The 288,358-nt window shown below is 37.2% G+C and overlaps 1 long non-coding RNA gene and 1 pseudogene across 1 annotated transcript; both read left to right on the top strand.

Annotated features, from left to right (window-relative positions):
* The first annotated feature begins 101,113 nt into the window (after window positions 1–101,113).
* Window positions 101,114–214,054, top strand: LOC105718922 (uncharacterized). The gene is made up of 3 exons (XR_001107863.2): window positions 101,114–101,173; window positions 210,869–210,912; window positions 213,945–214,054. It is a non-coding gene; the product is annotated as an uncharacterized LOC105718922 (long non-coding RNA).
* An 11,732-nt stretch (window positions 214,055–225,786) lies between these two features.
* Window positions 225,787–226,345, top strand: LOC105718889 (homeobox expressed in ES cells 1-like; annotated as a pseudogene).
* The last annotated feature ends 62,013 nt before the right edge of the window (window positions 226,346–288,358 follow it).

The following is a 288,358-nucleotide window of genomic DNA, read 5'->3' as shown; positions in this document are numbered from 1 at the left end:
GAAAACTTCTCAAGTTTTTTCTAGGAGAGGATCAAGGCTGAGGAGAACAGAAATAATTTCACTTACAAATTTGCTTCTCAGTTCCTCTTCTTTTATCTTCTAGGTCTCCATAGGATTCTGCCAGCCTGTGAGTGGCCTGATTTTATTTCTCAACTGGTCATCAGGGTCCACCCTGAGGCATCCTGGGAAATGCGTCAGGAGATGTTTAGGAAAGTGTGAGGAGCCACAGCATAAACCAAGAACTTTTTCTAGGTTTAGATATTAAAAATATGACCTATGATTAAGATAGACTTCTAACTGGAATGGAATGGAATTTAAATAGTATGCCAATGCCTAAGTTGAATCAGGAGATTTTAGAGTTACTTTGATTTTGTCAGTGTCACGGCCCTGTGTCCTTGAGTTTCTAGGGGGCAGGTTTTCATTCTTGTCAACTACCAGGGGGAACTTAAATGGAAAGTTTGAGAAACTATCGTGAAATGGTTTTAACCAGAGCTTAGCTCTGAAGTCTACAGAAGAAAATCATTATACTTAGAATTAGGCTTTTCATTGGCTTTACAAGCTTCAGAAAGCCTGTTCCCTTTTTCCTAAGGTCATTTTGTAAATAGAAAAAAACAAAAAACAGAAAAAACAAGTATCAGTAACCCCTAGTATGCAGACAGACAGGTCATGGGGAGCATGGGCTCTGACCCCACAGCAGTATCTAGGATTGAGTGTTTATAGCTCCTGAAACACCTACCTTAGTGAGAGTGTATTACAGTGGCCCTTTCAGCTTAGCCATCCATAGGTGGCTTGTGTTTATCAGCTCACTTAGACCCTCTGCCTTATCACAAGGACAGAGCGCTTTCTGTATCCCAGGGTTCTTGCCCTAATGTACTAGAAAAATTGGATCATACATGGGCATGGAGAATGAGTGCAAGGTTTTATTGAGTGGTGGAAATAGCTCTCAGCAGATGGATGGGAGCCGGAAGTGGGGTGGAGTGGGAAGGTGGTCTTCCCATGGAGTTGGGCCGCTCAGCGGCCAAACACTCCTTTGTCCACCCCTGACAGAATTCCACATCGTCTGCATCATTCCATTTCAGAACTTAATACTAGTTGCTTCAGGATTTCAATTTCTTCCTGATTCAGTCTTGAGATGTGTGTTTCCAGAAATTTATCCATTTTCTCTAGATTTTCTAGTTTGTATGCATAGCTGTGTTCATAGTAGTCTCTGAGGATCCTTTGTATTTTTGTAAGACTGATTGTAATGTCACTTTTGTCATTTCTGATTGTGCTTATTTGGATCTTCTTTCTTTTATTAATCTAGCTGGAGATCTGTCAACCTTTTTTATCCTTTTAAGGAATTAACTTGGGTTTTGTTAGTTCTTTGTATGGATTTTTGAATCTTAATTTCATTCAGTTCTGCTCTGATTTTAGTTATTTCTTTTCTTGTGCTAGCTTTGGGGTTAATTTGTTCTTGTTTTTCTAGTTACTCCAGATGTGATATTAAATCATTAATTTGAAATTTTTCTAATTTTTTGAGGTTGGTGTGTTTAGCCCTATAAACTTTCCTCTTATTACTGCTTTTGCTGCATCCAGGAGATTTTGATATGCTGTGTCTCTGTTTTCATTTATTTTAAAGAATAATTTGATTTCCTTACATAATTCCATTGTTTATCCAAAAGTGATTCAGGAGCAATTTGTTAAATTCCTGTGTAATTTTGTGGTTTTGAGGGATCTTCTTGATACTGATTTTAATATTTATTCCATTATATTCTGAGAATGTGGTTGGTATATTTCACTTTTTTAAAATTTATTATGACTTGCTTTATGGCTGAGCATGTGGTCAGTTTTAGAGTATGTTCTGTGTGCTGTTGAGACAAATGTATATTCTGTGTTTAATGGCTGGAACATTCTGTAGCAGTCTATTAGATACAATGGTCAAGTATCAAATTTAAGTTCAGAAGTTCTTTGTTAGATGTCTGCCTCAATTGATCTGTCTAACGCCATCAGTGAGGGACTGAAGTTCTATACTATTACTTTCTTGGTTTCTAAGTCTTTCTGTGGGTCTAGAAGCAGTTACTTTAAGAATTTGGTGTAATAATGTTGGGTGTGTATATATTCAAGGTACTTGACTCTTCTTGACTTGAATTGAACCCTTTATCGTTATGTAATGCCCTTCTGCATCATTTTTTACTGTTGTTGGTTTAAAGTCAGTTATTTCTGATATAAAAACAGAAACTTTTGCTCTTTTTTGTTTTCTAAGTATTTGTGTGATTTGTCTTTCTCCAACCCTTTACTTTGATCATATGGGTGTTGTTACGTGTGAGATGGGTCTCTTGAAGAGAGCAGATAAAAGGGTCTTAATTTTTTACCCAACTTTCAGCTCTATACCTTTTAAGTGGAGTATTTAGACCATTTAAATTCAAAGTTAATATTGGTATGTGAGGCTTTGATCTTCTTGTGAAGTTGTTAGTTGGATGCTTTATAGTCTTCACTGTCTAGTTGCTTTATAGAGTCTATGAGCTATGTACTTAATTGTGATTTTGTAGTAGTAGATACTGTTCTTTTATTTTCATGTTTATAACTCACTTAAGAATCTCTTGTAAGGCAAGTCTGGTGGTAACAAATCCTCTTAGTGCTTGCTTGTCAGAAAAAAAAATAGTATTTCTCCTTTGCTTGTAGAGCTTAGTTTGGCAAGATAGAAATTCTTGGCTGGAATTATCTTTTCTTTAAGAATGCTGAAAATTGCTGAGTTTGGTGGCTCATCCCTCTAATCCCAACACTGGCAGATTGAGGTTCCAGGAGTTTGAGACCACCCTGGGCAATATAATGAGACCTTGTCTCTACAAGTAATAATAAAAATTAGCTGGGTGTAGTGGCATGTGGCTATTGTTCCAGCTACTCAGGAGGCTGAGGTGGGGGGTTCACTTGAGGGTTCAACCTGGGAGGTTGAGGCTGCAGAGAAATGTGATCATTCCACTCTATTCTAGCTGAGGCAACAGAGTAAAACCCAGTCTCAAAAAAAATAATAATAATTAAAATAATGCCAAAAATAGGTCTCCAGTTTCTCATGGCTTGTAAGCTTTCTGCTGAGAAGCCTGCTGTTAGGCTGATGGAGTTCTTTTTGTCTATGAGCTAACCCTTTTTCTCTAGCTGCCTTTAAGATTTTTTCTTTAGTGTTGATTTTGGATGGTCTGGTGACTATATGCCCTTGTGATTTTCATCTTGTACAATATCTCATCTTTTATAGTGTCTTGTATATTATCTTGTATGTACAGGTGTTTTCTGGATTTCTTGTATCTGCATGTCTACCTTTCTAGCAAGATTAGGTCAATTTTCTTGAATCATTTCTTCAAATATGTTTTCCAGGTTCTTTACGTTTTCCTCTTATCAGTTAGTAATGTCAATAATGTATTGGTTTGGTCACTTTACATGATCTCATATTTCTTGAAGACTTCTTTATATTTATATATTTAAAAAAATTTTTTGTCTGACTTGCCTAGTTTGAAAAACTAGTCTTCTAGCTCTGAAATATTTTCTTCTTCATGGTCCAGTCTATTGATTAAAGCTTTCAGTTATATTTTGAATTTCCTTAATTGAGTTTTTCAATTCCAGAAGCTCTGATTGGTTTCTTTTAAGACATTCATCTTTTCCTTAGAAGTTTCTTCATGTTGATTTTCAACCTTGTCTTGGATCTCATTGAGCTTCCTTGCAATCTGTGCTTTTAATTCTTTATCTGTCATTTATGAGTTTCTATTTTGGTTAGGAACCACTGGTGAAGAGCTAGTGTAATTCTTTGGTGGTGTCACTACATTCACATTTTTCGTGTTGTCAGAATTCTTGTGCTGGTTTCTTCCATCTGGAGATGCTGGTTGCTAATTTTTTGTAATTATTTTAATGTGGGTAGAGTTTTTTTCTTTTTCTTTCTTTCCCCATAACATTATCTTTTTCCTTTTCTTCCCCTAGTCCTCCTTCCCAGGGGTGTGTGATTGTAGAGAATATTGGGTAGGGTTATTTGGCTTTACTTCTGTAACTCTATGCATTTCTTTCAGCAGGTTTTATATTGGCCAGTGTGGTTCAACCTACAAGGTATATGTAGCACTTATGGGTAAGAACCAGCAGTGGCTAATGTGGCTGTATATATACTTGACCCTTGTTTACTAGAAGCTTTCATTACTTGAGGCAATGGGCTGATCTGTGGAGTACGCTGTGGTCTGAGATCTCTGCTCAGCCCTGGGAAAATATGAGAGCATCATTAGCAAGGCCAGACTGGCAGATCGGTCCCCCAAAGGCAGGCATGAGCATCAGTGCTGAGGAAGAATTAAGTGAGTTACCACCAAGTAGTCAGAGGTGTGCCCAGGTGTGGAGCTGAGAAACCTTCTCAGCCCCAAGTCATCTGCATGGGTAGGGGGTTGGCCTAAACCCCTAATCCAGTAGAGTGGGTGCTTCAGGTGCCTGGGGACCTGCCTGGCTGTGGAGTGCAGATGGCCCTGCTGCACCACAATCTCTGCCCAGGAAGGGTAGGGCAGCTCAGGCTGGTAGGCTGGTAACAAGTACTTTGACTGCTGGGGAATATGCCTGCATGTGGAGCAGAGAGGGCCCTGTTTCACCATGGTCTCTGCACAGGAAAGGTGGGCTGGCACAGGATGCTGATTCAAGTGAGTGGGCACCTGAGTGCCTGCTTCATGCCTGGGCATGAAGCAGAGGGGGCCCTGCTTTACTACAATCTCTAGACAGGAAGGGTGGGGAGCTCAGGCTGCTGATCTGGGTGAGTGGGTACTTGGATTGCTTGGAGATGTGCCTAGGCATCAGCCAGAGAAAGCCCTGCTGCACCACAATCTTTTTTATCAACTGAATGTTGTCATGGTGGCTGTTTGCCTCCCTGGGATCTGAGATAGCCTTCATGATTCTGGTAGATTCCCATTTTCTGAATTAAAGCTCAGAGAGTTGATCTTTATGCACTATCTTGCTATTTTCAAGTGGCTGAGTCACGTTAAAAGGCTCTAGTCTGTCATCTTGCAAAAAAAAAAAGGAAATCTGTATGTGAATTCTCTTTTACTTATCTATTTTCTGTAATTTAGTACCTTTCAGTATTATTGATTGTATTTATACCCTCTCGTGTTTGTTTTGTATTTCTTGTAATTTGATCTTAATCTGGGATATCATTTTTAATACTCTTAAAAATTTCAGTAATTACCCTTTCCCATGTTCCTGTTTTCTAGAGATGTAATTTTTGAACTCTTCTCTTTATGATTTTTGTGGATTTTTAAAGATTCAATCATTTTCTTAGTTTATTTTAGCTCATTAAAAAAAGGTAAGAGGTTTTCATCTGCTTTAAAGTCATACTTATTTTTGGTATGTTCTTATTGCCTTGTGAAACATTATGAGGCTTATTTTCATCTTTTTATGCCTTTTAATAATTTCATAAAGTGTTAGAACATATCCATTTTTTCTTTTTCATGTTTGAATGGAATGAGTTTTCCTAGGCTACTATAAGAAGTTTCCTCTGGAAGGAGCAAGAGGTCAGGGTAGTTTTCAACAGCTTCATATTGAGGATTGTTTCCTCTCTTGTTAGCTTGAAAGATTCAATTCATGACTTTCTATAACTACTTCTCAGTCTCTTAAAGTTATGTCTAATTCAGATAATTGTTCTGCCTCAGCCTATGCTCTTTGCCTCTAACACTATATTTTCTGTGATGTGACTTTGAGATTTTCTGAGATCTGTGTTCTCTGGGCTTCTACCCCTCTCAGGAAGACCTCTCTCTTTTTTTAGTCCTCAATGTTCTGATCCTGCTCAAGTAGGCTGATGTTTACTGTCACCTTTCCTTAGGCTGGAGCGCTGTCTTTTGGATGGGAATATTTTATGTATATTTCTGAATTTCTTAAGAGCTTAGTCTAGGGGAAAAACCCACTAATCTTATCATATATTCATAAATAATAAATAGCTTTTTTCAGTCACTTGTGAATGGAAGGCTCTGGGAATGTTTTCCAGTTTTGCTAATCAGTCTCAGAACCCTCAACCCAGGGCTCTACCTAGAGAGGTGTTCTCTACTTTTAAGCATAAATAATTCTGAAGGTTTTTCCATTTCTGCATCTATCTTGGTGACCTCGATTGTCCCTTTTAATTTCATATAACTCATGCTCCTCAAATCTTGAATTTGTACAGCTCCTACTGCACTTGGTGTTCTTGATACCCTCAGTCATATTCTGGGGTTCACAAAGTACCCCATAACCAGGTGGTGCTGACAATGTTATCTATGAATTTTTTTTTAAGATATAAAATTTCATATCCTGTTTGAATTTTAGGAATCCTTTTGGGGACCTCAAATATTAAACTAAATTCATGATAACATTACAAGAAATCCTAATCTAGAATTAGAATAATACAATCAATATTGTTATCAAACCCTTTTTATTTTAATTAATTTAAACTACTGTTTATAGTGTAAATATAAATTTCCACAACTGTTTTAAGTGTGCCTATTTACCTACACACACATACACACACACACATACACAATTTTACATTTTGGAATGTGTGCTTGGTAGGGCATTTTTCTGGCAGTACATGCATATACCTGTGTGCTTGTGTTTAGCACTATGATTATAAACCGGACATTCCATAAACTGAGTCTATATTTTCTCCTTTGTCCCTCTCCTTATTATACTCAATAAAATGTAGGTTTCCATGTTCTACTCTTATCATTCTGTACTTTTCATTTTGACACTAATCACAAATTGTGTTTATATTGCAGTTTTTGTGCTGTGATAATTTCCTAGTGCTGCTATAACAAATTACTACAAACTCAGTGGCTTAAAACAAGAATTCTCTCACAGTTCTGTAATCAATGAGTTGGCAAGGCCACAGTCCCTCTGGAGATTTTGTGGGAGAGTCCATTCTTTGCCCCTTCCAGTTGCTAGTGGTTGTAGGCATTCCTTTGTGTTCTGTGGCTAATGGCTGTGTCACTCCAATCGCTGCTTCCATTTTCATGTCACCTTCTCCTATGTCTGTGTGTGTAATCTTCCTCTGCCCCTCTCTTACAACAATGCATGTGATTGAATTTCAGGTCAACCCAGATAATTCAAGATAAGCTCATCCTCTCAAGATTCTTAACTTAATAGTATCTTTTGCCATGTAAGGTAATATTCACAGCTTCTGGGGATTTGGGTGTGAACATATTTTAGGGACCACTATTTAGCCCATTACGTATGCTATTCCTTTTTACTAAACATCTGGCTCCTTTACTGGTTTTTAAGCTCCATGAGGTCAAGATCATGTCCTTTTATCTCCTGATATATCTCTAGTTCCCAAGTTAGTAAACAGTCATTGAACAAACAAGTCCATGAATTTATGTAATTGAATTTCTGTTTAGAGTTAATCTGGGCCTTAACCTCAACCAGTCTGCTCTACCTATAATTAAATGAGGAAATATAAACTCTAAAGGATTAGACCAACATTTATATAAAAATATGGCATAATCAATGGAGCAGCTCTTTTTGAACTGCTTTAAGTGTTTTCTAGAATTCTGGAATGACTTCTTTCTACCACACTTGGGAGCTCTCATGTATTAACATCTTACATGACTTACACCAACCATTTGAATGTCCTGTTGTCATCTATTCTTCCTATATGTTCAGGTCTATGGAATTATATCAAGACAAGCATTGCTTCAGGGTTGATAGACTAACTGTCTTAGTGGCCAGCTCATTCTGCTACTTTTGTTCAGCATTTCTTTAAAAAAATTAATGTATATCCAACCCACTTATGATGCAGTTTTGAAATAACTTCTACACTTAATCCAAACAAACAAGACAATAAAAATTTTTTTAAATATCATAAAGTGGAAAGAGGAGAGGTATATATGTATTAGTACTCACAATGAGATAATTATTGTAATCGTGTTCTAAGTTAAGCAATAATATAACTGATGATTGAAAATTAAAGAAAAATTATTTAATAAACAACTTAAGAAAAACATACACTCATTATGTTTCATGCATTCATTAAGGGATGAAAAGTTTTTCCTAATGCTGGGTTCTACAAGGAAGAATTTAGTTTATGTATATATTTTACTTACAAAGTGTTATTGACTGTTAATCAAATTTATCAACTCTCCTACCTCACCACCTATGCTCTTTCTGAATCTACTCTCAACTGCAAATTTATCTGTGGCTTTGTGGAAATGTATAGGAACCATAGGGAGGATGAATGGTGGATAGCAGCAAGGTGCATTAAGACTTTTCCCCAAATCCATTTGCTTCTGAATATTGTGCACTTAATTTTAAAATTTTTATAATCAAGATTGAGAAGTCCTTTGAAAAGTTCGGGAATTAATGTGCTCACTTCACCACTGGTAGAAATCACTAGCCTGTAGTACAGTGCTATAGCACTTGGCCCATAGTTGGCATGTATCCATATTGAATGAATAAATAACTGAATGAAATTTATGGCATGATGTGGTTTGAATCTTTGTCCTCACGTGTTCAACTGTGATCCCCAGTGTTGGAAATGGGTCCTGGTGAGAGGTGATTAGATCATGGGGGTGCATCCTTCATGAATGGTCTGGCACCATCCCTTTGGTGTTGTTCCGTAAGAGTTCTCATGAGATCTGGTTGTTTAAAAGTGTGTGAACTTCCCTCACCCCCTCTCTTCCTTTGGCCTTGTAAGATGACTGCCCCTACTTTGCCTTCTGCCATGAGTAAAAGCTCCCTGAGGCCTCCCCAGAAGCAGATGCGGCCACACTTCCTGTACAGCCTGCGCACCATGAGCCAATTGAATCTCCTTTCTTTATAAATTACCCAGTCTCAGGTATTTATTTATAGCAGCGTGAGAACAAATGAATACAGGGCACTTAGAACTAGCTCTACTTTATTTCCTCTATTTCATTTAGTTTGAGGCAATCAGGCCCTAGGCATAATTTTCCAATGCTTCCCTCTCTGCTCACAGGCTTCTCTTTATGTTATACAACCTTTCCTCTTTACTTTGTGTGTCAGTGAAGATGTTTCTCCCCTTTCTTAAGATCAATCCCTCCACCTTGCTATAGATCATGTCCTTTTGATCTCATAAGGAACTTGGTTCTACCCACCATCTCTTCCCTTTTTGTAATTTCACTATTAGGTCTTTACTTTCTGTATGTAAACATGCTTAAATATATTTCATCTCGATGGATACAAATTTAAAAAAAATCATCAATGTGCAGCCACTTCACAATTAAGCTTAAGATAACCTTATTCTCTTGTTTCACTCACTTGCTCGTTCACTACTCTTTCATTCATTTACTTCTTTATTCAACAAATATTGATTGACTCCTAAATATTAAGATACAGCAACGACTAAGCACTAATCCCCAAAGTGATTATAGTATAACTGTATAGATGCTTAAGTAAACAGGTTATTATAATACGAAGTAACAAGATTTTTCATAGGCATAAAGTAAAATATTACAAGTTCTTTGCTATTTCTTCATTAAGAGTTAGAGTCCCAACATCACTAATGATCAGGAAAATGCAAATCAAAACTGTAATGCAATACCACCTTACTACTACAAGAATGGCCATAATGAAAAAATAGTAGATGTTGAGGGGGATGTGGTGAAAAGGGAACATTTTTACACTGATGGTGGGAATGTAAACTTGTACAACCACTGGTGAAAACAGTGTGGAGATTCCTTGAAGAAGTAAAAGTAGAACTATCACTTGATCCATCGATTCCACTACTGGGTATTTATGCAGGGGAAAATAAGTCATATGAAAAAGGTACTTGCATAAGTCATTATATGACGAAGATACTTGCACATGCTTGTTTATAGCAGCACAATTTGCAATTGCAAAAATATGGAATTAGCCCAAATGCCTATCAATCAACAAGTGTATAAAAATAATTGTGAGGTGTATATATATATGCCTATATATATCTCACATATATTGGCTCTCTCTCTCTCTCTATACACACACACACACACACACACACACACACACACACACACACACACATATCATGGAATACTACTCAGCCATAAAAAGGAACAAAATAATGACATTCACAGCAACCTGGATGAAACTGTAGACAAATAGTCTAAGTGAGGTAACTCAGGAATGGAAAAGGAAACATTGCATGTTCTCACTCATAAGTGAGAGCTAAGCTATGAGGATGAAAAGGCATAAGAATGAAACAATGGATTTTGGGGACTCAGGGGAAGCATGGGAGGAAGGTGAGGGATAAAAGACTACAAACTGGGGACAGTGTGTACTGCTCAGGTGTTGGGTGCACTAAAACACCACTAAAGAACTTATTCATGTAACCAAAAACCACCTGTTCCCTGAAAACCTATGGAAATGAAAAAAAAAAAAATAAAAAGAGAGAGAGATAGCATCTAATTCCTCTTCCCTTGGATATAGGCTGGCCTTAGTGACTTTCTTGATCAACAGAATGTAGTGGAAGTGAAGCTCTGGGATTTCCAAGCCTACGTTTTAAGAAACCTTGCAGCTGCTGGCTGGATTTTTTGGAATTCTTGCTTTTGAGACATTCTCAGATCTCAGCCACCATCTTATTAGAAATCCAAGTCAATTGAAAAAACTGCAGTTAGGTACTCTGGTTGACAGCTCTAGTTGAGATTACAACTGACAATAAGCATCAACTTTGAGCCAATGAAGTGCATAATTTTTGAACTCCATCCCAGTCAAACCTTCAGGTGACTCCAGCCCCAACTGCTATGTGACTGCAACAGCATGACAAATCCAAAGAAAATTCTGCCCAGCTGAACCCAGTAAACCCACAGGATCTTAAGAGATGAAGTAAGTTGTTTTTAAGCCCAAAAATGTTATAATGGTTTGTTATTTACCCATAGATAACTAGAAGAGCTGCCAATGTGGGGCAGTATCTCTCTCAATCTTGGCGTCCTGGGTAGTTTATGATGGGTTGTTATTGAGCAATAAATAACTAGAATAGCTGCACTTGTGGGGCAGTACCTCTCCCATACCTCGCTTCTCATTTGGGCTGGCTTCCTAGGAGATGTGACCTGGTAGGTAACATTTTGGGCCTTTGGGATTTTACATTGCACAAAATGTGATTCATGTTTCCATGAGCTTATGCACTAACACCACAGTCAATGTTCTGTAACATGATAGGGCAATGATAACATAGGCATGTTGTACTAATTGCAGTGTTTCCCTAATTAGCATCCTTTGGAATATTGTATTCAAGAATATTAATTAATAAGCATGTGTTAAAAAATTGTTTCATGATCAAATAAGTTTGGGAAATTATGTTAATCAATGTAAAATGCAGTTTGTTTATTGCAGGACTTCTCAGAACCTTTAATATGTTGAGGTTCTTTATAAATCTCTAAGAAGTGGCCATTAACCAATAAACTAATTTTTTACTCATTCATTAATTGTCCCATATCACTGTGTAAAATACTGTTCTGTGTGTTTCCATATTTGATTATCACTTGAGAGAAAGTAAGAGAATTTTGATAGACCACGGTTTGCTGTTTCTCCTTCTCAGAGAGGCAATGTGACATAATGGGAAGTAAACAGATTCTCGAATTAGCAGATAAAGAAGTGAATCTTGCTCTTTCATTTTAACTATTTAATTGATATTGAATTCTTTCCATTTTCTGAGCCACAAAGTTTTCATTTAAAAAGAGAATGCTTTCATTTGGGCTACAGATTTTTAATATAGATTTTATAGCGCTCCTAGTTCCATGAATCCCTTGAAAGTATACAAACTTAGATTTCCTGGGGAAGGGATCCATAGTTCCTATTAGATTCTCAAAGGTGTCCCTGATCCAAAAGAAGACAACAACTACTAGACTAGATTATTTCTAAACCTATTCCAGATGAATGTTAATCCAGTGCAGTTTCAAAAAACAAAAGTGGTTCTTTGGTCTTTATCTTGCTAGTTGATTTTTAAATTACATGCTTGTACTAGCTTAAATGAATGATTCAATTAAAGAAAATATTTTATTACTTTCTTAATAAGATTTAAGGAAGCCAAGATTCATTTTCTTTTTCATGCTGGAAAATTCTCAACAGATGTGGTATGAATTGCAGAGTAACAGGAATCCCAAAGCTCAAACAATTATTTAAATGGGTGCAGAATTAATATTGAATTCTCAAATTCAAGTTGAGATTGCATTAAAAATACTTAGAAAGTAATTCTAACTGATTTAATTTTAGGCCTTGTTTAAGAATAATACTGAGTTGAGTAAGTAAAGAATCTCCCCAATTGAAAAACATTCACAGTGTGTCTGGAAAGCAAAGGAAGCTATTTGAACACTTGTGTTAGTTACCCAGTAGACCTCTTATTCTTTAGGAGCTCGATTGTCTAGACTAGTTGTGTCCTGATTAAATTACAGGTGTTTGTGCTCTACCTTTTTCTTCTGTGGCAATGACCAAGACATATGTATTTTTACAGATGTTTCTTCTAAATATTTACAAATAAGCTATGTTACTTGGATAGAGAAATGTTTCTTTTTTAAAACTTAAATTCTTCCTTTCTTAGGCTGTGGCCAGATAAATTGTTTTAGGAGGCTTCTGCCTGCTACCTCCTAGAGCCAGCAAACCCTCTGGGTGTCCATGTACCAGACAGGGTTATGGATTGGGATATATTCCTGACACAACTGTTTATTTCTTGAATCTGGTCCTCGACTCCTTTCTTGAACCCTGCATTTCACTAAACCGGTAGCAGTTGTTAATCTCTCTTTCAATAAAGATATAGAGGATCTTATTCTCATTGATTGCCCAGAGAATAGCCTGTATTCATTCCTGCAGAGGCCCAATAGAAGGCTCTGAGATTATGGTCACCTGAGTCATGTTTCTTAGATGGCTGATGTGGTCAGGTGAGAATGAACCCAAGTCTAGTCCTGAAAAGACTCCACATCCCTGGGCACTCTACGACTTAATTATCTTATTTTAGGAGCCAGACACATTCCAATGGTTTTCAGAAAGGCACTTGCTGGTAATGCCAGTACCAGTTTTATTTTGCCAGAGGTACTTGGTACCATCCCAGGAGCCTGAGGGGGACAATTGGCCATCTGAAAAGCTTCCTTTGTCCTGAAAAACTAGAGACCTAACACCATAAAAACCCTAGAAGAAAATCTAGGGAAAACCATTCAGGACATAGGCGTAGGCAAGGACTTCATGACCAAAACACCAAAAGCATTGGCAACAAAAGCCAAAATAGACAAACGGGACCTAATCAAACTCCACAGCTTCTGCACAGCAAAAAAAACAGTCATTAGAGTGATTTGGCAACCAACAGGACGGGAAAAAATTTTGCAGTTTACCCATCTGACAAAGGGCTGATATCCAGAATTTACAACGAACTAAAACAGATTTACAAGAAAAAAACAAGCCCATTCAAAAGTGGGCGAAGGATATGAACAGACACTTTACAACAGAAGACATACATGAGGCCAACAAACATATGAAAAAATGCTCACCATCACTGGTCATTAGAGAAATGCAAATCAAAACTACATTGAGATACCATCTCACGCCAGTTAGAACGGCAATCATTAAAAAATCTGGAGACAACAGATGCTGGAGAGGATGTGGAGAAATAGGAACACTTTTACACTGTTGGTGGGAGTGTAAATTAGTTCAACCATTGTGGAAGACAGTGTGGCGATTCCTCAAGGACCTAGAAATAGAAATTCCATTTGACCCAGCAATCCCATTACTGGGCATATATCCAAAGGATTATAAATCGTTCTACTATAAGGACACATGCACACCAAAGTTCATTGCAGCACTGTTTACAATAGCAAAGACCTGGAACCAACCCAAATGCCCATCGATGATAGACTGGACAGGGAAAATGTGGCATATATACACCATGGAATATTATGCAGCCATCAAAACGATGAGTTCGCGTCCTTTGTAGGGACATGGATGAACCTGGAAACCATCATTCTCAGCAAACTGACACAAGAACAGAAAATCAAACACCGCATGTTCTCACTCATAGGTGGGTGTTGAACAATGAGAACAGAAGGACACAGAGAGGGGAGCACTACACACCAGGGTCTGTTGGGGGAAATAGGGGAGGGACAGTGCGGGGTGGGGAGTTGGGGAGGGATAGCACGGGGAGAAATGCCAAATATAGGTGAAGGGGAGGAAGGCAGCAAATCACACTGCCACATGTGTACTTATGCAACAATCTTGCATGTTCTTCACATGTACCCCAATACCTAAAATGCAATAAAAATAAATAAATAAAAAACTACAGGTGGCGACTCTTCTGTAGTGTTGGGAGTTCACATTGTGGGTTTTGCCATGAGACAGCTTCTTCAAGATGGTGATTTTATTATCCTAATGGAGAGAGAAAATCATGTTTAGACATGATGGAACAGATGGTAATGATCTGGGCCACTCAAATGCTGAGGTCTAGAAGGATGCCTTGAACAATCAGCTGCTTACCCACATAGTGCCCTAAGAGAGCACACAGTTGGGAGTTTTCCTTCAACCACTTCTTAAAGGTCTTACTTAAAATCAAACCCTCAGATGCTCCTGCTCCTCCTCTACTTTACCTTTTCCGTAGCCCTTATCCTTTTTAGACAATACAACTAAGTCACATTTGATTTTACAATCTGTTCCCCCATTGGGATATAAGCTCCACACTGGCAGAGATTGGTTTACGAAAATTAAGTCAAACCACATAAAATAAAATTTCTGTTTTGGGGAATTCATACAATGCTATGTCTAAGAATTTAATATTTATTGAATAAATGGTAGAGGAGCAGCACTAATTCTCTACATCAGCAGGACAGCAAGAAAAATGTTGTGGGAAATATTTTCATTGAGGGTTGAAATATTCCTCATGAACTCTAAGCAAGCTCTTCCTGAAAAATGGTACAAAATATTCATTCAGCAGAAAATGTTTCTTTGGATGCCAATAGGCATAAAGGGCTAGGGGAAGGACTGACAGCAGCTACCTGCACCCCTGCCAAAACTCATTTCAAGCATCCCACTCTGACCTCCAGCCCATCACCTCCCTTACTCTGGAACTCCCACTTCAGCAGGGAACTGGAGGACTCCACTCCTATCACTCTGTAAGCCTTTTCCTTATTCATTTACCCTTTAAGAGCCTCACTTCCATCCTTTCTCTTCATGGCACATCATTATGATGGTTCCTTTGTAAACACCCTCACTCATTTGTCCATCTCTCCCCTCATCACACCTTCCTAGCAAACTGTTATCACTGTCTAGGAACAATTCTCCAATTTCACCTGAGAAATTGAATTAATGTCATTTTTTTTTTTCAGAGAAGGAAACTAAGAATGAAGGGATTTGTTCAAAGCACACACAGCTAATAATGGTAGTAATTTTCATGACAGCAAATATTTATTAAACAAATGCTTTGTGTCAGGCGTCAACACAAACATGAGCTCACTTAATTTTCATGGCAGCCCCCCCGCAGCATATAAATATGTTGAGGTTCAGGGAGGTCAAATAAGTCACCCAAGTTTACCCTGCTGGTCAATAATCAATCAACATTTGATCAATCAACAACTGTTTATTGAGCTCATAATCTCTTCAAGCAGAGCTGTACTGAGGACTAGTTCTACAGTGGGGAACAAAACAGGCACAGTCTTTTCTTTAATGACATAGTAGTGACCAATATTTATAAAGTTTTTACTAGGTCCCAGGCATTGTTTTATTTCACTCTCACCACAACTCTGTGATTTATTATTGTTATTACATGTAATTTTCAGAGGAGAAATTGAATCTTAAAGAAGGGCCTTCTTAAGGCCAGTTTGATGGTAGATGAGCTGATAAGGCTGGTGTATGAACCCATGAAACCTGGCTTCAGAGTTCATTCTTATTACTATGCTATACTTCTTCCTAGAGATTGAAGTCTCAAGAAGTACACTAACAGTAAAACACAAATAAACACCCGAGACCTTCAGACTGTCTTCCAGACCCATCAGAAAGATAATCTAGTGCCCATGCAGGTCTATGGGGCTGTGGAACTGTGTGGGTTGATGTTTGCCAAGTTGTTCATTCTTATAATTTGCATGATATTAAGCAAACCCAATGTTTATATAATGATTTTTATTGAATGTAAAAAAACCTGTCAAGTTAAAGAGGAAGAATATGCTTATAAACATTCCAAACATTTGTTTTGTGTTGGCTAGATTTGGAGTCTAAATGAAAGCTGCAAGTGTGACTAATAATTATAATCTAATTTAGTGCACTGGATTGGAAAGGAGTAATTACAACACAGGATTCTTTTGGAGTAAATGATTTACGGTTGGCCTACAGTAGATTATTAATTTGGAAAAGAGAAGAATTTTAATGCAAATTAATTAAGTTTGGAGCCCTTTCTGATTAAGTTGATAGAATAGTGGAAAATTCCAGGTCCTTAAGTTATTTGGCCGAACTTGGACTTGGAATATGGCATAAATATTTGGCTGGAGTCTGCAGGACTTGGGTGTAAAAATATAGACCTCATGCTGATCCCAGAGCCGTTATGATCTGATCAAGGAAGAGCCCTGAAAGAGGAACTAAATCTTCTATTCCACAAGGAAAATATATCCTCACAGAGTCTTTATATACTCCAAGATTATTTTATTCTTTTCAATTTGATGATCTCTGAGGTCAACCATAACCACCATAATCACCTCATCACAGTTTACTGAATACTTTCAGTAAGCCAGACATTATATCCAGGGATTTCCAATTTCTGCAAGATTGACATTTTGTTGTAAAATGTTCTATGAATGTAGGATATTGAGCATCATCCATCACCTTTATTCACTAAAAGCCAGGAGCATCCTCCTACTGTTGTGAAAACCAAAAATGCCCCCAGACATTGCTGAGTATGCCCAGAGAAGGGTGGGCAAAATTTCCCCTTGTGAGAACCTTTTATGTTCATTATCTAGTTCATTTCTTACAACGCTCTCTGAGGCTGGTATATTAGTGCCCATTTAACAGGTGCAAACTCTGAGGCTTCGAGAGGTTATACTTAATTGGAGTCACATGGCTAATACATGTTGCGGTCAGGATTCAAACACAGGTCTGTAGCTATCCCAAATCCTGTTTTTAGATGAATGATGTTTTTGAGATTAAGTCATTCTTGATAAATAAACAAAAGTCAAGTAGTGGAGTGATTTGTCCAAAAATACACAACTCGTTTATAGCAGAGATTGGGCTTTAACCCAAGTATCCTTAAGCCAGCTGGTTATGGGAGGTAGTGATTCAGTGGATAAGTCAAAAGTACATTCACAGTGATTCTGGCTATGCTGTTGGTCTTACTTTTTTTCTTCTCTTTTTCAGATGTTACTCTTTTATTCTTACAGTTTAGATTTTGAGTACAAAGGGGTCTTTTGAATTTGCATCCATTAACTCTAAAACATACTGGGATTGTAAAATCTATTTCTTAGTATTGGAAAGAAACAGACCCCAGGGTTGTTGCTGCTTTACAATTATGTATAAAAGCTTTTCAACCCACACAAATGTTTTATCAGCCCATCTTTCCACCAGAAATTAGAGAGGAAGCCAAATAATCCAGTGAGTATTTTGTTCTATTACTAGCAACTCTGGTACTGTTGATGGGCCAGTGGGTAGTGGGGGAAATAGCTGTAGGGCTATAATAAAACAGCAGCAGACAGCTTTGGATTAGAACTTTAATATGGCTACTCCAGCCAGCATTATAATTCAATTCCATGTGTAACACAGTGGGGCTGATCTGAAATTTCTGCCCAGTGGGGGCCTAACCACGGAAATCAATGTTTTCTCTACAGTAGATAGGCAAGTGCTTTCAGAATCTGTTAGGCTGAAGAAATCTAATAGAGAAATCTGCATAATTAGCTCTTTGACTAATCTTGCTTTTGCCTTAGGGTAAGAGGCAATTTAGGATGCAAAAGCAGTTTCAAATATTTAAACTGTAAGAAAAAAAGTTGGGCATTAGTGGACTTTTCAGATGTAGGGCAACAAACTTACTCTTCAAATAAAATGTCTTTGGAAGGTGTTCAGCTGTTTGAAATAGAGCAATTTCCTGGTTGCAAATAGACTTTTAAAATGATACCCTGAGTGCTGCTGGGGTTTAATGATTGCATGCTCATAGTTACCTGATGCTAGAAATCTTGACCACAGATGTAGTCAGTGAGCAGCCCTGGACCAAAGGGAGAAGTCAGCAGGAAAGAGTGAGGACTAGTGTCAGCCAGCCAATAATACCTTCTTGGTGATACTAGAAGCTGTCAGAAACAACATCATTTCAAGATTCAAAAATATAGTATATTATATTTTTTAGACTTCCAGGTTGACTGGGCTAGAAATAAACCACTACAGACAAAGAATGTAGAGTTTGAAGCCCACCTGTGGAATCAGATCACGTTGGTTCTAATCCTAGTTCCCTAACTGGCTGTGTGACCTAGGATGAGTTGTTGAATTTCTATATGCTTTGTTGTCCTCAACATAGAACAAGTTTATAATAAGAGTGACCTAATAGAGTTGTCTATAAGGCTTAACTGAGGCAGTATCAATAAGATTTAGATCTGAGCATAACACATAGCCTTTAGTGAATGTTGGCCATTATTGTACAGTTTATCCCTCTCACGTACTAATGGGGTAACTAAGACTCAGAATTAGTAGTGGCAGGGCTGGAATCTATATCTTCTCCAGCCCTTGCGAATCACTGTAGCCCCTCCTCACAATACCTCAGCAGGGCAGGGAAATGAAATGACCGGACTCTAGTTGCAGAGTTTGTCTGGCACAGGCGAGATTAGCTTTCAAAGATCCTGAAAACAATACAAACCCTATTCCCATCTGAAGAACTTGCTGCTTCAACACACTGAACAACAGAAAAATAAAGATTGATACACATCTTACTTTTTCCCATTCAGTATGCTATTGTGTACACAAAAGCCTGGTTTAAGTTTTTGAATAAGGCAGGAGATCCTAAGTGTCTACAGGGGAATATTTCCATCAAATTGTTGAGATTATCATACTTTGAGGAAAGGTAAAATGAGGCCTCCTAACGGCATATGATTAGGTATACATGTTGAGTACATTTTGATTGGTAAAAGTCCTCTTTGCATATACAAAGTAAATGCAGATTTTAACTGATCAACATGTTATGGCCATAAATACTTTAAGTTTCACTGTTAATAAACTTGGTCTTTCTAATCAAGTTTAAAGCAGTTGAACTAATCATCACTGGGTATTGTTTGAACAGTCACTGAGTAATTAAGACAGTGAGGAGTGAATCTCTGTTTCTCATACAACACTGGTGGTGATACACAAGGGAATTAGGCCTGTTCTGATGGAAAGATCCAGCAGGGCAGTGTGGAACTCACCACAAAAGGAGTACACTGCAGTCATAAGGTGGGCCTTGGAGGTCAATCAGATCAATTTGCTAATCTCCTGAGATGGATCAACATTCTTCCACCTTTCCTCTAACCAAGTGCTTTGTTAGGAAGCGCTCAACACATCTTAATCACACCTTATTGCATCTATCAACAGCCAGCTTTATCTTTAGAAATAGAAAACCTGACTCATTGGCATTTTCTGTCCTGAGATTTTGGTAGAAGAATGAGAGAAATAGACAATGTGTTTCTCTTTTCTCTACCCAATTTCCTCTTTTAAAATGCTCAATTATATCAGACCATGTAGAAATAAAGAGGATTAAACTAGACCAAGATCAATTTTCTCCAAATTCAGATAGAAATTGTGACAAGGTTATTGCACATCAGGGTGCAGATAAACTCTTCCAGAGGTTGAGGAAGAAGCAACCACCTTTACCTTACTTGGTCCCAGGAGTGGGCTTGGTGGTTATTAGAGATCAGGGGTATTTATGGATGAAGTGATGACTTAACTCCAGGAGACTGGGATTTCGAAAAATTATGTCACTTTTTTTTCTGACAGTCTTGACAGGACTTGAGGACTTAGAATATCTCTGATGGAACTGTCTGGTACTTTGATAACAAGAAGGATGGTTTATTTATGTTTTTAACCTTTTTGACTTTGTATTTTATCCTTCCGACTTTAGATAAATTCGTTCTTCAGCATTGTGGATGAATTAGGTTTTCTCATGGGGAAAAATACATCATCTGCAAATTCATCATTTTTTTGACACTGTGAATATCAGCAAAATATCAACTTTCAGGAAAATGGAAAGGAAGAATATGATTTATGTTATATAAACTCTTTAAATTGAGTATATATACTTCTGAGTTGTTCTTAATGTTAAAGCAAGTTGAAATTTTTTTAGAACTTAAAGACAGTATATACAATTTAAATTTTGTTTGTTAAATGGAATTTATTTCTTCCTCCAAATTTTTGAGGCATTTTGTCATTGCTCATGTAGAAACTACTAAATATCATGAAAAATCCTTAAAGTGCAGAAATCCCATCGACCTTCATGTTAGTGAAATAAGTAAAATGCTGATTTATTGCTTAAGTCAGTCATGATAGATTTGCTAACCTTAAGAAAAAAAGATGATTTATTAAGAAGTAAGACCATAAAGATAACAAAATTTAAAAATTTCATTGAAAGGACTTATTACTTTTAGTGCAATAAAGCACATCCTGGTTCTGGCATTTACAAACTATGCAACTTGGGAAAGTGGTTTAGCCTCTTTGTGCTCTACTTTTCTCATCTGAAATATATTGCTGGGAGGCTTAATTGAGATAATGTTATAAAGTATCTGGCATTGTGCCTGTCACAGAGTAACTGCTCTATACATATTGGTTATTATTTTTTCTTACTTGCAATTTATGCTATCTTGTTCAATTTTAAGTGGCCATAAGCCACCTTTAAATATATGTTCAGTACATGGTAGCTTCAAAAATGGAGAATAGTCCTTGGATGTAGAATTGCCTATTGCATTCTTGTCTCACAAAATCCACCTCTTCTACTGAGCTGTGAAACAAGGAATTGGCCAAGGGATGTGAGGAAGAGGGAGACAGTTCAGTCAAACGTCTTAGAGGATAGGGTAATCATATATTTGCTTTTCCAAGAGCAGCCAGGATCGTGCCTGGTGTGGCATATTTATATGATCCTTATAACTCCTCTTACACTAAAGTGTTCTAGTTGGACAATAAAATTTATAGCAAACCTAAGGATCACTCCAATTGTTGTAGAAAAAATTGAGTTCTTGTAACATGACCAGGAGAATGCAGGCATGGGGAATGCATTGTAGGGTGATTAGGGCAAGGTTTATTGGATGAAAAGAACAAAGGAAAGAGGAACTCTCAGCAAAGCAAGAGAGAGTCCTGCTAGCAGGTCTCCTGCCTGACAGATTGAATCCCAGTGAACCACTCAGAAACTAAAGAGGCCAGGCTCCTCCCTGCTGCAAATGAGACAAATTTCCCAAAGCTCCACCCTATCCTCCCATTGTGCAGGTGGGCATTATTTAGAGAGAATGAGTCGGGAAAGGGGATGCTGCCGTCCTGGACCAGCAATCCAGTTTTTCAGCCTTCAGGCTGTTTTGGCTTGGAGGCAGTGTTTTAACGGGGACTCTTGGCTGTCTCCTGTCTCTACCACAATGGTGTTTTCCTGGAAAGAGGACAAATTATATTGACTGAAACAGGGACTTTGGAAGAAGTCAGAAAATTGGGATCTTGACCAAAAAATTGACCTGTGTCATCTTACTGAAAAGACCTTTTCAGTATTTCAATCATAATGACTTAAGGAGTTTTTCTGTGATTTCATTAAATATAATTTTAAAAAGCTTTTTAATTCCAGCTTGATTTATTAGATCAATTGGATCTTATATCTTTTTATTTTTCTTAATTTTGATATATGAAAGTTCAGGAAATGAACAAAAAGGTAATAGATGTGAACGAGCCATTTCTTTGGATTTACTGGAGTGCCTGTGCCTTGGAAAATGTCATTGGAGTTCAAGGCCTGGTTCTTAGCTGTGCATATTTGGAAATTGAGTTTTCCAACATGTCTCTGAGAGATGAAGACTGAATACAGTGGGGTGAGAACTTCTGGACATTGGAAATAATAGCTAGTAAAGGTCAAGCACTGTTTCAGGCACTTTGGATACGTTTTTTGATCTTTTTTGTTTCAAAAGCATAGAGTATGAGGCAGTTTTCTTGGGGCATGACCAGTTTAAATCATGTAACAGATATTTAGGATTATGGATCATGCCCTGCCCAGGATTAACACAGGATATCCCTGTAAAAGAGGTATCTATGCATTCTATTAAAAATTGACATATTTTGTGTTTGCGACTTGTAGGGTCATTTAAAACATGGAGCTCAGGCAGGGATCCCTCTTGCTCAGCTGTAAGGATGGTATTAGAGTTAAACAATAATATAAGCAATAAAATATCCCTATTTTACAGATAAAATACTTAGGTTACAGTGAGATTAAGATTCTTATACAGGGTGATGTAGCTAATTAATTACAGACAGATAAAGACTGTCTTATCCAGAAGCCTGTGCTTTTAAACATTACAGAATATTCCTTATTTATGCACTCCTAAATTGGTATTACTGCATCCTATATCCCTGTTTTACACATTTTGGGGGCCACAGATAGCTCACAGGAGGCCACAGCCATGGGTGAAACTTACGTATGTCCAAGACAATTCTCCTATAAACTCATGTGTCCATTCTCTACTCCTCTTCTGACACATATCATATATTATCAATATTCATTCATTAATTTTTCTTAATTTGAATATATTAAAGCTGGAGATATGAACAAAAACGTTCCTGGGTTCAAATGATTCTTGTGCCTCAGCCTCCTGAGTAGCTGGGATTGCAGGTGCCCACCACCATGCTTGGCTAATTTTTGTATTTTTAGTAGAGACAGAGTTTCACCATGTTTTGGTCAGGCTGGTTTTGAACTCCTGACCTCAAGTGATCCATCCACCTTGGCCTCCCAAAGTGCTGGGATTACAGATGTGAGCCACCACTCCTGGCCAATTACCATAACTTTTAATCTCATAGCTTTAGGCAGTCTAGTTCACAGGCAATAAGGTTTGTTATCATCTTTGTTACAAAGTTAGACTATAAACTAAGTTCCTCCCAAAGTTAGTTTGGCCCATGCCCAGGAATGAACAGGAGGTTAAAAACAAGATGAAATCAGTTAAGTCATATGTTTTTTACTGTCTCAGTTATAATTTTGCAATGGTGGTTTCATAACTTAAAATAGTGACTTAGTTTATAGTTTTCATAATCTAGGTAAACAACTAAAATAAAATAACTATGTAAATGTAATAGGATAGATACTTGTAGACAAATTTGACATAATTTAGGATCTGAATAAATAATTTATTATTTGGGCATTTGCCAATAAAAGTGTAACTGTAGAAAAACATTCTTTCTAAAAAATGAAACAGTTGTTTCTAAAAGTTGTGTCCTTTTAAAAAAGGTGAACAATTTTTGTTAATTCAAAGCTTATGTAAAGATCATGTATAAAACAAGGTAAAATAAACCAGAAAATAAAAAAGATGTAAAGAAAGTTATAAAAATAAACAACTTTCTTTTTTTTTGTAAAAAAGCTTAAAGAGAAATAATTTCATATAAGAAAGATTCTTGTATAGTAAATTTAGTCCTAGAATAAAATGACTGGCTGTTTTAGAAGGCGGGATGTTTAGGACAAATGAGAAAGTCCAAGCATGTCATGAATAGTCTGTGTAAGTCCCAATAAGAGGATTTTTTTTTTTAAGAAAGCAAGCATTTATATGATCAAATTGTCACATTATTATTAAGTTTTGGTTTGCTCAGGAAAAAAATTAAGAAGATTACATCTGTGTATCTCTCTGTATGGACTTCTAAAGTACTTGTGACATTGAGTTACAGTGCTTTGATGCCTGGATCTGAAAAGGACACTAGATCCTGCTAAATTTTAAACACTGAAAGCAATTAAAGCCTCATATTCAGGCCTAGTAGACGATGCCAATCAAAATAAACTGCATTCCTGAAGCACAGTGCCAGAGATTAAAGCTCTTCAACTCCTCAAGGCCTAGGGACTATCTCAGAAGAGGTGGGTGTGTGAGATTGCAAAGGTTGATTTTGAGAGATAAAATATGTTGTTTCTGCGTGAATTAATTATTAATGTCAAAGGCACATTGAGGCCAGACCAGTATATAGGCCATGCCAGATTAGCAAGGTTTTCCTGAAGCATTAACTGACTCCTAAATAAAGCTTATAAACGTTATGAAAGGCTAATGAATGTTTTATCTTATGGTCAAGATTAAAATATTATAGATTCTTTATAAAATTTTGAAAAACAAGTGTAGTTGGCTTCATGCTGTTTTTATTAGGGCTTATTGTTTGGAAAAGTAAGTCTCCCCTCTCAAAGAATGAAGGTTTTTGCCTTTAAAAAAAATCCTTGAGTTATCACTTTGGTCTACCAAATGCTTATTTTACAATGAACTTTGATATGAAGTATTTTAAACCTTTGATATTTGACAACCTGTCCAAAATCAAAGTATAAATTATATATATTTCTGATCTAATTAATCCCTTAAGATATTAGGTTCCCTGAAGTACAAAAATGACTTAATTTAGCTTATTTAGCATAAAATTTACACAGGAAGCATTGTCAAATATGAAATGGTCTTTACAGCACCCTCCTGTAGTGTCTGTGGGTGGCCTGAGCACTCCAACCCACTGATTCACTGAATATCATGTCTGAGTGAATTTATTCATCCATTTTTGAGTCAGGGTCTGCAGGACCCTGCAGGTGGTGACCCCGACATTTACATACATAAGCCATTTTCATACCTGCCTACTAATATATGAACTTCAGGGTAATGTGGACTATATCTATTTTCCATGATTGTTCTTTTGTTTGTTGTTGTTCTTCTCCCTTCTTCTCATTTTTATGAATGGAAAATAGGGGGAAGAAGGGAGAAAGGACATGAGACTTGATAACCTTCTAAAAGTGAGCTTTCCTAATAACTAAGGACCTACTCATCTAGGAATAAACCATCCTAGCCTTGAGAAATCAGACGAAACCTGGGACTAGAGACTCATTTTCTTCCAAAATGCTTTCTCCAAAAGATTTTTAAAAAGAAAAGGGGAGAAATGGGAAAAGAAAATATCTTGGGTCCCCAAAATCACTAAAATAAAATAAAAATTCAAGGTGCTTAGGGCAAACCTGCCTTCCATTCTATTCAAAGTCATCCCTCTGCTTACTAAGATAAATGTATACTGGTTGCCTTTTTTGGAAAGGCTAATCAGAAACTCAGAAGAATGCGACCATTTGTCTCTCAACTACCTGTGACCTGGAAGATCTCTCCCTGCTTTGAGTTTTCCCACTTTTGTTTTGAGTTGCCTTGCCTTTTCAGACTGAACCAATGTTCATTTTACATATGTTGATTGATGTCTCATGTCTCCCTAAAATGTATAAAATCAAGCTGAGCTCTCATTACCTTGGGCACATGTTATCAGGACCTCCTTGAGGCTGTGCAAGGGTGCAAATCCTCAACCGTGGCAAAAGAAACTTTCTAAGTTAACTGAGACTTGTCTCAAATTTTGGGGGTTCATGGCTGGCTCTCATATTATCACTAATTTGTAGTATGGGCTTCTTTTAGCACATTCATATTTAGAAAACCAAGGGGAACCTAGAAAGTTTTTCCATCATTTAGATTTCTTTAATTATCTGTTTTAAAAAAAATATTGACTTCCTTCCAATATTTTGCTGCATCAGCTTGAATTTCTCATTATTTCCTTTTTCTTGCCAACACAATAAAAGAATATAAGCCCTTTTTATTAAAAAGGCAGATTTGAATCAAGTTTCAACACGCATTGAACATAATTCTTTAAAGTTCCTTTTTAATTTAATGAAGCACCTTTTCAACCTTTAGCCATCACCTAGACTACTTTTGAATACACAGCAAAAAGCAGGCAGATGTCAGAAAGTAAAATGTCATTCCATATTTGAAGGTTAATCTTTAGAAAACATTTTGTAAGCAAATAAGTCTCCTAAAACCAAAGCTTGAATTCTTCTGAGCTGTTTTTGTAACAACAGAGCACCTTCATTTCCCTTTAACTTAGTCTTAAGAGCACCCCTGTCTTTCAACTGGGTATACAGTGTTGCCTCTCACTGAGATTCCTGCTGAGTTATTTTTCTTATGGGATCTGATCTGCTGCCAGAGCTGGTCAGCATCTCATCTCTTACTTGGGTCTTCTCTCTTTTATATTAGCTCTACCCCTTGGGGTTTTGTTAGCTTAACTGCTCTAGATCCTCTGAAAGAGCTGAGGGAGTAGGGAGCCCCCAGTTGATATCTATTCCCTCATCAATACCAGCAAGTTCCTCTTCCCTGAAAATATCTCTCTTTTTTTTTTTTTCTTCTTTTTTTTTGAGACGGAGTTTCGCTCTTGTTACCCAGGCTGGAGTGCAATGGCGCGATCTCGGCTTACCGCAACCTCCGCCTCCTGGGTTCAGGCAATTCTCCTGCCTCAGCCTCCTGAGTAGCTGGGATTACAGGCACATGCCACCATGCCCAGCTAATTTTTTGTACTTTTAGTAGAGACGGGGTTTCACCATGTTGACCAGGATGGTCTTGATCTCTTGACCTCGTGATCCACCCACCTCGGCCTCCCAAAGTGCTGGGATTACAGGCTTGAGCCACCGCGCCCGGCCCCCTGAAAACATCTCTTTACTGCTAGTATTTTCTAAGATCATTTTCAATGTTAATAGTTTTATTTATGGAAAAAAATATTTTCTGGTCAAATAAATTTGGGAACTGTTGACTTAAAATTAAAAATTTTTTTGATTGCAGAACAGCTCAGAACTTTTAATATGCTAATGTGCATTGTGAGTTTCTTAGAGGATGATGTAGTGTGCAATGCAACTCATTTTAGTGCAAAGCATTTTTTTTTTTCTGGGAGTATGTTTTGGGACTCATGTTTTTATGGAACCATGACTTGTTAAAACTCATTTTCCCGTTTCTATTTTTTTGCTCAATATTTTCCAAACTTCAGCCATTCACGTATCAAAGTTGTAATTCTTGCCAACAGTTTTCTTTAAATCAACTTGCTTTTTTTTTTTTTTTTGCTAAATTTATTTGAAAAGAAAACCACAGTGAATGGAAAATTGGAATTATCTGCCATAATATGAAAATAAGTGAAATAAAGCAATGTTATTTAAATGACCATGACTGAACAGAGGTTTGACAGTAAGTGTCTAGGAGGATCAACATTTTAATTTTAACCTTGAAGGAAAATCAGACAAGTCCCATAGGCTCTATCTCTCTCCTCCCATCTCTTACTTTCAACTGTGGCATGAAATAAGCCTGAGGACAGGAGTTACTTTATTTGACTGGCTTGTTTTTGTTTTTAAATTTTATATTAATTTATGTTTTAAGTACTGTATATATTCTGCAGTTGATCCCAAACTCATTTTTCTTGTATTATACTTGGCCCAATGAAGTTACCTTCCTGGCCCAAGCAGACATTTGAGATAGAGACCCTTGGTCTACTAATGGGGTTAAGTCAAGAATAATGCAGACTAGGAGAAATAATATCTTGGGAGCTGAATCTGCACAAATATGCACTGGCAGAAGAAAGGTAAAACTGGGTGAAACTAATTTGGCCTATTTAATAGTTTTGCTGAGGCCTACACAGAGCTATCTCTTCTATCTGCTACATAAAATTGTTTCCTGTTCTATTCACTTAAATTCCAAAAAGTCACAAATAAAAAGAAAACACAAACTGCTGATTGGCTTCTAAAACCTTCCAGATGAAAAGGCTGGATAGTGATATTATCTATACTTACACAATGAAGCCTCAATTGGAAGATATTAAAAAGTAGGAATTGCTATATTGAGCCAGACCATCATATTGTAAGCCCAGTTCTCTGGCACTGATTTCAACAGCTGTAGGGAAGAGATTTTACCTTTAGAGTCATAAGATAGATCTCAGCATTGGGAGGGAAATAGATTTTATAAATGAGGTAACCAAGTGAGTAAATTAAATGACTTTCCCAGGTCTCACAAATTGTGGGAAAATGGCAGTATAGGAACAAAAATTCTGGTTGCCAAACTTGTAGTTGTTCTTTCCACTGTATGATATATGATGGAAACATAATTTTTTGCTCAATTAATTCTAATTCTTGGTCTGTATGACCTATAGTTACCAGGAGTTCTCACTTCATTTTTTCCTGAGGAAATTTTTTGGACTTTGGAATTCTGGGAAGATGTATACATGTAACAAAGATTTAACTTTAACTAACACTTGGTTGTATATCCACAGAAAAAGTGAAATGGAAATTTCACCTTGTCATTTGAGTAATTTAGGGAAAAATGAAAATAATCTGCTACAGAAGGGGAAGAAAAGGATGTTCAAATTCATTCTTGATATTGATTCAACCTATTTGGTCTTTACCTAATTTCTCTTTTCCCTTTGATAAAGATAAGTCGGGGTCAGCTAGTTCTAAATATATGATTCAATTCAGATATTTGATTTCTTAGTAGAAAGCTTGAGAATAAACAAATCCACTCTCTAAGTTTCTCTTTTAGTGGACTCCAATTCAATTTGCACACTTCCAGAACCAGTTATATCACAGCACAAAGCGGGGAAGGCTTGGATTATCTTTAGAACATTCACCAGTTTGTTCCTTGGTTCATTTGATCTTTAAACCAATAATTGTTTGTGTCAATGAAATGTTTATGAATAAATATAAATAAGATGAGAATGTTGCTCTTAAGAAACCTATGGCTTACCAATTGTAGGGCTAAAATAAGCATAGGAATTTCTATCATTCCAAGTAGACCATAACTATGGAAGGTATCAGTTATAAATAGGATTGAGAGAATCAGATAAATCTTAGAAGGGGAGATTGAATTGATTTGGATTTTGAAAGACCAATAAGATTTCTACAGGCCTCAAATCACAAAGGTCTCTCAACTTAGAATGGCTACCCTACATCTTAATTGATAAAACGTTGTCAATAATTATTTTAGCAAGTATTACTTGAATGCCTATGATATTCTATGAAAAATTCTATTCATCCTTGACAGCTCAGTTAAGACTACCATCTTACCTGACCTTTATATCAGCATCTCAGCAAAGATTCTTTCCTTGTTTGTGTTTCTGGTCTACTTAATTTATGCTGAATACGTTGCATAAACCACATACATAGAACTGTGTATATTTATGTGTATATTCAATTTCTCTGTTTGACTTATAAGTTCTTTGAAGACTGATATGGTTTTGCATATTATTTTAGTTTGATCCAGCACTTAGTACAGGAGTTCAAAAGAATTGATTGAATAAAATGAACCAGGTAATTATCCAATCTTCTTTTTTTTTTTTCTATGTGTGGGGAAATTGTCTACGTCTATGTCAGTCATTTATGTCATCATGACAAATACTACCACCATGGTCAACCTACTACAAGCCATGTTTCAGATAGTTGAAAATCAAATGATCAGATGGAGAGAGCTTGAATTTACCTGTTGTCTTTAATGTATCCTGGGTACAACTTAGTTTATTCTAATACCTAGTTTTTATAGAAATAGTTTGAACTTTTATGTAAAACTATTTTGAAAAGACAATGAAATGTAATCTTTGTAGAAAATTACTTAAAGATATATAACTTTTAATTCATAGAGCTTCAATTTTTTGTCACAGTTTATGTGTGTTAGCTCTTAAGAGCTTCTAAACTCAGAAAGCTTTGGAGATTAAATACTGAAAGATTTTGTGCAGAAGAATGCTCAGGGACTGAAATAATAAAGCACTTCATCATTTTCTACATGTACCTATCAGTTAAAGCCTTTCCTGTTGCCATATAAAAATTACTGAGGTTAATAGGCTGGCTTCCACTTTGTTCCCCAATCTGCCAGAGGTGTTTAAACTCAGACTCTGAGGGATGTATGTGACATGCATTATTTGAGTCTGTCAGAATTGATTCTACCAACATATCTACCATAAAAGTAAGACATCTTTAGAGACTAAGTCAGCTTTATTGTCTCAGAAGCCAATCAGATACCATTAAGCATTCTGAATAATAAAAGCTAACAAAACTCAGAGTATATGCTGTCATACTTAAGAATTTTAAGAGGTAGTTATTTTTAATATCAAACAAATGAGAAAATTAAAGCTCAGAATATTTCTGTAAGTTGCCCAAGGTCATGTGGTTGGTGAATGGAGAAGCAATGATTTGAACTCAGGCAGTCTAACTCTATGCCCACTATATTAATCTCTAAGTTATTTTGCCTAGTGGAATTCCACCTCCAAATTTCACATGACATATTAAGAATATGACCAGTTTCCTCTGAGAAAATAACCTCAGAAATAGATTCCACTCTAGGTTATAGATTTTACTACAAGTTTGTTTTTGAACCTGCATGAAATAGACTCTGGTATAATTGAGTGTTACATAAATATCCTCTCAATGAAGGTATGAATAAACAGCATATCTCTATGGGGTTCCCTTCTTTGTTCATCTCTTCATTGAAATTTTCATTAACTCCTTAGTTCAATTCAGGGTAGTATATAGTCAATGGAATTTAAGTGAATACTCCCCTCTTCTACTCAAATACTGCCTGGAAAAGAAAAGCATTTGGATGTATTAGCAAACTATTTCCTACGCACTCTATTACATTTGTAAAATTGCATTATTTTTCCTCAATCTACTGCCATTTTAAGAACTACTGGGCTGTGATTATATAGCAGTTTACTTGCTATCTTTGCCTTTTCCATCAATGTAGATGCATAATTAAACTATGTGCTCTGGGGAAAAGACACACTTTTAAGTACAGAGGTAAAAGCAAGATATTTTATCAAAAAGAGTCCAGAAACAATTTAAATGCTAAGTTAGTTTTAGAATATTAATATCAGTATGTACTTTGGCAAGAGTATATTTTAATAATTTGTTTCCATAGTGCTTTTTAATTTATTGGAGTGTGTTGTTGAAGTCTAATTGATAAGGTTCTGAGCCATGAAATCTTAACATATTACATAAAATATTAGAAAAAAATCAATAATCATTTAATTATTTAAATGTGTGGTTATAAAAGTGACAAAAGTCTCAGGATTTGGAAGGATGATATATTGTAACATAATTTTTAGGTTTTTAAAGCTGTAGGTAAGTACATGTACTTATCTACTTCTACACACACCTTCCCAGAATTCCAAAGTCCACAAACTTTTCACAGGAAGAAATGGAGAACTCCTAGCAACTATAGGTCATATAGGCCAAGAATCTGAATTAATTGAGCCAAAATACTATGTTTCCATCATATACTGTACAGTGAAAAGAACAACTAGAAGTTTGGCAACCAGAGTTTTTATAGTCATTCTTAATTTGTAACAGGCACAGACTGAGCAGATGCAAATTAATATGAATCCTCTGGAAGCCATTTTGACACTAGTTTCTTTGACATTTTCCCATTCATAAATACATGCATCCTAGTATATTTATTTACATTTAGCTGCAGGCTAGTAGAAAATCTATTTAACAAATATGATGCTAAGCTCTGCCACATTATTTGCCAGGCTATATATCACAGGGGAAAGCAGCTATGAACTATAAACATGGGGCACAGGGAGACCAAACACATGCAAGATGCCATCCATGTCTCTTTTTTTTATGGCTTGGCTATGTCACACAGATCAGGGGCTGAAGGGAAGATTTTTCCATTTTCTTTCCCCTACCACTTTTTACATTGGTAACATGGGTCAATATTGCTTTTCTTTGTAAGCCAATTTACACTTGGAAATGAAGTGAACATTCACTAGGAAAAGAAGGTGAAAGTATTCTGCTTTGTAGCATCTGCCAGGACTAATTTTTTTGTTTATTTCGACTGATATAACAGAAAACTATAGACTGGGTGGCTTATAAACAACATAATTTTATTCCTTACAGTTCTGGAGGCTTTGAAGTCCAAAATCAAGGTGTGAACAGATTTGGTGTCTGGTGAGGGCCTGCTTCCTGGTGCACAGACAGCACCTTCCAGCTGTGTCCCCACATGGTGCAAGGAATGAGGCTCTCTGGAATCTCTTTTATAAGGGTATTAATCCCATTCATGAGGGCTCACCCTCGTGGCCCAATCACCTCCCAAAGGTCCTACCTCCAAATACTATCACATTAAGTTTATGTTTCAAAGTATGCATTTTTTTCAGAGGAGGCAGAAACAGGCAAAGAGCACAAAACTTCAGTCTATAGCATTGGTTAACCCTTTAATTTTCTTATAGTCTAACCTGATCCCAAATGGCAGAAGAATGCCACAGAGTTCAGAGAAGGATTTTGTAATCCTCTTTTGTCAAATCTAGGAATCTAAGACATGACAAAAGAAAAGCAATCTAGAACACACAGTAAATACTTTTAAGGAGAATTGTCAGAGTTTAGGACCTACCTCCCAGACCTTAAAAATTCAATTTCTTTTTAGAATAAATTCAAGTGAAAGTTACCAGCTCTCAGGCAGTAGTGGACCCTGGGCATTAGTAAAGACAGGTCTTGGCTGGACCTGGTGGCGCACTCCTGTAATCCCAGCACTTTGGGAAGCCGAGGCAGGTGGATTACCTGAGGTAGGGAGTTTGAGACCAACCTGACCAATATGGAGAAACCGAGGTTTCTCCATATTGGTCAGGTTGGTCTCAAACTATATATATATATATATATATATATATATGTAAAGACAGTTCTCTTAGGAGCAAGGCTTAATCTATATTTCTACAAGCTATATTTCCAACATATGGGGCCAGTTGAATGTTTATTCCACAGAGTCTCTGCCCGCAACAAAATAAGTTTCCAGGGTCCCAGTTTCTGGCTTCATGTAAGGAATTTTGTATTTTAATGTTCAGTGGAGGACTTTTTTTTTAACAAGAAAAATACAAACAAAACAAACATACCCTTTGATCCCAGTGTCAATGGGTGTATCTAAGAATAAAATAAGTCCCTCGAAAGTGTTACACAGACCAAACCTCTGCAACTTCATAATTTTGACCTGAACATATTAGCATCTTCCAGAAGTTATTTAACTTGAGCAATTGGATTTCTTGGGTGGAGCAAGATGGCAAATAGAAGACTCCATCAATTGTCTCTCTATAGGGACACCAAATTTAAAAACTATCCACACACACAAAAATCACCTGTATCAAAATACCTAATATAACCAATAAAAATGTACACCTACCATGTACTGACAAAAGTTAAAAACTAAAAAGCAAACAAATTTGAGTAATTGCACAAATGTGGTTAATCCCATGGTGTTTTTCTTTGCATATGCTTGTAATAAAACATTTGACCAGCAAACATGAAACTTATCTAAAGGTAGGTGTTCGCTGGCACAGTGATGATTTATTTCACTGTGTAAATAATGTTTGAAGCTGTCATTAAAATGTGCAATCATATTTTCAGTGCATGGCAGAATTTTGTTATTTCAAGGAATACAGTGGTATTTCAGCACCACATACACTGGTTTTCCAAGTTGGGATTTTAGCAATATAAAGCATTAATAAAATAGTACTCCCATAAGGCCCTATGAAGAAATATTTAAAGCTTTATGGCTGTAAGCATTCTCAGATGATTGTAAAGTTGAAGACACAGGGCTGGTCCAGATTTTCTATGTCTTTCTTCCCTCCTCAAAGTTACCTTCAGTATCAGGATCAAGTCCAGGTTCACATGGATAACTCCATCTGAGATATGCCAGTGTTGAAAAGTGGATGGTAGAAGTAATTTTCCATATGCCAAGGGTCCCAAGTCATTCATATGAGGCAACCAATATATATGATCTGAATTCTGCAAACTGGTTGTCAATTTCATTCAACAAATTCATGCAATGTAGATTTATTCAGTTTCCTTCTGCAGAACCTTGCCTTTGGTACTGGAAGAAACATGAGGATATAGAAACAGAAATTCTTTTAGCCAGTAGTCCCTATTTTGCCTTAACGTAGCTGTGGCCATTTACAGTCCTGTGATAAGAAACAAAACAAAACAAAAAACAGAAGATTCTTAGAGCAATTTCATTGGCCTGATTTTTTTCTTTGCAGAGAGAAGTGGATAATACCCATTTATAAGCCAGCATATTATAATATGTCAACCCCACCTCCAATTCTTCTACCAATTTTATCTCTCCCCACATTATGGCAATCAGTATAATAGAAAAGGGAGAAAAGGTGAGTTCAGATTCTATCTTATTCATAAATCATATCATATACTGACATTTTTCTATGATTCACAAAGTCACCAACAGTTTCAGCATATCAACATAGATAATTGCATCATGCAGGTGACATCAAAAGTAGTTTTAAAAGCAATCATTTGGGGCCACAGGAAGAACCTTATATAAATGCCTTATGGAGCCTTGACAGAGAACAAGAAACAAGGCAGATTTGAAAGTTCTCTGCTATCTGATCTATTTGGGTCTCTTATAATTAATATCAGGCCTCTAGTATTTTTAATACTATTCCTTAATAATAATCCCTTATTCCATTTAAGGGTTTTCAGTTTAGTAGGAGTGACTGTATAGTCACTAGACAATTTCTTGGCTCTACTCTTCCATTTACTTTTGGGAGGCTTCCACAAGCCAATTTCATTGCAAATGGGAATATCATATATTTCATAAAGGAGCAATAAAATGTTCTGCTGAAGGCTTAGATCGGTGTCTCATTTCCTTTCAAACCAATTCAGAATTCTCTTTGGCCCAGGACTTAAAAGATTATGCTAATTTTTCTGGCAGCTCCATAAAAGATTATTTTCATTGTCTTCCAGTGTTTTTCACCTAATTAGCATTTTTGATCTCAAATAAATAGATGAGCTCTTTTTATATAATTTATTAACTTAATTATTCATCCTCTTTTTTAAAAAAATAGATGATATCAAGCACAGAACAGTGCACAGCTTAGGAAAATTTTAATATAATACAAGCCAAGGGGTTTCTATTTCAAAATTTTGTATACATTATCTGATATTGGATAGAGAGAGCTGTGTTCTTCTCTCAGGCCCCTCAGAGGGTTTGTGGTTGATGGAAGTGGGGAGTTGTGGATAAATTTATTTCATTCCTTTCTTGTATCTTTACCTTTGATCAGTGTAGATTGTTAAAGGATTAAAAGACATTTACATATTATGTGCTTTAAATTTGTTCTGTAACATCAAACAGTAAAATATCTAAAGATTGTTTATTACATATTTAACAATTATACCTCTTTCCAAATAATTGAACACATGTTATAGGGATGTTAAATTAACAATGGAAGAGAGTATTTTAAGAGAGAAGTTATGGTTAAACAATTGGGCACACCATTTAGCCTCAAAATGTCATCTGTCAGTTCTCGTATACTTAATATTTAAAATAGCTTTATTATTTAACTTTTTTAGTTTCTCCCCTTTTCTTTAATTTTTGCTGGCTTTTCTAGCTGCTTCTTTCTCTGACTCTTTTTTTTATTCTAGTCTAAGCTTCTACATTCTGACCACTTAGGAAATTTCTCCCTCCAGATCCAAAGCCAGTGGATTTTTGGACAAGAATTTTATTTACAGGTAGAAGGTGGTTTCATTGTTAGAGTAAGAAATGGCTTCAATTACTGGTTGGCCTGCTTTGAAGAAGGGCCACAGATCAACTATTCCAGAACAAAGTTGTTGTTTTGGTAGCTGTACTCATATTTTACCTGTTTATGCAAGTTGTCTCCCTCCAGTCTTATCCCATCCCACGCTTCTTTATCTCACTCAGCTTCAGTCTTCTTTCAGTTCCACAAATGTTAAAAAACACTATCTTGCCTCCCAGTTGCCACACACCTTGTTTTCCACCTTTTGTCTTTTCACTCAAACTTAAATGTCATCTTCTAAAAGTGGCTTTCACTAATCATCAAAATAGATTACCTTGTTACACCTTATGATGAACTTTTCCCCATCACAGCATTTATTAAATTTGTCCATTTGATTTTCAGTTTTCTTGCTTTTCTCTGTTATATTGGAAAATAAATTTCGCGAGGCTGGGAATGTGTTTGAATTGTTCATTATTACATCTTTATGATGTGGTTTAGAGCCTGACATATATTAGATGCTTGACAAATACATGTTAAGTAAATAGGCAATAGTATTCATAGAATGTTACTTTATTTAGTTAGATAATCACAATGGTAGAGTGAATATCTATATTAAAGTATCTATGTTAAAGTACTATGTTAAAGTATCTAGGTAAATTAGGAATTAACTTGGCTTGAACTTTATTGCAAATTTTCTGAATTTGTGCTCAGCAAAGTAGAATATTAGGAACTAAAATGACCATTCGTCCCTGTGGTAGTGTGAATTTAAATTATTTTAGTAAAAATATCAACAATATTTTTTCCTTATATATAGATCATTATAATGGCAGTACATGTTTATTGCAGAGAATTTGGAAAAAATAAGTGTGGTGAAGAAAGTACAAAACTGCTGACCATCAGTCAGAGATAAGTTGTGATACTTTCCAGGTTTAAGTATATATATAATGTACACATTATTCATTAAGAAATTTCCACATATTAGAATCATACGGTTTGTACCTATTTTGAAACTTGACTTTTTGCACTTAATCTTTATGATGAGCACTTTCCATGCCACTAGATACTGCTTAAAAATACAAGTGGCCACAAGGTATTCAATCCTATGGATGTTCTAAAATGTATCCCCTAATTATAATTCTGGTTCTAGTAATTGGTTGGGAGTTGGAAACTTGACCCAAGCCTGGATAGTTGAGTCCTCCTCTAGGATATTGATGACTATTTAGGACAAGAATTTCCTTCTTCTTTGGAGATGGAATAGCTGGTATATAAATTCAGATCTTCATTACTTAGAGAAAAAAAAGTAATAAGAGAGAATAAAGTCAATATGGAAATATGTGCAGAGATAAAAGACAGAGATGAAGAAAGAGCATACTTTGAAGGTATGCTAGCTGTTGATTCCATTAGTACCTGAGACAGCTCTACTCTTCCTGTAATTTAAATAAGCTGATAAATCCTCTATGAGCTTAAATTGATTGGAGTTGAGTTTCAGTGCCTTGTCACTAAGAGCATCTGGAAAAATATAGATTCTGATGACTTTTACATAGAGCTTTGTGACATCAGTGAAAATCTGGGCTAATTATCATGAATAGCCTGAAAAATTTGTAGTCCATACACTCCTCTAGATAATCTTACATCTATTTCTGAATTCAGTCACAGGAGCAAAGTGCTATAATCCTGGATTTTTTTGCATTAACTCCTTTTTAGAACTAAACTTTAGAGTGATGGCATCAGCTCATCTATTGGATCTTTTAAGAAGCCTGCATAATGCACCATCATATGTGCTGAAAAGGGTGCTATTGAGCATAGTGTCCATTTCTTTACTCAATGTCTTTATTGGCAGATTCTAGATAAAAATTATTGTTTTGTATTAGTATATGGCATGTTTAGTACAGTCATACGTTCCACATTTCCAAAGCATGTTTCAATATACTTATAACTCCAAATTCAATATAAAAAAGGATAATAAATATTTCTGCTTGCAACCAAAATTGGTACTAGCCAATCTGGAAGGCAATAACATAAACATAGTTTATAATTTTCTTGGCACAACAATTGTGAGATTATGCATTTTTATAAATTAAGAAAAATATTTTGTGAACTACATTATTTCAAATTTTATGCAAAAAGTAGAAGTTTATTACTAGTGCTATGTTGCACTATTTTGTTTATTTTTACATTGATTAGAGATATTTTAATGACTACTTTGCAATCTACAACTATTTTTTTGGTATATATTCTTGGGACCCATGTGCAATTTTGCTACATTAGTATATTGCTTTGTAGTAAACTCAGGGCCTTCAGTGCATCCATCACTGGAACTATACACATTGTACCCCCGACACAACCTCCTATCATCCACCCTCCTCTCACCTCTCCTGTGCTGAATCTTCACTGTCCATCATTCCACACTGTTTTTACTGTATTAGTCTGTTGTCACACTGCTAATAAAGACATACCCAAGACTGGGTAATTTATAAAGAAAAAAGTTTAATTGATTCACAGTTCCACATGGCTGGAGAGGCCTCACAATCATGATGGAAGGCGAAGGAGAAGCAAAGTCACGTCTTACATTGTGGCAGGCAAGAGAATGGGTGCAAAGGAACTCCCTTTATAAAACCATCAGATCTCATGAGACTTACTCACTCATGAGAACAGCATGGCAAAGACCCATCCCCATGATTCAGTTACCTATGATTCAATTAATTATGGTAGCTACAATTCAAGATGAGATTTGAGTGGGGATGCAGCCAAACCATATCATTGTGTCCTGGCCCCTCCCAAATCTCATGTCCTCACATTTCAAAACCAATCATGACTTCCCAACAGTCCCCCAAAGTCAACTCATTTAAGAATTAAAAGTCCACAGTGCTAAGTCTCATTTGAGACAAGGCAAATCTCTTTTGCCTATGAGCCTGTAAAATCAAAAGCAAGTTAGTTACTTTCCAGATACAATGGAGGTACAGGCATTGGGTAAATAGACACCTTAAAAAATGAAAGAAATTGGCCAAAACAAAGGGGCTACAGGCCCTATGCAAGTCTGAAACCCAATAGGGCAGTCATTAAAACTTAAGTTCCAAAATGATTTCCTTTCACTCTATGTCTCACATCTAGGTCATGCTGGTGCAAGAGTTGGACTCCCAGGACCTTGGGCAGCTCTGTCCCTGTGGCTTGCATGGTATAGCTTCCCTCCTGGCTGCTTTCACAGGCTGGTGTTGACTGTCTGTGGCTTTTACAGACTCATGGTGCAAGCTGTCAGTGGATCTACCATTCTTGGGTCTGAAGGATGGTGGTCCTCTTCTCACAGCTCCACTAGGCAGTGTCCCAGTGGGGACTTTGTGTGGGACTCCATCCCCACATTTCCCTTTCCCACTGCCGTAGCAGAGGTTCTCTGTGAGGATGCTGTCCCTGTAGAAAACTTCTGTCTGGACATCCAGGTGTTTCCATACATTCTCTGAAATCTAGACAGAAGACATTCCCAAACCTCAGTTCTTGACTAATGTGCATCCACAAGCCCAATACCACATGCAAGCCACCAAGGCTTGGGGCTTGCATACTCTGAAGCATTAGTCTCAGCTTCACGTTGGCCCCTTTTAGCCACAGCTGGAGCTGAAACAACTAGGATGCAGGGCACCACATTTGGAGACTGCATAGAGCAGCGGGGCTGTGGGCCTAGCCCAGGAAACCGTTTTTCCTGCCTAGGTCTCCAGGCCTGTGATGGGAGGGACTACCATGAAGGTCTCTGACATACTCTGGAGACAATATTCCCTATTGTATTGGTGATTAGCATTTGGCTCCTTGTTACTTATGCAAATATCTGCATCTGGCTTAAATTTCTCCCCAGAAAAATGGGTTTTTCTTTCTTACTGCATTGTCAGGCTGCCAATTTTCCAAACTGTTATGCTCTGTCACCTCTTGAATGCTTTGCTGCTGAGAAATTTCTTCCACCAGATACTCCAAATCATCTCTTTCAAGTTCAAATTTCCATGGACCTCTGGGGCAGGGGCAAAATGCCACCAGTGTCTTTGCTAAAGTGTAACAAGAGTTACCTTTGCTCTAGTTCCCAACAAGTTCCTCATCTCCATCTGAAATCACCTCAGCCAGGACTTTATTGTCCAGATCACTATCAGCATTTTGGTCAAAGCCATTCAACAAATCTCTAGGAAGTTCCAAACTTTCCCACACCTTCCTGTCCTCTTCTCAGCCTTCCAACCTGTTCCAACCTCCATCTGTTATTCAGTTCCAAAGTCACTTTCACATTTTCGGGTATGTTTACAGCAGCATCCCACTACCTGGTACCAATTTACTATATTAGTCTGTTCTCACACTGCTAATAAAGACATACCTGAGACTGGATACTTTATAAAAGAAAGAGGTTTAATTGTCTCATAGTTCCATGTGACTGGGAAGGCCTTATAATCATGGGGGAAGGTGAAGTAGTAGCAAAGTCACATCTTTCATAGCAGCCAGCAAGAGAGTTTGTGCAGGGGAACTCACCGTTATAAAACCATCAAATCTCATAAGACTCATTCACTATTATGAGAAGAGCATGAGAAAAACCTACCCCTATAGTTCAATTACCTCCCACCAGGTCCCTCCCATGACATGTGGGAATTACGGGAGCTACAATTCAAGATGAGATTTGGGTGAGGACACAGTCAAACCATATCAGCTTCCAAGTGTATACATTATTTAGCTCCCACTTGTGAGAACATGCAGTATTTGTCTTTCTGTATTTCAGCTAATTCAATTAAGGTGATGGCCTCCAGTTGTATCCATGTTGCTGCAAAAGTCATATTTTTATTCTTTTTAATGGTTGAATAGTGTTCCATTGTGTATATATACCACATTTTCTTTATCCAATCCTCTGTTAATGGACACTTAGGTTGATTCCATATATTTGCTATTGTGAGTAGTGCTGCAATAAACATATGAGTCTAGGTGTCTTTTTTATGTAATACTTTCTTTCCCTTTGGGTAGATACCTAGTTATAATATTACTAGATTATATAATAGTTCTATTTTAAGTTTTTTGAGAAATCTTCATAATGTTTTCTATAATGGCTGTACTAATTTCCATTTCCACCAACAGTGTATAAGAGTTCCCTTTTATCGACATCCTCTCCAACATTTATTATTTTTTACCTCTTTAATAATAACCATCTTTATTGTAAGATGATATACTATCTCATTGTAGGAGTTTATTACCGGTTTTACATTGCACTACTAAATTCTTATAAAAAGCAATCACACTCTACTCAGAATGGTTGAGCTTCTTCAAAGAAATTGTACTGTTTATATCCTGTGAACACTGTGGGTCATATAATTCACCAGGTTTTTCTGTTTGTTGATGCCTAAAAAATATAGAGATAAATTTGTGCCTCATTTATAGAAACTGCATAATAAAAATTGTTCACCATATTCCTGTTTTGTAATTATACTCCTTCTTGGATCTAGTTTATATTCTTCTCCCTTTGTGGCTACAAACTTATAATCTATTTTATTTTCCTTTGGTTCATGAATTTTACCAATTATTTCAAGTTCTTATTGGAAAATAATGAAACATTAGAATATAAAATACTCTGGGGGCACCTCTTTAAATCAGACTCTTCTTTGCATGCCCCTCCCATTTATTCCCATGACCTTGTCCAATGACTGTCAAGTCTTTTGTCTGCTTCCTTTTCCCCAAAACCCTTTCCTTTGGCAAGTGTGTATTCCTCTGTTGAATAAACATATAATGATTTAGGCAGCAAATGGTTTGGTAAGACATTCCATGTGGCTTTTTGTTTTGTCCTAATTCTTTTGAAAAACATCTTCTAAAAAATCTACTTATTAAGAAATCCATTAATTTTAATTTTAAGTATAATCTTTGAGAATTCTTTGCATAGTTCTCTTCTCAGCCTTTTGTAAATGACTCAAATTTTATCTCTCAATCTTGCATCAATTTTTAAAATTTATTTTATAATTTTTATTAGCATTTAGAATAACCAGTCTTATGGGGATGCCATTCTTACAGACAGAATCAACAACAGAGTAAGAATTGGCATTAGAGAAGTACTCAGTTTCTTTTTCTTGTTTTGTAATTATAGCTTTCAGTTTGCCAAGTAGAATCATTTTATAGATGAAGATCCACAGTTAACTAGACAGCAGAAGTGGAGAAATAATTGAGCTTTACTATCAGATATTATTTTCATCACAGAATTTTGTTTTACATGCTTGCTTTTCTTTCTGCATTTTAATTATCAGTGTCCCTTCTTCTGGCTTTGTGTATGTGATACCATGTATATATGATTTTAAAATATTTTCTATCTTTTCATCTTCTCATTTTGATGTTTTCATTTGTCTAATGCAGTAATGACCTTTGTGGTAATACTTAGTTCATAGTAACTGAATTTTTCTATGAATCAGCCCACCTTTAGGAAGAAGTCTTTGCAGATCAACTTGTGCTCTGTGACTCTTCCCTTTTGCCAAAGCACCTTTGCTAGATGTCAAGACATAGTCTCTCCCTGTGAGTCAGCCTGTGTGGGTGCCTTGAAATGAACTGATGTCCACTCAGGAAGCTCTGGGGCAGGCATCTCACACCCACCTTCTGTGCTGGGAAAAGAAAGTGAACATCCAGAGAGACGGAACAATGTAGAGAAAGCATGACCGGTTTTTATTTTTTGTAATTATTTATTTACTGTTTCAAATGCTTCGTCAGTCTGGCTATCCTTGAGCTCAATTTGTTACCCAAATTCTTCCTAATAGAGTCTTTTTCCCTTTCTTAAGCTAGGATAAATTGCTTTCTTTTACCATTAGGAGAACAGAGGCTAACCCATTATTACCAAAGTGAAGAAACTCCAATACAATACTTTAGGAACAGTAAATTCCCCTCTTCATGTCCCACCTTGTTTCTTTCACAAAAATTACATCAGTATTTTCTTATTCTCTTGTGGCCCAAGGCTAACATATTGTGCCCCTTGAGTTCCTTTGCCATTTGTGTTGCATGTTCCCATTTTGAATTATGCTTGTCCCAAGTTCAGGTCATTTTTCTTTTCTGTCACATATTCCTCTGAACCCTCTTCTCTCTTTGTCTCTCTTTATGTTTCTGGCCATCTCTTAGACCCAGATGTTTAAGATTATTTTGGACTTAGATATCCACCTACAATAGGCTTGCTGCTCTCCTTGGCTTTGACCTCTCTCTACATTAATTCTTCTGCATCCTTTCTCCCTTATTCCATTATTCCTGCAGGTTTTTGACAAAGCTACATGTATTGATAAGACTGCAAGCATTTTTTGTCTTCTTTCTTCTGTAAGAACAATTTTTTCTCTACTGTTTTTCTCATGATGGCTTTTATTTATCTCCAGATTCTTCCTCTTTTTCTTATAAATTATAAAGTTTTCTTCTTTGGAAATAAACTTTCTTCTTTATATTCCTCTAACTTTTCCTGGAGTCTTATCTTACTGCCTTCTTATTAGCCCATGTGTCTTCTCTGCATACATTTGGGCTGAGAGAATAAGATCCTGACTCATTCCGATGCTCTGGCCACCTTCCTTAACTGTGGCCAGTTCTTGATAAATTTGTATGAGTGTGACTTTGTAGACATAGAGATTAAAAAGGAAAAGAACATTTTAGTCAAACAATAGGAGATATACCTCTATTTTTATATATTTACATATTAATTTTTATGTAACTATGAAAAAGACACTTACACACACATGTTTATAGCAGCACAATTCACAATTGCAAAAATATGGACCCAGCCAAAATGCTCATCAACCAACAACTTGATAAAGAATATGTGGTATATATATACCATGGACACTACTCAGCCATAAAAAGCAATGAAATAATGGTATTCACAGCAACCTGGTTGAAGTTGAGACCATTATTCTACCTGAAGTAACTCAAGAATGGAAATTGTTGCATGTTCTCACTTATAAGTGGGAGCTAAGCTATGAGGATGCAAAGGCATAAGAATGATATAATGGACTCTGGGGACTCAGAGGTAAGGATGGGAGGGTGATGAAGACTAAAAGACTACACGTTGGACATGGTGTACACTGCTTGGGTGATGGGAGCACAAAAATCTCAGAAACTATTGCTAAAGAACTTAACCATATAACCAAAACCAACTGTTCCCCCACAAAAAATAAAGTAAAATAAACTAAAATAATAATTTTAAAAGATTTTATATGTAAATAAATAAATCTCTATTATACATATGTATGTATACAGAGAAAGAAGAGAGAGAAAGAGAGATTATTATACAGAATTATATAAAATTTGTTCACATAATTTTGGTATCTGTGAAGGCCACGATCTTCAGTCAGTAAGCTAGAAACCCAGAAGAGCTGATGGTATAATTCCATCTGTGTCCAAAGGTCTGAGAACTACAAAAGCAAATGGTGTAAGTTTCAGCCTTCAAGTTCAAAAGCAGGAGAAGAACAGTGTCTTCAAGGCAAGTTTAATTCTCTCTCTCAGCCCATTTGCTGTATTCACACCATCAATGGATTGGAAGAGGCTTATCACATTAGGGAGAGCATCTGCTTTATTCAGTCTACTAACTCCAGTGTCAGTCTCACCCAGGAACTCCCTCAAAGACACACAAAGAATAATGCTTAACCAATTATCTCGATACTCTGTAGTCCAGTCAAATTAGCCATCATTATTTCAACTGCTCATCCACATCTTGTAGACACTCAATTCTTGGTGAATGCCTCTGAGCTCACTTTCCTTTGGTCTCAGAAATATGAATTCAACAATAAGAATTGTTCTCAGTGAATTCCTTACTTCCCTCACACATGTTTCCCATGGCTGTTCTTTCTCTTTGCTCTTTAATTTAATCCAGAAAAAGAAGCGTTTGCACAAAAATTGCCCACATATTGCATTTGCAAATAGTGAGACCTACAGAGGGTTGGGGAACAGAGATATTGCATACCCCATCAATGCAATCAGCTAAACCATATAGTAGGTTCTATTTCTCATACATATATCCAATCACTCCACCTGCAGGATTTTTTCACTGGCCACCTTTCCTCCACTAAATGGCTCAATTACCTGTCTCCCCTTCCCCCTTATTCTATACCTCCCTTCTGTCCTGAAGGCCCAAACCTATTTGCTTCATATGGGCAGTAGTTTAACCTATTCTTTGCTGCAATGCAGCCTTCCAAATTGTAAATTTACAAGTTCGCTTTTTCTACCCAAAGACAATTCCTTTCTACAGAGCTATTAAAATGATAAATTATTCACTTCTTTTTGTCTATTCATGTAAATAATTTATTAAACTTAAATATACACCTACTTGACATTTATTGAACATGGAGATGCAAACAATGGGCAAAAGATGTGCCATAACAGTGTTTTAAGTGATGCTACTAACATGTTGTGCTATGATTTAGTATTTATTGTATTAAGAGAGAAAATTTAGAATAAGAAAGAAATGCACTGTATCATGGGTTTAGAAATTCTGGACTGAATAAGGGCTGAAAAATAAAATATAAATGATAAAAAATAAATTGTACATTTGTTGAAGTTATTGTTTTAAAAAAATAAAATATACTTCCTATTCCTAAGGGAATTTGTAGGCCAGAGGGAGAGATGTACAAGGTAGGAGGAAACTCCAGCGCAGCATGACACAATAGAGGTAACTATGGGATGGCAGGATTTAGCATGGATGGACAGTGGTCATCGCTAAAATGGTGCCACTTAAGTTGCGTGTCAGAGGGAGAGAGGACTCACGCAGGTAACAAAGTACTTGTGTATTCTTGTGTACTTCAGAGTGGAGGTGCGCCATGATGTTGAGGGAGGATTCAACATCTCCACAAGGATATCTCTCTGATAGAACTCAACACATCTTAAATTAAACTCATTTTTTCCCTCCAGTTTTGCTTTTCCCCTGACATTATCAGTACCTGACACCAATGCTCACCTGTGCAAGCCAAAACCTGGGCATCCTCTTTGTGTCTTCTCTCCCTCAACAGCATAGGGAGTCAATTTGTTACCAACTCTGGCCATTCCGAACAACTTTCAGATCTCTAAGTATGCTGTACTTCCTTTGACCTCTAAACATTTGTAACTATTTCCTTTCTCTGGGGCACAGTTCCTTTCCCATACATCACCCACATTTCCCTGGGTTACTCATTCTTAAAGCCTAAGCTTAGACATCACTTGTACCAAAAAGGTTCACATGACAACCTATATCCAAATTAGATGCTCTTCCTGCAGGCTGACCAGCATATGCCAGCAAAGTACTTATGACATGCTACTGTAATTACCTGCTAGTGCTTCTGTCTCCTTCAATAGTTTGTAAGCACTATAAAGGAGGAGATTATTGTCTGTTTTAACTATAACTGCATTTACAGTGACTGGCATAGTGGTTGCCACAAAGTAGGTATTCCATAGGTATTTGTGAGATGAATGAAGGCATGATTGAAATTTCACAGGTAGAAAGTTCTGGGGATGTTAAAAGACATAATGTGGACACGGGTCTGTGCAACAAAATAGAAATGGAGGTAAAAGTTACCAGAATTGAGAATGGTAGTTGTCTACCTTGCACGTGTCTGGAGGGAATTGAAGTTGTCCAGGGTGGTGGTAGTCAGTCATGAAGTGAATAGAAAGATCATGAGCCACAAGTCAAGGTCTTCAGTGAACATGATGAATGATATGGTTTGACTGTGACCCCGCACAAATCTCAGCTTGAATTGTAACTCCAACAATTTCCGAGTGTTGTTGGAGGAATCCAGCAGGAGGTGATTGAATTATGGGGGCGTGTCTTTCCTGTGCTGTTCTTTTGAGAGTGAATAAGTCTCAGGAGGTCTGATGGTTTTAAAAACGGGAGTTTCCCTGTATAAGCTCTCTTCTCCAGTCTGCCGCTATATGAGATGTGCCTTTTATCTTCTGCCATGATTGTGAGGCCTCCCCAGTCATGTGGAACTGTAAGTCCAATAAATCTCTTTCTTCTGTAAATTGCCCAGTCTCGGGTATGTCTTTATCAGCAGCATGAAAATGCACTAATACAATGAAGGACCAGACAGTCAACAGATCACCAATGAGAAAGAGTAAATGGCTCAACAGTCAGATCTATTAGTGTCAAAGGAGTAAGCCATTTTCTGCAAACATACTTTTTACACCAGAAACATTTTCTCTGTCCCTACAGAGCTCTCAGGTTGTCTTTAAGACCTGTCTCTAGCACATATTTACTGTCCTTAATATCAGCCTTAATCTTGGACCCCTAAGTGGAAAGCATCATGTGAATATTTCTCATTGTTTCCTTTCAGTTTTTCATTTCCAAGTTTAGCTTTCCAGCCAGCCAACCCTTCTACTGAGACTGCCAGTTCAACATCATGCCTTTGAAAACAGTCACAATGCCTCCTATAGCGATTATTTGCTCCCCAGAGAGAAAAAAACATGTTTTTAACCTTAGCTTTCAAAGTGTGGTCTCTCATTGGTTCATTCTATTTCTTTTAATACTCTCTTCAAAATCCAGTTTTTCTGATGCTCTATGGCTCACATTGAATGACTTATTTTCAATGATTTGAATTGAATCAAACAGATCTCTTGAGTCAATCCCAGTGGAATCAATAATCGGCATTAACACCGTGTAATATCTTGCCAGGAAGTATTTTGTATTCCTTGTTATTTAGATCATTACAGCAAATTTTTATATAATGGTGCCCTTCTCCTATCCTTCTCTGCCAAAAGTTTCTCTTTTTCCTTTTCTGCTCGTTCTCGTCACTGGTGAAGAAGGTACGGCAGAGATACCAGCAATTTTTCTTTGTTCCCTTTTTTTCTCGTATTCACCTTTACTTTTCTTCATACTGTTCCATTTCTAATTCTTCAGCTGTTTCTCATGTGTCACCTTTTAAAAATTTCTGTTTGTGTTTGGGAGCTGACACAGAGCCTCTTGAGACACCGTCTCACTCTGAATGAGACATGGACTTACTCTGAAGGACTCAGAGTGCAGCACTGAGATCCTGACCTATAGTAAGGGCTCTCCCCATCTTGCCTTTCCCTACCAAGGTCTGCATGGCCAGACCAGACCCTATGCTCCCTGTCTTCATCATCCTCTGTTCTCCCAGTTCTTGTTCTTCCCTGAGGTCTACCACAATGTCCCCAACACTTACTCACTCTGTTGAAGGAGATACATTTCCACCAGAAAACAGCAATTTGCTTTGGATGACTGAATTTGATTAGCACTTGAAGGAAAGAAGCTTTTGAAGATGAACTCACATGAAGCTGTTTTCACTAATTTGAGTCCTCCTAGTGACAATGATAAATAAAATGGCACTATTTAAATTGGTAACATAAATTAGTAGCATGTGAATATTATACACCCTTGATAGAAAAGTAGTCTTCATATTTGAAAAGGTTATGTTCTTTGACCTAGAAGGCAGCTTCAGTAGAAGCATGACACAGAAGAAGGAAACTAAGTTAGCTCTTGTAACCAACAGGTGACAGATGTTACAGATAGATCACACTTATATCTGAGTACAGTTTCTCCTCTTAAAATCAAACAGGATCAGTGGTAATATAAATCTTGGCCTGTTGCCTGCGTTTTCCTGTGGGGGTTGCAGAAAGGCTTAAGTTAAAATGAAAATACAGAAATCTCAGGTTTTCTTTTTGCTGATGGTTTTCCCTTCAGTGCTGTGACACTCTGATGTCTGACTTCCTAGGTCATCAAGGTACATGTCTGTAAAGAGACCACATCCCCTTTCTCGACTGTATCTCCCTCTTCGGAGATCTTTTATGGGAAACACTGGACTAGAGCCCCAGGCTTCTGCTTGCTGCTGGCTCTGATGCTTCTCTCTGGTATGAGAAACTGGCAGAGGGACAGGTCAGAAGGGTAACTCGTCCAGTTCAAAATCAATTCCTATAGAACAGACAGCAAACCCGTGCCCACTACTGACTCCAGGGTGGAGATGTGGGCATCTGCAGGCTGCTTATCTTCCCACAGTAGGAAGTTTTCTTTTTCTGTGCTTTTTACAATTCATTAGGTAGGTAGAGAAACTACTGTTACATACCATTTTAAAAACAAAATAGAAACAAAGCATGATTATGTGTCTGGACAGAGGCCAGAAAACACATTCAAGATGCAACTGAGCCCAGGTCCGGGATATTCTGACAACCACCCTGGCTTCTTGCTGTTGGTGTAAGCCACCTCTCTCCCAAGGCCTCATTCTTGGTCAGAAGTCATATTATTCTATACAAAAAGATAAAGTTACATTTAAAAAACTCTAAGCTTGTAGTTTATTCTTCCACCACTGAGCTGATTCATTTATGTAATCTGCACACACAGAGTCCTGACTTCATTGTGTTTTGCTAGAATCACATTCTGAGGCTTTGTGGTCAATATTATGCAATGCCACTTTTCCAGTTTGTGCTCTGCCAATTTTTTGGAGCAAGCTTAATTATGCAAATGCATCTGATAATAGATCATTCATTTTAGTCATGCACAATTATTTATTTTTTATGCATAGCTCCAATGACTTGGACAGAGCTTAGTAACAGCTCATCTCATATCTATCAAGGAGATGTAAGAGAGGACATAATTATGATGCAGGTCAACTGCTCTGATGAGCATCAAGCTGCTTCAGGGAAAGTTATATTTGAGGCAAAGCCAACTATTTATAAGGAAAATGCCAGCTGTTGCTGCCAATCTGTTGTTCTCAGACTGAAAGGCCATTTCATGGAGCTGGAGGAGCAATGACACTTAAAGGCATATATAATGTTACTTAAATTTATAGTTGGAGGTGGATGGAATTTCCACTGTTTAGTTACTTCCACTGACTCCTAAACTGTAATATTTTCTCATTTGTGCCACTTTTAACTTTAGAGATAATAAAAGGGGCCTGGAAGGAAATGCAGTAGAGACAAGTGGAAAGAGATATCCTAGAGTGTTTTACCCTTCTCAGAAGAAAGTAGGTGATGCTAATGCTATTATACAGAAATAGAAAGACTGGCTCTCTCTAACTTCTTCCATTTTTCCGCACGTGCCATGATCTTATTGTCTCTGGGCCTTTGCATATTCTAACTGCACCTCACTCTGGACTCATCCTAGAGTTATCAGTTTAAATATTATTTCTCCCAAGAAGACTTCCCTGATCACTTCCCCTCTAATTTCACCCCTAGAATAGGTAGGTATTCCTATTATGTCCTCTCATAGAATCAGATACATGACTTATCATATCTCTTATTTTACTTTGTGGGATTACATAATTCATTACTTCCTATTTATGAAGGTGGAGACCATGTCTGTTTGCTTATTGATGCTCAGCTAACAGTGAACTGAATCCATGGACTGGTAGTACTTAATATATATTTGCTAAACAAAAGAATAATTAAACGAATAAATAAAAGGTTGGAAATTGTGATGGGGGCTCAGGCTTTGGTTTCTTCCTTATGTCCCGTTGAAACCCTAAAGGACTCACCTAATTTGGCAGCAATATCTATTTCTCTCTAATTGTCGAACACAACAATATCATTTCTAGTGTATAGTGTTAATTTGAATGATGATTTTGTGAGTACAGTGGCCAAGGTTGGCAATGGTATTTGTCTGCCTTTGCCTTAATCTTTCCTCCTCTTTTCTTACACTGTTCCTCCTTTCCTTTACTTTCTCATATCCAGCAGAGAGATGGGAAGAGGATGTAGGCCTGGCCAATAATGACTTTTCCCCAGAATCAATTTTAGAAGAAAGCACTCGCTTTTCTTATGAGGTTACCAAGCTGCGGGATTTGGATCTGGGGCCACTGATGGCCATCTGCAAGAGTCTACAGATAAGCCAACCAGCTCAAGTAGAAAGTCAGAGTTCTCAAGTCCTGATTCTTATACCTCTTTCATTGCTGTCATGGTCTTTTCCGGTATGCATTCCAGTTAGGAAACCACTAAAATATTTTTCCCTAATGTCAATGTGAGTTCGACGACTATTTCTTGCAACTGAATAAGATCTGGCTAATGCAGTAATTAAAGTGCATTTATCTCTAGGGAGATAGGGAGAATCGGCTGAAGTCAGGGGGAAAGGCAGCCACATTCTTAGATTCCATGTTTAAGTGGCTTCTGACTTTTAAACCTTGGAGAGTCCTGATAAATATAGACATTGATACCCGAGGCCAGGTTTAAGGGTTGTGTTTTGATAACATTTCTGATGTTGGTGACTAAATAGTGGAGGGTACAAAAATTGAACAGATCAGCACCCAACTGAGATTTTAAGGAAATTATATTGACAGAAACACCCCAAGCCTGGCAAAGGATGTCCCATAATTACTCAACTCCTTAAGGCCCTTACCATAGCTGTACTTGTACCAACAGAATGTAGATAAAGCATTGTAACACAGAGAAGTCATAATTCTGCCTGAGGCTTATCCGAGAAGGACAATGGTTGCAGTCAGGTAGCCAGGGACAGGCAGAGAAGCTCATCAAGGGCTTGCACTCTGACCAGAGAGGTAAGTCCTTGATATTCTGGTTCAACAATATGCTGTATATGCTGTGGACCAGACGTGGCTAGCATTGCTTCTTTTTTCTGTGCTTTCCAAATGGGAGTTTCTATTGCAGACATTGTATACTTCTCCATAATTTTATATTGGTCATGTAGGGCTGGTTAAATTTATTATTTGACAAAACTGTGAGAAGAAAGTCTTGGGGTTGGATACAGCAAATAATGTGCTTTGTGTTATCTCTTTGGAAAGGGTAGATGTGTTTTCTGTTGTAAATGGGATACTGGCATTTTGGTAGGTGTGCATTTTTTAATTCAACATCAGGAGGGAAGGGTACCTTGAGTGTACTGGGAAGTCAAGGGGCAGAATGCAGTAAACTATGGTAGATTTGTGTTGTCCACAGGGTTTATCCATCCTCTTCCATGGCAACATGCTCCTTCCTCTCATTTCCCTCATTTCCCCGTCTCCTCCCACCTCCACTATCCCAATCATAGGGATGACCTTGTAACCCACGCCTGACCAAAATTATTTCCTAGGGTTGAGAAAACTCTGGAAAAAAAGACACTCTGTTTTCTGCTGGGTTTGCCTAAATGGAGGATGTGAATCTGAGGCTGCTAAGACTAAAGGGGATGAGAAGCAGAAAAGAAGGTTGTGTTTTCTTGGTTTGATTTCCCATCTCTGAGGCCCCAAGGCCCTGAACTCTGCAGTTACTCATTTTATCATGAGGCTACCTTAGTGTCCTATCCACCTTCTTGGGTCAATAAAGTCTGTCTTAAGGTTATTTGATATGATTTTTATCATTTGGAACTAAGAGTTGTGAGCTCCTGTCCTTGGAGAGTCCTTCTTTGACCCACTCTAGCTAATTTAGGATCCTCTCTGCCACATTCTATTTTCTCTCTTATTGTCCTATTTTATATTTTATAGCTCTGCTGCTCTCTAAAATTACCGTTCTATGTCTAATTTTCTATGTGTTTATTGCTCATTTTCATCATTCTTACCCTGCTGGCTACTAAAACGCAAACTTCATGAGGTCAAATATTTTGTCTGTTTCATTTATTAATTTCCCCAAGGCCTAGAACAGAACTGGGTATAGAGCAGGTATGTATTAATAAATAATTACTAATTGAATCACTTGCTTCATAGGTATAAAGACTAAGAAGTGAAAAGATGAGAGAATCTGCAGATGGAGATATTCATCTGTTTATCCTGGTTCTCCAAGTTTTCCTATTACTTCACTAACTGATATTACATGTTTCCCTCCTTCAGTTGCTTTTCTCAATCCTTTTTCTAAAGTAACTCCACTACATGATCTACAATACTACTTTCCATTACCCATCTCTGCTCCTTTGCTGTTATTCTGGTTAAAACCACCAACCTCAGTTCACACCCACCTTCCATAAATACTTATTAACTGGGTGATTTAATTAGTAAAAACACTGCATTTCCTTTTGATTCTTCACCCAATAAACCAAACTCACCACAGAGCCTGAACTCTTTATGACCAGCCTGAATAGTTTTCCTGACCTTCCTGATGGGAGAAGGTGATTAAGAGATCTATTTTCTTAAATGTATATAGTATTTTATTGTCATTAAAGTATTTTTGATAAATTAGTTGATCTCTGTTGATTTAGATGGCATCTGTTACGAGGTAGTAGGCTGGGATAGGAATTGGTATAAAAAATTCAGAGATGAGAAAACCAAGATACAGAAAAGCTGATGGTTTTTCTAAAGGCACAGAGGTAGTGAAGGTTAAGTCTGTATTGTGTACTTTAATCTAGTGTTTTGTTTCTTTGTAACATGCAGTTCTGTGGAGAAGACTGTCTATTGGTATGGGAAAAAAAAAATCATAGAGCTTTGGTAAGTTCCATGATGTCAAGACCACAAACTCAATTATGACCATATTTTACTAGCTTTCCAAAACAAACTAGGAAATAAAATCTTTCTTACTAGTCAAATTTTGATATTAAGAAACTGAACACTGTAATTTGGATTTTCTTATGGTACTATTTATCAAATCTGAGACACAAGGTATAGAAAGATATCTTTTTTTTTTTAACAATTTGCATTTTACCAGTTTTAAGAAAAATCCAATACATCACAGGCTCAATGACATTTTGAGAGTTTCAAGTCTGTAATGGCTGCCATGCTATGAATCATTCAAGTGGAGGCCAGTGTCCTGAGCAAAGTAAACAGCTCCAAGAGAGACAAACACATTTTCCCTCTACTAGGAGCCTTTGTTTAAATAAAATAAATCCACTAAAGCCAGATACTATGAAAAAGGCTGAGGCTTCTACTGTGTCCATGGCAGAAGCACATTCTTGGAGAAAGGCCACCAAATGAAAAGCAGGGACTTTTCTTCTCTACTGCAGACAAGAAATGAGACCTAGACAGATGTTTTCAGTTCTTTATTGGTTTCAGCTTCTTTATTGGAAAATGAAAGAATTAGACTACACAGGCTAATTTTTTTAATACTTATTGATTTGGAGTCATCTGACTCCAGTGCTGGAGTTGCTACTGATTATAGGTACAACGACACCAAGTAAGAATGCCGCAAAGCGTGGTGATGCAGGTGCTGAAGGGTTGCTCCCAGTTCAACTACCATTGTGAGAGTAGAAGACAGAGTTATTGCTTGGGTGGCAAATACTTTAATTTGCACAAGGATGTTTGTATAACTTGGAGTGAATCATTATGTTCTTATCTACCTGGTGTCTGACTAGAGCATCACTTTTTTTCATGACAAAGGAAAGCACAGTAGCCAGTACTTCAATTGCACTTTTACATACTTTCTTGTCACCATTTCTGGATTCCTATTCTGCCTCCTAACCCCAGGAGAGAAGGAGAAATGGGAATTGATATGGCTTAGATTTGGTCCCTGACCAAACTTCATATATAATTGGGGGAGGACCCTACTGGGAGATGATTGGATCATGAGGGTGGATTTCCCCCTTGCTGTTCTTGTGATCGTTAATGGTTTCTCAACAGATATGATGGTTTAAAAGTGTTTGGCAGTCTGTCTCTCTCTCTCTCTGTCTTCCCATAATGGTAAGATGTGCTTCCCCTTCACCTTCAGCTATGATTGTAAGTTTCCTGAAGCCTCTCAGTCATGCTTCTGTTAAGCCTGCATAACTGTGAGTCAATTAAACCTCTTTTCTTCATAAATTACCCTGTCTCCAGGGTTACTTATAGCCATGTGAGAACAAACTAATACAGTGATGTTAGAGAGAATAAAGTGGTTTCATCTGTGGCAGGGGTGTGCTATGGCAACCACTGGACTGAAGGATAGAGTTGGTCTCTAACTGCTGTAGGATTGGATGGTAGCAGAGCATTTTCCTTTACAGCAGAGCATTTTCCTTTACATCCAGGCACTCATGACTTGTCCTTCCAGATATGACTAAATGGTTGTTTTGCTCAGGCCAAAGTAGCTCCCCAATGGAGGCACTGTTTATTGATAGATAACTTTTCCTTAGGTTCAAATTTTTCTGGAGATGCAGTTGGGGAGGTTTGAGAGGTATGCAGAAGGAAGCAGTCCCATGGTTTGAAATTCCCATTTTTTAAATCAATAATGTTCAAAAATGTAAATTATTGTATCCAGTGCATATGCTTATATAATGATTATTTTATAACCTAATTAAACCCATTGATTTCAAACAGTCACAATAGGAAAGCCATTGATTCAAAACAACTTGTTTACAATTACTGAACCTACTTGTGTCCTCCTGAAACCATCATCTGGGAAGTATCACAGGGTTTCCTGCCAGGGACATGCCTGCCCTCACAGGGGATATTCCAGGACTTCCCATGACAGGGAGTTTAAGGGGTTCTTAGGGTGCTTTCAGTGGCCCTTGGATTGGATGCAGCAAAGGTTTATAGAATTATGGTTTGTATGTGAGTGGAGGGGCAGGGTAGGAGTTGGGGGTAAGAATAGTGAGTTCTAGTGCTATATATTTTTTAATTGTGGTAAAATATACATAACATAAAATGTATCATTTTAACCATTTTAAGAGCACAATTTGGTGGCATTAAATACATTCACAAAATTCTGTAACTATCACTCATGTCAATTTCCAGAAAGATTTCAGAGACTCCATCCATTAAACTATAACTCTCCACTCCCTTATCCCCTCAGCCCCTGGTACCCTGTAGTCTACTTTCTGCCTCTACAAATTTGCCTATTCTAGACACTCATATAGGTGGAATCATACAATATCTGTCCTTTTGTGTCTGGCTTACTTCACTTAGCATAACGTTTTCAAGGTTCATCTACATTGCAACATGCATCAGAATTTCATTCCATTTCATGGCTGAATAATATGCCATTTTATGTATATGCTACATTTTGCTTATCCATTCATCTCTTGATGGATATTTGGGTCATTCACGTTTGGCTATCGTGTATAACGTTGCTATGAACATTAGTGTGCAAGTGTCTGTCAAAGTCTGTGCTGTCTGTTCTTGTTAGATATATACCTAGTAAGGGAATTAGTTGATCATATGGTAATCCTGTGTTGAGATTTTTGAGCTACCACCAAACTGTTTTTTGCAGAGCTTGCACCATTTTACACTCCCATTACAAGGGTTCCAATTTCTCTACATCCTCACCAATTCTTGTTATTTTCTCCCTTTTTTTAAAAAAATAATAGCCATGCTAATGGTATGAAGTGGTGTCTCATTGTAGTAGTGTAGTAGTGCCATAATTTTGACAGAGTAAGAGAAGCAAGGCATAGAAAATTTGCCTTATGCTTAGAAATATCATGATACACTATATCCCAGAATATATATGGTCTGCCTCACAGTCCTGAGGTCCATCTAGAGCAAGTTACTTCACCCCAACTGACTGTTCTTCTCCAGTATGTGTGATCATGAAGCTCATATTAAAGAAATCACCCAGGAGACACTGTCTGCATCTGCCTAAGTCATTCAGAGCACATGGTGAACCCTGGGCCATGTTCCTTGAAGACTTATTTGCCTTTAACAAATTATAGGTTTGGCACAATTTAGTCAGGCCCAGCATGTAATAGACTCCATTTTTGGAAAAGATAAACATTACAACCCTGAACTAAACCCCTTTACTTTCCTAGTGAGAGCAATCAGGCAAGGAAAAGAAATAAAGGGTATTCAATAAGGAAAAAGAGGAAGTCAAATTGTCTCTATTTGCAGACAAAATGATTGGATATTTAGAAGACCCTATCATCTCAGCCCAAAATCTCCTTAAGATGATAAGCAACTTCCAAATTCTCAGGATACAAAATTAATGTGCAGAAATCACAAACATTCCTATATACCAATAACAGACTAACAGAGAGCCAAATCATGAGTGACTTCCCATTCACAATTGCTACAAAGAGAATAAAATATCTAGGAATAAAACTAACAAAGGATGTAAAGGACCTCTTTGAGGATAACTATAAACCACTGCTCAAGGAAATGAAAGAGGACAGAAACAGTGTAAAAATACTCCATGCTTATGGTTGGGAAGAATCAACATCATGAAAATGGTCATACTGCCCAAAGTAATTTATAGATTCAACACTATCCCCATCAAGCTACCCCATCTTCACAGAACAGGAAAAAACCATTTTAAACTTCATATGGAACCAAAAGAGAACCTGCAGAGCCAAGACAATCCTAAGGAAAAAGAACAAAGCTGGAGGCATCACACTACCTGACTTCAAACTATACTAGAAGGCTACAGTAATCAAAACAGCATGGTACTGGTACCAAAACAGAGATATAGACCAATGGAACAGAACAGAGGCCTTGGAGGCAATGTCACACATCTGCAACCATCTGATCTTTGACAAACCTGACAAAAAAAGCAATGGGGAAAGGATTCCCTGTTTAATAAATGGTGTTGGGAAAACTGGCTAGCCATGCGCAGAAAGCAGAAACTGGACCGCTTCCTAGCACCTTACACTAAAATTAACTCCAGATGGATTAAAGACTTAAACATAAAAGACCTAGCACCATAAAAACCCTAGAAGAAAATCTAGGGAAAACCATTCAGGACATAGGCATAGGCAAGGACTTCATGACTAAAACACCAAAAGCATTGGCAACAAAAACCAAAATAGACAAATGGGATCTAATTAAACTCCAGAGCTTCTGTACAGCAAAAGAAACAATCATTAGAGTGGACTGGCAACCAACAGAATGGGAAAAATTTTTCTGCAATCTACCCATCTGACAAAGGACTAATACCCAGAATCTACAAAGAGCTAAAACAGATTTACAAGAAAAAAACAAAGAAACCCATTCAAAAGTGGGCGAAGGATATGAACAGACACTTTTCAAAAGAAGACATATATGAGGCCAACAAATATATGAAAAAATGTTCATCATCACTGGTCATTAGAGAAACGCAAATCAAAACCACATTGAGATACTATCTTACGCCAGTTAGAACGGCAATCATTAAAAAATCTGGAGACAACAGATGCTGGAGAGGATGTGGAGAAATAGGAACACTTTTACACTGTTGGTGGGAGTGTAAATTAGTTCAACCATTGTGGAAGACAGTGTGGTGATTCCTCAAAGTCCTAGAAATAGAAATTCCATTTGACCCAGCAATCCCATTACTGGATGTACGTGCAAAGGATTATAAATCGTTCTATTATAAAGACGCATGTACACGTATGTTCATTGCGGCACTGTTTACAATAGCAAAGACCTGGAACGAACCCAAATGCCCATTGATGATAGACTGGACAAGGAAAATGTGGCACATATGCACCGTGAAATACTATGCAGCCATAAAAAACCATGAGTTTGTGTTCTTTGTAGGGACATGGATGAATCTGGAAACCATCATTCTCAGCAAACTGACACAAGAACAGAAAATCAAAACACTGCATGTGCTCACTCATAGGCAGGTGATGGACAATGAGAACATGTGGACACAGGGAGGGGAGCATCACACACTGGGGTCTGGTAGGGGGGATAAGGGAGAGACAGTGGTGTGTAGGGGGGTTGGGGTGGGATAACATGGGGAGAAATGCCAGATATAGGTGATGGGGTGATGGAGGCAGCAAACCACATTGCCATGTATGTACCTATGCAACAATCCTGCATGATCTGCACATGTACCCCAGAACCTAAAGTGCAATAAAAATACATATATATCTATATACATAAAAATGTCATTCAACCCCCTCTAACAGCAGTTAGGTTTATTTCTCTTTAAAAGTGGGATAATACAGGAGTTATTAAGAAATAATTTAGGCAGCTAGATAGGGTAAGAGTTCTTGGTGGAAATTTTTCTTTTAATAGAAACGAGCCCCTGAATCATTTTGCTCCTAACAGAAAGGTGGCTTGAAGAGCCTTGCCGGCAAGCTTTGATATGCAAATGCTGGAAATTAAAAACCAGGTTCATCAGACATGGACACCTGAAAATAACACCATGTGCTCAAAACATCCTGGTGGCCCGCATTAGCATATTAAAGGATTAAGGTGGGACGTCCAGGTTTTTCTTGGGCTACATAAATGACACCTGGTCAATCCAATCCCCTAGGCCCTATGCAAATCAAACACAGCCTCCTCCAGCCTTCAATATAAGCAACTACTTTTCCAACGCACACAGAGTTCCCTCTCTAGACTGGGAGCCCCTCTCCCTCTGTCTCTGTACAGGGGAACTTCTTCCTTCTTTCTTGGTTATTAAACTCTTTGCTCCTTAAAAACCACTCCACGTGTGTCCATGTCATTTTATCTACATTGGTGCAAGACCAAAGACCCTAGTGTTTCTCCAGTCATCGGGGCCATATCACCAGGGCCCTTAAGTGAAACATTTGACTTTAACTTGTTTTTTCTTCTTGATAAATAATTTGATTTTATTTTGGGGAAGCAGGATTATATGATGGAATAAATGAATCATTGACTGTTGTGATATTGAAAGGGAAATGTGCCACTTTCCTCGGGCAAGCAAATAATGCTTCATGATATGTATTTCAGATAAGCCTCATTCTTAGCTTGATTTTATTTCCTTACTTGCTTTCACTTTATCACCTACTTCTAATGTCATCTTGATGTATTTTATGTATTTTTGAAATGTAAGTCTTTTTAGAATGTAACTATATCAATAAACAAAATTAAATGACTGATGCTAATAAGGTGACTAACAGACATAAGCAAAGGGGAAAGACCTATATATTTGTAGATTTCTTATATACGATCTATGGTGATTTTGAAAATTATGTTGGAATTTCTCTGCAAATCCTGTAAGATCCTGCTTCGCTTACAAGGCTGAAAGCAGGTTTGGTTTAGTTCAGCTGAGGAGAGTCACTGGAATGAGAGGAAATGCTGCACTTTAACTTCAGTGTGGTTATTATTAACCAGCTGCATGATCTTGGCCAAGGCTCCTGAGAACTGGTTTCCCTATTTTAAGTGTCAAGGGTTGATCAGTTCGGAAATAAAATCTTAATGTCTTTAGGGGCCCAAAGACCTCAGTGAGGAAGTAAATGTGTGAAGTTCTGGGTGTGAGACAGGACAAGTGGATGTTGTGCGGGATGGAGAGCACCTGCCTTGCCCACGGCATTTCAGCAGAGTGAGCAGAGTGGGTTTAATTTGTCCACAGGCTGTCAGGTGAGCTTTTAACTCCTTTTTCATTTTTGTTTTATTTTTTTCTTTTTCTAATCCCTTGGCCCCAGTGATCCTCCAGGGCCCTGGCTATTCTGACAGTCTGTGGTGATAACTCCATTGTTCCATGCAGTCCACCTCTTTCAGCCCAGGCAAGTGTGAAGAATGAAATGACAGCCGGAGTGGGAGCTTGAGCAAGGGGATCACCAGTCCAGAGATGGGAAAAACCTTTTATGAATTCAGGGACAGCCTCCGGCATTGGCACTAGGATGTAGCTGCATATGGCTGGGAACAGCGGCAGCTAACAGACTGCCCTGGTGGGTGCTGTGAGGAGCAGGCGGCCCTTTCTGATTCTGACTTTGAGCTGGCTATAGATCTAAGAAGCCGAATCACAAACAGTGGCAGGCAGTAATAAATAACTCTTTCTTGGCTTGTCTTTCTTCCCTCCCCTATGCCCCTAGGCATTCAGCCTACTTTCTGCTCCTTTTACAATTTTCTCATTATATTCTACCCATCACTCAAGCACAGTTCAAATGCCAGTTCCTCATGGAAGCCCTACTTTCTCCTCAGTTGGAGTTCTCTGTGCTCTATTGGTGTTTTACTTGGCGTTCATTGAGTGCAGATTGCATTCTACCAGGTACTAGTATTATTAAATAGAGTCTGATTTCCCTTGCTGGAACATAAGCATGTTGAGGAGAAACCACATTTTTCCTGATTTTCTATCTTTCTCTCAGCCTAGAACAGTGCATTGCTCAAAATAGATGGTAGTAAATATTCAGTAAATAAGTTAGGAAAGCCTAGGGCATTCAGAAACACAGGCTTAGTCCTGGCTGCTGGATCTATTAGCTGTGCAACTTTGAATGAATTATCAACCTACAGCTCAGTGTTTATCATTAGTTAAGTTATTTTAAAGGGTTGTATAAGAAAATTATGTACGATTCTCAGCATAATATTTGGTGCCTGTTAAGTACTGAATAAATGTTTGAAAAAACGTTGGCTGTGTTGAGTTATATGTGCACTGTAACTGCATTCCTTTCTTCACTGTGTGAAAAATGAGTTTATACATGTTAATACCATAATGCCAAAGATGACTTTGTGGGTGACGGCTTTGTGATGGACCAGGAATGCACTGACAAAAATTGGAAAACACAAATTCTACATCTTAGATTTAGAGGGATATAGAGACAGTGACTGATGTTGGAAAGCAGCAATTGGAAACTAATTATGAAGACAGGGCCTGAGGTAAACAGAGTAAATTTAATTAAAAGGAGCAGTTGTACTGGCTGTCTAAATGACATATTTGTTTTTTGAGAAAAAGAGAGAGTGTCAGAGGTAGAGATTAAGCGAAAACTGACAAAAATTCAAAGAGAGAATCTGCTTGTAGAATCTCTCCCACTAGGGTTTGTGAGGTAGAGAGAGACTGGGCAATTCTTATCTGTGGATGCCTGAGGGTTGAGCAACCTACCTGGAGACTTTGGGCTGTACCTGGGTCACAGGATTGACACTGCGTCTGACAAGAAGGGGAAGCATCCTCCAAGCTCAGGGAGGAGAATCCTCTATTCTCTGGGAATGAGAAAACCCCACACTGAAAGTCTAACTAATCTGTTAAAGCATGCAAAGTGCCTGGCTGGGCGTGGTGGCTCACACCTGTAATCCCAGCACTTTTGGAGGCCAAGGCGGGTGGATCACGAGGTCAGGAGTTCGAGACCAGTCCGACCAACATGATGAAACCCCGTCTCTACTAAAAATGCAAAAATTAGCGGGGTGTGGTGCTGCACACCTGTAATCTCAGCTACTGTGGAGGCTGAGGCAGGAGAATCGCTTGAACCTGGGAGGTGGAGGTTGTGGTGAGCTGAGAGCCATTGCACTCCAGCCTGGGTGTCAGAGTGAGACTCGGTCTCAAAAAAAAAAAAAATGCCAAATGCAAGTTGGTGACTGAGCTATAGATGAGTAATTCCCATATTTTCCTGGAGCCAGGAATTCAACAATTTCTTTTTTGTGTTTTTTTTGGTTTTTTTTTTTGACACTTCTTTTTTTTTTAATTGCCATTTAGGTTTTGAGGTACATATGAAGAACATGCAAGATTGTTGCATAGGTGCACACATAGCAGTGTGATTTGCTGCCTTCCTCCCCATCACCTGTATCTGGCATTTCTTCCCATGCTATCTCTCCCCAACTCCCCACCCCCCACTGTCCCTCCCCTATTTCCCCCCAACAGACCCCAGTGTGTGATGCTCCCCTCCCTGTGTCCATGTGTTCTCATTGTTCAACACCCGCCTATGAGTGAGAAGATGTGGTGTTTGATTTTCTGTTCTTAGGTCAGTTTGCTGAGAACGGTGATACCCAGGTTCATCCATGTCCCTACAAAGGACATGAACTCATCGTTTTTTATGGCTGCATTGTATTCCATGGTGCATATGTGCCACATTTTCCCTGTCCAGTGTATCAGCGATGGACATTTGGGTTCGTTCCAAGTCTTTGCTATTGTAAACAGTGCTGCAATGAACATTCGTGTGCATGTGTCCTTATAGTAGAATGATTTATAATCCTTTGGATATATACCCAGTAATGGGATTGCTGGGTCAAATGGAATTTCTATTTCTAGGTCCTTGAGGAATCGCCACACTGTCTTCCACAATGGTTGAACTAATTTACACTCCCACCAACAGTGTAAAAGTGTTCCTATTTCTCCACATCCTCTCCAGCATCTGTTGTCTCCAGATTTTTTAATGATCGCCATTCTAACTGGCGTGAGATAGTATCTCAATGTGGTTTTGATTTGCGTTTCTCTAATGACCAGTGATGATGAACATTTTTTCATATGTTTGTTGGCCTCATATATGTCTTCTTTTGAAAAGTGTCTGTTCATATCCTTCGCCCACTTTTGAATGGGTTTCTTTGTTTTTTTCTTGTAAATCTGTTTTAGCTCTTTGTAGATTCTGGGTATTAGTCCTTTGTCAGATGGGTAGATTGCAGAAAAATTTTTCCCATTCTGTTGGTTGCCAGTCCACTCTAATGATTGTTTCTTTTGCTGTACAGAAGCTCTGGAGTTTAATTAGATCCCATTTGTCTATTTTGGTTTTTGTTGCCAATGCTATTTGTGTTTTAGTCATGAAGTCCTTGCCTATGTCTATGTCTTGAATGATTTTCCCTAGATTTTCTTCTAGGATTTTTATGGTGTTAGGTCTTTTATGTTTAAGTCTTTAATCCATCTGGAGTTAATTTTAGTGTAAGGTGCTAGGAAGGGGTCCAGTTTCTGCTTTCTGCGCATGGCTAGCCAGTTTTCCCAACACCATTTATTAAACAGGGAATCCTTTCCCCATTGCTTTTTTTGTCAGGTTTGTCAAAGATCAGATGGTTGCAGATGTATGGTGTTACCTCTGAGGCCTCTGTTCTGTTCCATTGGTCTATATCTCTGTTTTGGTACCAGTACCATGCTGTTTTGATTACTGTAGCCTTCTAGTATAGTTTGAAGTCAGGTAGTGTGATGCCTCCAGCTTTCTTTTTTTTTTTGCTTAGAATTGACTTGGCTATGCATGCTCTCTTTTGGTTCCATATGAAGTTTAAGGTGTTTTTTTCCAGTTCTGTGAAGAACATCATTGGTAGCTTGATGGGGATAGCATTGAATCTGTAAATTACTTTGGGCAGTATGGCCATTTTCATGATATTGATTCTTCCTAACCATCAGCATGGAATGTTTCTCCATCTGTTTGTGTCCTCTCTTATTTTGTTGAGCAGTGGTTTCACAATTTCTTATAATTTGCATTGTTCTTGATTCGTGAAGTGCCCATAATGAATGACCTGATGTTGCATTAGTGGAAGGATCTGAGACTAGATGAAGCTTCATGGAAAGCCCAATAATTAGAAGATTGCTTGCTGAGCATGGAATTAAACTACCTTATTTAATGAACTCTAAGACGTGTATTCTCACATTTTTAACATCTTCAGAATTATGATACATATTGACAATGATTTCTTACTGTTACTGTTGATCAGGCAGCAATTGAAATGTAGCTCGTTAAAGTCTGCATATGCATAAAATCAATAGCCTCAGCATCAAAACTTGGAAAATGGGTCAGCGCCTTGGGAGAAAATCTCAGAGACAAATGTGGATCTCTCTTTTAAGATATGTGAGAAAAAAGATAAGAAAAGTCCAAAATAGGCAAATATATATAGACAGAGAGTAGATAAGTGATTTCTTGGAACCAGAGTGAAGGTTGGGGGTTAGTATAGGTGAGGGTGGGGGAAAGAGAGAAATGTGGAAAGACTACTAATGATTAATGAGCTTCTTTTTTGGGTAATGAAATGTTCTAAAATTAATTATGGTGATGGTTGCAGAACTCTACAAACCATCTACGATCCATTGTGTTGTATACTTTACATGGATGAATTGTATGACATGTGAATTACTTCTCAATAAAACTATTTTTATAAGGAAATGTGAACTTACTATGATCGTGATGGCTCAGGAGATGGAAAAAAATTAACGACTCTCGGCAAAAAGTGATTAGGAATAATCAGATTTGTATTGTGAAGAAACTTTAAAAATATTTTGAATTTTACTTACTTACATTGTTCAGTTTGTATATATCCAAGATGAAAATGCTTAAATCAGGAGACAACAGATGCTGGAGAGGATGTGGAGAAATAGGAACACTTTTACACTGTTGGTGGGAGTATAAATTAGTTCAACCATTGTGGAAAACAGTGTGGCGATTCCTCAAGGACCTAGAAATAGAAATTCCATTTGACCCAGCAATCCCATTACTGGGTATATATCCAAAGGATTATAAATCGTTCTACTATAAGGACACATGCACACGAATGTTCATTGCAGCACGGTTTACAATAGCAAAGACCTGGAACCAACCCAAATGCCCATCAATGATAGACTGGACAGGAAAAATGTGGCACATATACACCATGGAATATTATGCAGCCATCAAAAACGATGAGTTCGTGTCCTTTGTAGGGTCATGGATGAACCTGGAAACCATCATTCTCAGCAAACTGACACAAGAACACAAAATCAAACACCACATGTTCTCACTCATAGGTGGGTGTTGAACAATGAGAACAGATGGACACAGGGAGGGGAGCACTATACACTGGGTTCTGTTGAGGGGGAGTAGTGGGGACAGAGGCGGGGTGGGGAGTTGGGGAGGGATAGCATGGGGAGAAATACCAGATATAGGTGAAGGGGAGGAAGGCAGCAAATCACACTGCCACGTATGCACCTATGCAACAACCTTGCATGATTTTCACATGTACCCCAAAACCTAAAATGCAATTAAAAAAAAAAAAGTTCAAATGCAATCGTGTGCACTGTGAATCAACCCATTTGTGGAATAATTATATAACTGAAGGCAATAGCATTGTATGAAGCCATGAAAAAACAGAGACAGAGTAATAATGTGAGGCTGGGTGTGGTGGCTCACACCTGCAGTCCTAGCACTTTGAGAGGCTGAGGCAGGTGGATCACCTGAAGTCAGGAATTCAAGACCAGCCTGGCCAAGATGGTGAAACCCTGTCTCTACTAAAAATACAAAATTAGCCTGGCATAATGGTACATGCCTGTAATCCAGCCACTCGGGAGGCTGAGGCAGGAAAATCCCTTGAACCCAGGTGACAGGGAGGTTGCAGTGAGCCAAGATTGCACCATTGCAGTACATTCTGGGTCATAAGAGCAAAACTCCACCTCCAAAAAGAAAAGGAAGAATGTGCCTGTGTTCCTCCATTTTCCATCATTCTAGCACCTATCACAGGAATGGGAGCTCTCATTCAAAGAAACATAAAGGAGACTGCAGCAACAGTATCACTAGAACCTGGGATTCGAATATTCCTTTCATTAAAGAGCAATAGTTACTTAGCAGTATTTCTGGAGCATGACAATCATATATTAAGAAACAAATGTGCCATTTGTAGGCTTGATCCATATAGTAATATAATATTTGTATAAATATGATAAAGTAATATAAATAAAATATGAGTAAATATAAAAAAAAAAGAAAAGAAAATGCTTAAATCAGTCTCTAACATTTAAGAGCCAAAAGGAAACTTACACATGTAGGAGAGAAACATAGAGGAAGTGCTGTGGCCTGGGACTGGTAACAGCAAAGCCTTTGCAATGGCTAGGTGGAAGAGGGAAGATGCTTCTCATAGCCAGAGGGAGAGAGTTGTGGGACAACTCTCTTGTGATTAGTAAGTGTAAGAAGAGAAGGGCTAGAACTAGTGCAAGTTACCCCTTGGTCAGGGAGCAGGGGGAATAAATAGCCCCATCTCCTTTTCTCTCTTAATCTCTAATCTCTTACTGAGGTTCCCCATTGGTCAAACTCAGTTGGAAGCCAGACGTTAGAGTATATAATCCATTAGCTCTCAAATATTTTGGTGATAGGACTCTTTTACGCTCTTAAAAATTATTGAGAATCCCAAAAGACGTTTGTTTTTGTGACTAATATCTATTGATATTTACCACACTGGAAATGAAATCTAACAAACAAAAATAATTAATTAAATCTATAGCATATTAATAAAAATGACATCTCAACAAAAATACTTATATATTTCAAAAATACTGAGTAGAGTAGCATTGTTTTATATTTTTGAAAATCACCTTAATGCTCAGCTTAATTCAAGATGACTAGATTCTCACATTGGCTTCTGCATTCAAAATGCTGTAATATATTGTTTTGGTTGAAGTGTATGAAGAACATCTGTCCTCATATTGGCATGTGGTTGGAGAAGTAAGGGGTATTGAAAATACCTTCTCACATAATCATGAATGTTCTTTTTAAATAATACACAACAGCTTAACAAGTTATTTCTTAAAGGTTGGTGCAGTGTGGAATCTGAAATTATATCACTGCATTTTTTGCACTTGGTTACATTAAAATTAATTGGTCTATCTTGTATGTTGAATATACCTTTTACTTGTGCATGATTTTCTAGATTCATGCTTTTGTTATTTAACAAATATTGGTTTGGTGAATTATGCACATTTACCACATATTGACATATATGACAATATTGAAAATAACCACATTTGTTACTATCACTACTGATCTCATCTGAAGAATCTTTAAGCTCTGGGAAGTTGCCAACTTTACTGTAGCAGATAAAAATTAAAAAAAAATTTCTGTTTACTTGAAAGCTCAAATTTTATCATTGGCAACAAATATTAATACCATCACTTGTTTTTCTTGAAGTGACAGAGCCACTTGAATTATTTTTGAGAAGATATCTGTCAAATACCTAATTCCAAATACCATGGTTTGTCTGCTGGTCTTCTGTCTGAATGATGTTTCATTAGGAAAGCAGGTATTTTAACTTGCAGCCCAAACAATCCTGTACATGCTCTTCTGGGAGGCAACCCTCATGCTTTGGTATGCAGCAGAACTGCTTTACGCATGCTCCCATTCTGAAAAACCATTACTTCTTTTTAGAGATGGGGTCTTGCTCTATTGCCCAGGTTGAACTGTAGTGACTATTCACAGGCCATAGTAGTGCACTTACAGCCTCTCAAACTCCTGGGCTCAAGTGATCCTCCTGCTTCAGCCTTTTGAGGAGCCGGGACTACAGGTGCTACTGATGCTACTATGCCTGGTTCATATCTCCATTTTGTAAGATGGAATATTAAAAAGAGAAACTCCAAGGTTTAAATAGAATAAAATTAATATTGTGTTTGCTGCTTTATCACAGATATCCTTAAATAAAAATGGATTTTTAAAATAATTGAGAGCACTTGGTGAGTGAAAAGCATAATGACTGCTAGTACAGTTTAGTGTCCCTGCCTTGGTGCCTGCTAAGGTGACAGACAGGCATTATTCGCCTTTACTTTTATATCATCAATGCAAATGCTATCACAGCAGAAAAGAGAAATAATGTATTCATATTATTATAAAGATGGTTTTAACCTTGTGTACCTCCTGAAAACGTCTGGTGGAGGCCCAAGGGTCTGAGGAGCACACTGACTGCAGAGGTAGCTCTTCTAAGGAAGCCACCTGGGGCAGAAAGCCATTTGGAAAAAGGTGGGGAGTAGATTTTGCAGGGACAGGTGAAAGGAAGTTATATAAAACAAAGCCTAAATAAGCACTTTACTGTTAAAAGTCTCTAAGAAAGATATAGCATAGTATAATTGCAGCTTGTTTGTTCTTTAGTTGTATATAAAATAATGTGCATTTTTGAATGGATTCTTTGAGTCTTAGGTTCTATCATTTATAATAAGGAAAGAGAATCAGAAGAATCACATGGTGGAGAGGGCCTGATGTATCTCTTTCCGTGATTATGTGGAATTACCATGGGGATCAGACAGGTTGGAGTCTTTGGGACTGAGTTCCTGCTGCCTAGGTGGAATATTGTGAATATTTATCTGAGAAAAACATTGTTTTCTAGGCTTCTATTGCTAATTAATCTCCTTTAAGATAGACATTTTTTAAATTTATGAATGCATAGATGAATAGGTGAATGAATAAGTGTTGGTGGCCTAGAAACCACTGTGTGCCTTCTTCAAGGAACTTTGCCTATCTACTCTCATGGGATTTTGTCCCTTAATATTTATAGGACAGTTTTGCCTTCTTTATCTCCAAGTCCCTTTCACCCTTGGGGAGGAAGGATCATCTCACTGCCACCCTTGCACTCCTTGCCCTATATGCTTATAGACAATGAAGAAATGGAACTGATCTTTGCATCCCAGTGTCTTCAAACACTCTTCCACATTTGTCTGGCCAGCATTTCTGCAGTTATGGTTCAAGAGGAAGGTTAGTGTCATCTGCAAACTGCAATCACATGGGTTTATATTTCCAAAAGAAATGGCAGCCTGAAACCTATTCTTCACTTCAAGGGGATTAGAGCTTCAGCTGATATTGGACTCTCTTATTTGTTTCTATAAATTTTTAGCAGCCTGAAATGGCATTAAACTCTGTGGAGAGCACAATATAATGCCACTAATCCTGTTGATCTTACAATGCTTTACAGAGGCGAGAAGAACAATAAATCCTTTTATGTGTAAATCAGGAGAGACATTAGCCATTTCTCTGCAAGGACATATCTTATTACTAGAGCTGGCTGAAATAAATTAGAGCTCAAGTATTAAATTTGAGATGCTCCCTTTTTCTTCTCCCTGATAGTCCACTGATTCTCACCCTCCTCTGATTGTCCCTTCTTCAAATAGTTGTATGCTTCTGTCTGTCTGTCTGTCTGTCTATCTGTCTGTCTATCTACCTAGCTATCAATTTGCTAAACTTCAGGCTTTGGCCATCCTGCCATTTTAGGACACATTCCTGCAGAGTATTGTGACAAATATTTTTAGGGAACAGAGTAAGACTTGAGTCTTGGTTTCTAAGAGTTTGTAGTCTACTGGAAGGAAAAATAAAATGAACATGTAACAGAAATTTAAGGCTGGATTTAGTAGACTATTGGTGAGGGTGGGGGCTTAGCGGTTGTGCTTGAATTCTGTGCTTGTCTCTCCCACTTTCCACCTTTACAACCCCAGGCAAGTCCCTTGACCTCTCTGAACCTGGGTTCTTCATTTGCAATACAAATTAACTACATAGGGTTTTGTGATGATTAAATGAAGCATAGCCTATTTAGCACAATGCTATTTATTGCCATAATTAGTACTATAATTTGTGCTCAATGAGATGTATAAGCAATGACCAAACTGATCCCTATAATCATTATTAATGGTGGATTTGCTCCACTGCCAATAATAAAATGCATCAGGTTTGGGTTTCTTTGCATGTACATTAGGATAGGCTGCTTTCAGAAATAAAGCTAACCAAGAGCCCCTGAACACTCACCAGCATTATACATATGGTAAAGTCATTTGTTTTACACAAGTTATACGGCCATGATTAAGAAGAGATAATACTCTTGAAACTGTCTTTCCCATTGTAGAATATGTTGCAGTAAAACACTTGGCACTGTTTCAAGTAATTCCTATTCATGAATCCAAGTGTGTTGCCTTTTCCAGAGCTGGAATTTATCCAGATTGAAGATAGTCATGGTCACTGCCCTGCATATGTCATCATGTTTGCTGTATATGGTACCATATACACTAAGCCCACTGTCTTCAGCTGTTTGCAGATTTGGCCACTATCTGTGCTTAATGTCTTCCCATTTTCTATTATACAGGGTGATACCCACCACTTCCCTCTCTTGCTGCCCCTTCTCATTCCAATACAGACACCCATGACTCATTTGAGTTATGCAGGAAAAAGAGAATCATAGTCGCTAGAATTTAGGGTACCAAAAGAGCCAATCTGCTTCAGGACTTTGGCAATCTAGAGTTCCCTGTGCAACAGGAGAGCAATGGATAAGTGAAAGAGGCATATAATCAAAACATCAAAGTGTCTTGTAGCCCCAGTTCTGATTCATTTGTCATGCTGGATGAATCACTGAGACTTCTGAGGCCTCAATCCACCCATTTGTATAGTAGATGTACTGCACTGTAAGGTTATTTCGTTCACCCGCTCACTGATTAAACATTTATAAAGAGCCTACTCTGTATAATGCATTGTGTAGAATATAAGACACAGTTACACACACACACCACACACATCATTGCTCAGAATGTGATGAGAACCACAATAAGAGTAAAAAAAAAATGTGAGGGGCTGCAGTCTTTCTGCTGTGTTTCTTTAAGCTACTTCTTAGTTCTCTAGCTATTAGGGCCAAATTTGTGATTTGTCTTTTCAAGTTCATTCACATCTCATGGATCATCACTACATTTCTGAGACTCTGTTGTCTCCTCTGGAAAATAAGGGAAATGAATCAAATAGCTATTTTAAAGGATTTTTTTTTCAAGAGAGCAGATGGAGAAAGGTGAAGAAGATTAAAGGAGAAAATCCATAGGGATGAATCGTTCCGTGGTCACATATCTATTATCCTATTTGTCTCCTAAACTCATTGTGAGTTGGACAATGAAGATATTCTTGTTCTTTTTTGATCTAGAAGAAAATTAAGACTTGTAGAGGCTGAATCATGTTCTGAAGGATACACCAAAGGCAGGATGCTCAGTACAGAACTATCAGTGTGATGCACAAAGGAATCTTTGTTAATTCCTTAAACTCAAAACTCACCTTTGTCATGATTTCAACCTTCTTTACCAAATAAGCTTTGTCAGAATTAACTGGTCATCAACATTTTCTCCTCCTAAATTATAATGCATGTGCTATCAGTTTTTGGTGAAAATTTTTTATCTGAGTTGAGGTTGGAGTGTTTAGAATGAGCTCACACAGAGGATGTTTCTCCTGCCAATAGATGGCAGAGTGGGTAAGCTTGTCTGAGAATGAAAATGAAATCTGAAAGGAGGGAGCTTGGATTCGGATATCCTGCTGAATCAACCTGTAATGATGATGTACCTACATTGCAAAGCCCACCACAAAGCATGGAAGACTTGAAAAAGACACCATCTCTATCTTTTGCAGTTCACATTTAGCAGATCCATAAAAAGACTTTTCCTTTTTATAACAAGAAACGTTATGCAAATGGTTAGTAAAGAAACATAAAGAGCAAAATACAACTTTGTTAGGGAAACTCTACATTTCTTATCTCTTCTTGATATCATGCATTGATAGTCCTAACTCTTTAGATGACTCTAATATTGAGAAAACCAAACTCTGCTTATAAGGAGCCACAAACAAATTAAAAACAATAACACTCCCAAACTCTGACTCACTCAGGGACCCCAGCCTTCTCTAGAGGAAGAAAGTGCCCTCTTCTTTTCCTGACTATCCACTGATACTAACAAATGCTAAAGGGTTTTCTCTGGAACAAGTTATCTTTATTCCATTCCTTTGAATAACCAAAGGAAACTCATTAAAACTATTTATAATTTTATATAAAGAAGAAATAACTTGTGAAAGATATTTTTTACCTATTTGTCTGCTGAATTATTAAAAGGCAAGAAATGGAAGATGAAAATACTGGTGAATTCATATTCATGCTCCAAAACCCAGCAAAATTGGGATCTCCCTGGTGAAGATTTTTCTGTCTTTTAAATTTGTTTATCATTTCTTCTGGGCTTCTAAAGCACAGTGTACCTTTTGACATCACATACATTTATCAGGCTCTTTTAATAACTTTTAAAAAATCTTTATATTTTTCTCACTTAACTGAGATCTTGTATGTCATGATGAAATAATTAGTCATCCTGATTCTACAGTGCCAAATGCAGGAATCATATATTAAGTAGCTATTGAATAAATGATATACAGATAGACAAATGGTTAAAAAGGAAGGATTGGGTAATTTCTAAACTGCCTCTTCATTTTTGGATGATATGAAAGCAACCATGCAGAAATTATGAAATGACAGCTTGGTGGCATCATTTTTGTGACACATCAGCTATAACCCATTTTAGAGCCATATCTAAGTTCATATCTGACCCTGCCACGTTCTAGAAAATAATTGAACATCTTTGAGCTTGTTTACTCATAAAATGGGAAAAAATAGTGCTTTATATAACTGTTACTAGTTTAAATTGCTAATAAAGAGTGTTCTACAATGTGAATATACATAAGGTATGATGACTATTGCTGTTATCTCTGAGACAAACCACTTTCTAAGTGGTATTGAATATCTTTACAGTCAGTCAAATTGGCAAACAAATCAAAAGTTGTTTTTTTAAATAGTTTTGAGAAACAAAACAAGAAGTTTTTTGTTTTCTCTTTTCTTCTTCTTCTTTTTTTTGATATCACCTTGATTTTGCTATCAAAGAGGTAAAGGCAATTTTGCAGATGAGAAATGGCTGATTCATTGAAGTAAAAAAAATGGTTTGCATTTGTTATTTATTTTTATGATTTACTTTAACGGACAAATTGGAAGTAAGAAGGGCTTATTTTATTTATTCTTATACTAAATTTTAAAAGGTGTTTTTATAAAAATTCTGATTGTGTTATTTCTCTGATAGGTCTTAGATACCTTTTTTTCTAGAAGATTTATAAATTAAAGTTTAATTTGATAAGCTATAATTTGAAGAATGACTTTAAGAATAATTTGAAAAATGAAGAATGAAATGGGGACTTGTGAAATTTTGAGAGTGGAGAATCCCTTTGGATAAAGAGAAAACACTAAAAATACATTTGTGATTTGTAAAGTTGTTTAAAGAATGATTCAAAACCTATGTCTGGGAACTCAGATACCAAGTCTAAGTTAAATTGGCTGTGTTACCGAGGGCTGTGCAGTCTCCCTCATTCAGCTCAGTCTGGGGTCAGGTTATCTGCATCTTTAGCTTTTGGCATGGAATGTGCTTTGCTGAACGAATGTCTCATCAAACAGCCAAAATGATAGAACTTGTGTACTTGCAGGACAGACACCAGTTCTTACCAGAATTAAAAGATCATGAAACAATAAAAAGTAGGTGACAAGATCTCCACCTGCTGAATTCACCTCAGTTCTTTAAAGTTACTTCTTTGAGGGCATGCAGCTTGCAAAACCCATGCTTTAAAAATGTACTGTGATTTTCTCACCCCCACCCTCTGTCTTGGCTGTATCCGAAGAAAATTTATCCTTATTTTTGTCTGTAGAGTGAGATTTTCTTTTCGAGTGCTTGGGAGCTTTCCATGGTGTCCTGTGGATGCTTCGAAATGAAGCCCTCTCTTTTTTAATCCTTTCGTTTTCTTAGACAGAATTGCCTCTTATAATTTCTTCTTTTTTACTCTCAAAAAATATCAGAAGAAAGGAGGAAAAAGAGGCAGAAAGAATCCAGCTGGAGACTGCAGCCTAGGTATTACAGAGGACAACTGCTGTAATTGGTTGTTAAAAATGGCACTGCAGTCATTTTCTCCACTGATGGAAAATCGACTTTTCCTCCTAACATTTTCTTCTGTGGCTAGGGAAATTAACAATTTAATTGATTTTAATGAAATGACCATTTAAACATACTCAAGTACTAGCTTTAAAGAGAAACAAAAGTGTTTTGAAGCATCTCTTTCCTAAACCAAATTCGTATGTAATTTGAATGGTGCAGTGTGTGAATGTTGATATTTAAATGCTAAATCATTCAGAATTGGTTCTCAGTAAAAATTTTTCTGATCAAGAAATATTCTGAAGATTTAGCATAAATTGTAGCCTATTGAGAGGACAATCCATAAGTGATTTTTTTTGTTTGTCTTGCTCTGTCACCCAGGCTGGAGTACCGTGGCACAATCTCTGCTCACTGAAACCTCCCATTCCTGGGTTCAAGCTATTCTCTTACCTCAGCCTCCTGGGTAGCTGGAATTACAGGTGCACACCACCACACCCGCCTAATTTTTGTATTTCTGGTAGAGGCGGAATTTCACCATGTTGGCCAGACTGGGTTTCAAATTCCTGGCCTCAAGTGATTCACCTGCCTTGGTCTCCCAAAGTGCTGGGATTACAGGTGTGAGCCACTGCACCCAGCCCATAAGTGAAATATTCTAAATTGTGTTAAACCGTTGAAAACTGATTGGGGCAAATCTGAAAATGATTGCATGATATTCATATGTAACTAGTCAGGGAAAAGAAAGATTTCTAGGGAAATGAACCTTGTTCTCAACCATTCTGGTGAACTTTGGACCATCCAAGAATCCTTCAGTGGTTATTGGAATGTGTAGCAATATGAGTGACATAAATTACGAGAAAAATGTTTCCATCAGTGCAAATAACCACACTATGCATACAAGCAGTCTCACACTTTGTAGATACCAAATTTCTGTAGAGAAATTTGGAACTATTTTGACAAATTTCAAAAATGTTCCTATTCCTTGGCTCCTCAATTTCATTCTAAAAATCTATCATAATAAAATTTAGGATGTGTACAAAGATTAACCTACAAGCATGTTCATTGTGGAAGTGTTTATTATGGAGAGGAAATGGGAAGAAATCCAGAAATCCAACAGTAGGGTTAACTACATTATAAATAAATGTCTACAATGCTATGTCATTTGGCTTAAAATTTCTGTCAAGTTAATGAAAATAGGTTATAAAATTATATAGAGTATAATTCCTTCTCCTTTATTTTTTACAATTAAAGCATATGAAAACATCTAGACAGTACACTTTAAAATTACTAATGGTTTTCTAATTGGTTTTGGGATTATAGATACTCCCTTTTTATTGCTTTCTTCCTGATATTCTCTACATTTTCAACAATGAACATGGGGTGCTTATATAATAAAATTGTACATTTGTTTACATATCACCACATTGGGATGGTTCAGAGCCTCCCAGCCTTCCTGGGCATAATCAGAATCTTTGTTCTAGTAGAAATTTGATCTCTTTAGAATATAAAGATTTTGTAGTTTTCAACATCTTAACACTTTCTGATTTTATAACATCTTATGTATTTAAAATATATATTTCCTCAAAGTGCTATATGGTATGTGTTAATTTTTTTAATTAAACCTTTTAAAATTAAAAATGTGTTTGAGTATCTCTTGTGATAGCTGCTTAGCTAATGGGGAAAATCCAGGATTTGGAATTCTGAAAATTGTTTTATAATCTACTTCATAGATATGAATCACTTTTGTAGGGATCATAATGATCTGGATCAAAGACCAAACAGCTATATACTTCGGGCTATAATGGAAAACAAGCCATATCATCCAACCTTCAGGTGTATCAATTTTATGATTTTCCAAAGAATATTATTATTACCCATTTGTATGCCTAATGCTCTGATTTGTGTGTCCAAGTTTCCTACTGTCATTGGGTCTTAATGCTCACAAACTTAACTACATCAGGGCTTACACCCTTGTTACTAAACCTTCTTTGATGTTTTGACTAGGTCCTCAGAGGGGAGCAAACCTGCAATTAAGGTGATTAAGGTCTGGAGAAACAATTTCTATAGAGATTGGGTTAAGGTACTTTGCTTTTGTGTGAATTAAGTTAGTAATTTATTAGTTGGGCCTAGTTTGTCCAGACTGTTGGTATAGCTCATGCTAAATGAGTAAATTCAAGATCTTCATTTCACCAGAATCATGTATAGTTTGTATTCCACAACCAACTATTCTATTAATTTGCTATTTGAATAGAAACATACTGACCTTAGGAGGCCCGAGAGAGAGAGAGAGAGAGAGAGAGCATCCAAAATTCCCAGTGCACTGCAGGTGAATTTCCTATTATATTTTTCTTAACAAGACCTGCCCCCTCAAATCCCATCTCCCCACCCAGGCAAAGGTAGAGAATTCTTCCTCTGTGATACCACATTGCGTTGTAAAATCTTTGCCGTACCATTCATGATATTATATGCTGGCTATTCATTTTGTCTATTTTCTCTTAGTAGACTTTGAGCTCCCTGAAGTTCAGGACTGTGACTTAATCGTCTTTCTGTATCTGATATCTGCCATAAAATAGCAATCAATGGATTAAACACGTGGAATGAATGAGAAGATAACCAAGAATTTGAAATTCTCCTTGTGAAGAAATGCTATAGGATGGGATGTTCATTTACTGTCAAGAATAACCTTATGTCTTGACTGGTAGTGATAAAAAGCAAGAAAGGAAAGTAATGATATTTTATAGTGCCCATTGTATGATATTTAAGGTTGGGAGAAAAGAAGGAATTTTCATTCTCTATTGTGTAAGTTAATTTGATAAAGTAGGTACTTTCCGGTTCTTTGACTGCTAGGGCATTTCATGCATATGCAGTCATTGCTCAATCTCACCAGATAGCTTTTTTTTAATCAATAAAAGTGCAGCAGGCTGGGCACCGTGGCTCACGCCTGTAATCCCAGCACTTTGGGAGGCCGAGCTGGGTGGATCACGAGGTCAAGAGATCGAGACCATCCTGGTCAACATGGTGAAACCCCATCTCTACTAAAAATATAAAAAATTAGCTGGGCATGGTGGCGCTTGCCTGTAATCCCAGCTACTCAGGAGGCCGAGGCAGGAGAATTGCCTGAACCCAGGAGGCAGAGGTTGCGTTGAGCCGAGATCGCGCCATTGCACTCCAGCCTGGGTAACAAGAGCGAAACTCTGTCTCACAGACACACACACAAAAAAAAAAAAAAAAAAGTGCAGCTAACTTCTGCAAAATGCTGATATCATTCTGCCACTTGGAAATCTTGCACCATATCAGTGTTGCTGTAGCAAACACCAGCCAGCACATTGAAGCTTGTCTGGAGAAATGAGCAGTCTGTACAGCAGCAGATTTCCTTTCAAACTTGTAGTGTAATTGAATAAGCTTTTATTTTCTCAGACGCTAGATAAAATATTGCTTGAATATATCACACTCAGAAAAAAGTAGAATCTTTCTGTGTTTTTTCCCCTATTTTCTCCATATCTGTTCATTTCTACAATCTATAGCATTCTAGTCAGCACACAGATTTAGGAGAAAAATGTCTTAAAATGACAGAATCAAGGAGCTCTTAGAAATAACCTGAAGTTGGTAAAACACATTGGGTTAAAATCTAGTCTTAAGCTCTAGGACTTAGAGGATATAAGCTAGATGCTTCCCCATTCTTAGAGGTCAGTGTGACAGCAGGAATAACGTTATTACAAATTAAATGTCAAACAATGTGCTGGGTTCCTTATGCACCCATTCTCTGTCTTGGAGATGGAATGAGGAATTAGTTGAAGTGGGTTTATTGAAGGACTCACAGTCTAGTGAGGAAAAGAGACAGTATGGTAAATTATAAAGACACTCAACAGGGACTTTGGGTTCCTAAAGAAAAAACATGTACTCCTCCCCATCTTCTTTTATAATTACATTTGTTTTGGGATTTTAGCACTTCTAACAAAAGAGTCTTGGTTATTGCAGTCTCTAGGTCCTAGGAATGCTAGACTATTCTTTCCAATATTCAGTGCCTGTGTAGTTTCTCTCCTGGGATCTATGGCTATGTCCCTGACTTTTGACCCCAGCCTTTCTCTTGATCTTGAGGCAGGACCAATGTCTACTCTCTGACTACAGCTGACAGGCTTGGATTTTGAAACTTGTCATTTGGCTCACCTGGTAACAAACTCATGGGTTTTTCATTACAGGTTCCTCTCTGTCTCTCCTTGGATCCAAACCACAGCAACCCCGTCACAAAATTCTGTCAGCAAGTTGCTGAATGCAGATGCCAGACAGGGACTTGGTCTCTTGTTTCTTTTTTTCTTTCTTTTCTCTTTTTTTTGAGACAGAATCTCACTCTGTTGCCCTGGCTAGAGTGCAGTGGCACAATCTTGGCTCACTGCAACCTCCGCCTCCTGGGTTCAAGTGACAAGTAGGTGGAAGTACAGGTGCGTGCCACCATACCCAGCTATTTTTTTGTATTTTTAGTAGAGATGGGGTTTCACCATGTTGGCCAAGATGGTCTTGATCTCCTGGCTTCGTGATCTGCTCACCTCAGCCTCACAAAATGCTGGGATTATAGGCCTTGAGCCACCATGCCTGGCGAGGTACTTCGTTTCAAAAGGTCAGCAGATTTATTGTGTTGTCATGGACCCCAAGGGGACAACTAGCTCTCCCTCTCTGGTAGCCACATTTCAAGGCAATTAGAACAAATTAGGCCTAGTGAAATGGAAATTTAACTGAGGAAACCATTTATTATTTATTAAATGAGTAATTTATTAAGCATCTTCTGGGTGCCAGGCACTGTGCTAGGAATTAGAAAAACAGAACTATTCTCATGTAATTGATAGTCAATGGGAAGACTGAGATAAAACCAAATAGTTCCACTGCAGTGTTTTATGAGCTCAATAGACACTTTGAAGGGAAAAAAGAAAAGACCAGGAGAACAGAGTAAACCACCACAGAAGACAAAATATTCTACCTGTGGCTTAAAAGTCAAGGAATAGGGAAACAATCTGTTCAAAGCAATTGAGTGGGAAAGAGTGGAGTGCCTGGGCAATGGTTTTAGTGTGGGAAGAAGGAAATGAAGGGTCAGGAAATTGACAGGTTCTGTCTGAGATGTACATGAGTTGTTCTCCTCCTGCCTGTGCATTTCTGGCTATGTTTCTCTTCTCCTTTATGGAGAAGAATCTCCACTTTCTTTTCCCTACCAAGGGCCAGAGTTTTAATAACTCACTACTCTCCAAAAGTTAAATTCAACATGTCCTTGGGGAAAAAAAGTTACATTTTTGACTCTCACCATAGATGCTAAATTTTATTAGCTGGTACCCAACTCATCTGAAAAAATTAATTCCATTCTTAAAAAGTGAAATTTACCCAGTATTTTACATTTAAAAAGTAGTTGAAACATTTGGTGCTTCTGAGTCATAGCTTTACTATCATACAAAATAGAGCCCCACAGCCTACATATAACTGCTCTAGTAATGTACTTCATACCCATAAAATGGTGTCAGCAGCTTATAACCATAGAGGAGAGCCTCTGTGTTCTTAAAATGAAATGCTTAAATGATAAGTAAGAAGACGACTCTTACTGTTAGCATCTGCACTTCTGGAGTTTCAATTTCTCGAGATCGAAGACTAACAATCTGGTAAGAAATGGACTGCACGAGTAATTCTCATGCCTGGATGTACATCCTAATTATATATGGACTATGTTAAAAAATAAAGAGTAGATGGTGGTGGAAATTGAAGTTTTAAAAAAAAAGTCCACAGATGACTTTGGTGCACAGTCAGGCTTGCAAATTTCAGAATTCAGTGACTTCTTTGGATATATCAAGTCGTAAGACTCTTAGGCAATTTTGTGAGTGAATAGTTAAATAATTCTACTTAGTCAAGATTGTCAATTGTATGTATATAAAAATAATTTGTTGGCAAAGGATTCCTAAGTGTTTTTCTGAATTGTGAAGGATTGTTTCAAAAACCATACTTTGAGCTGCTCATTTAAACTATAACCATTCTTTTAATCTGCTATAACAGAGGATACAAGAGTTCCCATTATTTCTGTTTTTTCCCCTTAATTGATAAATAAAAATTATATATACTTATGGTGTGCTAAGTACCATTCACATATATGTGCACATTATTAAATGATTGACTCAAGCTAGTTAACTATTTTTTTCTCATTCTTATTTATAATACCTCTATTGCTTTTGGCCATTAATTCATAAATGTCTTTTACTCCAGGCAAATCCAGGCAGGACTGTGCTGTTACTAGTGCAGAATTGTCTTCTCTTGGTGGAAGCAGGTATCTTCAAGCTGTACAGCATGTGTAAGAATAGAAAAATGTAGATTAATGTTCTGTTGTGACTTTTCACATGGTTGTTTAAAAAATGAGAGGACTGGCTGGGTACAGTGGCTCACACCTATAATCCCAGCACTTTAGGAGGCTGGGGTGGGTGGATCACCTGAGATTAGGAGTTTGAGAACAGCCTGGCCGACATGGCAAAACCTCATCTCTGCTAAAAATACAAAAATTAGCCCGGTGTGGTGGTGCATGCCTGTAATCCCAGCTACTCAGGAAGCTGAGGCAGGAGAATCACTTGAAGCCAAAAGGCAGAGTTTGCAGTGAGCTGAGATTACATCACTGCACTTCAGCCTGAGCAACAGAGTGAGACTCTGTCTCAAAAAAAGAAAAAGAAAAATGTTTGAGGCCTAAGTGTTGTCGAATACTTTAATTTTTAGAAAAGGATGAGGTCGATGGTAGAAAATCAAGTTAAATATGGATTTTTGAGAGCTTGTTTGGAGGTTCTAGCAGGGTAGTGCAGCTACTCATATACCCTTGAACGAAAACCGGTCCTCCTCTATGGGGTATGGTCATTTTCTTCCACCAAGGCCACAGCTTTGGGAGGGATGCACATGGCGTGATGAGGGAGGAAGGGGTCACCCGCCTAGCCAGCCAGATCAGCCAGATCAACCCTGGTGATCAATGGGGTGACAGAAGTCGCAGCAAGATTGCCCTTACATCTTAAATATAGAATTTGAATCACACAAAGTGACATCAGTCCTTTCCCTTGTTATACTTCAGGTGTGCGTCTGATGAAGAGTGAATCAAATTGGTCATGCTTGTGTCAGTGGTTCACCTTCACAGAGAATGGGGTTAGAGGAAGGGGATAAATGTTCTGGTGCCCTGCCACAACCAGCAAGGGATTTACCAGAACGAGTGAGCCAGTTCTTCCAAGGCAGAGAGGAATGCTGTTACCAGAAAACAGAAGGAAGGGTAAAAAACATGTAACGAGGTAGGTCCACTGCAATTGTAAATCAGATTACATTGTTATTTGTTTTCTCTGAAACTAAAATTGAAGCAGGATTACAAGAAATAAGGCTGTTTATCTTAAAGCCATGTTTAGAATGTAGTATAAAGGAATGCACATATTAACCACTTAATACACACCAGAAACAAAGGGAAGAATAATAGGAGTAAGCAGGCATTTTCCTGCATGAAACAATTGTGTTAATATGAGTCAAGGAGGGATTTTGTTCCAAATGTATGTTACATTAGATAAAAGAAGTAATTACAGAACAGTATGGTTTTGTAAGTTAAGTCACAAAGTTTTCACATGAGAAGAAACTCAGTCATTGTTTTCGTTGTTGTCCCTATCAATTGCACTGCTCACTTGTATCAAAGCTATTCTTATTAAGTAAGTAGAATGAGAGATTTCATTTTCACTAGCAAGTTGCAACTTGTGTGTCATAAGGATAAGCATTTTCTTTTTAAGTTTTTAAAAATATTTTAGTTTTGGGGGTACATATTAGATGTATATATGTATATATGTATTATGGGCATGTATGTGTATATATGTATATACACGCACGCCCATTATATATATATACACACACACACACACACATATAATATATATTATATATATTATATATATATATACACACACACACATATATGGTGATGTTTTAACACAGATGAGATGTTTTAACACAGACATGCAATGTGAAATAAGCATATCAGGGAGAATGAGGTATCCATCCCTTCAAGCATTTATCCTTTGAGTTACAAACCAGTTACACTCTTAAAGTTATTTTAAAATGTACAATTAAGTTATTATTGCCTATAGTCACCGTGCTGTGCTAGTAAATACTCGATATACTAGATCTTATTCATTCTTTCTAAGTACATTTTGTATCCATTAACCGTTCCCATCTTTTCCCCACCTGGCCCCCTACTACCCTTCTCAGGCTCTGGTAAACATCCTTCTACCTCTGTGTTCATAAGTTTAATCATTTTGATTTTTAGATACCACAAATAAGTGAGATATGCAATGTTTGTCTTTCTGTGCTTGGCTTATTTCATTTAACATAATGATCTCCAGTTCCATCCATGTCGTTACAAATGACTGGATCTCATTCTTTTTTATGGCTGAATAGTACTCCATTGTGCATAAGTACCACTTTTGTTGTGCCATTCATCTGTTGATGGGCACTTAGGTTGCTTCTAAATATCAAGTATTATGAACAGAACTGCAACAAACACAGAACTGCAGATATCGCTTCAATGTATGGATTTCCTTTCTTTTGAGCATATACCCAGCAGTGAGACTGATGGATAATATGCTAGCTCAATTTTTAGTTTTTTAAGGAACCTCAAACTGTTCTCCACAGTGGTTGTACTAATTTACATTTCCAGCAACAGTTTACGAGGGTTCCCTTTTCTCTACATCTTCAGCAGCATTTGTTATTGCTGGTCTTTTGGATATAAGCCATTTTAACTGGGATAAGATAGTATCTCATTGTAGTTTTGATTCACATTTCTCTGACCCTTTTCATATGCCTGTTTGCCATTTCGATGTCTTCTTTTGAGAAATGTCTATACAAATCTTCAGCCCATTTTTGATCAGATAATTAGATTTTTTCCTATAGATTTGTTTGAGCTTCTTATATATTCTGGGTATTAATCCCTTGTCAGATAGTTTTCAGATCTTTTCTCCCATTCTGTAAGTTGTCCCTTCACTTTGTTGATTGTATCCTTTGCTGTGCAGAAGCTTTTTAACTTGATGTGATCCTATCTGCCCATTTTTGCTTTGGTTGCCTGTGTTTGTGGGGCATTATATTACTCAAGAAATTTTGCCCAGAGCAATGTCCTGGAGATTTTCCCCAATGTTTTCTCATAGTAGTTTCATAGTTTGAGGTCTTACATTTAAGTCTTTAATCAATTTTGATTTGATTTTTGAAAATGGCAAGAGATAGAGGTCTAGTTGTATTCTTCTGCATATGGATATCTAGTTTTCTCAGCACCAGTTATTGATAAGACTGTCTTTTCCCCAGTGTATGTTCTTGGCACCTTTCTCACAAATGAGTTCACTGTAGGTGTGTGAATTCTTTTCTGGGTTCTCTATTCTGTTCCATTGGTCTATGTGTCTGTTTTTATGCTAGTACCATGTTGTTTTGGATACTATAGCTCTGTAGTATAATTTGAAGTCAGGGATTGTGATTACTCCAGTTTTGTTCCTTTTGTTTAGGATACCTTTGGCTATTCTGGGCCTTTTGTGTTTCCACATAACTTTTAGGATGATTTATTTTAATAAGATAAAAAGACAAGACTGTGGCTCCTATCTAATGCAGCAGTAAACCAAGTTTTGTTCTTGCCTTTAGCCTATGGCAGGGGTTTCATTGTATGTACCCTTCAGGCTATTCCAGGGTCCTCATTCTAGTTGTTTTGTTTTGGGGATAATGTAGAATGGGACTTGGGTAGGATAAAACATGAGAAACACATGTTCAGGTGTCATCTACTCAAAATACCCACTCACAATAATCTTTGCTCTCCTCATCTGAAGGTTAAAGCATGGGGTTTCTTTTGATAGAATAACACATTTTTTTTGCATATTCCTTGGCTTCATTTATAGCTTATATATTATTTTTTACTTGTGGCTATGTCACATCTTTCTACCAAATTCTTTCCCTTTGGGGATAATACAAAAGTCATTATTATAAGTGAGGTTTTCTTAGTGCTTACTGCGTGCCAGATTCTGCATTAAGTACTTTCTGCATATTATTTCATTTACTTCTCTTTACAGCTCTGTGATTATTGTTTCAGTTTTACAGATTCCAATTCCAAGATTACCAAGGAAAGAAAGGAGTCTGGTTTTGAATCTAGGTCTTTCTGACTCAGTTCATTTTCTTCCTATATTCAACTGTGACTCTTAACTTGCCATCGTTTTTACTTAACAATAGCATTGAATCATGTTCATAGGGATCATAAAGTGATCCCTATGAGCCCAGCCCTTCTCCCACCCAGGAAAATAAAAGAGAAAAAAGAAAACATCTGTACCTCCCCGTAGGAGGAGCCAGAAATTTGCTTTCCAAGTTTACATTTCAGCAAAGGCAGCCCTGTGACCTTAGGCTTTGCCAGTCAAATGCATCTACACCAGACTGAAGAAGTGGCAGGGATGCAAATTAAAACAGCCAGTTACTATCTTACTCCCATCAGAAAGGCAAAAAATATGAATTTTAACTATCCCATGTGTTATTGAAGGTATGAGAAAATGGGGACATGCTGGTGGAAATATAAATTGGTACAACTACTTTAGAGAGCAATTTACAATACCTAATAAAGTTTAAAGTGTGTGTATCGTACACCCTTGGGATTCAATTTTTAAATGCCTGTCTTAGAGAGACTTTCTCATAGTATATAAAAGGAGATATGTGTAGGGGTCTACAGTGCAACTTACTGATAACAGGAGAAAAATATCACTTAGCAACCTTAGTGTCTATCAATAGAGAAGTAGAGTCTGGGCACGTTGGCTCACGCCTATAATCCCAGCACTTTGGGAGGCTGAGGTGGGTGGATCACAAAGTCAAGAGATTGAGACCATCCTGGCCAACATGGTGAAACCCCGTCTCTACTAAAAATACAAAAATTAGCTGGGTGTAGTGGTACACGCCTGTAGTCCCAGCTATTCGGGAGGCAGGAGAATCACTTGAACCCGGGAGGCGGAGGTTGCAGTGAGCTGAGATGGTACCATTGCACTCCAGCCTGGCAACAGACTGAGACTCAGTCTCAAAATAAATAAATAAATAAATAAAAAGGGAAGTAGGTAAATACATTGTGATATATTTTTCAGTGGAATAGATGAATCAGCCAGATGCAAATTTATTAATGTGGATAAATCTTGGAAGACAAAGTTGCAGAATATTATTTATTAGAATACCATACCTTTTTAAGGCACATGAACATTACTATGCAGTGTGGTGTAACACAGACAGACACACACTTAAACATGGACTGGAAGGAGACACTCCAGATACACGATAGTGATTTTCTTTGAGGAGGGGTGGATGAAAACAGGTAACTGGGAAACTTGCACTGTGTCTATAATTTTTGAAAATATGTATGTAACATAACAAAATGTGAACATTTATTAAATCTGAGTGGTGGGCACTCAGCACTCTGGGAGGCTGAGGTGGGAGGATCACTTGAGCCCAGGAGTTCAAGGCTGTAGTGAGCTATGATTATGCCAATGGAAGCCAGCCTAAGCAACAGCAAGACTCAGTCTCTTAAAAAAAAAATCTCCATTCCATGTGGTTCAGGGTAAAAGAAAAAAAATCTGAGTGATGGGAACATGAGTTTATGTTAACAGGAGGCAACCTTTGACAATGCTTCAGGGTGGAGCTTGACACACAACAGCCTGTGTTCATATCCCAGCTCTGCCCCCTTCTTTTCTGGGTGACTTTGGCAAGTTACTTAACCTTTCTGTGGCTTAGTTTTCTCATCTGTAAGATAAAGATGATAATATAGCAATCCTATAGGGTTGATATATAGATTAAATTGATCTATACCAAGGCCTCTGGTTCATGGTAAACATACTCTAGCTGGTATTATTCTGTATACTTTTCTGGACGTTTAAAAATGTGATTACTTTAAAAATATAGATCATGAAGCATAAACAAAATTGATTGTGGAATATTTAAAAGGCATTGTAACATTATTGCTATTACTGAATATGAGTATTTTTGTTAGAAAGCAAATGTTACTACCACTGTTTTCTAGTGCATTTGTTTATGGACAAGGAATTTGAGAATTATCCTCACAAATTTTAACACCATGGGTTTTCACCTTATGATTGTGATGGGATGCTGTCATGGGAAAGGTTTTTTAAAGCTCTTCGGTTGAAATAAATAAAACACACACACACATACACACACAAAAAGAAAACAAACAAAGCCAAAACAACAAACCAACAAACATTCAATAACCCAATGCTAAATAGTAATTTATACTTTAGTTTTTATCTGTCAGCTATTCTATTGAGGTCATGACTGTTCGTTACATGACAGAATGAATCATTTGCCCCTTTTGCTGGTCTCAGTTTTCAAGATTCAGGGAGATCCTTAACTAAAGTCATTGACATCATCTGAGACTTAACTAAAGGAACTTACCAACAGAGAAAAACAAAGAAGAAAAGTCTTCTTAAGAAGCTATGTATATTAGTTTCCACTATCATACCCTCCTTAGAGAACTTTAAGGGTAATTTTGATATTTTGCTGATATCAACACTTCATCTTCATACAAGCTATGACACTTTTACCATGACATTTTGATATGGTTTGGCTGTGTTCCCATGCAAATCTCATCTTGAATTCCCATGTGTTGTGGGAGGGACCCAGGGGGAAGTAGTTGAATCATGGGGGCAGGTCTTTCCTGTGCTGTTCTTGTGATAGTGAATAAGTCTCATGAGATCTGATAATTATATAAGAGAGAGTTTCCCTGCACAAGCTTTCTTCTGTTGTCTACCGCCATGTGACACATACCTTTCACCTTCCGCCATGAATGTGAAGGCCAGCCAGGTGGAACTGTAAGTCCAATAAACCTCTTTCTTTTGTAAATTGTCCAGTCTCAGATATGTCTTTATCAGCAGCTTGAAAATAGACTAATACACATATTATGTAACATCAGACAGAGAAAGGACCTTAAAAGTCATTTAAAACAACCATCTCAGAGTATGTGGAAACTCAGGCATAAACAGGTCAAACAGCATATCCAACAAAAATAGACTGAGATATTCCACCCCATCCTGTGTGTTGTGACAGTGCTCAGGGCTTCGATTCTATGCCTAAGTTGAAGACCTGGTTCTATGGTTCCCATCTATGTGCTGAGAGGAAAGAGATTTTCTCTTTTCCATTCACAGACATTGAATAAAATGCCCTCTCTTCTTCTTCTTCTTTTTTTTTTTTTTTTTTGCTGTCAAGATTAGGTAAAATAACACATGTACACCTGATTTTTAAACCATTAAGTATTATATCAATGCAAAAAACTATGACCATTTTACCTACACTAGGCTGCCTCTTTTTACCTTTGCCCCACCTTTTAAATTTTCGTTGCCTCTAAATTCTTCATGGTCCTATCATCTGATGTCTCTCTATCTGGAGTGAACCAATAGTTTTGCAGACCTTTCTCCATACTTTACCACACTCAAGAGGTATAATAAGAGTAAGTTCAGGGAGTCCAAAAAGGATTAGACCATGTAGTTAAAAGATACATGAGCCTCTGTGGGAGAGGGAACTCTCAATTTTTATTCCTTACAGCATTCTTCATCTTTCCAATAAACTAATAATTTTTATGACAGTGGAGTTCAGGCTCGCAATGAGGGTTCAGAAAAACAGGGTTAATCAGTTATTTGTGTGTACGTGAGCATATGCAGTGTCACATGTGGGAGTGATAATTGAGCATCTCCCAATTCAGAGGTTATTGTGCCTCTATGCCTCCAGGTGTGTTGGTGGTGACACCTACACATGATGAGTAAGACTTGTAGTATCCCATACAGGTTGGAATTATAAACTTTTGACTCAGAACATCCTGGGTGGAGTGAACGCTCTGAGAATTATCAGTTTTGTGACCATTGGCAAATTATTTAATCTCTCCCAGGCAAGGTTTTCTCATTTTGAAAATGGACATACTACTGTAACTAACCTTGTTAGGGTTGCTGTGAGAATGATATAATTATAGATGCATGTATAGAGATGCATGTGTGGTATTAAAACACATCTAAAAATTCTCTAACACAGTTCTCATGAAGACATGGAGTGGACATCCCTTCCCTTAAGACTTTGCCCCAACCTTGTGACTGCCTTGATGAACAGAATGCGTCAAAGTGACACTGCATGGCTTTTGAGTCTAGGATCTAAAAGCCCACCCAGATTATGCCTGTTTCTCATGGGAAACACACTTTGAGAATCTTTAGCTGGCAAGTAGGGAAGATAGGTAACTCTAATTACCTTTTAGGAAGATGAGAGAGAGAGAGGGAGGAGAGAGAGAGAGAGAGAGAGAGAGGAAGCGGGGGCGGGGGGCAGGAGAGAGAGGTATCAGGTACCATATGAGTAAAGAAACCCTGATGAAGAGCCCAGCCCTAGCCATTGTCTGCCTGCAACTGTATGACAGATCTCAAGCATGAATTACCTAGCTGAGCTCAGTCAACCCTCAGAACCTTGAGAAATAATAATTAAAAATAATAAGTTGTTATTGTGTTATGCCACCATTTTTGTTTAAGCGCACCAGACAATCAGAACAGAGCTTAACACCTAAGGTATTAAGTATTTCATATATTTAACTCATTTGCTTCTCACAACTCTATTACTTTTTCCATTGTACAATTTGGACAGTTAATATACAGAGAAGTTAAATGTATCAGCTGGCCTTTTCTCCATGAAACAAATAACTCCCAGATCTAGCAATGTAAAATAATAATTCTGCTAATCTGGGGCTGGTTTGGCTGATCTTGGTTGGTGCCACTTATATGTCTGCAATTAGCAATTGGTTAACTGGGGGCTGAAGAGTCTGCAATGGCCTCATTCACATTCCTGGTCATTGACTCGTCATTTGGGAAGGGATGACTGGGCCATGTGATCTTCCATTCCCTTGCAGACTAATCTGACCTTGTCCTCATGGTGGTGGCAGCATTCCAGGAGGACAAGTGAAGCATTTCAGGGCTCCTGAGGCCTTAGACTTGGGAGTGGATCATTGTTGGTTCTGCCACACTTTGCTCATCATCAGAGCAGGTTGCAAAGGCAATCCAGATTCAAGGCATGAGGAAATAAAAATCTGTCTCTCGATAGTAAATTGTATTGCAAAAGGCAAGGTTATAATGAAGGATATTCTTGGGACCGTTTTGCAACAGTAGGCCACATTAGGTAACTTGCCCATTGTCACACAGGTCACAGGCAGCAGAGCTAGGATGTGAACCCAGGCAGCAGGGCTCCAGAAGGCATACTCTTAACTACCTCACTACATTGCCTCTGAGTATATGAGAGCTATTGTTAGCTCTTGGTGAAATCCACCTCAAAAGACAGGCTGGTTTCTACATCAAATCAGGGACCCAAGGTTTTCATAATATGTCACAGCAGATAGCTTGCATCTTTGCTTAACCACTTACCAGATGTTGTTCTTGGGTAAATTATTCAAACTCTGAATCTCATTTTCCTCACATGAAAATGATAATTTTTTTTTAAGAATTATACTATACAATAAGGTACAGTCAGTTCTGCTATAACACAGTGTATACATTCCTAACAATCACCATTCTATGCAAAATCACACAACAAACCACAAGGCTTATGAGAAAAATGAGATTAGAGGCACAACACTAAAACGTCAATGATACATGCAAAGAGATGATAGGACTTTAATGAAATGGTGGTGCTGTTTTATGTGTGTTAAATGGTTAGGAAATACATACGTAGTACAATAAATATGACACTTTACCTCAAAAAAGACCCAAAGTTTGCTTGTGCAACTGGGTGTCAATAGGGTTGTAGCTTGTGAGTTATTGTGGCATGGTAGATGGAGAGCTATCTGAAATTGGCTAAAAAGTTTTAACACTGGGTGTGGACAATGCGACTGATCACATATGTGGTGAACTGAGGCAGCTAGTAGGTGTTCAAAGTGTGTTCCTGCATGTATTTTGTGTATTCCTAAGCAGTTTGCTTCATCTGAGTGCCATTTTCTGTTTTGATTGGTGTTTCTGGAGGAAAAAAAATGTGCATAAGCAAACAAAATTCACATTATGTTCAAGTTGTTCCCTAATATATCATTTTGTTTTGGAACAAGTTTGTGTTTTCAAAACAAGCATTATAACAAAATTGCCCACAGAGTTGTTAGCATGCATCTAGCTCTTATTTCTACTCAATAAATATTAACTCATTACTCTTAAAAATGAGGCTTCATTGACTGTAAAAGAAACACATATTCTATTCAATGGTATTAATGTAGGTAAAAGAGAGAATGCATGGCTGTCTGGCAAGGAATCTGCAAGAAGTAAGGCCAGTGAGCAAGAATTGTCAATGTGTTTCCAACACTGGCCAGCGAATCCAAGTGTCCTGCTTTCTTGGCAAGTAATCTCAATTTGGAGATGGATGTGTCAGGCCTAATGACACTGGTTATTAAGGTTACCCAGCTTCCTCCTCCTGCTCCCAGTCTGGGCTCACCCAGCAAACTCCTGATTATGATCTACCCTCTCATGCCATTGCAAGGCTGCTTTCTCCTGCTGACATAAACATTCTGGACCACTTGGCAATTACATTTCTTAGAGTAAATTGCAAAATTGGCACTCTTCTTTATACATTGGTCTCTTGTAAATTCCCAGGGATTAATCAACTACAAGCACACTGACACATTGCTGGAATGCCTTGACCTGCAAAATTTGACTGTGCCCTGCCAGGCCTGCCAGCTGCCTCCCCAGATGACACATTTACCCACTCATGAACTGCAAGTGCTGGCACATAACTGCCTTGGATCTGGACACATGTATGTGTGGGATATAAGATAGGCTTTTTCTAAGGTCCCTTCTCTTACGGAATTGAAATTAATTTCTTCCTTCACTAGTAATTTGTTTCAATAGCTAGAGTCTGAACTTCAAGCATAGCATCTCTACTATAACAACTCAGATTTTGGGTAACTGACTTGACTTTGAATGAATTCGCACCTGCAAATACTGATTTTTCTCTTTCATTGGTAGGTAAATTACCTTAAAAGTAAAAGATTATGATATTCAGGTGTCTACTCTATTCCCTATTCATCTTGAACCAAGCTTGAGCTAACAAAAGCACATATGATTAGTTATCAAAGAAATAACTAAAATATAAATAGACTCTTTTCTTATTTTGCTTCATTGCAACAGTTTCAGACACCTAACTCCATGACTAGTTCTGATATGCATCACCTTTGAAGATGCTAGATTTGCAGTCTTTTTTCTTACAAACTGAGTGAATTTGTAGGTTTTACCTATGGATGAGTGTATAGTAGTATAAATAAACTAGATATTTGCAAATGTTTGTTGTAGTCTGAAGGCAAAAATAATTATCCATTTGAGTAAGTTGGAACCATAACCATTACCTGAAATGTTCAAAACCTGTAAGGCTCAGTATTATCAATATCTGTCATCTCATAAGAATGCCTTAGTATTTAAGCTCATTCGATGATGGTTTGCATATTTCTAGAATGAAACACAATTTTTTATGATATAATGTGCTAAGAATATAATAATTGTATGATCTTTGGCCTCTAAGAGTATGAAGTCTGACTGAGGGAATATCCAAATCAATTAGTCAATCACTAATTCATCTATCTAACAAATTCATGTAGAGAACCTAAGGGCTAGGAATTGTTTTAGATGTTGTGAATGCAACCATAAACTTGAGAGAAAAGGTCTATGTTTTGCTGAAGCTTGCATTGGAATGTGGGAAGTAATCAATGAGTAAGTACACAAATAAACAAGATAATTTTAGATGGCCAAGAGAGCAATGAAGAAAATAAAGCAGGGTGAATTAATACAGAATGAGTAGGGAGAATGGTACTTTAGCTGGGATTATTAGGGATGGCTTTTTTGAGTAGATGATGACATCTGTGCTGAGATCTGAATATCAGCCCATGGCCAGCTGTAAGGATCTGAAAGATGTAGGCAAGGGCTTCAAGACTGTGAAAAGTGACCAGGAGCGCTGACTCACACCTATAATCGCAGCACTTTGGGAGGCAGAGTGAGTGGGACTCAGTCTCAAAAGAAAAAGAAAAAGAATAAAAAACCATAATGATTTGGTTATGCGTCCCTGTCCAAATTTCAGGTTGAAATATAGTCCCCAGTGATGGAGGTGGGACCTGGTGGGAGCTGATTGGATCATGGGAGCAGACTCAGAAATGGTTTAGTACCATCCCCTTGGTACTGTTCTCATGACGGTGGGTGAGTTCTCGTGAGATCTGGTTATTATAGCTCAAAAACAGGCATAGACAATGCATACACAAATGAATGTGGCAGGGAGGTCAGAAGGTGGAAAGGTCTTGAAATTCTTTACTAGAAGGAAAACTGAGCAGAAAACACAAACAGGCACACACACACACGCACGCACGCACACACACACACACACAGAGGCACCCATCAGGGTGGGCAAAATAAGCATCAGGGCCTAGAATCTGAAGGTGCTCTGGTTACAGGTACATGTGAAATGTACTTACTACACACAGAACAACAAAACCTGCGGTAGTTACTCTTACAAATGCAAATGCAAGTATTTTCAAATATGCTTAGGAAGAAAGTTACTGAGGAAGTCTCCTGTGATCTCTCTGAGAGACTCACTACCACCCAGAGTTGTCTGCCTCTCCTTAGAACGAAGCCTGTCTCAGAGTTAGTTTGTCAAGGTCCACACTGTCCCTTTGTGATGCAAGCTATCTGGAGGAAAAGAGTTTGGGTTTTGTCCAACTGAGCACCAGGAACAGACTGTCTCAGAGCCAGAGGTGATCCAAAACTTTATTGTTATTCACAGCCCATTGCACAACCTCAGCTGAGCTCATTTTGTACTGCCTGGGATTATCCTCCTTCAGTGACTCAGCTTCTTTGCCAATCAGCAGCTTCAGCTTTCACACTATGCAACTTTGTGCAAACATTTTCCTGACACATCCTGGATAAGTAACAGGGCGATGAAACATGTGCTACACAGGCATTCCGTTCCCTGGCGTCCATCAACAGCCCTTCTACAGTCTGGATGGATGCCCCTTGTAGTTATGCTAGAAACAAATTCTTGTTGGTTTCTTACAGTGCCTGATGTTCTTCAAAACCACATCCAGCCCTCCAGCCCTTGCGCTACTTGCGGGTCATGGACAGGAAAAAGCTGTGAGATAAAAGAAAGAACTGTGTCAGTAAGATCTCAATGGTTTTGCAAGGGGAGCTTCCTCTGAAAGAAGTACTCCTAAGACACAAAGTTATGCTTCTCCTTACCAGCACAGAGAATGAGAATGTAGTGATGTGCAGGATGGTCCTGTAGTAGTTTGGTGTATAAGCGTGACCTCACTGGCTCTTCAACCCACTGACCTGAGGACCTCTAAAAGGAAAGTGACCTTATCCAGGACCCATACCTCCTGGGACCTAGGAAACATTTAGATTATAGGTGTAAGTACTTTGGAGGAGTCTCAGAAATATTTGGGAAAGTCACCCTTCCTTTCTGGGCTAGAGCATTTCTAACTAAAGAGTAATGGGGAGTCCTCAGAAAAGCTTTTTGAAATTAATATGATGGCTGCTGCACTCTCAAGAGGCTGTGATGCCTAGAACACATTGGTTCCATGAAAAATTGTTTTCTAACAGGAAGAAAAGACTCAAGGATAGAATGTCTTTGGTGAAGGTAAGCTCTTGAGTGATTGAAGGTCAGGCACGCCTAGTAAGCAGGAATTACTGAGGAGATGTGGGTATCATTTTCCAGGCAGATCATAGACTCTTGAAGTCCCTCTTCATCCTGAAATTAAAAGGTAAGAAAATTTGTGGAGAACATTCTTATTGGGCAGACTCAAAATATTCTGTTATCTGTCTCTGACTTCTTTTCTGTGTTGTTATAAGGCTACATGTCTTTATTGCTTCAGCCATAAATTCTTATTTTCTTAGTCAAGAATGTTGGGGAACACAAGGGCCAAGTGGCAATAGAAAAGCACGAGAGGCAACTTTGGAAAAAAACATCTTTGGTAGGCTTATAGATCTTATGGGAATTTAGGTGCACGGTTGCTTGTAGGATCCTGGATGGTTGCCTACAATCTGTGCAGTAGAATGTGAGAAATTTCAAATGCAATTTTAACGCTCTCCATCTACCCTCATGCCTGTATGGCCACAACAGAGCTATACAACTGACAAGATACTTTTATAGATTTTCTCAGTGGGAAAGTACATTGATCATTTGGGGGCTTATTGAGGGGAAATGTCAAGCAGTCAATTGATGTTTCGACATTGGTAAGCTGACCTCATTATTAACTTGGTTCGAATAACTTGACAGCATAGAATGTCAACAGTTCATAATCTGATGGATCACTTTAGACAGTCAGGAAACTAAATTATCCTTCAGATGAGTTGATAAGGTTGAAATATGTAAAGAGAAGCAGTTTTCTTCTCAGAAGGCGCACTCTAATATTTGAATCATAATATAGTACACTCCTAGAGCAGGAAGATTAATGATAATCTACTTGAGTAAAATTAAGCCCCTCAGTAATATGAAAGAATTGGGGCAATTTTACGGATGTGGTAGCTCAAAATTCTCCTGCCTTGTACTATCAGTATGGGCACAGTTGGAGTTTTGGAACTGATAACTTATTTTGGTGCCTGGGGAAAATGACATCTCACAAAAGCAAACGTATAATCCAAACCAACAACCAATTCAAGATTAATGTGGCATTTGTGAGCTTCACTTTATTTAACCTTGTCCTTGTAAGTTAATGGGTCAAGACACAAGTTCATTTCTAGAACTGTCATTTCCTTTAGTTTATTTAAATTGCTTTGTTTTGAAGAACTTCAGTTGCTGTTTTATTTCGAGTGTGTGCAAAGTCTTTTGTTTGTAATTTTAAATTTTCTACTGGATATTTTGTGGGGCAGACAACCCCTATACATTTTTATTCTTTCTTTGTAAAAATATTTCATTATACTTCTGTGTAAGTCTTAAAAGTTTTAAGTTGTTACTGCATGAAATTTATTCCTCCTTTGCAAAGAAACTGGGGGAGCCAGTTGATTGTAGCTAACACCTTAAGTATGGAAGTTAATTGCCTTTTCCATTTACTAAACCTGCTTTAACCCTTTGGTTTTTATACATACTTTAAAATCTCATTGTTTATAATCAATGTAGAAACTCAAAATATCCTGAAGGCTTATCAAGGCTTAACAAAATAAAATAGAGTTTAAAAAGGAACAGATAATATAGATAAAAATATTGCAATCTTCTCCAAACAGTTGTGGAATTGGGGAGTGCAGGAAGTTTGAGTGTCTATTTTCTAGATCACCGTAATTTTTCTGTTTTGCTTGAATCTTTTTACTTGGCCATGGTAAATGCTTTCAGTTGGTTGGAAGATGTTTTTGGCTTTCAACTTCGGCTTAAAAATATATTTTCAACTGGATATCCATATATGGAATAATGAAGCTAAACCCCTATCTATCATCATATACAGAAATAAACTCAACGTGAATTAAAGACCTACTACAAGACCTCAAATTATAAAACTACTAGTAGGAAACAGGAAAAACACTAAAGGACCTTGGTCTAGGCAAAGGTTTTGTGGCTAATGCCTCAAAAGCACAGGCAACTAAAACAAAAATAGACAAATGGGACTATATTAAACTAAAAAATCTTCTGCACAGCAAAGGAAACAACCAACAGAGTGAAGAAATAACATGTTGAATGGGAGAAAATATTTGGAAAGTATTAATCTGACAAGGGACTAATATCCAGTATGTAAGAAACTCAAACAACTCAACAGTAAAAGACCAAATAATCTCATTAAAAAGTGAGATGTTCATTGCAGCACTATTCATAATAGCAAGGATATGGAATAAACCTAAGTGTCCATCAACAGATGAGTAAACAAAGAAAATGTGAGATATATATATATATATATATATATATATATATGCAATGCATATGTATATATACACACACATAGAATACAATGTGTATGAATATATATATGTATATGTGTATATATATGTGTGTATGTGTATATCTATCTATCTGTCTGTCTATCTATCTATCTATCTATCTAAAATGGAATACTACTCAACCATAAAAAAAAATTCTGTCATTTTCAACATAGATGGAACTGGAGGTCACTATGTTCAGTTAAGTTAGGCACAGAAAGATAAATATAGCAAGTTCTTACTCTCTTTCAAGGGGGACTAGGAAGAAGAAGGGTTAGAGAGGGGATTTTCATCAGGCTTCCCAGGCTCTAGAACCAGAAAGTGTTTTACCATTTTCTCTAAGGTGGGGGTATCCTCACACTGCATTGCTGCTTTATATTACAGATTATTACAAACTTCTTCTCTTGTGATACGGATAGATGAATTAGGCAAACTTTGAAAAATATTTTTCTCTCGAGAAAATTTTGTTTTCAGAACTGGTGTTGCCCAGTCCAAGGTTTACAGGCGAGTAAATTCACTTGTGAGGCAGGAACTCAGCATACTCTCTTGAGGCTACAGGCTGCAAGACCACACTTGTCTGTAGCTTGTGAGAAGAAAAAGGAGGCTCAGTGGGATCCTTGGTCCCTGCCTGTCTGTGTGAACTCCACCAGGGAGGTTGCCCATTCCCCCTATAGGGGCCACCCAAGCTTCAGCCTTGTCACCCCCAAGTCTATTCTTTTATGTTATATCCACTCCCATCAACTTACATTTCCTCTTCTACCTCTGCATTAGACATTAATCTGGACTATAAATTATTTTCATGCAACACCGTGAGATTTGTGTTGTTAATTTATTCCTCACTGTATTACATTTGTCCACTTTTAGACAAGGAGAAGACAATTACCTTCCATAATAAAAGGAACCTCTGGGGATGGGGAAAGAAGTTCAGTGAAGCTTGTTTCTACACCTCCTTTCAGTAATTTACCTAAGTTGGGGCAAATAAAGCATTGAACTTCTACTACGGTCTCTAAAGTTTGAGTTATCTCTTTGATAGGGGAAGAGAAAAGGGGTCAGGGAATCTTTCAGTTCTAAAATCCATCATAAAATTATATTATTAAAGGAAGTAAAGAAATACTTCAAAGGAGAAAAGGAAAGACTGCTAAGGTTTAATACCTATATTTTTCAACAATTATTTAAGAATTCCTCAAAACTGTCCACTTACAGCACAGGATGATTGATGAGCTGTGTATGTGTGTGCCTGTGTATGTGTGTGTGTGACAACTGAAACATGTCATTTTCTTGGACTCTCATATTTCAGTTTAAAAATGTATGCCAATTATACATTACAATATAGAATATATCTTTCTTCTCATAGAAAATAATACCTCACAAATATTATGTTTATGTTTTGGCAATGCCTGAACCCCAGATTAAGAATCATTGCCTTACTCTCTTTACTGAAGATGGTGTGTGGAAGAGGTAACCAGCTCTCCGCCAAGATTCTTGCCCTTCCACACAGCACAGAGTAATTATTAGGAAGGGACTAGTAGCCATTTCTCACCAATAACTCTCAGATCTACCCCTTCTACCAGCTATATGTAAGGACATGTGACTTGTTTTTGCCAGTGAAATATGAGCAGGAAAGATATTTGCAAAGATATCTACAAGTTTCTAGACCATTGTTGTTAAGAAGCAGGTGTGTCTTTTCCACATTCCCTTTCCCCTTCCATAATGTGCTTGGAAACATGGTGCTGAAAATGGTAGAGCTATAACATGAGATGAGCCAATGCTCATGAGTTACTATATGGAAAGTGCCCATCCTTTCCATATAGTTCTGGACTGTCCTGGAATGCCAGTCCTGGACTGTCGCATGAAGAATAAATACATTTATATTGCATCATCTGTTACAGCAACTTAAGTTACCTTAAATAACAAAGGATTTCCATAGAATTTAGAAACCACCTGTTGTAAAAATTTCCAGATTAAAGTAGGTCCCTGTGTCAGTCAATTTGGGAGATAGCCACCTGCCAGATAATGAGAGGAAGACAGTGGAGAACTCCTTCCTTCTGACCATTTCTCCTAAAGTGTATGGGGTGAAGTGAGTAGAAACTTCTGCTTAAATGAGGTAGTGTGTGTGACAACTCCTAGAACAGTATCTGGCATACAAGAAAGTATCACGAATATTTGTTGAATGTTAGTCTACAGTGAATTTGTATCATTTATTTTTCTTACACATATATCTTATTGCATTCAATGAACATTCATTTAATGCCTGTTGTGTTTCACGTGATTTGCCTCTCAGGCCTGGCTAGGAAATGCGAGCTCGCTTTCAAGGTAAGCCTAACCACTGGAGGTCCAGAAGGAGCCTCCTATGGTTCCCTGGAATTCCACTTCAAATTCCCCCTATCCCCAGGACCTTGAATGCAGATGTATCCTCCTGAATTTATTTCTTCCCCTTCCTTACCTGCTTTTTCTTTCAATTTCTCTATCTTTTTCTGCTACTCTTTTTTCCCCTTTTCTTCACTCTTCTTTTCTTTTTCTTCCCCTTCCCCTTTCTACTCTTTGCTCCCCCACATTTTTTATTCCCCCTCGTCTTTTATTCCCATCTAGTCCCTCTTCTTTCTTTACCTTTTCTTCCTCAACCTCAACTTAATTTCTGCCCTTCTATAGTTTCAATGCACCCTAAAGTTTATGTGTTGGAAACTTCATCCCCAATGGAAATGTTGAGAAGTGAGACCTTTTTTTTTTTTTTTTTTGAGATGGAGTCTTGCTCTTGTCACTCAGACTGGAGTGCAATGGCATAATCTCAGCTCACTGCAACCTCTGCCTCCTGGGTTCAAGCAATTCTCCTGCCACCACACCCGGCTAATTTTTGTATTTTTAGTAGAGATGGTGTTTCACCATGTTGGCCAGGCTAGTTTTGAACTCCTGACCTTGTGATCTACCCACCTTGGTCTCCCAAAGTGCTGGGATTACAGGCATAAGCCCCCGTGCCCGGTAGACAAGTGAGGCCTTTTGAGAGGTGATTAGGCAATGAGTGCTCTGCCCTCAAGAATAAATTAATGTTATTATTGCAAAAGTGGGTTAGTTTTGAGGAAGTGGGTTCTTGATAAAAAAATAAGTTTGGCCTCCTTATCCTCCCTCTCTCTTATGGGCTTTCTCACCATGTGATGCCTTGTACCATGTTATGACACAATCAGAAGGCCCTCACCAGATGTGGCCCTAACTCTTGGACTACCTAGCCTCTAGAATAGTAAGCCAAATAAACTTCTGTTCCAGGACTTTTCCTTAGTTCAGCTGAAGATGGGGTCCTTGTCACAAGGCTATGAAAATTTAGGCTCACAGACAATTTGAAGGGTGAGTAAGGCAGGGTTTTATTGGGTGAAAAGGGTAAAAAAGGGAAACAGGGACCCTCTGCAAAGCCAGAGTCCCTGCTGGTGTGCCTCCTGCTTCGAAGTTTGAATCCCAGGTTCCACCCAAGAAGAGGCGGGACCAGGCTCCTCCCCACTGCAAAGGAAGTGAACTTCTATGGTTCCACTCCAATGTGCATTCTTCCCAGTCCTCAGCTTGGTAAGAGACTCTGTCAGGGAGCCCTTCCCACCTGCCTGTCTCACTTCTGTTGTTTAAAAATTACCCAGTCTGTGTCATTCTGTTATAATAACAAAAGATGGACCACAGCATGCTCTTTTACCTTGCTTGTGGTTTCTGTTGTTGGAATATGCCAGTTCTACAACAAAGCTCTACTGCAGTTTCCTCTATAGAAGGAAGCCTAGTTCAGGTTTCTTTAACAAGTACCATAGACTGGTTGGCTTATAAAGAACAAAAGTTTGTTCTTTACAGTTCTGTAGGCTGGAAGTCTGAGAATAGGATGCCAGCATGATTGGGTACTGGTGAGGGCTGTCTTCCACATGACAGACGGACATCTAATGTATTCTCACATGGTTGAAAGAGGAGAGAGACCTCTCTGGGATTACTTTTCCAAGAGCACTAGTCTCAATCATGATGGCTCCACCTCCATTACCTAATCACCTCTTCAAGTGTCTGCCTTCTAATTCTATCAATTCGGAGTTAAGATTCCAATATCTGAATTTGGAGGGGACGTAAACATTCAGTCCATTACAGACCAGTTATGTCTCCACTGGCCATAGTTGAAAGTTTTAACACCTATGAAATACCAGTTTGGACCTTTCAAAGAGCTTTTACTTTGATGAGCCCTTTCTAGTAAAGATATCCCAAAGACCCACAAGAGTATTTAAAGTTGGAAAGGAGATTGGAAGTCATATAATTTACCCAAGTATTTCCTTGAAAAATGACAAAATTAATAAGCAGAGAGGAAAGAGGTTTCTTCAAGGTCAGGAAGCTGGTTTGTAGAAGAGCTAGAATGAGGCCCAGATTTCCTGATCCTGAGTGCTTTCTTTAACCCAGTGATTCTCATTTGATTGACCATGTACCACTAGATGAATGTGGAAATATTTGTGGTAGAACACAGGACCTTCATAATAGAAATTACATCAACTACATTCCTGACAAGATCTCTGAGATTAAAAAGAAATCTACAAAGAACAGCATATGAAAGAGGATCCTATAAGCATTTGAGTATCTTCTTCAGACAAAAGTGTTTATGTTTCTTTCAAGGAGAAACTAAGCTCTTTGATAATGAGTGGACAAGAGATTTTGAGCACTATTTTACTTCACTAATTAGACTATCCTTGGTCCACACTTCACTTTCATAGGGAAACTGATTTTTTCTTCACCAGTTTGCTACTACCTTCTTTCCATAGCTGGAGTCTTCTATGATATCAGACAATTTTACATCAAACCTCTAGAAATCTATCCAAGTTTTTTTTATCTGAGTTTGTAGCTTCCTAATGTTTGAAGACTGTGCTGTGAAATGTGATCTGGTCTGTGCTTACACTCCAGTCATCTGTATAGCATGCATGCATTTTAGCTTAGTTCATATTCTACTGGTAGGAGATCCTGATAGTGAAGCAAATTTGATATAGATGCTCTTACTAGCTCTAAAACATAATCACACCTTCAGATTAGGCTGATGGTCCTCCTACATTTAAGTGGGCAGGTAGCATAGACTTTGCACAGACATTAGTCTCTAGATTCTTTTTGAATACCTGTTTCAGGACTTACTAGCTGTGTTAACCTAGGAAAGTTGCAAGACGTACATGATCTTCAGTTTTCTTGTTTTTAAATTAGAGATAATAGTAGTACTTAGTAGGATGGGTGCTTGCGTGTGTGTGTGTGTGTGTGTGTGTGTGTGTGTGTAAGGAACACCAAGAAAATATGGTGGAATATGCGATTAGTGTATGGCAGAGTCTGTGCTCAAAAATTATTAGTAGTTACTAATTGCTGTAGTAAACAGTGACATTATCCTTTTCATTTTCTCCCCACAAATTTGAGAAGGTCATGTAAGGTCACATATGTGAAAGCACCTAATTTAGCTAGCTGTTCATTACTTATTTAAAAAAGTTAAAATGACATATATTCAAGACTTGATTCTGGATGACCACTTCATATTCCATACCAATATCGCAAAGTCCATTCAATAAAGCTGGCTAAGCAAGGAAAATCAGCTACATCAATGTGTATAATTGCTGAGTTCAAAGTACTTATTACTCCGCTGAAGCTTCACATGTTTTTTCTCATTTAATCTTTAAAGAAATGCTCTGGTCTGTTTGAATTCTGAAGACTATGCCCCTTCTCCAAACAATGCCATCCTCACTACAACAAACAAAGTCATGTGGAAGGACAGACAGTCACCAGATTTCACTCACCAATGACATATTGGTCATTTCACCTCAATTCCCATCAAAATGGCAATTGCAATAGCTCTTCTAAGAAGCCACAGATTTCTGTAGTGCTTCCTGAAGATTTGAAACTGTAGTTTTCTCCAAATCAGGCCATTCTACCTTTACGCCGTCCATCCTGACTCTGGACGATGTCACAAGCCCCTTACATCATTGCTCAGCTCTCCTGCCTCTTTAAGAGATTTGGAAAAGATTAAGATGGCTAAAGGCCAAGGTGATCAGGACTGGATGGGAAGATCTTAGTCACACCAGACTACCTTTTGCCTATAAAGAGATTTGGAAATTTGCCTGAACAGTAGAGAAAAATGATCAAATCAGACTCTCCATCAATTGTATGCTGTGTGCAAGATTGAGGTAAGTCAGGAAAATAATGGCCAATTTGCCAATGCATGTTTTATATCATTTATTCTGTGTCTCATCACTGAAGGCAAGACCACTTGGCAATTGTAAGTTGGCATTATGATAATTTTTTGGGGATGTATGATTTTTAGCTTTTCAACAGATAACATTATTTCTTACTGCTTGTATAACAATTTAAATGGAATTTTATGCTCACAAACCTTTGCTTTTTATGTTGTCAACAACTGAAGGTAAATAAAATAACATTTAAGTAATACATGCTAATAACATTCATAAAGAGAGGAGTGTTTATAATAGAATTGAAAAATCAATGCCATGAAACTACATTTTCTAAAAACCCATACTCATAATACATTATTATTTCAAGGACTGTGACATTTAAAAGCTGTTAGGATGTCTTAAGCTCTTCCAAATTATATGACTTTAGAATATTAAATAATTATTTATTTTGATTTTTCACTCCAGCTATTCCAGGAAAAATGGGAATGATAATTATGCAAATGAGCCTGGGCAACTTGCTGAAGGATCATAAATCACCGAAGGTTGTCCAAATACCCATGTTTTATATAAAATGCATCTTCTTAAAAAGTGGAAAATGGATCTTTAATTTTCCCCAAAGAAAAGTTAGAGTATATTTTAGCTCTGAGTTCCAAATTTATAACACAAGGTAAGCCCAGAATTAGGGGAGAGTGTTTTTTTTGTTTTGGTTTTTTTGCCATTTCCCAGAAGAAAGGCGAAAGATAGCTTTAGGGTATCAATAACTGCATTGTACAAATAATTTTTAAAAACCAGGTCTATAAAGGTAATGAATTAGAGAAAATTAATGAGAAATTCAGCCCTTTCATTTTTCTGAATCCTGACGTTCTGAGATAATAGTTCAAATTTTCCTTATACTTTGCATCAGTAGATTGTGTTCACTTTGTTGGGACAAAATAAACTTTTGGATTTCTTTAGTTTATTTCTTAACTTAAATTATAGTTCTACATGAGTTGAGTCATAAGAACCATTTATATAATCCAGCCCCAGGTGGAGGTCAAAGCTGCTGGACTGTGACTGTAGAATCTTGTCTTCTATTCAAATCTGCTAAACACAATGAGAAAACAAGGGAACAAGAGCTGAGTAACTCAAGAAAAAGACATACAAATTCTGTGTAATAAATATGAATCTAGCACACCAGCTGGTGAGAAGTGAAAAAAAAAAAAACTTAAAAATAATACTGTCGATTTTAAATAGTAGAAGCCAAGACATGCCAGTGAATACTCACATTCAATTAACATTTATTGAGTTCCTGCTGCACAACAGGGCCCATGCTAAATATTTCACATACATCAGCTCCTTTATTCTTCACAATGGTCATGCAAACAAAGAAAACAGATGAAGTTTTTATAGAAAAAAAACCTGATATGTCTAGAAGTTAAATGAAAGACTTCAAGGCTTCACAGCTGGCAAGTCTAACTGGGTTTCAAAATTGAAGTTTTCTAACTCTGCCCAGAAGCAGATACTGGACATGAGTGTAAGTGATTAAGATGGAAATGTTTTCAGGTGGAACCAGTAAAGGAGTAGGGAAGCAAGCTAGGGATGGAAAGGAAATGAGGCAAGGGCACATTTCGCAATGAACCCTCAGATTTCGCTTTTGCTTTGGAACAAAGAAACTAATATTTTTTGCTCTCTCTTAAGTCAGTCTGTGACTGGCCCAGGCACTTTCCTCTCTCCAGAGTAATCCTCTGAGGTAGGAGCATTTAGCAGCAAAGCAAGAAGAAGACGGATGCACAGAGCAGGTTAAAGAGCATCATCAGTGTCCATCCACTAAAGATTAACTCTAAGACTCTCCCTTGCTACTACACCTTGTGGGCCTTTTTGGTATAACTTTAGAATGAAAAAGTTCCCCAAATGATGAAACAAAATTGCAACATAAAAAAGGTACCCAATGCAAGACAAATACAAGAAAAAGACAGGTATTTCAGGGGGCATCTTTGAAGATGGCAGGCAATTTATTTAGTTTCAACAGAAAGAACCTTCTGTATAAGATCTCTAACTTCATAGGATTTGTGTGACATGAAAAGGTTTCCCTTGAGTTTTCCCAGGATTAAAGGGAAAAGGAGAACATTCTTGTTTGTTTTGTTTGCTTTGTTTCCCTCTCCTAATTTCACGTTTTTGTGAAAGCCTGTACTCAGATGCACCAAGAACAGGTTGTTGATGTAATAAGTCAAGCCAGATAAATTCACCATTTCTTAATAAAAATTAATTACTAGTATTCACATCCTGCTAAATTTTTAAAAATGTTCCTCCTATCTTTGTTTTCTCACACTGCTATAAAGATACTACCTGAGATTGGGTAATTTATTAAAAAAAAAAGTTTAATTGACGCACAGTTCCACATACCTTAAGAGGCCTCAGGAAACTTACAATTATGGCAGAAAGTGAAGGGGAAGCAAGGTATGTCTTGTGGGGCAGCAGGAGAGAGTGAGCAAAAGAGTGAGGAAGTGCCACACTTAAAACCATCAGCTCTCCTGAAAACTCCCTCACTATCATGAGAACAGCATGGGGAAACCACCCCACCGTGATCCAATCACCTCCCACCAGGTGCCTGTCGATAGGTGGAATTACAATTCCAGATGAGATTTGGGTGGGGACACAGGGCCAAATCACATCAACTTCTCTTCATATCTTTATTTCCACTGGGCATGGTCAAATAATTAGTCAAAATAATAATGTTAATTTGAATGAGCTGTGCCAATATTCTTCTGTGTTGACCATCACTTTATCAATTACTCACAGGAGCATACATACTCCAAATCTCCTCTTTGCATTGGGAACTATAACCTTGACTGCAGTCGCTTGTGGATCTTCCACTGAAAACCAGAATAATAAGGTTCACAGAGTTCATGCCTCTGATGGTATGAGCTATATGCAGTATTTAATATACTTAATCTAGCAAATTACATGCAATGTATAATGTGGTTCTAATGTTAACTTTCCATCCCTCTTCCTCAAGGATTGGCAGAAATGCCTCTGACTTTCTCTAATGTGTCCTCTTCTTCCCATGTCATTTATGGACTTCATTTTTCATTGGTCCCTGTCCCAAATCATTCTATTTCTCACACTTCTTTGTATCAAAAGGAATATTTCATTTTGATTAGGTTTATTCTACAGAGAATTCTAACTTATGGTTGTTCAAAGTACATGTTTTCAGTAGAGGGCTTAACAGGCTTTCCTAAATTCAACTTTTATAGCATTCTTTAGTATAACAACATGAGGAATACTGTTCCTCTTTCAACACATGCTCTATAGTAATCAAGACATAACCACAGTTTCAACAGTAATAGCCTCCCTCTTCTGCTCTGCACATTCTCTGACTTCTGCTCTCTGAGTGATATTATCAATGGGTGGTATATGTGTACTGGGGGTCTAGAGTTCCTGCATTTTGGTAAGGGATAGAACACAATTCTAGGGTTAGTAGCACCTGAACTCCTTGCAAATGCTTTTATTGACACTCAATATGGGTTTCACAGAGGTGCTCTGGACATAGGGAGGGCCCAGGTTAAGAGTATGACTGTGCACATCCACCTGCATTATTGCTTTACATAGAAATGTAGGCTGGGAATTTTAATCACATTTGTGGGTCAGTTCACAGAATCTCTGTGCATAAAAAAGCATGAAATAGACTCACTCACTTTTTTTTTAATTCAGAAAATATTTATTATTATTTAATTGTATTTGGGCTCTGGGGTACATATGCATGTCCTGCATCCTGCAGGATTGTTGTATAGGTACATACCTGCCAAGGTGGTTTGCTGTCTCCATCCCCCCCACCTCCTGTTGCCTACATCAGGCATTTCTCCCGGTGTTATCCCTCCCCATTCTCCTCATCCCCACTTCAGTTGTTCCCCCCTTCCCCTTTCCTCCCCCTGCAAATAGCCCTGTGAGTGTTGTTCCCTTCCCTGTGCCCAAGTGTTCTAATTGTTCACCACCCGCCTGTGAGTGAAAACATGTGGTGTTTGGTTTTCTGTTCTTGTGTCAGTTTGCTGAGAATGATGGTTTCAAGGTTCATCCATGTCTACACAAAGGACACAAACTCATCGTTTTTTATGGCTGCATAGTATTCCATGGTGTATATGTGCCACTATTTTTTTTTTTTTTTTTTTTTTGTCCAGTCTATCATCAATGGGCATTTGGGTTGGTTCCAGGTCTTTGCTATCCTAAACAATGCTGCAATGAACATATGTGTGTATGTGTCTTTATAAGAGAATGATTTGTAATCCTTTAGGTATATACCCAGTAATGGCATTGCTGGGTCAAATGGAATTTTTATTTCTAGGTCCTTGAGGACACACACTGCCATCCTCAATGGTTGAGCTAACTTACACTCCCACCAACAGTGTAAAAGTGTTCCTATTTCTCCACATCCTCTCCAGCACCTGTTGTCTCCAGATTTTTTTAATGATTGCCATTCTAACTGGCATGAGATGGTATCTCAAGCTGGTTTTGATTTACATTTCTCTAATGACCAATGATGATAAGCATTTTTTCATATGTTTATTGGCCGCATATTTGTCTTCTTTTGAAAAGTGTCTGTTCATATCCTTAACCCACTTTTGAATGGGCTTGTTTTTTTCCTGTAAATCTGCTTTAGTTCTTTGTAGATTCTGGATATTAGCCCTTTGTCTGAGGATAGATTGCAAAAATTTTTTCCCATTCTGTTGGTTGCTGGTTTACTCTAATGATTGTTTCTTTTGCTGTGAAGAAACTCTTAAGTTTAATTATATCCCATTTATCTATTTTGGCTTTTGTTGTCATTGCTTTTGGTGTTTTAGTTATGAAGTCCTTACCAGTGCCTATGTCCTGAATGGTGTTGCCTAGGTTTTCTTCTAGGGCTTTTATGATGTTAGTTCTTAGGTTAATCTTTAAACCATCTGGAGATAATTTCTGTATAAGGGGTAAGGAAGGGGTCCAGTTTCAACTTCCTGCATAGGGCTAGCCAGTTTCCCAACACCATTTATTAAACAGGGAATCCTTTTCCCATTGTTTGTTTTTGTCTGGTTTGTCAAAGATCAGATGGTTGTAGATGTGCGGCATTGCATCCGTGGCCTCTGTTCTGTTCCATTGGTCTACATCTCTGTTTTGGTACCAGTACCATGCTGTTTTGATTACTGTAGCCTTGTAGTATAGTTTGAAGTCTGTTAGTGTGATGCCTCCAGCTTTGTTCCTTTTGCTTAGGATTGTCTTGGCTATGCGGGCTCTCTTTTGGTTCCATATGAAGTTTAAAGTGTTTTTTTCCAGTTCTGTGAAGAAGGTCAATGGTAGCTTGATGGGGATAGTTTTGAATCTATAAATTACTTTGGGCAGTATGGCCATTTTCACAATATTGATTCTTCCTAACCATGAGCATAGAATGTTTTTCCATCTGTTTGTGCCCTCTCTTATTTCCTTGATCAGTGGTTTGTAGTTCTTCTTGAAGAGATCTTTTACCTCCTTTGTTAGTTGCATTCCTAGATATTTCATCCTCTTTGTAGCAATTGTAAATGGGAGTTTGCTCATGATTTGTCTCTCTGTTTGTGTGTTATTGGTATATAGGAATGCTTGTGATTTCTTCACATTGATTTTGTATCCTGAGACTTTGCCAGAGTTGCTTATCAGCTTAAGGAGGTTTTGGCTGATACAATGGGGTCTTCTAAATATACGATCATGTCGTCTGCAAATAGGGACAATCTGACTTCTTCTTTTCATAATTGAATGCCTTTATTTCTTTTTCTTGCCTAATTGCTCTGGCTAGAACTTCCAAAACTATATTGAACAGGAGTGGTGAGAGAGGGCATCCTTGTCTAGTGACAGTTTTTAAAGGGAATGCTTCTAATTTTTGCCCATTCAGTATGATATTGGCTGTGGGTTTGTCATAAATAGATTTTAATTTTTGAGATACATTCCACTGATACCTAGTTTATTGAGAGTTTTTAGCATAAAGGGCTGTTGAGTTTTGTCGAAGGTCTCTGCATCTATTGAGATAATCATGTGGTTTTTGTCTGGTTCTGTTTATGTGGTGAATTACGTTTATAGATTTGCGTATGTTGAACCAGCCTTGCATCCCCAGTATGAAGCCTACTTGATCGTGGTAGATAAGTTTTTTGATGTGCTGTTGGATTCAATTTGCTAGTATTTTATTGAAGATTTTTGCATCAATGTTCGTCATGGATACTGGCCTGTAGTTTTCTTTTTTAGTAGTGTCTCTGCCAGATTTTGGCATCAGGATGATGTTGGTCTCATAGAAAGAGTTAGGGAGGATTCCCTCTTTTTGTATTGTTTGGAATAGTTTCAACAGGAATGGTACCAGCTCCTCTTTGTATGTTTGGTAGAATTCAGCTGTTAACGAGTCTGGACCTGGACTTTTTTTTTGTTGGTAGGCTATTAATTGCTGCGTTGACTTCAGACCTGGTTATTGATCTATTCAGGATTTCAACTTCTTCTTAGCTTAGTCTTGGGAGTGTGAAAGTGTCCAGGAATTTATCCATTTCTTCAAGATTTACTGGTTTATGTGTATAGAGTTGTTTGTAGTAATCTCTGATGGTAGTTTGTATTTCCAAGAAATCGGTGGTGGCCTCCCCTTTATCATTTTTTATTGCATCTATTCAATTCTTCTCTCTTTTCTTTTTTATTAGTCTAGCTAGCAGGCTGTTTATTTTGTTGATCTTTTCAAACAACCAGCTTCTAGATTTATTAATTTTTTGAAGGGTTTTTTGTCTCTCTATCTCCTTCAGTTCTGCTCTGATCTTAGGTATTTCTTGTCTTCTGCTTGCTCTTGAGTTGTTTTGATCTTGCTCCTCCAGCTCTTTCAACTTTGACAATAGTGTGTTGATTTTAGATCTTTCCTTGCTTCTCATGTGGGCATTTATTGCTATAAATTTCCCTCTAGACACTGCTTTAAATATGTCCCATAGGATCTGGTACATTGTGTCTTCATTCTTGTTGGTTTCAAAGAACATTTTCATTTCTGCCTTCATTTCATTGTTTATCCATTTGTCATTCAGGAGCAAGTTGTTCAGTTTCCATGTGATTGTGCGGTTTTGAGTGCTTTTCTTAATCCTGAGTTCTAATTTGATTGTGCTGTGGTCTGAGAGACTGTTTGTTATGATTTCTGTTCTTTTACATTTGCTGAGGAGTCATTTACTTCCAATTATGTGGTCAATTTTGGAGAAAGTGCAATGTGATGCTGAGAAGAATGTGTATTCTGTGGATTTGGGGTGGAGTGTCCTGTAAATGTCTATTAGGTCTGCTTGGTCCAACTGTGCATTCAAGTCCTGGATATCCTTGTTGACTTTCTGTCTCGTTGATCTGTCCAATATTGTCAGTAGAGTGTTAGAGTCTCCCATGATTATTGTGCGGGAGTTTAAGTCTCTTTGTAGGTCTTTAAGAACTTGCTTTATGTATCTGGGTGCTCCTGCATTGGGTGCATAAATATGTAAGATAGTTAGCTCTTCTTTTAGCATTGATCCTTTTACCATTATATAATGCCCTTCTTTGTCTCTTTTGATCTTTGTTGGTTTAAAATTCATTTTATCAGAGACTAGGATTGCTACCCCTGCTTTTTTTTGCTCTCCATTTGCTTGATAAATCTTCTTCAATTTCTTTATTTTGAATCTATGTGAGTCTTTGCATGTGAGATGGGTCTCCTGAATACAGCCATCCAATGTGTCTTGACTTTTTATCCAGTTTGCCAGTCTGTGTCTTTTTATTGGGGCATTTAGGCCATTTACATTCAACGTTAATATTGTTATGTTTGAATTTGGTCCTGCCATTTTGTTACTGGCTGGTTGTTTTGCCCATGAATTGACATGGCTCCTTCATTGCATCATTATTCTTTACCATTTGGTACGCTTTTGCAGTGGCTTGTACTGGTTGCTCCTTTCCCTGTTTAGTACTTCCTTCAGTAGCTCCTGTAAGGCAGGTCTTGCAGCAACAAAATCTCTCAGCAACTGCTTGTCCATAAAGGATTTTATTTCTCCTTCACTTATGAAGCTTAGTTTGGCTGGATATGAAATTCTGGGTTGAATGTTCTTTTCTTTAAGGATGTTGAATATTGGCCCCCACTCCCTTCTAGCTTGCAGGGTTTCTGCCGAGAGATCTGCTGTGAGTCTGATGGTCTTTCCTTTGTGGGTAACTCGACCTTTCTCTCTGGCTGCCCTTAGGATTTTTTCCTTCAATTCAACCCTGGTGAATCTGACAACTATGTGCCTTGGGGTTGCTCTTCTTGAGGAATATCTTTGTGGTGTTCTCTGTATTTCCTGGATTTGAATGTTGGCCTGCCTTGCTAGGTTGGGAAAGTTCTCTTGGGTAGTATCTTGAAGAGGGTTTTCCAACTTGGATTGATTCTCCCTGTCACATTCAGGTATGCCAATCAAGCGTAGATTAGGTTTTCATGTAATCCCATATTTCTTGGAGGCTTTGTTCATTTCTTTTCACTGTTTTTTCTCTAATCTTGCCTTCTCATTTTATTTCATTGATTTGATCTTCTATCTCTGATATCCTTTCTTCTGCTTGATCGATTCGGCTGTTGAAATTTGTGTATGCCTCGCGAAGTTCTCATGTTGTGTTTTTCAGCTCCATCAAGTCATTTATGTTCTTCTATAATTGGTTATTCCAGTTAGCATTTCATCTAACCTTTCTTTGCATTGGGTTAGAACATGGTCTTTTAACTCAGAGAAGTTTGTTATTACCCACCTTCTGAAGCCTGCTTCTGCCAATTCGTCAGACTCATTCTCTGTCTTTTTTTGTTCCCTTGATGGTGAGGAGTTGTGATCCCTGGGAGGAGAAGAGGTGTTCTGTTCTGTGGTGGCATCATCTCTTTTGTGCTGTTTTTTTCCCATCTTCGTGGATTTATCTCTCTTTAATCTTTGAAGTTGGTCATTTCAGGAGGAGTCTTTGAGTGGATGTCTTTTTTCTGTTGAGGTTGGAGCTGTATCTTTTTTGGCCTGTAGAGGGCATTGCTGGGCTCGCTCAGGTTCAGTCAGGTTGCTGAGTGGGTGGTCCTTCCCTCGAGATTGTTTGCAGGTGAGATTGGCCCCATCTTCCCAATGGCCTCTCTCCCAGAGCTCAATATTCCTGATAGCGTCAAGCTGGTGTATTTGCTGCTAAACTCTCAAGCAAGGGCTTCAGTTTGAGTTCTATGGAGGTGGGGCCTGCCAGGCCTTATGGTCTGTTTCTCTGCTTTCAACTCTGTCTCCCTCTGTGGGACGGCATTAGTTCAAACTCCCGGCCAGGTCCCTGTGACAACCTGCTGCGCCCCGCGGTGGCCCATGCTCAGATTTGCATCAACTACCCACAGCACCCCACCGTCTGGCAGGACTCTCACGGACCATGGGTTGCAGGAGGGATGAGGTAAGCACAAGATCCAAAACGGAGCACTAAGGGGGTTAAGTCCCCCGACCCTCTGAGCCGGCTGCACATTTCAGGTGGGGACGTACCCCCGTCCCAGCCCCCCATCTTGATTTGCCCCCCTGGGCAGCTCTGGCCCTGCGGCTCCTTCTCTGGGCCTAATTTCAGTGCCCTATCAGTCCCACAGAAACAAACCCAGCACCTCGTTTGGAATCGTTAAGTCCTCTAGCCCTGTGTGTCTCATTAGCTGGGAGCTGCATTCTGGTGCTGGCTTCTCTAGAACATCTTGGCGCCCCCTCTCGACTCATTGACTTTTTCTTTTAATAGTACAGTTAGTGAAATATAACTTGTCACTTACCACTAATCAAATATGAGGGTTTCAAAGTTTCTGTGACTCCAGAAAAAGGTGCTTATGCCTAATTTGTAACCAGTTCCAGAAAAGTAAATGACATTCCATAGATCAAATACCACATAGTCAAACTAGGACACCTTAACATCACACTTAATTCTATTTTTTAAATCACATGAAGCAATAAATTGAGATGTATTAGTAACTGGAGAGAAGCAGAGACATTTTAGGCATCTGAAAAGACATTTATCATCACAAATGCAATTTTCTAACAAATAATGCTGATTACTTTCATTATAGAAGCCAGAATCTGACAAAAGAAATATTTCATAAGCCCTTTTTAAAAGATGCTAAAATTCTATATAACTCTTTCTACCTTAAACTAGATGGAAAACTGGACTCTTACTCTCATATTAAATACTCTTTATCACTTTCCTGTACACATCTCTTCTCATTTCTTGGAATGTGGACTCATTTCTTGGAATGTGGACCAATTTCATAAGCATATCTCCAGGGTATTTTGTTGCTTTGAGTCAAAATTCATTATACGGTTTTCGAAGAAGATTCAGCTATGCTGAATTAAATAAACTATAGAAGTAGAGTTCCTTAGAACAGAGATAATGTGTAATACAGAGGTAATTTTATAAAAAAGGATCATGATAATAAAACATTGTACCTCTGTGCTGTTTTAATGTAGCATCTAAAATGACTTGACTTAGGAGGAAGCCCATCCAAAAGAGAGACCCCAAACAATTTCTTCTCTTGAAGATAATGTTGAGTAGATGTTGATTAAAAGTGATACAGAGGTCTAGTGGTCACTGACATCCATCTGGAATGTAGACTTGATCAGAAATGAACTAGTGCCAGGCAGAAGTAGACATTTCTGTGGTTGATCCACATTTTTGTGCTTTTCATTTTCATTCGTTAAGATGGATTTTTGATCATTACCATACTTTTTGTTTCCAGGACCAACTAGGGTTTCTCAACTTCACCCTTTCTTTTGCCTAGACTAATCATTATCTTCCCAAATATACAACTAGTGTTACATTCTACAATTTTGGATAAAACCAAACAAAAAAAACTTGTCTATTGTCTTAGCTCACTGGAGGCACACTTATCTCAAGTATTTAAGATGTGTGAAAGAAATGAGAAAATAGCAAACTTTCTAAGGAATATGGAAATGCCTTTGGTTTTCCTTAAGGGAGCTCTGAGCCTTATTTGTGAATGAGATGTATATAGAGTCCTTGGAGCTTGCACAGCCATTTGAGACCTGACTTTACCAACTGTTCTAATAAACAATTGAAGATAGAATCCCATCAACAGTCTTTTTTTTAGTTAGAGAGTCTCTAACACCCCGAAAATCTAGTCTCTCTCTCTCTCTTCCCCCCCCCATATCTATCTAATCTATCTATATGTATTATTACACATAGGAAATATTTAAGACTTTGGAATAGGCAAAAGAGGTTACTGAACATTCTTTCAGTGGAATGCTCTGAAGTAGAGTCTTGGAAGCTATCTGTCCTGTAGAGATGTGCACTTTTGTCTTTGCCAGAAATAATCCATCTCTGTAGAAAAAGACATTAACTTGTAGAAAATTTATAGTGATGGAAATATTTTCTGTTCTTTGCTGTGGAAATGATTCCTTTTCAGTAGAGAATATAAATCTCCATAAAATCACTTCTTTAGTGAACCAATTTTAATACCTTTATTGTTTCCTCATTAACATGTCAATTTCTGACATGTTCTTTTTATATTTATATGAGTCATAATTTGTATTTTTTAGAAAATTATTCTTTAACAGCATTCAGTAAAGGGTATCTTTTCCTTTTCAGAGTTAAAATGTTTCCAGATAATGAGCAATGATGTCATTGGGAACAGAACTGTTTGGTACTACATGTGTAACATAAAACCAGAAATAGTTGGGGAATGAGGCAGGGCTGAGAGTATTGTGATATTGGGAGCAAAAAGCCAGTTTTACATTACACACACACACACACACACACACACACACACACACAGACACTGATGGGGAACACCACATATATTTATGGAATGGGGAAGAAGCAGAGGCCACTTCATTTCCTGAAACTTTCTCCTTGCCCTTTATTTGCTTCTTGACTTAGTATTTCTAATACACATCATTATTTGTTTTCCCATTTTCCTGGAAGACATTTCACTGAATACATGCAGTTTATACAGCAGCTATATTTATTTTCACATACTGTCAGTTTTATTTCTTTCAATATAAAATTTCAAAATACTTTGTCAGTTAAAAATTTTAAAATCTGGGCTGGGCATGGTGGTTCACGCCTGTAATTTTAGCACTTTGGGAGGCCAAGCAGGAGGATTGCTTGAAGCCAGGAGTTTAACACCAGCCTGTGCAACAAAAGGAGACCTTATCTCAAGAAGAAAGAAAGAAAGAGAGAGAGAGAAAGAGAGAGAGAGGGAGGGAGGGAGAGGGAGGGAGGAAAGGAAAGAGAAAGGAAGGAAGGAAGGAAGGAAGGAAGGAAGGAAGGAAGGAAGGAAGGAAGGAAGGAAGGAAAGAAATTAGGTTAGCTGCATGCAGTGGCATGTACCTGTAGTCCTCAGCTCAGCTACTTGGGAGGCTGAGGCAGGAAGATCACTTGAGCCCAAGAGGTGAATGCTAATATATATATACATACATATACATATATGATGTTTAATACTGAGTGTCAACTTGATTGAATTGGAGGATACAAAGTATTGATCCTAGGTGTGTCTGTGAGGGTGTTGCCAAAGGAGATTAACATTTGAGTCAGTGGGCTGGGAAGGCAGACCCACCCTTGATCTGGGTGGGCATAATCTAATCAGCTGCCAGCACAGCTTATAAGCAGCAAAAAAATGTGAAAAGAGAGACTGGTCTAGCCACCCAACCTAAATATTTCTCCTGTGATGCTTTCTGCTCTCAAACATTGGACTCCCAAGTTCTACTGTTCTGGAACTTGGACTGGCTCTCCTTGTTCCTGTCTGCAGACAGCCTATTGTGAGACCTTCTGATGATGTGAGTTAATACTTAATACTTAATTAAACTATATATATGTATATATATCTGTCCCTCTGGAGACCCTAGACTAATACAATATATATATGTATATATATGTGTGTGTATATATATATTTATCATTTTGTGTGCTTGTTCAGAGGTGATTCATAGTGGTATTCACTATTTCTCCATTCAGCCATGTCATATGATTAACTAAAAGACATCAATTGATTTTTAAAAGTTTCTTAGGAAGTGACATTGTGCTTTCCTATAAGCCACTAGTGCAGGTCCTGGGAAGACCTATGAGCTGTTGATGAAGATGCAGCCTGTGCTTGGAGAACAAAGGAAGAAGCTGTAGTAATAATGATGGAGGCCTGGTCAGCAGGGTTTCCAAGTAAGAGTTTGTAGTTATAGACCAAGTGAGAAGATAGGCTCATAGCAGATAGTGCATGTTGAATATGCCTAGTTGACTCAGCCTAGTGTTGAAACAGCATTTGCTCATCTGTTTTCTTCTCTGGAAGATGCTGTCAACTGGTGCTATGTCCCCACAAATGGCCATGAGCCTGGCCAGGAGAGATCATGGCAAAAGGGACCGAAATACATTTTCTATCCTGAACAGAAGAGCTACAGGGCATTCTAAATACTAGTATGTGCTCTCTCGCGCTCTCTCTTTCTCTATCTCTCTATCGTTCCCCCTTCCTCTCTGTCACATAAAAATCTCTTTTATTGTCCTCACCAAAAAGGATATGTACATAAACATTGGATAACTGGGCCTTATTAATATGGGGAAATGTCTGAAATCCCAATGTAAATATCTGGTTAAGTGGGATTAGAAAACATGGCTTAGACTCAAGCCTAACCGGGAAACTTCTACCACTTACCTCAAATCAACACCACAACCCACTTAGGTAAAAGAAGAGCTCCTGTGGAACAACTGTCCCCACTCATTCCTATTACCTAGTGGAGAGAGAACATGGAGCTCATGAAGAAGTGAATCATGTAACATTCTATCAGGGGAATTAATTTTCTATCACTGGAATTTGTTGTCAGGGGAACCAGTCTCACCACTGGCCCACAGACCATACTTGGGGAGCACTCCTATAGATTAAGTCCCAGCTTCTCTTCCCAGGTTAACATCTGTAAATGAAGGAAGTGTGGTTAGAATGACCATCTGGCTGAGTGGTAACTTGATGGTCAACATCAGGAACACCAGTTTAAGAGTAGCAGATAATTTAATTTAAAAATAGTTTAAATTTTGTGGGGAGAGCAAATCAAAGCAGTTATCTTGTGTTCTGGTATTTGGGGTTTCCTAGGAAAAAAAGAAAGGGAAGAGAAACAAATAATTGCTAGTGACCCAACATCTTTAGTATTGACATGTATTATGGGTTTAATTGTGTCCTCTTAAAAGATATGTTGAAGTCCTGTCCCTCAGCACCACAGAAATTACCTTGGAAATAGGGTCATTGCTGATATAATTAGCTAAAGTGAGGTCATATTTGAGTAGCATAGACTCTAATCTAATATGACTCATGTGCTCATAAGAGAGGAAAATGCCATGTGAAGGTAGAATCATGCAGAGGGAAGGTGGCTGGTGAAGATGAAGGCAGAGACTGTAATAATGCATTTACGAGCCAAGGAACTCCAGGGATTACCACTAACCCCAGACGCTGCAAGAGAAGAGGTTCTCCCCTGCAGGTTTCACAGGGAGCTCCTCCCTGCCCACAACTTGATTTTGGACTTCTTGCCTCCATAACTGTAAGGCAATAAATTTATGTTGTTTTCAGCCTCCCAGTTTGTGATACAAACTGGGAATCTTAGAAAACTAATATAAAATGTAAGTTCTAGTCCTAGAAAACGAATAGAACATGTAAGTTCCAGTAAGTATCTGCATCACATCTTTGAGAAATGAGAACCAACTCATAATCAATTTACTATCAGCATTCATCCATCTATAGCCCCACACACTCAGACTTCTTATTTCTCTAATATGACATCTCCCACTTTCTATTACATCATATCTTGTTAGAATTTTACCCTTTATTTGCATTTGAGATTTTATTGGCAAAAGTCACTTTAATGGTTATCTGAACCATACATATAACAAAGGATTTGGGGGGAAAAGGACTTTATCACCCTCTTCAGCTCTATATCTATCATATCATATGACCATATGCTTCTCTAAATCAGGGAGCTCAAACATTTATTAATGTATCCCACAGAGAGAATAATATTTGATATTATAACCAGTGTCCATATACCTATTTATTTATATAAGCTGAAAAAAAATCACTTACCTTTACTGTTCTGACTACATTTGAATTGGATATTTTCTACTGTATTCTATTTTTTGAAATGGGTATATTTACTCTGTAAATTAATTTTACACCTTTTATTAACAATCCACAGTTTTTTTTTATATGGCCCATATTTTGCCTAGTCTCTGAAGGCTAGCCTCCATGGATGGTTTCACCAAGTTCTATGTCACTCTTATTCTCCTAACCACATACGTATATAAACACCACAGTTCTATATTATCTGGAGATACATAGGTCCGAGAATGTATAATGGTAAACATTCCTTAAAATTAAATAAAATGGCCTCTCAAACACAAGTGAAATATTTATCTTATAAAAACAAGTTTCTTGCTATTTAGAAACAGAATCACAGCTATATTAAATCACTGTTTCCTGGTATTTATAGCAATGAGTCACTTTTATTCATGGAGCTATTAAATACAGAGGCCCTTTGCATGTAGAACTTCTGGATTATTCGTTACCACTCTGTTTCCTGGTCATTTCCAGCAATTATTCATTTCTCTTAACCAGGTTGACTAATTTTATTTCCTTCCTGAAATAATTCATTGTTTGAGTGAATCAACCAAGTAACAGCTTGTGTTCTGGAGATAATGCAAGTAAATGCAGAGCTGACAGCTAATCTAGATGAGGCCATTTGTTTTGGGTGAATCTTAATGTGGTCTTAAGAAAAACAATCAGAAACTATCCCCTGACAGATCAGCTAATAATTTTGAGAAATGGAAGATAGCTATTTTTCAGGCCTCTCTTCATTTTACCTATTTCTTAATAATTTGAAGCCACTTGGGGGATAATGAAAATTGATACTCCCATAATATGGAAGAGAAATATTTGGTTTCCTTTATATTAATAATATATTTTTATTGTCAGGAATTAAACAAACAAATCAACCTTATTTTCTAAAGAAGGTCAACAGAAAGAATTGCGTGAGGTCAATTACTCAAATCCGAAATCTCTATTTCTGTCAGATACCCTTGCAGATGTCATTGAGTTATGCTACCAACTCTCTAAGCCTGGGCCATTTAGAATATTTCACAATGCAATTATTTCAGAGTATTTACTGGAAAACCATGATCTCTCTAAATTACATAGTTTTGTGTGTTCATCATTAAGCTTTTTCTACGATGAATCTAAGGAAGATTGGTGATTCTTATTTTAAAATTGCCTGGGCTGTAATCATCATTGTGAACATATTCTGGTTTCGGAACTGTGATCCTTGTATAGTCATTTATTCTCTGTTGGTGCTAACTTAAAACTCTTTACTAAGCTAGATAATATTTCTGTGTGAATAACTCCTAGCAACTTACGAAGGTGGACTGGTCTACACACAAACAGAAGCCTTGGTTCAGTGCCTTAAGTTTTAGAAGACATCAACCTTTTTCTTTTTATCGCCACCTGATTTTTAAAGAAAAAGAAATGGTCCAGAATTGACAACACAGAATACCTGTCCTTTGAATATTTTTCTGATTATCTAATGCCTGAGTTTTTACCCAAAGCCCAATGATACAAAATTAATGGAAGATTGCTTATGTGATCTATAGCCTATTTGTTTCTCACTTTGCTTGAAATGAAGGAAATTATAAGAAGCAATCACAATAAATTTGCCCTTACATCTGTATAGGAATATCATGTATTTTAACACTTAACTGTACCCTCCATTTAGTTAGAGAATAGTGAGGAGAACTTATCGTTTGGTGTCACAAATGATAAAAGAGTTAATGATTGGTTGTTGATCCAGATGGAGGTGATGAAATATTCCAGTTTGCCCAAGAGATCCTGGTTTCTGGCTGTTGTTCTGGTGTAATTGTTAGTAGCTTCTTCCCCATCCCTCTTATTTTTAAAAGTTTCTGGGTTTGAAACATAAATTCTGCCCAATTTCAGGTTAATCAAAGGAGACAGAGGACCTTCCTTGTTAGAAAGAGTTAGCCAGTCTTGCTTATGAAGTTCAGATTTGAGGAATGGGCACATCCCTCAGTGTGTTCCTAATGCGAAGTGAAACATTGTAGTCAATAATCCAGGACTGGTCAGACCTTAGAAAAATAAAAATCCAGCAATTATTGAGTCTTGGAAGGAGTGAGAGCATTTCAATGCTTCATCGCAATATCTTGACTAGGAAATACAGAATTAGGAAAACTTTTCACTCAGTCATTATAGGAATCAAAGCAGGTGCATGCTCAGGGAGGTGTCCTTAATTTTGATGAATTTTCTGACACACGACTCAAAGGCTGACAGTGTCCTATATGTTAATCCTCATGCTGATGACTTAAAGTATTTGAATCTTAAAGAAATAATCTACTAGATGGCCAAAACTATGGTTTAGAATTTTTGATTCATCTCTAAAGGGGATTTAAAGAATAACTCCATATATGACTTACACTCAAGGAACAAAAACTATTTACTTCCCTGAATACATTTATAAACCTTCAGTATAATTTTGTCATCCTAAACAGCACAAAAAAAATCTCTACCATATGATGCAGGCCAGAGGCATTATTTCTTAAAAAACCTTCTTTTTTGTTGTTGTTTTTTAAGATTGAAAATATAGCAGCAATTTGAATGTAAAAATCAGGCATCCTAAACAGCTAGCAAATTGCAGGCCCACAAAGCCAGCCATCTTTTTATCCTTTCCTTGATTGATGAATTGTGCAGAAATGATCAAGATCAATTCAAGGATCCATGAGTTTCATCTTCTTCAGTTTCTGAGGGTTGTATTAGGCCTGTAATTCTGTCTACAAGATGACACTGTTAGAGAATAAACAAAGAAAGCAATTGATATTTTATTCTTATCCTGGCAATGAATTTTGCTTATTACCATCTTCAGAATACAATTGAGCGAACAGTGATCACTCCTGCATAGGTATAAATGCATACATGTGAAAAAAGTTAAAAATGAATGGCATGAAAATTGCCTTTAACTTTCAAAATCATTTTTCCAATCTCTTAAACGAGGCCGTACTTGCGCAGTGAACTTCAAGCATAAAACAAAGTAGATTCTTTCAGCCTTGCTGCTAACTTACAGTCTATAATGTAAGGTGAACAGAAAAAGATATTTTTAATCTCAATTTTTCTACCTATGGACGTGTCTAAAGGAGATTCATCTAGTAACATGTTCTTCAAGTCCTTGCTACTTAAAATGTAATTATTAAAGTTTGCAAAGTGCTGATTTAGGCTGGTTGTATTTGCACAGCTTTAGAAACATATAAACCACGTAGGACATTAACCAGACTTATTTCAATGTCACACCTATTGAGCTCTTACAATGAATGCACTTTGCAAATTTTTAGGTATATATTTGTGAACCTAGTCCATGGATTCTATTCCATTAATTCTTGGGAAGAAATGTTCAGTTGGTTTAATTAGCAGAATTTTTTCTTCTTTCCCCTTTCTCCCATGATAAATATTTCTTGTTAATCAGTGGTATTAGAATGTAAATAGATCTTTTAAGTCAATTTATTTTCAAGTGATAGCCCACAACAATTTTACTTCCTAAATTTCCATTTATTGCAAATATTACTAGTCAGCTCACACATATACAATGAACTCTCATTTAGTCACAATAGTTAAGGAATGAACTACTGGTTAATGGACCATTCTAGCTAACTGATAATTACATTATATACTTCCAGAAATTAAGCAGAATTACAAGCACTGTACAAAACATAATTTAACTATTCACAATAGCAAAGACATGGAATCAACCCAAATATCCATCAATGATAGACTGGATAAAGAAAATGTGGTGGATATACACCGTGGAATATTATACAGCCATAAAAAGGAATAAGATCATGTCCTTTTGAGGGACATAGATGGAGCTAGAAACCATTATACTCAGCAAACTAACACAGGAACAGGAAAGCAAACATTGCATATTATCACTTATAAGTGGGAGCTGAACAATGAGAACACATGGACACAGAGAGGGGAACAATGCACACTGGAGCCTGATAGTGGGGGACAGGGCAGGGAGGACATCAGGATAAATAGCTAATGTATGTGGGACTTAATACCTAGGTGACAGATTGATAGGTGCAGCAAACCACCACATTTACCTATGTAACAAACCTGCACATCCTGCACATGTATACCAGAACTTAAATTAAATTAAAAAAATAAAATAAATTTAAAAAAACCATAATTTAATATTTTCTTTCACAGGCACAATGAGTTTCAGAATCTTCATGTGGCTCAAATGTCATCTAGTACCTTATTGATTATTTGGGTACCAAAACCTATAAAATTTTATCTTTGGAATATTTGTGGAATCAGCCCCCCTTCTCTCCATCCCTGATGTCATCACTGTGGTTCCAGTCACTCTTGTCTCTTGACTAGTTTAATGCATCGTTTTACTGCCTGGTTACCAGGATTGTCTCTAATTCATTCTTCCTTCTGAAATCTGAGTGATTATTGAAAAGGCAATCTGATATATTTATTTTTCTGCTTAAAACATACCAATGCTTTTATATTTCTTGCAGGATAAAGTTCAAAATTCTTGATATGGTCTGGATCATACTTGATTTTCAGTGTTATATATCATTTGTTTTCTCTGTGTTTCAACCCCACCATCCACATACCTGTCTCTTCACCTTCAGGTTACTTTCTAGTTAGAATAATGACTTTTAGATCCCAGAATCTTCCTTGCCACCAAGCCTCTGCACTTGCTGCCCCCTTGCTGGGGTCAATGTCTTTCTGTTCTACACTTTCTATCCCAATACACAACTAATTCATGATCATGCTTCAGGTCACAGTATCACAATGGGTTCATCCAGGAGCACTTCCTCTCTTTCTCACTCATCTCTGAACTCCAACCCAACTGATCCATCTTCTTCATGATTCCATAGCAGCCTATACCATCCTTATCTCAACATGTACGTTTTGGTCTTGAATTTCCTATTTCCCAATCTGTATTCCAAAATCTGGAAGGGCCTTCATGGTGGTGTGTAAGTCTTTCTGTCTGTAATAGCCCTAATGCTTAGCACAGTGAAGTCATTCTATATGCTTTTATAAATAAATGAATGAATTGATATAAAAGTACATAAAACCTAATCAGTTTAAATATCAGCTTTCTTTATGCAGTATAAAAAAGATAGTAGATAAACTATTTACACTGAATCTTTAGTTACCTGAGTTTGTACCCTGGAAGATGCTTTCTAAAATTAGTACCCAATATTCACATGTTTCCTGGTCACTCATCTTCTTTTCATAAAAATAAGGTATAGATTGTTCAAATGCAGAACTGGCTGGGATAAAATTATCTGACTCCCCTTTATAAAATGAACATAACATTTTGCTTATTTGCATGCCTTAACAACTACAAGTGAGGATAGATCGTGGAATGTATTCTCAGAATAAAAATTTCTAAAATGAGAATAGCAGAGTATATGAACAAGGAATGGTACTTCAATAGATGATCAAATCTTGAGAAATTTTAAGCTAAATATAGTAAGCCATGATAATACTCTGAGAATTTAATCAAGCAATTACATACAGGGAAAGTATTTAATTAAGATGTAATCAACAGAATTCCAGGTTTGTTAAGGAATAAGCAAAGCCGGCTGATGTCATCATCATCCAATAAATAATCCTCAAAAATAATTGGCAAATAATTGGTATTTTAAATCTTCAAGGGTATAGCCCAAGGCTCAAATGCTGGTTGAGATGCTCGAAAACCAGCTATCCGCTGGTGAAAAATGAGAAGTAATTTGCTGTGGTAACTTAATGACCTTCAAATCTCAGTGGTTTCCAACCATAAAAGTTCTTTCTCTTGCACATTTTGTATTAGCTGTGGGTCAACTACAGCTCTGCTTCAACAGGTCTTACTTCAAGATCCAAGCCTAAGAAGAAGCCCCTATTTGGAACAAGGCATTCTTGTGGGAAAGGATGTACAAGAGGCAGTGTTTAAACCCAAAACCATCTTTAAAGATTCTCTTCAGATATAGCATGTCACAACTGCTTACATTCCATTGACCAAAGCAAGTCATTTGACTGTTAAATCAAGTTTAATGCAAAGCTGCCTCCTTATGTATTTCTAAGTTCAGCCTAAAGGTTTCTTTGTACATCATTAACTATAACCTAAGTGGAAGTGTAAATAGATTATAGCCTACTCTTGTGCCAATCATTGAGTTTTCGCCAATCAAAGGGGGCCAACTGTTCAAACCATCTTCAAATTAGGCAAATACCAAGCTGTAACCAATCTGGCCTTTTTTGTACATAAATCTTGCTCCACTGTGTGGCTGTCCTGGAGCCTCTGAGCCTACTCTGGCTTGAGAGGCTGCCCAATTTGTGAATCACTTTTTGCACAATTAAACTCTTTTAAATTTAATTTGGCCAAAGTTTTCTTTTAATATGACCAAGTCTTACATTAGTCTGAGGAAACTTCAGCCACTAACACAGAAGCTCTGCAACTCATGTTCAGGGGTTAGTGTCATATACTCTTCTTATGTGGAAGGGGATGGGTATTTGGAAACAAGGTACTAGAGTACTTGAACTGAGAAATAGAGAGGACAGAGTCAAACTGAGACACTTGGAAGGGATCTGGAGTTAGTTTGAAAATAAAGGCCTTTGTGTGCTAACATTCTGAAATTCAGTCTAGCCCAGTATCTTTTCAGACTGTGTGGTTAGAGGCTAAGGACTTCAGATCACATAGATCTCAGATGATGATGGGTAGAAATATGGGCTCTACTGTTTATTAGTTTTGTGACCTAGTGAGTCATTTCAGTTCTCTGTGACAGAGGCTGTTTTCTGCTCACCAAATATCCAAGAAACATTTACATGCATCTCCATATTTACTCACCCCACTTACGATTGGGGAGAAGCCATATGAGAAGTTCTAGCTAATGGCATATGAACACTTAATGGCTCCTAAAAATCTCCCCTGAGATTTTTCAGCTCATTGTCTTCTCTTCTGCAGAATAGGGGTTGCTAGATGATGGAAGTATAGATCCCTGAATCACCTTCTGTAGAAGCGTGGCACAGAAGAGTCATCTGACCCATATGAGACCCACACCAGACTGTGGGATAACAACCTGGTTTGTGTTAAGGCCTTGAAATTTTAGGATTTGTTTGTTTCTTCAGTACTGGCCAACATTTGTCAAAGGAAGACGATAAAGACTATCTCTTGCATTTTTGCATAGATAAATTGAGATGATTTATATAAAGCATAGAACAATGTCTTCCATAATATAGACTTAATATATGATAACTATGAGAGTTTATTTTAATGTTATATTCATCTAGAGATTAAGAATAAGGTCTTCAGATCAATAGATGTAGTTTATGTCTCAGATATGCTACTATATGTTAAGAACATTATTTAATTTCTTTGCACTTTCATTTCTTTATGAAATGGCAATAAAATGGGATCCAATTCACAAGGTAATATATGGGGTAGTGGTGGTAGTAATGGTGGCTGATAATCTTCTGCCTGATCCCTCATCAAAGCAGCAGAGTTAGCCATTAGGGAAAAGAACTAAAGCAATAAGCTTATATGGAGATCCAACTGCAGTTTTTTTTTTAATTGCATTTTAGGTTTTGGGGTACATGTGAAGAACATGCAAGATTGTTGCATAGGTGCACACGTGGCAGTGTGATTTGCTGCCTTCCTCCCTTTCATCCACATGTGGCATTTCTCCCCATGCTATCTCTCCCCAACTCCCCACCCCCCACTGTCCCTCCCCTATTTCCCCCCAACAGACCCCAGTGTGTAGTGCTCCCCTCCCTGTGTCCATGTGTTCTCATTGTTCAACACCCGCCTATGAGTGAGAACATGCGGTGTTTGATTTTGTGTTCTTGTGTCAGTTTGCTGAGAACAATGGTTTCCAGGTTCATCCATGTCCCTACAAAGGACGCGAACTCATCGTTTTTGATGGCTGCATAATATTCCATGGTGGATATGTGCCACATTTTCCCTGTCCAGTCTATCATCGATGGGCATTTGGGTTGGTTCCAGTCTCTGCTATTGTAAACAGTGCTGCAATGAACATTCGTGTGCATGTGTCCTTATAGTAGAACGATTTATAATCCTTTGGATATATACCCAGTAATGGGATTGCTGGGTCAAATGGAATTTCTATTTCGAGGTCCTTGAGGAATCGCCACACTGTCTCCCACAATGGTTGAACTAATTTACACTCCCACCAACAGTGTAGAAGTGTTCCTATTTCTCCACATCCTCTCCAGCATCTGTTGTCTCCAGATTTTTTAATGATCGCCATTCTAACTGGTGTGAGATGGTATCTCAATGTAGTTTTGATTTGCATTTCTCTAATGACCAGTGATGATGAGTATTTTTTCATATGTTTGTTGGCCTCATGTATGTCTTCTTTTGTAAAGTGTCTGTTCATATCCTCTGCCCACTTTTGAATGGGCTTGTTTGTTTTTTTCTTGGAAATCTGTTTTAGTTCTTTGTAAATTCTGGATATCAGCCCTTTGTCAGACGGGTAAGCTGCAAAAATTTTTTCCCATTCTGTTGGTTGCCGTTTCACTCTAATGACTGTTTCTTTTGCCGTGCAGAAGCTGTGGAGTTTGATTAGGTCCCATTTGTCTATTTTGGCTTTTGTTGCCAATGCTTTTGGTGTTTTGGTCATAAAGTCTTTGCCTATGCCTATGTCCTGAATAGTTTTTCCTAGATTCTCTTCTGTGGTTTTTATGGTGTTAGGCCTTATGTTTAAGTCTTTAATCCATCTGGAGTTAATTTTAGTGTAAGGTGTCAGGAAGGGGTCCAGTTTCTGCTTTCTGCATATGGCTAGCCAGTTTTCCCAACACCACTTATTGAACAGGGAATCCTTTCCCCATTGCTTATTTTTGTCAGGTTTGTCAAAGATCGGATGGTTGTAGATATGTCGTGTTGCCTCCGAGGCCTCTGTTCTGTTCCATTGGTCTATATCTCTGTTTTGGTACTGGTAGGTACCATGCTGTTTTGATTACTGTAGCCTTGTAGTATAGGTTGAAGTCCGGTAGTGTGATGTCTCCAGCTTTCTTTTTTTTTGCTTAGAATTGACTTGGCTATGCGTGCTCTCTTTTGGTTCCATATGAAGTTTTAGGTTTTTTTTTCCAGTTCTGTGAAGAAGGTCATTGGTAGCTTGATGGGGATAGCATTGAATCTGTAAATTACTTTGGGCAGTATGGCCATTTTCACGATATTGATTCTTCCTAACCGTGAACATGGAATGTTTCTCCATCTGTTTGTGTCCTCTCTTATTTCGTTGAGCAGTCTTTTATAGTTCTCTTTGAAGAGTTCCTTTACATTCCTTGTTAGTTGTGTTCCTAGGTATTTTATTCTCTTTGTAGCAATTGTGAATGGCAGTTTGTTCTTGATTTGGCTCTCTTTAAGTCTGATATTGGTGTATAGGAATGCTTGTGATTGTTGCACATTGATTTTGTATCTGGAGACTTTGCTGAAGTTGCCTATCAGTTTTGGGAGATTTTGGCCTGAGACAATGGGGTCTTCTAGGTATACAATCATGTCGTCTGCAAATAGAGACAATTTGACTTCCTCCTTTCCTATTTGAATACACTTTATTTCTTTTTCTTGCCTGATTGCTCTGGCTGGGGTTGCTCTTCTTGAGGAACATCTTTGTGGTGTTCTCTGTATTTCCTAGATTTGAATGTTGGCCTGCCTTGCTAAGTTGGGGACGTTCTCCTGTATAATTCCTGAAGAGTGTTTTCCAAGTTGGATTCATTCACCCCATCACATTCAGGTATACCAATGAAATGTAGATTTGGTCTTTCCCATAATCCCATATTTCTTGGAGGCTTTGTCCATTTCTTTTCACTCTTTTTTCTCTAATTTTGCCTTCTCATTTTATTTCATTGAGTTGTTCTTCAATCTCAATATCCTTTCTTCTGCTTGATCGATTTGGCTATTGAAACTTGTGTATGCTTCGTGAAGTTCTTGTGCTGTGTTTTTCAGCTCTATCAAGTTGTTTATGTTCTTTTCTAAGCTAGTTATTCTAGTTAGCATTTCATCTAACCTTTTTTCAAGGTTCTTAGTTTTCTTGCATTGGGTTAGAACATGTTCCTTTAGCTCAGAGAAGTTTGTTATTACCCATCTTCTGAAGCCTGCTTCTCTCAATTCATCAAACTCATTCTCCATCCAGTTTTGTTTACTTGATTGTAAGGAGTTGTGATCCCTTGGATGGGGTGAGGCATTCTGGTTTTTGGTGATTTCATCCTTTGTGCTGGTTTCTTCCCATCTTCATGGATTTATCTACCTTTGGTCTTTGAAGTTGGTGACTTTCAGATGGGGTCTCTGAGTGGATGTCTGTTCTGTAGATGTTGAAGCTATTTCTTTCTTTTTTTTTTGTTTTACTTCTAACAGGCCCCTCTGCTGCAGGACTGCTGGAGGTTCATTCCAGACCCTGCTTGCCTGGGAATCACCCATGGGGGCTGCAGAACAGCAAGGATTGCTGCCTGTTCCTTCCTCTGATAGCTTCATCCCAGAAGGGTACCAGTCAGATGTCAGCCCGAGCTCTCCTGTATGGTGTCTCTTTGGATATATGGGGGTCAGGGAGCCACTTGAGGAGGCAGTCTTTCCCTTATCAGAGCTCAAGTGCTGGGGTAGGAGCTCTATTGCTCCCTCTAGGGCTGCTGGGCAGGGATATTTAAGTCTGCAGCAGGGGAACTGACAACCGCCCCTTTTCCCAGGTGCTCTGTCCTGGCAAGGTGGGGCTTTATTTATAAGTCCCTGATGGGCTGCTGCCTTTTTTCTGAGATGCCTGGCCCAGCAAGGAGGGAGTCTAGTCACAGTCTGCCTGCAGAGGCATTACTGAGCTGCTGCGGGCTCCGTTCAACTGCTGTGTAAACTTCCTTGCAATTTTGTTTATATAGGTAAGGTTAGAACTGCCTCAGTAATGGCAGACTGCCTTGGTAATGGCAACTGCCTCAGTAATGGTGGACTGCCTCAGTAATGGTGAATGTCCTTCCCCCCACCAAGCTCGACTGTCCCAGGTCGAGCTCAAACTGCTGTCCTGGCTGCGAAACTCTCAAGTCAGTGGGTTTCAGTTTGCTAGTTTTTGTGGGGGTGTGACCCACTGAACCAGATCACTTGGTTCCCTTTCTTCAGCCCCCTTTATTGAGGGGAATGGGCAGCTCTGTCTGGCAGGCATTCCAGGTGCCAGCTAAAATAGCCACCCAGATTTGTGCTGGAAACCTGTGGTGCCAGCTGCAACGGCCACCAAGTTCTGTGCTGGAAAACCATGGCACCTGTTGGCCCAGCAGGAATCTCCTAGTCTGTGAGCTGTAAAGACTGTGCTGTAAAGCACAGTATCTGAACCGGAGTGTCGGAGTGACTGGAAAAGTCCCCGGTGGCCTCTGTTGGTTGGGGATGGGGTTCTCCGGCCCATTGCACTTCCCGGGTGAGGCAGCGCCCCACCCTGCCTTGGTTTGCCCTCCTTGGGCTATACCTGCTCTCCAACCAACCCCATTGAGATGAACCTGGTACCTTGGTTGGAAATGTGGAGATCACTTGCCTTCTGCATCACTCTCACTGGGAACTGCGCTCCAGAGCTGTTCCTATTTGGCCATCTTAGTGGAAGTCCCTCATGTAGATTACATTGTTAATGCCATCTTTGTAGCAGCTCAACAAGGCAGCAGTGCTTGCTTATATTGACCTAATTTTAAATGGAATGTCTCATTCTGTGATCAATTAGCATTTCCTTTAGGCTATTTGCAATGTAAGATAAAATACAGTCCCCATACACAGCAGTATTACAATGTTCACATGTGTTAAAACTAGAGAAATTGCCTGATCAAGATCCCCTCCCTCTGACTTTGCCTTACTTTTTAAGATAAGTATGATAGTAACATGACTGAATATTTTTCTTTCCTGTTGCTTCCACCTCAACTAACATTTCACAAAGAATGATTGCACTGTTTAAACAATGGATTCTTACATTTTTTTTAAGATATGAATAATTATGAATTGACTCTAAAAGGATTAGTTGGAAAAAAGATTGTTTGAACAGATTGTCTCTCTTTGACATTCACAGAAGGTCATGGTGTCCAAATCTGTGTGCAGTGCACTACCAATGTCCTGGAGCTGGAGGGAATAGGAATTCTATTCTTTTATGCTCTGGGAAGGGGTCCCAGCCACACATGATGAGCTGCAGACAGTGACACCTGGACGCCCTTGGGCAGCTCTTCCAAGAATAATATAGTTTTACCTCCCAACAAAATAAATATCATTTTTTAACCTAGAATACTCTTGGAATATAAATCATCCAGATGACTGAAACTTATTTTTTGATGGCATGACAGATCACTGAGTATTAGATCCTTGAAGAGATGTTATTTTTTAGAAGTTGCCTTTAAAACATCGCTCACTTTGTCACAACAGATCCAAGGTTTACAAGCCTGTAGCTAGTATTCTAAATTGTTGAAGTCAACACTAACTAGGATGTCCACTATTAATGATTGAAATAGACTTTCTTTTTTTAAATGTGTTTGAAATTATTTATTTCAATTGTCTATTTTGAAGAATTGCATTAAACTCATGTTAATTTATCACACAAGTGGCTACAACTAATATTTATCTAACATGTATACAGGAGGGTTTTTTATTTTCTATTCTTTAAGACACAATTCATTTTGTTTTAGATACACTGGTCCAGAACACACTTGTCTGTTTGCATTTGTATATAAAGGTTTTCATGTTGTTTTCATTATGGAGCATTTCAACCCCCTGGAACTGAGACAAAAATACAAAAGAGTTGGCCTTTATCCTATAACATCATTTCTGCTCCTCAACATAATCAATTGATTTTGATGTTTGTCAATTTGGTTTTCTCGGCCTTCATAATGGTTAATTACTAAATCAGAATTGATCACCAGGTGGCCTGATGCTGTTATCTTAGCAACCCTGCATGCCGTCTAGTTATTTTAATCATTTAAATGACTAGATCAGATTAGCCATTTGCCATTTGATCAGTAGCAAAGTCACCAATATAAGACAGACTAATCTTATTGTGCAGTAGGGCAAAGTCTTAGTGGGGGAAATGGTTGTTTAATGAATATATAAAAATGTTTATCTGGGCATAGCAAAATATTTGCAAATCTAGTATCTGATATTGAAATTATTTTATTTTTCTAATCAAATGAGAAAAATGCTAACCTTAAATGGATAGCAGGTACCACACCACAGAAAATTCATTAACCAACAAACATTATTAAGAACTAAGTGTTCATGTGTTGGACATTGGAGATATAGTGGAGATAATTCATAGTCTCTGTCACAAGAAATAAATCATAGATTCCTGACAGAGATATATTGATAAGATAATAATTTTAATAGAGCATGGTGAGTGCAAACCATGTGTGATGACTAGAAGAAAAAATGAATTATTCTTTCTACCTGGAGAAGCCAAAAAATACACAAACAGAGGAAGGGAGGTTGAGTAGTTTCCTGAGGATCATTAGGCATACTCAAGGTATTCCAATAAGAACGTCATAGGCAGAGGACAGCAGGAAAAGCATAAGATAGCACAGCATGTTTGTTGTTCATATTTCTTAAATGAAAGTGATAACAATCAGAAAAGTTAATTTGAGTAAAGGGGATTTTTATTGGAAATTGTAGTAGACAAAATAATGGCCACACCAAGATGTCCACATCCTAATTTCCTAAGCTTGTGACTATGTTATGCTACACAGCAAAGGGGAAGTAAAGTTGTCCATGGAATAAAGTTGCTAATCAATGGACCTTAATTAAAATAAGGACATGATTCTGGATCATCCAGGAGGACTCAGCAAAATCACCAGAGTTTTTACTTGGAGAAGAAGGAAGCAGGAGCATCACAACCAGAGTGATGAAACTGTGAGAGACTCAACCAGCCACTATTGTTGGTTGTGAAGATAGAAGAGGTTTATAAGCCAAGGAATGCTGGCAATCTTACATAAGTTAGAACAGACAGGAAAGTAGATTCTCCCCAAGAAACTCCAGAAAGGAACACAAGCCTGCTGACACCAGGATTTTAGCCCAATGACACCCATATTGGATTTCGGACTTCTGGAGATGTAAGGTAATAAATTTGTGTTTTAAACCACTAAGTTTTTTTTGGCAATTTTAACAGCAACAATAGGAAGTAAATGCAGAAATTTACTAAAGTTGTTAATGTAACTCAAAGAAGAACTAGGCATCAAGCCTCAAGAAGGGAAAGTATGACTGGACCTAGGTTCTGACATCACCAGAATGCTCCATTGTCTGCTTTTCTCTAGATCTACTGGCTTCATTCTCTGAGAGTAGTTCTCCCCATGGGGCAGGGTATCTGGCCACTAGTGGCTCCAGATTCCTATAATGATGGTTTTTCAATCAAAGAGAAAATCAGTTTCTCCATCTTGGCTCCAATTTTTTAAAAATGCCGTGAAAAATATTTTATGGTTCCATTTTGGGTCAAAAATCTGACTTTTGAACTGCATTCATGGAGTGAATAATTCGTATTATTAGCCCAGCCTGAATCACGTGTCATCAATTTGGCAAATAGGGTGAGATCTGTTACCAAAAGAAAGGGGACAAGAATGTAGGGAAAATTGAAATAGAAATGCCCCCTACACCACATTGAATGAACTACATTTGGTTTACTATAGTGAGGAATCAACCCAAACTCATACAAATAGATCACACGAGTAAGTTCCAACTTCGTGGACTTTAAATTATTTTCAGAGCTCCAGCATAACAAAATATATGTTTATGAGCTTCCTGCCAAAAGTTGGGGAGTCATGACAGACGAGTTCAATTTATAGTAATTCCACCATCTTGTTTCAGTATAGGAAATTCGGGAATTGGCCAGCTAAGTGGAAAGTCAATTTAGAGAGACCAAAGCTCGGAATTAGATTACTCTGAGAGTAACTTTCCCCATGGTACAGGGGATCACTACCAAGAAGTGGTAGTGCTTGGGGTCAGATTCAGCTGTAGGCAATAGGAAAGTCCACTCAGAATTCCTCGGCCTGTTGGATAATGCCTTGGATGACTGGATTTAAGTCTAAGCTACACTCTTTCCTAATTTCATTATGTTAGGCTTGTCACTCAGTACTGTAAGTCTTATTTTCATCCTTTGTGATCTATATGTTGATCATAAAACCTGCTCCCTGTAAAAGCTTTCATTATTGTGAGTTTATGTATACGAGACATTTTACTGGGTTTCAGGAAACTTTAGCTATGAAAAAATCACTTGGGAAACAAAGTAAAAGCATAAATGAAGGGACAAGGCAGGAGTCTTGTTGTAGTAACATAGACCTAAAATCAACAGGACCTGCAGTGAGGTTAGCTTGATACAGAGGAATTTAAGTTAGATAGGACTCCTGATGTTGTCTCTGCCAGCAGATGTGATGGATTGATGAGCCAAGGGAGCGGGGAAGCCTGGGTAAACATTGAGTCTGCACATAGCGGAGGTCAGAGAGAGAGAGCAGGGAAACAGAGATGTCATTATACTCTCAGTTCTGCCTATTCCCTAGTCCCTGTCTCAGGTTTTCCCAGTATGGAAACCAATCTTAAGCCTGACATTCATTAGGCAGTTTCTTAGGAAAAAAAAAAAAAAAAGATTCAAATAAACCTAGGAGAGGAACATCCAGCCAAGACTATCTTCACAATAGGCCCAAATGGCAACATTTTCCAAAACCTTAGATCATTGCTGACTCTGATGTCTTAGACTAGATAGACCTGCAGTCACTCAGCAGAGTGTGTCATTCAATGAAACACAATATTATTGTTAGGAGTTATTCCAGCCCATCTCTATCAGTTTTCTGGAGGTGCTATAGCATAGTACCATACATTGGAATGCTTGAAACAAAATAACTTCACTGTCTCATAGTTCTGAAGGCTAGAAGTTTTAAACCATGGTGTTGGTAGAACTACACTATGAAACCTGTAAGGCAATGCTTTATTGCTTTCCATAGCTTTTGCTATTGCCAGCAATCCTTGGTGTTTTCCGGCATGCAGCTGCTTAACTCCAGTCTCTGCCTTCATCATCACATGGCATTCTTTCCATGTGTGTCTGTCTTCAAGTGGCCGTTTTCTTATAATGATGCTAGTCCTATTAAACTAGAAACCCCTTTTCCTCTAGTCTGACCTCATCTTAACTTTCTTATATATCATCAATGACCCTATTTCCAAATAAGGTCACATTTTAAGAGATCCTGGAAGTAAGAACTTCAACATACTTTTCTTGGGGGGACATAATTCAGCCCATTACACCATTCCCTTATTTTAGACCAACTCCTATTCAGAGTATATATTCACCTCATTACTCATTCTAACTCCTTATCTTCTCTTGTATGTATCACTCATTTCTTACACTTGGGATTAGAAGTTGGCATATTGTTTATATAGACGAGAGGGAGAAAAGCCTCAAGCTGTCTGGGCATTTTCATCTAGGCCTTGTTGGTGTTACTATGAGCTGCTTGGCATTTACAGCTATGCCTTGGTGTTCTCTGGTTAAACATAAACAACTTCACAGAACAGCAACATCAGACAAAGCTACTGTGAACAAGATCAATCAAGACAAAAAAAAAGACCACTCTGTAATCATGTCTGAACACAGAGCAAAATACAAACACTATCCAAACCACACAAATGACCAAATATCTCTTTATCTTGACCAACAGGAGTGATGGCTGCTTTTTTATTTTTATTTTTAACTGATTACTGATTTGCCTTGGTCTAGTCATCCCTCTTTCTAGGTAAGATTAATTAAGATAAATAACTAAAATTACTCTAACTTTATAAGAGAATTTAATCCAGAGCAGAGTCTCACTTCTTTAAATCCTCCCAAAATCATGTAACACAACCCCAAATCTTATAGTAAATTCTTTGTAACACCCTTTTCCAGAGACAACCAATGTTTCAATGGTGTACTTTCTCACTGCAACAAGTAATAAACCCAACTTGTTCAACTATGAGTGTGTTCCTGATGATATTTGACTGGAGGGCATTCACAGGCATTTTAATAAATGCAAATTAGCTGAAATGTGATAACTGAATTGGAAACATGTTTTACATGTGGAATGTATCAACCTAACAAATGATTGCTATTCAGATTATACTGCAGATAGAAAAATGTAGGTATAAAAAATTGTTGTATTTGTAATATTATTAATTGCTATACATATCTAGGGTTCAACTCCAGTTTTGTTTCTTTTATTTTATAAATGAAATCAAACTTAAGCTTTGATACCACAGTATGGTGTCAGATCTAGTGTCTCTCTCTCTTTTTTTTTTTTTTAGTGTCACCTTCCTTTGAATGGTCAAAAAACCTAGAAAATGTATTGAATCCCTGAGGAATGAGATCTATCCAACTTCCCCATCCAGTTGTGGGATGGGAGAGGGAAGGCCTAAGATATCATCTGGCCACTGCCACTACTTCCGGCTGCCCCACAGCATCACAGTTGGAAATTCATCCTATCTTGCGAGTTCAGGTGGTCAGAACTCTTTGAGGCAAGATAATTCCAGTCTCTCAGCATCTGGCACTACCAAAGGCATTCTTATCTTGGTTGTCCAGGTCGCAGCTGTTAGTACTTGAGTCCTTCAGACCCAGCAACAGCAATTCCACTGCAGTGTTAGCCACAGTATGACTGCAGTATTAGAGGTGTGTCAGGTACCTGCCCCTTATGGACTGAAAACACTTTCCTTTTCCCTTTGTAAAGAACTGTCTCTCAAGGGTAGGGTAGCTCATCTTATTAACTCACGAATGTCTCTTTACTTTCATTTCCCTGACAACGTGAGGATACTTAATCTCTAGAGAGTTCTTAAATTTCCACCCTTTTCTAGGCGTGAAGGAACCTGTGCCTCAATGAGAAGAAGCTTTCCCAAGGATGACATGGGGACTTTCTAAGCCTTCTCAGAGTGGAACAGAAAAGAAAGAAAACCTTTTTTATAGCATATTTAAACACTCAGTGGGGTCATGCTGTGGCATGTGTGTGACACAGTAACAGAAAGGTGCTTTATTTTGGGGCAGCTGCCCACTTGGAATTGTTTTCTTAAATTTACATTGGAAGTCGAGTTTTGTGGTGTGGTTTATTTTGATAATTTAGAAAATCAATACTTTTTGCTAATATTTCGTGCTATCCCAATTTTTAAAATTTTAATTAGGTTAGTTCTCAAATTTTGTCATCACATTATCTTTAGCTTGAAATAACAATGTATCCTTGTATTCTTAAAAATATTATTTAAATTTTTTCTAGAAAAAAATCTAATTATAATTGAAAGTTAATATTTCCTTAGTTCTTAGCTCCTTTTTCCCAATGAAGCTATTATTTTTACAATGTAATTTGTAATAAATGTAATACTATCTAGGTGACGTCTATCAACAACAATTATGTTGTAACAGAACAGAGAATATTAATGCTTATTTTAAATCTGGTCAGGACTTTGTCTCTGACTACCTCCTTCCCCTCTTTCCCTTCTTACTACCCTGCTGCGGTACCTCAATTCTCAGATAAAAGTTTCAGTATCAAAGCATTGGCTTCTGCACAAGTCTTCTGAAGGGAACCATTATTTACCCAAATGTTATTAATGTTACTTTACTTGTATAAGTCCATTCTCACACTGCTCTAAAGAACTGCTCAAGACTGTGTAATTTATAAACAAAAAAGGTTTAACTGACTCACAGTTTCACATGGCTGGGTAGGCCTCAGGAAACTTACAATCATGGCTGAAGGGGAAGCAGACATATCTTACATGGTGGCAGGTGAGAAAACACGAGAAGGAGGAACTGTCAAACACTTATAAAACCATCAGATCTTGTGAGAACTCACTATCATGAGAACAGCATGGGGGAAACTGCCCCCATATTCCAATGAGCTCCCACCAGGACTGGCCCTTGACACATTGAGATTATGGGGATTACAATTTGAGATGAGATTTGGGTGGGGACACAGCCAAACCATATTATTACTTAACTGCAAAATAACTGAGGTCTATTTACAAGGTATTGTGAAAGCAGAAAAACATTTCTATTATACTATTATCAAGTGAGAACTTCCTTGCTTAAAAGTGCTTCTTAATGTCCTAAAGAGAGCAAGTCTGAGAAGATGGGCCTTAGAATAGGTCAATTTTTGCTGGAACCAGAAAGAAGTAGAGAATGTAAGTTCTGGGACATCAGTTTGTAAGAGTAGCTGGGGTAAAAGGAGTGGCAGTTTATAAAAGTAAAAATTGTAAGAGTGGCAGGAGTGATGGGGAGATGGGTAAAGGGTAAATAAGTCAAAATTAATTTGTTTACTAGTTTTGATTTGGCCTATTCCAAGCGTTCGTTTGTCTATAGTAGCATTTAGGATCTCTTAAAACAATTAACTAAAATTAATTAAGATAAGAAAATCAATTGTGTCATGTGTGGATTTTTTTAATGAACTTAAGCTAAATAATATTCACTCCCTTTGCAACTCCTGACACATTCTTTCCTGATTATTACTATTGTCTTCAAAGACTCTTTTTAGAGCAGTTTTAGGTTCACAGCAAAATAGAGAAGATATAGAGGTTTCACATGTAGTCCCTGTCCCCACACATGCATAACCTCCTCCACTGTCAACATCCCCCACCAGAGTGATAAATTTGTTATTAGTGATGAACTTAAGTGACATGATCACCCAATGCTTATAGTTTACATTAGAGTACACTTTTGGTGTTACACATTCTATGAGATTGAACAAATATGCAATGACCCATATCCATCATTATAATAGACAGAATATTTTCACTGCCCTAAACATCCTCTATGTTCTGCCATTTCATTTCTCCACCACCCCAACTTCTGGTTATTTCAGAAAACTTTGAGTTAATTTTTACTTGTAGTACATAGCTGTAATCTAGAAAGCTAGGAGACATGTTACGCCTTACCCATCACTGATCTCATCCTCCTGGAATGCAGTTTTAGCCCTGGGGAAATCCAATTGTGATCATAAAAAAAGCACATTTCCCTGATGCTTTTAACTCACTCTCTGTTCCTAGATAGTATTTATTTATTTCTGTTCTTTACAATCAGACATGGTGCAGAGAAAAGCTAAAAGGATAAACATAACGTTACTTTTCTGCTCTACGCTGATTCCAATGAAAATTGAATTCCCAATTTTGTGACAAAGAATATTTGATAGGAATTCTGACCCTGAATCTCATTTACTATATGCTTTTAAACAAAGCTATATGCATGTATATTGTTCAAATTAGCAGAATCTTTAGGCATTTTCCTTTTTTTCTGTTATGTCATATTCTTGTAACCAGGAATCTCAATTATAAAAATATTTTTTAATCATCCTATTTATTCATCCAAGGAATGAAGAGGTTAGAGGGGAGGAAAGGAAGAAAAATAAACTTCTTTCTTCCTTTCCTCCCCTCTAACCTCTTCATTTCTTCCCTCTCTAGACACTCCTCTCTGGCAATGCATGCTTATCTAATTATACTCTTGCCTAAGAAATCCCAGAGGCTAATCTCGAAATAAACTAGGTACAGAAACCCTGTTGTGGAATGCTGGATCTGCCCCTCAGACCCTGGCTGAGTGATGGATGAAAGGAGCACTCAGAGACAGGTATGCAGTGAAAGAGTGGCTAGGGACTGCTAAAGAGTAAGCAAGAGCCTTGATAAGCTGGAGCCGCTTCATTTTATTCATTATAGACATAATGCCAAAAGCCTGGAGCCAACACAATCTATGGGTAATTAACATTGTCATCCCCCCTTGCAGGGAGCAATCTTTCACATAGATAATCAAAGGTCAGTTTCCGACAACATAAGTAAATAACCCTATTTAGATAAACTTCCCTAGATTTTCTTCCACCTACTTCTTGGCCTCTGCCTCAAGGTAAGAGAACAACTGCCTTCAGTCTATTCTCCCCTGAAGCTTTGCAGAGTCTTCTGACCTTTCAGAAGGCCTGCTTCTTTCCCTATAACTTCCTCTACCACTCTGACCAATGCCCCACAGTGGAATCCTCCTACTTTGGGAGAGTTGTGAACAATGAGTCCACCACCAACAGGCCAAAGTCAAGATAATGCCAACCAGACTTCCTGATGGGCGATTGCCCAAGATAACAGTCAGAATGAAGACACACAGACCCTGTACCCTGCATAACTCCTCATGTCTCCCATACCAAGTTTCCCTTTAAAAGCCCTCTGGTAAATTTTAGATTTTAAGATGATATTTTAAAATGCAAACTTATCAGCTTCTTGGTTAGCTGGCTCTTTGATTAAACCCACTTTTCTGCCCACCAGCCCTTGCCTCTCATGTTTGGCTTTCAAGTGGCAAACATCCAACCCTAGGCCCAGTTACATTCTGATAATGTAAAATTTCCCCATTTGCAGAATTATTACTTCAAAAATGCTTATTTACTTTGTATTGCTCAGGAATTTGAATTAAAGTGTCTCTTTATTAAAGCACCATCAATATTGAATTTTCATCTGAAGGCAAGATTTTCAGTGAACAGAATAATAGAAATATTTCTTCCCTTTTTTGACATTTTATGTTGCTTTCAGTTTTATGATTTCTTTTGCATTTCAGTGCTTGACAAGTACAACATTCTAATATACCTTTAGAATAATGAATTCAGTGACATATATCTCAAATAGAGACATGGTTGAAAAGTCATGGAACTAGTTGGCAGAGAAGTTATTTCAAATTTTGTTCCTGTTACTTATAAGCTATGTGATCATTGGAAAGTTAAACTCTCAGATGCTCATTTATTTTGCTGAAAAAAAACACCAATAATTATCTATGTAGAGTTATTGTTAGAATTAGGGATAATGTATACAATATAGTAATAAGCTTGGCATATTTAGATACTGACTAAAAGACAGCATTTATTTGAAAGCCTTGGGAAATACGTATTAGGCAATCTGTGAGATGGGTCCCAGTGAATCTTGTCTCCTAGTGTTCCTGGCCTTAGGCAATCTCCTCTTCTTTGGTGTAGCTGGAATTATTGCCTTGCTTCTAATAAATAGAATGTGGAAGAGTGTGCTCTCTATCATAGGTCTGGTGTCACTTGTGTTGGGGGAAACCAGCTGCCATATTGTAAGGCAGCCCTATGGAGTTCCCCATGGGGAGAGTGGCCTGTCAACAGCCATGTGAATGAGCTTGGACACAAATTGACTCTCCCCGGTGCTCTCATCCAGATGAGACTGCAGCTCTGCCTAACATCTTGACTGCATCTCATGAAAGAGCTTGAGTCTGAAACACCCAACTAAACACCATTTTCTGATTTGACAGAAAATGGGAGATAGTGTTTGTCATTTTAAACTGTGAAATTTTGAGGTAATTTGTTATGACAATAGATGACAAATATGTCATAAAAAACATAGCACCTAAATTTTAGGAAAAAAAATCATTTAGTAAATTTACATATAATTCATCATAAAACTATATCTGATGTGTGTTGGTATGGGAAAAGGTGGAGGGGGTATGATGAGGCTGTTTTATGAGACAGACTTTAGGCTGTCTGTTCATCTGACTGGAGCTATGAATCTCAAAATGTGTCTATGAAACAGTAGTCTGCCTTTTTAAATGCTCCTAGAAACCAGAGCATTGTGGTCTCCTATGTTTGGTAAACACTAAAACATTTTTGAATCTTAGAAAATCACAATGAACATAGTATGTTACAGGCCCTAGAAATCTCAGAGCTGCTAAAATTTCTAACAGGTTAATGCTTTACTACGGACAAAATGTGTCACCCAAATGCATGTGTTGGAAACTTAACTCCCAATGCAACTACAGGGTTTACAGGTGGGCCTTTTGGAAAGTGTTTACTTCATGAGGGGTCCACCCTCATGAATGCATTAAGGCTGCTATGAAAAGGGCTTATGACCATGAAATTGCTCTTTTACCCTTCTGCCTTCTGCTGTGAGGACACAGCAAAAAGGCCTTCACCAGATGCTGGCACCTTGATCTTAGATTTCTCATCCTCCAGAACTGTGAGAAATTCATTTATCTTCTTTATAACAGAATATATGAGACTCATCCAGTTTCAGATATTCTGTTACAGTGGCACAAAATAGACTAGGACAAGCTTTAATGTTAAGCATCCCACAATAAACTCCGGAAAATTGTGGGTTACTTCTACCAAAAAGTGCTGAAAATCCTGGCCTGTTCCTTATAACAGCCTGAACCTAGCTTATAAACAGCTATTTACAATCTGTTTAACTTTGCCTCAGCCCCAGGCCTTAGGGGTTCAACCTTTCTGCAGAGCAAATGCTTTGCTATAAAATAACAAGAACTTAGTGTTATAATCAACAGATGGTAATAGCTGCACAAGTTCTAATCTCACAACACAGAAGAAATTGTTCCCAGTCTCATTCTGTCATTCCCATTTTATCATTTTCCTCTGATTTGATCTCAATAATTCACTTATTTTTTTTCAGAAGGATTTGTTAATACCTTCTCTCCTCACAGCCCTCAAGAACATATGTATGTTTTTCCAATTTAAACTTTATGGCTAAGTACAGTTTTTGTTTTCCATGGAAGACTTGTCTTCACTGTGACTTGCAGCATTTCTGCTAAATTTTGTATAACATCTTTGCAAAATATTGAAAAATTCTTTGGATATGTTTGCATAACATTTCCAGCAGAGTGTGGAAGTTACTATGAAAATTACCCTTAAAATTAAAAACAGATATTAAAAGTTTTGCCTAATTAGAAGGACTTTCTGATATTAAATTTAAAATGTTAGGATTTTAACATAAGCTGTATCTGTGTGTTAGGTCTGTTCTTATTTGGATGTAATTTTTGAGATTATCACTGGAAATGTTATTACACCAAATTTTCTTTCTGTGTCAGCTATGCTAATATCACTGTCAGAAAAATTTTACAAAAAATTCTTCAGGTCATACATTTTTATGGAGTGTGCTAGATTAACAAATTCTCTTCTATGAGCACTAGCGACAACCAAAACAACAGCACTGGCAATCATTGAGTGTCTGTGTGCTACATACTCCACCAGGCATTGTACATGTAGGATTTTACAGCAATCCTAAAAAACAGATATTATAATTCTTATTTTTCACATAAAGAAACTGAAGCTCAGGGCAATTAGATCACTTTTTCAGGGTCTTAAAACTAGTGGGTGGCAGAGCCAGTATTAAAACATGGGGTTGTTTATTCCCAAAGCCATGTTCTTAATAATCATATTGCTTTAACAATTTTTTTTATGTATTTTAATTTACACTCTCTGCAGTTCGTACACGAGGGTTCTTGACGTGGTGACAGGACAGGAGAGATCAAGACAGAGGCTCTCTATGGCAAAAAAAAAAAAAAAACTCCTCCCATCTCCTCTGGCTTAACCTGGGCTTACCCTCCTTTCCTGGACCTCTTTGTATAATCAGCAACATCTGCATTGTTAGAGGGTGGACAGGGCATGGATCGTCTTAGCTCAAAGGTCAGTTCTAACAGCATAAAAGATAGAGTAGAGAAAAAGATACTATTTTTTTTTTCTCTCTTTACTACTTATCAGAGCCATGCTTTCTAATATGGAAGCTACTAACCACATGTGACTTTTGAGCACTTGAATGTAGTTAGTCCCAATTAAAATGGACTGTAAAACATACACCCCCTAAAACACATCATATTTCATTAAGACTACATAAAAAATGCGAAGTGTCTCATCTATAACTTTCATAATAATTTCATGTTAAAGTAATATTTTTTAAAACCTTAGCTTAAAATGTATTACTAAAATTAATTTCTCTCATTTCTTTGTATTTCTTTCAGTGTAGCTACTAGAAAATTTAAAATTCCATATGTGACTTGCCTCTGTGGTTTTCATTATATTTCTATTGGATTACATTGTCCCAGAGGGTAAATGACAGGAAGGGGGAAAAAATGCTAGTTTTCACAATTTCCCTGACCTCAGACCTGAAGCCTTGAAGATAAATGGTATCAAGCTCCTATTTTCCTGAAATGGAGTAAACAAATCCAGCAATCTGAAATTTCTGGCATCTTAAAAAAATGATTATGGAAAATTTTAATGTGTTTTCTAAAAATATTTCTTCCATATGTGCTGCATGCAGCCCTGAATAAAGCTGCTGTGGATCAGGCAAGTTCATTTTTGGGTCACTGGCACTTATGTATCCACCATTATCTTGGGCCAATCTCATTATATTATGCCAACTTTGAGGGAAGAACTGAGTCTTCACCTTCCTTTGTAATTTCCTAGAAAATACTCCACTCATAATGGGTTGTCAGAAACATATCTACCTGAACAAAGTCACTCATCCACTCATTCACCACCATTCTCTGATGATGAGACCTGTTTCATTGCCTGTGATTCATCTTTGTGAACATACCATGAGGTTTTAAAATAAATGTGAATAATGCAGATGTTGGATCTAGTGTTCCATAACTGTTAGATCAAGATAGTTGATAGTGTTGTTCACATTGTCTGTTTTTACTAATGTTTTTGTCTAGTTGTTTTATCAAAGGGAGTATTGAAATCTCTAACTATGGTAATAGAATTATTTGTTCCTTTTAATTCTTTCAATTTTTGCTTCATGTAACCCAGCTTTTCTGTTTTTAATTGACAGATAACATTGTACATTTTTATCATGTATAAAAACATATTATGTTTTGAAGTAAATATACATTGTAGAATGTGTAAACATAGCTAACAAAGAAATGTATTACTCACATAGTTACAATTTTGTGGTGAGCACTTAATGTCCACACTTCACATTTTTCAAGAATGCAATATATTGTAATTAACAATAATCACTTTATTGTACAATAGATTTCTTAAAATGTATTCCCCCATCTAACTGTAATTATGCATCCTGTGACTAACATCTTCCCAAATCCTCCAAACCACCCCAGCCTCTGGTAACCACTATTCGACTCTCTACTTTCATGAGATCAACTTTTTTAGGTCCCACATATGAGTGAGAAAAGACAGTATTTATCTTTCTGTGCCTGACTTATTTTACTTAACATAATGTCCTCTAGGTTCATTCATATTGTCACAAGTGAGTATTATTTTGTGTGGCTGAATAGTATTCTATTGTGTATATATACCACATTTTCGTTATCCATTCATCTATTGATAGTTATTTGGGTTGATTCCACATCTCAGCTGTTGTAAGTAATGCTGCAATAAACATTGGAGTGTAGATATCTCTTTCTCATACTGATTTCCTTTCTTTTGGATATATACCCAATAGTGGGATTACAGGACCATATGGTAGTTTTATTTTTAATTTTTTTAGGAACCTCCAAACTGTTTTCCATAATAGCTGTACTAATTTTTATTCTCACCAATAGTGTATAAAGGTTCCTTTTCTCTACATCCTTGCCAACATTTGCTATCTTTTGTCTTTTAGATAATAACCATTCTAACTGGGGTGAGGTGATTTCATTGTTGTTTTGATTTGCATTTCCCTGATGATTAGTGATGTTGAACATTTTTTCAATACCTGTTGGCCATTTGTATATTTTCTTTTGAGAAATGTTTATTCAAGTCTTTTGCTCACTTTTAAACTGGGTTATTTGCTTTTGATATTAAGTTGTTTGAGTTTCTTATAAATCTTGGATATTAATCCCTTGTCATATATATAGTGTGTGAATATTTTCTCCCAATTCTGTAGGTTGTTTTTTTCATTGTGTTCATTGTTCCTTTTTCTGCAGTAGCTTTTTAGTTTGATGTAATCCCATTTGTCTATTTTTTGCTTTTGTTGCCTGTGCCTTTGAAGTCCTATCCAAAAAATACTTGCCCAGACCAATGTCATCAAGTATTTTCTCTATATTTTCTATTAGTAGTTGTTTCATGTCCTAATTTTTAATGCTTTATTTTTTTTTTTAATAACTCTTTCCTTTAAAGTTATTTGTGTCTTTATACTTCAAGTGCATCTCTTGAGGACTGCATTAACTTGATTGGGTCTTGCTTTCTTATCCCTCTGATAATTTACCCTTTAACTAGGAAACTAGGAGTGCTTTGTCCATTAACATTTTATAAATTATTTGTGTGGTAAGATTTAGGTCTGCCATTTAATTACTTTTTTATTTATCCCCTGTGTTTTCTCTTTCTCTTATCTCCATTCCTTGCCTAAGTACTAAATATTTGTCATATTTTAATTATAATTTGTGTATTGGCTTTTTAGCTAAACCACTATTTTTAGTGGTTGTTCTAGGAATTACAACATACACTCTGTTAGTTCATTTTCATACAGCTATGAAGAAATACTTGAGACTGGGTAATTTATTAAAAAACGAGGTTTAGGCCTGCCACCTGTTCCACTCCATACTACTCCATACTCTTTTGAAAGCATCACCTCCCAGCAAGAGGCCAAACAGCACAAAAATAGTGCATTAATCAACCAAAGCCAAGGACCCTCACCAAGTCCATTTCACCCCCCTGCCACCTCCACTGGAGCAGGTGGTGGTATCCATGACTGAGAGACCCACAGATGGTTCACATCACAGGGCTCTGTGCAGACAACCCCCACTACCAGCCCTAGCCTGGTGACTAGATCCAGAAGAGAGATAACAATCACTACAGCCTGACTCTCAGGAAGCCACTTCCTTAGGAAAAGCGGGAGAGTACTACCTCAAGGAAATACCCCATGGGTCAAGAGAAACTGAGAGACCCCCCTGGGCCTGTGCTGACAGGTCATCATTTCCCAGGGATAGTTCATACTACTGCCTTGTGTTGTGATAAGATGGATTCTTGTGGTCAGTTTTAAATATCCATCAAATTCTAAGTCCCTCAAAGATAAAAACTTTTCTCTTTGCTACATTAAAGGAAAAAGTGAGTAATCAACAATTACTTACCACTGCTTAACTGAATTATAGATTATAGTCAACAAATAAACGCCAGCTGACTTTCTGAAAAATGTCATCAAGTGCCTCCTGCTACTTTCCAGTTCCCAAAGCTATGCTGTATTACCTTGGGTGACCCAAAGACCACTTGTAATGGGCCTTAGTTATTTTTTTCTGCCAACAATTGATTCCCACACTTTTCCTGGTAATTTCCTCTCTTTCTTTTTGGGATAACTTTTCCCATCTCAATACTCATTCCACTTGAATCTGGAGAAATTTCTAATCACATACTACCTTGACCCAGAAGTCACAAATTTGACCACACAAACTTAGTCTTGACAATCAGTGGGATCTCTCCTTCTGGTCACAGGGTTTGGTTCATAGGTCAGTACATGACTTAAGCAAGACTACTGTGAGCTCTTCACTGGCAAGAAGAGAGAGCTTCTAATTTCTTTTGGTTTTGTTAAACAATGGTATAAATTTGGGTAGCCTGTAGTCATGTCCTAGCCACACCATGCAGACCTGAGCGATAGAGTCCTAAGTCATTTGAGACTATGATCTGACTGCAATTAACAGTCCTAAGTGACAGAAGCCAGGAAATTTCATTCTCTTTCTCCCTCTTTGCTTTAGCAATTTAAGCAAATTACATAAAATTGCCAATATTCCCTAATTTGGACCTACAAAAACAGCAATTTCATTTCATTCAATCTAATGGTTTGAATTGGCTGTCAATTGCAATGAAAATTGTTACAACTACACTCAAAACAGTGTAGTATTTGAATAAGAATATAAACCAATGAAATAGAATTGAGAGACCAGAAATAATCTGCATATCTATGGCTAATTGATTTTCATGAGGATCAAGTCTAGCCAGTGAGGGAAAAACAGTCCCTTTAACAAATTGTTTTGACACAACTGGATTTTCACATGCAAAAGAATAAAGTTGGACTCCTTCTTCTCACCATATATAAAAACTAACTTAAAATTGATCTGTGACCTAAATATAAGAGCTAAAATAATAAAACTCTTAGAAGAAAACAGGAGTTTCTTCATCACCTTGGGTTTGACAATGGATTCTTTAAAAAAGCACAGGTAAAAAAAGAAAAAGTAAATAAAATGTACTTCAAAAACTTTGAAAGGTTTGTGTATCAATGGATATCATCAGGAAAGTAGAAAGATAATCTATAAAATGGGAGAAAATATTTGCAAATCATTTACCTGATAGGAGTTTCATATTCATTATATATATATATATATGTATGTATATATATTAAAAAACCAAAACCAGTAGAAAAGTAACCCAATTTTAAAATGGTCAACCAAACTTGTATAGGCATTTCTCCAAAGAAGACATAATGTCCAATAAGCAAATAAAAAGCATAAATGGCCAATAAACACCTAAAACGATGTTAAACATCTTTAGGAAATAGGGAAATACAAATCAAAACCACAGTGAGATATCACTTCACACATGATAGAATGGCTATAATTTCTTAAGAAAGAAAATAACAAATATTGATGAAGATGTGGAGGAAATTGGAATTCTGTATATCTCTTGTGGGAATGTAAAGTGGTGTGGCCTCTGTGAAAAATGGTTTAATGATTCCTCAAAAAGCTGAACATAAAATTACCATATGACCACACAATTACACTCCTAAGTATAAAAGGAATTAAAAATGGAGACCCAAACACACTTGTACACCAAGGTTAATTGAAGGTAGTCAGGATAGATATCAATCAACCAATGAATGGATAAACAAAATGTGAAATATATATATATATTTATATTTATATTTATATATATATACACACACACACAAAATGGTATATTATTCAACCATGAAAATGAATGAAGTTCTGATACATGTCATAATAGACCTTGAAAACATTATGCTAAGTGAAATAAGCCATATACAAAAGGACTACTATTGTATGATTCCACTTAGGTATCTCGAATAGGTAAATTCAGAGGCAGAAAGCAGATTGAAGATTATTAAAGCCTGAAGTGAGGGGAATGCGAGTTATTGCTTAATGATTACAGGTTTCTGTTTACGATAATTGAGAAGTTTTGAAAATAGATAAACGATGGTTGCACAGCATTGCAGATGCAATTAATGCCACTGAATTTTATACTTAAAATAGTTAAAATGATAAATTGTGTTATATATATTATAATTATAAAAATAATGTTATAACCATCTTTACTGTAATTATTACTGTAATTATTAACCCAATTCTTTTTTTCTCAATGGTCTATCTAGTTTGGCATGGGCAAGGTACTTCAGAAACATACTGAAAGTTCCTTTAATTCACGAAACTGTATAATCAGAAACATTTGTGTTTTTCTGAAAACCTTTAGCCAAATCAAAGCTGCAAATCAATTTATGTATGAGCAGTGACAGTCTTTTGTATGTCATTGAAATGGCTGTGTTTTAAAATTGACAAATGCTTGGAAGTTAAAATTGCAACTACACACGTTGCTTGCAATTTTATGTTCTTTGCAAATTGTCATTATGCGTATTTTTGGAAATCTGAGAAATTCCAATTTAGAAACTCATTTTTCTTTCTATCATCCTCCTTTGTATTCCAACCTTCTTCCAAACCAGGCTATATCTTCTAAAGAAAATCTGCAAAGAGATCACTCAGATTCAATTACTTTCCTTTGGCAAATACAGAGTGTCAGAACTGTTTATATCACATTGAATTTTAAGTAAGGTACTGCTCTTTCTAGCTTCTCCAGAATTTATGAGGAAAAAAAAAAAAGCCTGGTCAAAGAATTTAAAACTGGTCCTTTTCCACCTCATCAGCTTTGGGTGAGTTATTTACCTCTTGGAACTTCAGTTCTTTTTTACAAAATGGGAATAAGACTCCTTGATCTACTAACATTACTGGATTGTTGAGATGACTATGAGGATATTGGATAGGAACAAGGCTCTGTAAAGAACAAAGTGCAACTCTGAGAATAAATAATACAAATTACAGCAAAAGGTCCTAGAAGCTTAGTTATTTGATTAGCTGTTTTTCCACACAAAGAGAAAGGTGTACTGCTTCTGGGCAGTATTTATCCTTAGTAGTAATTCTCTTAATACCTGAGAGGACAACCTCTGAATATTAGGAGCTGAGATAGCAGCCTGAAAGAGCTCTGATCTCTAAACAGACAGAGATTATATTCCAAAACTACAGCCTCGTCCAAGGCAAAAGTGGACGAGGACTAAGAGGAGGACTTTGCTCTCTAGTATAAAGAAACTCCAGAATTCTTTATATTAGAGAGCAAAGTCCTTCTCTTAGTTCTTAGAAAGTTGAAGGGATCCCAAACTTGACCTTTTGCTCAACACTTGCTCTCCCTTGAAGGGAGCCGGACTTTCTGCCACTTTATACAAAGCCCTTCCATAGAGTACTATATAAGGGCAAGATGACTATGGGGAAAACAGACCTACTCAAACACTGAAGAAATAAACACAGACTTCTAATCAACTAGGTGCTAAATTAATTAATGCATATAGACTAGAAAAATCACCAGACATTGAAGAGGTAAAAACAGAATGAAAGGGAAGGATTTCATTCAACAAACAGAAATGATAAAAGAAGAAATAGAGATAATTTCGCAAATAGAAAGGAAATTGCAAATAATTCTAATATTTTCCAGAGTGAAAAATATATTGTAGACATAGTGTAATACTGTACTGCCATGCAAAGGAAACTATCAAAGACCAAGGTAGCATGCTTGCAAATTAGAAATAGAGTTTCCAAAAATGTATGTGGTCTGGAGTCATGACTAAAAACAAAAGTTTTCATCTGGAAAATAAAGTTAGTCTTCTATAAGACTATGCAAATACACAAAATGGGAAAAGAATCTGGAGAAAACTGAGAGGTAGAAAATTATTTCAGAGATTCAACATCCATCTAAAAGGAGTTCCCATAGCACAGACATTAGAAAATGAAGGTAGGAGGAGTCATTTTAAAAATATAGTTTTTTTAAGCTGAAAAAATTTACAAATTGAAAATTCTTAATAAGTACCAAAGTGGGATGAATGGGGTAAACACACACAAAATACAGATAGATAGATGATAGATATAGATAGATGATTGATAGATAGATAGACAGACATCTTGGTAAACTTGCAGATATTCAAACAGAAAGAGATTACCCTCAAGGGATAACCGGGTATTCTAGTGTCTATTCCAATAGATTGAGACACCAGGAGACAATAGAAGAATAGTTTCAGGGTACTGATAGAAAGTTTAAATTTAGGGTTCTATACACAGCCACATTAGCATTCACATGTGAGGATAGAGTAAAGATATAGCTTGTAAAATTGACCATCCACAGAGTTTTGCTGAAGAATTGTTTAAAAATATATTGTAGCAACATAGTACAGAAATTCAACAGCAAGGGAAGCAAGAAATGGTAGTGAGCAATGAAACCAGTAAAATCATGGTTAATTCTAAATAAGTTTTAATATATAATATAAAAAACACACATGGATGCAGCAAACCACCATGGCATATATACGTATGTAACAATCCTGCATGATCTGCACATGTACCCTAGAACTTAAAGAAAAAAAAAACACCAAAAAAATCTGGAAAGAAAATACCAGCTAATCTTAACATGAGAAATGAAGAGGGGAAAGATTGACTGAGTGGAAGGGTAGACATAGGATAAAATGAAGAAATGATATAACGTATGCGTGGAGAGAGATGACACTCACTAATTGTAGGCATAGACAGAAAAACATGTTTACTTTTTTATGTTAAATGTAACCATTAAGAAAAGGGAAAGATGACAGCAAACTTTCAAAGCAAATAAGTACAAAACATTGAACAACAAAAAAGAAATCAATCCAGTTAAAAAAAAAAAAAGAAACAAAAATAAGAAAGTAAATCAAAATTGTAATACAAAATGATGAGTATAACTCTAATTGTTTTAATCACAGCAATATTCACTGATTAAAAAAACCTCAGGTTGCATTAAACATTTTTATTTTATTCTTTTTATAGGAAGCATACTTAAACATAACAGAAAAAATGGAATGTGCGGGATGTGGAAAGATAGAATAGGCACATGCAAAACACAGAAACTAGGAGTGGCAAATTAACATCAAACACAAAGTTCAAGGCCAAAGCAATTGAACTGGATAAAAGGTGTAATAAATCTATGTAGAAAATATAAACTTCTACTTATTTTTCAACATGGTTTCAAACTATATTAAGCATTAGAAAAAATGTTATGAAAACTGACAAAAAGTCCACAAACATAATGAGAGACTTTAGAGGCCTCTCTTGGAAATCGATAGATCACTTAGAAAACAAGATAGAGAGGTATGCTGTCCAATATGGTGGCCACTAGACACATGACTATTGAGTACTTAGTATGTGGTTAATTCAAATTGAGATGTGCTATAAGTGTAAAACACACTGGATTTTTGAAGATAATACAAAAAATAATACAATATGCCTAGTAATGATTTTTATTTTGATAAAACATTTAAAAAAAGAATATCTCAGTAGTTGTCATTAAATAAAATATATTATTAAAATTAATTTTACTTTTTAACTTTTTAACATGGTTACTAGAAATTTTTAAATTACGTATGTGGTTTGCAGTATATTTTGGCTGAACAGTGGTGGTAAGAGGATTTGAGTAACACAAAATGTAAACTTTATTTAATGGACAAATCTAATTATAGTTTAGCTTTGTAGTACCCCCAAAATAGAGAAATCATTTTATTCCAATATCTGTGAGATGTTTACAAAATATATGAAGTATTAAATCTCTTGGGAAAATATCAATGTATTTCTCCAAAGACAAAAATCAAAGGCAAAACCAAACATAAAACAAACTAAGAAAAAAAAATCAAACATTTTTCCACAAATTATATTATAATGGCTATTATCAATCTAAATGATCCTTGCACTAATGTATTTTGAGACATATATGGACAAGTAATGACTACAAAATGTCTATTCATCTGCAGCCTAGCACTGATTCTTTACAGAGGACCTTGATACTTTCTCATCTCAAGAAGCCTTGATGACAATGACAGCAGGGTGGAAGCTTCAGGGAGAGAATATGGATAAGCCATTGCATAGAACTGAGGCCACCTCTTCTTTCCAACCAGGTTGATGAAATAGTGTACCTTCAGCTGGAAGTCACAGGAGAACCAGCAAAGCTCTTACCAGTCATGTTGTATTTCATCCATCTGTATTTAGAGCAATGCTGTATTTTATCCGCCTGCTATTTAGAGCAAAGTTTATTGAGCCTGAGTTCTGAACAAGCTCCTGAGCTGCACAGAAATGAACATAGGCTAGTTGGTGCAGTGCTTAACAACATGGACTTTGGCATCAGACAAACTTGGGTTTGAAACTCAGCTTTTCCAGTTATAAAACTTGGACAATTTTCTTAACTTCTGTGAGGCTCAGTGTTCTTATCTGTGAAATGAGCCTAATAATAGCAAATTAAATATAATCCCTGTAAAGAAGGCAGCACAGGGCTTGGCATAAAGCAGCAATTAAAAAGAAAAAGTTTGCAATGTTCATATCATTGTTATTTTGGGAGTTAGCTTCAGTAAAAAGTGAAAGAAATACAAGTCAGAAGGAATAGAAGAGGAAAGACATGACACAAGAAACAAAATAGTGTCTTAGGGGAAGTATAAGTAATTTGATCTATTACGAAACAAAGAGTGGCAGAGAAGAATCTGCTGAGATAGGTAATGGCTATGTCATGGGAAACCTTCAGGTGTCATGCCAAGGAGATCAGCCTTTATGGAGTGATAGATAGCTTTTGGGAGATTGTCATGACAAGGAAAACCTTTGAAATCCGTAATGACAAGGACAGATTTGTATTCTAGATAGATGACTCTCTCTACACTGTGGTAAGTGGATTGGAGTGTCAAAACCTCTGCAAAGTGTAAGAGTTAGAAGGCCATGACAATGACTCACAAGTCAGTGAGCCTTGACAAATCAGTGATGGTAGAAGTAAAGTACCAGAGATGGAGCTGATGTGTTTAAATACATACCTACGCATATATGATAAAATTAGCCAAAGTGTATGATTAATTCTAAGTGGAAAGAAAGAATAAAGTAGATCTAAGTGATCAAGGTATCACCAGAGTGTCTCCCTTAGACAAGAAGAATGGTGGGACCTAGAATAGAGATTAAAAATACATGAGGAAGAGCAAAATTGGAAGCAAAGATGGAAAGTTCAAGTTTGGATGTGTTGAGTGGCATGTGTCTATGGGACAGCTACCTATATAAGTTTAAAAGGAATCTGTTCAGTAACACCTGAAACCTAAGAGAGGGTGGAAATAGTGATGTGTGAGTCAGTGGCACAACTGGGAGTACAAACAGTAATGTGCCAGGCAGATGAAGAAACATCAATTAAGGAGACTGAGAAAGTATAATCAGAAAGATAAGAGAGAGTGGAGAGTCTGATGTAACAGAAAATACAGGAAAAAAAGTTTCCAAAAAGCAAAGTTTTCCATAAAGTGAAAGACAAATTTTAAAAAATTCATTAAGATAATGACTGAAGAGTGTCCTCTTACTGAAACAAAAACAAAAAACAAAACAAACAAAAAAACCAAAGCCACTAGATTGTAATCATTTAAGGGAAGACTGGGACCACAAATGAAATCAAAATATGTAAGAAAAGGTAAGAAAAGTGGTGGCCACAGTGGAACTCAAAATGAAAAGATTTTAAAAAATTGTTAAACTGCAGCCTGCTGCATATCTCAATTAAATGTTCTGCAAGCACAGCAAGATCAATGCCTTCAAACTTGATCTCATTTCCACTCAATATTTTGTATGGGATTTCCATATATTTATAGGAGAAGAGAAAGGAGACAGTAGAGGTGATAATGGCGAAAACATAGGAAAAGATAAAACATGGGAAAGATAAGGGATGACTAGTAGAGAACAATCCTAAAAGAGATGAGAGGGACTGGTATCATGGTCACACTGAAGACGCTTTGCTCAGCAGTAGGTAGAAACAATTCCCATCCTCTGAACCTGGAGGTAAGAAGGTGTTTTAGGCAATGGATGAAGTCCTGTTGTAGAACAAGGTGAGTTTGAAATATATCAGTGGAGTCATACCGTCATCCTTCAAGAGTGAAGAGTGTTAGGTTGGATGAGGATTTTTGAGGAGAGTGGTGAAAGTTTAAAACTATTTTTGAGGGGATCAGAGGTAGAAGAGGACTAAGAAAAAATAAAGACAATATTGAGTGGGCTCTGCCTAACTATGCAAATTCCCTCACTAGCATGAGTGGGATAGGGAGGTATTGCAATGCTGATCTCAAATGGCTGGGGGTTATACTAAATGGGTGCAGTAGCACAAGGGTACTGGGTAGTTTAGGGTGCAGGTGAGAGTTATTGAATGGAATATCCATGAGGCTCTGACAGAGAGGGGAAGTAAGATAGACCGGATGGGTCCTAGAGAAGTGAGTAAAAGGAAAAGGATAAAAAATAAATGTGGAGGTCTCTTTGATGTAAAATAACAGAGAATCAGGGAATTAGGAATACAAAAGAAATGGATGGATAGAGGTTATGATTTTAAAAGTCAGTTACTACAAGTGAATTGATTTAGAGATGTTTTTGGGGGTATTGACAAGGTCTATGGTGTGAACAACAAGGTGGCTGACTGAAGTGGAGACAAACATCCCTGGGGCTCTTCATGCTAATGAAAGGAGGGGTCTAGTGTTTGATTTTCAAAGTGGCAATTCAGTTACCCAGGATGGTGACTCAACACAAGATAGAGCTAAAGTCTAAGCCAGATGCCAAGAATCATAAGAAATGCAAGGATGTAACTAGCGACGCAGTAGATGAGAGAGACAAAGCTCTAGTTTCACATCATCTTGGAATATGGATGCAGTAGGCTGAATAATGCCCACCTTCCAAAGATATCCACATCCTAATTCCCAGTATCTGTGAATTTGTTACCTTAAGTGGTAAAGGAAACTTGGCTGAGATGATTAAGGATCTTGGGATGGGAAGATTTTCCTGGATTATCCACATGGGCTTAGTGTCATCACATGGGACCTTATAAGAGGGAGGTGAGATGGTCAAAGTCAGAGATAAAGAGGTGATGACAGAAGCAGAAGTTAAAGTGATGTAGGGCCATAAGCCAAGGAAAGTGGGTGGGTGGGCGGCCTCTGGAAGCTGGAAAAGGCAAGGAAACAGATTTTTCTCTATTCTATTGCTTCCAGTGGGAATCCAGCCCTACCTTGATTTTAGGACTTCTGATCTCCAGAGCTGCAAGATAAGTTTGTGTTGTTTTAAGCCACTGAGTTTGTGGTAATTTGTTATAGAAGCCATAGAAAACTAATGCAATGGTTTTGTACAAACTCACTTAGGGAGTGCTAAAAGTCTTGGTGGAGACCATTGTCATCTCTACTGGGAAGATGCATGCCTAGGTGTTGGCATGAGAAAGAGGAGGCCTACAGGAAGGATAATTAACATCATACTCTAGCTGGGTGTAATGGAGTGTCCTTGAGTTATGTGTGATCATCTGCTGCTCATGATTCTGCTCTGATTTCCATCTCTTGGTGTTTAAGCAGTAATTCTTGTGGTAGCTTCTTAGAGTCAGCTCCTCATTCCAGTTGCCATGGCCCTTTCAGGTCTGGTTTTCTCTTGGGATCTCCCCTCCATTAATCTTGCTTTTTTAAAAAATAAAGGAAATATTTACTACTCTCTGATTGAAATGTTCTCTGAGTCACCTGAATGAATTCGTATTTTTAGACCCCAAAACCTGGAAGATACCTTTTTCTTTCTGCTTTCTGACTAGTTTTACCTAGGACTGGATGCATTGATGACAAACCTACCATCTTCTTTAATGGGAGGTAGGCACAGAAAGAAAGAGGTTATATCCTTATAAATACAGGAAACAGGAAATCAAGAAGTGATTCTGGGCAGACAGATGTCAGAAGCTCAGGAAAGGATATCTGGTTACCTACACAACGGCTCAAGTAACAAATATGGGGTATCAGAGTTAGAAGGCAGCTTGCTTTTTTACTTCATTTGGAGCCGGTTGTTCAGTTTATGCTCCATGCCCAGTGTAAGAACTGGTCCTGGAGTATGAGTTCTGAGTTCAAAGATTATATGACTCTAATACAAGGAAAAAGAGGACCGTGGAACAAAATAGCTTTTGACAGGATATTTCTCTATATTCCAGCTGGTTGAGTCTTAGAGTTATGCAATATTAAAGGTAGAGACATCCTTCAAAGCAAGAAATACCAGTGATGATTGAGTATTGTGTATTAAGGATTAAGGATATGTGTTAAGTGCTTTATTTCCATTCAATCCTAACAATCAATGTGTGAGGTTGACATTATTATACCTATCTGACAGAGAAAGAACCTGAAACTCAGAGAATGTAAGTGATCTGCCATAGGCATTCAGCTCAAAGGTATTCAGTAAAAACCTGAGATGGAAATCAAACCTACTTTTGAGTGATTCAAAATCCAGAAGGTGTGCTGTCTTTATTTCCACCATATTGCTTCCTAGTAGTCTCCATTCTTGTGCAGTGTTATTGTTATGCTGATGTGAGAAGTCAGACAGCTTTAATATTCAACACATTTCTGGACAATATATGTGAATATTTCCTCTTAGAACCACGGGTGAGTCTTTCAGCACCTAGCAAAATGTGTCTGTAATCTGGATTCTGCTTATTTCTGGCCAGTAAAGCACAGTCAAAATCACATTGCTTCAGTTTCTAATTTAATGGGACATTAAGCATCCATTTCTGGTACCTAAATTGTACTGACTCTGTTATTTATAGAGCTTACATGCAAAGTGTTTAACTGAAATATGGAAATAAAAATAGGAAATGGATGGGTGCTTGCTATTGAGTCTCATAAGTGATCCCTTAATATTGTTAAGTCCATTAGGTAGCGAGTGTTAATTTTAGAAATTTTAAAATAAATACAATTTCCTTCAGCTAATGAGCTTCTAGTTTTTCTTCTGTGCTCCCAACATGTGCTTCTGGAAATAGTCAGGTCATTCATGTTTTATCATTCTGACATCTCTTGTTAATGGTTGTGCAATAAGGCTTCTTCCTTCTTCTCTCCCTCCTTCTCTCTCCTTCCCTCTCTTTCCTATTTTTTTCTCCCTCCCTCCCTCTCTCCCTCCCTTCCTTCCTTCCTTCCCTCCTTCCCCCCTCCCTTTCTCCCTCCCTTCCTCCCTTCTTTCTTTCCTTCCTCCCTGTATTAGATCAGGCAACATCCCATAAGGTCCAATCCTCTCTTTCTATGCAATGGCAGCTCTGTATGTATCCCACCAGGCACGTCCTTTTCCACATCAGACTATACCAGTGGATACCACCCACATTCCTTCAGTTTCCAAGTATCATGTGATATTTTTCTGAAGTTCTGGGTATCAGGTGATTTACATCACAGAACACAAATGATTGAAAGAAATATTAAGCACCTGGACTCCATCCACTTTTCCTCTCACTGAAGACTTCATCCAGGCTGCTACTAAGGAGAGCTGTGGCTCATCACCACGTTGCTTGGCTTCTTCTCCCTCTACCTGCTCTCCTCGCCCCATACTATCTTCTCATACACTCAGACTTTCCAGGGAAGATAAAAATTCTTTATACTTCATTATGCACAGCAATTTAATTCTCTCTTTCTCACTCTTTGCCCATCCTGATCATGCCATGAAGGCATATTCTCACTTATATATGGGAGTTAAAAAGGTGGATCTCATGGAGGTAGAGAATAGAACGACAGTTATCTGTGGTTGAGAAGGCTAGAGGGAAGGGGAGATAAAGAAATGTTTCTTAATAGGTATAAAAATATCATTAAATAGAAGAAAATGTTTTATCATTTGACAGTGCAGTATAGAGACTACAGTTAAAAATAATTCATTGCATATTTCAAAATGGCTAGAAGAAAAGAATTGGAATGTGCTCAACATAAATAATAAATTCTCAAATTGATGGACAACTCAATTACTCTCATTTGATTATTATATATTGTATACATGTATCAAAATATTACATGTATCCCATAAATATGTACATTATATATCAAAATTTTAAAAACTTTCATACTAGAACAAAAGATTACTTTGCTAAACAAAGAAAGTGATCTGCACTCAGGAATTGTGCAGTCAGAATTGACTGTATACTTAGATTATTAATTGTTTCCCTTTGAACCTCACATTTCTGATTGAATTTTCAACTCACAATATTTCTATACATTAGGCAGGACACTGTTGGTGAGAATGTAAATTACTTCAGCCACTGTAGAAAGTGGTTTGGAGATTTCTCAAAGAACTTCGAACTACCATTTGAACCAACAATCCCATTACTGAGTATATGCCCAAAGGAAAATAAATCATTCTACCAAAAAGACACATGCACCCATATGTTCATCACAGCACTATTCACAATAGCAAAGACATGGAATCAACCTAGGTGCCCATCAGCAATTAACTGGATAAAGGAAATGTGGCACATATATACCATGGAATACTAAAAGACCAAAAGCATGTTATTTGCAGTAACATGGATGAAGCTGGAGGCCATTATCCTAAGCAAATTAATGCAAGAACTGAAAACCAAATACTGCATGTTGTCACTTATAAGTGGAAGCTAAACATTTGAGTACATACAAACATAAAGATGGGAGGAATGGACAATGGGAACTGCTGAAGGAGGGTGGGAGAAAGGAAGGGAGGGCTTAAGGACTGAGGGACTGCCAATTGGGTGCTGTGCTCACTGCCTTGGGTGACAGATCATCTATCCCTCAAACCTCAGCATCATGCAGTGTTCCCGTATAACAGACCTGCACATGATCCTCTGAATCTAAAATAAAAGTTGAAATTATTTTTTAAAAAAGTTAGGCAGGACTTAGCAATGTTATCCCCATTGTATGGATTCTGAGTCTGAGAGTCTCCGTGACTTGCAGCTGAAAAATAATAGTTCTAGAACTAGAATGTGAGCCATCCAAAGCCAAGTCTCTTTGTGTCTTGTGTTTTGTGCCCTACACCATGCATGGCTCTACAGACATTCACAGTTTTAGCAGATACATGGAAAGGGTGTGACTATTTGGCTGCTATTGGAGCAACACATTGTGATGAGCATGATTTCTATAAGTTAGCAGGACATATACATTGTTGGTGGAAATGTAAATTACTTCAGCCACTGTAGAAGGTAGTTTGGAGATTTCTCAAAGAACTTAAAACAGAACTACCATTTGACCCAATAATTGCTGAGCTCCTAAGGAATGCAATACACTGTCTAAGAAAGGGTGGCATTAAATTCTTCTCATAATGGCATAAAATGTGATCACCCAGTAGCGGAAAAAGAAAGGGAAAATAAAGTTGTATCTTATGAATAAGCTCACAGGTTGGAATATCAGTCTAGCTCCGCCACTAACCACTTCCCATTGACACCCTGGATTGGCCTACTAGTCATGTCCGAACAGGAGACAGATGGCTAAGGGGAGTTTCAGGAAGAGAGTATTTTTGAAGTTATAGGAGGGTGAAGGAAAATCAACAAGGGATATAAAACTCCTATGATTAGCAACCTATGGAAACTGCTACTACCTTTAGTGCAGTGGGAGAGCGAGAACAAGAACCCTGTGAAATCTGACAAGGAGGAGTGAGAGGAAAAAATATCCAACTTCTCTTTCTTCCTACCCTATGATCTCATTCCAGTAACTTCTTTTGGCCAAACTTAACTGAAAGTCAGATGATAGGGAAGTTCACTGATGTAATCTATAGACATCAGCTTCCCAAGATATGGAATGGGTAGATCTGGAGAGAAAAACAGAAAAAATGCACAATTATTAATAATAATTTTGTAAGATGGAGAGAATAAAAATGTCCATCTTTTTTAAAAAATGTAATTGTATGGGAGATAATGACTGCAAAGGGCTTATGTAACCTTTCAATACATATTATTTGCAAAGCAGTTCTCTGCCAAAGAAGGACATGGACATTAATATGAAAAAATTCTGTATCCATATGGCATCATTATTTTGGGGGTGTTTTAGGACAATTTATCTATAATTGGACAACCTCTGTGGACTAGGGTTAGGGAGTCGAAGGTTCAGCTACCCAAAGGCACTGAAGGTGGTAGAAGGCAGAAGCATTTCTTTATTACATTGGTAGTTCTTAGCTCTAGAGAATGAAGAAATGCTGTCTCAGTAGCAGTAACTATGGCTTACAGAAACGTGTGAGGCTTGATTTACTTATCAGAGCTTCTAAAATCAATGAAACAGTTTTATAATCACATTCAAGCAAAAATGAGGCACTTGAGCCATTTAATAGTGTCTGGGAAGCCATATTCTTGTCCCCAGCTTTACCAGGCTGTGAGGACCAATAGTAAAGGGACTATCTCTATTTTTACAGCTGGAGGCACTGATTGCTTTTCAGTTTCACACAGATGGGAACATATTTTTAGCTTAAAAGAAGGAATTCTCTGAGGTTTTGAATTTCATTCTTCTGGATTTGTAAAGATAAAGGATTTGTGACATAGAGTTTTACTTATAGGTCTAAAGAACATTTAAAATAACTCTCATCTAACTCCACCAGCTGCTATTAATGTCCCAAGCTCACTAGATTTATATGATTACTGTCTGTATTTAAGAATGATGGGAAAATTGAAGGGACAGAGGAGAGAAGAAAAAATGCTAGACAGTACAGAAATAGTACATTAATAATTTTGATAAAAATTTAGAATTGATACTTTCAACTTTAAGGGTTTACATGGGAAGAAAGAGCAGAATAATTGAGGACAGTCAAAGGAAACATATAGCAAAATATTCACTTCTAGGAAACACTATTCCTTCACCAATGCACTCAACAAATATTTACTAAGCAACTACTACGTGTCAAGCACTGTTCTAGATGCTGGAAGTACAGAAAACAACCGACAAGATAAATGTGTACATCATTTGAAAGGTAGACAGGAGCCAGCTCATACAGGGTATGTAGATATGAGTAAAAAGTGTGAATTTATTCTATGGGTGTAATAAGGTAGCCTAGAGAATCCATTCTTCTACAAATTACAGAGTGCCCTAACTTAACTGGCTTTTAAAAAAAGAGAAGATTTACTATCTCACATAATTAATTTCAAAGTAGGGTAATTCCAGAAATAGTTAACTTAGTATCTCAATAATGTCCTCAAAGACCCAGGTATTTTATACCTGTCTGTTCTGTAACCCTTAGTATGCTGCTTTTATCTGCATGATTGCAAGATTTAAGTTTTACCCTGCAAACTGCAGATATAAAAAATTTTAGATAGACAAGAATGTATTAAGAGTAGATTTAATGGCAATAACTAAAAAAACGTAAATACAAATGACTTAAAGAGAGAAATTTATTTCTTTTTTTTATAAAAAGAAGTGTACGTTAAGCAGTTTATGGTTATTATGGTGTTTCCTTGATGTTGTCGGGAAGGTTCCTTCCAGCTCACTGCCCCATGATCCCTAGGGCCAATAACCCATTTTTAGAGATAAATATAACTGTTGACATTCTAGGTATTTTCTTCACTCCTTAAGAATTAAAATGTAATGAGGAAGACAGAAAATAATTGTATCCCCTATCTTTTAATAGGACTTCCCAGAAGTAACTCAAAACATCTATTTAAATCTTATTAGATAGAACTTAATTGCAATGCCACACTTAACACTAATTAAATCTGTGAAATATGGTTTTATGGAAGGATATTAAGATGTCCAGGTAAATGTTAGGAATTTATTAACAGAGAATAAGAGAAAAATGAATATTAGGGAGAAACAGGAAGTCTCTGGCATCAAGAATTATCTTCTTTTCCTGTCTTAATTTGAATATAAGAAAACTTCCAGAAGCATCATAAAAGATAGCTTAGTTATGTCATCTCTGAAGTTAGGAGAAAAAGTTTTGGAATAAGAGAGCATTGGTTTTAAATTCTAGCTCTGCTGTGGAGAAGCTTTGTAAGCTTTTGTAAGATACTTTATCTCTCTGAGATTCAATTTGCTAATATATAAAATGGGCATTCTAAGTTCATAAAACTTTTAGGCATATTAAATAAAATCATATTGCAACAAATGATAATAGTAATAATAATTAGAAATGATTTCAAACAACAGCTGAATTTCACTATTGGGATCATCCTAGTAACTAATATAGTTCAGTAGTTGATTTGATCCTTTATACAAAGTGTCAGTGATTCTGGATGGACTCTGTTACCAGATATAACAAAATATTCACTTCTAGGAGACACTATTCCTTCACTAACACACTCAACAAATATATACTGAGCAACTACTACGTGTCAAGAACTGTTCTACATGCTGGAAATATAGAAAGCAACAAACAAGATAAATGTGCTCATCATGGGCAAGTGACATTTGAAAGGTAGGCAGGAGCCAGCTCATAGAGGGTGTGTAGATATGAGTATGAAGTTTGAATTTTATTCTATGGGTATAGTGATGTAGCATAGAGACTACTAGGGGGCCACTGACTCATAAGCCTCTCTATAGGCCAGGTGTATAAGTATCAGAACTTGGTCTTTGGTGCCATGGAAGACATAAAACTTTCTTTTGGTTTTATCATTTGCCATTTTCCATCAAGGAGGACTCTAGGAAATTTTAGAATTGGCTTAAGTTGGGAACCCAACTGCAAAATATAAACTATCATAACATATGGTATGGAGTACAACTAAATCTAAAGCTCCAAAAGGAAGATGAAAATCCCAAGGTACTAAAAATATTCTTTAAAAACCTTTTTTAGTGTAGTTGCTTCTTTGTTATACCACCTGTTACTAACCCCACAGGGCATTTCTCACATAGGGCTATGTTTTTTTCTTATGATTTAATTCTTATACCTTAAACTGAATTGTGTTGCAGTATTTTTATAATTTTACTACTGAAAGAGAGAGGGACAATGAAAGAATTAAAAGACTGAAGGAAGATTTATGAAGAGCTGCAAATACCCAAATCAAAGTATGGTAGTAAGGCAGGGGAAGCTAGAAAGATAGCCAAGAAAATCATGATATGAACAACAAGCATGTTCTTGATGGAGAATAGCTGCAGATCTAGCCACATTAAGATGTGTGCAACCTGAAGAATATTAAATACTCTCAACCCACCCCCCCCCACCACCAAACTCATTAGCTTGGGATCTTGGCCTCAGCAGAGTTACTTAATGTCTTTGAACATCAATAGCATCATTTCTAAAAGAAATAATAAGAGCAATGCCTACTACATTGTACCATTGTGAGGGTTAACTGAGACAATGTGTTTCTTTGCATACATTGCCTATGATGTATGTAATGATGAAGATTATTATTTACTTTTCTTTCTTTTTTTGGAGATAGTTTCACTCTTGTTGCCCAGGCTGGAGTGCAATGGCATGATCTCAGCTCACTGCAACCTCTGCCTCCTGGGTTCAAGTCATTCTCCGTCTCAGCCCCCTGAATAGCTGGGTTTACAGGCATCTGCCACCACACTCAGCTAATTTTGTATTTTTTACTAGAGATGGAGTTTCTCCATGTTGGTCAGGCTAGTCTAGAACTCCCAACCTCAGGTGATCCACTCACCTTGGCCTCCCAAAAGTTCATATATGTCAAAAATGCAATATAGAAAAAGGTGAAATGAAGAAAAAAATTATCTTCAGCATGGACTGTATAAGAAAGAAACCTTGTAGTCATATGCTTATCCTCAAATGAGTTAACCTGATTTTGAGTCCCCAAAAAATGCTTAATATTATTCAGTTTCAAAAAAGAAGAAAATCCTGTCATATGTTGCAACATGAATGAAACTTGAGAACATTATGCAAAGTGAAATAAGCCAATCACACGAAAATAAACACTGCATAATTCCACTTAATGAAATATCTAAAGTAATTAAACTCATAGAAGCAGAAAGTAGAATGGTGGTTGCCAGGAGTTGTCAGGATAATAGGAAGTTGTTCAATGGGTATAGAGTTTCAGTCATGCATGAGATAAAAGTTCTAAAAATCTATTGTATAATAAACAGTATACATATAGTTAACAATACTATAATATACACTTAAAAATCGTTAAGAAGACAAATTTTTGTATGTCTTTTTCCACAATAAAAAAGAATTCTGACACACACTGTAACATGAATGAACCTTGAAGACATATGCTAAGTGAAATAAGTTAGTCACAAAAGGGCACATATTGTGTCATTTGGCTTATATGATGTACCCAGTAGTCAAATTCATAGAGCTAGGAAGTAGAATGGTGGCTGCCAGGGGCTGAGGGAGGTAGGAATGCGGAGTTGTGGTTTAATGGGTATAGAGTTTCAGTTTAGGAAGATGACAGTTCTGGAGACAGTTGGTGGTGATGGTTGCACAACAATGTGAATGTACTTAATATCACTGAACGCCACACTTAAAAGTGGTTAAGATGGTAAGTTTTATGTTATACATAGTTTACCACAGTAACAAAAACCAGACTGCCTTTCCTGTGATGTAATTGATTAGTGTGTCATCACAATTGAGCTGAACTCTTGGAAGCATGACCAACTAAGTGCTTAAACAGCTACAATATTCAAGGGTCCATGAAAGAATGGACCCCATTTGCCTGTGCAATGAGTGATGCTCTGTGCACTGTGAGAGAAATAAGCTTTGCTTAGACAAAATTTGCTAAAAAGGACTCTGCCTGATTTGACCTCTATAAGCACAAGAACCAATGATGTTTTTCCCTCTAGAAAAATAACTAATGAGGATTTTTAAACTCAGAACTTTAAAAAGGTGGCAAAAAGATTTGTTGAGCATGTGCTACAGTTAGGGTATGTTTTGAATGTCTCCACCAAAACTCATGTTGAAATTTGATCCCCAGTGTGGCAGTGTTGGGATGTGGAGCCTAGTGGGACTTGTTTGGGTTATGAAAAAGGATCCCACATGAATGGCTTGGTGCTATTCTCTAGGTAGTGAGTTTGTTCTTGCTCTCACAAGACTGGATTACTTCTTGCAGGAATCGATTAGTTCCTGCCAGAGTGGGTTGTTATAAAGCTAGGATGCTCCTGAAGTTTTCCCCTCTTCAGGCATATCTGCTTCCTTTTTGATCTTCTTCACCATGCTGTGACAAAGCACAAAAGCCCTTGCCAGAGCCAGGGCTACATCCTTGAATTTTTCTCAGACTGAAGAACTGTGAGCTAAATAAACCTCTTTTCTTTATAAATTACCCAGTTTCAGATATTCTTTTATAGCAACATAAAGCAGACTAAGACAGCATGCTTCAAATTATTCTTTTAGACCATAGCTAGTTAGTAATATATATTTACAGTTGGCATATTTTAAAGATTATTTTGAGAGTCCTTAGACTAATGTATAATTCTTCTACACTAAAGGATTGTTGTCACATTTTCAATAGAGGGGCAAAGTAGATGGTTCTTATTCAGATTTTATTCTTTTCCAGACTCTGTGCCACATTGTTCTATACCATGAAATTTGCATAGTGTGTCACTTACTGCTTCCAGGTCATTATCATGAGTTCTTAAATTTAGGTATCATGAACTTAGGTGATTACAGTCATTTTATTCTGAGTCTTTATGAACTAATTTCTATGAAAGGCTTTATTTCTTCCAAAATAATCAATACCATACTAGCTGTCCAAATTATTTGCCCCTGTACTTTCTCTTCTGTGATCATCAATTTTTTATTTTATTTTATGGGAGGTATAGTTGGCAAAAAGAGTTACTTTCTGCTCATATCAAAAGCTTGAAACAAGTGCACTGTAGACACTTTCTATGTCAAACCTTTATGCATACTGTTCACCCTCTTAAAATAGTACAGCCATAAAAATTCAGAGCAACACAGTTATACTCCTTATGTACAATGTTATTTAGATTTCATAAGGTGAACATCTTTGAAAATTGAAGTTCATGAAAGGTAAAGAGGCATTTTCCTTAAGTGTTTTTAATAAGCAAATTTAAAATAAATAGTTTGTAAAATCTGCAAAGCAACAAGAAATAATAAGTATAATTGATATCTTTTAAGTTTATAAGTGAGCTTCCAAGAAAGTAAGGGAGTTCCCAAGAGCCACAAAGTGACAGAAAGATGAGTAACAGAGTGTTAAACAAATACTGAAGCTATGGCTGCCTTGCAAATGTTTGGTATTTCTAACCTCCGTAACAAGAGTATTGGATTTCAGCAGCTATACAATGACATAGACAAGATGTTGGGCCTATGTAAAGTAGTTGGATTGTTACCGAGATTACTGAATAAAGTTGCAAAGGATTAAATTACTACTGAAAATGGGAATTGAAAAGCAGCTATGTGTTCAGGGCTAATAGCAACCCAAGGAACTTGGAATAATGAAATGCAAACCATGTTTGGGGATCAAACCCTCAACGCAGGCCACCCACAATTTTATACAAAAATTCTGATTGAAGAAGCATTCCACTTGAAAACTGGCATGAGACAAGGATGCCTTCTCTCACCATTCCTATTCAACATAGTACTGGAAGTTCTGGCCAGGGTAATCAGGCAAGAGAAAGAAATAAAAGGTATTCAAATAGGAAGGGATGAAGTCAAAATGTCTTCATTTGCAGATGACATAATGCTATATCTAGAAAACTCCATTGTCTTAGCTGAAAAGCTTCTTAAGCTGATAAACAACTTTGGCAAAGTCTCAAGATACAAAACCAATGTGCAGAAGCCACAAGCATTCCTATACACCAACAGCAGGCAAGCAGAGATCCAAATTACAAATGAACTCCCATTCACAATTGCTACAAAGAGAATAAAATACCTAGGAATACAGTTAACAAAGAAAGTGAAGGACCTCTTCAAGGAGAACTACAAACCTCTGTTCAAGAAAGCCAGAGAGAACACAAACAAATAGAAAAATATTGCATGCTCATGGATAGGAAAAATCAATATCATAAAAATGGCCATACTGACCAATGTAATTTATAGATTCAATACTGTTCCCATTAAACTACCACGACATTCTTCACAGAATTAGAAAAAATCATTTTAAAATTTATATGAGACCAAAAAAGAGCCTAGATAGCCAAGACAATCCTAAGCAAAAAGAACAAAGCTAAAGGCATCAGTCTAATGGACTTCAAACTATTCTGTAAGTCTACAGTAACCAAAACAGCATGGTGCTGGTACAAAAACAGAGCACATAGACCACTGAAACAGAATAGAGAACTCAGAAATAAGATTGCACATCTGCAACCATTTGATATTCAACAAACCTGACAAAAACAAGCAATGAGGAAAGGATTTCCTATTTAATACAGGTGCTGAGAGAACTGGCTATCCACTTGCAGAAAATTAAAACTGGACCCCTTCTTCACACCTTATACAAAAATTGACTCAAGATGGATTAAAGATTTAAATGTAAAATCCAAAACTATAAAAACCTTAGAAGAAAATCTAGGCAATGCCACTCAGAATATAGGCACAGGCAAAGATTTCATGATGAAACCACCAAAAGCGATTGCAACAAAAGCAAAAATTGACAAATGGGATTTAATTAAATTAAAGAGCTTCTGCACAGCAAAAGAAACTATCATCAGAGTGAAGAGGCAACCTACAGGGTGAGAGAAAATCTTTGCAATCTATCCATCTGACAAACGTCTAATATCCAGAATCTACAAGGAACTCACAAATTTATAAGAAAGAAAAAAACCCCAAAGTGGACAAAGGACATGAACAAATACCTCTCAAAAGAAGACATTCATGCAGCCAACAATGAAAAGAAGCTCAACGTCATTGATCATTCGGGAAATGCAAATCAAAATCACAATGAGATACTATCTCATGCCAGTCAGAATGACCATTATTAAAAGTCAAGAAACAACAGATGCTGATGAGATTGGGGAGAAATAGGAATGCTTTTACACTGTTGGTGTGAATGTAAATTAGGTTCAACCATTGTGGAAGATGGTGTGGCAAATCCTCCAGAAATACCATTTGACACAGCAATCCCATTAGTGGGTAAATACCCAGAGGAATGTAAATCATTCTGTTATAAAGATACATGCATGTGTATATTCATTGCAGCACTATTAACAAAAGCAAAGACATGGAATCAACACACATGCCCATCAGTGATAGACTGGATAAAGAAAATGTGGTACATACATACCATGGAATACTATTCAGCCATAGAAAGGAATGAGATCATGTCTGTTGCAGGGACATGGATGTTGCTAGAAACCATCATCATCAACAAACTAATGCAAGAAAAGAAAACCCAACACCCTATGTTCTCACTTATAAGTGGGAGCTGAACAATGAGATCACTTGGACACAGGGAACAACACACACTGGGGCCTGTTGGTGGTGGCATGAGGGGAGGGAGAGTATTAGGAAAAATAGTTAATACATGCTGGGCTTAATAGCTAGGTGATGGGTTGATCAGTGCAGCAAACCACTATGGCACATGTCTACCTATATAACAAACCTGCACATCTTGCACGTGTACCCCAGAACTAAAAATAAAAATTTAAACAGATAACAAGAAAATAATTCTGATGGAGTATAAGGATATAATTTAAAATTATAAATTAAATGGTGCAATATAAAACAAGCCATCATAAGTTAGTGACAATAAAAACAACAAAGAGCACAATTAAACCTGGGAATATTCCAAATAAACTAAGTTCTCCTTAAAATATAAAGTAAAATAAAAATAAAAGATGGGGGTTTTATGCCCAATAATGGTACAGTGGTTGTGATCAGATAAATTCTCCCCCAGTTAATAACTACAAACTGGATATATGTCTTAAACATAAAGACACAGAAAATTGAGAGTAAAAGGATGAAAAAAGACATATTATGCAAATAAGCATGAGAAGGCTAAGGAATCAAAATAATGTAGACACTACAGAGTTGTACCAGAGACCAAGAGTGATATTTGGATATTTCATAGGTTAAATGTTGAATTAATAAGAAAGACATAACAATCATAAATCTTCATGCATCTAAAAACAGTTTGAAAACATATGAAGCAAAAATTGACAGAAAAAGGGGAGAAATAGATAAATCTATTACCATAGTTGGAGATTTTAACAATTCTCTCTCAGAAACTGATAAAACAATTAGGCAGAAATACATAAAGATAATATCTGAAAAAATATTGAATATTGATCAGCATGATCTAATTGACATTTACAGTACATTATGCACAATAAATGCAAACTAGACATTCTTTTCAAGTGAACTTTGTAATTTGAACAATATAGACAATTTGCTGGGCTAGTACAGTCTGCAGTCTACTCTCTCAACATAATGAAATTAAATTAGTACCAATAAGAACAAGTTATCTAGAAACCTCAATAGTTTTTCTGGCTTAAATCTGGCTACTACTTAGGATCACATGAGTGTATTAGTTATCTATGGCTATATAAAAAAATTACTCTAAAACATACCACCTCAAAACAACAAGCATTTGTTTTCCCATGGAATTTTTAAGGGCCAGGAAGCTAGGAGAACATTAGCTAGATGATCCTGGCTCAGGTCTCTTATGAACTTGCAACCAAGAGGTAGAACAGGGCTGCAGTCATCCAGAATCTGCTTGCAAGCTCACTCACAAGGCTGGTGACAAGAGGCCTCACTTCCTTACCACATGGATCTCTCCATACAGCTACTCATAACATGGCAGTTGGCTTCCTCAAAGCAAATTACATGAGAAAGAGAGAGAGTACAATTAAAATGAACACTGAAGTGTCTTTTACAACTTAATCAGGTTATCACTTCTGTACTATTTTAGTGATTACATGGAGAGCCCTGGTACAACATGAAAGTGGGGGAGCCAATAAGGGTGCAGTACCAATAGATGGGGTTCATTTGGGTATCAGCTTGGAGACCAGCTACTACAAGAAACTTTAAAAACATACTGAGACCCTCATTCAATCTTAGACCTATTAAATCAGAATTTTTGTGAACTGGGGACCAAGTATATATTTTTTTCTTTCTAATCTCCCAAAATAATTTTCATGTGCAGGGTTGAGAAATATAGCAGAGGAAATTCATGCTAAATAAACAGGAGTATCTATGCATCAAGATCTAGGTAAACTAAATGAAATACTATTCCACAAGATCAGAAAGAAGTCATACAACGAACATAGATAAACTAATTAATCAATCAAATAGAATTTAATAAACAGGGATTTTAAAAACATATTTGTAAAAATGTCTATAACATCACTGAATATTTGCATACTTTGTGAGCAGCTAGTACTTAAATTTCCCTAAGTTACTCCAGTGAACAGCCATGTTTGAGAACCAATTTGTTACATGATGCTGGCCACCAGGCCCACTTTATTTCTACCCAAATTGTTGGTAGGGTAGCTCTCAGGTTCATTCAGTCTTTGCGAAAAGATGGTGTTACTTAACTGGCCACCTTGAGAAATAATAAAGCTGAGAGGTGAGAAGCCTCCTTTCAACTCTAGTGAGAAGAGGTTATACAGCGCATGTTCCAGGGAAGTTTTTCAAACATTGTGGCACTAAAATTCAAGGCAGATAATAGGAGACTGTATTTGCTTTTAGTTTCATGCTTATCTTTGAAAATATTTCCCTTAGATCCAGATCTCAGAAGCACAAAGCAGACTGAAGTCATTTGGTTGGAGAATATTTTCAACTGCAAGACCTTCATGATATTTAAAAGTTAAGCCAATCCCCATTTTAGGCATCTCTATAGTTAGAAAGTACATAGAATGTGAACATCCTTTGCAAGAATGAATTCTCAATTTTATGAACAAGAACAAAAAGTTTTTAGAAATGTTTTTTAAAATTGTATCCAATAAGCCTAGAAAACACAATCAAACAAAAGAAATGAATTGGAGCTTGACTCTGTCACTTTCTTTAAAATTATATTTGTGATCTACAGATGTAGACATGGCTATGGATATAGATTACAGAGATTTAAATGCTGCAGAGGAGACAGCATTTTATATTAGCAATATAATACATTTTAGTATCAAAAAATATAGATTTGATTGTGGCATTTCTGATAATTTCTTGTGTAAATACGAACATTTTATTTTAACCTCCCTGGAACTCAGTTTCCAATTTCGTATAACCATGAGTTAAACTTCTTCATTTCTAAGGCCCCTTTCAGGTTCTGCTATTTATAGATGGTAATTTAAAGGTGCTGCTCCTTGAAGCCTAGTTAAAGTTCTTCATTTCTAAGATCTCTTTCAGGTTCTACTATTTATGGATGGTGATTTGAAGATGCTGCTCCTTGAAGGCTATGAGTAATTTCATAGTGTGAGGTTCAGCTTAAGGAGAGAAATCTTCACAAATGAAAATGGAAACATCAAACAGTAGGAAGCTCTTTTCGGGATAAACCTTGTGACCCAGATGCTCCTATCACTAGCCTTTCTGCCTGTATTTTCAAAAGCAGAATTTTTAGTAAAATTTATTGAAATACAACTTCCTCTAGAAGCTAGCGAAAATGTGACTGATAATAAAAGTCCAATGTCCTCTAAACAAAACCAGCATATAAAAATCGGAATTTTTAAAAGATAAGTTAAATGAAGAGAAGTGATTATTTGTATCACAGAAGAATTAATTGTTCTTATAAAGTGATTCTTTTGGGAATGTTAATGACAACCAATAAGTGATTGGCCTTTTGTTTAATTTTATATATAATTTGTATAACCTTAAAATTATGACTGAATTTTAACACCAAATCTGTTGTAAGAAGATATAGTTCTATATTTGAGACATTTATGAGCCCCACTGTGGATCTGTGCCTTTCCTTAGGGCATTGGAGCTTCAGGAAAGCCAATTATAGTACTTGCATAAGGGTCTGCAAGGTCAGAGGACTGGGTTTGTTATGGAGGATTTGCTAACTATCCAAAGAAATTTGTTTCAATGCTGCAGTTTAGATGCATCAATTGACCTTAATAAGTTAGTACTTACGAAAGATTGATAGCTTAATTCTTCAAACTGAAATGCCAGAGATTGGTAGTTAAAAAAGAATTTGGGGGCCCAGGCCATTGGATGTAAATTTCTTTTTTTTTTTTTAATTGTATTTGGGCTCTGGGGTACACGTGCACATCCTGCAGACTGCAGGATTGTTTCATAGGTACATACATGCCATGGTGACTTGCTGTCTCCATATCCCCTCCCTGCCCGTCGCCTACATCAGGTATGTCTCCCCGTGTTATCCCTCCCCATCCTCCCTGCCCCCACCACCGCTGTCCCTCCTCTCCCTTCCCCTTCACTGCCCCCCATCTAACCCTGTGAGTGTTGTTCCCTTCTCTATGCCCAAAGGACATGAACTTGTCATTTTTTAGGGCTGCATAGCATTCCATAATGTATATGTGCCACATTTTCTTTGTCCAGTCTATCATTGATGGGCATTTGGCTTGGTTCCAGGTCTTTGCTATCATAAACAGTGCTGCAATGAACAATACATGTGCATATGTCTTTATAACAGAACAATTTATAATTCTTTAGGTATATACCTGGTAATGGGATTGCTGGGTCAAATGGAATTTCTATCTCTAGATCCTTGAGGAATCACCACACTGTCTTCCACAATGGTTGAACTAATTTACACTCCCACCAACAGTGTAAAAGTGTTCCTTTTTCTCCACATCCTCTCCAGCATCTGTTGTCTCCAGATTTTTTGATGATCACCATACTAACTGGTGTGAGATGGTATCTAAATGTGGTTTTGATTTGCATTTCTCTAATGACCAATGATGATGAGCATTTTTTCATATGTTTGTTGGCCACATATTTGTCTTCTTTGGAAAAGTGTCTGTTCATATTCTTTGCCCACTTTTGAATAAATTTGTTTTTTTTCTTGTAAATCTGCTTTAGTTCTTTGTAGATTCTTGATATTAGCCCTTTGTCAGAGGGGTAGATTGCAAAAATTTTTTTCCATTCTGTTGGTTGTCCGTTTACTCTAATGATTGTTTCTTTTGCTGTGCAGAAGCTCTTAAGTTTAATTAGGTCCCATTTGTCTATTTTGTCTTTTGTTGCCATTGCTTTTGGTGTTTTAGTCATGAAGTCCTTGCCTGTGCCTGTATCTTGAATGATGTTGCCTAGGTTTTCTTCTAGGGTTTTTATGGGTTAGTTCTTATGTTTAAATCTTAAATCCATCTGTAGTCAATTTTTGTATAAGGTGTAAGGAAGGGGTCCAGTTTCAACTTCCTGCATAGGGCTAGCCAGTTTCCCAACACCATTTATTAAACAGGGAATCCTTTTCCCATTGTTTGTTTTTGTCTGGTTTGTCAAAGATCAGATGGTTGTAGATGTGCGGCATTGCATCCGTGGCCTCTGTTCTGTTCCATTGGTCTACATCTCTGTTTTGGTACCAGTACCATGCTGTTTTGATTACTGTAGCCTTGTAGTATAGTTTGAAGTCAGATAGCATGATGCCTCCAGCTTTGTTCTTTTTGTGTAGGATTGTCTTGGCTATGAAGGCTCTCTTTTGGTTCCATATGAAGTTTAAAGTGGTTTTCTCTAGTTCTGTGAAGAAGGTCAATTGTAGCTTGATAGGGATAATGTTGAATCTATAAATTACTTTGTGCAGTATGGCCATTTTCACAATATTGATTCCTCCTAACCATGAGTATGGAATGTTTTTCCATCTGTTTGTGTCCTCTCTTATTTCCTTGATCAGTGGTTTGTAGTTCTTCTTGAAGAGATCTTTTACATCCTTTATTAGTTGTATTCCTAGGTATTTTATTCTCTTTGTAGCAATTGTAAATGGGAGTTCGCTCATGATTTGGCTGGCTGTCTGTCTGTTATTGGTGTATAGGAATGCTTGTGATTTCTTCACATTGATTTTGTATCCTGAGACTTTGCCAGAGTTGCTTATCAGCTTAAGGAGGTTTTGGGCTGATACGATGGGGTCTTCTAAGTATATGATCATGTCATCTGCAAGTAGGGACAATTTGACTTGCTCTTTTCCTAATTGAATGCCCTTTATTTCTTTTTCTTGCCTAATTGCTCTGGCTAGAACTTCCAATACTATATTGAACAGGAGTGGTGAGAGAGGGCATCCTTGCCTAGTGCCAGTTTTTAAAGGGAATATTTCTAGATTGACCCATTCAGTATGATATTGGCTGTGGGTTTGTCATAGCTTTTATTATTTTGAGATATGTTCCATTGATGCCTAGTTTATTCAAAGTTTTTAGCATAAAATGCTGTTGAATTTTGTTGAAGGCCTTCTCTGCATCTATTGAGATAATCCTGTGGTTTTTGTCTTTGGTTCTGTTTATGTGGTGGATTACATTTATAGATTTGCATATATTACACTAGCCTTGCATCCATGGTATGAAGCCTACTTGATCATGGTGGATAAACTTTTTGATGTGCTGTTGGATTTGATTTGCCAGTATTTTATTGAAGATTATTGCATCAATGTTCATCATGGATATTGGCCAGTAGTTTTCTTTTTTAGTTGTGTCTCTGCCAGGTTTCAGTGTCAGGATGATGTTGGTCTCATAGAAAGAGTTAGGGAGGATTCCCTTTTCTGTATTGTTTGGAATAGTTTCAACAGGAATGGTACCAGCTCCTTTTTGTATGTCTGGTAGAATTTGGCTGTGAACCCGTCTGGACCTGGACTTTTTTTGGTTGGTAGGCTATTAATGCTGCCTCGACTTCAGACCTTGTTATTGGTCTATTCAGGGTTTCAACTTCTTCTTGGCTTAGTCTTGGGAGTGTGCAAGTGTCCAGGAATTTATCCATTTCTTCCAGATTTACTGGTTTATGTGCATAGAGCTGTTTGTTGTAATCTCTGATGGTAGTTTGTATTTCCAAGAAATCGGTGGTGATCTCCTCTTTATCATTTTTTATTGCATCTATTCAATTCTTCTCTCTTTTCTTTTTTATTAGTCTAGCTAGCAGTCTATTTTGTTGATCTTTTCAAAAAACCAACTCCTGGATTTATTGATTTTTTTGAAGGGTTTTTTTTGTGTGTGTTTCTATCTCCTTCAGTTCTTTTCTGATCTTAGTTATTTCTTGTCTTCTGCTTGCTTTTGAGTTGTTTTGATCTTGCTCCTCTAGCTCTTTCAATTTTGATGATAGGGTGTTGATTTTAGATCTTTCCTCGCTTCTCATGTGGGCATTTATTGCTATAAATTTCCCTCTAGACACTGCTTTAAATGTGTCCCATAGGATCTGGTATGTTGTGTCTTCATTCTTGTTGGTTTTGAAGAACATTTTCATTTCTGCCTTCATTTCATTGTTTATCCGTTCATCATTCAGGAGCAAGTTGTTCAGTTTCCAAGTGATTGTGCATTTATGAGTGCTTTCTTAATCCTGAGTTCTAATTTGATTTCACCATGGTCTGAGAGACTGGTTGTTATGACTTCTGTTCTTTTGCATTTGCTGAGGAGTCATTTATTTTCCATTATATGGTCAATTTTGGAGTAAGTGCAATGTGGTGCTGAGAAGAATGTGTATTCTGTGGATTTGGGGTGGAGTGTCCTGTAAATGTCTATTAGGTCTGCTTGGTCCAGATCTGCATTCAAGTCCTGGATATCCTTGTTGACTTTCTGTCTTGTTGATCTGTCCAATATTGTCAGTGGAGTGTTAAAATCTCCCACGATTATTGCAAGGGAGTCTAAGTCTCTTTGTAGGCCTTTAAGAACTTGCTTTATGTATCTGGGTGCTCCTGCATTGATTGCATATATATTTAGGATAGTTAGCTCTTCTTGTAGCATTGATCCTTTTACCATTATATAATGCCCTTCTTTGTCTCTTTTGATATTCATTGGTTTAAAGTCCGTTTTATCAGCGACTAGGATTGCTACCCCTGCTTTTTCTTGCTCTTGATTTGCTTGGTAAATCTTCTTCTATCTCTTTCTTTTGAGTCTCTGTGAGTCTTTGCATGTGAGATGGGTCTCCTGAATACAGCAAACCAATGGGTCTTGACTTTTTATCCAGTTTGCCAGTCTCTGTCTTTTGATTGGGGCATTTAAGCCATTTACATTCAACGTTAATATTGTTATGTTTGAATTTGGTTCTGCCATGTTGTTACTGGCTGGTTGTTTTGCCTGTTAGTTGACATGGTTTCTACATTGCGTCATTGTTTTTTACCATTTGGTACATTTTTGCAGTGGCTGGTACTGATTGTTCCTTTCTCTGCTTAGTACTTCCTTCAGGAGCTCTTGTAAGGCAGGTCTTGTAGCAATGAACCCTCTTAGCAATTGCTTCTCTATAAAGGATTTTATTTCTCCTTCTCTTATGAAGCTTAGTTTGGCCAGATATGAAATTCTGGGTTGGAAGTTCTTTTCTTCATGGATGTTGAATATTGGCCTCTACTCCCTTCTAGCTTGTAGGGTTTCTGCCGAGAGATCTGCTATGAGTCTGATGGTCTTTCCTTTGTGGGTGACTTGACCTTTCTCTCTGCCTGCTCTTAGGATTTTCTCCTTCATTTCAATCCTGGTGAATCTGATAATTATGTGCCTTGGGGTTGCTTTTCTTGAGGAATATCTTTGTGGTGTTCTCTGTATTCCCTGGATTTGAATGTAGGCCTGCCTTGTTAGGTTGGGGACATCCTCTTGGATAATATCTTAAAGACTGTTTTCCAACTTGGATTCATTCTCCCCATCACATTCAGGTACGCCAATCAAGCGTAGATTAAGTTTTTTCACATAATCCCATAGTTCTTGGAGGCTTTGTTCATTTTTTTCACTCTTTTTTCTCTAATCTTGCCATCTCATTTTATTTCATTGATTTGATCTTCCATCTCTGATATCTTTCTTCTGCCTGATCGATTCGGCTGTTGAACCTTGTGTATGTCTCTTAAATTTCTCGAGCTGTGTTTTTCACCTCCATCAAGTCATTTATGTTCTTCTCTAAGCTGGTTGTTTGAGTTAGCATTTTGTCTAACCTTTTTTCAATGTTCTTAGTTTCTTTGCATTGGGTTAAAACATGGTCTTTTAACTCAGAGAAGTGTGTTATTACCCACCTTCTGAAGCCTGCTTCTGTCAGTTCGTCAAATTGATTCTCTGTCTTTTTTTTGTTCCCTTGATGGTGAGGAGTTGTGATCCCTGGGAGGAGAAGAGATGTTCTGGTCTTTGATGGTTTCATCCTTTTTGCGCTGTTTTTTTTCCCATCTTCGTGGATTTATCTCCCTTTGATTTTTGAAGTTAGTGATTTCGGGAGGAGTCTCTGTTGGAACTATATCTTTTTTGGCCTGTAGAGGGCGTTGCTGGGCTCTCTCAGATTCAGTCAGGTTGCTGGGTGGGTGGTCCTTCCCTGGAGTTTGTTTGCAGGTGAGATTGGCCCCACCTTCCCAATAGCCTCTCTCCTTCCCCAAGCTCCATCTGCCTGGTTGGGGTCAAACTCGTGTATTTGCTGCCAAGCTCTCTAGAGAGGGCTTCAGTTTGAGTTTTGTGCAGGAGGGGCCTGCCGGCCTTATGGCCTGTTTCCCTGCTTTCAACTCTGCCTCTTTCTGTGGGAAAAAGTCTGTCCTGCTTGCGTTAGTCCAAACTTACGCCCAGGTCCATAGGACAACTTACTGCACCTGGTGGGAGCCGCAGCTCAGATTTGCATTGACAATCCATGGTGCCCCTCAGTGTGGCAGGGCTCTAGTGAACCATGGGTTTCAGAAGGGATGAGGTAAGCACAGGATCTGAATCGGAGCACCGAGGGGGTTAAGTCCCCCGACCCTCCCGGCCGGCTGCACGTTCCAGGTGGGGATACGCCCCACCCTGTCTTGGTTTGCTCCCCTGGGCAGCTCTTGCCCTGCGGCTCCTTCCCTGGGCTATTTTCAGTGCCCTATCAGTCCCACCAATAAGAACCCAGCACCTCATTTGGAATCGTGAAGGCCTCTAGCCCTCTGCGTCTCATTCGCTGGGAGCTGCATTCGGTGTTGCCTTTTCTCAGCGATCTTGGCATCACCCCTGGATGTAAGTTTCTATCAGTTTCCAGGTGGCATTTCATGGTAGAAAATTATAATTTCTCTGGTGCATGAATTAGAAAGAAATGGTCTAGTTGTCTGTCCAAATCACTTTGAAATGTCTAGAAACAGGTTAAATCATAAGTTTCTACCATCACTACTTCCTTCAAGAATGGTTGTTGTTTTTCCAAGCTGCTTTTGTAATTTAATTCCAAAGCCCTGCCCCAGCGTGGACTATAGATAGGTGATGTGGCAAGAAATAAAAGATACCTTCTCCAAAATAAGGACCCGGTTCAAGGTCATTGGAAAAATTGTGACTTTTGTTAGAGGATGAGGAGGACAATGAAAAAGAATGCTCCAGATTACCTAATGCTGATACCTTTAAGTGATTATTTTTCCCCTAAATCTCAGCTGTTCTATAAATTCCTTAAAATTTTTTTCAAAAAGAATACAATTTTTTGTATCCTCTGCTTGATGACTCTGGAATATCAATACATATGAAAATGACACTTACGTGCAATGATAAAATTGTAAATTCTTTCTGCCTTTTATCCTTTCTTTTTATCCTTCTTTGATTTCATGATGATAGATGTCATTTATTCTGCTATCAATGTGTCCATCTTTAATTATTTTCTTTGTTATTTTCCTGCCAGATTACTCTTTCTACTTTGATATTAAAAAATTAACCAACTCAAGGAACTACTCTTATGTAGGGGAAAGATTAAAAGCAGCACTTTTATTAAAACATGCACTAGATATAAACATGTTTATATCTAAAAGGAAACACATCTAAATCTAGATGTTAGTAGTAATTATGAATTATGAGAGATTTTAAATTTTTTCTTCCTTTTAGTATTTTCCCTAAATTTCTATAATAATGCTGTTTATAATAAAAAACAGGTATTTTGATTTAATATTGCATTCTATTGGTTTTGAATCTACACTCTGCCAGTACAAGGTAGATGTCATCTTGCTTACATTACCTCTAAATGACCTTGATTAAAACACCTCTCTGAGTATCAATTTCTTCACTGGTAAAATTCCTCCTTCATGGAACTGGGAGAATTAAATAAAATAAGTTGAGTGCCTGGCACATAGAGAGTGATTTAAAAAATCAGTCTCCTTTTTAGAAAATTAATGTTATTTTAGAAAACGAGTTAAAATACTAAAATGCCCAGATTTAAAATAGTGACTTTGGAAAAATTACATGTGTTGTTTGTTTCTTAGAGTTGATTTCTCTTGATGTTTATGTTTCATACTGTGTTCCAGAAAGCCAGGCTTATGAATAAGTGGGATATACTGTACCCCACTGAGCTGTAATCTTTAAGAACTAAGAGGGAACTTCAGAAATCTTTACACCTAAAACATTTATTTCATAGTTGAAATACTGAGAGGACAATTTATATCTAATAGTGACTTTGTTTCCAGTGTGCTCTCCAACATCTCTTAGCTTTTAGCAGTCAATATGGGATTATTTGCTCTCATCTTAATAGGATTCCTGGACCCCTAGGCTTTAGGCTAGTGGCTAGAATGGAGAAGAAAAAGTTGGGGAGAGAAAAGTCAGGAGAGGGGAAAAAAGTGCTAGAGAAAGGCTATGTTAAGGCATCAACCCAGGAACAAGTCCACAGTGACATCATTTATCTTCAACCATGGTTAAAAATAAGTCTATGTGATATCATATTCAAGAATCTCTTTAAGAATTGATAGAACTCTTTAGACACACACTATATATAACACCTGTACCTCAAGAAACATAGTTAGCTAAACTTTGGGGGTTTATCTGTGAAAATTAGATTGATCATTATTATGTCTTGGAGTTATATAGCTTTTATTGCTATAACCCAAGAGACTTTCTATAACTATGCCTTAAAAAATACAGGCAGAGTATTCATAAGTCCAGGCAGCAATGTATAAATGTAGCCTATTCCTAAAAATAAGTTTTAACCATAGTTGAAGAACATATTTACCCTTGCAGACAGAAAAACACTTCTATGCAATTTTATAAACTGTGGGACTATGTAAAACAGTTATTTCCTCACTGTTATACTGGAATCTCATAAACATTGTGAGTTTGAGCTTTGAAGTATTTGTTTCATTATTTTATTTTTCTATGAATTAATTTTTATTGTACTTTACAAAAATATCTGTTCACAATGAATTGAAAGATAAAAACTGGGCTTTTATCACAGATAAATGGTCCAAGGAGAATATTTATAAAGAATGAGATTTATGGCCAAGACTGTTCTTCTTGGAGAGTCAAAATATAAGTTAGTAAATTAAAGGTGCTGAACAGTTGTACAACAAACAAGCCTGTAGAATCTAGCATTTCCCAGCCTTAGTGTTCCATGGACCCTTTTCTTTTCCCCATAACATTTATCAACATGGATCCCTTGTGGATAGATTCTTTACTCTTGCTTTCTGACATCCATGCCAGGCTGGACCACTGCATGAATGCCCTTCTCAGGCTCTGGGTCTGCCAGCCAGGCCACCTTTCCCTACATGGGCACCTTCTGCATCCCCTCGCTAGGGCACTGGCATTCTGCTCTGGGCCAGTGAGCTCCCCTAAGCCCACCACAGACCTCAGTAATGGCCTCAGGAAGGAATGGGATTTGAGAAAGGAGGTAGAGGAAAAGGTATTTTTGTTAGTAGAGATTGCCTACTATAGTAACTTTTTTCCCCTCAAAAGACAATGGTTTGTTTTTCTCTAATCATAAATGCCTTATATAAATAATGTATAATATATTTTCTAGTTGTTAAATACCTACTACATATTAGTCATTGTGTGTTCATTATTTCTTTTTTCTTTCTTTTCTTTTTTTTTTTTTTTTTAAGATGGAGTCTCACTTTGTTGCCCAGGCTGGAATGCAGTTGTACGATCTTGGCTCACTGCAACCTCTGCCTCCTGGGTTCAAGTTATTATCCTGCCTCAGCCCCCCAAGTAGCTGGGACTACAGGCGTGTGCCACCACCCCTAGCTAATTTTTGTAATTTTAGTAGAGATAGGGTTTCACCATGTTGATCAGGTTGATCTCGAACTCCTGACCTCAAATGATCTACCTGCCTCGGACTCCCAAAGTGCTGGGATTACAGGCTTGAGCTACTGCACCTGGCCATGTGTTCATTATTTCTCATTTTAACCACAGTTTTGTAAAATAGGCCTGTAGCCACATACCCTTCAGATTGAAGCACATAGCTTCTCTTCTCAAAGGCAATTTTTTAACCACTTTAGAGTGACCTGTTTCACATGTGAGGAAAAGGAATTAGAGTGTTTAAATAATTTTCTAAAAGCCAGCAATAAAAGTACGGAATTTGAAGTCTACCATGTTATTTTCACCATATCATGCCATATCTACACTTCCACCCATTAAAACATGGAGGGCTATATGATTTTGTGATCAAGAATCTCTTTAAGAATTGATAGAACTCTTTAGACACATACTATATAGAATACCTATACCTCAAGAAACATAGTTACCTAAACTTTAGGGGTTTATCTATGAAAATTAGATTGATCCTCATTATGTCTTGGAGTTATATAGTTTATATTGCTATAACCCAAAAGACTTTCTATAACCATGCTTTAAAAATACAGGCAGAGTATTCATAAGTCCAGGCAGCAATGTATAAATGTAGCCTATTCCCAAGATAAGGAGAAGAATATTTTTCTTGAAGCCATTTCCTCTCACAGTTATTTCTCAAATATTATAAAAAATCCACTCACATCTTGTCTTGCTGAGTTTTTTTTTTTTAGGGGGCAGAGAGGCACATTTCTTTATTTCAGTTGGTGCAGCTACAATGACTATATATTAAAGGATGCTCTTTAAGAAAAGAAAGGTCATTTTTGACACAGGAAAGAAACGAGTGTCTACAGATTGGGTACTGGCCTGATCCTACGCCTGCCAGTCAATGCTAGCAATTAGCAGAAAGCATTTGGGCCTCCTAGTGGAGAAAAAAATAGAAGGAAATTATAAATTAAAAATTTTAATGTATTTCTTGAGACTTGATTATTTTTAACTTTTTACTCCTTCAAAGTGTAAGTCCTCTCCTCCTCCAAAATGTTATGAACTTTTGGCAATTCTTATTTGATTGTTATACCAGTGGAAATGAAGCAGAAAATCAAGCCATTACATAGTTTCTTTAAATAAATTGACTTTTGTTTCTTTTTTTTTTTTTCATTTTTAATCTAAGGCTGCAACTCCATCTCTCTGTGGAGTAGAATTATGGATAACTTTAGTTTTCTTCTTTATACTTTTTCTGTTTTTTTTTTTTTTTTTTTTTTTGAGACGAAGTCTCACTCTGTCACCTGTCACCCAGGCTGGAGAGCAGTGGCACAATCTTGGCTCACTGCAACCTCTGCCTCCCAGGTTTAGACAATTCTCCTGCCTCAGCCTCCTGAGTAGCTGGGATTACAGGCATGTGCCACCATGCCCAGCTAATTTTTGTATTTTTAGTAGAGACAAGGTTTCACCATGTTGGTCAGGCTGGTTTCAAACTCCTGACCTTCTGATCCACCCGCCTTGGCCTCCCAAAGTGCTGGGATTACAGGCGTGAGCCACCGTGCCCGGCCTGTATTTTTAATGTTTTCTACAATGAACATTTATAATTTTAACTGGAAAAAATTTGCATAAATGACATAAAATATATGTAAAAACAATCTCAGATTCTATGAATGTTTAAGAGTGAAGGAAAAAGTCTTCCTAATGGCTCAGATGGACGGGTTTTGGATGTTGAAATTTTTTATTAAATTGGACTTGAAGTTTGGATTCCTTCTTAAAATTCCTCTTTCGAAGTGTGAGTCATGGTAGCCTTTGTAGTAACATGACCTTGTGACATGCCACATTTAATTAGCCTCAAATCATGATGTTTTATTTAAGGCTAAATATGGAGGCATTTCCACAGCTGAGGAAGGTATCATTTCCTTCCAGCCCCTGATCCCAGTCTATTGTGGGCACTTCCTCTTCCTTGGTTTGAGATTTGTCTCAAACAGTGACTTCACTCAAAAGGAAATACAGATGGGCCAACATTTAGTGACTTTGATCAATGTGAAAAGCCAGAGCAGATGATTCAGTGCAAATGATACACTCAAGGGCCAGGATTGGCTTATTTATCAGACCCCTCCAATTAGAGTCTAGATAAGGGATGCCTGCAGTAATAAAGCCCATCTGTGAAGCACTACCGCCGCTTGCCACACAGCGTCTTTCAGCACAGCCTTGGTGGACAGACACCCCATTAACTGCCAAGTAACCACATGCTCTCCAGCTTGAAGTGGGTGGCTTCTCTTCTCCAAGGCTGGTTTTTACCACTTTAGAGTGGCCATGTGCTTTTCTATCAAAGAAGTCAGGTCTTGGCTGTGAGGAGTCATTTCTCATCCTTGTCCCTGCCTCTGTATGACACTGAATTGGGGAATAAAACTATCCTGCTTTTGCTATCAGATTCTCAAGAACTGTGTCTGGGAAATAGAGGATTTGCAATTACTAGTGCCCTAACATTCCGCTCTCTACAAATAAGTAGCAAAATAAATAGCAAAAATGTTTAAATGCTACCTGATAATAGGGGAAAGGACTTTGAGGGATTTTAATAGAAGCAGTGACTTCATCTATATATGAACCGTTCCAAGAAAATGCATTTGAAGCAGGCAACAGCACATATGCCCTGAAAGGGCTGCTTTATTTAGATACCACATGTCACTTTTCAGGATGGAAAGGCACTTATCTCTGGAAAGCCTTTCTGGGTAAATACAAAAACTAATAAAACTAATTGTGTTTTGAGTCTTTTTCTCTTTCATGTATATACATACTTTTTACTCCTTCTAGTAGTTTATTATATGTTTTTGTATTTCTTCTCCACTAGATAATCAACTCCTTGGGAGCTGGAAGCCTTTGTCATCTTTGTTTGGTTAAGAATATTGTCCTGAAGAAAGTAGGTGCTCAAATATGTGTGTTCAATAGTGACCTAACAGCCAATACTTTTTGTGATTTTATGGTGCCATTTAGTATGTCACATGGAAAATTTCTTCTAATCTATTTAAATTAGGTGATATTGTTACACAAATTATATTGATGGAGATACTGAGGTGTGAAATGGTCACATGTGCTAAGTCACATGCTGATGTATAGCAGGACAGTTAGCGTACACACAAGTGGATTCATTCTTACCACTATCCTACAATTGTTTTTTGTACTTATTCAAAAGAAAAAGGAAGCTTTTCTACAAGCTTTTTTTTTTTTTTTGGCAGGGGAGGAGGGTCACTTCCTGCAATACTAAGATTTCAGAGGTCACATCAGAAAGCTAGGGAATCAAGCAATCTTGAGTTTGAATTCTAGCTTGTTGATTTGCAAATTGTAAAACTTAGCTTCTCTGAGCATCAGCTTGTTGAGCTTTCGAGGAATAATGAATCCTATATGCTTTTGCCTTTCTATATAGATTCTTGAATAAATTATATGTATATTTTGGATAGACATAGAATCAATATTTTGGGAAGCTTTTATTTTATCTATTAACAAATCTATTTTATTTATTTACTAATCATGAATATATAATTAGCAATCAAAATTAGTTTTAATATTAATATTCATTAATAAATAACAAAATACATTTTATTTATCAATAACTTTTATTTTTAGTGCGTCAACTCATTCTTTTTTCAGGAAGGAAGACAGGAAGGCTAATCTACTCTATTCAAATTTTTAATACAATTTTACACAGGGTGACGATGAGTTTTAGATTTGTATATCAAAAATGAGATGATATCCCTAAAGCGCTCCTATGAACAAAATAAATGTTTAAATAAGTGAAATTTTTAAGTGTGCATTCGGACTTCTAAGAAGCTTCCTTCCCCCACTACCTCTTTCCTAAGATCTGGCTGCATCTCAACCCTTGCCTTTGTCGGGTGTGTGGCAGGTGACCTCTTTCCTCTCGAAGTCGATGCACAGTCCATCAGTCATTTGGATGTCCTGTGCAGTCCTTCCACTCACCGCATTCCCAATTTCAGACTGTGCCTCTCCTAATTCTGTATTTCAAAATCTAAATCTGGCCCAAGTTATCACTCAACGAATCTTTTTTTTTTTTTTTTTTGCTTTTTTTTTTAATCAGCTGTTGAAATAGCTGAATGCTTTTTTTTTTTTAAATCAGCTGTTGAAATAGCTGAATGCTAAAAAATTGGTCAGTTGCCAAAAACAGCATTAGGAATAGGAGAAGGAGAGGTCATTAGACCAGCTCTGTTAGTTATTCACTCAGACATCATCTCGGAACCAGAAAACCATTGCATTCAGAACAGCACTTATAAAAGCAATCCATTGATCTTAATTTCTATTTTTCTCTCCTATTAATGTTGAAGCTTTTCTTGGGTGATTATATGATGAAACTGGGTTCTTAGCTCCCTGATAAATGCAATGATGTGTAACAGGGAAAGCCTCAACAGTCTGTTAAAGAAATAGGCCAGAATTTAATGTCATCTAAAGCACACATCAAGTTTTTTCATAGAAGCAGTCACCGAGCAGTATCACAGAATCAACATTTGTACACAGTTATGTCTCAGGTCTCCAGTTTCACTTTGAAACTGGTGAATAAGTTATGCTCCATTGGCCTTTTCCAGCTTCAAGATGTTACTGAGGCCACCAACCGAATAGCCAGACTTACTCTTTTTTTTCTGTGTCCGGGAGACCCTAGTATGGTCCATAATCTTAAATCAGTCTCTCAACATTTTATATCCATGAAGTCAGGTAAAATTTTATTTATTCTTTTACCTTTTGGTTTTAAAACTTAAATATTTCCATTATACACAGAATCTATGCATCTATGTATTTGTATTCAAATAGTACAAAAAAGTATATTATCTTTCCCTCCCATGGCAGTGTCCCCTGCTCTCCTCTTTGAAGGCAATTTCTGTTAGCAGTTTCTTGTGTCTCCTTCCAGAAATACTCTCTACCCACACAAGCATATATACTTTAAATAATTTTAATCACTCAAATAATATACCAGCTCTCTCATGGTACACTGTCATAAGATGAGATGAGAAGTATTATCTATTTTTCCATTTTTCTGAAATAGTCCAGGCAAGATTGTGCTTGTTCTGTATATATTTAGTAAAATTCATCCACAACATCATCTAGGCTCTTTGTTTTCACAAAGAAATAAGATTTTCTTTCCTAAGAGACTCAATTCTTTTAATGGATACATGACTACTTACATATTCTGTTTCCTCCTGTCTCCATTTTATCTACAGTTTCAAATTCAGGTTTTCTACAGCTGCTTAAGTGTTCCTCTTACCATCTTTGCAATGTTTTTATGAACTCTTGTGCTGTTTTTTCTATGATTTCTAAATTGGCTGTTTATGTCTTATCTTTTTTGTTCTTGATCAGGCTTGCCAAGAGTTTATCAATTTTTTCAGTCTCAGTTTTAAAGATACAACTTTCAGCTTTATTTTTCCTATTGTATAACTGCTTTGTATGTTTTAAAATAGTATTTGCAACTATTCCTACACTTAATAAATTTATATTATTATTATTTACTTACTTTAGTCTTTCTGGGTTTAATTTACTGCTTTTTCTAAATTCTTGAAAGGTATGCATAGATAGCTGTCTTTCAGCCTGTCTCAGTTTTGAATATATGCATCTAAGGATAAAACTGTTTCTCTGTACATGGCCTCAGTCACATTCCACACATTTTGATACTTGGTATTTTCATTATTTTTAGTTCAAACATTTTTTTCCATTAGCTTTCTTATTTGATCAAAGGGTTATTTAAAGGTGTATTGAATAACTTTCTAATATTTTGCAGTTCTTTGATTATCTTCTGTTATCTATTTTTAGCTGAATTTTATTGTGGTCACAGAATATCTGACCAAAATTGTGTAATTTCAATCTGTGTGGCTCTGTATCATTTGAATTCTTTGAAATTTATTGAGACTCATGGCCCAACATATGGTCAACTTTGGTAATATGCTACAAACTTGAAAAGTATGAATATTCTTTGTGCGGTGTAAAGTTTACAGGTTAATTTGATGAATTTGTTAATAAATTGGTAAATTTCTATCTTTACTGATTTTTTTCCACTTGTGCTACCAGTTACTAAGAATAATTTTTCAAAATTACATGGTAATTTTTCATTTGTCTATTTTTTTCTATCAATTTTTGTTTTATAGATATTGAGCCCAAATTATTAGGTGAAAAATATTTTTAATTGTTATACTTTCCTAGTATTTGACCTTTAATTATAAAATATCACTGTTAATTGTAATACTACTTTATGCTTTAAAGTAAATTTCATATCAGTATAGCACCTGACAATCTATTTTTTAAGTGGAGCATTTATTTCTCATTTATTGTGTTTGGGCTTAATATTCATTTTTGATTTATCTTTTGTGCTGAAAGTTTTATTTATTGCTTTATTTTTGATAATATTTTGTTCCCATTATGCTCCCTTCCTTAGCTTATCATATATTTTTTGCTATTTTTAGGTGGTTACCATGGAGATTTTGACACATGTCCTTGATTTACTAAATTTTCATAAAATTAGTAACTTTATTATCTTTCAGAAAATACAAGGATCATAGAACTATTTAATTCCATTCACTCAGCTATCTACCAGCTTGTATGCTATTACATGCAATCTAATTATAATTAATATAGATTAGACTGCATGTAATCTAATCTGTATTAAACCCCACAAGATATTTTATTATTATCTTTATAGTTAATATTCATTTTGTCTTCACTACATATTTACCCATTTCTTTTGTCTTTATTTCTTCTTGCATAACTTTGCTCAAGTTGGGGATAATTAGTGTTATGCTTGAATAATATGTTTAATGTTTTTAGTATGGGATTGATTATAAAAACTCCATGGGTCCTGCTTGTCAAAAATTTCTTCAAATATCTTTCATTTTAAAAGATATATTTGCTGATGTAGAATTCTAGAGTGGCAGACATTATTCTCTATTTTGAAGATATTCCACTATCTTTTGGCTTTCATTGTTTCTGTTCAGATCACTCTTCATCTTATTGTTGCTTCTTTGTAGGCTATATGTTCTGTTGTTTTCCTGGCTGCTTTAAAGAGAATTAATATGTCTTTAATTTTCTGTACTTTTCCTATACTGCAACTAGGTATCCATTTTTTTATTCCCCTATTTGAAGACCTATTGAAGTTTATAGCACCTATTGAACATGTTAACTGATAGCTTTTGTGAGTTTTGAAGTTACTGGTCAATATCTCTTTAAATATTTATTCTGCCTTCCTTTATCTCTATTATCTTTCTGAAGCGCCAGTTGACTCATTGTGACTACTTTTCTCTGTGCATCATATGCCCTTTAAACTTGCTTCCGTATTTCCTAAGCTTTTGTCTGCTTGTACTTCAGGCTAGGTGATTTTTCAGTCATATCCCAATTTTAGGCACCAAAGATTCAGTGATAGACAAGACAGACAAGACCCCTGCTTTGAATAAGACTTAAAGTATAGAGGAGGTAGAAAGATAAAAACAAGAAGTAACAAATTAGTGAGAAAATATCAGCTAGTTCTATACCAAGAATAAAACATGATGGGTGACCTGATGGAAAATAACTCAGTGTCATAGGATTGAGACCTAAATAACAAGAAGTAGAGTTGCAAAAATCAAGAGTAATAGCATTGCTGATAGAGGGAAAGTCCCTGAATGACAGGTATTTAAGAAACAAAAAGACATCTGTGTTGAAGAAGAAGAATTGTACAAAGCACAATCAGAAAGGTAGTCATGCCCAGGACACATAGCCCTTTTAGGATGAGGAATTTGAGTGTTATTGTAATTGCAATGGGGAACCACTGGAGAGTGTTAAATGGCATATAGACATGATGGGATTGGAGTTTTTCAAAGATCACACTGACTGCAATGTAATGAATATATTTATAAGGTCAAAATTTATAATGAAGAGGACAATTTGAAGAAGATTTTATGGGCTGACACATATCAAACATGCACAAATTAATAGTAATAATGAAATTAAACAACAATTAAAGCATTTTGTTATTGTTGAAATTTTCCAATGCACTGGCCCATTATTCTAAAAATTGGTGAATGGCAAAGATTAAATGTTCATCATTATTTTTCTGTATAAAGTGGCTTTCAAGATAACTAAATAGTTTTTTTAATAAAGGAATTTCAGCCAATATTAGGAAGCAGAATGACAGAATTTTTAAAATCATTTTTTAAAAATTTTATACTTAAATAACAGATATAAGTAGTGGTTATCAATGGCTCCTAGGACATTTAAGCAAAAAGTTGTTTGGGAATTGTATAATGAATGGAGCAATTGACATCACTGGAGCCCACAAATTATTCTCACTATCACTTAAAAATGGGTCAGCCAGACACTAGATATGCCTGATATGACACATAGGAAGTATACAGCACATCACTTATAAAGTGAAGCTATTTTTGTAAAATAAAATTGGACATGAATAAAACCAAGTCTCTAGATCTAACTAACAATCTAAAGAGAAACTGTGGAGAGAGAACTATATTTAAAGAACTATAAAAATGCAACCAACCAATTGAGAATGTGGGTCACACTACAGAACAAATAAACTGGGTTCTTTGACAAATGAACAGCATGAAATTAAAGAGAATATTATAGAGTAAAAGTGACCCAAGAGGCATACACAAGCTGTGGCTTGTTTGGATTCTTATTCAAACAAAATAACTATAAAAACACATTTTTGACACAATCTGGAAAATTTGAAATTGGGTTGAATATTAAATGATGTCAGAAAATTTTTATTTCTGTTAGGTGAATGGTGGTACTATAGTTATATTAAAAACATGAGCCACTATCCACTACTGATAAATATTGAATATTTATAGTTAAATTAGATGATGTGTGTACTTTCTTTTTAAAGTACTTCATAGGGAGAGAAAAGAGGGTGGTAAGATGAAACAAGATTGGAAAAATGTTAAGAATTATTGAAACTAGATGAGGCTTTCATGAGGAGTCATAATATTCTCCTTAGTTTTGTATATGTTTAAAAACTTACCTTGTAACGAGTTAAAACACAAAAATTACAATCATGGAGAAGGTGAGAAGGTTAATGTAGTAGTTCAGGGAAGGGATGAGAGTTGATTGCACTAGGGGAGAAATAGTTGAGCTAGAAAGCATGGATGAATTCTGAATACATGTTGGAGATAAAATAAGGAAGATTTGAAATTTTTTTAAAAATTATTTTTAAAAAGGAACCTATATTTGTGGTTTGAGTAAACTTGGAGGGTGGTGATACCGTCTTGAATCAAGGAAAGTAGAGAGGTACAGGTTGGAGTCAAAGTTCATAGTTATGTTTTTATTATGTTAAGTTTGAGATGCCTATTAGACTTCCTAGTACAAATTCTAAGTAGACAGTTGGCTGTTCCAATATAATTGCGGCATTATGCCAAGGGCAAAGGTAAACACTGAAAAGCAAAGCTGTATATAATGTTTAACATCATAGAAATGAATAAGACTGAGTAGCAAAACAGTGTAGACAGACAAGACAGAAACTCCCAGGAGTGAGTTTAGAGAATATCAGCATTGAGAGTTCAAACAGGTGTACTGAATTAGCAAAGGCGTCTGAGAAGAAAAGTTCTAGAAAGGAGAGAGTAACAGGTGATATCAACTGCTCCTTCAATTTGGTAATATAGAGGTCATTACTGCAATTGAGAAACAGGGAAGGCATTGGAGATTCCAGGGAAAATCAAGCATATTTGGAATAGAAGCGGCAGGAGATGAAGAGTGAAAGATTTTTGAAGACTAGATGATAGTCATAATTTTGCTTTATGGGAATAAGAGCTGCTAGATCTCTAATCAGAGCTTTTATCTCAGAGACTGAATTTTAGAAAGCACAAAAGTGGATGGAAATGAAAATGAAGTCAAGGCCAAGGTGTAAGGTTCTACTTTTGCATCCAAGGGCTTCTTTATTCTATTGTCATATCATATTACCTATACTTCAGATATCTACCACCTCTGTTGTCTGCAGGGTGAGATTTGGAATAGCTATTTGTTGTGCTGCAGAGTTGTTGGTTTGGCTAGAGTGCCATGGTGGTTTAGACCCAGTTTCTGATCATCTGATTTTACAGGCATAGCAAGTCTTTGTGACTTGCAGTGATTCATCTCAGGACACCCAGATCAACTTTTCAGCACATAATTCTATTATATTTCTTCATGAACCAGAAATAAGCTTTCCATAAGAAATCAATGCTTCTCATAAATGTTCTCATTACAAATACTAATAAAATGGTCCCCTAAATACTTTTCTTTTTAGCCTAAGAAATTGAAATAAAATGTTCCATAAGAAAAAATTGCCTTCAAGGGTTTATAGAAGATTTATGTAAGAAACATAAATCTATATCCCAAGGGACAAGCTAAACATATCACTTAAAGAAGCCAATATTTGGGAAATGTGTGAAGTAAACATCTTAGCACATCTGCTTAAACAATTTAAAATAAAAATTTTAGGAGACAGTGAATGTTCTAATGATTATAGTTCTTCCAAACAGTGCCACTAGAGACCATTTATTGGGAAAAAAAGCATATTACATGTCATTCTTGAAATGTTCTAAAAACTATAAAGTTTAGCTATGTTCATTTTACCTAAAATAGAATAATGAACAACCTAGCATCTCAGTTCTCATAAGCTTAGTTTATAATTGGAACATGAGCTCTCCCCATGTGACTTTTCTACAAACAAAAAGAGGATCTTATTGCACTAAGGAAGTGGGGAAGCAAAAAAGAATACTCCAAATAGAAACTTACTGAAAACCTTTTGAGTTATGTCTGTCTTTGCTGGCTTTCTGTAGCAGTTTCCATAAAGAGGTGGAGCTATTCCCCATCACTTGATTCTGGCTTGCTTTGTTACTTGTTTGGGCCAATAGAATGTGATAAAGTTGTAACTTCTTTTAATTTGGTCTTGAGGTCTCTCTTTTGAGAGTAGCCATAAGCCACACTCCAGGAAAACCCTGACCAGGGGGAAGTTAGGTTTGGATGTGTATGTCAAGTGAGAGACAATGAGGAAGTAAAATGAAAATGCAAGAAGCAGAAGAAAATTATTACTTACATACAGGTTCCAGAGAGTTTAGAGGGCCAACAGGAGGTTGACGAGGTATCTGGAGGCAGCAGGGATCTCAGCCAGTGGGTAGTGGAGGAGAGAGAGAGAGGTGAAAGAAAGAGAAGACTTGTGGGACTATGCCTTTACTAGGAGCCACAGGCATTATCCCTTATGCTTTCCCAAGGGTAGATTGTGGATTGGCTAAAGAAAACACATACAAATAGGGACAACTTATTTACATAACAAGTGTTGATTATTAGGTTTTATGGTGGTCAGCAGCTGTGGGCTGTGTTGGGTTTTAGGTCAGTGGAATGAGGAACAACAAATTACCACACAGAAAGTGAAAGTTCTAACTAGGCCAAAAGTGAAAGGATATGACTGGGTTTCAAATAAACTTACATCAGGCTAAAAATTGATATTGAGATCACAACACTATTAAACAAACTTATGACAGAAGTGAGAAGGTGACACTGTGTGCATTCTGAGCCTTGGCCACACAGGAAGAAGCTTGAAGCTTCCATGTTTGCCTTCTTGGAATACTTCTGTCATGTGAACGGGTCTAAGCTAGCCTGATGGAGCAGTGCAGTGGAGGAAAATTAAAGTGTCCAGCCCAAAGCCCATATACTGCAAAACATGTTGAGTGAGGCCATCTTAAACTATCCAGCCCTCATTCAATTGCTGCCCCATGAGAAAGCCCAGATAAAATCAGTGTAAGAAGCTTGCAGCTGAGCCCATCCCAAATTACTGATCTACAGAATCATGAAAGTGTAGAAGATTCTTGCTTTAAGTAATGATGTTTGTGAGACAGTTTGTTGCTGAGCAAAGATTAACAAATCCAATTGTGTAAGTGTTGCCTTGTGCCATTAATCACTTACTGACTGACACCATAATTAGCCAATCAAAAAAAATGTTTATTTCATATTTAAGACTTTTCATGTAAATGCTAGAATTATTTTAATTTTTAACCACAAGGCATCAATGGTGGGCAGACCTCAATCTAAAAGTAACCCATTTTTATTGTTTATACCATCAAACCTTCCTTATACATACATACACACACACACACACACACACACAAACTGTTCACTCTCATTTGGATTGCTGCATGACAGCCATTGTTATCAACTTTTGTATGTTAAGGAATATTGTGAGACCAGAGTAATGCCATATTTGGGAATCTGGCGGGCAGACAAAATTGAGTTTGGTTTCTCAGCTCTTCTCTAAATCTCCTTTCCTGTCAGAGCCTAATGTTTTTTTCTCTTCTCTTTGATAAGTTGCCTAAAAATTTCACTGATGATATATTTATTTGAGTTAACAAGCTTTCTCTTCCAAAAATGCAAATATCTGGGGGTGTGTAAAAGATCAGTCATTCAAATTGTTCTGTGAATTGATTTAATCAGCTGCTTTTCTTGATACCCCTGGCTGAGTCCAGCTCTAAAGAAAACGTTGGGATTTGGTGTGGTGGTGGGAGGTAGGCAATGAGGAATGTGTGCACCTTTGGAAAGTAGCAGAGGCTGGAATGGGATATCATACTGTCACAGTAATTTAGGGCATCATGATGATGCAGGCTGCCCAAGGACCTTAGGTGAAAGGCTATGTGAGCTGGAAAAAAACATGAGAGAAAGGCAGGAGGATATATAAAGCAGATTCTTTATTACAATGCTTCTTAGGGCCAGCCCTTGCCCTGGGACTGAGAAAAAGATTCGTTTAATTATTTCTCTTTTTATCTTATGACACTATATTCCAGGGTCCTGGATTTGAATTAATACCACATGTGTCATTCTTTTCAGTTATGTGAAGGGAAAATAGGCTTTTATGGGTAAAAACAGTGGATATGAGTGGTTACCCTGAAACTCTCACTGCTGAGCCCATGAGAAAGATATGCAGGAGGGCCTCCTGGTGATGGTACACCTGTCATTAATGCAGGACCCCATCCTTAGACTCTTATTTGGAACCACTAAATCTAGGGAGCTTTGGCTGCAAACTCTCAAAGAGAAGCCCTTGACCTGGTAACTTCCTTTCTCCTTTTTTTTTTTTTTTTTTTTTGAGATGGAGTTTTGCTCTTGTTACCCAGGCTGGAGTGCAATGGCACGATCTCGGCTCACCGCAACCTCCGCCTCCTGGGTTCAGGCAATTCTCCTGCCTCAGCCTCCTGAGTAGCTGGGATTACAGGCACGTGCCACCATGCCCAGCTAATTTTTTGTATTTTTAGTAGAGACGGGGTTTCACCATGTTGACCAGGATGGTCTCGATCTCTTGACCTCGTGATCCACCCGCCTCAGCCTCCCAAAGTGCTGGGATTATAGGCATGAGCCACCGCGCCCGGCTTCCTTTCTCCTTTCCATCGAAGTCCAGGTCCACAAGCAGGTCTAGAGGCCTTTCCTTCTCTACCCTTGGTCCTTACCCTAATCTTGGCTCCCAAGGTCTAACTATAATTCTCTAATAAAGAAATGTCTATTTCTCCCTAAATACTAAAGCAGAGCTCGCCTAGACCTACCATTCATCAGAGTTGTCCAGTGGGACAGTTGTCCACTGGGACAACTCTTCTCTGATGTATCAGCTCAGTGGAAGCATAAGAGGAAATTATCCAATAAAAAAGACCAAAAATAAAAGGCCATAAGTCATAGAGAAATAGCAAAAACAAAGAAAAACAAACAAAAATCTAAAATCCAAACCAAAATCAAAAACAAATCTCCCCAAACAGGATGCTTTGGAAAAGCAGGCACATTTAGCTGCTCATAGAAGACCTGATCATATGTCCCTATAGCAGTCTTTGTTTATGCCTGATGTTTTGGTATCTCATCCAATTTAGCACTCACCTGAGGTTTTTCTTCTTTTTTCTTTTCTTTGCCTCTGCTTAAAAATTTTAATGACCTTTGTGTACTACGTAAATCATAATTTCTAACAGTGACACTAACTCTACGATTATTGTCATCATCTTACTGATGTGGGGAACAAGACTCAGAGAGGTGGGGTAGGTTGCCTACATTGCATCTGCCACATAGCGCTGCTGCCCTGCTGCCCTGCTGCTCTATACCATGCACCATGTTGCCGGTTCATAATCATCACTGCTTCTCATTTTAGGGTATTGACCAGACCCATTTTCAAGTTTTGTACCACCATTCCCAAATATATTATTAAAAACAAAACAAAACAAAAACTTCAACAAACAAACAAAAGATCTCTTTTCTGTGAAGCAGTTTTCCTTGGTATGGTACCATTCATCTCAGACTTATCAAACACATGTCTTAAGATAAACATCACTTATGTTTTAAGTTTTGAGGGTCTTTGAAAAGATTCAGATTGTAATTTAGATTATTCTGTCCATTTGTCCCATAAAAAATCTGCAAAAATCCTGATTTAAATTTACTTATTTAAAAATATTGATCTGTTTATACTTTCAAAAGCTTAATAAAATATTTAAATATGCTTAACTGAAAAGGAGTAAAATGTGTTTGTCAATAGCCATGTGTCTTGGGAAATGTATGCACAGAGCATCTAAATGTAAGTCACATCACAAAAATTTAATTTTCTTTTTGTTCTTTTTAAAGAATAAGAACTAAGAAAATCTTCATTTTGAGACTTTGATTACGTTCTCTATATTTAATGGTCTGAGGGCTTAAGCAATAATGATTGAGGTTTATGCATATCCTTTAGAAAGAAAATACATGTCTCACAGTGATTTTGACTAGGACTGGAGAAATATACTCTTTAAGGTTATATGTCATCTTATATATTAAAATTTAAAATACAAAGTTGGGTAGGATTATCAATTTGGACTAAGACTACAGGTAAGTGTATCTGATCCCAAATTATCCATTAAATATAGAATCAAGTTCCATGAACATAAAGGTAAATATTTAATCAAATTTAGTTGGTACTGGAAGAAAAAGCTAAGAATAAATAAAATCCTCTACATTTAAGTAAACCACAAGAAGAGAATTAGACATACAGCATGTTTTTAAAACTAGTAAGAGATCACTGAAAGGTATTCTCAAGAATGATTTGGTTTTTAATTTTTGGTTTTGCCTTTTACATTTAAGAGAAATCTGAGCATATTTGAAGCAGTGAAAATCAAACAACTGAAAAGTGGGACTGAGGAAGAATGTAAAAGTGGTGAGAGCTTAGGAAAGACTAATAGGCAATGGTAATTCATTCAAAATAGATGTAGTCACTATGAGTAAGACAGCCTGTCAGCAAAATGTTCCTAAACTGAGAGATTAGGTAAAAAAAAAAAAATTGGTGAAAAAGTGACTGATTACTCGGCAAAAGAAAGGAGAATTTAAATGATATTAGAAATCTTAATGTTAAAGATTAGCCAATGGCCAGAGTTCAGAAATTTTATTGAACTATTACTATTAGTTATATAGGGCAGAAAAGTGCTTCTAACAATAGATTGACAGGTAGGAGTCAGCATCTTAATAGATCAATAAGAAATCATCAATTTTTGAATTTTATATTTGAATCCTAATGTAAAAGTTATTTTTATTCTTACTAAATATATTAAACAGTTTAAACTAAATGGAGAGTATTGTAGCTACACTTACATTTTTAAAGATATACCTTGTGAGTATCCAGAAGTTACCACTCAGTATGCTGGACTCAGTACCAACTCTTTTCTCTTAACTTTCCAGATATAATGTATGTAGGCCCTTCATCAATAAAAGAAAGTACTCTCAAATACTTACCAGCAGCTGGGGTAACTAACTCCTTCTAGTTGTGGTGACAGAAGTAAGGGATGCAGATGCCCCTGTCAGGCAGTTGTGGTCATATCATGTGTCAAGGTCAAGAAGTGTGAAGATAACGGGCCACCAGGTCAACAGGAAACAAAGGAAGCTGTAAGTCAGATCCACAGTCATGCCTTGCTTAATGACAGGGCTAAGTTCTGAGATATGTGTTGTTAGGTGATTTTATCACTGTGTAATCATGGTAAAGCATACTTACACAAACCTAGATGGTATAGCCTTCTACACACCTAGGTATATGGTATAGACTATATCTCCTGGGCTCCAAACCTATACAGCATGTTACTGTAGTGAACACTGTAGGCAGTTGTAACACAGTGGCAAGTATTTGTGTATATAAACATAGAAAACATACAGTAAAAATACAGTATTTAATCTATGGGAACGCCATCATATATGAGGCCCATCACTGATGGAAATGTCATTATGCAGTGCATGACTGCATGTGAAACTTCAGTGAAAAGAGGCTAAGCAATTCTACCACAGAGTGTATAGAGAATAGCCTGGCCTTGTTATAGCATTTTTTCACTTAGTATACGGTATAAAATCTACACTTAGTTAATTTTTGTCTATGCCCATTTATTTGACAATAAACTCTTTTGGCAATGTGAACCAAATAAAAAAGAAAGTATATGTTTAATAAAAAATTAAAAACTGAGTTTTGTTTCTGTCTCTTAAGAGAGGTGATACTTATCATTTGTAAAATATTTGTTGACATTTATTCAATACCACAGTGCCGTAGCAAAATCACCAAGTTAATGATAGTCAGAGGCGACATACCTGCTGAAGAAGCACTGGCATCCACCTTAACTGTTGGGAGGGATGTTAAGAAGGCTCACCCTGAACATGGTGACTTATCATGAGTGGCTGTCCACTGTGAAACATGACTGTTTAGTTAGACCACATAAATGTTCGTTTAACTTAATTTTGCTCATTTTCAAATCCAAGTCTTCTTAAGCATTTAAGAAAATCAAAGTAATATTATTTGTTATATTGTCTCTTTTAGGAGAAGGGCTATTTTTTAAACAGTTAAATGATTTCAGAATTAAATCAGTGGTATCCCATACTTCAAATATAAAACTCAGTTAATTTAAATAACGATTCAATTTTTAATCCAATTCTTGGAATCAAAAGTAAACTGTAAAAAATTTATGCTGCCAAAAGTGAACTATCTGACACTATTATACATACTATTGTAAATTCAATTGAAAATTAAACAATAAAAGATGAAACTGTTTTGTAACAATTATCAAAAAAAAACTTTTGGTGGATTAGTGTCATGGTAAAAATAATATTAATAAATTTGGCATGTTAATATTGATTCATATTTATTGAATAATATAAAGTTCTTAATTCAATGTACTTGGAATTGGTTGTAGTAAAGATGTAATTTACATTTGTATTTAAACAAGCTGATTACCTCTCAATGGAAATAGAAACTGTCAATATTTTATGAGTAATTTATAATTCATATAATTTATGGGTAATAATACAATTAGAACAATATTTGTTATTTTTATAATGTTTATATTACTCTAATTTACTCCACACACACAATTAGAGTAACCGAACTAAATAATTGTGTGATGAAGCCAATGACAAATATGATATAAATTTCCTCAAGATAATACACAGTTTCACCCTCTATTCCCAATCACCTAAAGGATTTTTAAAATGTCACACATTAGAAGACCTACTATAGAAGTCAATCTGGAGAGAGAGATCCAAGATGGCTGATCACTAGCAGCTCGGGCTCCTAGCTCCCAGTGAAAGCGCGGAGAACGAGAGGACGCCACACTTTCAGATGAATATTTGTTGCTCACGGACCAGGTGATTCCCAGCAGAGAAGCCCCATGTGTCGCCAGGGCGACTCTTGTGGCCGGCGCAGCGGTTTTGCTGGTGCCTTAGCGCACCAGTTTTTGGTGCAGAGTCCGGATATTCCCGGGCAGAAAAGCACCATCAATCTTAACACCGCGGTTTTGACTGGCGCAGTGGACTGCTCAGATTTCGGCGCTGGGAATTAACAAGTTGGACGTCTGTTCAGAGACCTAGTTAGAAAGTCGGTAATTACAAAGACAACAGACGGATAAATATATAATGAAGGGAAGAAATCAGCTTAAAAAGGCAGAGAATACTCAAAATCAGAATGCCTCTCCCTCTACAGGGGATCGCAATTCCTCATCAGTAACGGAACAGGGCTTAATAGATTACGAGTGTGTTCCAATAACAGAAGCAGGCTTCAAAACGTGGGTGATAAGAAACTTCTGTGATTTAAAAGAACTTGTTCTAACCCAATGCAAAGAAACTAAGAACCTTGAAAAAAGGTTTGATGAAATGTTAACGAGAATGGACAATTTAGAGAGGAATATAAGTGAATTGATGGAGCTGAAAAACACAACACGAGAACTTCGCGAAGCATGCACAAGTTTAAACAGTCGAATTGATCAAGTAGAAGAAAGGACATCAGAAGTCGAGAACCAGCTCAGTGAAATGAAACGAGAAGACAAGATTGGAGAAAAAAGGATGAAAAGGAATGAGCAAAGTCTCCAGGAAATATGGGACTATGTGAAAAGACCTAATTTACGTTTGATAGGTGTACCTGAATGTGATGAAGAGAATGAATCCAAGTTGGAAAATACTCTTCAGGATATCATTCAGGAAAATTTTCCCAACCTGGCAAGGCAGGGTAATATTCAACTCCAGGTAATACAGAGAACACCACAAAGATATTCTTCAAGAAGACCAACCCCAAGGCACATAATTGCCAGATTTATGAGGGTTGAAATGAAGGAGAAAATACTAAGGGCAGCCAGAGAGAAAGGTCAGGTTACCCATAAAGGGAAACCTATCAGACTTACAGCAGATCTCTCAGCAGAAACCCTACATGCCAGAAAAGAGTGGGGACCAATATTTAACATCCTTAAAGAAAAGAACTTTCAACCCAGAATTTCCTATCCAGCCAAACTAAGCTTTATAATCGAAGGAAAAATTAAATCCTTTGCGAACAAACAGGTACTTAGAGAGTTCACCACCACCAGGCCTGCTTTACAAGAGCTTCTGAAAGAAGCACTATACATATAAAGGAACAACCAATATCAGCCTTTCCAAAAATATATCAAAAAGAAAAGAACATTAACACAACGAAAAATTTACACTAACTAATGGGCAAAACAGCCAGCTAGCATCAAATGCTAGTATTAAAGTTATATATATTCTAATTGGATAAAAAGCCAAAACCCATTGCTATGCTGCATCCAGACCCATCTCACATGCAACGATACACAAAGACTCAAAACAAAGAGAAGGAGGAAGATTTATCAACCAATCAGAGAGTAAAAATAAACAAATAAAAAGCAGGAGATGCAATTCTCTCCTCTGATAAAGTAGACTTTAAAGTAACAAAGAACAAAAGAGGCAAAGAAGGACATTACATAATGGCAAAAGGATCAATGTAACAAGAAGAGCTAACGATTTTATAGATCAACGAGACAGAAAATTAACAAGGACATCCAGGACTTGAACTCAGACCCGGAACAAGTAAACTTAATAAACATTTATAGAACTCTCCACTTCAAATACATAAAACATACATTACCACCTCACACCTATTCCATAAGCGACTACATAATTGGAAGTAAATCACTCCTCAGTAATCGCATAGCATTTCATAGGTTTAAATGAAATATTGGTTGGCTGTTCGTTTGTTATTTTCTTCCCTTATTCCTTCCTGTTTACATCAAGTATAATTATTGGTATAAAAGAGGTTTTCAATACCCATTACTAAACTGCATTCTAGCCTGGGCAAGAAAGCAATACTCCCATTCTCTCTCTCTCTTTCTCTTCCCTTTTTCTCCTCTTCTTTATTCTTTTTCTTTCTTTCTTTCAAAAAAAAAAAAACAAACAAAAAGATTCTAAGACAAAAAGACTGAGGCGTAAGGTACAGCAAATGATTACAAGATGAGGAGTGAGGCATAGGGTATTACAAAGAGTCAAACGTGAGCAGAGTGCAGCACAAGGTACACACGCGGTAGACTGCCGAGTCACCAACACCAACAGTTCCGAGATGCTTACACTGCCGCCTATCGTCTCCCATAGTCATCCGGGCCCCAGGCTGTGCTCGGTGGCACTTCACGGGGCCGCGTGGGAGAAAAAAAAAAAAAAAAATAAGTCAATCTAAATGCCTTATAATGGGAAAAACTTCTTTCATAATTTTTGGATAAATTTTGCAAATTTAAAAATTTTATAATATTTGACTGTATATTTGGTACATTTTAATATACCTTATTCAAAATTATTTGGGAATCTTCAATTAAACTGTTCAACAAATGAACTGCCACAAAATGTCAGATTTTGAAGCTTTCAGCAAACAGAAATTACTGAAAACAAAGCTTGCAAAGGGAAAGATATTGAAATTTATCCCAAAAAAAGGAGAGAAATTGAACTTGTTTTTAATAAGAATTCAAATAATATACAAGATTTATCTTTAATTTCTAATCATTTTACTTTTGATATTTTACTTTGTAAGAAAGTTATTTTAATAAAGCTACTATGAAAATAAATTTTTGTATAAATTTATATTTATACAAAAATGTATATGTAATTGTATATACGAAAATGTAAATGTAAATGTACTGTAATTGAGAAGGCATATTGTTTTTAGCATGTAAATTGGGAAGTAGTCTCAAGAATTATAATTAAAGGTGACTTATTTTATGAACATTTTCTCTTAAAATGTACCCTGAAGAAAAAGTATTGCAGCTATGAAAATATTAGGGTGAAAATATTTACATGTTTTAATAATTTAAAAAATAGAAATGATAAATACCTCATTTAGGGATTTATCATTTAGGTATCTCATTTAGGAGAATGTGCTCTAAGCTTACCAAGTACCACAATCTGCAGGAAGAATATCTTCTCAGTTAAAAATTATGTGGTGTAGTGAGACAAGCACATTGGTTGTTTAAAAATGTTAGATTTATCAACGTAAAATGTAACTTTGAAGAAGTGGGCCTGTTAGAAGGTCAAATTATGCAATTGTAACCTCGTATGGGAAAATTCATTCTACTGTGGCTCAATTCAACAAGAATCTGAGTGAGAACCCAAAGCAGTGAGCTCCACTGAGAAGCATGTGTTAACAATACTAGCCTCCTTTTTCTGTATAGAAACAGTGCTGGGTACTGCCAGTTCTTGTCTTGAGAGTAAGAGTTGAGGACAACTCCTCAGAGAAGTGTGAAAGTCAGCAGAATTAAAATGAAGTCACTTGTGTTAGGTGAAAAAAAAACCTGACAAATAGAGCTGGAGAAGGCCACGAAGAGAGCATTATCATGCACAAATGCCTGGAAACGCAAACTATCACAAAAGATTCTGCAAAAAGCACAACCTTGCACAAAGGCCACATCATAACCTTACATACACACACACACACACACACACACACACACACACACACACACACACAATACTTCTGCAAGGACACCAACTCAGTAACTGCCTGTCCAACCTTGGATTGGTGCCACTGTTGTTAGTGATCCTCCTAGCCCAGGACAATTATCTCAAGATAATTATGTAATCCTCCTCGTTTCTCCTTTAAAAACCTTTGTTTCCCTATCTCTCTGAATATGCACATAGCTTACTATGGCATGTGTATTTTCATTGCAATGCCTTATTCCCAAATAAACATCATTTTCCTGTTAGAAGCCTCTCTTTTTGTTATTTAGGTTGACAGAATACATTAGATTATTTTTATAATTTAATAATATAGCTACCTTCTATTTGTTCTTATTATGCACTGGACCTCAGTATGGTGATTTGCACAATTTATTTCAATCCTGACAGTTAAGTATTCTGATTTTTGTAATTAAGACTGAGAGTCAAAGAGGTTATATAATTGCCTAAGATTATAAATTGGAAAGTGAAAAAACTTGGGCTAATAAGTAGGTCTGTCCCATTTCTTTCTTCTCTCATAGACTGCCTCTCTACTGAAGAGATATTTGTGGTTGGAAATGACTCTACAGGGTACAGGTTTTATTTTTCATTTTTAATTAATGCTGATACTTTAAAAATATATTTTATTTATATATATTCATGGGGTACAAGTGCAGTTTTACTACATTGATATATTGTATTGTAGTGAGTCACGTCTTTGCGCATTCACCACTGGAGCAATGCACATTGTGTCCACTAAGCAACTGCCTATCATCCACTCCCCTCTCACCACCTCACTCCTCTGAGCCCCAGTTGTTCATCACTCCACAATCTCCTTCCATGTGTACACATTATTTCGCTCTGCTTACAAATGAGAACATGCGGTATTTCTCTTTCTATAATGCTGACACTTCTTTATGCATCACATAATCTGGCTAACACTACTTTTTATGTAAAGCAGAAATGTCTTATCATTACATCAGGCTTTAGCGACCAGAAGTCTTGGACCAAGGATCATTGCAAACCATGGGCAAACTGTGTGACTCACAGAATACAGAAGGCAAGGAGTAAAGAGTCATACCTATTTAAAAGAATAGGTTAAAAATATCAAGTATTTAAAAATAAAAACAAAAATGTTTAAATAAAAATATAAAATTTCATATTGAAACAAAATATTTTTAATTTTATAAAATATAAAGTATTTAAAATTAAAAATATAAAAATATAAATTCTAATATTTTCTCCATCCCCACTTTTGGATTCTAGTGTCCCACACAGTATAGCTATAAATTCATAGTCTCTATGGGAATTAGGTTCTGGAGTCAAAACGTAAGTTGAAAATCACAGATAGCCAAGTTACCCTTAGAAATCACTTTTAAAAATCACTTTAAAAATTGGAGGAGGAGCAACAGGAAGTGGCTGTGTGCTAGATGCTGTCACCAGAGCTCCAGGAAGGCAGAGTCTCCCATTTACCTGATTGAAGAAGGGACTCAAGAGGGAAGCCAGATCGGAGATTGCCCGGGCAGAAAAGCACCACGAATCTTAATGCCACTGTTTTGGCCAGCGCAGTGGGTTGCTCAGATTTCAGCACTGGGAATCAACAAGTTGGACGTCCATTCAGAGACCTAATTTGAAAGTAGGCAATTACAAAGACGACAGGTGGATGAACTTACAATGATGGGAAGAAACCAGCGTAAAAAGGCTGAGAATACCCAAGATCAGAATGCCTCTCCTTCTACAGGGGATCACAGTTCCTCATCAACAAGAGAACAAGGCCTGATGGAGAACGAGTGCATTCCATTAACAGATTTAGGCTTCAGAAAGTGGATAAGGAATTTTAGTGAACCAAAAGAACATGTTCTAGCCCAATGTAAAGAAACTAAGAACGTTGAAAAAAGATGTGACGAAATTCTAACGAGAATAGACAACTTAGAGAGGAATATAAGTGAATTAATGGAACTGAAGAACACAATACGAGAACTTCGTGAAGTATGCACAGGTTTTAGCAGTCGAATTGATCAAGCAGAAGTAAGGATATCAGAGGTCGAAGACCAACTTAATGAAATGAAACGAGAAGACAAGATTAGAGAAGAAAGAGTAAAAAGGAATGAGCAAAGTCTCCAAGAAATATGGGACTATGTGAAAAGACCTAATTTACGATTGATAGGTATACCTGAATGTCATGAAGAGAATGAATCCAAGTTGGAAAATATTCTTCAGGATATTATTCAGGAAAACTTTCCTAATCTAGTAAGGCAGGACAATACACAACTCCAGCTAATCCAGAGAACACCACAAAGATATTCCTCAAGCAGAGCAACTCCAAGACGCATAATTGCTAGATTCACTAGCGTGGAAATAAAAGAGAAAATTCTAAGGGCAGCTAAAGAGAAAGGTCACGTTACCCATAAAGGGAAGCCTATCAGACTCACAGCAGACCTCTCACCAGAAACCCTATAAACTAGAAGAGAGTGGGGGTCCATATTCAATATCCTCAAAGAAAAGAATTTTCAACCCAGAATCTCATATCCCGCCAAACTAAGCTTCATAAGCGAAGGAAAAAGAAAATTTTTCACGAACAAGCAAGCACTCAAGAGATTTCATCACCACCAGGCCTGCTTTACAAGAGCTTCTGAAAGAAGCACTACAAACAGAAAGGAACAACCAGTATCAGTCATCCCAAAAACTTACCAAAACGTAAAGAGTATCTCTATAATGAAGAATCTACATCAACTAATGGGCAAAATAGCCAGCTAGCATTAAATGACAATATTGAACTCACAAATATTAATATTAATTCTAAATTTAAATAGATTAAATGCCCCAATCAAAGACACAGACAGGTAGATTGAATAAAAAAGTCAAAACCCATCGGTACGCTGTATCCAGATCTATTTCACAAGCAACGACAAAGACTCAAAACAAAGGAATCGAGGAAGATTCACCAATTAAATGGAGAGCAAAAAAAAAAAAAGGAGTTGTAACTTTCATCTCTCACAAAATAGACTTTAATAGTAACAAAGACTAAAAGAAACAAAGAAGGACATTACATAATGGTAAAAGGATCAATGCAACAACAGAAGTTAATGATTATAAATATATATGCACCCAATACAGGAGCACCCAGATACATAAGACAAGTTCCTAATGACTTATAAAGAGACCTGGACTCCCGCACAATAATAGCGGGAGATTTTGACACCACATTGTTAATATTCAACTGATCAATGACATAGAAAATTAATAGGGACATCTATGATTTGAACTTAGACCTGGAATAAGTAAAACTTAGTGAATATTTATAGAATTCTCCACCCCAGGTCCACAGAACATACATTTTTCTCAGTGTCATATTACACCTATTTTGAAAGTGACTATATAATTGGAAGTAAATCACTCTTCAGCATTTGCATAGCATTTCACAGACTTAAATGAAATACTGGTTGGCTGTTTGTTTGTTATTTTCTTCCCTTATTCCTTCCTGTCCCCATTGTTAAGCACAATTATTGGCATAAAAGAGGTTTTTAATACCTATTTTTAGACTGCATTCCAGCCCTGGCAATAGAGCAAGAATCCTGTTCTCTCTCCCACTTTTTCTTTCTCTTTCTTTCTCTCAAAAAAAATAAAAAATAAAAAAAAAGAAAATACAAAAAAAAAAGAAATCACTTTGAAAAAACAGTTTTGGAGATTAACAAAGAATATATCCAGTTGATAAATAAACACACAAGTTCCACATAGCTAGTTTATTCTTCAGATTGAAAAAAGTATTGCTTCAGTTGAGCAAGTTATAAAGTAGTTGGCTTAGGTTTCAGGATCAGATTGCGGGAAAAATATGTGTTAAACATTATATCATGCCAAATTTTCTGTGATACTCATACAACGTGCTTTGAGAGATAGGAGGTGACTGAGAATAAAGAGAGAAAGAACACATTCAAGTATCTCATCTCACATTCCTATCAGGATGTACGGCTCATTTAGTGCTACAGGAATCCACCCATCTGCTTCTCTCTCTCATAGTCTCTCCTCTCTCTCTCTCTCTCTCTCCATACTTTTATATTTCTCTCTCACATCTCTAAGTTTCTTATAATTGAATTCACACAAATTAAATGCAAGTCTGCAGTTACTTCTTTGCATAACAATTTTTCTTCTAGCTTCATTTTATCAGCATCACCTAAAGTACAATTTATCATCAGCCCTTCTCCAGATCTACCTTTCCAAATCTACCAGCAATTCAAGATGAATTTCAAATTCAACCCCTACCCAAGAATTTGCAATTCACATATGTTCCTGTCATATTTGAATTATTATTATACCAATTTCTCTCCTGCTTCACTACATTAAATACTCATATCAAGGATTTTGCCTTATCATTCCAACAGTTTAGGCAAGAGTAACATTTTGGCTTATAGCATCAGACAGAATGGTAAGTACAGTAAAGGTATTAAGAATTCTGACTTTAGTCCTGGTATCTCTAACAGGTTATATAAGCTGAGTGCTGTTCATGTGATAGTTCTGATTCTCCTCTTTCTGGGCACACAGTAGGATTGTACTTCCTAGCTTGCTTGGAATTACACAGGTTCTGTGATTTGCTTTGGCTGATGAAAGGTGAGCCTTTGAATTGTATAATTTGCTTTTCCTTGACCTCTGCCATGCTCCGGAAAGTGAAGCCTCTAGCACTCTGCTTTCCTTTGTGAAGACAACGTGGAACAGAGGCCCTGACCACTCAATATACACATTTAACATAAACTATAAATAGATCATTTTTATTAAACAACTGCAATTTTAGGATTGTTTGATACTATGGCATAACATCACCTATTCTGAGTAATATGGAGGGAAATTCCATTAACTGCAAACTAGAGAGAAACTAGATAGTTTGTTTTAAATATATTATCACATTTTTACAGGAATCAAATAAAGATATAAAGATGTATGTATGTAAAGATGTATTGTAAATGGGTAAATGCTATGAAAATTCAAAAATCATTAATAATCAAATATCAAAACTATCTTAACTCATGTCTATTATTATAATTTTTCTAATGATGATATTCAGTGTGATGATCTGAGGTTTTTTTAACACTGAGCTGTTTCTTTTTCTATTTCTTATACATCACCTCTTTAATTTAATGTCTATTTATGAAGATGCTAACTATTGTGTAAGTAACAGTATTTCAGAGATTTGGTTGATATGTTTCAAAGATGATCTCTCAACACAACTATGTGAGATCAATTTAAACTATTCTGGAGAAAGGTATGTAAGCAAATATTTAGAAAAAATAAATGTCTGTGTAGAAAACATTCTGTGTAAGGAAAAAGAGAGTGATATAAAACATCTGGCTACATATCAAGGACAGAACTCAACTCCCAGTGAGACCAAATCTGTTATATAAATATGTTTTATTACTCATGCTTTTAAAACAACATGCAACCTTATGATCTGCATTTGTCAGGATTTCCATTTAGTAGAATGGTCACCATGGTGACAATGTGAACTGGCTGATTTGTATATGCTTTCTAATCTAACACTGAATGACCAGAGTAGACCACTTGCCAGCTGATGTTTTCAGTTATAACAACATATGTGCACCACAGAGTTCACAGGATTTTATTTCAGCCAATCTGAATCAGTTGATTTGGCAGCCAAAATAGCTGGTTGACCTCGCTAAGGACCTGGGATATTTTAGGTCTCTTACAAACAAGAGTGGGCTGATTTAACCATATGGTTTCCAAAGTGGCAGTAACCTGTCTATGCCCAAGGGTCTTACATGGTAATTGGCAGCAAATAGAAATTTGGATAAAATTTTGTAGACAATTAAACAGGTGTTTAGGTTAAAAGCTAGATAAAACTGGAAAATCATTAGTTTTTATGTTTTTATTCAGCTATTGAATCTGATGTAGACACAAAATACATTTTTCATCTGTGGCAATTTTGAAGTAGAAAGATGATTATTGCCTTTCTTCTTTTCAGATATAACTTGGCTCAAAAATTTATCTCAGTAAGAGAATAGAGATTTTTATGCATAAAATTGGCAGGTAGAAATTGATTAATAAATATTTGTTTAATGAATGAATAAAAAACATACTGGTATTTTTAATAGAAAAAAATTGACTAAAATATTAATTAAAATGTTTTTAATTTTATAATTAATAAAGTATAATGACAAGAACTTAATTTTTATGACAATCTAGTGAGAAAGTTTATCACTATCTTAGTTTTATGGATGAATAAATATAAGGTTTGCTCAGATTATAAAACACAGTCAGATACAGAACAGGTAAGTGGTAGATTAGAATTTAGTCTGAATTTTTAATGCTAAATCCCATGTCACCTAAAATTCAGCATAATGCCCATTATAGTAGATGATTTCAAAATAGTACTAAGAAAAACAATGAGGTGAGGTTTGATTCATTTTCTTCATTGCTGCTTCTGCAGACTTGGGAAGACTTTGTTGAATAAAGAAATGTATAAAGTTCCAAATGTCAAAAACAAAATTTTAATAATTAGAGAAGAAAATATATAAAACCATTTTTATACATGAATAGAATGAAAGACTTTAAGTAAAAGACACAAAAAAGGACAAACCATAAGGAAAAGATTGGTAATTTTTTGGCATTAAAATTAAATTTTTATCAGCCCGTGGTTGCTGCAAAAACATATAGAATGTAAATAAAATTTTATTTATGAAATTATATTTATGACAAATAAAATTTTATTTATTAAATTTTATTTTAAATTTTATTTATGACAAAGGACCCAAAAATGAACTTAAAAGGCAAGTTAGAGACTGAAAGATACTATTTTCAATGCATACAGCCAAAAAGGATTGTTATTCTAAATATTTAGGGGAACTACACAACTGAATAATCCAACAGAAAACTGAGTAGAAGGACAGAAATATGAAACTATGGCTAACTCCAGTGATAATTAAAATTAAATAATAGTAGGATAGACAGATTTAATCAATCAAATATAATATAACTTCAGCTATTTTAATAGTCAGCAACCTTGAAAGAAGCACTGACCAAAGAACAATTTCATTGATTGAAGGCAGCCAATTTAAGACAATCTTTCAAGAAGAGAGCTAAAAGAGAGTTATCTCACTCCCCTACCTCATTTGATGTCCTACCAAGACTCCTAAACAGAACTCAAGGAATTTGAACCCCTTAATATATTCCATATGGCAAGACTGCCAGCACAGATAGCAGGTGGGGAAGGATAGACATTATGTCTGGAGGAATCAATTAAAGATATTTGGCACAGAGGTTATGATGCTTGGTGGCCAAAAAATTTTGACAAATATCCTCTGTAGGTCTTCATTTAAAAAAGTAAAGTGTGCTTGTGTGGGAAGACTATTTACATTTTTTTAATGGGAAATGAGACACTTCTTTTACATTCTTATAAGAAAAATACAGTTTTAAACACTATAAATAAATTTCTCTTGATTCAAGTGCATAAATTATCTTTCTACTGGGAGCACACTTTACAAAACAGCATATTCTTAAACCTAGGTTATAAAAATGAAGCACTTTTAGCAATACCAATTTAAAAAAATCCTTTTCACTCTTTTGCAAAAGGAATCCTTTAGGGAGCAGTGTTTTAAAGATAATTTTCTGAAAACCATATAGAATAGAGAAGTATATTTGCACAGCAAAAGAAATAATTAAAAGAGCAAATAGAGAACCTACATAATGGGAGAGAATATTTGCAAATTATGCCTCTGACAAAAGATTAATATCCAGAATCTACCAAAAACTCAAACAACTCAACAAGAAGAAAGCAAACACCACCATTAAAAAGTGGGCAAAATATAAGAACAGACATTTCTTAAAAGAAGATATACAAGCAGGCAACAAACATAAGAAAAAATGTTTAACATCACTAATTATCAGAGCAATACAAATTAAAACCACAATGAGGTATCATCGTACACCAGTCAGAATGGCTATTATTAAAATGTCAAAAAAAAAACAGATGTTCATGTGAATGCGAAGAAAAGGGAACATTTATACACTGTTGGTAGAAATGTAAATTATTTCAGCCTCTTTGGAAAACAGGATGAAGATTTCTCAAAGAACTAGAAATAGAACCACCATTCCACCTAGGAATTCCACTACTCAGTATCTACCCAAAGGAAAATAAATTATGATATAAAAAGACACCTGCTCTCATATGTTTGTTGCACACCATTCAAATAGAAATATCATGAAATCAATCTTAGTGTTTATCAACAGTTGATTGGATAAAGAAAATATGGTATACAAACACCATGGAATACAATGCGGTCATAAGAAATGAAATCATGTTCTTTGCAGCAGCATAGATGGAGCTGAAGGCCATTATATCAAGTGAAATAACTCAGAAACATAAAACCATATACTTCATGTTCTCACAAAGAGGAGCTAAACAATGGGTATATATGGACATATAGAATAAAATAATAGACACTGGGGACCCCAAAAGAGTGGGGGGAGATAGGCGAGGATTCAAAAATTACCCCTTAAGTACAATGTTTACTATTTGAGTCATGGGTACATTAAAAGCCCAAACCCCACCACTACACAATATACCCATATAACAAACCTGCATATGTACCCCGAATCTAAAATAAAATAAAATTTTTAATAAAAAGACTAGAGAAGTATTAATACGTATATTCTCACTGTTCTACAAGATTATTTAGAATTAATTAATTTGTACTGTTTTTGACCTCTAAGTATAATAACCTAAAATCTAAGAGTTATACCCTAATGGCACTGAAGGAGCATCTACACAGTCTGGTTCTCTCTGGACTTAGAAGAAAGCGCATACAGCTAAGACCAGTGAAATTATTTTCAACACCTTTCAATAAGTTTGGAAATGGATTTTTTAACTGTATGAGCAGGCAGTCTTTATGTTAGCTAAGATAACCCAAACTGCTTAAATAGATAATGTTGTCATTGTTAATGGTTAATACAATTCTATCATTTATCCATCAGTCACATTTTGAGTGACTTCTATGTGCCCTAAATGTTTGGACTACATCACTGTGTTATAAAGAAAGATTCTTGTGCTGCTGAATCTCATATTCTAGTTATTGAGTCAAACGATAAATAAATACACATAATAAATACATAATTTATATGAATGTTAGAAATTGATACCTGCTACAGAAAAAAAGAAAAAGTAGAGTAGGACAAAAGGAATTGGAATATAGAAGCTTTGACTCTTCTCATTTTCCTCCATTTTTTATGCTGTATAATATTTTCACTGTAAGAGTATATAGTCATTACATACCCTATTTTTATTTGCATTTAGTATTTTTTTTCTATAAGCATACAATTAATGCTCACCATCAGTTTTATTTCAGTTCATTCATTCACATTGATTGTCTGAAATTTGTTTAATTCCTCAGAGAGGGAATATAGCAACAATATGCCCTAATTCTTGCATGTTGACAACAGGCATGCATGTATACTCAAAAAAGAGTTTCGCAAGGTATAAAATTTTTCCTTGAAATTTTAAATAAGTTAATCCATTGTGTTCTAGTATAAATTGTTGTTTTCTAAAAGTCTGATAATAATCTTATTTTTCTTTTTAATGTCCACAGTAAAATTTGTCTTGCTGTTGGTTGCTATAGGTTGATGTTTTCAGGTACACAGTATGCTCTTTCTAATTGTAGTTACAAGTGCTTTATATTTAATTCAAGAAAGTTTTTTTGAATTATAACTTTTAGTATTTATTATTTTCTGTTGCTTCAGTGTTTATGTCAAGGTTGTCTATTATTTGTATGTTGGATTTCCTTTCTCTGTCTTTAATATTGATTACTTCCTCTCGGTTTTTAATTCTTTTTTCTTTCCTTATAAATGTTCTTCCTTTTATACTTTGTTTCTATTCTTATTTGATGTGCCTATTAATTATTGTATATTTTTAGTCCAGTCTTAATTTCTAAAATGATTTTTAAAATTTTCTTCCTAATTAGAAATTTTTTAGTATTTTAAAATTCAGGTGTATATTGCTCTACACATCATATCATCTTACTAGTATCTTTTAGTTTGCTTGGAAGTACTCAGTAACAGTTTTAATGTATTCTATGTTATGCCTATCTGGTATGCTTTCATTATCTATGGGAATATTATTTTGCTTTTTATTCCCTTTTCTCTTATAGTAGTTTTTATAGGACTTGGTTTAAATACTTTCTATTAGACAATTGTATTTGTGATTAGTTTTCCTAGATTTTTAGGAGATGTGATAGCTTTTATAATTTAACAGAATTCTCTTTTCTGTTTTAACATAATGTGCAAAAATATTGTGGTTTGCTTTCTGAAGTTTTCTAGCTCTGTTTGTCTCTAGATTCTTATCTTTCTTTTCTCTTTCCTTTATCTTCATCTTGTTAAATTTTGATTCAACTTACAGCAACTTCTCTTCAATGTTGAGTTCTTTCTTTGAAGGGAGTTCTACTTAATGTCAAGAGTTCACAGAGGTGAGACTGCTTAAATTTATTTAAATTTTACCATGAGCCCCTCATGTTTCTCTGTTCTTAGAGTGGTCAAAATCCTTGTTAGCTTTAGCTGTTATTCTCAAAATGGCATCCCATGCTTTTTAGTGAGTACCTGAGTTTGATTCTTTGTTCTTAGGTCACTCCATTTTTCAGTCACTCCATTTTTCAGTCGCTACATTTTTTTTCTCTCTCTGCTTCTTCCTTCAGAGATGCTAACACTAAATTTCTAGAAGTTCTTGATAAATTTGGGTAACAAACTTGCACATTGGATTTAGATGGAATGTTATTTTTTAAAAATCTACATATTCTTAGCTTTGTTATTTAGTTGCTTTGCCAATGGAGATTGGGAAGTTCTTGAAACTATGCTTCCTTCACTGCCTCAACTTCCTAGAATCCCCTTATCTTGCCTTTTGAGATTGAAATATGTCAGCTTAAATTTTTATCTCATGAATGATTTGAAACTATTATCTCATTATCTGCAGGAAACCTTGTAGTCCATAAATTGCCATAAGAATTCTCAAGACAGGTAAGTATCTATAATTATAAAATGACAAGCTTTTCTGTTTAGGGTATCATAGTCAGTAATTTTTCTTAGCTAAATTCTTGCTAAGACTCAGACCTTCTGTATACTGTTTGGAACCTGACAGATCAATGTCAGGCATTCCTTTGGTAGGCAACTTTTGGTGTCAACTTTTCTATCATAGACCCCAAGTCATAATTTTTCTCAAACCCCTGTCTTTAAATATAATGGCAGGATTATTATTTTTAGAATGGTCTTCCTTTAAGTAATTGTCACTAATCCCATCTGGACATAAAAAAGCTAAAGATATTCAGGGAATTGGCATACCTCCATATCTTCAAATGAGCCACTTACCAGGATTTCACTTTCAAGTGCCTCACAGTCATACGAGATATGAGATTTAGATATTATTAAGATAGCATTTTAGAGGCAATCAGTGAATCATCATATTTCACCAATTACTCACTTTTATATTTTATATATATACCCTACAATTTCAGACCAATAAAGCCTAATGACTGACTTCTTTAAGATATAGACAATCTTATTGAGTCATTGCCTAACACCCTGCATGATTCAAGAATATCTTGAAACAACAATTACCTAGATATTTGAATCCATAAGGGACATTTTAAAAATAGATATAATTAGTGTTAAGGCACCTAATTAAACAGATTTCTATTTGGGAGTAAAAATGTCATTGAATTGGCTGTGGTGCTACTGTAATTAGTCATTTAAGTAAACCTGCCAAAGCAAAGTGAAAGTCCAAGAACTCATACACTTTCTAATAATGCATCTACTCTAGATTTTTCCCCAGAGATCAACATCAATTGCACTGAGCAAGAGTTTTCAGAATCCATTAGATTCTTTTTTGAAAACTCAGACGACAACAACGCTACTCTACTATTCTATCACATTTCTGACTAGTCAGAATTTGTCAAAGAGAACCAGAGTGGTTCCTTCAGAAATAGTGCAGTTCAAATTTTCAATCTCTTCTGGATGTGGAAAATACTGGGGCAAAACTAAAACAAAAGGAAACAGTGAAGTGGCTGTAATGGTGCTGGCTTCCATGCAAAAGTAGGAACAGAGGCTTTTATTCCAACCTACTATGCTTACTTTCATTTTGGTGACTTTAGCTAGCGTTCCATTCGAAACCTGTTTTTTCAGTTTGTGAGCTCACTTCTAAGTATTCCTTCCCTCATCACTTCTCTGCCACTCCCTCATGGTCACATACTAGAGTTCATCATTACAAAAAGTGGCACCACTCCAAAAGGGCCATCTGCCACTTCATTGTCAGGTAGTATTGATTCAGTTCCTCTAACTGGAGAGGTAGGAGTTCTTCCATCCTTTCCTGCCCTAAGTGTGTTCCTTCTGAACATGTAGAAAATAACTCTCCTTGGTGAAGGAAGACTCTTCCATTTTCAAGTATACCTGATTAGCATGCTGCCATAATAGAAAAAGACATGTCAGATTAAGAACTCAATTTATCTCATAACTCTTTGGGTTTGTTTCTTCTTAAATGAGCTCATGAGAGCACAAACTTTTGACTCTCACATTCCATAACTCTACTTTTCCTTGGGGTTTATAACCAACGCTGTTGATTTAGGAGTCTAAATTCAAAGAGAAGCGATTCAAGACAATAATAAATGAACTGGTCATTAGTTTTTACAATCAGTTCCCCATAGATTAGGGCGCATCTTTATCAGTGAGTAGATCAAAAGCCCTTTATTTTAATAATAGTAGATACAAAGAGGGACTATCCTTCTTGAAATGTATAGCAGTTTTTAAAAGACTTCTCTTTTATTATCAAGTTAAGAAAGACTATGAATCAAATAGTTTTCTTTTTAGAATGACACTACGCATCAATAATATCTGTTATAAACACTTATAATAAATATGAAATGCTAAAAAATTTCTGAGTTATAAATGAAAATTGCAATCCTCTTTAAGTGATTGGGCTTCCTTGGATGCATGTTTTTCATTATTAAGACATAAGATGAAAATAAATATATCTTAAATTGGAATACATTTAAGGTAAGCAAATTATTATTCTTGGAGGTAGGAGAATATTTTTTGAAGTGGTTAAGCCAGCTCTTCATCTAAAAACATAAAAGGGTTCAATGACAACTCTTTGGGGGAATAAGGCAATGAGACAATGCATAAGGTCACCCCAATTTACATTTCAGTTTGTATCTACCTTAGCAGGACAATCCCTCTAATTTTTTTTTTTTTTTTTTTTTTGAGACAGATTCTCACCATGTTGCCCATGCTGGAGTACAGTGGCACAACATTGGCTCACTGCAACCTCTGCCTCCTGGGTTCAAGCAATTCTTTTGCCTCAGCCTCCTGAGTAGCTGGAATTACAGGCATGTGCCATCATGCTTGGTTAATTTTTGTATTTTTTTGTAGAGATGGGATTTGGCCATGTTGGCCAGGCTGCTTTTAAACTCTTGACCTCAAGTGATCCACCCACTTCTGCCTCACCAAGTGCTGAGATTACAGGCATGAGCCACCATGCCCAGCCTACACAAGCCCTCTAACTTTTATCAGTCTTTATAGAATTTAATATCTGATGATATAATACATAAATTATTTTATTATTTTTAAGCATCTTTTAATATGCATGTTTCATTTTCACCTAGTTAAAGTCTTGAGGACAGATACAACTTCTTATTATTTTAAAAAAATTTTTCTTTGGCATTTAGCACTCTCCCTAGAAGATGGTAGGTGGTAGATAAATATAACAGCTACACTTCCTAATATAGTTGGTAGTACATTAGATTAGTGGTTGCCTGACCTGTATGTATTAGATTTACCTGGATAACCTAAAACAAAATCAGGTCTATCGAATCTCCAAATAGTCCATAGATATTGAAATAGCTTATCCACTGCATTAAACATGGCTCAGTGCTCTATTAGATGTTTTATTTAAAAGGTATTTAATATTCTTAACAACTGTATAAGGCAAATGTTAACAGCTCTATTATGCAATTAACAATAACAGCTAACATTTTCTATATGCTTATTGTATACCAAAGTTCTAGGTACTTTTCACACATTAACTGATAAAAGGAAAAAAAAGAAGTGACTTCCCTGAAATCTGGAAGAAAACACGTGAAAAAGCCTGAATCTGGACTCATCTTTTCAACTCCAAAACTTTTTATACTGAGTCATGCTGTCTTCCAGGAAATAAAATTATTTGTTAACTCATGGCAAACTATGACATTTTCACATTAGTTAAAAGCATCCTGGCTGGGTGCGGTGGCTCATGCCTGTAATCCCAGCACTTTGGGAGGCTGAGGCAGGCAGATCACGAGGTCAGGAGATTGAGACCATCTTGGCTAACATGGTGAAACACCATCTCTACTAAAAATACAAAAATTGAGCAAGGCGTGGTGGCACCCACCTCTAGTCCCAGCTACTCAGGAGGCTGAGGAAGAAGAATCACTTGAACCTGGGAGGCGGAGGTTGCAGTGAACCAAGATTGTATCACTGCACTCCAGCCTGGGCAACAGAGTGAGATTCCATCTCAAAAAAAGAAAAGAACAACCAAAAAAGCATCCTACTCAAACTCTTTTCATTCTGTCTTCTGGAATTTCTACTCAGGGGATCCTCGTCTGCCCAAAGCCTTCTCAGCCCATCTTTGAGGTGACTTCAAGGCAAATGCACAAGCAAGAGGTGGCTCAGACGTCTTTATGAAATGGAGGCCAGCCACCTGAATTACTGGTCTACACAGGCCCAATGGAAGAGAAGATGTGAATAGTCCCTCAGTGAGACAAATAACTAGCAATAAATACCTGTCAGGGAATAATAACAATATTATCTTCTATTATAGAAGCCATTTTACCCTATTTTTAATAATTGCCTTATTTTCTATACTTACCAGAGCTAAACCTAGAGAAAGTTCTGTTTTTTATGATTTTTTTAAGAAATTTTCCTATCAGTCACATTTCAGCTATGTTGTGTGAACAAATGTAGACTCTCTCTCATTTCTAATGAAAGTTTCATTTTTCATTTTAGAACCATTAAGTGGAATCATAATTACTATCTGACCTTCTCTGCATGCTCCTCAAATCCCCTGACACAAAACAAAATCCAGAGGTTCTTATTGAAGCTGGATTTATCTACATGCTAAAAATAAAGGCGATTAACCCAAAATGGGCACTTAGATTTGAACTGTCCATGACACCAGATAGAAAAGGAAAGGTTCAGATGAAGCACATGATAGAAAAATCTTAGAAATTTGGAGTAGAAAGCCTTGGGCTGTGGAACCATTTCTGGCTCTTACCAATTTATACAAGAACCTCCACCATGCAAAGCCTCAGTTTTCTCATTCGCAGAATGGGAATAATGACACATACATGGTAAGGTTGAGGTGAAGATTAATGAAATGACATACACGTCTCCCCAGCAGACACCGGCCCACTGAACTCAGTGCGCAGCACTTCCTCTCCACCTACTGATGTGCCTTTCATCTGCAGGGAAGTGGGCACAGAATGATGCTTCACTTAACCTGTGCCCAGTAACTCTGCAATGAGCAGCCTCTGCCACTCACAACCACTGGCACAAGCTCCTTGTGAGCTTACTCTCAAGATAACTCAGAGTTCTAAAACTTCAGACACAATCTAGAAGTCTTGTAAAAGCAACACAATGCAACAGTGTAGGAAAAGAGAAAAGAGATGTAAGATGTATTTAATAAGTGTGTGTGGGCAGTAAGGTAGGCAGGCATTATCTTGAAGGAATGAAGTCTTAAGAGTACAGTTTTTCTATGTCTCCTTAATATTCTTGATATTCTAAACATCAGCCTTACTTTTTTAGTAAATAAGAAAGAATAAAATCATAATTTGTCTGCTTAGCATATCTCACATGCTGTATTTCCATTGTATTGTGTGCAGGGATAAAGAAGCATGAATAACTTTAGATCTTGAAATTCCATGTATTTCTAGTTCCAGTAATAATGCTAATGGTATAGTAGAATTTTATAAAACGTTTTCATATGTATTTTCTCACTTGATCCCATCAACAACTTTCTGGTATAGACAAGAAAGATATATCATTATTGTCCTCATTACTTAAATTAGGAAACTGTGACATGTCCCAATCTATTAGATTATGCTGTGCAATGAACCCCAAACTCAGTGGGTTACAATGACAAGTGTTTATTTCCCACTCATGTAAGTGCAGTTGTAAACTACCTTTGACTCTGTCCCACAGCTCCTTGATTCCAGGATCCAGGCTGAAGAAGCAGCCCTATCTCCGCTGAATGGCAGAGAAAAAAGAGCAGTGCTGAAACCACATATGGCTCTTAAAGCTTTTGCTGAGACTTAGCATAAAACACTCTGTTCATATTTCTTTCACTAAAGCAAGTCACATACCCAAGTCTGTTGTTAGAACCAGAGGGAATATAATCCTCTTATAGGGAACAGAGAGAAATTGGAAACAACAACATGCATATAAAGGAAGTATCAGAGTTGGAAATAAAGCTGACATTTTCTGATCTTTAAATACAGTACTGTTGAGCCTAGCACACTCTTGCAGTAAATGAACATAGTAGGTGCAAATAGGCAAATTATAAATTAATATATAATTTTTTATTTCAGAGAAGATATGCAGCTGAAGATAAAATTTGAAGGTCATGAGATTACAAATGCTTCATAACCATGAGGCTGGATATTTGCAGTTTATGGTAATAATAAAGCCAAAAGTGTGACCTTGGAAGTAAATGGGTAGAGTTGAGAGATAGATTCTTTATTAGAGTGTCAAGGAACTTAGAGATTAAGATATTGCAAAGATCATCGACATGGATATTAAAAACCACCAAAAATGATGGCAATAATAGAATTGGAAAGAGTTCATTCAGCCAGAAGCTAAAAGCTGTAGGCAGTGAGAGAGTAATCTGGGGATCTAAAGAGGAGTGCAACTAGAAGGAATTGTCGGTGTTCTAGTTGATGACCTGTGGTGTAAAGCTGTGTGTGTGTAGCAGTAGCAGGAAACGGGGAGTCAGGAAACAGGAAAAAAAAATTGATCTGAAGTAGTGATGAGGGACAAGGAGTACAACAACCTCCCTCAGGGACCAACAGCAAGAGGGTTTGAGAGAGAAAATACCCACCACTTAGGGGTTCTTCAAGGAAAGCAGTGAGCTTAGGGTGACCCAGTTTTTAGCAAGATGGCAAAAGAAACATTCAGTGAATAGTCTGAAGATAGGGGAGATTTTGCTCCTGATTGATTTTGAATTTCAGAATTTACAGTGGAAGGGCCTCAGGGCTTGAAGTAGAATGGGCGATGGATTAGGTGTTATTTGTCTGGAGTGACAGGAGGATAAAAATCTGAGGGATAAAGGATGATCTGGAGTCTAGGCTGCTCTGGCAATGTGAAGCAGAAATCAATGGCACAATGAGCTGAGCCTTGATGGTGCTGAGGCAGGTGATAATGACAAATCTGTGAGTATTCATGAAAGAGGACATGTATGTGTCTGGGTCTCTGCTGGTGCGGAGTCAAAAAAAAGGCCAGGTTTTATCTGGACTGGCCAAGGCTCTGGGGTTTCCTTCTCATTACTGCAGATCCTATTTGTATTTTATCCCCAATGCCATCCAGTGCACAAAGATAGAGCTCAGTAAATGTTTGTTGACTGACAGCAGTCCTTGTTTACAATAAACCAATAATAGACATTTGTTAAATCTGAAGACTGGAAATAATATACATGAAACAATTGTGAATAACTTGGCATGTCTGTGGAGTTTTTCATACCAGATGCTGTTAAGCTTTGCATGGCAGAATGATCTGAGAATGAGTCATCATTGACTCGTGGATCCAGCTTGTTTCACCTGCAGTGCTCACTTTAAGTCACAATGACCTTTTCTGACTACTTGTAATGGCAGCACAGTGGGAACTGCAGTTCCTGGAGAGTGCACCATTAATAGAGTAGTTAGCCAGTACTGTTTTTTGTCTCTGAGTAAAAAGGAAAGTGAAGCAAGCGAACAGGGATTTAATACCACATTTTCCCCCACTCAATTGAGAAATAATCTAAAAAGCATTATTAAATTTACTGTTTTAAAAAGGCAGTCCTTGCAGGGTGATTTGGGTGTTTTCAGATAGTGAAAAACTTTTAAAAGATATTAAATTATTACTTTTACTTGTGTAGAATAAAAGGTAACATGGAGACATAGAAATCAAGAAACCTTCAAATATTTTCTGTAGAAACACCCTGGTTAGAGAAGGAGTTTCTATTTTTAAGAGAAAATTAAACCAGATGACCTTCAGTCCTTTTTAACACAAATTTGTATCAATACCAATTAATAAATTAATAAGATTTGAAAGATTTTTGGAAAAATGCCTATATAATATTCTTAACTGCTAAGGACTGAATTGTATCCTCTCCCCCTCCCCCACAATTCATATCCTAAAGCCCTAACTCCCAGTGTGACTGTATCTGGAGATAGGGTCTTTAGAAGGTAATTAAGGTTAAATAAAGTCATAAGGGAAGGACTCTAATCCCATAGGACTATAGCCTTAAAAGAAGAGAAAGAGATGTATGTATGCCTTATGTATTTTGGATATTAAACCTTTATCACATATGTGGTTTGCAAATATTTTCTGTCACTCTGTAGGTTGGCCTTTCATTTTGCTGATTGTTTCCTGTGCTATGTAGTCCCACCTGTTTATTCTTATTTTTTGCTTTTCTTGCCTGTGTTTTTGGTGTGATATCCAAAATTTCCTTGCCAAGGCCAGTGTCAAGGAGCCTCCACCAGGCCCCTTTTTTCTAGATAGACAGGGTCTTACCCTGACACCCAGGCTGGAGTTTAGTGGAGCAATGTTACAATCAGCTACAGCCTCAAACTCCTGAGCTCAAGCTATCCTCCCGCCTCAGCCTCCCAAGTAGCTGGAACTACAGGCATGAGCCACCATGCCTGATCCCTTCTACGAGTTTTACAATTTCAGGTCTTACATATTCTGAGCTCTAGGGGAAATGAGGTTGGTCTGGTCGAAGAGTACAAACTTTCAGTTCCAAGATGAATAAATTCTAATATACAGTATGGTGACTATAGTTAATACTTTATCATTTATTTGAAATTTGCTAAGAGAGTAGACCTTAAGTCCTCACTTTCCCCTGGACAAACCAAGGGTGTAACTGTGTGTGGTAATGGACGTGTTGATGAATTTGATTGTGGTAATCATTACACAAAAATATACATATGTGAAATCATAATGTTGTATACCTTGCATATACAAAATTTTTATTTGTCAATTATACTTCAATAAAGCTATAAGGTAAAAGAAGATGAAGAAAGAGAGATTTCTCTCTCTTCACCATGTGAGGACACAACAAAAAGGTGGTTATCTGCAAGGCCCTCACCAGACACCAACCATACTGGCGCCTTAATCTTAAAATTCCAGTTTCTACAACTGTGAGTTGTCCAGTTTAGGGCACTTTGTTACGACAGAATCCTACCCACCTTTCTAGAAATGATGTTTCTTTGTTTCTGAAGGAATAATAGAATCATAACTTGTTATTGGTTAGGAGCCAAATTCTGAAATATTATACAGCAGTAAAATATTTGCTACAAAAATATTTAATTATTTTAGGAAATATTAACAGACATTAAGATCCTCCCTCAGACTGCTAATGTCTCATTGGTATGAATTGTGCTTACTGATGCATCACCAGAATACTGAGTGAATGAACAAAGGCATCCAAAGAATCAGCTGAATGCTGAGAGATTACAAAATAAGAAAAATTCTGAATAATATGTTGCCTTGAGAACTCACATGAAATTAAACCTTTAGCTTTCTTCAGCAACCACGTTCGTGTTGAGTATGGATCAGGATACCAAAAAACTGAAAACTCATTTGTGCTTTTTATTTTTCTAATTTACTACCAAGGAACAATTTTCTAATTTATTACTAAGTCTCAAGACTATTTCCCTTGGATCAATAAAGACAATCACATTTTAATTCCATTGTAGATTCAGGTACCTAAGACTTAGTATTGCCTGCAAATAGATGTCACCACATTAAAAAGGTTGACTGCACACAAGAAAATGTAAGTATATTGAACAGCACCAAAACTTATCCCTAGTCATCCCCATGTTACTTTGACGTTATTCGTATAAGTTTATTATCTAAACTTATAATTTTCCCTTCTGTTAGCGGAACTTGTAAGAAAAGTCATAAGATGCTACAACTATTATTAAAAATGAAAGAGAAATAATTGTTTTAAAACCTCGGTCTGTTCTCTGGTCTGTTGGTGAGAAATCTGGCCAAAAGGATGCAACATCTGGCTCTCTGAAAAGAGGGGTTCATCACTTCCCCAAAAGGCCAGCTGAGGAAATGTGGTTTTTTTCCCCTTCCATAACTCTTGATGGTACATTTTTGCACTGTATTAAGCTAGAAGAGAAAACTTACACTAATTGGATCTCATGAATGTGTGAACTTTGTATTTAAAAAATACTAGCACTAAAAACATCCATCTTAGTGTCCTGGACCATCCAACTAGAAATATCTATGACCCTCATGTGATGAATTGATAATGTCTGCCAAGCTTTTTGTTAACCCCTCTTCACTATTCTTTCTTCTCTAATCTGAAGCTCTCAATCTGCCATTGCCTTTATATAATTTCCTCCTTTCTTGGAAAGGCAATGTAGAAAAACAGTAAAGTATTATTTACCAGGCTCTAGAGTCACAACAAGTTTAAGTCCCAGTTCATCTACTTAAAACATAATTATCTTGGACAGTTCTATTTCCTCCCTCTATGGCTCATTTTCCTCATTTTTAGTAGGAAAGAAATCATGGTGCCTAATTGGGTTAGGTACCAGGTTGCTAGATGGATTAAATAAAATAATATAGATAGTTCTCCTTGTCTAAAGTAAATGGTCAAAATGTTAGCCACTGCCGTTTTCTTTTTGCATTTTAAGATTCTTGTAAAGTGGGCTTACTAATCTACTTTTCTCGCTCGTTTAGCTTTTTCCCTTCTATTTCTAAGAATCTTAGGGGAGAAAATTGGCCTGCTTCCCCTCTAGAAATTTTATAACATCAGAAAACTATTTATTTTCACTCCTCAGCTATCTGTGCTTCTTGCTTTTAATTTTTTTGTAGCATTTCAGTTTTGTCTTATTTTGTTTTTTCTATAATCTCCTTGCACAAAGCCAAATAGTATTCAACTCTCTTTTTAGGGAAAGCTTTGGCTCCCTATATTCTGTTTCCTTATAATCTGCGCATCTTCTCTACACTCATCTGGGCAGATGTTCTTTGCATGGATTGTTCTTTCTGTCCCTGTCTCATATGGTCATGCAGCAGGACAGACTGGGTTCCCTTTGCTTTAGTTTAAGGGTCCTGTAAAATTTTCATACCTTTGTCCCTTTGCTTCTAAACGTTACAAACAAAAATTTATGTTTATCTATTGAATTTACAGCAGCCATTGCTAGAACCTTACCCCTTCACCCTTCCACACATTTTCCCTGCCTGCTTTTTCAGCTTTATTTGAAATGATTCTCCTGCTTGCTCATGCTCCTCTGAATCTACTATCTGGTCAACTTCCAGTTTCCCATAGACACCAGTCTCTTTCTGAGATCAGGTTCTTCCCACATGTTCATCTCTTTGGAATTTTCTTTTCTTTCTTATTCACTTGATCAATTTTTATTCATCTTTTTTATATCAACTTAGATGTTGGGAAAGTTTTATAAACTCTCAGGATTTTGATTTTATGTATTCAGTGTATAGTGTGCTTCCAGGGACACATTTATTAAAATTAAATTATATATGCATTTACTTGTCAAATGGCTGGCTCCTCTACCTGACTATAGGTTGGAATTTTGTTCATTGATATACCTCTAGTACCTAACACAGATAGTAGATACTCAATAAATGCTCAACGTATGAATGAATGAATGAATGAATGGATGAATGAATATATGATTTGCATGCCCCTTCCAATTATTTCTCATAGCATGATACCTACCTTTCTTGGACTAGTTCCTCTACCAAAGCTGGCCATTCTATATTATTAAATGAAATATGCCAGACAGAGGGTTCATCTTATCCCCATGTCAGAACTTTATATCTATTCTTCTCAGTACAAACTCTCCTTACTTGAACTCTCAGAGATTTGAAGTATCTTTTTAATCAGTTCTCAATACAAAGCTATTGATTATTTTTAGTTTGCTCAACAGAACCACATAGTCTCTGTCCATTTGGAGCCTCCCCAGTGATCTTTCTGGCTGAACAGCTGTCCTCAATGCCTGTGAAGTAAGTACCTAACCCAATTAAGCACCATGATCGCTTCCCTAATACAAATGAGGAAACTGAGCCAGAAAGAGTGAAAATAACTTGTCCAAGATTATTTATCTATTAAGTACATAAGCCAGGACTTAAACTCGTGGCCAATCTCCTCTTGACAATGTTCTCTAAATGGCCTCTTCCTCTCACTGCAACTCCATGGTGTTTTTTCTTTTCTTTTTTAAAAATACTCTTTTTCTTTATGAATCTTGCTGAAGATGGGAGAGGTATGTACAGGTATCTTTCAAATCTGCTTCTGCTGCCTTTCCCCTATCCCTCCCTAGCAGGTATTTTGAGATTAAAGCCCAGAGTGCTTTCACTACCTTCCTGCCTACCTGCTCCACTTCCTGGGCAGGTTACCTGCTTGAAAGCAGTTCCTCCATTGTAGCACTTCATTCTTTTTTTAAACATTTCTCCATGAAATCTTGATTATTCCTCTGGACTATGGAGGAAACATTTTCGGCCCTCATGATAACCTGCAAAGTCAGTAAGCATCAGGATAAAATTGGGACCCATTAACAGACTCCTGTACACCAGGTGAATCTCCAGCTCAGTCTTACCATTTCTTTTCCTAATACGTTGGTGAAACATGTTTTTGTAGAGAATATTATTCTCAAAAATTATTCCACGTGGCTGGGCACAGTAGCTCATATCTGTAATCCCAGAACTTAGGGAGGCTGAGGTGGAAGGTGGCTTCAGCCCAAGAGTTCAAGACCAGCCTGACCAACATGAGCCCTTATCTATATAGATAATTTAAAAGTTAGTCAATCATAGTGGCCTACACCTGTGGTACCAGCAACTCAGGAGGCTGAGGTAGGAGGATCACCTGAGCCAAGGCATTTGAGGCTGTAGTGAGCCGTGATCACACCACTGAACTCCACCCTGGGAGACAGAGAGAGACCCCATCTCAAAAGAAAAAAAAAAAGCCCCATATACATTTTCAGTAAGAAAACCAGTTAAAGTGAGTAAAGGCCAAATTTCTCAAGGGATTCTGACTATTTAGATTCATGGAGGGAGAATACTGGAGGCCAGTCTTGGTCTGTTCATGCTGCTATAACAAAATACCTTAGACTGAGCAATTTTTTTTAAATTTTTTATAGAGATGGGATCTCACTATGTTGCCCACACTGGCCTCAAACTCCTGGCCTCAAGCAATTCTCCAACCTCAGCCTCCCAAAGTGCTGAACTTACAGGTGTGAGCCACTGCACCTAGGCTTGGGTAATCTTTAAAGAACAGAAGTTTATGGCTGGCACAGTGGCTCATGCTTGTAATCCCAGCATTTTGGGAGGCCAAGGTAGGTGGATCACCTGAGGTTAGGAGTTTGACACCAGTCTGACCAACATGGCAAAATTCTGTCTCTATTAAAATACAAAAATTAGCCAGGCATGGTGACAGGCACCTGTAATCTCAGCTACTCAGGAGGCTGAGGCAGGAGAATTGCTTGAACCCAGGAGGCAGAGGTTGCAGTGAGCCGAGATTGTGCCATTGCACTCTAGCCTAGGCAACAAGAGTAAAACTCCATCTCAAAACAACAGAAATTTATTTTCTCACAATTCTGAGGCTGGGAAGATCGTGATCAAGACACTGGCATCTTGGTAGGGCCTTCTTGCTGCATCATCACATGGCAGAAGGCAGGAAAGGCAAGAGAGACAAATGTTATGTTTCTACATATTAGAAAAGCAAAACAGCAAGTTAGCTGAAAGCTGCATGAAGTCTCCTTTATAAAATTCTTTATTGGCCAGTTGCAGTGGCTAATGCCCATAACCCCAGCACTTTGGAAGACCGAGGCGGGGGGAACACCTGAGGTCAGGCGCTCGAGACCAGCCTGGCCAACATGGTAAAACCCCATCTCTACTAAAAATATAAAAATTAGCCAGGCATGGTGGTGTGTGCCTGTAATCCCAGTTCCTTGGGAGGCTGAGGCAGGAGAATTGCTTGAGCCTGGGAGGCAGAGGTGTCAGTGAGCCAAGATTGAGCCACTGCACTCCAGCCTGGGCAACAAAGCGAGACTCTTGTCATGAAAAAAAAAATATATACACTCTATCCTACTCATGAGGGACAAGTTCTTATGGCTTGGTTACCTCTTTTTAATACCATCACACGGGCCATTACATTTTAGCATCTGAGTTTTGGAGGAAATACATTCAAACCAAACAAGGCCTGACCCCACAAAGTCCCCCAAATCTTGTCTTATTGTGGCATGGTATGATCTTTGGTGGAATCGGAAGTCCTGGTGGCCAGCCACTTGAGCTAGCTACTGGTGCAGCACTGTGGCCAAAAGAGGGAAGATGGAGGGAAGGTTGAAGAGAAGCTGAGGAATCAGGACTAAAGTGAGAATAAATTAGGGGTATTCAGCAACAAGGAGTGACAGCAGCTGTGTAGAGCTGAGGCTTGGAGAGTTGAGGAAAGGAAAAAAGGAGAAAAATTTCTGTGAATTACCAGTTACTGTTTTGAGGTGTTAAACCAATACTGGAATTTCTCTTTAATTATATTCTGTTGTTCGACTGTGTTATTTTAGTGAAATGCTGTGCATAGACTGGACCACATTAAGATGCCAGAGGTTTTTGTTTTTTTTGTGTGTGTGTGTGTTTTTTTAGGATTTCATTTATATCCTGTGATTTTGTACTTAGTTACAATACTCAGCTAGACTTATGAATAACAAATCACTGATCCGTGCCAAGGACTTATTTTCACCATGACTGCCTGACTACTGGACACAGGATGCAAGGGAGTAAGGCTAAATTGGATGTGAATCATAATGGTTCTTGGAGTATAAGTACAAAGTCAGTGGGGAGAATGTGCAAGTTAGGAACTGATGCTGGCACAGCATTATGCAAAATTGCAGACTTGAAAGGAGGATAGTTTTTAATTTGAACTATATAAATCCTCTTTTTCCTAAGACTTCAGAGTCCTTTTAAAATGGCAAGAGGAAATCAATGCCAGACCTCCTTGGAATGGCTTTAAGTTACTGCTATGCTGTGCCAGTGGAGGCAGGTTCCCCTAAGGATTGGGCTATTATTGTGGAACTTCAGTGAAACAGTCATATAATCTATGGGTACAAACTCTTTCACCAGAAACTGAGTAAGTTCTTAGGAAGAACTAAGGCAGGGGACACAGAAAATTGCTTTGAGTCATGGTTCAAACATGCCATTAATATGCTGCTGAGATTTAAATCCTCAGAGGCTGAGACATGCTTATGCCAAGTGTCCCAGGACTGTTCCCAGCCACCCAGTCACGCAGATGACCATTCCTGTGGAGAACTGAAGCATTTCTTAGCACAAGGGTGTGGTGGCAGACAGTGGCCTAGGACTCTTAATACTAACTTATGACTAAGTATGTCCAACCTATGACGTATGACCAAGCTGTAGCAAGAAGACTTGCTACAGCTAAGTTTTCAGAGAGGGAGAACTCCAACAGTGAATTCTCCATCAAGGCTGTAAGATGATGCTTAGAGAATCAAAACCAAAACAAACAAGCATATAAACAAACAAAAAAAATGCTAGAGCAAATTTTTAAATTCATGGTAACCCAAAAAGATCTGGAAATTCATACACGTGCAGCAGAGCCAACAGAGGCCAGAGCTGTTGCTCTGCACAGACCACGAGAGGATGTCTCCCAGCCTTCAGGAAGGCGCTTAGCTCCGGGAAAGCAAACCCTCAACTTGCTCCTTTTCAATTGAGAGAATCTTAGGAATGGACCAGAAGAAAGACTGTGTTCCATTAATGAAACCCCACAGGCCCTGGGCAGACACCTGCAGCTCCTCAGGGAAAGATGGTAACTTATGTCTACATGTCCCAAATCCTCCCAGTGAGATTTCATTCCCTAGCATGGTGGATAACCCAATACCAGAAGAAAAAGCTTCAAAATATGAAAATTACTTTTCAGCCTCAGAAAGGCTGTATTTGAAAAGAGAGTTGAGTTGGTATAGAGGCCGAAGACCAAGAACTGCTTTTACTCAAAACCAGATTGAAGTGTTAGAAAATGTCTTTAGAGTAAACTGCTATCCTGGCATTGATATTAGAGAAGACTTAGCTCAAAAATTGAATCTAGAGGAAGACAGAATCCAGATTTGGTTCCAAAATCGGCGTGCAAAACTGAAAAGGTCCCATAGAGAATCACAGTTTCTAATGGCGAAAAAAAAATTTCAACACAAATCTCCTGGAATAGATAGAAAATTAAACAAGTGAAATTATCTTCTAATTGCAGAGCATGAAGAATCAGTGGAAATATTAAGTGTTAAAATGTGATGTTTTCTTTCCTGCATTTAATCTGCATATTGTCATTTTTTCCGAAAATATATTGTAAACAATTACTATTATAGCACGGTACATATTATATTTGGGCACTTTTAGTTATAGTAAAGACCTTTCCTATATATTTTAATAATCATTTTCAGAAAAGATTGCTATTTTTTAAGTGAGCAAAATTATCCTAATAAATTAGTTTGTTAAAATAAAAAAAAAAAAAATTGGAAATTCTTTCTGTAATTGAAGCTAATCAGGGCCTAGGATGAAAGAAGGATTTTATGTAAGTGCTTTCAGAATGGGGCAGAATAATGGCATTCTTCTTGGTCTAGAGGACTCAGGCAGCCAGAATGATGCAGGAAATCAGATGTTTTGATGTCAGACTTTCCCTCTCAAACAAGGTTCAGGAGCATTAAGGAAGCTCCCTTATCCCAACAGAGTGATAGAATCCTGGAAGCTTTTGAAACTGGAATTGAAGACTGAATTCTGGGGCTTTCTTCCAATATGGTTGTGTTGCCATAACCATTCCCCATGTATTTCATCTCCCATTGTAAGATGAAACAAGCTAAATAATCATGTGTAGGCTATCTGTAATTTTAGCAGTTGGAGAGAGCTCTGCCTTCCGTGAAAGCTGTGATAAATCATTAGTAACCTTCTGTTCATGAGAGGTAGGGAAATTATTCTTCACCTCTCCAGGGTCACAAACCTTTAAGAGGAGAAAATTGAAAGCTTCAGCCACCATTTTTACCTGCGGGAAACTCTCCATTACCTAAATACACAGATTGTTAAAAAGGGCATGATAGAGCATCAGAACTATTCTCTCATGGGTTTCTATATGCTTAGCCCTAGGAGGGGTGATGGAGGATCAGGAAAGAGAGAGTGGCTGTGACCTCCTGCAATCCTTCCAGGTTAAACCTCAGCCCTCCAATGGCAGCAGAAATCATGAAAGCCTGACAGAGATCAAAAGAGGGAAGGGGAAACTGTGAGAAGTTGGAGACTCCAGAGAGGACTGGGCTGTCTTAAAGAATGCATTAGAGTTTGTCAGAAAGAGGATACCATGGCCAAAAGCATGAAATAAACGGTTTGAGACTGCTAAAAATTAAAGTGTTTACATGGAAATTGCAAGAAATGAATATAGCAAGGTAAGCAAGGCCACCATTAGAGAACGTGAGATATTGACCAAATAAATTTGAGGGCTCCTGACCAGTGTATTGGTTAAAACTGTATTACAAGATTGATGGACGCATATGAAGAATAGTGATTTATTTTGTATTGTCAAATGCATTATTCCTGGCTAATTTCATATTTCCCACTGCAATAAAAAGGTATCAAAACTGTTATAACTCCACAATGGTCATGGCTTTTCAGAACCTGTTTATATAAAACACTACAGTCTATCTTGTCTCTGATGTTCCCTAATGCCACCTATTTAATACTGGTTACATCATTACTCATGATTCTGCATCATTCTCATGCTGCCTGTGGATACTGGCTTATCCAATGACTCTCTTACAAGCTTTTATTGTGCTTACTTGATGATAACTACAAATGTAACTCTTATGCAAAAAAAAAATGTGAAAGATAATTTTTGGCCATAATAAATTTATCATTTAGAACGACATGGTAGAACAACCCACCTTACTCCCATTATTCTCTTGAACTCTTTAGGTCATAACTATGGCATTCTTAGAATGTGATTTGTGTATGCAAATTGCACACCTGTGTCCTGCATACTGCCACAAAAAGGAAATATAGGCAAGGGGACAGGCAGGGGAGGAAGAGTAGCCTCATTTGCATAAGTAATCCTGATCCTTCATCCAGCTCAAGACTGACCCAGGAGAATACAGTGTCACCACATGGGTGGAGATAAGAGAGGACATGGATCAGCAGGGCCTGTTGATGCTGCCACTGTGAAAGCCTTCTGATCAGACAAGGGCAGCCACTTGTGGAGAATGAATTGACATGTGGCATGGAGCCTATGGAGGAGGTGGGATGCCAACAGTGAGGGGAAAAGAACATCCACCTCCACCTGACCACCTTCAGATGTTATAGTCCAGACGAGGCATCACAGTCAGGACACAGATGGGTGAGAGGCAACATAGGGATCTACATATACAGCTCAAGCTCAAATGTCAGCAATGGACTGTCATTAGCCCAGATCCCTGAACTTATCCTGTGTCCAACATGAGGGCAGCAACTCAAAATGAACACATCATCATGCTTCTCGTGGCTCATTTTCATATAATTATGCCACAGAAGTACCATGCTCGTCCTTGAGCTCCTTAGGGTACCTGTTCAACCTCATAGGTGGAATAGAGGGTTGGACAACATCTTGAAGGAAATAAATATGAACCAGGGCCCACACAGGTCTCAATCTGACCTTAAAGTGCCTCATCTGGATGGTATTTCCATCAAAGTTGGTCTCAGGATTTTCATGAGAAGGATATAAAAAACTTCAGGGAAGGTGCTCAGAAACACAGTGGACCTCCTGAATCCTAAACCTAGGTCAGGGCTCTTACTTCATCTGCAGGCCACCTCTGAGATGGAACATGATGGACACTACAAAGGGTAAACTAGGGACAGCTCATAAAAAACCTTGTAATGCCATGCTCAGGAACTTAAATTCCACCTGCAAGTTAGTAATTCCAACATGCCTTTTCTTTAATGCAATGAATGTTATTAGGAAAAATAAAGGTGTTCTGGTCAAATATTAACAAGTGGGAAACATAGGACATCTCATAGCCTTTAATCCATTAATCTGAATTTTGAATCTTCTGAAAGTAGATAAACTGTACATATTTCATGTAACTTTGCCTTTAAAAATAACACATGAACTCATTTAGCTGCTATGAAGTATATTTCTTAATTAGAACACACACACAGAACACACACTTTTAAAAAAGCTGCAATAGACATGAGAGTCACTGCAAGGGTTTCATGTAGAATAGATTTTAATTATAGAAAAAATGTTTAGGAAAGCAAATGGTTAATGGATAGAGAAGAGAATAGGAAGGACCAAAAGAAAGGCAGTATTGAAAAAATTAGTCAAATGATGATGAGGTCTTAACTAAGCCAGTATTAGTAGTATGTGGAAAATAAGCATGTTTCCTGGATAAATTAAGCTATATACATCTGGCTAAAAATAACTAAATGAAGAAAAGAGACATTTAATTATTTCAGGCTATTGAGTCTGCCACTACAATCAATGATAGCAAGCCCTAGAATGTATGTGAGAATGTATTTTTGGAGTCTTATTTATCAAGTACATTTTACTTATTGCCAACTAGCCTCTCTGAGTATGATTCTTGTATTTAAGGATTTTTACTTTTTCATAAAACATGGCCTTTAAACAAAAGCCAACCACTTTATTTGCACTCAGTATGTTCTGTTGCTGCAGAGAAAGCTGGTCATGTTGAACTTACTGAGAGACAGTATGTCAGACTCTGATGTGATGATTTCCTAAGGTATTCTCAAGGATGCTTTTGACCATTTTAAATTATTCTCCTTTGAAGATGATTTCAGCATCCATTCCCTGTATAGGTTAGAACTGTAATCCCAGGTAGGACTGATGAGCACATACTTCATCCTTTCTTTCTAAATCTATTCACTTGATTCTACAGCCCCGGCTACAAAAATATATTTGCATCCTTTTATAAGAGAGAGTTTTACTGATCTCTAGACAAAAGTAGAAGCACCATGTGCATTAGAAGCTGAAGGGGCTGAGATTTTTTGGGTTATCTGGGAATATCAAACACCAATAAAACCAACCCACTCACTTTTTGAATAATAAAACTGAAAGTCGGAGAAAGAAACTGACAAAATCTGATCCAATATGGCATAACTGAAAGGTAAACCCAAATCTTATCTTTAAGAGGTTTTAATCTCTAGGGACTATTCATCTCTCTTAGGATACTCCAGAAAAGACATTTCTTGAAAGAGCAAACATGCATTATGTTATTGTCTCTTAATATGCAAAGTTTAGCTGTGTGGAATTATGTGGTACAAAGGTACAGAACCTTCATATGGATTTTTTATATTTTTAAATGCCTCATTTTTGTCTTCTTTAATATAGGCTAATTCAATACAAACAGAAAATAGTTGCATTTTGAGAAGTTTGTAAGTAATTTTATTTTCCTAGAAGAATAGAAAGATTCATTCTACCTATAAATGTAAAGAAGGGTGTTCCTTACTTCATAAACACTGGCATACTCCATTTTACCACAAGATACCAAGGGCCAGGCCTTCAATTCTTTAGTCCTTTGTAGCCAACTGCCTGTATGGATATTTAGTTACAGCCAAAGACATTTGTTCTTCATTTGTCTGGAAGGGATCCTGAGCCCTTTTGAGTGTTGGCTGATGAAATTACAGAGCCCTCAACCTTCTACCACAGGAGCCCTGATGCTGCCTTAGAAGAACTACAGCAAAGCATAATGGGCTGTGAGCTGAAGAGGAGGGTACCCTGGTGCCTCACTGGTGATGGCTTGGCCAGCCAGGTTGACATTTCACATCACTGCTGAAGACAGGCACCCATCAGAAGCAACAGGCCTTCTTGGAAAATGAGGAACAACAGCTGCAGATGCTGTGACAGGGTAGCAGCCACGATGACACAGTGTTGTTCAAAGAACATGGTGACGTTAGGAGTAATAGAGGGAAGGCGAGACCAAGTGGCTTACAACAGGGAAGTCAAAAAAGGTAGAAAGCCAAATGCTGCTGCCCAAAAGCTAGTGGTGGCATTATGGTAGTGCAGCAATGCCGAGCACAGCATCTGCAGCAACCTTGTGGCCCATAAAGGTGATCTGCAGAGGAACAAGATCCCAAAGCTATTGGGTAGCAGGAGCACAAAAAGGACAAAGCTAAGCAACCAAACTTCCTCTTTGCCAGAAGCTTCAGACTGCAGCAAGGGCATGTCGGAGAAAATGGAAGTTAGAGAACCACAGAGTATAATCCCATCTGCCTTTTTTTTTTTAATGGACAGATAAAATTGTATGAATTTACTGTGTATATGATATTTTGAAAAAAAAAAATATATATATATATGTATGTTGCAGAATGACTAAATCTAGCAAATTAACATTTGCTTTTACAGTTATCATTTTTGTGTTGAGAATACTTTATATCCACTCAAGATTTTTCAGGAATGCAGCATATTATTTATTATAGTCACCATGTTGTACAATAGATCTCTTGAACTTCTTCTTCCTAATTGAAATTTTGTGTCTTTTGACCAAAATCTCCCCAACATCCCCCAACAACCCCAACGCCTGACAACCACCATTCTACTCTCTACTTCTATGAGATCAACTTTTAAAAATTCCACATATGAATGAGATCAAGTAGTGTTTGTCATTCTATGACTGCCTTACTTCACTAAACATAATGTCCTCCAGATTCATCCACGTCATCCCACAAATAACAGGATATCCCTTTTATGGCTGAATCATATTGAATTTTTGTATATAAAACCAATTTTCTTTATCCACTGATCCATTGATGGATGTATACATTCACCCATTTATCTTGACTATTGTGAATAGTGGTACAATAAACATGAGAGTTCAATAATCTCTTCTACGTACTAATTAATTTCCTTGGGATAGATACCCAGTAATGGGATTACTGGGTCATATGGTAGTTCTGTTTTCAATTTTCTGAGGAACTTTCATACTGTCTGTATTTTAAAAGAAATACATGTACATGTTTATGCATTTGCATATATATGCATTAGTGTAAGGGGGGTATAGATATATGTGTCTGTATGAGCATAGGACACATTTGGAATCATACAAACAAAATTGTTTACTGTGATTATCTCTAGTTAAAAAAGAAGACAGGTGGAGGAGGATAGTCTCTTTTCTTAATTATACATAAAAAGGATTGAAATCAATAGTAGTAGCAGTAGATTTCACATTTTTCAGTGTTTGTTCATTTCTTAAAAATATATGTATGTGTGTATATATATATATGTATTTCTAAAAGTCTAATAGTTCTGTGTGTTGTAGCTCCATTTAGTGGGAAATTAGAAAAAATTTCTTCAGATATATTTATCCTGATTTTTCTAACTCTGCAAATGGGTATGCCCTTCTGACCCTGCAGAGATATGAAGCTCGAGTGCTTCCAAGAACATCCTGTACCCGGGAAAGTAATATGATGTAAATACGATATTGGCTTTTTCTTTTTCTTTTCATCAAAGAAGAAAAAGTATACTTGAAACATCCTTATAGGAGAATTGCCATTCCAGAAGATATAGGGAAGCCTTGTTTTTTACACATTTCCCATCGATCTATGCTTTTGAGGTCCTATACCAATGACCATCTTTATGGATTTGCTCATGCCAAAGAACATTTCTGCAATGTTTTTGCTGTAGGCTGCCTACAGCTTGAATACACTCTCCAAGACTCATTCTCCAGTCTTCTGATTAACTCTTTTCAATAAATTTGTTTCCTACTTTAGTTGTCAGGTCAGTTTCTGTTGTTTATAATCAAGAACGCTTATCGATACCAAACAAGTGTCAGCCAGTAGGTAACAGAGAACATATTTTCAGAGAAGTGGCAGGATGAAAACCTGATATGTGGACCACGTGGGTCCAAAGTCCTAGAGAATCTCATCAGCACAGGAGTCCTGAAAGACCCCAGAAAGTAATGATAAATCAGCCAATTAAATTATCATCTCTGTTTGCCTGGAATGAAGTGCCCATTGAGGACAGTTCTTTCTGGGATCAAGTTGCCACTTCCATTTAAAAGTGAAAAGAGCATAGAAGTCAAGGACTACTGAGTGAGATGCCAGTCTATCACCTTACTGAACAGCTCACAGAAAGAGAATAACGGTTCCCCAAATTCTCATAGAAAGGCTGTTTATGATGAAGCTAAAGTAATATTTTATTTATCTATGCAACAAGGTTCAGGAAATTATGTCTGCTGAATTCACTGCCATTATTCTGGGGCTGGTGTGACCCCTAAGAATATATAGGAGGTTTGGAAAAATTTGGAGTATCTGAATCCTTACCTTCTCCTTGTCAATGAGGTCATCTCTCCTTGCTTGAAGACATTGTCTTACCTTGCCTAATGGAGTTACCTTACCAAGGGAACAAATTTTTCTCATGTTCACTTTTTTTTCTTCTTTGTCTTCAAACTTAAAACCACAGCCAAGTTTCAGCATGTTCTGGAAAGCAAGTTGCAAAGTCAAGTCAAAGAAAAGAAAGCTTGCACACCAAATATCTTCAGTACTACACTGACTTATACCACTGGAATCTTGAGAATATGTGTGAAAAATAAAATGGATTTATTGTAACTAGAATTGGAATAGACGGAGGATGAATCAAACTGAATTTATTATTATGTGTGCCAGAAATTCTACATTAAGCATTCTGGTCAAACATCTGAGAATGTTCTAATTCTTTGCTCAGCTGGTTTGTCAAATCCTGAACAATATAAGGTGTTCATACAATATTAATGTGATAGTCCAGTAATTATTTTGACTAAGGTAGAGAAAGGAATAAAAAAATACAGAAAATAGAAGTCCTGGAGTAGCTTTGTCTTATACAATCTGACTAACCATTTTTATTTTTCTAATTGAGCCCCAAATTAGGCCCAGAAAATGTCCAGACCTCTTAGAGATTATTAGGCTCTGGTTATGAGCTAATGCCAGGAGATTTATAGTGTTACTCTAGTCTGTAAATCAAAGTGGGAGTTGATGGAGGTCCAGATGACTTTTAACACTAATCTACTTCATATGAAACAAAATGAGACATCAAATCCAACCTGTACTGATTTTCCCAGTTCCTGAGTGTCTTAATCCATTCATGCTGCTATAACAAAACAGTATAAACTAGGTTGCTTATAAATAACACAAATTTATTTCTCATATTTCTCTTCATTTGGCTGATTAATTTGTCATTATATTCTGGGGTATTTCAGGCTCCAGTGCTGATGGAATTCCCCATGACTTTGGGCCCACACAATCCACATATCTAATCTCAGGTTTTCATCCTGCCACCTCTCTGGAAACTTGGAAGTCCAAGATCAGAGCACCAGCAGATTTGGTATCTGGCAGGGTCTCACTTCCAGGTTCATAGATGATGCCTTCTCACTGTGTACTCACATGCTAGAAAGGGGGCAAGGCATGTCTCTGGGCCTCTTTTATAAGGGCGTCAATCCCATTTATGACCTAACCACCTTCCAACAGCCCCCTTCCTAATACCTTCTCCTTGGGATTAGGATTTTAACATATGAATTTTGGAAAAACACAAATATTCAGATCATAGCATCAAATGTGTAGCTGGAATAAATAATCCTCATCAAATGCAGAATCTGCCTCTTTGTTCTTAGCCCATGGAAAATTTTTTTTTTTTTTTGGTGGAAATAGAAATCCCTGGATCTTTCCATCTCTATCAAATACTAAATCAAAATCAATTAGGCATTCCTCTGGAGGAACTCTCAGGAGATTAGTACCATTCATTATTAATAAACTAAAGGATATAGTGATGATGATTTCTATCACATCCCGAATAAATCCTCTAGATTGCCTGACATACAGCACAGATAATCATAAGTTCAATCAGACTCTTATTAAAGTTTCTATTATTTATGTCATTTCATTATTGGAACCTATCAATACAGTTCCTGATATCTAATATGTAGCCACTGAGTTGATGAATATTTTTTTCCTTTAAACTAAAATATCACTAGCAGTTTGATTTTTATATATATTTTTGCAGGGTTGCTTCATGATTACTTCAACATTTCACTCAGTATCCTAATTTATTCTGCAAGACATTTTACCAGATATAATGTTGAATGCCATCCTACCACACTGAAGAGATCTTTCTTTTTTAAAGGATCTACAGAGCAAGAGGCTGTAATGCACTGAATGATATGATACATGTGTGTAGAAAGTGAGGCCTAAACCTCATAAGAAAATATGGAATTGTAACTTCAGGTAAGGTTCTGAGGTTCCAGTTATCTGGAGTTATTGAAATATCATCTTTCAAACATTAGACAAGTTGCTGCACATCGTGAACTATGTTTACCCACTGTTTGGTAGAGCTCTTTTGATTTTGAATTCAATGTATACATCATTTGGTCATACTTTTCTGAACCATTTACTTAGTAACCTGAAAAACCTTAAACTTTGAGACAGATGCAGAGCAAAAGGTTCTCTGGACCATATTCCAGGCGGCAGTGAAATAATCAATGCCCCTTCACACTCATGACTCAGTAGATTAAATGGTACTTGATATATCTCCGGCAGGCTAGAATGTTGTATTAAACCTTGATATACCTCAGTAAGAGAAACATAGGAACAGACCCTTAGGCCATGCACTCTTGAGCAAATAACCATATTCCTTTTGGGAAACAGCTCTTGACTTTCTACTGGGTACTGATAAAAAGTAAATGCTTAGCCACAAGATATCTGGTGATCTGAGCTGCCAATCAGGTATGTGGTATTATCAGATTCACCTTATCATGTAGCTTGTTTTCATTAAAGGAAAAGGTTCAAGTGGACCAAGTCATGAGCAAGTTCTACAGGCAAAAATCAGAAACATGAACAGGTTAATTTGGTCACATTATCACCCCTCTCCAGCCAACACTATGCTTCAAAGGGAATTAGTGAATATGACCTTGAATGAATTGATAAAAATATGCATGCATGGCTGTGTATGATGGTCAAATTGAAAGGAGGGCATTCCTTAAGAAAACAAATAAAACTTATGAATATAAAAAAGAGATACCAGATCTTGGAAGAATCCACACATATAAGGAGTGCTTAAGCTTAAGCTTCATAAGTTTCATAGTAAAGCCCACTTTTGCTGGTGTCAGCCAGAAGTGTATGAGGGAGGCCTGGGCTCTACCTCAATTCATGGGCAAGATGGATGGTTTTGTTATTTGGTGAGTAACAGTAAGATTTAAGAATTGATGTCGAAGTGACTGGGGAAAGAAATAGATAGATGATCCGTGTCTCATGTGAATGTCTACCTGGGGTGCTCATCATGAAGGAGGTGCTGAGGTAATGACATTCTCTATACTCCTTCTTTAAACTCCCAGTGATTACCCAATGAGCTCATGAACAAAGTAGCCATGGTGGCAGGGATGGTGGCTCTTCATGGGCTCAGTTACATGAATTTACCTCACAAAGACCTACCTGGCTACCGCCTCTGCTGAGTACTCAATTGACAAGCAATAGAGATTAATCTTACAATATATAATAATAATATACTAGGGGGAACAATGAGATACCTGTGGCAGATGATTGTGTTAAGCCAGAATTATTTGTAGAAAGTAAATCTTCATAAACAAGGAATAAAAAACATCAGAAATTAAGCTTATAAACTCAGGAAAAACCATGCAGGTTTGTTAAACCTTGGAAAGAACAAGTCAGAGAGAGAAAACTAATGTATAGCTGGTATGGTATAATGGTTCACAGTCTTTCAGCTGTAACATTAAAGATAGTCAGAAATCTAGAAGGAATCTTTCTTTAAAAAAAAAAAAAAGAGTTAAAGTCTCCTTCAATAGCTGAACCAAAGTTACTCTTGTCATATTTTTTTTTGCCATGGCTGTAGGGTCCACACACTATAGCAATGGCATTATAATGAGATTATCATGAGGGATTATATATACAGACATCTCCAACTAACAGTGGTTTGATTTATGGTTTTTCAACTTTACAGTGGGCTTATCAGGATGTAGCCTCATACTAAGTTAAGGATCTCCTTATGACTTAAGATGTGTTTATGGTTTCTACTGAATGCATATCACTTTCACATCAACATAAAGTAAAAGAATCCCAAATTAAACCATCATAAGTGAAGGACCATCTGCTGTTTTGCCAGCACTGTATGCACTTTCCACTTAGGATATTTTTGACTTATGGTGGGTTTATTGAGATGTAACTCAATTATTCAGTTGAGGAGTCTTCATATATAGAAAGAGACAGAGAGAGAGAGAAACAGACCTAGAGAGACAGGCAGACAGACAGACAGACAGATACACACACACACACACACACACACACACACACACACACACACACGCGCACAGAGAGAGAGACAGAGAGAGAAAGAGAGAGAATTTGTAGTCAGAGAATCACCGCTTAAATGAGCAGAGTAATTGCAGCAAAGCTAAACACAATTTAGTTAGTTCCAATTTAAAGAAAGTTCAAGGAAGATTTTGGGCACTTAAGACAAAGAGCATTGCAAGAAGGGCAAGAAAATCACGTACATGTAAAAGACTTAACGTGACCAGGGTTCTTGAGATACCACCTAAACATTAATAACCCAGAGCAGCTCCTGATGACTCTGGTCATGTCAGCATAAGTGAAATCGATGAAGGTGTGTATTGACATTGCCTACTTATCATGTAATAATTCCTGCCCAGCTTAAATCACGAACAGGAAAAGGTATCATTTCACAATTCCATATTCTGTGTCAAGTGGCTTAGGTTTGGGGGCAACTTATGTTGCACCAGATTACCTTCCTGTTCTCTGCAACCCTTGTTAATTTGAGAAATGGCACATGGCTTAGGACCAGCCAACAGGTGCATGTGGAGTGGGGGACTGGATTGCACTTGTAAAATAAGAGGTCATAACTGGATGAGCTCCTTGCTGGGAGTCCAGGCTTTGGAAGGTGGCATACTGTGAGGTGACTGGGCTAGAAGAGAGGCATAGAAGTAAAGAAAGTGGCAAAGCTAAATTCATCCTGCACCATGTGGTAAATTGTCAGCAAAGTCACCAAAGTTACCAAATGATGAGTGTGACTGGACTTGTATGAAGTAGTGAATGATATGAGGTTCAATGCAGGCAGGAGGGAGGCAGCTAAATACTAATAGGCAGAGATGTGAATCACAAAAACATAAGATAGAAATTATAGAATGAGCTCTGTGTTGTTACGAGAACTGGAACCAATGTTTTGTTAAAAATACAGCTGGGTATCTCTGCGATGCTTTATAATAGTTTAAACCAGTATCTACTACCCCACCCTAGTTTGGCAAGAAAGGTCTCAGTATACTTGAAAGTACTAAGAAAGGCTCAGCCCTTTTCCCACATCCATGTTCCCAGAAGAGCCCTGATGTCCAGGACGAAGGAGGGGGAATGAGGCTGAAAGCTTCCAATACCCATTTTTCATATAAATGTCCTGCTGTCTGAAAAAAGGAAAAAAATATCCCTCTCCGTTCAGCTCCAATTCTGTGTATCACACTGGCCCACAATGTTGGCAGCTTTCCAGGTCTTTTGGTTCTTGTTTACTGCATCCCTATGGGGCTTCTACAGATGATACAACTTGGTTCTCTTCTGCTTCTGATAAGCCTTGGCTCCTCAGACAAGAGATTTCTCCCAGATTCTGTAACTTCAGTCTTGGGTTTCCTACAGCTTTACTGAAACTGCAAGAAATGTTACATACTGTATAATGTAGTCTCCTCCTTTTATGAACAGAAACTGAGGCATTTGTTGCTCAAGTACGACATCTCAGGCACTACAATACATATTTTCACCTATTATCTTATTCATCTGCCACAGTTCTGTGAAGTAGGTTTTATACATGAAGACAAAGAGGCTTTGGGTGAGTAATTAACTAACCTAAGCTAGTAACTGACAGAGCTACAGCACAGCTTAGGTCCCTTAGCTTAAGTTCAGGGCTCTTTTCTTGACTTTGAGGTGTCTAAAAGTTTCTGGGCAATAATTCCCTTGGAAAGATAAGGTATACATAGTCCAGGTTTTTAATTAAAGTTGGCACAATTTATCTGTTATATTTTCTTCTCTAACTTTTGTCTGTCTCATTTCATTCCTTTCCAGCTCCCCATCAGGCCTCATATTCTTAATGTCTTTGGAGTATATCTGGGTGTCTACAGCTTGTTACTCAGATCTGATTTCCTTGTCTTGTGCCAACTAATCTTGACCTTCTTCCCATCTTGCCTCTCTCTTAAAGATTGTTTCTCAAAAAAAAAAGTCACTGGAGAAAAAAGATATACTAAGATGTTAATATTTGTTAAAACTTTTTAAAATTTTCAGGGCTTTAAAAGTGTTTTCTGACTTGTCAGTATGTTTTGGAGAAAAAAAGAAGTGTGAGATGAGCAAGGTTTGGCAAAGACATGGGGATGCAAATAAGCATTCGATTTTGAGGCTAGAAGGGGACCAACCATGTTGGTCAAGAATTTATGATAGGAGGAGAAGAGAGATGTGGCTAGAAAGGAAATAAAAGAAGATTGGACTGGGAGATAATTTTTCTGCTGGAATTAGAGGCTTGAAATTCATCTCACAGGTAATTAAGAGAATATGAGAGGTTTTAAAGCTAGAGGAGTCAAGTAGTGAAGACTTTTCTACTGCAATTACCAAGAAACCCAGCTCAGATCCGCTTACATTAAAAAAAAATATGGAATATATTGGCTTTTAAAACTGAAAAGTTCAAAGTTAGATAAAAACATGGCTGGATTCTTTCTATTCAGGAGACAAGACAGAGATCATGATCCAAGAGTCGCACCTCATCAGCTCAGCAGCCCCAGTGAAAGGATGTGGTCTTTAACCACAGGTTTGGCAAGGAAGGTTATGGAGATTTTACCCACTGTGTGCCCGTGCTCACTCTTATGGAAGGGAGTTCTTTAGTACTAGAAAATAGAAAGACATACAGTAGACAGGCGAAATGAAAAATATCTACTAAAAGACAATTGATAAAAGAGGTATTAACAAGGTTATACTGTTGCTGCACTGTGAATGGGTAGGTGTTGCAGAAAACTGTTCATAGGCCAGCAGAAAGGCAGTATCCTGAATGTAGTTGTAAGGGATGAGAGAATGTTGATAATCTATTGCTAATTAATTATCTATTGTTATGTAATGAATGATTTCAACACTTAGTGTCCAGGAATCCAGGCATGGCTTAGTTGGATCTTCTGCTTCAGGTCTCTCACAAGACTGTAATTAAGGTGTCAGCCAGAGCTGGAGTGCTATCTGAGGCTTGATGGGAACAATCTACTTACAAGGGCATATTGTTGTATATAGGATTTAGTTTCTTGCAGGCTGTCAGTTAGAAGCCTTCAGTTCCTTGATGGCTGTTGGACACAGGTCACCCTCATTTCCTTGCCATGTGAGCCTCTCCATACAGCAGTTCACAACATGGGAGCTTGATTCATCAACGCCAGCAAGGGAGAGAATCAATATAAAGTGTCTCTGGCAAGAGAGAAGATGCCATCTTATTTCCTGTAACTATGGAAGTAATATACCACCATTCTGTTGGTTATGAGTAAGCCATAAAGCATACTCACACTCAAAGGGAGAGGATTACACAAGGACATGGATACCAGGAAGCAAGGGTAGGTGGGGAACATCTTAGAGTCTGTCTGCCACAGAGATTGACTAAAGATGGTGTCAGTGAGAACAGAAAAGACTGGGGGGTGGAGAGGCATTTAGAGAGAAAAATGGAGAAGCTTTGGTACGTTGGAGATAAAGGGGCTAAAGCAGATATGTCTTTGGGGCCATTGTTTTCACCTTTGTCTTTTTCTGAGATAACATTTTGGTATTCCTTTCGCACATTGCAATACAAATCTTCTGGCATTAACATTTTAAACTCAACTTTATTAAAAGCATTTCAAATTGATGTTTTGTGTTTAACTCTTTAAATCTTCATGACCAGCTTACAATATATAAGAGTATGCATAAATTGGCCATTCTTTATTTCTTTATTTACCACAAATGACCTTGTCTATGACTTACGAATTTAGAGTTTTCTTTTTTAAATGTTGCTGTTCCTTATCTTTCCAGAAATTTTTTTCAAATGCCAGATAAGTCTGCATTTTAATCAAATGCTTACCTATCTTCTCAGACGGAATGTTTTTCTTTTGCATTTGGAGAAAATGTTAATTAACATATTAGGAATGTATTTGGTACATTTGGTTGCAAATGCAAACAGTCTAATCTTTTAATCATTAGAGCTCTTTGTCTGAATCATTCAAGTGAGTAACAGGTTGCACTGAAACATCACCAAAATGATTCAGTTATCCTAAAAGTATTCATTTTGTTTTTCTGAGAAGCATTATGTATTATGAATTACTCAGATTGCATTTTTGTTTTATAACTATGGTAACTACTATGACAACACTTAAAAGGAAGGCCATGTTAATTACTTCACTAAATAAGAAATCTTGGCCAAATTTTCTGTACTGAACTTAGCAGAGAATGTTAACAGTATCCATAGGAACTGAAACACATTGAAGATTTTGTCCTTTGGGGCTTTATATTGATGTTGGAGAACACCAGTGAAAAAGCTGAGGTACACTGAGATATTTAATAGCTGGGCTCAGTTTTCCCTTTCGAGTTCCATTTCATTTCCACTCATTTACGTTTATCCTTTATGGAGGAGTTTACCCTTTGCTACTGGAGTTCATAAAGGGAAAGTCATTTAACAAGTGCCTACTATGGGCTAAATACTTTCTCTATGATCTGATTTCATCTTCCCAACAGTTTTTTTGAGGCAAGTACTATTGTTTTTCCTCTTGACAAGTGAAAAATTGAGTTCATTCAGTGATTCTTCTAATAAGTAGGTACTGACTGTGTTCTTTAAGCAACACAGACAAAACCTTACACTTAGAATTGAGATACCTGAGATTTAACACAAAATCCATCTGGCTCCAGAGCCCATGCATTTTATGCCATATTTTTTCTTCAGTCTATCTTCTTCACTTTAAGATCTTATCTGACTATAGAAGGGTATTTTATATGAGTGTGTGTGTGTGTGTGTGTGTGTGTGTATGAGACAGAGAGTCACACACGCACACACACAGAGTCATTGTGTGTGCTGTGGGTGGGGGTCAGATTTTTCCATATTCACATTCAGAAAGGGGTGTTATAATGAACCTACTTCAGAAAGAGATAGAATATACTGTGTAACGTCATTTACTATGGCAAATGCCCTTTTCTAAAAGAATATCCTTTTCTCCACCTGTTACGAAGGGTAAAATCTTAAACACAGTAATATCCAGGGGTTAACATGCAAATGGAAATTAAATTCAAGGAGTTAATTTCACATGTAAAAGTCACTCACAGAAGATTTTTTCTTTCTTGAGATCCAAGTTTCTAGGGCACTGAGCACACCGAGACTAAAGGTTAGACTGGAAACTCAGAATGAAAGGCTGAGGCTGGGTGCAGTGGCCCACGCCCATAATCCCAGCATTTTGGGAGGCCGAGGTGGGTGGATCATTTGAGGTCAGGAGTTCGAGACCAACCTGGCCAACATAGTGAAACCCCACCTCTACTAAAAATACAAAAATTAGCCAAGCATGGTGGTGTGCACCTGTAGTCCCAGCTACTCAGGTGGCTGAGGCAGGAGAATCCCTTGAACCTAGGAGGTAGAGGTTGCAGTGAGCTGAGATGGTGCCACTGCATTCCAGCCTGAGTGACAGAGTGAGATTCTGTCTCGAAAAAGAAAGAAGAAAGAAAGAGAGAGAGAGAGAGAGAGAGAGAGAGAGAAAGGCTGAACATCAGTTTGTATCTTCTTGTCCCGAAATGAAGCCCAAAGAACCAAGGAAAGGTCCTGCTATGATACTGTGCTCTAACTCATCACATCATGTCACAAACAGACAATGTGTTAGGTGTGGGGATTAAGTGGTCAGTTGAATCAAACACAACCTTTGCCCTCCTGATACTGGCAATTCAGTGATGGAGACTTGAGAATCAAATAATAAAATGATCCCACAAATAAATGTACTATTGCAACTGTTGTAAGAACTAAGAAAGAAAGTATGATGTGCTATGAGTAAGAATAAAACTGGGGGCTGTCATAGGCATGGGAGTCAGGGAAGCCCGCTTTCCAAAATGAAATCCGAATTGAAATCTAAACCTATTACCTTTTCCTTAATCCTGCCTCTCTGTATGTGTTCTCCATCTCTGTAAATGGCTTCACAATCTATTTGCTAAAATGAGAAATACAGAAATCAGCTTTGACTTCTCTCTCTCCCTCATATCCCACTCAGTCATCAGATCCTGCCTTTCTATCTCCAAAACTTACTTTCTTCTTGTCTACTTAGATAAGCCTTGTCTTTGCCACCAGCCAACATCTTTATCTGGAATAACTCAACAGCCTTCTAATTAGTTTTTTTCTGCCTCAGGTCTTGCTCACCTTTTGACCTTGTCAAGCACAATTCATTTCCCACAAAGTAACAAAAATAATACATCAACAATACAAATATAATGGAGTCACAATCCTATGTTAAATTTTTTGGGCATGCCCATTGCCATTAGGATGAAATATAAAACCTTAAGATGCCTTTAGACCCTTTATTATCTGACCCCTGTTCATTTCTGTAAGTTTTTCTTCTTACTTTCATAATATCCTTTGGCCATCTTCAATTTCTCTGTTTCCAGAGTAAATCCTGGTCTCTCTTTCTTCCCTCCTATCCAATTATCTGAATCACTCTTCTTACTTCCTTCTCTCTGTCTCTCCTACACCTGGGTGCCTTCTACTAATCCTCGAGGTCTTAGCTTTCTGATTTCACTTCTCTGTGTAAACTTCAGGTCCCAGAAGTGGGTTTGGGCTCACATAGCACCTGTCACACTGGGTCAAAATTACAAATTTTCATTCTATTAATCCCTTACTAGATTGTGACTTGTCTGAGGGCAGGAGTCATTATATTTTCTTGCTTGTCATTGTAGCCCCTACAGTTAAACAGTTCCAGGTTCACTACAATTGCTCCCTAAATATTTATTGGAAGATGAAGAAGACGGAACAAGGAAAAGAAGGGGAGAAGTAAGGGAAGATAAGAGAGAGGGAAGAAGAAGGAGGCTGGGAAGGAAGAAAGAGATAGGGAAATGAGAAAAGGAAGTTGGAAGGGAGGAAAACAGAAGAAATCCTTAGAGATGCTTCATCGTTCTTTCCTTATTTAAATGGCTTGAAATGATGGACACTGCTCATCTACCTGAGCAGAGTAATACAGTAAAACTTCCTGCAATAATAAAATGTTTTGTATTTGTTCTGACCAATATGGTAGTCACTAGATTCATGGAGCTATTTGAAATGCGGCCAGTGTGACGAATGAATCAGATTTTTAATCTGATTTTATTTTAAATTTAGACAGGCTACTTGGGTTAGCTACTGTATTGGATACCATGGCCTACAGGAGCCAGTGGCAGGGCCAACCTTGCATGCACCCTCTGGACCCCTCTTAACATTTCTGCTTGCTTGCTGCTCAATACCATGTTCTTCAACTGCAATTTTCCTACTATGTTAGGAATTTTTCTGAACTTCTCCTTTGCCAGGCTGGGCAGGAAAAGTCAAATAAACGTAACACATAGAATGTCATTTACACTTCATCTTGAACAGCCTTAATGAGAGTCATTTCAATTTTTCAAATACTGGTAAGTAATGTCTATCTATATTACCAAGAACTGTATTTTTCTCCGAACACTCTCTATAAAAGTAAAATAGTGAGATAAACAAATAGCCTCTCAGACTATTATGCTGAATGCTACAAAATCAGCTTTAAAAAAGCAACACAGTTTAATTTGAACATTGCTTTTCATTCCTTTGGCATACAGAGAAAACAACAGGCTGCAGAATAGTAGGAGGCAGGCAGGCAGGGCAGGGAGAGGCAGAGAGAAAAGCATAAGAGGAAAAGTGACTTAATCATTATGTCCTCACACCAAGCTTAATGACAATCAATCAGTCACCACTGTTAGAAAGGAGCAGTGTGGAGAGGGAAGAGCACTGATCTGGGAGTCAGAATCTTCTTCCACACTACACAGACTTGCCTGGGCAAGCTCTACAACTCTGAACCTCAGTATTTTTCTTCTTACAATAGGGAAACTACACCCACTCTCCCTATCTGGTTAGGCTTTTGCAAATTTCATATGAAGCAATATATGCCCAACAAATATATGATATAAGTTATTTTTTTGAGACAGGATCTCTCTGTGTTGCTCAAACTGGAGTGTAGTGGCACAATCACAGCTCACTGCAGTCTCAGACTGCTGGGCTCAAATGATTCTCCTGCCTCAGCCTCCCAAGTGGCTGGGACCACTGGCATATGCCACAATGCCCAATTATTTGTTTTTTTAATTTTTGGTAGAGACAGGGTCTCTTTATGTTGCTTACTCTGGTCTCAAACTCCTGGGTTCAAGCAATCCTCCTGCCTTGGCCTCTCAAAGTGCTGGGATTTGAGGGGTGAGCCACCATGCCCAGCCAGTTATTCTTATTGTTGTACAGGATGAGGAAATTTTAAAATGCCACCACTCTCTGACTCCAAATAAAAACATCAGGACTGAAATTAATATATTAGTTTCATTGTTTTAACAGCCGTACTAGCCCATTTGCCTTTCTTCGGCCCACTGAAATTATCCTGAATTTTTTTTTCTAATCAGTATTTCTTGCAGGAAAGTGTTTACTTCCACACTCATCCTGGACCCTGGAAATGCCATATAGCTTTATACCAGTGGCCACGTTATGTGTTGGTTGAGTAGGTGGGGAGGGGAGAAGAATTGGCAGGAGATCATTAGAATTCAAGATATAATGATGTCTGCAGTGAAAATATATCTTTGGATCTCTCCTATCTGGTATTTTTCTTTTAAGTATATCCTTCAATTTCCATATTATACTAACTTTCTCCTCTGAGCAGGTGCCCACTTACTCTTAAATGTTATAGTCCAGTTCTTGTGCCAAGACATTTTCTTATTTTTGAGAGCAGTCATAAATTCAATAAGTTTTAATTACATTTTGAACCATATTATAACTATAGGAGATGCTCTATGAAAGGAAAGAAAAAACCCTTAAGATATCTACAATCTGAACATGGAACTCGGATGTCTGCAGATGACACAATGAGCTAGAAGAGCAGAGCAAAGTAGGGAAAAATAGGCTCTGCCTGTGTGAAATTTAAAACTTCCAGGCTTTCTGACAGCCTCTCAGGATGTTGTAATAAAAGCCACCCATTTTCAATAGCATTCCTACTTTGAATGAAAATAATATTGACATTTTGTGGGTGAAAATTTCAATTTGCAAATTTTATTTTCAAAACAGACAAAACCAACAGAAAATGACAGCCTAGAAACTAATTACACATGGAGGATTCCATTAGGTTAGATCAGACTAAGTGGCTGCTATAGTCAAAATATATTTTAATAAAGTTTAATTATTTATAGTGTGTTATATTCTGTGTGGGAAGATTACATGTATCTTCTGACTTATTTCCATTATGAAAATACAGTTCCACTAAATAGGTCTAGCAACATTAAAACATCTATGCACAGACTGTGACCTAAAAATATTACCAGTTTTCACAGGTTTGTATTAATAAAATGTTTGTAGTAATAAAATTATCACCTAATCAATTGTTACCCACATATACAAACACAGTTGCTTTCTTTGTACATCCATCCATCCATGCATCTATTCATCGTAGAGGAAGTTTGATATGGAGAAATAAAAGATGTTTAAAACTGGAGACACCTGAGATTGAATTTAGATTCGACTTTTTAATAATAATTATGTCTCTGGGCCTTAGTTTCTTATTATGACATGAATACATCCATTACCTAAACAATAAGTTATTGTAGCATTAAGGAGTATAATATTTGTTGTGGGATTAGTTTTTAAAGTTTAAATTACAATTTTTAAATCTTGGTTGAGATGAGGCAAGGTAAAGCAGTTATTAGCCTTGTATGGAGGAGGTCCCTTCACTAAATAGTAATAACAATCACATACCCTCCATGAGAAGAAGATACCCAAGCCATGTTAATTGTTATGGGTGAAAGCAAGTATGTTTTGGTTACTATATATTGTGGATCAGAAATAATTTTAGACTGGTCAGCATAATCTTAGATATTTGATTTATATTATGTCAAATTATGTCTTTCTAATTAAAGTAGTCAAAAACTGAGTCATTATTTTAAAAATAATAACTTTTTAGACATCATTGAGAAGCTAGTCTTACTCTGATAAGCAGAAGCAAGAAGTGGTAGAGCAGCCAGTGGCAGGACTGTGCCAGTTTATGTGTTGTTGTTCATCTGATATTTTTTGAACCAACTTTATTCATTCTTACTTCTCCTTTGAGAAGAAGCAAAGTAATTTAAAAAATGAGGGTTCAGCAGCAAAAAGTATAGTCGAAGATAAGTCATTGGCATTTGCTCTGTGACCATCTCTGTCTATACTAAGAAAGTCAAAAGGCAGTTGTTGCCATTTCAAGTATTTTTTTGGTGTCAAAACCCACATAAATAGATCTTTGCCTAATGTCAATACATATTTAATTCAGTCAAAATGTGTGATAGCCTAGGGAGAATTAAAAGTGCCATGTATAAATGGCTTAGGTTAAACTCAGGAACCATTTTTGAAAAAAGGAAAAAGAGAAGTGCCTTGAAGAATGCCTGCTACAGAGTAAAAATAAAAAAGATAATTCATTTCATTCCCCAAACATTGGCTGAGCCCCTACTGTGTGCCACGTACCATCTATTCTTGGCCAAATTAAACTAGGTCATTGCTCTGGAGAGGCCTATAATTCCATACTGGAGGAATTCACTGAAAGATATAAATAACATGAGTTTGATAAGTGTGATGATAATAAAGGCACAGCACACTGTGGCCTCAAATAGAAGGAAGGAGTTCACTCAGCTGATGGGGGAAGGGGAGGTTAATGTAAGAGAGTGCTGTCCTCAGAAACATGGAAGACAAGGGGTTTATGAGACTGTGGTCTGTGAGCGTCTTGTGCTTGAGCCTGAAATGTTGTCTTGGCCTCAGGATCTCTCCCTACTAGTAGAGCAGTTTGGCAATAAAACAATGACACAAATTCTGGCTTTGCTACCCTCCAAGATGCTCTCATTCATTCATTTGTTCTTTCATCTTTTCCTAAAACATTATCAGAGTATTTACATCACATCCAGCAGTTCCACATCTTTGGATTCAACCAACCAGATGGAAAATATTTGAGAAATAAAAGGATAGTTGCATCTGTGCTAAAACATAAGACTTATTTTCTTGTCATTATTTCTTAAACAATACAGTATAACAACTACTTACATGGCATTTACACTGTATTAGGTATTATAAGTAATATAGAGATAATTTAAAGTATATGGGAGGATATACATAGCTTATATGCAAATACTACCTCATTTTATATCAGGGACTTGAACATCTGTGGATTTTGGTATGGGAAGATGGGGTGAGATCCTGGAGCCAAGCCTCCCATGAATACTATAGAACAACTGTACTTACAATGTGCTACGTAGTCTGTAAACAGAACGAATAATAAAGTGGATATTAATCTATTTTTGTGGGGCTTATGATGTATAATAAATAATTTAATAATTGGAAACAAAAATAAAAATCCATAACTTATACTATAGCCTATGGAGAAAGAGCAAAAGGGAACATAGAGTGAACATAGAGTAAGCCTACCTTAGGCATTAGCACGTGCCTCTCCAGGGGTCATGTTTATGTTGAGTCATGAAGGAAGTGGAAGGGTGAGGAGTGGGAAGCATGAGACAGCCGTGCCAGGGAAGGCATTTCAGGCAGGAGAAGGGTGCCCAGGCCCTAAGATGGGAGTGAAGCATAGTATGCTCAAGCTGGGAAAGGAGGCCAGTGAGGGGAAGCTGTAGTTTGGCAAGGAGGAGGCAACACAAAAGTGCTCACTCAAAATTCATTTACAATCATTTCAAAGTGTTCTCTATTCAACTCAGGTAGAGCAATGTCAGAGTTACTGAAATAATATGAATAGGGATAAGGTGATAACCAGCCCCTATACACAACAAAGAGGTAAGGCAAAACCAGATAAAGTGGATTATCTCTGCCAGCCCATTGGCATTTTCTGCCTCCTGCTCTGCTTATGTCTCTTGGGGCATTCTGGAGGCAGAGGATCTTGATTCAGCATTTAAATGCTGCTCTTGTTCTGGTGGAAATATCAAAAACAGTTGCTCTTTGTTGTCTGTTAGGCAAGTTCTGTGCATCAGGCACTGTCCACGGTACTTGCATTCTTTTCTTCATGACACGTGAGCCAGGCCATGGTACTGATCTGTTTCCAGCTCCCTGAAGGCTTCTGATCTCCTTCAGAGTAAATGCTGAAGTCCTTTTGCCTGCTTTCAAGGCACTAGATGCGCTGCCTCCTCTTTCTCAACTCAGAGTACTCTCCCTCACTCATTTGAACCAATCTGTAGAGACAGCTCTACAAGCAGCTCAGCTCACCAGGCAAGTGATGCCTCAAAGTTTTTGCTCTGCTACTGCCTCTGCTGGGAACACACTGTACCCCAACATATGGTGGTTCAGTCCCCTTACTTTCTTCAAAGCTTTTTCATCTTAGTAAAGTCTTCTCATACATTCCATCTAAAACTGCACTCTACCCTGACCCTCTGCATACTTGCTTTATTTTTCTCCATAGCATGTATCTTCTTCTAATGATCTATAAAATGTACTTAACCTCCAAGAAGGCATTAATTTTTGTTTGTTTCGTCCATTTTTTATCCCTAACTCCCAGAATACTGTCATAGTAGATATTCAAAGATATTTCTTGAAAGGATCTTATTTAATTTTCACAAGGCAGCATGCAGTGACTAGCTAAAGGTGATGGTGAATTAGTTTTCAAAAAGTCACAAAAATCATTTTACTGACAAATTAAAATTCTGTATTGATGAATACAGTAAATGTGCATAAGATAAACTTAAATGTTGCATTCATAAAATCTGGTAGTTTTTCAACCTTGTGAAACAAAAATCAATTACATAATTTATTATAGCTAGTAATTTTCATTGCTATTAATCATTTATTATTTGCATTGTGGCTACATTATATCCACTGACTGCATTTCAATTTTAAATTCAAAACTGTAGAATTAAAAAGTTCTGGATAAGATTTCAATTTTATTTTTAAAAAATTGTATCGCTTGTTTTCTGGTGTTATGATATAAACTGTACATTTTAATAAATTATGTATTCAAAGTATAAAGAAAAATTGGTCTCCAACTTCAATTTCCAACAAAACATTGGAAAAATGTTTAATTTTTCTGGCATTTTAAATTTAAAATGTAAACTTAGACTGTAAACAGAGGGTTTGCTGCCGTTGTTGTTATTGTAGTTGTTACACTGCTGTAAGAAATAAACGCAAAATAGAGCAAAATTGAAAGAAACACAACTAGTTAGACAGATATGTCTCCTTTTTAAAATTATGGTGTTTAAACTTCCCAACTTTGCGTTTATTTGAACTTAATGTCTTCAGACACAAGCCTCTCAGGCTGTTAAATGGCTGAGAAGACTATACACTAAAACATCACTGTGTAGGCTTTTCAATTAGCTACTTGTCTTTGATGATATAAGGTGTCACTTTTATTCTCTTGTTGAACTCTAGACTGTCTTCTCAATGAGAATACTGAGATTATTGGGACAAACATGCTCAGTCATAGCACTGTATTCCTTCTGAGTCTAGGTATAACAGGCTGGATCTGAGAAGCTTCCTTCCAGAACATAATTGAAGAGGTCAGGCTGTCAATGCAGGCAAGTTGACTAAGTGAGAGAGTGTGAGTAGGTGGGATCTTGAGTCTATGGAGTGAGATATTAGGCAAGAGCAGCAGTAGGGAGCTGAGTGAGTGACATCAGTCCAGTGAAGATGGCCGTGTGCCTTTTCCACTGACCTCCTTCTTAGGTATTCTGGTGTATGTGGGCATGTGAGCACAGGATTTGGGGGACCCATCCTCAGTTGTTGATATTCTCTCAGCTTACAAATAGATTCCAGGTGAATTAACTATAGGTTTCAATTAAAAGGATGGAGTACAGTGATCAGACAAGGCATGGTGGTTCCAAATCAGGGAAAAGCATCTTTCAAAACTATAGCATCAGTCTTTCCAGAGAACTATTGCGCTATAGTGAGATGATAAAAATTAATCTTTAAAATTCTAACACTAACATTCCTTCACAATCTGATTTAAAAAACCCTAACAATGTGATGCTGTGTGTGTGACAGACTCTTCTACAGTGATACAAATATTCTTGTAGCTCTGGTAGCTCTACACTGACATAAAATCTCCCCAGGTGGTGTACAACTCAATACCTAACATAGAGCAATCCCTGATTCACGGCCACTGATCAGTGAATATGTGAATGAATGAATGAATGGTCAACAAAGGAACACCTATCTCCTAGCAAATATAGGCAGTTTATTCTGAAAAGCAAGTAATGAAGCTTTCTGAGAATTAGCATTTTTCAACTTAGATTTTTTAAAGGCTATTGATAAAAAGATTCTTAAAGAAATTAGACATAACAACATTTAAAAAACTGAACAATATAATGGTAATAAAATGATTTTCTTTCGGTAACATACAAGAAAATACAATTTGTAATCTTACACAAGCCATGTGGACTTTAATATATACCAGAAAAACTTCATTTTGTACAAAGTTTTCTGTTTGCTAATTTTAATTTTCTTTACAATATGGTAGCTTCCATATAGGTATGTGAAACAATTTGCTGGCCTTTATCCCCTTCTCCTATTCTGCCGCCAAACTGGATGAAGGTAGCACTTCAGAGTGGGCAGATCAAGGAGACTTAGTCCTAGACAGGCTGTCCTGCATGTTTTTCTTCAGACAAATTGAAGCAGCTACACTGTCTGAGGTATATGCCCTAGGGTTCCTTGTCAGGCACCAGGAAAATTTAGGACACAGACACACATGAGGAGTTTAGAACTGGAGGTTTAAAAGGTAGAAGAGAAGGGAAAGAGAAAGAGCTGTCTCCATAGAGAGAGAGGTCTCTGAATGAAAAGACCAGCTGGTGTCAAATGCCCTGAGTTTCATAGTCCAGTTTGAGGAGGCAGCGTCTGATTAACACAGGGCTTATTCGATCAGGTATGACATTTACATAGTGCACAGGGAAGGCTGGTCACCCCACCTTGGTCTTCTTAGGCAAATAGGCTTTGCAGTTGATGGGCATCATCTTGTCTGCTCCTTTACAGTACACATGGCTGGCAGAGAAGGGAAGATGGAGCTGCCATCTTGAACATGTCTAGTTCTTAGTTCCCACCAGCATTCAGTCATGCAAGCTCCCAGCTTGCAGGCTACTCTTGGTTAGAAAATGATTTGGGGCCATTTTTCATTAAAAAAATAAGCCTTACTGAGGACTCCCATTCCTTCCATCTGCATAAGTGATTTCTTCTTAACTCCTGTATCAAAATTACTGAGTATGTCTCGATGGCTTACTTTCTTCACTTGAAAAATGATAGGAAGAACATCTGCTCTCTCTACCACCCAGGTAATGGGGAGAGTTTTGAAAATCATGAAGCAGAATACAAATGTAAAACACTAACACGAAGTATCACCAAGAAAGTCCCTACTTCTGGAGAGTGACTCTACAGCTGCCAGCCTCCACCCAACTTCTAAGTGGAGGGTGTGGGAATTTCTAGGGAGAGTGGCCTTATCTAGAGTATAAGAACTATGTGCCTTACTCTCTAAATTCAGAGGCAAAGCTGCTGAGATTGTGCCTGCTATTGCCACCATAGAGCTGGCCAAAAGCATTTATTTAAGATAAATCAGTTCTGAAAATATGGTCTATACAAAGAAGCCTTGGGGTAGAGGGTATCCTCAGGTTGAGATTATGAAGGTATGACTATCTGTTATGAGCTGAATTATGCTCCCAACTCAAATTTTGAAATCTTAATCTCCAATACTTCAGAATGTTACTGTTTTTGGAGATAGGGCCTTTAAAGAGATAATTAAGATAAAATGAAGTCATTAGGTTGGGACCTAATCCAATATGACTGTGAGAAGAAAAAATTTGCACACAGAGAGGTATAGAGAAAAGTGTGAAGACAGAGGGAGAAAACAGTCATCTATAAGCCAAGGAGAGAGGCCTCAGAAGGAAGAAAACTTGTTAACACCTTAATCTTAGACTTCTATTTTTCAGGGCTGTGAGAAAATTAATTTCCATTGTTTAAGACACCCAGTCTGAATACTTTGTTATGACAATCATAGAAAACTAACACACTCTACCTTCATCTTTCTTTCCTCATGCAAGAAGATGATACACTGGATCTTAAACCTCTTTTTTCCTCAGAGAGTGTGCCCAAGTCTTTCTCCTACTAGGTAGGTCAGTGGTCACTGGCCTTAAGGTTGCGGAGTCACTGAACTTGCACAATACCTTATTATTTGGTGTTGAAAAGGTAAGAAAGATGGCAGGAGACACAGGGTGACCCCAGGAGCAGCTTGCATTCTCACCACTTGGTGTGAGAATAATACTCAAGTCTCCTGTGGACCTAGTGGATGCTGTACAAAGCAGCTGGATTCCATTAGGAGGGGTTCCTGATACAGCAAGAGGTTCTAGGAGAAGATTTTCCACGGGGAGAATGAGAGTCCAAAAGAAGCTAGACCTTGGTAGACCCACCTCTGCCAAGGAAGAGTAAAGAAAGATGCCCTCACCTGGAGGAGGCCTCCAATGAGCCACAGGTGAACAGCTCTCAGCTATTCAACATTTGAACATGAGCTGCACAGGAGAATGAAGAGCTAGGTAGGGATAGACCTAAAAGTAGCAGCAACCCACTAAAAGGGGATGGTTAACTTGGAACTGCAACCATGTTGGTGACCAGAAAGAGAAAGTCTTTTTCCTCCTTCTATTATCAAGGAGGTGGTTGGAGAAGGCAGACTATGTCCTTCCTTAAACACACCTCCCTTTCTCCAAGCAGCTCTGTCTTCCAAGTCTGGCCCATGAAAATGGATAAGTGGAAAAATTTTAGTAAATAGTTTAGGTTATATAAATTAATTAACTGACCTAAATTTTACATTGCATTGATGAGTTGTTGTTTTTTTTAAAAAAGAAAGTCTTTTTTGGTGAGAATGGGAAATATGGGGTCCAAATGTGTGCAGTCTTGAAACTCAAGTGAGTTACATCTTGTGTGTATCAGCTCTGAAGCTCCCCGGCCAAAACCACTTAACATAAATAAAATATAACAAAGCTGCTTGGTGGGTATGTTACTTAACCCTAGTAAGGTTCTCTTTTATTGTCAGCATTCTTTTAAAAATTTTATAATTCACCTCACTTTTATAATCCCACTCTGAAATTTCAACATTGTCTCTGCAAAAAAACAAAACAAAAACCCAAAAACTAGCAGTGTAATCCTGAGCAAGTCACTTAACCTCTCTGACAATTAACTCATCTGCAAAATGGGGAAAGTAGTATCAGCTTGCAGGGTGGTTGTGAAAAAAAAAAAACTATATACAGCATTTAATGTTAAGTCTGGCACATACTACATACTTGATCAATGGTAGTTACTATTATTATTATTAACAATACTTGTATGAGTCAATCTTATATTCTAGAAACACTAATCTATCAATGTTATCCAAACAGGGATACTGATATTCCCAAGCAAGCTATCCATCCAGAAACTATATGGCATGCATCCTGGAACACATACCATGTCAACTGTCACCTCCTCAGTGAAGCCTTTTTTAACTCCTACTTTGTCTTCCCTTTATCCTCTTCCCACCAATGCAGAAGTTATTGTTAACTCCACTGTGCTTTGTTCAATAAGCTGGAAAAGCACTTAGTACATTAGTCTCTCCAATGAAACAATGGGCCTAGCCAAAGGGCTAGGGATATGGTTTACTCAGATTTGTGCCTAGTAGATAGCATGCTCAATCAAATTGTTGGCTGCTGTATTGTCACCTGCAAAATGAGGGGTTGGACTAGGAGTTGACAGTTGTGTCAGAATCCTCTGGAGAGCTTGTTAAAATGCAAATTTCTGGCCTCCATGCTCAGTGAGTCTGACTCAGCCAGTCAAGATGGAGTCCAGGGCTTTTTAACAATTGTTTAACCCCTCCCCAAGTTGATTACTATGTAAGGAATACAACCACGCTCCCTTTCCACTCTGGGATTTCATGATTACATGAGTGAGGTAACTCACATCTGAACATGCCCTTCACTCATTTCCTACTTCAACTCTTAGTGGGAGAAAAAAAAAAAAAGAGGTTTTACTCCTTTCTTTCCAATAGCAGCCAATTTGTATTGAGAATCAATTGCTCATTGTTGAGCACAGAAGTATTTTAGCATCCAAATTAATTCAGTATTGATGAAGCATTTCATGAAATTGTTTTAGGGCCCACAAACTAGTCTATTTTCATGCAGATGCGTTAAAATGGCCTATCAAGCATCATCTACAGTATTCCCAGCTCAAAAGTCTTTCAAGAAGCTTTAGGAGCTTTGGAGTTCTAGCTCCAAAGACCCATGGGTAAAATTCTATAAGGCTCATAGAGCAGATCTCTCACCTGGCAATCTTGTGTATCAAATCTGGTCACTTTCTTTATAATAGTGACCAGATGTGATACACAAGATTGTATCCTTCAACTCAAATATCACTATTAAAAGCCCTACAGTTTTTAAACAAATAAAAAATAGCTTCTTTAAGGATGCAAGATCAGCTGTAAAGGACATATATTAGAATAGTTTCAGGTTTTAAAATAGAGAGTTTCTGGCCATTTTGCATCCTCTAAAGTATCCAGCATCTTTTTATCCACTTCGCCTATGTAGCTGGAGGAAAGATACAAAATATTAAAACCTTTGGAGAAGGATCTAAGACCTGTGGTCACTGGGCAGAAAAGGAAGAAGCAAATGAAGCAGTCATCTGGCATCTGGGAAGTTCTGTTTGTCCTTGGCATCCTCTGCCAATATTTCCTCTCCCTGAAGAAAAAGTATGAGAGAAAAGAAATTGGGCATCCTTCCAATCCTCAATTGAATTACTGGCAGACTCTGATTAATCATTCTGGGGAATCCTAGTTGAAAATCTAACATGAATATGCTACTTCAGCAACTATCATTAGAAAAAAATAATCAATTTAATGTATCTGAAACAGTGCTTCTTGGGAATGTTATATCTTATGATAAACACAAAATATACTTCTTTAAAACCTGTAAATTATCTTTTCTCCTCTGTAAATATTGGAGAATGTTCTCTGTTCTGGTCCTGGTATACTCAGGAAAACCCACCTCTAAGCTTGGGTTTCCTATGAGATAGATCATAGAGAACCCTCAAATACATTACATTTATCCTTAAACACATCTTTCTCCAAATTTCCACTACTTTTCTACCTTGATTATCTGGGAAGGTTCACATTGCAGAGTGCTGGTCTCCACATGGCACATGCACTGCTAATTTATCCTCCCTGTGCCAATAGCAAATTTCATTACTTTTTCATTTTTACAATTTTAAAACATACCATATATAGAGATGAGTATATATAACATATGTGTATAGTTTACATAATAATAAAAAAATCAATTTATGGTCCACCCGGGTTAAAAAGAAAAACATCTATGGTATTTTAGTAGCTCCTCCCTGATTTGTGTCACATTTCACTGCTGTCAGAGAAAACACCTGTACTGAATTTTGTGATAATATTTTCTTTCTTTATAGTTTTACCACTGTATTAGGCCATTCTCACATACTACTATAAAGGTATACCTAAGACTGGGTAATTTATGAAGAAAAGAGCTTTAATTAACTCACAGTTACATAGGCTGTACAGGAGGCAGGGCTAGGGGGGCCACAGGAAACTTCCAATTATGGCAGAAGGTGAATGGGAAGAAGGCTTATCTTTACATGGCTGGCAGGCAAGAAAGAATGAAGAGGAAGGTGCCACACACTTCAAACCAGTCAGATCATGTGAGAACTCTATCATGAGACAGCACACGGGGGATAGTGCCAGAATATTAGAAACCACCTCCATGATCCAATCGCCTCCCACGAAGCCCTACCTCCAACACTGGGAATTACAATTCAAATGAGATTTGGGTGGGGATAAGAGCCAAACCATATCAACCACCTACATGTATATCCTTGCTACAGTCTGAATGTGTGTCCCCTCAAAATTCATATGTAAAAACTTACTCCCCAATGCAACAGTATTAAGAGATAGGGTTTTGAGGAGGCTTTCTAAAGGCCCCATCTCTTGTAGGAGGCCTCCTAAAGGCCCTATCTCTTGATATTATTCATGAGGGCTCTGCTCTATAAATGAGATTAGCGTCCTCTAAAAGAGGCTCGAGGGAGCTCTCCTGCTCCTTCAGCCATGTTAGGACACAGCTAGAAAGCACCATCTAGAAAGCAGGCAGTGAGCCCTTACCAGACATCTAATCTGCTGGTGCCTTGATCTTGGACATTCTAGTGTCCAGAACTGTGAGTAATAAATTCCATTATAAATTATCCAGTCTAAGATATTTTGTTATAGGAGCAGGAACACACTAAGACAACCCTTAAAGAACCCAGTTTTTGGCTGGGCGTGGTGACACACACCTGTAATCCCAGCACTTTGGGAGGCCGAGGCGGGTGGATCTTGAAGTCAGGAGTTCAAGACCAGCCTGGTCAAAATGGTGAAACCCCATCTCTACTAAAAATACAAAAATTAGCCGGGTGTGGTGGCAGGTGCCTATAATTCAGCTACTCGGGAGGCTAAGGCAGAGAACTGCTTGAACCCGGGAGGTGGAGGTTAGAGTGAGCCGAGATCGTGCCACTGCATACTCAAGCCTGGGCAACAGAGTGAGACTCCGTCTCAAAAAATAAAAATAAAATAAAAATAAACAGTTTTTATTGCTAGTTTTTGACTTTTGTACAAATATAAACATATTATATATTTTAAAATGTGCTTCTCTTCCTCAATATAATGTAAAATTTTTCAGTTGATATATAATGTTGCAGTTAACTTATAGCCATTATTATCTCCTATTCTATCATATAAATTAACCACAATTCATATGTCAATTGAAGAATATTTATTTCCAGCTTGGGCTGGAACTTGGGAAAATAATCCTGCTCTGCCACCTCCTCTTTCTTGCTTTTAGATTTTGTCCAGAGAATAGGACACCTAGACCTGCTCTAGCCATATAGTAACATTAAAAAAGAAATTGTTGAAATGCTGAAGGTAACAAATCTGAAAGAAAAGAAGAGAATCCAATGACATCATTGAGCAGCTAACTGTCTCTGGAACCACCTACCTCCAGAAATGTTGTCACATAAGATTAATAAACCCCTATTATTTAGTCACTTTTATACAAGTATTCTTATTTGTACAGCTTAAATCACACCTCTTCATACAAGGGTCTAAGATGCCCCCGTGACACTATTCTAAGGAGAAGGATGGTTCCAAGCCTAGCTTCATAGTTGGTCAAACAACTAATTCTCTGAGATGTAGATGATTTGGTCATCTGCCTCTTCCTGGCACTGGTCTTAGGCAAACTGCTGAAATAAATTGTCATACCATCTCTCCCACATTCCTTAGTACCTTCTCCTTAGCTGGGTTATCCAGTAAGAACAACAGGCACATCCTTCAGGTATGAGCAGAGAAAATCCACCAATAATTTACACTGATTTTTATAATCAGAACATATAAAAATAACTTATTTTAATATCACATATACACAAGTCCTGTGATTTACACTAACATATTGCTTTGAATTTGGGTAACTGTGGTACAAAGCTGCAGTGCACATTCTCATCTGGTTCTTCTCCCATTCCTGGACCTACTGGAAAACTGTGCTTCACAGGCCATCACAGGCAGTCAGGGCTGCTGGCTAATCCTAGTTAATGACATGTGAGGAGAAAGACTGAAGATTTTGAGAACCGCTATAGACTAGTGACTAGCATGGGTTTTCTACTTTTCTCTTTTCTAAGCGGAAAACTTTATTGTACTTTCCTGTCCCTGCCTCACTGAGCTTTATTGGGAAGGTGGAGAGCAAAATAAACCTATCCCTTTTGTTCATAGGTTACCAGACTAAGACATGTCGCTTCTGGAAATAATAGAGGAGACTATCTAGACGACCTGGAGATCCTGAACTATACAAAGGATGCAGCTCCAGGATGGCATTTTAATACTTCTTCCTGAGGAGGTGACTGTGTTCTTCATGTACATAGAAGAATTAAACAATTACTTGGTGATCAAAAAGGCATGTTGCACTGGAGATTACATGTGCTCAGATATATTCTTTCCTACCCTTCTTCCTGGGAAGATTAGAATTCCCAGTCACCTTGCAGTTAGGAAGTGTCCTGTATTAGCTCTAACCAGTCAACTAAAAGAAGAAGTGACATGAATTTCTTCTGAGTCAAGTATTTTAAAGTAAGTGGGTCACCTTATGACCTTTCTATCTTCTTGGGCAATAAATGTAGTGGTCACATTTTATTATAAAATAGTGGCCTAAAAATTATAGAAAACTTTCCAAATAGATGCAGGAGAGTGCCCCCTAACCTGCAATATACTTTACATGAGACTTTGGTTCTAAACCACTGAGGCTTTGAGAGTTTATTTGTTACTGAAGCAGAACCTACCATATTCTGACTAATGTAATTATAGAATTAGAAACAAAGAAACACCTGCACAATATTTAGGGCATTGTTGCCCATCTTTCTAGGCATAGTGCCTCTTAAATGCTTAGAGATAATTCCTTTTGCAACCCACAAGATTCACATCTGGATAATGAGATCATACCCCAAATCTATTCCCTTCTCACTGACCACCAAAGCATCTTCTTCCTAACTTCAGCAACTCTATGGTCTTGCAATCTATATGCTTAAGAATTCACATTTAAGTATTAACATTGCAATAGCAATCTCAGAAAGAATATTTCAAAGAAAAAAATAGATTTTAAAATTTTGCTTACTTGAGCCCCTGGCCTGAGTATCTGTATATAAATCAGTGTCTACAGGAATGCATTTGCTTGGAATCTTATAAAAGTTACAATAGGATTTATTGAGAATCATTGACACATTCTGTAATAAAAAGCTATTTATACTTTAAAATGATATATTTCTAGAAAACTATAAGGAATGTATCAGTGCATCTGGTCTCAGTCTTCATTTTTTAATCTGCAAGGAATAGATGACCATCCTTAACCAGAGTTAAGCAGATAATGTAGTCCCCCTAATCTTTAGTCTACTCTGCTTATGCATCCCTCAGTATCTCATTTCCTATCGTTCTCTGTAGGGCATCCTAATCTTGCTTTAAGCTCCTTATTACTTACAGGGATACCTGTTCAAATTAATTTAGTATAAAATATTCACATAAAATAAAACTTCATTTCAAACTCTCTTAGACACTTATTGTCTCATTAAGTACAAAGAAATAAGTTAGTACCAGGTATGTTTCAATCAGTGACATAACAATTTCACCAAGAACCCAGGTATTTTTATCTTTATCTTTTTTTCTTATTTATTTATTTATTTATGACAGGGTCATGCTTTGCTGCCAAGGCTGGAGTGCAGTGGTATGATCACGGCTCACTGCAGCTTTGACCTTGTAGACTCAAGCAATCTTCCTACCTTAGCCTCCTGAGTAGCTGGGACCACAGACACGTGCCAAAATGCCTGTCTAGTTTTTTATTTTTAGTAGAGACAAAGTCTTGCTATGTTGCCCAGGCTGTTCTCAAACTCCTGCGCTTCAGTAATCTTCCTCTCTCAGCCTCCTGAAGTGCTGGGATTGCAAGTGTGAGCCATTGCTCCCAACCCCAGTTCTTTTTTTTTTTTTCCTTTTTCCCCTGTTTTCCCATCTTCTGCATTTACTTCATCTTATGGTTGATTTCCTTCATGGTCATATGATCATAGCATTCCCAGAAGTCAAATTTAGACATGACAAAACTTAGAGTCAAAGCAGAAAGAAGATGCTCACTTCCTGACTTTCTCAGAAGCCCCAAAGCCCTTTTTTCCTTCAGGTCTCACTAGCCAGGATTACATTACACATATCCATTCCCAAATCAAAACTGGCAATGAAAATAAGAACTTAGAACAGCAGTTTTCAATGTGTGGTGAGTGGGTGCCTAGAAAATCAACAGGCCCTTTCAGGAAATTTACAAGTACAAAACAGTTTCATAATAATGCTAACATGTTATTTGTCTTTTTACTGTGTTGTTAGTCACACTGATTGTGTAAAAGCAATGGCAAATAAAACTACTTTATCTTAGCATGAGTCAAAGGAAAGGCACAAGAGTTGTCTCCAGACATGAAAGTGATTGTTTTCCCCACCAAGCTTCCTGGATCCAAAATTGACAATAGTTCAGAATGCTTTATATATATATACACATATCTATACACACACATATATTTACACACACACATATACATATATATATACACACACACACATATATATACACACATATACACATATATATATGTGTGTGTGTGTATATATATATACACTTTAAGTTCTCGGACATATCTGCAGAATGTGTAGGTTTGTTACATAGGTATACACGTGCCATGGTGGTTTGTGGCACCCATCAACCTGTCATCTACATTAGGTATTTCTCCTAATGCTATCCCTCCCCTATCCCCCAACCCCGCAACAGAACCTAGTATGTGATGTTCCCCTCCCTGTGTCCATGTATTCTCATTGTTCAATTCCCACTTATGAGTCAGAACATGTGGAGTTTGGTTTTCTGTTGGTGTGTTAGTTTGCTGAGAATGATAGCTTCATCCATGTCCCTGCAAAGGACATAAACTCATCCTTTTATATGGCTGCATAGTATTCTGTGGTGTATATGTGCCACATTTTCTTTATCCATTCTATCATTGATGGGCATTTGGGTTGGTTCCAAGTCTTTGCTATTGTGAACAGTGCTGCAATAAACATTCATGTGCATGTGTCTTTATAGTAGAATGATTTATAATCCTTTGAGTATATACCCAGTAATAGGATTATTGGGTCAAATGGTATTTCTGGTTCTAGATTCTTGAGGAATCACCACGCTGTCTTCCATAATGGTTGAACTAATTTACACTCCCACCAACAGTGTAAAAGCATTACTATTTCTCCACATCCTCTCCAGCATCTGTTGTTTTTTGACTTTTTAATGATCACCATTCTAACTGGCATGAGATGGTATCTCATTGTGGTTTTGATTTGGATTTCTCTAATGACCAGTGATGAGGAGCTTTTTTTCCATATGTTTATTGGCCGCATAAATGTCTTCTTTTGAGAAGTGTCTGTTCGTATACTTCACCTACTTTTGACGGGGTTGTTTTGTTTTCTAGAAAATTTAAGTTCTTTGTAGATTCTGTATATTACCCCTTTGTCAGATGGATAGATTGCAAAAATTTTCTCCCATTTTGTAGGTTGAGTTTCTTTTGCTGTGCAGAAGCTCTTTAGGTTAATTAAATCCAATTCATCAATTTTGGCTTTTGTTGCCATTGCTTTTGGTGTTTTAGTTATAAAGTTCTTGCCTATGTCTGTGTCTTGAATGGTATTGCCTAGGTTTTCTTCTAGGGTGTTTATGGTGTTACATCTTATGTTTAAATCTTTAATCCATCTGGAGTTTATTTTTGTATAAGGAGTAAGGAAGGGATCCAGTTTCAACTTTCCGCACATGGCTAGCTAGTTTTCCCAACACCATTTATTAAATAGGGAATCCCTTACCCATTGCTTGTTTTTGTCAGGTTTGTCAAAAATCAGATGGCTGTAGATGTGAGGCATTACTTCTGAGGCCTCTGTTCTGTTCCATTGGTCTATAAAGATCTCTGTTTTAGTACCAGTACCATGCTGTTTTGGTTACTGTAGCCTTGTAATATAGTTTGAAGTCAGGTAGCGTGATGCCTCCAGCTTTGTTCTTTTTGCTTAGGATTGTCTTGGCTATACAGGCTCTTTTTTGGTTCCATATTAAATTTAAAATAGTTTTTTCTAATTCTGTGAAGAAAGTCAATGATAGCTTGATGGGAATAGCATTGAAACTACAAATTACTTTGGGCAATATGGCTATTTTCATGATATTGATTCTTCATATCCATGAGCATGGAATATTTTTCCATTTGTTTGTGTCCTCTCTTATTTCCTGGAGCAGTGGTTTGAAATGGCTGAAGTAGATCAAGTGCCAAGGATCTTTAAGAGGTCCTTCACATCGCTAGTAATATTTTATTCTCTTCATAGCAATTGTGAATGGGAGTTCACTCATGATTTGGCTCTCTGTTTGTCTATTATTGATATACAGGATTGCTTGTGACAAGCTACTTCAAAATGCTTCTTTGTGTGTAGTCACAATCTCAGCCATACGGATTTTGACTGGATAAGAAAAGATGGAACAATAAATGACACAAGAATTTTGCATAGGAGTCAGAAGACCATGTCAGTTACAACAAAAACTAAGGTGGCTGTGAGTTCAGTGTAAGCAACAGTAATAATTAAAGATGACGATCACAGAAATGAATGTTCAGACTTGAACCAGCAAATATTGTTTTAAAAGAGCCACAAAAGAAAAAGGGGTTCAATTCTTAGAGATCTTCTGAAATTTTCTATTAACCAAAATGAAAAAGAAAAATGACCCAAAACTATGGTAGAATAAGTGTTGGCAACTATTTCAACAATTTAATATTTTAATAAATACATTTGTAGGCCATGCAATCTCTTGCAATTATTCTCCTTTTATAGCAATATATAAAGAAATAAATATGGCTATGTTCCAGTAAAACTTATTTACAAAGAAATTTTTTAGAAGCAGATGTACCATACTGTATTAGTAGTTATCATATTCTCCTTTGTCATGTACTTGTAGTAAGAAAGAATACTGTTTTACTCAAGAGTGTCTTTAATGAAGACATAAAAAGTAATAATTTAATAAATATCGATGCTTGAGTTCATATCTTTTTAATATCCTGTGTGATAGAATTGGAAATATATCCATGATGCATTTCTACTGCATATAAAATATGTCTCAAAAACTTGTGTGGGCAATTGTTTGAGTTTTAAATTCAACTAGTCACTTTTTAATGGAATATCCTTTCCTTTTTTGAACAACAAAAGACTAATGGACAAACTAATTATTCAGCAGACATTTTCTCAAGAATGAATAAAGTGAGAGAACCTGCCACTTCAAAGAAAGAATAGGAGAGAGATGGGGAGAGAGAAAGAAAGAGAAAGATGATGGAAAAGAGAAAAAAAAAAGAAAAAAGAAAAGGAATGGAAAGGAAAGAAGAGAAAACAAAGGAAAAAGACAAGATAATAGTTGACTATATTTGTTGCCAATGAAAAATTTGAGCTTTTAGGGGAAAATTAGAATTCTGAAAAATTTGTCTCTGCCACCATGAGCTTGTCACCTTCCAAATCCTAAAGACTTTTAAAATGAGATTGTTGGTTATATTAATGAATATCATACTTTTGATACTAACATTTAAGGAAGAGTTACATAAATCCATGAACTAACATTCTTATAATGACCAGTGCATGATGTTGCAAAGCTATGCATGGTTAAAAGATTTATTTAACACATAATATAGGTCAACTGATTTTAATGAACTGGATGAAAAGTCCATTAATATGGTTATACTTCATCAACTAACCCTTGAAAAACTATCACTTGTCAAGTTTTAGTGTGGTATCAGAAAAATATCTATTATTATCTTAAAAGGTTATTTATTAAAATGCTCCTTTTTCCAACAACATATCTGTGAGAGGACAGATTTTCTTCATATACTTTAATGAAAACAACATATTGCAACAGATTGAATGCAGAAGCTGATATGGAAATCCAGCTGCCTTTTTGTTGAATCAAATATTAAAGATTGTGTGAAAATGTAAAATTGTTAACTCTTATCATTCATTTTGTTTTTAATAATTTGGTCATTTTTCTTTAAAATGTTATATATGCAAATATGTAATGGGTTTATTTTCATTTTAAAATAAATATATACATAAATATTTAAAACTATTTCTTAGTTTCAATTTCTAAAATGATAAATGTTGATAGATATAAACCACAAAACAGAAGCTCTTTAGGGTCTCGAATTTACTAAGATTATAAAGAGCACCTGAGACCAAAGAGTTAGAGAACTGCTGGCTAAGGCTAATCAAGACCCATCCACTGAAACTAAGGTTGTAGTCAGAATTCCTAGAAGCACACAGATCTCTGATGTAGAGATAGGTATCAAAATAAATGTAGAGTTCTGTTAGCAAAGAAAAAGTCACTTATTAATGACCCAACTGACATTTGAATCATTATTAAGAATGGCTTTGTGACATGGCAGCTCTCAATCTCTCTGATTTCAATGCTGTGGCCCCCACCTCCACCTGATGACTGTGTTTTCTCTGACATAATTAGTTCCTCTGCATTTTCTGGCTCTGCATTAGATTTGCTAGGATAATACAAGAATGAATTGAGTAAGGGGCTGGGTTATTCTTATAGACTGGAGGACTGGTCTATGATCACAGATGATGTTTCTTGGTCTCAGTCCAGCCAGGGTGAAAATAAGTGGAAATAAAAACTGAGAAAACTTCATAAACACAGTAACTGTCAGGCAGCAGTGTCTGTAAATTCTACATAGCAGGAGCTTAAGATCAGTGAACTGGTTGAAAAGGAGAGTCTGTAAGACTTATTTTCAAGCTACATTTATAGAACAAGGATGCAGTCGCTGGTGTTTTTAATCCATTCTGTATATTACAGATCAATTAAAATAGCAAACTTTGGTCACGATGCTTTTGTTCATGCATTTCTTCAGATTTAGAAAATGACAACTTTCCAGCTTAAATAATAAGCCTCCAAGGAGTGACCTGGGGGGGTGGGATAGTTGATGGAGATTTAAATGCAGGGAGTTAAGAGAGGACTCATTTTATTTCTAACACTATTATATGGAACCACCTCTGCCTTGAGGAAGATAAAGAAGAAAAGAATCAGGGAATAAGGTACAAATTCCACTGCTAAGTTAAGGACACTAAGTAAATAATAATAAATGTGGTGGGGTAAACAATTCCTGCTTCCTTTGGTACTTGAAATAGATCAAGTGTGCAGGTGCCAGGGAAGAAGGAATGATCTTTTGCTGAAATCTTGGCTAAAAGGAAATTTTTGGCTGCTTACAAGATTTAGCACATTTAATGGAGTTCTAGCAAATATTGAGATGATGATCACAGAAGTAATAGCATCCTTGCTTGAGAAAAGGATTAATGAACAGGGTTCAGGGTCAGGGAAAGATATTATGCAGCCTGAGTTTGCTCATGAGTTTTCAGTGGCAATATAAGAGTCCTCCCCACCTAATATTTGATACATTTCTTATATAATTCCATTAATTAACTTGTCTAATATAATATTGTGCTGAAAGCTCTTTTCTTGTGTTTCAAATATCCCCAAGAGTTTTCTGAGAAACCATTGGAAAGTGGTGTATTATCTAAGAATATCCCGTGAAATTGATTATCTGGGGAAACACATTATAAATCTCATGGATGAATGAACTACAACTTAGTAACATAACAACAATTATACCTCATATTTGTGTAGGATTTAAAAAGCATTCTTATTCTCTGTCATCCTCATAGCATCTAGCATAGCACCTGGCATTACCTCAAGTTACACTAAAAACAAACCTGCAAGATATGTTTTATCTTCTTTTGACATATGAGGAAACTGTGACATAGACAGTATAAGCAACTTGCCCCAATTCCATGGACAAATAGGAATAGAAATAAAATTTGAACCCAGATAGAAGTTCTAGTGTCATGGTCTTCCATAACACCACAGCTGGCTGCTGTTTGTAAATCTGTTCAACTACATCTGGAAATGTGCATGTAGCTTCCAAAGTCATCTGATCACTCCATGACACTCATGTTTTGATACTGAGCTGATCCCCTCCTTCACTTTCCACTAGTGCTTTACTGTTCCTGTCTGGCTGTACTTACTCACTGCCTTACAATGTTCATATGTTTTTTTCCCTCTGCTGTAAACTCCTTAAGAGTAGATAGGGACTAACTTCAATTATCTTTGTTTTCTCCAGATAACCCAGCTCAGTGCCTGGCCTATGGTAGACATTAGTAAATACTTGCCCCTGGTTGATAATGTGCTCAAATTGCAGCTCTAAGTGCTGTATGGTTCTATAAGAAACTTAATATCGTGAAAAATCAATTATCCTGAGGAATTGTCTCTTTTAATTAAATCCAGGATTTGACTGAAGAAAAAGCTTGACTTCAGCCAGGTCAGACAGGCCCACTGTGATCATTGAGGCCATCCTTCGGTGACTTTGAGCAGGTTTTCCAGCATCCTCCCTCTTCAACCACTGTATCTGCCTGGCCTGTCTATTGACTTTCAGTGTTTTCTCTCAAAAGATCTGTTTCAAGTGTGGTGGTTTATGGATATTTCAGTTCCTCTCCATGAAAGAGGCATTTCCCAGTTGCATCTAGTCTGCCATCTTGCTGGAAACTTGAGCCCTTCTCCTCCTTTTAAATTTCAGTAGGAGAATATTTGTAAGTTGGAAATGAATACTATTGAGAAGAGGGAGGTAGGAATTGGGGATGTTGATTTTGAGGGGGCTAGTTAGAAGGGCTGATTAGAGGTAACCAGCAGAGCAAGAAAATGTATCATTTTTCTTTGTTCTAGGTGCTCTGCCTACATTCACTTATTCTTTTCGTTTCTTGTCCTTCAGGTTCTGGGGTACATGTACGGATCATGCAGGATTGTTGCATAGGTACACACATGGCAATGCTGCCTCCATTCTCGCATCACCTACATCTAACATTTCTCCCCATGTTATCCCTCCCCAACCTCCCCACCTCCCCGCTGTCCCTCCCTTGATTCCTTCCAACAGACCCTAGTCTGTGATGCTCCCCTCCCTGTGTCCATGTGTTATCATTGTTCAACACCTGCCTGTTAGTGAGAATGTGCAGTGTTTGATTTTCTGTTCTTGGGTCAGTTTGTTGAGAATGAAGGTTTCCAGATTCATCCATGTCCCTACAAAGGACATAAACTCATCATTTTTTGTGGCTGTGTAGTATTCCATGGTGTATATGTGCCATACTTTCCTTGTCCAGTCTATCATCAATGGGCATTTGGGTTGGTTCCAGGTCTTTGCTATTGTAAACAGTGCCAATATGAACATATGTGTGCATGTGTCTTTATAATAGAATGATTTATAATCCTTTGGGTATATATCCAGTAATGGGATTGCTGAGTCAAATGGAATTTCTATTTCTAGCTTCCTTGAGGAAGGACGACATTGTCTTGCACAATGGTTGAACTAGTTTACACTCCCACCAACAGTGTAAAAGTGTGCCTATTTCTTCACATCATCTCCGGCATCTGTTGTCTCCAGAATTTTTAATAATCACCTTTCTAACTGGCGAGAGGTGGTATCTCAATGTGGCTTTGACTTGCATTTCTCTAATAATCAGTGATGATGAGCAGTTTTTCACGTTTGTTGGCCTCATATATGTCTTCTTTTGAAAAGTGTTTGTTCATATTCTTCGCCCACTTTTGGATGCGTTTGTTTGATTTTTTCTTGTAAATCTGTTTTAGTTCTTTGTAGATTCTGGGTATTAGCCCTTTGTCAGATGGGTAGATTGCAAAAATTTTTTCCCATTCTGTTGGTTGCCAGTTTACTGTAATGATTGTTTGTTTTGCTGTACAGAAGCTCTGGAGTTTAATTGGATCCCATTTGTCTACTTTGGCTTTTGTTGCCAGTGCTACTGGTGTTTTAGTCATGAAGTCCTTCCCTATGCCTATGTCCTAAATGGTTTTGCCTAGGTTTTCTTCTAGAGTTTTTATGATGTTAGGTCTTATGTTTAAGTCTTTAATCCATCTGGAGTTAATTTTAGTGTAAGATGTCAGGAAGGGGTCCAGTTTCTGCTTTCTGCACAGTGCTAGCCAGTTGTCCCAATACTATTTATTAAACAGGGAATCCTTTCCCCATTGTTTGTTTTTGTCAGGTTTGTCAAAGATCAGATGGTTGCAGATGTGTGGTATTGCCTCCAGGGCCTCTGTTCGGTTCCATTGGTCTATATCTCTGTTTTGGTACCAGTACCATGCTGTTTTGATTACTGTAGCCTTGTAGTATAGTTTGAAATCAGGTAGCATGATGCCTCTGGCTTTGTTCATTTTGCTTAGGATTGTCTTGGCTATGTGGGCTCTCTTTTGGTACCATATGAAGTTTAAGGTGGTTTTTTCCAGTTCTGTGAAGAAGGTCATTGGTAGCTTGATGGGGATAGCGTTGAATCGATAAATTACTTTTGGCACTATGGCCATTTTCACGATATTGATTCTTCCTAACTACGAGCATGGAATGTTTCTCCATCTGTTTGTGTCCTCTCTTATTTCCTTGAGCAGTGGTTTGTAGTTCTCCTTGAAGAGGTCATTTACATCCTTTGATAGTTGGATTCCTAGGTATTTTATTTTCTTTGTAGCAATTGTGAATGGGAGTTTGTTTATGATTTGGCTGTCTGTTAGTTTGTTATTAGTGTATAGAAGTGCTTGTGATTTCTGCACATTGATTTTGTATCCTGAGACTTTGCTGAAGTTGCTTGTCAGTTTAAGGAATTTGTGGGCTGAGATGATAGGGTCTTCTAAATATACAATCATGTTGTCTGCAAATAGAGACAATTTGAATTCCTCTTTTCCTAATTGAATACCGTTTCTTTTTCTTGTCTAATTGCTCTGGCTAGAACTTCTAATACTATATTGAATAGGAGTGGTGAGAGAGGGCATCCTTGTCTAGTGCCAGATTTCAAAGGGAATGCTTCCAGTTTTTGCCCATTCCGTATGATATTGGCTGTTGGTTTGTCATAAATAGCTTTTATTGTTTTGAGCTATATTCCTTCGATATCTAGTTTATTGAGAGTTTTTAGCATAAAGGGCTGCTGAATTTTATTGAAGGCCTTCTCTGCATCTATTGAGATGATCATGTGGTTTTTGTCTATGGTTCTGTTTGTGTGGTAGATTAAGTATAGACTTGCGTATGTTGAAACAGCCTTGCATCCCTGGAATGCAGCCTACTTGATCATGATGGATAAGCTTTTTGATGTGCTGTTGCAATCGGTTTGCCAGTATTTTATTGAAGATTTTTGCATCTATTTTCATCATGGATATTGGCCTCAAGTTTTCTTTTTTGTCGAGTCTCTGCCAGCTTTTGCTATCAGGATGATGTTGGTCTCATAAAATCATTTGGGAAGGATTCCCTCTTTTTGTATTGTTTGGAATAGTTTCAGCAGAAATGGTACCAGCTCCTCTTTGTACGTCTGGTAGAATTTTGCTGTGAACCCATCTGGAGCTGGACTTTTTTTGGTTGTAGGTTATTAATAGCTGCCTCAACTTCAGCCCTTGTTATTGGTCTATTCAAGGTTTCAACTTCTTCTTGGTTTAGGCTTGGGAGTGTGCAAGTGTCCAGGAATTTATCCATTTCTTCCAGGTTTACTGGTTTATGTGCATAGAGTTGTTTGTAGTAATCTCTAATTATAGTTTTTATTTATGTGGAATCAGTGGTGATATCCCCTTTATTATTTTTTATTACATCTATTTGATTCTTCTCCCTTTTCTTTTTTTTATTAATCTGGTTAGCAGTCTAATTTGTTGATCTTTTCAAAAAACCAGTTCCTGGATTTACTGATTTTTTAAAGGGTTTTTTGTGTCTCTATCTCCTTCAGTTCTCTGATCTTAGTTACTTCTTGCCTTCTGCTAGTTTTTGAGTTTTTGTGATCTTGTTCCTCTAGGTCTTTCAATTTTGATGATAGAGTGTCGATTTTAGTCTTTCCTTGTTTCTCATGTGGGCATTTATTGCTATATATTTTCCTCTGGACACTGCTTTAAATGTGTCCCAGAGATTCTGGTACATTGTGTCTTCGTTCTCGTTGGTTTCAAAGTACATCTTTATTTCAGCCTTCATTTCATTGTTTATCCAGTTGACATTCAGGAGCCAGTTGTTCAGTTTCCATGAAGCTGTGTGGTTCTGAGTTAGTTTCTTAATTCTGAGTTCTAATTTGATTGCCCTGTGGTCTGAGAGACTGTTTATTATGATTTCCGTTCTTTTGCATTTGCTGAGGAGTGATTTACTTCCAATTACGTGGTCAATTTTAGAGTAGGTGTAATGTGGTGATGAGAAGAATGTATATTCTATGGACTGGGGTGGAGATTTCTGTAGATGTCTATTAGGTCCACTTGGTCCAGATCTGAGTTCAAGTCCTGGATATCCTTGTTAATTTTCTGCCTCGTTGATCTGTCTAATATTGACAGTGGAGTGTTAAAGTCTCCCACTATTATTGTGTAAGAGTCTAAGTCTCTTTGTAGGTCTTTAAGAACTTGCTTCATGTACCTGATACTCCTGCATTGAATGCATATATATTTAGGATCATTAGCTCTTCTTGATGCATTTATCCTTTTACCATTATATAATGCCCTTCTTTGTCTCTTTTGATTTTTGTTGGTTTAAAGTCCATTTTATTAAAGACTAGGATGGTAACTCCTTCTTTTTTTTTTCCTCTCCTTTTGCTTGATAAATCTTCCTCCATCCCTTTATTTTGAGCCTATCTGTGCCCTTTCACATGAGATGGGTTTCCTGAATACAGCACACTGATGAGTCTTGACTTCTTATCCAATTTGCCAGTCTATGCCTTTTGATTGGGGCATTTAGCCCATTTACATTTAAGGTTAATATTGTAATATGTGAATTTGATCCTGCCATTTTGACGCTAGATAGATGTTTTGCCCATTAATTGATGCATTTTTTTCATTGTGTTGATGGTCTTTATTGTTTGGTACATTTTGGGAGTGGCTGGTACTGGTTGTTCCTTTCTTTGTTTAGTGCTTCTTTCAGGAGCTCTTGTAAGGCAGGCCTGGTGGTGACGAAATCTCTCAGAAATTGCTTGTCCATAAAGGATTTTCTTTCTCCTTCACTTATGAAGCTTAGTTTGGCTGGATATGAAGTTCTAGGTTGAAAGTTCTTTTCTTTAAGTATGTTGAATATCGGTCCCCATTCTCTTCTGGCTTGTAGGGTTTCTGTGAAGAGATCTGTTGTGAGTCTCATGGGCTTCCCTTTGTGGGTAACCTGAACTTTCTCTTGGCTGCCCTTAGCATTTTTCCCTTCATTTCAACCCTGGTGAATCTGATGATTACATGCCTTGGGGTTGTTCTTCTTGAGGAATATCTTTGTGGTGTTCTCTGTATTTCCTGGACTTGAATGTTGGCCTGGCTTGCTAGGTTGGGGAAGTTCTCCTGGATAATATCCTGAAGAGTGTTTTCCAGCTTGGATTCATTCTCTCCATCACATTCAGGTACACCTATGAAACGTAGATTAGGTCTTTTCACATAATCCCATATTTCTTGGAGGCTTTGTTCATTTCTTTTCACTCTTTTTTCTCTATTCTTGCCTTCTCATTTTATTTGAGTTGATCTTCAATCTCTGATACCCTTTCTTCTGCTTGGTCAATTCAGCTATTTAAACTTGTGTATGCTTCACGAAGTTCTCGTGCTGTTTTTCAGCTCCATCAAGTCATTTATATTCTTCTGTAAGCTGTTTCTTCTAGTTAGCATCTCATCTAACCTTTTTTTCTAGGTTCTTAGTTTCTTTGCATTGGGTTAGAACATGTTCTTTTAGCTCAGAGAAGTTTCTTATTACCCACCTTCTGAAGTCTTTTTCTGTGAATTCATCAGATTCATTCTCCATCCATCTTTGATCCCTAGCTGGTGAGGAGTTGTGATCCTTTGGAGGAAGAGAGGCATTCTGATTTTTGGTGTCATCCTTTTTGCACTGGTTTCTTCCCATCTTAGTGGCTTTATCTACCTGTGGTCTCTGTAGTTGTTGACTTTCAGATGGGGTCTCTGAGTGGATGTCCTTTTTGTTGATGATGAAGTTATTTCTTTCTGCTTCTTAGTTTTCCTTCAAACAGTCACACCCCACTGCTGCAGGACTGCTGGAGGTCCACTCCAGACCCTGCTTGCCTGGGGATCACCTGCGGGGGTTGCAGAACAGTAAAGGTTGCTACCGGATTCTTCTTCTGTTATCTTTGTCCCAGAAGGGCACCTACCAGATGTTGGCCTGAGCTCTCCTTTATGAGGTGTCTTTTTGGGTATACAGGGGTCGGAGAGCTGCTTAAGGAGATAATCTGTCCCTTATAGGATCTCAAGTGCTGTGCTGGGAGCTCTGTTGCTCCGTGTAGAGCTGCTGGGCAGGTACTTTTAAGTCTGCTGCAGCAGAACTCATAACCACCTCTTTTCCCAGGTGCTCTGTCCTAGGAAGGTCAGCTTTATTTATAAGTTCCTGTCATGCTGCTGCCTTTTTTCATAGATGCCATGCCCCGCACAGAGTAGTCAAGTCACTGTCTGCCAGCAGAGGTGTTGCTGAGCTGCTGCAGGCTCTGCCCAGCTGCTGTGTGAACTGCCTCGGTAGTGGCAGACTGCCTCAGTAGTGGTGGTCAACCTTCCCCCTACTGAGCTGGACTGTCCTGGGTCCACTTTGCTGCAAAACTCTCAATCCAGAGCGTTTCAGATTGCTCGTTTTGTGAGGGTGGTACCCGCCAAGCCAGATCACCTGGCTCCCCGTCTCTGCCCCCTCCCTTTCAGTTGAATGGGTGGTTCTGTCTCCCAGGTGTTCCAGGCCCCAGTTGAAATGGCCACCCAGATTTGTGTGAGTTTCTGTGCGCTCACTCAGCACCAGCTGAAACCATCATACTGAAAACTCATGGCGCTTTTCACTGCCCACGGATCTGTGGGCAGTGAAAATTTGTTTGGAAATGCAGTGGGCACTCACCCTCTGCATTGCTCTTGCTGGGAACTGCATTCTGGAGCTGTTCCTATTCTTTGGTCTGCCCCTTATTATTTTAATAAGGGCCATCTTAGATCTGCCCCTTATGATTTTATTTTCTTAACATCTCTGAGAAGTTGGTATTATTATACCCATTTTTACGTAGCAGTAAACTGAAGCTCAGAGTTCCTCAGAAGCTTCTCAAAGCCACTAAGCTCTTGATTTGGAGCTAAAACTGTGTGTGCCAGAGTTCATGTTCCCCCACTACCACACAGTTTCCCAGCAAACTTGCAGTTTCAAGCGTATATTAGCACTTAATTCACATAAGCTCCCTGAGTTTCTCATGCTCCCTTTACAGGGCTTAGGAGAGTGGGTCCAGAGCATAAGGGTGATGACAGGTGGGGAAAAAGAGATAGGCCAGTGTATCGTTGGATTGGAGGGATATGGAAAAGAATTTATCTGCTTATTGCATCAGGTTGCCACAATTTTAGAAACCCCATCACTGAATGGATCTTTCTTGGGAAACTATTACATTGCCAAAGCTCTTCTTCAAAGAGCAATAATATAGGTGGTGGTGTTTGAAGAACTGATTTTTGTAGGTTCAATCAATTTTAGTCTTGGATGTGTTGTCCTTTTGTCTTGTTGCACCTTGTGATCTCTTATTCAACAAACCTGACAACAGTCATGGTGACTGTAATAATAATAATTGATGTAATTATAGTAACAGAGCTAACTCTAATTCTACTCATGCCAGATTTTACTCATAGTAATTGTTTTTATAGTGATGCTTCTATGTGCTTGGCACTTTCTCATGTGCTTTTAAGAGCAATGCCTCATTTAAATGTAAGTGTAGATAAAGTCCCATGCATTAGTCATACCAAAACAAAGTAAAAGAGGACATATCAGGTGTGTTTAAACTATCCTCTGTGCTGTCCACTTGGAAGCTTTAACCCCTCAAGCTTTGTGTTCTCCACTGTGGGTCTCTGTTGGGTGATCTCATTAATGGTTGCTTTCTACTTGCCAATCAGAGAAAGATAGTGACATTTGAGAAGAGCCTGCTGTAAGTAGGTTGCTTGCATACGTTATCTGAGAAAACCTCATGTTCTGTTCATCAATCTTTGCACCATAGGGAGACTAAGAAATGAAACGTGCTTGGCTCCAGCTCCCAGTACTTGCATTAGGACATGATTGTCTGGCTGCTTAGAACTGCATCTGTTCCTGCTGGGTGTTGCTGCACTTGGAGTTCTAAGTCCTGTAGGTCATACCCAGCCAAAAGACCCAGATTCATTATGGCAGAGGTGATTAGGTTTTTACATGTAAAACAGGCTTCAGGAATAGATGACTTTCTGGAGCTCTGACTTTTTTCATCCAGATGACCCATGGCACGTTGAAAAGAAAGAATTCACAATTTACTACAAAGAGCTGTTTTTCCTTTGTGGTTGTTATTTATTTATTTATTTTTATAGCTCATGTATTCCTACAGTGCAGTGCAGTTGTAAGTCTTTACCCTCTGCTCTCAGGCATTAAGAAGGGAAATTGGGGCTTTTAGTAGAAAGGTTAGTAGTATAAGTCTTTAATGCATTAGCATGTCTTCCTAAATTGGTAAAAAATGGAGTCTAGGCAGACTGGTGCCTATGCACTATTTTGCTCATAGATAAACCACTCATCTTAGGAGACAGAGTGGAAACCAGGGAAGAATTCTTAGCTGAGGATTCTTCTCATGGCTCCTGTAGTGATTTGTTGTCTGGTGTTCATTAAGTGGCTTAATTTTTCTGGAATCTGAAAGTCATAAATACACTGTAAAATGCTATTAACCTTCAGAATCCACAGCTTAGCTTTGCTCTCAATGGAGCAGTTCCATTCTGCTTGTCTTTATTTGATGCACTTCACTGGTTACTGAAGACATTCCTTTTAAATACCTTTCAGACAGCAATATTCTCCCTTTTCTCAGCTAGAAGTTCACAATGTGCCCCATTTCTTTGTTAGAGTATGAGTACTCAAGCTCTGCCCCCAGCCCATGATAGGACTAAGTCAGAACTACACTCTTGCTCTCGCTGTTTATTAAATATCTTGTGATTCCCTTAGGTTCATGTGTATCCAGGGTGCTTCACTGCTATGTAAAACATACACTGGAAAATTTGCAGGTGGCATACCAAAGTGCAGAAACAGTTGGTATCTGAGAGCAGGGTGACAATCGGTCCAGGCATGTTGTTGCTGGAAAAGTAGTCTGATTAGTCTTCTAATTTGAGCACTGTCTGGGGGGTTAACACAAAACTCACGAGAGCTATCCATTTCCCTATTGACTGAAAAGAGATCTATCAAGCCCTGACCAATTCCAGAATTCCCAAATGTTAGGGTGTTTTTGAATTGCAATAAAGGAATACCTGAGACTGAATAATTTATTTTTAAAAAAGAGATTGGCTTACATTTCTGTAGGCCACACATTCACGGCACCAGTATCTGCTTGGCATCAGTGAGGGCATCAGGAAGCTAATAACCAAGGCACTAGACAAAGCAGAGGCGGTGAGTGGGAACAAGGGAGAGGAAGGTGCTAGGCTCTTTAAACCACAAGCTCTCCTGTTAACTATCAGAATGAGAACATTCATTACCATGGGAAGGACGCCAAGCCATCCATGTGGAATCCTCCCTCATGATCCAATCACCTCCCACCAGGTCCCACCCCCAACATTCAGGATTTCAACATGAGATGTGGAGGGGACAAATATTCAAATCACATCACCAAATAATGATGCTGTTGGGTGCCAGATAATTTACAGGCTCAGAGTCCCAAGATTTTTCCTACATCCTCTTTCTCTTTCAGAGTGTTCACACTTTATCTTTGAGGATGGGTCCAAGAGGTCAAAAGGAAAGGTTCCACCTGCCATTCAGGACCACAAAACTTCCAAAGACCTTCCAATCACGAAGGAAACTGGTCAGAGACCTTCTCTGTTGTAAAAGTGAATAACCACTTCTCTTAGCCATCCATATCACTAAGTAGCATTTTTACTTTGGGCAAACCACTTACATGCCTTTTAGTGTTAGGAGATAATACCTGCCTTAACAGACTGTGGTGATGATTAAATGAAATGATACTACATGCTAAGGACCAGAGAAGTGATATATAAGTGGCAAAATTTTGGCACCAACATTAAGTGTCATTGTTACTCTTAGTAATTTTTATTTCATTTATTCATAATTGCAAGTTTTGATGAGTTTCCCAATATGATCAATTTTTAGATCTATTGTTCAGTCTTTCTCAACACTTGTGGAAATTCCAGAAATGTAAGACAAAAATTTTCAACCAAGTTACCATAAAGGGTTTAATTAAAAGAAACTATTATACATATATGTGGGGGATGTGTGTGTGTGTAAAACTAAGTGAGTAGACAGCATGTAGACATTAAATTTCTGGCCAGTCTTGGTCTTAAAATCATTCCCCTCTTACCAAATGCTTGTTAGAGTACGCCTCTTCTCAACTGGTCATGAAAGTTTTTTAGAGTTCCTTTGCTTTCATCTTCAGCCTATGAAAATTTTCTATGACACTATTAAACATGCTGAATCTTGAAAGCAGACATACATTAATTCTGGGCTTCCTACAAAAGGTTATTTCTCCCCTGGAGCTCACTTCTACTGCACTTTTGCACCTGTGCCACCTTCAGTTTGCACTCTTTACTCCACTCTTTTCATGGAAATGTTCTTGGCAGCAATTATCTATCCAATTACTCCCTCCCCAAGACTTTTCCTAAATTTTCCAGAGAGAGGGAAATTATTCCTTTTTTGGATTTCTGCAATTACTATTTATTATCTGCAATTACTATTTATATTCTGCCTCATAGGGGGTTACTTTCTGTCCCCAACTGGTCTTCACTGGTGCTTACTGACCACTGAATACCCAGATCATTTTGTTTTAATCATGCTGAAAAATAAGCAGCAACAGGATACCAAGTTGGATCCATAACTGGAAGAATTTAATGCACCTTCCCAAATTCATGGGTTATTCCCAAAAAGTTAGGTTTGAAGAATCTGACTCATGAACTATGTGGTCTATATAAGCAGAAACATTTCCTAAGAGAAATTACCATACCACAGTTTTATTTTTCCCTAAGACACAAAGCATGAGAAATAATGTAATTTAATACAATAGAATGCAAAGAATAGACCATTACTCACACAAAACAGCACATTACTTAGCAGCTGACAAGAATTCCTAGGAAACTTCTTGCACTAGCAATCTACATGAGCAATAACTAAAGAATATAGCTCTCTCTTTCTCTCACTGGATGGTCAATATACACTATTTTAGTTACATAGGAGAATTCAGAATAATAGAACAGCATTTAATACAATTCATCAACAGTGCTTCTCAGACTTCAGTATAAATAAAAATAACTGAAAGATCTTCCTAAGAATTCAGATTCTCGTGCCATAGATGCTGGGCAGGTGTAGATTCAGGTAGAGACTAAGAAAATGTGTATTTAATGAGCATTCCAGGGAATCTGGATGCAGTTGATCCATAGGCCACACTTTAAGTAACATTACTTCTACACTGCAGATACAAAACTGCAAATGCAGAAATATAAATCAGTGTGCCCAAGGTTGAAAACTCACTTATCAGCAGAGCCAGAACAAGGAATAATAATATTGTGTGAAATGATTTATGTATAATTAGAAACAAGTGTCCTGCCTTCCATACAAAAAAAAAAAAAAGTCACACCAGTAAGTTATCGCTTAGTTCCTTACTTACCTTTCCTCATCATGCAGACATCATTAAAATATGTATTGAGCATCTACTATGATTAAAACACTGAGTGAAATGTTTAAAGATAGAGATTTGGTCTCTTTCCTAATACACCTTATAATATAGCAGATTAACTATTTACAGAAATAAGAAAGAATATCTAATAAAAATTTTAAAAAATTTGGTCAAAGCAAAAGGTTCTTATGAACCCACTCAATAATCTAGGAGTTAATGTAATAAGAATGAGAAGAGACATTTTAAATAATCACTTGTTCATATATTCCTTTATTCCATGTTGTTATGCTTTGTAAATAAAAATATTGGATTTTTTTATGTGCAAAGCATTATTCTAGGCATTGTGGATACAGCAGAAAATATGAAAGGCAGCATCTCTGGCTTCTTGGAGGATAATTTCTAGTGGGATGAGTAATAGATAATAAACATAACTAAACAACATGGATGCATACTAAGAAAAGTGCTCCAAAGGAAATAAATAAGTTAGTGCAACAGCATATAAGGAAGGAGTAGAGGGTAGTTTCAATATAATGGCAGAGAAAGCCAGTTTAGGAAAATAACATTTTATCTGATATCTAAAAACTGCATGGGATGTAACCATGCAAAGCACTGGTAAAGGGAACCCCTGGTAACGAGAACAGCAAGTGCAAAAGCCAAGAGATAGGTGTGAGCTTATCATGTTATAGAAACAGAAGGAAGACCAATTTGGCATTTTATTGGAGCCTAGGGAGTGAAAAGGAAAGTGGTATGACATGAAATTTGAGATGCAGTCAGCGGCCAGAGATTGTAGGATCCTATGGATCACAACAAGAAATTTGCATTTCATACCAAGTGCAGTGGTCAGCTGTTAAAAGCAGGAAGATTAGATTATTTAATTTGCATTTTTAAAGCTTACGGATAACGGGTGAAGAATGAATTGAAAGGGAGAATGGAAAGATGGAGGAAAACAAGTTAATAGACTACTACTGTAGTTCAAGGATGCTTCCATGCTCAAAATGTGAAGAAGGCCATCATACAGAAACAAGGAAGAGAGAGATGTATGTGTATAGGGACATCTCTTGTCATTTTGAGTAGGTTTGACTGCGTGCATAGGTTCTCCTGGCTAAAGAAGTAAGCACAGATTGCTCAGCTTGGCGTTCTAGGTCATCCTCACCATGGCCCAGCCCACATTGTCAGACTTATTTTGTTACCTGGGTACCAACTAATTTGGATTCCTGTCCTTCTCTCACTATCCGTGTCCAGCAACCTGTTCTCATTTTATTACCTTTCATAATAATTTGTTCTTGCCCATACTCTATCTAAATTTGAGACTTTAACAAATGTTTCTTTCTTCATTAAATTGATGATGGTCATGGTTTTTGTCCTTAATTATGTGATGTATTTATTGATTTGCATATGTTGAACCATTTTTGCTTCCCTGGGAAAAACCCCGCCTGATCACGGTATATTATCTATTTGATGCACTGTTGGATTTGATTTGCTAATATTTTGTTGAGGATTTCTGCATCTATGTTCATTAGGGATATTTGGTCTGTAGTTTTCTTTTCTGTTGTTGTTGTGTCCTTCTCTGACTTTGGTGATACTGTCCAGGGTGATACTGGCTTTGCAGAATAAATTAGAAAAGATTCCATCCTCCTTGATTTTTTTGAACAGTTTCACAAAGACACCAGTTCTTCTTTGTATTCTTTTTAGAATTTGGCTGTGAATCCATCTGGTCCTGGGCTTTTTGTTGGTGGGCGGTGGGTGGTAGATTTTTTTGGTTACTGATTCAATTTTGCTTCTTGTTATTAATATTTTTCTCTTCAGGATTTCTATTTCTTCCTGGTTAATCTTGGGAGGTTGTAGGTTTCCAGGAACGTACCCATTTCTCTAGGTTTTATAGTTGGTGAGTTGTTCATAACAGTTTCTCTTGATCTTTTGTATTTCTGTAGTGTCAACTGAAATGTCTCCTTTTTTATTTCTCATTTTGTTTATTTGAATCTTTTCTTGGTTGTTTAGATAGTGGTCTACTAATTTTATTTATCTTTTTAATAACCAACTTTTCATTTTGTTGATCTTTTGTGATTTTGTTTTGGTCTCAAATTCATTTAATTCTGCTCTAATCTTTATTATGCCCCTTATGCTACCTTGGATTTGGTTTGTCCTTGTTTTTTTATAGTTCCTGTAATGTTATATTAATTTGTGATTTTCCTATTTTTTTATGTAGGCATTTCATGTTATAAACTTTCCTCTTAACATTCTTTTGCTGTATCCCACCAGTTTTGGCATGTTGTGTCTCTATTTCATTCATTTCAAAAATTTATTTAATTTTCATTTTAATTTCATTTTCAACCACAAGATTATTATGGAGAATGTTGTTTAATTTTTATGTGTTTGCATAGTTTCAAGAGTTCCTCTTGGTATTGATTTCTAGTTTTATTACACTGTGGTTCAAGATGATGTTTGATATAATTTTGATTTTTAAAAAATTATTGAGACTTGTTTTGTGGCCTTACATATGGTCTATTTTGGAGAATGTTCCATGTGCCAGTTTCACCACTCCTATTCACTATAGTACTGTGAGTCCGAGCCAGAGCAATCAGACAAAAGAAAAAAATGCAAGGCATCCAAATTGGAAAAGAGGAAGCTACATTATCTCTGTTCATTGACAGTGTAATTTTTTTTTGAGACAGAGTCTCATTCTGTCACCCAGGCTGGAGTGCAGTGGTGCAGTCCTGGTTCACTGCAACCTTCACCTCCTGGGTTTAAGCAATTCTCCTGCCTCAGCCTCCCGAGTAGCTGGGATTACAGGCACCGGCCTGGCTAATTTTCGTGTTTTTAGTAGAGACAGGGTTTCACCATGTTGGCCAGGCTGGTCTTAAACTCCCGACCTCAGGTGATCTACCTGCCTCGGCTTCCCAAAGTGCTGGGATTGCAGGCGTGAGCCATCACACCTGGCCAACAATATAGTCTTATACATAGAAAACCCTAAAGACTTCTCAAAATAAAAACTCTTAAATTTGATAAACAAATTCAGTAGTTTCAGGATACAAAATCAACACACAAAAATCAGTAACATTTATGTACATCAATAATGGTCAAAGTGAGAACCAAATCAAGAAGAAAATCCCATTTACACTAACTCCAAAAAAAAAACTTAGGAATATATTTGACCAAGGAGGTGAAATGGATCTACAATGAAAACTACAAAACACTGATGAAAAAAAGTTGTAGGTGACACAAACAAGGGAAAACTATTCCATGCTCATGGATCTGAAGAACTGTTAAAATGACCATAGTACCCAAAGCAATCTACAGATTAAATGCAATTCCTATCAAAATACCAACATAATTTTTTACAAAATTGGAAAAAATTTATAAATTCTAAAATTCATATAGAACTGACAAAGAGCCTAAATAACAAAAGCAATCCTAAGCAAAAAGAACAAAGCTGGAAGTATCACATTACATGACCTCAAATTATATTAAATGGCTACAGTAGTCAAAACAGCATGGTACTGGTCTAAAAATAGGCACATAGATGAATGGAACAGAATGGAATCCCCATAAATAAAGCTGTATATCTATAGCCAACTGATCTTCAAAGAAGTTCACAAAAATATACACTAGGGAAAGAGCTGATGGTAGACTAAATTAGGGTGGTGACAGCGGAGATCCAGAGCAGTATACTTATTTAAGATATATTTTGGAGGTGATACCAATATTATTTGGTAATTAATTGAATTTCAGGGTTTACAGAAGGAAGTACTGAGGATAATTTCTAGTTTTAAGGGGGCAGAGTGATATGATAAGCAAACAGTTGCGTAATGTTGATTGATATTAACTGCAACACATACTATTAATGTAATTATCTTATTTATGGCTCTTCCTCAGCACAGCTGGGTTTTCAGTCAGTTGAAACATAAATGAAGCACTTAGGGACTTTAAAAAGCACCAGGCCTCACTTCGTGGCATTTTGGTATTGATTGTTTGATTGAGAAACGGTCTCACTATGTTAGCCAGGCTGGTCTTGAACTCCTGACCTCAAGTAATCCTCCTGCTTCAGCCTACTTAGTGGCTGGAATTACAGGCATGAGCCACCTCACTCAGCAGATTGTTTTGACACTTATTAGAGGACACAAGAAATTCTCTCTCTTTCTGCATCTACCCAAACAAACCTTAACTAAGTTAGGGGTCAGAATTTTTTGCAGCAAAAACTAAAAGCTGCTCTTTTAGTTTCATTGTTTTCCTCAGATGATAGTAGGTTACTCTCTGTCTGTCTAGGTCTAATTGTGTCCCTAGGGGTTGGACTGAGTGTCTGACTCTGGTTCAAAACTCCAGGAAACACACTCACTCCTCAAGTGTCACTAACCAGAGCAAATCCAGAGCTTACCCCTCTATGTGGCATGGAAAATTCATAGATTTTCTTTGGACTTTACTCAGAAATAGCACAACCTGTGGTCAAGAAACATGTGGAATGCATGATCTGTACACATGATGGGATGGATAGGATTGGAATATTCAGTCCGTTGGAACCAGAGGAACCACAGGACTACACAAGAGCAAGTATGCATATGTACCTGCTTTTCCACTTATGGTATTGTTTCCATTAGCTAGAAAATAACTGTATATTCTAATCATATTCTGTTTCACTAATTCTTGCAAAGCAAACACTTCAAGGTGAAACTCAGACTTGAATCCAGTCTCTGCTTGTGAAGAGAAAGAAAACCAAAACTGTTGTGAAGGGACAAGAGGGTTAGACAGAAGTGATGTGGGGTGAGGGGCAAGCATTCTCTTTTGAGCGAAACCAGTTGACATTTGAGATTCTGTCCAGGAAACAATTGGAGAAAACATCCGCTGAGTAACTAAATATGTTTTTCTTGGACTTAAAAAAAATCAAGCATGTTTTGAAACTTTCAGGGGAAGCATCTCTTGTCTTTTTTATTAGTAAAGAGAAAAAGGACCATCAACTTTGTGGGGAATAAATTAATGCATGAGAGCTCAGACAGAAACCCAGATGCAGACTCAGGATAACCTCATTCTTTGCCTGACAAGCATTAAAAGGTCATTTACCCGCCAGGTCCCTTTCAACTTCTCCACTGCACTTACCTGAACCAAAATAAAGAAATTATTAGTATTTCCCTTATCAATCTCATGTAAATGTTTTTCTCTTAGCACATGTGACTCTGTGTGTATGTGTGTGCACGTGTGAGCACACTCACACGCATGTGTGCGTGCATGTCCCAATGGAGTTGTATGGAAGAGAGCTTTCCAGGTATATCCAAAGTGATCATGAGAGGATGAAATAAAAAAATATTTTTTTCTCATCTGGAAAAGTTTCTGAGGTCAAATAAATGAGAGTATTTCAATAGAGAGAAATGAAGGAATATTCCAGTCATGGCAAGAAATCTCATATGGGGGTCCTTCACTAGGGTCATGCTTAAATTCAGCATAGTTTAACAAGATAAGAAGATAGAACATAAATATCACTAAAAACTCTTCAACATTTTTGTATCATTTCCCAAGTTCTTTAAATATGAGAGTGTACAAGCTCCTATCAAATTTGGTTCTTTGGGAACCATGAATAATTTAACAAGCACCAAGTACTAGTTATCTGGTTTAATTTTTTTTAAATACACACATTTCTTTCTATCTAGATAATGTTCATGGAAACATTCTAAGTACCTTGTTAAAGTAACTTAAATTCTAGTATAGTCTTCAAGTTAGACATTGAAAAATGGGCATGCTTCAGCTACATAAACATTTTCTTAGCATTCTTCATGCATCATCTATATAAGTATTTTCTCAGCAGTCCTTCGGTGTATCTCACAGAAAACCCAATTTCAATCCCTAAGAAATGACAAAAACTTCCTTTCAAACTTTCAAAAATATGGCATTTGGTTGTGCAAATCATACTCCCACCCATGAACAGGAGCAAGACTGAACATTATTTGTCTATGAAATAGGTCTCAAAAAAAAAGAAGATGCTTAATATAATTTTCATTGTTAAAGTTTCTCACTGGGTTTGTAGGTCTTCTGGGGATACCCAGGTATCAATATTTATTTGGAAAGCAGCAATTCCTCAGAGTTATCCCTTCTGCCAACACATATAAACTAATGATATGTTTTCTTGGCCACTTTCTTTGTAATCATGAGCACTTAAGCCTTCCAGAATTGGGGCTGATATTAGGCAAACTATGCAGTATTGAAAAATTGTCTTTCATTCTCTCTCCACTCTTTTTTCATTCTCTATATTTCTATTGTGGGCTTACTCCAGGAAATACCAGTACCTAAGGCTAACTTGGGCTCTTCAGTCTTGCCTCAGATTCTGCCTGCCTTCCTGAATTGTGTAATGAGTATTCTTCAGGAGCTAGCCCAGATTAGGACCCAAAAAATCAATGTGACCAATTAAAATAAGTCAGAAAATCAAACACTGCATGTTCTCACTCAAAATCAAACACCGCATGTTCTCACTCATAGGTAGGTGTTGAACAATGAGAACACATGGACACAGGCAGGGGAGCATCACACACTGGGGTCTGTCAGGGGGAAATAGGGGAGGGACAGCAGGGGGTGGGGAGTTGGGGAGAGACAGCATGAGGGGAAATGCCAGATATAGGTGATGGGGAGGAAGGCAGCAAATCACACTGCCATGTGTGTACCTATGCAACAATCTTGCATGTCCTTCACATGTACCCCAAAACCTAAAACACAATTAAAAAAAAGGAAGAAAAAAAATAAAGTAAGTCATGATATTAATGATTCACAACAGAATAATGGGTAATATTAACACTACAGTGTTTCCTAGAACAACCAAATGAGTCCATTCTGTTGGGTGCTATTCTGTTCATCATAACCAAATCCCACTAGAACATGAATATAAGAGAATAGCACATATCCCACCTTTCTCCTGTCCTGTGTCGATGGCAAACACTTATAACTAATGGACTCTCCTTTCCTAAGGAGTAGAGAAAGCCTCAAAATCCTTTGCAGCACCCTACTCAAGATAGCCAATACAAATTTCTATTGGTTACCTATTGCTGTGTTACAAATTACTTTAAAATTTAGTGACCTAAAACAAGTATTTATTATCTTATTATTTCAATGGGGTGCCTTTCCCTTAAGATCAAAGGTCAACTGGATTAGAATCTGCTTCCAACCTCCGTTATGTGGCTATTAGCAAACCTCAAATCTTCATTGGCTGTTAGCCAGAGACATGAGGTCCTTATCACTTGCACCTCACCATAGAAGAATTCACAACATGGTTCTTGACCTCCCTTAGAAATAGTAAATAGAACAGAGTGGGGAGTAAGAGGGCGAGAAAGAAGTTCACAGCCTTATTATAACTTAACCTCAAAATGACATTCCATCACTTCTGCTGAATTCTATTTGTTAGATGTGAGTTATCAGATCTAGGCCTCACTCAAAGAGAGGGGATTATGTAAAGATATAAAACTAGAAGGTGAGGATTGTTGGGAGCCATCTCAGAACTAACTTACCACATCATTTGTTAACCTGTTAGACTAGGCATGCCTTGTGAAACTTACTTTTTCCACTGTACAAACTATTTGGCAGATTAAATAATTTCAACTGAAAGCATGAAAAACTTTTGAAAAATCTAAAAAAATAGTTTTTCTTGGAACTGTTATTTTACATGATTTCATTTCTTTAGCTTGTGTTAGTAATGGACTACCTCACTCTGGAAAATAGCAGTTTCCTTCAGAGTTCCAGAACAGTAATACTAGGTCTATGATTAGATTTCCTCTTGTAAATAATATTTATACTTTTGGATTTAAAAATGTAGTAAATAGCCATTTTGAAAGTTGGTAAAGCCTTGACAAGCATAAGAAAAATAAATTTTAACTATAATCCTACTGTTCAATAATTCTACTGTTCATAAATAACTACCTTTAACAGTGTGGCCTATTACTCAAAATTAGCACATACGTGTGTTCATATTCTACATTTCTTATTTCACATTTGGTTGTGAAAGTTTTAGCACTGACCAATGCGGAAAAAAACTTGAAATGTTACTTTGTGAAGTGCATGTCAAGATGGGGTAATCACTCACAGGCAGATAGATATACACTTGAAGGGAATAGTTGGAAAAAACATTTTGACCATAACATAGTTTGGATCTGCAGTGACTTTTTTCCTTATAAAATCTCTGCAATAATCACAATAATAGTTTAACAATAAATGAATCCCCAAGAGAAAAAAAGTATAGTATATTTTCTCTGCTTAACTGGATTGTTATGATAGTAGTTAGAACCCTTTTTAAAGGAAGAAGATACAGTTTTTCTTTTGAGTTAAACCTCTGGCTAACTCTTTAGTAGCTCAGCTAACTACCAGTCAGATGTACATACAAACTGCGTGGATGTGTGAAACTGTACCTAATTACCTAGCTAAGCTACCTAACTACCTGCCAAACCTACCTACCTAGACCCCCATACACCCAAAAGAAGAGATGAGATAACGTACTTGTATATAACTAGCTCTAGTCTCTGTGTCTCCTTGAAATTTCAGTCTTGCCCCTGGGTGGGTCAGAGAAATACTGCCACAAACTAGCAACTGTCTAATGGATTTTGAAAAGGAAGGCACAATTTAACTGATACAAGGTACAACTAGGGTAGCATAAGACATACCTGAATAGCTAAGCAGGGAAAAAGAGCAGAGGTGGGAAGTCCAAATTAATTACTAAACACCAAAAGTTTGGGCACCTGCTGTTAAAAACCTAGAACTACTATCCATTGACCTCAGTGACAAGGCATTGGCTAATTTTCTGGGGTATAATTGAGCCCCAAATAATGGTTGTACAACACAACTAATGAAGCCTTCTGAAGGTGGGTATCAAATGCCTCCTGGACAGAAGGCAATTGTCAATTCCATTTTCTCCATGCTATACTGATTGACACTCTATAGAGAGTTTCACTATACAGCAGCTCCCCTTAGGGCTGCTAAGATGGAGTCCATTCAAAGAACAGATTCACAGCTGTTATTGTATTTGATAGGGTGGGGACCAGCAAAATTGGCCTCAGCCATTCTCCTAGTCACACAAGACCTCTGATAGTCCACATACAACTAAACAGAATGTTTCCACCAAAAACAGCTTCAAAGAGTGTGTACCAAAAATGAGGCAAACAACATATAATTCAGGAAACATTGTAAACATAAAAGGCATATAATTTTAGAAAAGCTGTCATGTATGTCTTTTAATTTTACTTATTATTTTATATTGATAACCAAAAACCCAATTAAGCTTTTGGTGTTATTTAATTTGGATAAATAATAAGGCAAGTCTTGAATGTTATTCCTTATAACAAATGTAACTTATAGGGCACACAAGCCTATTTATCAAACCTAAATAAGCACTGGCTTTTAATGTGCCTTTTAAACAAAGTACTCTTTTTCTATTTCTATACTAAAACCAAGGTCATCAAAGTATTGTTAAATTGTTTAAATGTTGGTGAATTACTATGGAAGCACAAATCCTGCATTAGAATAGCAATAAGGAAAAGCTGCTATGAGAATCAGACCAGTGCCTATACAGACTGTTCTCTCTCTCTCCCTCTTTCATTCTCTCTCCCTCTTAGGAATGGCTCATAACGAACAAGCTTTACATGGAGGAAGAAAGTGGTGATTCTGATGAAGATAACAAAGTCATGTGATTTGCAAGTCACAAACAGTAAGTTTGATTTTTACTTAATTCAAAATTATCCAATCAATTAAGCCATGAGGACTATGTATGACCCGATGGAAATAGAAGATAATTATTCTGGGACAACTAGATTAAAAAACACACTCACCTGAAATATTGAGGT

Source organism: Aotus nancymaae, unplaced genomic scaffold (genome assembly GCF_030222135.1).
Source record: "Aotus nancymaae isolate 86718 unplaced genomic scaffold, 86718_ANA_hifiasm-v0.15.2.pri h1tg000010l, whole genome shotgun sequence".
Classification (NCBI taxonomy): domain Eukaryota; kingdom Metazoa; phylum Chordata; class Mammalia; order Primates; family Aotidae; genus Aotus; species Aotus nancymaae.
Note: the sequence above shows the minus strand (reverse complement) of the source record. Positions and strands in the feature narration are given on the sequence as shown.